At 46.9% G+C, this 262,105-nt stretch overlaps 6 protein-coding genes and 1 non-coding gene across 15 annotated transcripts; 5 read left to right on the top strand and 2 right to left on the bottom strand.

Moving 5' to 3' along the window:
• Positions 1-36,705: 36,705 nt before the first annotated feature.
• Positions 36,706-106,863, top strand: ELAVL3 (ELAV like RNA binding protein 3). Of its 5 annotated transcripts, none has more exons than XM_033173301.1 (7): positions 36,706-36,976; positions 74,023-74,242; positions 92,118-92,221; positions 93,617-93,770; positions 95,821-96,046; positions 102,571-102,609; positions 106,007-106,863. In XM_033173301.1, the coding sequence occupies exons 1-7, from the start codon at positions 36,968-36,970 to the stop codon at positions 106,353-106,355; spliced, it is 1,101 nt and encodes a 366-aa protein (XP_033029192.1). In that variant the 5' UTR covers positions 36,706-36,967; the 3' UTR covers positions 106,356-106,863. The 5 variants fall into 5 exon arrangements, with proteins under 5 accessions (XP_033029192.1, XP_033029193.1, XP_033029190.1 ...); XM_033173302.1 differs by having other exon boundaries at positions 74,020-74,242; positions 106,028-106,863; XM_033173299.1 differs by having other exon boundaries at positions 74,020-74,242.
• A 12,890-nt stretch (positions 106,864-119,753) lies between these two features.
• Positions 119,754-159,148, bottom strand: PRKCSH (protein kinase C substrate 80K-H). Of its 4 annotated transcripts, none has more exons than XM_033173509.1 (17): positions 159,034-159,148; positions 149,687-149,803; positions 148,435-148,551; positions 147,266-147,361; positions 147,107-147,164; positions 145,684-145,801; positions 145,281-145,410; positions 144,215-144,299; positions 143,663-143,741; positions 140,783-140,869; positions 140,027-140,188; positions 138,826-138,922; positions 130,015-130,084; positions 124,709-124,798; positions 122,529-122,603; positions 121,909-122,006; positions 119,754-119,874 (listed from the first exon to the last, which is right to left on the bottom strand). In XM_033173509.1, the coding sequence occupies exons 2-16, from the start codon at positions 149,772-149,774 to the stop codon at positions 121,958-121,960; spliced, it is 1,401 nt and encodes a 466-aa protein (XP_033029400.1). In that variant the 5' UTR covers positions 149,775-149,803; positions 159,034-159,148; the 3' UTR covers positions 119,754-119,874; positions 121,909-121,957. The 4 variants fall into 4 exon arrangements, with proteins under 4 accessions (XP_033029400.1, XP_033029403.1, XP_033029402.1 ...); XM_033173512.1 differs by having other exon boundaries at positions 140,033-140,188; XM_033173511.1 differs by having other exon boundaries at positions 159,008-159,115.
• Positions 159,149-159,343: 195 nt separating this feature from the next.
• CCDC151 (coiled-coil domain containing 151) lies at positions 159,344-185,585 on the top strand. Of its 2 annotated transcripts, none has more exons than XM_033173507.1 (13): positions 159,344-159,742; positions 162,102-162,223; positions 164,949-165,026; positions 165,543-165,722; positions 172,827-172,928; positions 173,324-173,449; positions 174,276-174,398; positions 178,223-178,378; positions 181,493-181,653; positions 181,827-181,983; positions 182,402-182,557; positions 183,202-183,286; positions 184,872-185,585. In XM_033173507.1, the coding sequence occupies exons 1-13, from the start codon at positions 159,658-159,660 to the stop codon at positions 185,009-185,011; spliced, it is 1,671 nt and encodes a 556-aa protein (XP_033029398.1). In that variant the 5' UTR covers positions 159,344-159,657; the 3' UTR covers positions 185,012-185,585. The 2 variants fall into 2 exon arrangements, with proteins under 2 accessions (XP_033029398.1, XP_033029399.1); XM_033173508.1 differs by having other exon boundaries at positions 159,345-159,742; positions 178,226-178,378.
• A 2,939-nt stretch (positions 185,586-188,524) lies between these two features.
• RGL3 (ral guanine nucleotide dissociation stimulator like 3) lies at positions 188,525-222,175 on the top strand. The gene is made up of 18 exons (XM_033173859.1): positions 188,525-188,792; positions 195,426-195,530; positions 196,607-196,821; positions 199,837-200,033; positions 201,477-201,515; positions 203,050-203,183; positions 204,857-205,072; positions 207,252-207,355; positions 209,543-209,627; positions 210,483-210,551; positions 212,558-212,635; positions 213,850-213,882; positions 214,079-214,200; positions 215,480-215,569; positions 217,518-217,662; positions 220,034-220,183; positions 221,383-221,497; positions 221,586-222,175. The coding sequence occupies exons 1-18, from the start codon at positions 188,541-188,543 to the stop codon at positions 222,173-222,175; spliced, it is 2,739 nt and encodes a 912-aa protein (XP_033029750.1). The 5' UTR covers positions 188,525-188,540.
• A 9,141-nt stretch (positions 222,176-231,316) lies between these two features.
• On the top strand, positions 231,317-252,179 carry EPOR (erythropoietin receptor). The gene is made up of 8 exons (XM_033173523.1): positions 231,317-231,554; positions 237,557-237,698; positions 239,888-240,072; positions 242,981-243,129; positions 243,221-243,371; positions 249,587-249,674; positions 250,969-251,056; positions 251,335-252,179. Exons 1-8 carry the CDS (start codon positions 231,380-231,382, stop codon positions 251,896-251,898), a joined length of 1,542 nt encoding a protein of 513 aa, XP_033029414.1. The 5' UTR covers positions 231,317-231,379; the 3' UTR covers positions 251,899-252,179.
• TRNAK-CUU lies at positions 233,618-233,690 on the top strand. The gene has a single exon. It is a non-coding gene; the product is annotated as a tRNA-Lys (tRNA).
• A 7,457-nt stretch (positions 252,180-259,636) lies between the features above and the next one.
• On the bottom strand, positions 259,637-261,765 carry LOC117061133 (ATPase SWSAP1-like; the record flags this gene model as incomplete). Its single annotated transcript, XM_033173817.1, has 2 exons — positions 259,637-260,724; positions 261,592-261,765. Coding segments are annotated over 2 exons (702 nt in total), but the record flags the coding sequence as incomplete, so codon positions are not given.
• Positions 261,766-262,105: the final 340 nt, after the last annotated feature.

Here is a 262,105-nt window from a genome sequence, read left to right as displayed (position 1 = left end):
AGTTGAACATGTGTGTCAGCGGTCGCAGCCTGCATTTATATCCTGCCTCCTCCCCCCAATTCTGGAAGTCAAGTTCGTATCCCCATAGTTCTCAGCAGTCTGCATCCTACTTTCTGTCAACGAGGATAGCAAGCGGCTGTTCCTGTGTAATTCAAGTCTTGTCCAGCTGAGGGAGTCAGAGCAACAGCTGCTTTGCTAAGAAAAGATGCTAGCAAGAGAAGTGGAGGGAGGAACTCCACTAACCCCAGTTACCCACCCATCCGGCCTGGGGCTTGTGGATTGAGCACTGCTGTGCTCTTTAGGCATGGGTTCGGATTTTGTTTGCATAGCTTCCTCCTTTTCCTTTGGGGCAGAGCTTTTCTATGACGGAACCTTTACACCCAGGGCAAGGAATCTGGGGCCTCCAGATATTGTAGGACTACAGCTCCCATCATTGCATGGTCAATGGCCCATGTTGCCTGGGGCCAGGGGGAGCTGAAGTCCAAGCACAGGTTTCCCCATCCCTCGCCACAATTCTTTTTTAAAGTGTTTTTTGCATGTGTTCCCCACCACTTTCTAAAACCCATTCATCATGTAAGCCCTCTTCACCTTACTGCCTTTTTGGTGTTGCAGCTGACCTTGGGGGTATTTACAGAGCCAATGTGGTGCAGTGGTTAAGAGCAGTGGATTCATAATCTGGTGAACCGGGTTCGCTTCCCCGCTCGTCCACATGCAGCTGCTGGGTGACCTTGGGCTAGTCACACTTCTCTGAAGTCTCTTAGCCCCACTTACCTCACAGAGTGTTTGTTGTGGGGGAGGAAGGGAAAGGAGATTGTGAGCTGCTTTGAGACTCCTTAGGGTAGTGATAAAGCGGGATATCAAATCCAAACTCCTCCTCCTCCTCCTCCTCCTCCTCCTCCTCCTCCTCCTCCTCTTCTTCTTCTTCTTCTTCTTCTTCAGGGGTCAGCAAACTTCTTCAGCAGGGGGCCAGTCCACTTTTCCTTAGACCTTTTGGGGGGCCGGACTATATTTTGAAAAAAAATATGAACGAATTCCTATGCCCCACAAATAACCCAGAGATGCATTTTAAATAAAAAGACACATTCTACTCATGTAAAAAACACGCTGATTCCCGGACCGTCCGCGGGCCGCATTTAGAAGGCGATTGGGCCGCATCCGGCCCCCGGGCCTTTGTTTGGGGACCCTTCTTCTTCTTCTTCTTCTTCTTCTTCTTCTTCTTCTTCTTCTTCTTCTTCTTCTTCTTCTCTCCTCATTCTGTTCCCTTTGGCACAAAGCTCCAAACTTTTGGATTGTTCTTTGGTGAAACCCCTGCATCTGGAAAGGAAAGCACCCGTCTTTGGACCCCACTAACTTTAATATAGGGCCATACTTGGATATGGCCCTATTTGCTGCCCTTCAAATCCCCTTTCTTGAGTGTTTCTCTAGACCAGCCTGGGTGATTGTGGCACTTCTCTACTCCAAACCTGGCCACAGCCCTGAGCCTGTTCTCAACTGGAATGGAGGAACAGAGTGGCTTCTATGAATAATAAACTTTACACAGTATTTCCCCCTAAGTGCTCTCAGCACTTTGTATTCATTATCTCAGCAACATTAACAACAGTCCCAAGGCAGGCTCGTATTATTAACCCTCATGTTACAGAGCTGAGGTCACCCAGCAACTTCATAGATGAGCTGTGGCATGTAGCAGCGTGTGCCTGCCGGGCTGTACCAACTTCATTCCATTTCCAGGCTAAAAGGGCATTTTTGCACCCTTAACAGTCCTGCAGCAAGCAGCCTGTATAAATCCTTTTAGCTGATGGGCCGGGCAAGAGGCTTCCTGGCACGCTGTTGATAAGTGAGCTCATGAGACGTATTTTCTCCCTTGTAGCAGGCTTTATAAGGCCTGTTGTGGAGGCTAACCACTAGGTATTGCTCCTTCCTATGTGCCACTGTTCCAGGGCTGCTAGCGGTTTGCTTTCCGAGCTTTGTGCTTGCCAGCTATTCTCTAATCCTCTCTGCAGTGGTCCTGAAAGTTACCGGTAACCAGTTCCACCCTACTTCTCTCCTCCTCCTCCTGCGCAGTGTTTTCCTGCAGGGATGGGGTTAATAGCCCATGCCATCCCTTCTCTCTCCCCTCCCACCCGCTTTCTGCTTTAAAAGCACCTTGGTGCCTCTCGCCACTCCCTGCAAATAGTGCTGAATAAATAATTCACTACCCGACAAGGCCGCATGAATAATGCAGGCTCAGGGAACTGCTGCTCTCAACACCAAGGGCACCTCAAAAGCTGCTCTCCTTTGGCCGCAACCTGTACTCTCTCCCTCTTGCAGAGTGTCAGGCTCTGCCTCCAGTCCAAGGCACCTGCCCCTTTTCCGTGAACCGAGATGCAACAGCAGCTTTGTTTCACGCTTGGGGAAGAAGTCCGGCTCTGGTGTTTCGACACTGCAAGCACCACATCCAGAAAAAAAATCTCTGCTAAAAAGCAACATGTGCCCTGCATGTTTTATGGTAGCAGGTTGAATGATGCAAAAGGGAGTGGGAACATGTGGAAATGCCCCATCTCTAACAGCACTGGCTTATGGCTCCATTGCCCCAGTGCCTAAGCTGTTTCCTCCCTGGTAACACCAGCCTTACCCTTGTGTCATAGAATCATAGAATCATAGAGTTGGAAGAGACCACAAGGGCCATCCAGTCCAACCCCCTGCCAAGCAGGAAACACCATCAAAGCATTCCTGACAGATGGCTGTCAAGCCTCCGCTTAAAGACCTCCAAAGAAGGAGACTCCACCACACAACTTGGTAGCAAATTCCACTGCCGAACAGCTCTCACTGTCAGGAAGTTCTTCCTAATGTTTAGGTGGAATCTTCTTTCTTGTAGTTTGAATCCATTGCCCCGTGTCCGCTTCACTGGAGCAGCAGAAAACAACCTTTCACCCTCCTCTATATGACATCCTTTTATATATTTGAACACGGCTATCATATCACCCCTTAACGTTCTCTTCTCCAGGCTAAACATACCCAGCTCCCTAAGCCGTTCCTCACAAGGCATCGTTTCCAGGCCTTTGACCATCTTGGAGTTCTTCAGCTGCAGTCTCTGAGCGGCTTGGCAGTAGTGACTGTCGGCATTCTGTGGCCAAACGGAGAAGGCACTTCAGCTCAGTTGAAACAGCGCCCAGATTTGCGTTGGTATTCATAATAGGAAGGTTTGGGGGTGCAGCGATGAGCAGAATAGTGTGCAATTATTGCAGTTGGAGGGGCTGGTATGCTGCATCCTAGTCAAAGAGCTTTTTAGCAGCCACTTACTCTTCCAAAGCTATTAACACCTTGTTAGCAACTCAAAAGCAGTACTTTTCCTTGGAGACTTTAAATGGAAGGCCTGGTAAACACTTCCGTACTCCCCTTCTAGACTTCATGGCTTCATTCAGTGTACCATTAGAGTTAATTGCATGTGTTAGCCTACATATTTTTTTGTTGCCTGCCAGCAGGTGGGGCTGTTGGTTTTATTCTTCCTGAAGGAACGCTCAGGTTAAAGATGCAGCGACACGAACTCTCACAGCATCGTGGAATCCCGACTGCCAAGGGCTCTGTGTTGCCCCTGGTGAGACTTCCCCAATGAGGATGAAGTGAAACAAAGGAGACAGTAGTTACAAAGGAAATGCAAAATACACTGTAAGCTCGCTAGCAGGTACAATAGAGCAAGTATCCACCACGCTTCGTAGTGCATATCTACCTGTGCTACCAGTAGGGGAACCCGGCACTGGTTCTCTGCGATTGAGCCTTTATTATAGCAATCAAAGGGGAAGCAGGCACCTGTTGCAAGCAAACACTCACCTCCCTGGTGGACAAAAAGAAATCTAAACTCGTAGCTTTCTCGTTTGAAAAAAGAGAGAACCAAGCTACACAAACACCTCAAACCTACAGTAGTGTATGAACAACCAGTGCTTTTATTGAAACTGTGTTTGGTGGACCCCGTTGACTGGAAATCAGATTGGTATTTTGTAGCTTTTGAAGATGGCTTCCCCCCCCCCATCCCCTCAAGTTGGGGGCAAGCCAGGCACGGAGGAAGCCTCCTCGCTACCCGGGGCGGCGAACGGAGGCACCCCCTGGGGGCGGGGCGCTGTGGCGTCACGCCGCAACGTCAGGACGGAGTGCACATGCGTGAAATCTGGCGCATGCGCACTCTGTTGCCGGGCTGCCGCCACGGCGACCTTGCGAGCTGCTGAGCGATCGGCAGCTCATGGGGCTGCCGTGCATGAAAAGCAGCACGGCCTTACGCCCGCACTCAGCAGTCCCACAAGCCGCTGATCACTCAGCGGTTCGCAAGGTCGCTGCGGCCCATGAGCCGCCGATCGTGCGCGGCAGCCCCAAAGTGGCACTGGCGGGTGGGCGGGCCCCGGACGGACTGCGGGGCGGAGCGGCCTCGCTCCGCAGCTTGTTCACAGGCCGCCGAGCAGGTTTGTGAGCAGGCTCTGCGGCTTGCTCGGGGCCTGCCGGCAGGGTGGGGTTGGGCCGGCCTGGCCCAAGTGTCACCCCCCTCCCCTGGAACCCAGGGCGCCCTGCCCCCTATGCCCCACCCTTGCTACGCCACTGGGGCCAGCTAGGTTAGGAAGGTTATCCATTGCAAATAAGAGCTTGACTTTTTCTTCTGCTGGGGGCTGGATACTTTGGAGCATGTCCAGAGTTTGTTTGTTCTCACCGAGTAGCTCCAAGAGATCAAGTTTTTTTGGGGGGGGGGAGGCAGAATTTTGCAGTGTGCAGAGAAATTTATAGAATGCAGGGTCACGGGTCACCCCTCCCCCCTCCCCAAAAAATAGCTGGTAGTAAATTCTGGGCACTTAGAAGAAAAGTCTTTCTCAGATAAATCACGGTGTGTGGAATGCACTGCCACAGAATGTGTTGGTAGTTGGTTTGGACAGCTCAGTAGACACCTTCGTGGAGGGATAACCTTGTCAGCGGCTAGCTCCTATGGCAACCAAATGGAATCTCTTATGTTTGGATGCAGGATACGTCCAAATAATAATTGCTGGAGGTAAGCAGCAGAAGAGAGCTGCTGTCTCCATGCCCTGCTTGTGGGATTCCCAGAAGAATATGACGGGCTGTGACTGCTCTCACTGTGATGCATCAGGACTCCTTTTGCACTCTTGCAGCACATCATCCCACAGTGTGGTACGGCAGCGTCACTTTGAAGCTGCCTTTCCCTCCCCGCATCCACAGCCTCTCATCCAAATTACTGGCCAGCCTCATCCTGTTCAGGCTTCTGTCAAGGAGAAAGTAAATCTGTTAAGGGAACAAAGAACAAGCAGGTGCTGCCCTCGCCTATTCATTCATAAACGCAGAACACAAATTCCAGCCGGCAATGGGCAAGGAACTCTCCTTTGTCTCCCTCTTTTATGAAGGGAGAACTGCGTGCTCCCCTCCCCTCGCTGGTTCCCCTCCCCTTTAGCTAATTAAGATGGATTGGGCCATTAGTGAATACCAGACGCTGCCTCTTCTGGGAGGAAATTGGATCAGAGGATGAGAAAATGGAGATGATTTCCACCTCCCAGCGGATGTTTCTGCTCCCCACCTTCCGATCTGCTGGATGCTTTCAAGAGGCTGAGAAGGGGAAATGGACCAGGCCGGAAGGTAGAGGCATCTGCTCCTCTGGCTTGTGATGACCTCACTGTTGCTGCTCCATGTACAGAGCTGGGATTTGGGGCTCCAGAGTCCCAACTGGAGGATGTCATCTGGGCTTGGGCTGGATCCTGCAGTTCTCTCTGACACATGCAGTGACCCAGAGCATTTATCTTCCCGGAGGCTTTGAAAGCACAGCTGATGGATGGGACACACGTGTGGTTACTGCAGGGTTCCTGTCCAGACACACTGACCACACCAGTCATATCTGTGACGGTCCACACTAGAGGAGGGAATTAGCTGCGGTCGCGGGGCAGAGAGACATCTTTACTGAGGCACTCTTTCCATCCATGTGCTATCCATGCTTCCAGCTGCGCAGAATGAACGGCTGAGCTCCATAGGGTTTGAGGCCTATGGGCAAAGATGTGGGTCTCGTTTTCCCCATGTCCCATAGGGTGGAGAGGCTTCCGAGCTGCTGCTGCTGCCGCCTAGCCAAGAGGCTCTCCTTGGTTATAAAACATTCCCCTGATTGAATTTACTCCCAGTGCTGCAGGCTCAGAGATTAGAGGCAGTGGGTGGGTGAGTTTGAATAAATCACAATTGTAATTTCCTTTGCAGGGAAGAGCGAGGAGGGGAGGGGAGGGAGGCAGTGAGCAAGAGAGTAGAGACGTGGCAGCGGGCGAATGAAGGGCATTCGATCACCTCCTGATTCAGCCTGGCAGCTTTGTGGATGCTGAGCAATAGGATGGGCAAGGGTAAGGAGACGCCTCATCGTCCCTAGAGGAGGAGCGTCAGAATCGACTGGCTCTGAGTGCCAGGCCAGGAGACAGGATAAAGCAGGCCACCGGCCCCTTATGATCTTACCCCAGCTGGAGGCAACTGTAGGCCTGCTGAGTGAGTCTCTGGAGTGTTGCATACTAGGGATGCCTCTTCAGACAGGAGCAGCAGATTGCTTTGGGTTCATTGACAAAGAAACCTGCTGGGGGGGTGGCCATTGCAAAGTCTTCACCAAGTTGCCCCAGACCCCAGGCTAAGGTCTGCGTCTGCCCTAGTCAAAGACCCAGTTCATTGTAATTCATGCCTGGCTGTTCTGTGCTAGTCGGGGCCCATTGGGCCAGAAGGAATAAACCTCCATGCATGAAGGAGTTTTTCTCTTTCCCCTGGAGCTATCGGGGCAGAGCTCTGGGTATGAAATAGATGTGTGCCCTTCAGACAGTTCTTGAGAACCAGTTCTGCAGCTTGGGAAATCTCCTGGACCCAGCACTGGTCTTTGGTGCTCTAGCAGTTGCTGTGTCCTGGAGTGCTTTTGCCCACCTGAATCAGCTGGCCGCACCATTTCCTGAAGAAATGTCGCAAATAGGCACACTGAATTACTGCAGGGCACCCCAAGGGCAGCCCCACATAAGGATAGTTTGCAAACTCCAGGTGCTGCAGAATTAGACAGCTAGAGGGGTCTCAAACCAGGCCAAACCACTAAATTCTCTCTGTTCTATTTGATGGGCTCATTTTCCAAATTATATTACTCTGATCTTGTACAATCTGTTGTTTGTGACTCTTAAAGCCCCTCAACAGTGTTGAGGCTGGAACATTGAAAGACTATTCTCCTATATGAACCTACCTTATCACTTGGGTCCCCCAAACGGAGCCCCGCTCTGTGCCCTACCACCAACATTTGGGCAAAAGAGTCCCAAGATTCCTTGGAGGTGGCACCTAGGCCGTGGAACTTTCTCCTCCAGGAGCATAAGAAAAGACCAGAGGCCTGTCTAGTCTTGCACCTTGTTTTCACAAGAGCCAGTGTGGTGTAGTGGTTAGGAGCGGTAGACTCGTAATCTGGTGAACCGGGTTCGCGTCTCCGCTCCTCCACGTGCAGCTGCTGGGTGACCTTGGGCTAGTCACACTTCTTTGAAGTCTCTCAGCCCCACTCACCTCACAGAGGGTTTGTTGTGGGGGAGGAAGGGAAAGAAGAATATTAGCCGCTTTGAGACTCCTTCGGGTAGTGATAAAGCAGGATATCAAATCCGAACTTCTTCTTCTTCTTCTTCTTCTTCTTCACAGCAGCCAACCAGATGCCAATCAGAACCTCACAAGCAGGACATGAATGCAACGCAACTCTCCAACTCCTGAACCTCAGGGGCACACTGCCTCTGATGGTGGAGATGAAACGGCCATCGTGACTACTGTGGGGATTGTGGTTGGATTAGCACTGGCAAGCCACGCTTAAAACCTGGACGGTTAGAGACGCAGCGCTGGCAAGCCACGCTGACAGGAGCGCCAGGATGGGGATGCACGTGTTGGCAAGGACAGGAGAACAAAGGGATGGTTGGAAAAGTACTGGAAAGTCACAAGATGAGCAACGGGAGGGGCGCATGCAGAGAGAGGCAGGGAGGAAAAGTACGTACGCAATGGAGGAGTTTGGGGGTGTCACCAAAGGAACCCAGGGCAGGAGCATTTCCTTATATGGTGTGGATGTCCCACCTTTGGCTGAGGGGTTTCCTTATTTGGTTCGTGAAACTGTGTCTGTGGAACTAACCTGCGTGAGATTGCCAATAAAAGGGAGCCCGCGGGCGCTGCTCGTGGTCGCCTTCTCGTTGATACCATCCTGTCCATCGCGTCGTTGTTTGCAAGCGCAACAGACTACCAGCCTTTGAAAATTATTATCCTTCACAAAGTTGTCTTTTGATTTAAAGTACCTATATACTCGAGTATAAGTCGACCCAAATATAAGCCGAGGCACCTAATTTCCCTACAAAAACCTGGGAAAGCTTATTGACTCAAGTATAAGCCGGTTCACCTTTGCCACTGTGGTAGAGGAGGAACGAGCAGCCCAAAGCAGCCCTTTGGGCTGCTCCTTCTTCTTCCTCCTTTGCTGCTGTGGAGCTCACCCCGTCGCAGGGTTTCGAACCGCCATTCTTCTGATCAGCAAGCCCTAGGGCTCTGTGGTTTAACTCACAGCGCAATGTTCCCTTGTGTTATACAGAGAAGGCTGGGATCCTGTCCTGTTTAAGCAGGAGCCAGGGAAAGTGAGCACCTGTGGGGTTTTAATACTTCCTTAACTGATAGGCTTTCTGCCTTCTGGGGTCTAAAGTTTGCATTTATGTGAGCAGTTCAGGAATGGAACAAGCTGCCTGGGGAGAGTAAAGAACCGCCATTCTTGTACACTTCTTAAGGAATGGTTGACTTGAGTATAAGCCGAGGGCAGCTTTTAAAGCACAAAAAGTGTGCTGAAAAACTAGGCTTATACTCAAGTATATACGGTACCTGATTTGGTGGTCATCCCCAGCACTTGCGGTAGTGAATTTCATTGATGAACTATGGACTTTGTGAATAAGTGCCTCCTTTTGTCTGTCCTGAACCTCACCCAACCTTCATTGGATGACCCTGAGTTCTAATACTATGAAAGATTGGGGAGAACCTTTTCTCTGTTCACAGTGCAGCATCTACACATCGCGCATAATTTTACAAACCTCTTGCCACATCTCCACTTACGTTTTTTTTCTAAACTAAAAAGCCCCACACATCGTAACCTTTCCTCGTAGGGAAGTTGCTCCAGCTGCTTGATCTTTCGGATCGTCTTTTTCTGAACATTTTCTAGCTCTACGGTATATTTAGTTGAGGCGTGTGGCAACCATAACTCTGCAAGGTATTCAGAAGCGGCGTTACAATATTGGCGGTTTCATTTTAAATCTCTTCCCTAAAGATCCCAAACATGGAAACAACCTTTTTTTCCATAGCTGCTACTGTCTGCGATAACATTTCCATCAAGCTTATCCAGCAGCTACCCTGGCCAATCACCACCCATTCAGGTCTTATTTGTTATATTAGAAGTTGGAGGTTGCCCCATTGTGCATCAATTGATACTCGCTTACACCGAATCACATTTGCCACCTTAAGAGCTGAAGAGATCCTTTGGCAGTGCTTTACAATCCCTTTTTGCTTTTGCCACACTGAACAATCTGGTGTCATCAGAAAACTTCATCTCCAGCCCCACTTAGTCCCCTCATCCCTGAGGGGGAATCTCATTTCAGGTGCCAGGTCAAAAAGCTGCTACCTCAGTGTTCTTGTGACACAAGCGAGAGAGAGAGAGAGAGAGAGAGAGAGAGAGAGAGAGAGAGAGAGAGTCTCCCTGTCAGCTGCTGTTGAGTTTTGACTGCTGTCTTCCTTTTAAAGCCTGTTCTTTATTTTATTGCGATACTGTATTGTTTCAGTTACGATTGCTTGCTCCCTTAGGCAGGAGGATTCTTTATATGGTCAGAGAAAGCGGGGTAGAAATCTTTTCATAAATAAAAGGGATGGAGCGGTTTCCTTTTTAAGTTACTCCGTTGTTGGATTTTGGACAAAAGTATACAAATAGTCCCTAGGCTAGATTGACACATTACAGTGGGATTGCTTAGGGCTGAAGAAGAAGAAGAGTTTGGATTTGATATCCTGCTTTTCACTACCCGAAGGAGTCTCAAAGCGGCTAACATTCTCCTTTCCCTTCCTCCCCCACAACAAACACTCAGAGAGGTGAGTGGGGCTGAGAGACTTCAGAGAAGCGTGACTAGCCCAAGGTTACCCAGCAGCTGCATGTGGAGGAGCGGAGACGCGAACCCGGTTCACCAGATTACAAGTCTACCAGTCTTAACCACTACATCACACTGGCTCTCAAGTGGGCTGGCCCAAGAGTAGGGTTGTTTTTTGGCGATTTACCTTAAGAATAGGTCAAAATCGTCAGGGTTTTTTTTTTTTTAGTGACTTTGCCAAAAAAACCTCAACAACTTTTGTGTCCGGAATTTGAAATATGGCAACCCTACCAAAGTCTAGACACTTTGTTGGTAGGAACAGCAAATGCTGCTGCTGTCTCTCTCACATTGCACCTCTCAGTAAGGTGCACCCAAGGGCAGTCAAGTTATTTTGTAATCTGCAGTAGAAAATCCCACAAGGTCCTAAAAATACAGTGAAAAATACAACCGCAAGTAATTAAATGCAGTAACATTAACAAAGGCAATCATGATAAATTAAATACAGTAAACAAAACAAGCATAATAAATCAAATAAGTAGCAATTAGCTGCCGTTTCATTACACCCAAAATGAACTGCCTGTGCTGACTGCCTCACTGCCTAATGCTAGGGCTGGCCCATTCCAGTTCCCCATATCATGTGGGTCTTGCCTCATTCATGTCTGTGATCTCATGGGTTCCATCTTGTTTTCAGTATGTGGAACACCCCTCCCTGTGGTGCTCAGAGGAGGCTGAACTTCCTTTGTAGGCTGTGGTGAGCATAGGATTATCGTCCTATAATTCTGCAGGCACACACACACACACACACACACACACACACACACACACACAATGCAGTATATTGTGCACACACACAACCGTGAAGTTTCAAAGCTGGCACAAGCATTTTGCTCTCTTCCCTCCCCTGCAAGTGGTTGCTCTGGTCAACCTGAAAGGCGGGCTTTGGTAATTTTGCAGTCTTGCAGAGGATGCAGTTGATTTGCTGGTGTCTCTGACAATACTATTGCCCAAAGCAACCATGTGAATTGCTTGTGCAGTTGGGGCACTTGTGTCCCTGACATGCTCTGACCTTTGAAGCAGTCCTGTGTTAGGCTGTGTGAGTCCAGGGTGTGAAGAATGTTTTGTTGGAGGAGGAGAAGGAACCATCCACCTCGAAGGAGGTGGCGGTGGTGTCTCCTGCTCCTTGAGGCAATGGTTTTCAACCACTGTGCCGTGGCACCCTGGGGTGCCTGGAATGATGGTCAAGGGTGCTGCGGGCAACACTGGCCTCTGTCTCTCTTTCCTTCCCTCCCTCCTCTGATGCCCTCTCACATCTCTGCCTCACAAAGGCTTGCACAGCTGTTTGTTGCAGCCCTGGCTACAAGCTTTGCAGGCAAATGGTGCCTCTGGGGCTGGCCAGGAGGTGCCAGGAGCTGAGGTGGACTTGGAGTAAGCAAGCAAGCAGGCGAGCAAGCCCAGCCAGCCAGCCAGTCCACCAGCACTTGCTATTGGGAATGGACAGACAAGTGGGAGGGCAGGCAGGCAGGCAGGCACTGCGCTGGCCTTTCTTGTGCTTGCTGTGTGCAACACCTGCCTGGGAGCTGAGTGCCTGGTGCTGAAGGCGAGTCTTTCCACCATATAGGCCTGGCAGTGCCCGCTGTAGCCTCCCCAGGTAAGTTGCTGGCCTCACGTTCATCTTTGGCAAATCTCTGTTGGGCCACTAAGGCTGGGGGCATCCTCTTCCCAGGCCACTGTGGGGCAGTGTGAGGAGGCACGCACCTCTCTTTGGGGCAGGGAGGGGCAGCTCAGAGACCAGGGTTGGCTGCAGCAGCTGCCCAGAAGACCCCGGGGAGAGGGGAGGAGGCTGAGGGAACCCTCCACAAGGGAGGGTGTTTGAAAAAGGGTGAGAGGCTGCCAGCTCTGTGGACAAGGGGTGGCATAACTGGGCTCCTGAGCCCCACAGGGGTGCTGCAGAAAGGAGTTGGTCATAGGAGGCATGGACTCAAAAAGGCTGAAAACCTCTGCCTTAGGGGGATCTCCCTGGATCCAGATGTGGTAGACTACTACAGTGGTACCTAGTGTTATGTACGTGATCTGTTCTGGGTCATGCCATGTAACCCGGGCATACGTAACCCGAACAAACAAAAAGAAAGAAAGAAAGAAAGTCCCCGGAAGTTTGCGGGTTTTTTGCTCTTGTGCGCATGCGTGAAGTGCGCAGAACGTCTTTGCGCCCCCGCGCGTTATGCCGCTCCGTGGAGGACTTCTGGGTCGCAGAGGTGTGTAACTCGAACGTACGTAACACGGAGCGTACACAACACGAGGTATGACTGTATAGCCCAGTGGTGAACATCTAATTTGGGGGCAAAGCGCATGAGAGGGTGGTGGCACTCTAGGTATGCTGGGAGAACGAAAACTGATTATCTGGAACCATTCTAGTCTGGCTTCAGGCGTGGCTATGGCTCTGAAGCACCAAGGACCACCTCTCCCCATATGAGCCAACCCAGACCCTGCAATCATCTTCTGAAGACCTTCTTTGTGTGCCTCCTCCACAAGATGTCTAGGAGGTGACAACAGGCCTTTTCTGCAGCAACTCCCTGCTTGTGGAATGCTCTTTCCAGAGAGACTTGCCTGGCACCTTCATTACTTACATATCTTTAGGTGCCAGGCCAAAACATTTCTGTTCTCCCAGGCCTTTGGCTAATCAAAATATCTGTAGCCTTTTAAACTGGGGCAGGGGCTTTAGTTTTTGTTTGCTACCATGTTATGTATGTTTTTCTATTGTAAATGGGAGGCTAGATGGCTTTCCCGACTCCTCTAAGGTGATCGGCTGGCGCTAAGCGCCAAAGTCCATCTTCCTCGCCCTCTCAATCCCAGCTGCCCACTCCCCCATGTATAATTGATACCTGCTGCTCTCGGCTCAGCCTCAATTACCCGGTCATTAGCCACTATCAATAATTCACCCACTGCGACAGCTGCGGAGAGTTAGCCCTCGGTGCCACTCCTCTGGCCATCTCCGCCTTCTGCTTCCTTGAGATTGGGAGCAGCCTGGAGTGTTTTCAGAACCTCAGGTAGAAACACCCTGCCCCAAAATCTTATTCGCACAAGCTGCTGGAAAGCTCTCTGGTGCAAGCCCCATTGAAATGTATGGAAGCTGTAAGGAAACCTTGCCAACTCTCCCCTTGACACAAGCTGCCAAGTCTTGGTTGTTTGTGTTCCACATAGGAACCAATGCCTAGGGACTGAGGTCCCTTCAGCCTCCCCCAATAAAATATTTGAGGGGGGCTGTCCCTCCCCCCAAAGAAGATGGGCACTGCCATTCAAATAGTATGCGTGTCACATTTTGTGATGGATTATGTGGGGCGTAGCTTACCTGAGCCGCCCCCCCCCAATATTTTATTCAAGTTGAAACCCCCAGTGCTGCATCAGGCTAACACAGCCCTGGAAACTGGGACAGACACCAGGTGGGTCTCGTCTTCAGCAGGATCCAGTTAAGGATCCTCTTTGATCCTTAACAACTCTGGGTCCATGTGCTTTGGGTAGGTTACAGCAAAGTGAAACAATACGATGTAGTGGTTAGAGCAATGGACTAGGATCTGGGAGACAGGGCTGAAATCCTGATTTAGCCCTGAAGCTCAGTGGGGGATCTGGGGCCAGTCTCTAGCTCAGTCTAGCTCTCAGTGGGCAGAGGCGGATTTAGGGGAGTGAGACTGGTTCACCCGCACTGGGCACCGAGTCGAGAGGGGGCTACAACAATGAAGAACGATGAAGGTTGAGAGGTTGGGGAGGTGCTGGATTTTGGCATCGCACAAGGCACCGCTGAAATTTGAAAGCCCAAAGTCTGCCACTGGAATGCGAGAACCATGTAGTTCACCATGAGCTCCTTGGAGGGAAAGTGAGATATAAATGTGGTTATTCCCTGTTTTGCGTAGGAGGTGGGAAGCCCCCCCCCCCGTCCCCCATCCCGCTCAGTTTCCACATGAGCTTTAGCTCTTGAGACAACTCAAACTAAGAGGACTCTTTGGACTCCATGTCGGTGACCATAGCACAGAGCCTACGACTGTCAGGGCAGGATTGGCCCAATTGCAGTTCCTCCCTTTCCTCCCCGCAGATGTGCTTTGGAATCATTCTTACAGAAGATGTGCATTGAGATGTGCAATAGGGTGGGGTAGATTGAGTGGGGCAGAATTCTGGACTGATCCACTTTCATTCTGCATTGCGTGAGGGGGTATAGTCTTCTCCTTGCAAAGAGTTCCTTGCTTGCAGCAGCTCAGTACACTAGGGAGAAGATTATGCGTCTCCCTCAATCTCCCCCAATCTATGTGATGTGTAGAATGCCCCTAAATATATTGATTTTACAAGACTGCTTGGTAGACAACAGCATTTCATGAACATGCAGTTTGAAATATGTACATAACTCACTCTGAACTGCTGGGCTCTGCTAAAGAGATCAAAATAAAAGCATGGGCCAAACCCCCATCCTCTCCTTTGCCTACTTCTTTTTCAGCCCCACCAGCAGGTGCTCCAGAACCACTTGCCCCTTGGCTGGTACAGGCCTCCCTTAATCCTGATTGATAGCCCTAAGTAGCCAGCAACCATTCACAGCAGAGCTTGGGAGGGCCTGTTCAGCCCTCGATGGGGTTTTGAACCAGCAAAGTGGCTCTTTGAAGTGGAAATGAAGAGCCAGATGGGGGATGGAATGACAACTGAGACACTGTATTGGAAGACGGTTGCTTCTCTCAACCCAGAAGAGGAATGATTTCTTTGCAGGGTGGGAGCGGGGTGGGTGCGTGGGAGGGGGTCATTTCCTGCCTTGCCCATATACTCACAAAATGAGCATCAGATCCACAAATTCCTGCATTGCAGGACTAAGTGACCCTCGGGGTCATTTCCAATTCTACAAGTCTCTGATTCTGCCTGTGTGAAACAGACTCTTCCCTTCTAGAGTGAATGATTTGCTTCCTTAGCATGAGGGCCAGGCTGCTGATTGGAATAGGGAAGCAGTGGAGGTGAGAGAAGGCCCGATCACCCCAGCTAGATCTTTCATGAGGCGGCATGGACCTGCTGGACTCCCAACAGCCCCAACAAGCATGGCCAGTGGCCAAGGATTATGGGAGTTGTATTGTAACAACATCACATGAGGCAATTTCCCCATCCGTGTCGTGCAACATACAGTCGTACCTTGGAAGGTTGAATGGAGTCCGTTCTGGAAGTCCGTTTGATTTTCAAAATGTTTGGAAACCAAAGTGCAGCTTCTGAGAGCCAGTGTGGTGTAGTGGTTAAGAGTGGTAGACTCGTAATCTGGGGAACTGGGTTCATATCTCCGCTCCTCCACATGCAGCTGCTGGGTGACCTTGGGCTAGTCACACTTCTCTGAAGTCTCTCAGCCCCACTCACCTCACAGAGTGTTTGTTGTGGGGGAGGAAGGGAAAGGAGAATGTTAGCCGCTTTGAGACTCCTTCAGGTAGTGAAAAGCGGGATATCAAATCCAAACTCTTCTTCTTCTTCTTCTTCTGATTGGCTGCAGGAAGCTCCTGCAGCCAATCAGAAGCCCTGCTGGACGGAAGCCCTGTTCCAAAGAACATTCAGAAACCGGAACACTCACATCCGGTTTTGCGACTACCAAGGCGTTCGGGGTCCAAGGTGCAACTGTATTCTTTTTCTTAGGTGCAAATGTTCATTTGGGACCCCAGCAGTACTGCATGCAGGCCATGTTGGACTCTGTACCTCATGGTCCTACCCACTTCTTAGATGCAATGTGCATTACTTACTCCCAAGATATGCTACACCCTGCTGCATCGGGGTCCCTCCTGATTCTGCCAATTTTGGCCCTGGGCTTCCTCCCCAAAGTCCTTCTCTGAACTAAAGGGGGCAAAGAGAAAGCACTTTTCCACCACACAGTGCTGTCCAGCAGCGCTCTTTAAGAGTGCTACACATTCTGCTTTATGTTGTCCCCCCTGGGGTGATCTTAATGAACTGTTGGCAGCTTGCTGTGATCTACTTGCTTGGCACTTTGCAGATAAAATCGCTTGCATCCATTCTGGCTTGGGCACCACCTCAGTGACAGTACAATTGCTAGACGGCCCAAGAGAAGCATCTCATCACTATTGCTTGGATTTCTTTCAGTTCTTCTGGCCTGAGAGTAGGGAATATGGCCGGATTGGCGCTGGCAAACCACGTCGATTCCGCCAAGGTTAGAAATACAACGCTGGCAAATCACGTTGACCCTGGAACGTCAGGATGGGAGACACAGGTCAGCGGGACAGCAAAACAAAGGAGTGGTGGAAAAGTACTGGAAAGTCACAACATGTGCACAGGAGGGGTGCATAAGAGAGAGGCATGGAGGATGAGCACATATGCAATGGAGATGTCATGTGGGGAAGTTTTGGAGTGTTACCAGAGTACCCTGTGTAGGAGCATTTCCTTATATGGTGAGGATGTATCACCATTGGGTTATATGTTTCCTTATTTGGTCCTTGAAGTTGTTCCTGTGGAACTAATCATTAACCAGTGTGTGAGATTGCTAATAAAAGGGAGCCCTCGGGTGTGGCTCGGGGTTGCCTTCCCATTGATACCATCCTGTCGTCACGTCATTTCTTTGCCGGTGCAACACCTGAGGACAAAGACAATGTCCTTGGTGAGGTGCAGTATACCACCTGCATGTCTGGAGATGAAAGCGGGTATGGTCCCAGCGGGGCACGGGTGGCGCTGTGGTCTAAACCACAGAGCCTAGGGCTTGCCGACCAGAAGGGCGGCTGTTTGAATCCCCGCCACGGGGTGAGCTCCCATTGCTTGGTCTCTGCTCCTGCCAACCTAGCAGTTCGGAAGCACGTCAAAGTGCAAGTAGATTAATAGGTACCACAACGGCAGGAAGGTAAACGGCGTTTCCGTGCACTGCTCTGGTTCGCCAGAAGCGGCTTAATCATGCTGGCTACATGACCCAGAAATTGTACGCCGGCTCCCTCGGCCTATAGAGCAAAATGAGCGCCGCAACCCCAGAGTCTGACACAACTGGACCTAATGGTCGGGAGTCCCTTTACCTATGGTCCCAGCAGCCTTGAATTAGGTGTTTGCTAATTCGTTTATCGAATATTTTAAAACAAATACATAGCTTAGCAGTCCTCGAGTAAATCCAGCAGAGTTGAAATAGATAGAGTGTTCAGTAGATAACAAATTGGATGATTAAAAAGATGTGGATTTATGTGGAGGAGTAGAAAAGCAAAAGGAACCAGGAGAAGGGTGGAAGGGAAGTCATATGGTATATGTATACAGGCTGTATTTGGTACAAAGTTGTAAATGGGACAGGGAGCTTCCGGCGGCGACGCCATCGCCGGGTGGTCGAAGGCTGCTTCGGGTCCGAAGCGCCTTGTCCATCCCGGGGGTTAGGAGCCGCGCTACCGCAGCGCGCGGCTCCGGTTGGGGTGCGGGAAGAGCGTCCCGCACCCTGGGCTCCCCGGCTGCGCCCGCGGAGGCTCCGAACCCTTCCCCTGCCCCCCCTGTAAAGGGGGAGTGGGGGTGAAGGGTCAACGGAGCCGGGCTTACGGGGATATGCCCCAACCGGGATGCAAATGCGGCGGCAAAGCCCGCGGTGAGCGTCTAAGTTCTACCTGTGAAGAATGGAGCTAAAGGAACCCGGTGGTCGTGAGTAAATAATCTTGGCAGAAATCGTGTTTTTGGAACGATCCGGGGGGAAGGAGAAAGGCAGCCTGCCTCCCTCCCTTCGAGCCTAAGAAATTAACCAATTTGAGGGATTGCTGCCACAGAACTGGTTACAAAGTATTTAAAATCGATACATGAGACTGGCAAACTTTTTTCTTGGGAAGCTAACTAGCGGAAAATATCTCCATTTAAAGTTGCGGTGTTTGCGCTCCAGCTTAGGAAAATGGCGACGAACAAAGAGACAGGAGAAGAAATATGATACCCACTTCCTCCTCCTCTGCCAGTATGTTGGGTTTCGTCCTTGAACTGGTATTGAACTCTGGACTAACAGATGAACAAAGGCTCACTGCCTTGAATGTGGAATTACTTTGTAGAAAAGTCAAAGTCTTGTGTGGGGGTCTGAAATGGAACCAACTGCCCACAGAGGAGGCTTACAAAACTTTTGACACTTTGGAAGAAAATCTCGTCAAAGAGCTGAGAGGGTGGATGGAAAGATGGAAAGAAATGAGTGAGCTACTTCGGAGAAGAAATTCGCTTGTTGGGGGTGGCAGCCCCAAGGCGATGTCAAGATTTGCTATATCCAGTCCCCGAGGTGTGAGCTCGGGGGCCAGGGACAGAGAATTAAGGTATTTACAAGAAGAAAAGGAATGTTACAAAGAACCGGAGAAGCTGAGAGAGGAAGAGATGGATACCTCGGAGCTCGTGGCAAGGAGAGCTTTGGACTGTGCCTGGATCTGTGGACGTTTGGAGAGGGAAGCTGCATGGAAGTTCAGTGCTGATGCCATTAGGAGAAGAAGAATGGACAGAGGGGGTGTGGGGTGAAGTATTAAGTAAAATCTAAAGCAATCTGTTATGGTATTTTGAAATCGGAGGGTGAACACTGTCAACAATAGTTTGTTTTATTATTTGTTTGAATATGAAAAGAGATATTTCAAGTTTTTATGTTATTAGCAGCAGTTCAAAGGATAGAAGAGATAGATTTGATGAGGATGATTTGTGAGGATTTATGAGGATGTAGTATAAATAAAGTCAATTTAAGTGGTTTAAGTTTATAGATTAAGACGATTAAGATTAAGATGAAGATTAAGATGAATGTTTTACTTTATATATATAATTAAGTTTAATTTTTTAAATGAAGAGGTTAAAAAGTAGACTATGGATATAAACTCGAAGGTGAAAAGGCAGGGGAAGTCAACTGTCAAGATTGGAAAAAGAAAATTTTTTTTTTTTGAGATGTCTAATTAAGAAGGAAAATCATGGCAATTTTTGTATTAGATGTGTAATTGTATTTGTTTTGTATGTGTATAAATGTAGGTGTGGTTAAGGTTGTATGTTGTTATAAGTAAAAATGTCAATAAATTCTTATAAAAAAAAAAAAAAGTAAATGGGACAGGGAGAGGGGAGGGGGGTTAAATATGCTCTCTGTTCCTGTTTTTGAAAATGCAAATTAAGAAAAGGGGGGATTAGGTGTTTGCTAGGTCATTTCCCAAGAACCCCTCCTTGGATCCAGATCATTCTTCCAAATATCAGCCAGTGGTGAAAATCCTTTAAGGCAAGGTGTGCATGGGCTGGGATCAACTCCAGGTGCACTTGATTGACAGCCAGTGATTACTACCTTCACTGTTGGAGGCAGTATGCTTTGGAATACCTGTTGCCGGAAACTGTAAGAGGACAGAGTCCTGCTTGCCTGCTTCCCATAGGTATTTGGCTGGCCACTGTGAGAACAGGATGCTGGACTAGATTGGCCTTTGCCCCGATCCAGCACGGCTGTTCTTATCTGGATTGACTTTAACTCAGCTTCTGCCACAGGTGTGCCCCGAAATTTCCTGGAAGGGGTCCAACCTTGTTGATTCTCGTGGACCACTCGGAGGTTTAAGTGTAGTACCCTTCTGAAATCAGTTGTGAGTTGTGCCAGGAAATGAGCACCTTGGAGGAAAAAAAGAAGAAAAATAGAAATATTCCATATAACAATCTTCCATCCTCAGCATAAGGACAGCTGTTCATTCATTAGCTCCTAGTAATATAGAAGCACCCATCACTCTTCCCGAATAGTGAACAATTAGCTTAACAAAGGATGGGCCCTCCCCCCAGCATGGACCCCCTCCTACATTATGTAGGGTCTCATTCCTACTACCCACTCTTATTAAAAGCTGTCACACTCTGCAGTCACACTAGGATGGTGGGGGGTGGGCTCAAGTGACAAGTCTCCTTGGCACCGCCAACCAATAGGCTAGAACAAAGGGGCAATAGCTCGGCGACCTACCCAAGTGGCAGCTGTGGCGTCCTATAAGTGCTGAGCATGCCAGAGACTGAGACGGGATTGGTCAGGAACAGGTGTCTTTCTAAAACCCATGCAGAGGGCGCCCTGGCAACTGGCTGTCACCCAAATCCGCTCCTTAGTCCGCCCACGCAAACATTGGGAGGTTTTCTGTGTTAGGGGGAGGGCGTGCTATTTTTAAAATTTATTACTACTCCTCTCTTTGTTTTCTTTTTGAAATTTTGTGCCCCTAAGAATTTTGTGCCCGGGACAACCGCGCAGTGGCTCTGCCCACACTGCGGACAATGTGTATGGCCCACAACTTTCACTCTGGCCGAAAATGTCATGCCCTTTTTATTTTAGATATAAATAATAAGTCTGTCATGTTAGGAGCCAGCACTTTTGAGAGCTAGCGTATTTGGCAGGCCTGAGCAGAGGCCCACCCTTCGCCCTGGTCCCCGGGAGGAGAGAAAGGAGGGGGTCGGCGGCAGAGAACCCCAGGCACAGAATTGGGCTGCCTGTGACTATTTTAAGTCTCCGAACATCAGCACTGGAGCTGCAGCTGTCAGAACCACTTAGTGGCCAGGGCTGGGGTTCCAGGGGTGTGTGCAGGATGAGCACCAGCCCTTGCAGGGAATGGAAGCCTCTGCCCAGCCTTTCTCCTCCTCTGACAGCCTCTGCCTTTTAAGTGCTGCATCCTGGTTGCTTTGACAACTGCAGCTAAGCAAGCCACAGTCTCCGGCAGCCCAAACAGGCCTTCTCTTGCCTCTTTTGCTTTCTTTGGTGCCTTTTCCTGGCTCTGGTGGGAAAGGAGGATGGAGCAGCAATAAGAGGGGCCCCTGCTGTATTTGCATGCAGGGGCGTAGCAAGGGGGGGTGTAGGGGGCAGTCCGCCCCACGTTCCATAATGGAGGGGGTGACAAATTATCAAGGAACAATTACTGCCCTACTAGGGCGGTTCATAAAAAAACTTTTTTTTAAAATGCCTGCTCCAAAGGTCTTATCTTACTATACTAGGGATTATATAGCTATATATGAAATTTCATGCATATCGGTTAATATCTTGACCCTCCTCCACCAAAATAGCTGTTTACTTGGCTGTTTTCCTATGTCGTGAAAGCTGAAATTTCAGTTCAGTGGAGCACTTACTGTTCCCAACCCTAACCCTGTGGAAAGCCATCTAATTGGACTTTGATTTTGAGATGTTTTTAGGAGGTAATTTAATTATTTTTGATTTTATACCAATGTTATGTATCTGAGCCCGACTTCGGCCAGGGAGGGCGGGATATAAATAAAAGGTTTTTTATTATTATTACTTGTTATTATTCCTTTGTAAGAAAATATGAAATAACGTAAAACCATTTTGCGGGGGGGGGGGGGAATGAATGGGGGGATGGCAAGAAATTTCCCACACTGGGTACCACCTGACCTTCCTATGCCTCTGGGGGGGTTGTGAAATTTTTTTTTTGCCCCTGGGTACCAATTTACCTTGCTACACCCCTGTTTGCATGCCTTCCCCTCCCCCACTTGCACAATTTGGCCACCCTTTTGAATGCACGGTCACAGCAGTGAAAAGAAATGGGAGAATACAAGTGATGGGTGATGCTCCAGCACAGAGGTCAGCAACCTTTTTCAGCCGTGGGCCGGTCCACTGTCCCTCAGCCCATGTGGTGCAGGTACAGGTGAAACTCGAAAAATTAGAATATCGTGGAAAGGTTCATTTCTTTCAGTAATTCAACTTAAAAGGTGAAACTAATATATGTGATAGACTCATGACATGCAAAGCAAGATATGTCAAGCCTTTATTTGTTATAATTGTGATGATTATGGCGTACAGCTGATGAGAACCCCAAATTAACAATCTCAACTTCGGGGTTTTCATCAGCTGTATGCCATGATCATCACAATTATAACAAACAAAGGCTTGACATATCTCGCTTTGCATGTCACGAGTCTATCTCATATATTAAACTCCAGTAGCTAATGAAAACAATTGCTTACATAAATGGACTTTTCCACGATATTCTAATTTTTCGAGTTTCACCTGTATATCTCATAAAAATATGCAGAGCAGGCTCCCAACTTGTGCTGAAATAACATCATCCAGGAGTGATTGGCAGGGGTTGGGGTGGCGGCAAGGAAACAGTTTAACCTCATTCCCTTCAGGCTACCCTGTTTCAGGTTTCTGCTGCACCCCTTTACGTCTCCCTGCAGATCTGCAGGCTTGGGGCCCTGGTGCCTCCCTCTCTGCCCGCTCGCAGCGTGCTGCAGCCTCCGTTGCATCCCAGCCCTTCCTGGCGGTTTTGCTCCGCTAGCCCTCAGCTCAGCCTGCTCATCTTTGCCAGCGGAAGAATAAACATGGACAGCTTTGTATGGAAATTAGGCCCCAGTGCTAGTGCCAGACGCTAATGTTAAACCACAGTCTGCTGACAAAGCTGAAGGAGGATGCTGGGCTTTTTCCACAAGAGGCAGCTCTAGCTGGATTCCCTGTGCAATCGAAAATGGCCCTGGAGGAGGGGCTGCTGCTGCTGCTGCTGCTGAGAATTCAGATTCATGCTGGTGGGAATCTTCAGCCTTGATGTGCTTTAAAATGTGCTTAGTTTTCAAGCAAGGACCAGGCACATGTGCTGGATGATGCGCAGGCCAGATAAGGGGCCCCCTGTCCAGGGTGCTGAACACCACCTGATTACACCTCTGAGTTATCCTCATTTATTTTCATGTTCAAGGGGGCGAAGCAAGTGGAAAGAGAGTCGGCAAGCCCTGGCAAAAGCAGGGATTCTTGATTCACCTTCCTTTGATCTTGGTGACAGTGTTCACCTACGTGTGCTGGCTAGGGCTGTGATCGGGACAGTTGCGGGAGGCTGGTTACCCACAAGAGCTGACATGCAGCTAGTTGTCAATCGAGTATTTACATCTCTTTGTCATCTCTGAAATAAATTCTCTACGACGTGATGTATAAGTCATTAAAGACAAAACAAATCAAACCCTACAGTGGTGCAACTGAATGCAAACTAAAACTAAACTAAACTAAAACCAACAAGCCAGCTTAACTCTGCTCACAGTTCCATAAAGAAACCTATCACTATCCACAATGGTCACAACTTGGGCTTACTCAAGGTGATGTTGTGCAAGCCCTCACCTGCTAACAAGGCTCTCTTCTGCCCCATGCACAGGCAGGACACCCTCTGCATTTGAGATTTTAATAGCAGGAGGAGATCAGAAACATCTCCTTGGGCATTCTGCCTTTGACCTGAAGATTGCCATAGTAATGTACAGTCCTGTACATTAAAGTCCTGCAGTCAAATATTTGACTGGTTATTTTGAATCGATGCATGAACCTCTGCAGCTCTTGGCCATGTGCCCATCTCCTCTCTGTCCATTTTCACTTCCAGTTTCCCTTTTCCTCTCAGACTGCTGCCTCATTCCTCCGGATCAGCCCCCCCTTCCTTTGCAGTTCTGCCTCTGCAAGCCCCTGCAACCCCTTTCTCTCCACCTTCCGAGGTCCTTCTATCTACTCTCCAAGATCTGAGCAGGTCAGGCAGTGAAAGGCAGAGACCCTTCTGTCTATCCCACCTCTCTGTGACTTTAGGGCATCTCAGCCAATCACAGTCACTGGCTTCCACAGCATCACAAATTTTCTAGTGCATGTTAACGTAGGTTGAAGGGACAGTTGAAACAGCAAGCTGCAGAACTGGAATTCATTAACACAGCCAGAGCTGAAGAAAGATTATGGGTAGTTCTCTCAGACACCTGACCAGTAATGGTCTCCTAGCTGATGTTACTAAAATGGTCTAACGTTCATAATTGGATGCATTGGCAAATGTGGGTTATGTTCAGATAAGAAACTGAAACCAATGAACAGCCATTCCTACACAAGCACTAGCTCCTGTACCACACCGTCATGGCCTGGCTGGATGCAGAAGAATGCTGGGAGGCACTAGCTAGGGAAGCAAGAAGGGAACCCCCAAGAGAAGAAGGCTCAGAGCCAGGTGGTGGTGAAATGACAATGAGTGAAGAAGAAGGAGCAGACTGGGAGGAGGAGGTGTCAGAAGCTGAAGAGATAACAGGGTTTAGTGAGCAGGAAGAGGCTGTGGCAGAAGGCAGTCCAGAATTGGAGGCAGAAGCAGGGTGGTGGTGGGATCGGGAGTGTCAAAAGGCAGAAGGAAGGCAGGCTGCTGAAGAAGCCAATGATTCTTCCCCTTCTGCTATGACCAGCTCCCCTCCCGCTTGGTCTCCCAGAACATGGAGAGGAATGAAGAGGGAGGAGCAAAGAAAGACAAGACAACAGACCCTTAGGCTGCTGGGGAACGAACCTATTGAGGAGCTTTAGAGAGCAGTGCCTCATCGGACAAGACCTACTAGAAAGAGTTGCTGTGATCACTAGGCCTGCACTCTTTTGGTTTCTTTGAATAAAGAGTAAACTCCACTGACACCAGGTGTTTTATTGCTGACCTACTCCTGATTCCAGCTTCCCCCCCCTCTCTCTCACACACAGAGTTCAGTGGTAGGTAACAGACTTTGCATGTCAACAGGAAAAAGCTGTCCCTACTATGATGCATAGATGGTGGGAGGAGGAGGTCTGCTGCCCACCATTCCCATTTCTTGTGCTTCCCTGAGGGGCTCAGTAACCTAGCTCAGGATTTGCCTGACCTCCCACACTCTGTGGCAGGTGGCCAGGCAGGGAAATCCCTCGCATGATCTAGCCCAACCACAGGGGACTAGAAAGGCAAGTGGTATTTAAAGCAGAGGCTGGATGGGCACCTGGCATCCTTCAGCGCTGGAGAATCTTGCTTTCGGCAGGGGGAGGGTTAGGGTTGCACAACATGCCCTCCAAGGTCCCTTCCAACTCTGCAGTTCTATTATTTGCTGTTGTTGGGGCAGGGGAAAGAGCCAGCACTGTGAAGGAGATGAGCAGGGGAAGGAAAACCTCCTGGGGCTATCAGGGTGGCCACTTTGAGAAACAGAATATTGAACTAGATCACATCACACAAACCAATTTCCGGCCTTTTTAACAGGTTTTATATTGACATCATGGAAGGGGGAAACACAGCACATGGTTTCCGTGTCATTTTTGTCCCGGGGTGTAGCAAGGGAAAAGGAGCCCTTTCTGACCACTGTGTCAGCTGCCAAGTTTATTGTCGCAGAAGGGGCAGCAGCCCGGAGTGCTAGGCAAAAACATGTATGTTTTCCAGGACTCTAAGTTAAAGTGTTATTTAACTTTAAATAGGCAGTCAAATTAAGCCAAGTTAAAGCGTTTTTTAACTTAGAATTATTTGACTGCCTATTTAAGTTGGCTGGTTTTGTTATATTTGCTTAATTTGCAGCATTAGTTTGTATATTGTTGTTTGCTTACTGCTGGTTCTTTTCTTTTTTTTTTCTTATTGCTCTATAAGCCACCCCTTGGGAACATAAACCTGCATTGAAGGTGTGGCATATGGTTCTTTAAGCAAGTAAATGTGTGAAAACGACCATTTAGATATTGAAATAAGGTCACTTACTTTAATGTAAGATATTTAAAGCGAGGTCACTTGCTAACCCACTGAGACAGGCTAGTTTGCAACAGCTCTGAAATTTGGCTGCCCTCACTCCTGTCTCTTACGTCCTCTCCATTCCCTGCCCCACTGCAGGTAGGGCTGCTTCTCCTTTGTTCCTTAACCCTATCATCTCCTGTAATATTCCCCAGTCTAGCCACATGGCTCCTTGTGGAATATACACCTTTCCCCAAGCCAGTTTATGGGGTCACAGCCAGCACCCGACTCCCTGACGTGACCCAAGGGGCACAGGCCCAGCCTCCTCATTAGAGAAAAGACATGTTCCTGTCGCCAGTTTGACTAGAGGAGCCCCAAGAGATAGGGGCAGATGAACCCTTGCTGGGATAATTGCCGGCATATGTTTTCCTCTCTCCAACATCCAGGCTTCAGAGGGAAGAAACAAAGTCAGCATCCCATAGACAGAATACAATAAGCCTGGAATAGGAAGCCCGCTCTGCAGCCCCCAAACAGGGAAAACATGGATGTTTAGACTCTAGTCTCAAGGAGGAAAGGTTCCAGTGTGTTAAGGATGGAATTGGGGTCCATAGCAATGGGAGGGAAAGCAATAAGAGGCAAGCCCCCTCTTCCAACAGGCAACTAAAAGGCAGGTGTGATTCACAAAGTGATGGGAGACTTGAAGAAAATATCCCGACTTCACATAGGCTGTGACTATCAGTGAAAGAGATATCAGAATCACGGTGGGAAAGTAACTGAAAACATCAAGTCAATCTGCTGTGGCCACGAAACAGGCATGCTAAATGCTGGGATTATTAGAAGATGGAAAGTGAAACTGTAAGTCAAAATAAAACTGCAATGCCAAGAAAACTATGCTATGGCCACTTTTGGTACAATATACTGTACAGTTCTGGTGGAGCCATCTACAAAAGGATATACAGTAGAGCTTGGAAAGGTGCAGAACAGAAAAAAGATTGAGGATTTGGAGCACCTTCCCTGTGAGCTAAGTATATCTACACACACACACACACACACACACACACACACTGCAGATCTATCACAATTGAAGGTTAGAAAATTATAAACTGTTGACTGGAAGAGAGAGGGAGAGGAGAGATCCTCTCTCCCCACCTGCTCCACATATTGTCATAAGTTCTAGCTGGAGCAGGGGTGGGGAACTTGTGGCTCAACAGACATTCTTGGACTACAGCTCCTGCATCGCTAGCAATTGACCATGCTGGCTGGAGCTGATGGGAATCAAGCCCAAGAACACACGGAGCGAGGCCGGTTAGCTACCCCACTTCTAGATCTAAGACTGCACTGTGAGTGTAGCTATTCTGCGTGAAATTATCTTGAGAGGGCTCCTTTAGAAACATGGGAAGTAGAAGTAGAATGTTACTGAGTTTTGTTATTATCTCAGGCAGGAGAGCTACACCAGAGGCTTACTTCTATTGATTTCTTTAATCTGTTACTTTGCTCCAGTATGAGCCTTGTGGGCAAATTAATCATCAAAACAGGTAAAGCTCATCCCAAACCCAGCAAACTGCTGCTACAGAATTAAGCTCCAAACTTCTCCAAGAGAGGGAGAGTCAGAATCCATGTGCTAACCGTAAATTATTGTGATCTAGTTAACTACAGCGACTGAACGACTGAACAACAACAAAAGTTAACTACAGCAGCAGCAGATTTGGGAGGTCTATGCCCCACCCCTCTGTCAAGAAGCAAGGAAAGGAAGTCAGAATTCTGCAACAGCAAAGCGCCTATTATTCAATGTGAAATAGATTACCTGCGCAAGAAGAAACAAGGGATTAACCAAAGATTGGGAGCTGTCTCTGGTGCTGAAATTGATTGTGAGCAAGAAAATGGCAGAGGACCCGCCGCCTCTGGTTCTATCCTTGCTCTGAGATGGGTGGAGGAGAGATGGTCCTTCAGAAGCCCCTATGGCAGCAGCTGGGGGAGGGGGCACCACTGGGACCCTCTCAGGGCATGTTTGTTCTCAGAAACCCCCGTGGGCATCCTGAGTTATGCTGAATCATATTTGGAAGCCCCAGACATTGTTGATTCATGTTGCCCACTCCATCTTCTTCTTCAGTTCCCAGAGCCACAGGAACAAGTAGCAGAGAGGCATCACCTGCCCCCTATTTTAAGTATGTTACAACAGGTAAAGTCACTCAACATTGTGCTGGGAAAGATAGCTGCACTATAACTTTACATACAAGTGTGGAACCGGGTGCTTGTGCCACAAATGCTAAGTGTCATGTGCTTAGGGAATAAACACCCATATTTTGATGTGTTGGGGAGCAGCTTAGGCTCCTGTTCCACTGAGGGATGTGGTCAGACCATGCATTCCAATATAGCCTTTGTGTGATGACAATGGGGTATATACAAGCCCTACCCCATGCCTCTTGGGATTGCCAATCGTAAGGTTGGCAGTTTGAATCTGCATGACGGGGTGAGCTCCCACCAGCTTCTTCCAACCTAGCAGTTTGAAAGCACACCAGTGCAAGTAGATAAATGTACTGCTGTGACGGGAAGGTAAACGGCATTTCCGTGCATTCTGGTTTCCGCCATGGTGTTCCGTTGTGCCAGAAGCGGTTTAGTCATGCTGTCTGCGGACAAATGCTGGCTCCCTCAGCCTGAAAGCAGAGATGAGCACCGCACCCCATAGTCACCTGTGACTGGACTTAACCTAGGGGTCCTTTACCTTTACCTTTTACTGAAAAGTTATGCTGACCAGCAGAAGGTATCATCTCATTTTTGCAATGCCATGCTTCTTTGAGTAAAAGCAAGGGCAAGTTGGGGTTCCAGGCACTGACATCTCTGGGCATTCTCAGATTGCCATTTCCCAAAAGGAAAGATCACACCATCACTCATAGAAGAAACACATGATTTCAGGTACAGTGAATGACTGCCTAAGTCAAGTTATTTTTGGAAACAAAACAAAGCAGGCCAGTTACATTTCAAATTAGACAAAGAGACTATGCAGCTGAGTCATTATGGTCTGAAAGAAGAGAAAGTGATCATCATTACTGGGGATACCTGCAGGGAGTTGTCTGGTCCAACAAGAGAAGATAATGGCTGTGGAATGCATGCAAAACTTTTGGTGAACTGAGAACAAGAGGACTCAGCTTGGCAATTCAGTAAAAATCAAGCATTATTTTCTATGGCTAATATTGCATATTTTTATAAATACACAGAAGGGAGATTTTTACTTAATGGTTCTGTGAGGTGTGACATAGTGCTGTTACTTGTCCCGAAGATGTGGAGGCTTAGTGATTTCACTAGATGAAATCCCATTAGGGTTTGAAGATCAGAGAAGCAACCCGCATCCCCGTTAGGAATGACAGCCATGGAAGTAGCTGTTAAGACCAAGCAAATGTCCTGATCCATCTGCATTGTGGAAGATGCTTTCATGTTGGGGTGACTCATGATCTGGAGAATATGCAGCAGAGAGTTCACAGAGAAATTCAGTATTCCAAAATCCCTTTGTTGATTCATAAAACTTGGGTTTCGTCTTTCTTTTTCTTCAGAAAATTTGTATCCTGCCTTCCTGATGCATTCACATTGCAGCTTACAACAATTAAAATATAGTGATTTTATTTAAAAAAAAAAAACTTCTAATCTTTTCTCCTCCTCCTCCTCCTCCGGTGATCACTCATAGCCAAATAAGATTGTCTTCCATGAACATGGTCTTAACAGTGAGACCGTAAGTGACTGTGGAGGCCAATTCTGGATCCGCATGTCCTTCCACAGTGGGTGGGTGGGATCTCTGGGTGGGAGTTGATCACAGTGAGAGTTTGCCAAACGTGCCTTCCTCTTAGCATACTTCTCCCTTTTGTCCTGAGTTCGTCTTGAAAGCCCATGACACCTTTGGTAAAGGCTGTTCTCCAATTGGAGCGCTCGCAGGCCAGTGTTTCTCAGTCGTCAGTGTTTATGCTACATTTTTTTTTAGATTTGCCTTGAGAGAGTCTTTAAACCTCTTTTGTTGACCGCCAGCATTACGCTTTCCATTTTTAAATTCAGAATAGAGTAGTTGCTTTGGAAGAAAATAATCAGGCATCCGCACAACATGACTGGTCCAACGAAGATGATGTTGAAGAATCAATAAAAAATACAACAATGACATAACAACAGAAACAAACTCAGCAGATAAAAAAACCTAAACAAGTTTGTCATGTCATGTGCTAGGGAAGACAAAAGCTTTTCAGAACAAAAATATTTACACTAATTGGTGGAACATAGTAAAGGAGGAGTCCTACTGAACTTTCCGGGATCTAGTTACAGGTAGGTAGCCGTGTCGGTCTGCCATAGTCAAAACAAAATAAAATAAAAAATTCCTTCCAGTAGCACCTTAGAGACCAACTACGTTTGTTCTTGGTATGAGCTTTCGTGTATCTGAAGAAGTGTGCATGCACACGAAAGCTCATACCAAGAACAAACTTAGTTGGTCTCTAAGGTGCTACTGGAAGGAATTTTTTATTTTATTTTGTTTTGTTTCTGGGATCTGGTCATTTGAAGCTGCCTTATATGGAGTCTGACCATTTGCCCATCTAGGACACAGTGCTGTCTTCTCTGATTGGCAATGGCTCTCTAGGCTCCCCAGTAGACTTCTTTTTGAGCAATGTCACTTGATATGCTTTTAAATGAAGCTACTGCAGATTGAGCTTGGTACCTTCTACATGCAAGGCGTAAGCTTTGTCACTCAGCTACAGCTTCTCCCAAATGGCCCGTCAGCTTTAAGCTGATAAGGAACCCAGGTGAGTAGCCAATATGGTGGTTGCTAAGCCTATCATGGGGGTGGGAGTTTGGTCGACAAGGGGCCTGGTGACATGCTTGCACAGAAAGCTACCTTTCCTTGTGCCCACTCCACAACTCCCAGCCCTCTGCAGCAAAGGGATCGCTCTCCTCCATGATGAGCAGATGAGATTCTCTGCAACTACCTTGCTCCCCAGAGGTCTTTGGATTGTTAGCATCACTGACAGAACCCACTTCAGCGCCAGCTGCATCTTGGCAACTGCTCTAACCTTTTCACTTGAAACCGAAAGTGATTTCCCAAGCCTCTGCTGCAACGCCTTAGGGTTGATGGTAAGGGGTTGCTACTGACAGTCGTCTCTCCTCTATTTCCCTCTTGGAGTTTCCCTTTAAAGGACCCTGTTGAATGCCTCTCTTCCTACATGAGAGCAAAAAACGTGCGAGAAGAGGGTGGGTGGGCGTGGTTGGTTTTGGTTCATCTCATCCGCAGCGCAAGCTGTGTGGTTTGCAGATCTCCCCAGTGGAATAGGCCCGGCGCAGCTATAAATCACCGGACGTGGATACAAAACCGTTACCTAGTTATGCGTGTCTCTCTCTCTCTCTCCCTCCCCCTCCCTCCCTCCGTTGAGACTAACTGTAATCTTCTCTTCTCTCTCACCCTTCATCAGAAATGGCGATGCTACTGAAAATGAGCAGATGCCCACAAGACACAGCACGATACCTCCTGAGTGCAAATGAGGTAGGGGGCTTCACCGAAAACCAATCCTCTTCCCTCAGTTGTGGCAAATGTCCCCACCCACTTGAAAGCCGGGGAGCGAGGGGGAGATAGAGGGGCTGGAGGGACAAAGGTCGGGACTCAGGGGGTGCCAGAGATGGCATCTGTTTAAAATGGTTCACATTGATCCTCCGAGTGGCTAGAAGCTCGGCTGCAGGGTGCCAGAATGGTGGGAAGCAGTGAATTTGGCAGATGAGAGAGCTGGCTGCTCTCTCTTTGCTCTGCACAGGAGTTCCTCTGGTAGGTGGAAGTTGGCAGGGCGAGGGTGGGGAGGGAGGGAGGGAGATCTCTTGATCACCACAGAGGAATCACAGGGCTACACAGGCTCAGAGGATTGAAGAGACCGTCCACAGGGAAGCTAGATGGGGAAAACAGCTGTTGGTTTTTGGTGAAAGGATGCTGCTATGTGTAACCCTCCTCAACAGTCTGACCAATGTTGCATAGCGAAGCGGAAGACAGGGCGAGAAGGAGGAGCAGGGGGACATACCTCTAAAGATGCTTTCAAGAAACAGAAAGAGAGAGAGAGAGAGAGTTTTCAAAACAAAAGCTCTCCAGAGGTCCAATAGGTTGTTGCTGGTAGAACATGACTCCTGGGTGCTGATCTCAGTTTGGCAAGGTGTGTGTCTGTGGAAGGGAGCAGCAGGGGAGCCTTGTTTTCATTCCTTTCTCAACCACAGCTCAGAATGTGGAGTCTGATCTACCGATACAGGAAGAGGCTACTTTTGGATGGAAGTCACATGATAATAGGGAAGGATGTTTCGGGGTGCAGGACTTCCGGAACGCACTCCTGGATCTGGGGTGATTGTTCTCCTTGTGGTTTAAATGAGTACCTATAGGGGAAGGAGCAAAGATATGCGAAAGGCCCTGTGTTCTGACCTACAGCCACGATCTCTCTTCCATCCCAGTTCGACCTTCTCTTGGGTGAGAAGGAATTGCATGATGGGCCCTGGAGAAGGACAGTATGGTCCAGCAGTTTCAGAATCACAGCTTGGTGGAAGAGCTATGTTCAGATCCCACTGCAGAACTACTTTGCCAGCCTGTTTTCCAATCTGCCTCGGTTTTCCCATTTGTGGGAAAGGGAGCAAAGCGCCCATTGCCTTCCACAGCATGGGAAAATTGAGTGTATTGCAGCAGAACTTTTTTGTTTCTTCTTGAAGTGTATATAAATAGTGATAGCAATTGGCTGACAGTAGGACTAAGGTGATGTTGTGTAGGCACTATGGTAAAGGATGGGGCAGGGGAGCCAGAAGCCACACCCCATAAGTGTGAGTATGGAGCAAGATCTTCCATCATGTACTCAAGGGTGCACAGGGAAGACTTGAGGGAAGACTTTGGTGGGGGCGGGAAGTGGCTTTCCATTTTTTGGTTTGTACAATTTCGTCTGGTGATCATGGCAAACATTGAGGCCCTCTTTCAGACCCACTTAGCGCTAGGTTGAATGACAAGCAAGGGTGGTCATATTGGAATAAATTCAGAGATTTCCAAGGTCATTGGGTACTGGAAGGTAAACAATACAAGGAAGAGATGATAGACATATGTATGAGTAGCCTGCAGAAGAGAAGATTACAGGTAAGGCCATGTTGGCAAAAACAAAATGACAAAACCGTGATACCTGTAGAATAATTGTACAGCAGACCTACTGAGAGCATGATTTCAAAGGCTTAATGCAGTAGAACCACTAGAAACCAAATCAGCACATGGTTGTTCTTCTACAAAGAACTAGAGATCATACTGTACAAATCTGGCTAATGTTCTGCCACAGATTTTTCTGTATGCACCCCATCTACAAGGGCTGCAGGGAAGAACTGGGATGTCCTCTTCCCTCCTGCCGACTCCTTGTAAATAAAAAGGATTAGAGTTATCTAGTGCTACCCAAATCAAAACGATCACAAGTCCAAGAAAGAAAGAAAGGCTGAGGCAAGTTAAAGTAAAAACACAGGCCAGTTCTAAAGATCAAAAATGCCAGTGCTCGCCAATCCTTGAACAAGCAACTGAGCCTACAAATAGCCACGTTTTTAGCTCATCAAACTGAACAGCAACAAACAACACATTGAAATGACAAAAAATCCACCCTAAAACAAGCCTACCAACAAATTTCTGGGACACGTTTGCAAACAGACGACCTCGCCTGGTGAAACACAGCAGTACCAAGGCCAATGGAAAAGTGACAAGAGGCACACACAGAGATGAAAACACACACGTCCCCCTTGCTAAAATTAGAAATTCTGCAGTCCCTGCAATTCCACATGCTCGACTCCAATTTTGTGAATACTTGTGTCCAGGACATTATCCAGGATCAAAATTTGGCAGCAAAATTCTGATGCTGTAAGAGAAATTAGTCAATTGCAAGATTAGGAAGGGGCTGTTAAGGACAATCCCCAAGTCTGGATGGTTCTCATGCACTCTAACAAAGTATACTGATAGGAGAGGCCATGGCACCAGGGGCATGCAGAAGATCCAGGTTCAATCCTCAGCATCTTCAGGTAGAGCAAGGAATGGTCCTACCCCTCTGAGTGATGCTGCAAGTCAATAGTAAGCTAGATGGATTGAATCAGTGGTTGACTTTGTATAAGGCAGGGGTCCCCAAACTACGGCCCGGGGGCCGGATGCGGCCCAATCGCCTTCTAAATGTGGCCCGCGGACAGTCCGGGAATCAGCATGTTTTTTACATGAGTAGAATGTGTCCTTTTATTTAAAATGCATCTCTGGGTAATTTGTGGGGCCTGCCTGGTGTTTTTACATGAGTAGAATGTGTGCTTTTATTTAAAATGCATCTCTGAGTTATTTGTGGGGCATAGCAATTTGTTCATATATTTTTTTCAAAATACAGTCCAGCCCCCCACAAGGTCTGAGGGACAGTGGACTGGCCCATGGCTGAAAAAGTTTGCTGACCCCTGGTATAAGGTGTTTCCTACACTTCCATATTTTTATTGGAGTGCAGAGGTTAAGGGGCTGTGAAACCCTTGCTTCCCATGGAGCCAAGAGAAGTGTATTTACCAGTACACTACAGATTTCAATGGGTTCAATAGCTATTCCCTTGCCATGGGGAGCCCTGGGAATGATAGTTTTGTGTGAAGGGGGTTAGCAACCCCCCCAAGAGGGAAATCATCAGCATCTTCACCAAACTACAATTTGCAGGATTATTTAAGGGAAGACCGAGAAATTGCTTGAGGGTGGGCTTCTTCTGGGGGGGGGGAGCTGTCTAGGCAGGTAGGATCAAAGTCCTTAAGCAGTAGCTGCCCAGTCTGCCCCCCCCCAGCCACAACCCTTAGTTCAGGGGTCAACAACCTTTTTCAGCCGTGGGCCGGTCCACCGTCCCTCAGACCATGTGGTGGGCCGGACTATATTTTTTGGGAGGGGGAATGAACGAATTCCTATGCCCCACAAATAACCCAGAGATGCATTTTAAATAGAAGCGCACATTCTACTCATGTAAAAACACCAGGCAGGCCCCACAAATAACCCAGAGATGCATTTTAAATAAAAGGACACATTCTACTCAAGTAAAAACATGCTGATTCCCGGACCGTCCATGGGCCGGATTGAGAAGGCGATTGGGCCGCATCCGGCCCATGGGCCTTAGGTTGCCTACCCCTGCCTTAGTTCCAATATGCCTGAGTGGATTCTCAGGTGCACAACACATCTCTGGGATACTTGCTAGAGTAGGGAAGTAATAATGTTCAGGACGTCTGTGACAAAAAAAGTATTCTGAGTTATATATTTTTTAAAAAAACAAAGCCAAGTTCAGACTTGCCTCAGGCAGACAAACAGCTATTGGGTATGTTTCATTTAAGAAGTCCTCAATGTTGGAGTAACTGTGGTTCTCTTTATAATAGAAGGAGCTCAGTTATTTTTTAGTTAGATGAGTAATTCTGTCTGGGGTTTACCAAGCTAGTGCCAAGAGATCACCCAGGACACTAGAGCCTAAGGAATATGGCACCTGATTGGGTATGATAGGCCATTAAATAACTCAGTTGTGTGCGCCAGGGTGTGCAACTTCCAGTCTAATTCTTTTACATGCAAAATGGGCAAGCGCAAGTTCAGTTGCGAGGGCAGCTATTTTTGAGTTCCCTGACCTAGCTGTGAACACTTACTTACTCCACAGTCGCCATCTTGCTCTCTGTGCCAACTGATTCTTGAATACCAGGGAATCAACTTTCAGCTTCGGATCTAAGGGTGATTCCCTTGTGAGAGATATCTGCCCTTTCTCCCTTTGGGCAATTCAGCATGCATGTATATGGGCACCACCTCAAACCCCTGCAAGAGAGCCAGAGTCTGGAATATACATTCTGGATTTCAGTCGGAGCAATTTCATTTGAAACTAGAATCAGTTTACATGGCATGGCTGGCTCTTATTCCAAGTGTCCCTTGCCAAAATTGCAGAGGATGTTGGAGGGCAACTAAAGGATTGTCCACCACTGGGTGTGCTCAGCACAGCATCCTCTTCCATGTTGCAGGGATGCTGCTGCGGGGGGGGGGGGCAACTTGTGGATCCCGTGCAGCTTCACATGATCTGATAGTTCTGCTCCAGCACTTCATTGTTCCAAGGAAGCTAGTGTGTGTGTGTGTGGGGGGGGGGGTCTTCTCTCTCTCAGAATCATAGAATTTCAGAGTTGGAAGGGACCCGAGGGTCATCTAGTCCAACCCCCTGCAATCTTTTGCCCAACGTGGTGTTTGAACCCACAACCTGGAGATTAAGAGTCCTCCTCCTTCCACCATCTCCATTATCTCTCACCACCCCGCTTTCTGGGGCAGGATGCGCGAGACATTTCTCTACCACCTGTTCTATGCCTTCCCCTAAATGGCGCCTTCCTCGCTTTATCTCCTCCCTGAGTTGGTGGGTGGTCTAAATGTCCATCTGAACGGGCGTCTGCAGCGGGGCGGGGGCGGGGAAGGGTTCACCATCGGGAGATAAAGGAAAGGGAGAAGAAGCAAAGATTCAGAAGGGGGGGGCGCTTCCTTTTCTCTCCTTCGCGCATTTCGTTTTGCCCATCGTTACCTCCCCACGCAGCCTCTCCACCGTGTGTGTGTATGGGGGGGGGCGCGTTCTAAGCGGAGCAGGGAGGAGCGCGCCTCCGTGATGGCTCGCCGCCGCCAGCCAATGAGCGGGGGCCCTGTCAGTCTTTGGGGGGGGGGCTCATAAAAGCTTCTGGCCCGGCAGGTGGGGGGCCACTGAGGGGCTGCGCGGGCGGCGGAGCGAGCCCAGCTGCGGCGGCCGGGGCCCCCGACGGACTAGCGCCTTGCTCGCGGCCAAGGACAGGCCCTGAGGGGGGGCCCGGAGAAGAGAGCGCCCGCCCACCCCCCTCTCCCCCTCCCTCGCCAAAATCCCCGGGTGTAAATAGTCAAGGGCGTTTAAAGGACCATTGTGTGAATCTCCGCGAGTCGCTCGCCTCCCGTCCGTCCCTCCTCCGTTTCCCCCCTTTTAATTTCCCCCCTTTAAAAAAAAAATCCGCCCCTTTCTCTCGTTCTACTCCCCCCCTCCCGCGTTTTTTTTCTTCTTCTGTTTTCTCCGCTCCGTTCTCCTCTCCTTTTAACATTCCTCACGGCTCCCTTCTCCGGGCTAAATCCCGCTTCGACGCCCATCCTTTCTCCTTTTCCTCTTCTTCAGTTCCTTCCCCGCCTCCCTTCTCCTCAGGAGGGAAGCTGTTTTTATAAAAAAGAAGGGTTTTTCTTCCCTCCGCTTCTCCCCCGCCTCCCGGGGCAGCGATTTATCCTCGCTTCCTCCCTCCCCCCCACCTCACCCGGACGGTGTCCCCCCCCCTATTTTGTATGCGCCACCGTCGCCGGGGGGTCCAACTCGCCATCGATCGAGAAGGCAAGGCGACCCCCGCCCCGCACCCGGGGCCAATCCGTTCCGACCCGCCCCACCCGAGGAGGAGGAGGAGGAAGAAGAAGAAGGGGGCGAAGAAGCCCGATTCTAGAGCCGTCCACGGAGCCGCCGCCGCTGACCGGCAGGATCCCGGCGCGCCCTAAGCATGGTCACTGTAGGTATTTCGCGGCTCCGGCGCTCCTTTGTATGCTTCGGGGGCGGCGGCGGGGTGGATGGATGGATGGATAGATAAACGGGGGAAGGGGGAAATGTAGCAGAGACGGCGCTCCGGAGAGCGCTGCCCCTCCCCGCTGCTCGTTTGGGGGAGCTTTGGCCTTGAACGGGGAGGTGAAAGAGAAGGGGAAATCTCTGCCACGGTGGCTCTCCGCGGGCGCATTCGCCCCCTTCGCCGGGGACACGCGCGCGCACACGGGGGGCCCTTTGGATACTCGGGAGCGTGATAGGATCCATACGACGCCCTCCACCCTGAACCGCCCAGTTGAAAGATTGCGGGCGGGCGGAGAGGGGCTAAAGAGCGTGTTCGCACGAACACACACACACGTATCTGGATTGTGTCAGCTATAGTACATTGTGCAGGTCGGAGAGAAGGGCGAGCCTCCCTCGGGTTTTCTTTGGGGAGGGTTTGCGTATTCGAGTGCATGGCCGAAGCGGAGCTGGCTGCGTCTCGGAAGACGATGGAATCGAGCATAACACACCAAAGCATCTATTATATTTTTTTTTGGGGGGGGGGTTCCTATGCGTGTGGGTTTTTTTTTTCCTTTGAGGGGAAGGGAGGGATGATTATGCAGATACAACAGTCCTTTCCTGCACGCACCCATCACCGTGGAGGTCGTGCAAGAAGGGGAGAGAAGGACATTTTGCGCTCCCCCCCCCTCCGCGTTGCCTCCGCAGGGTGGCCCAGCTTAAGCCAGATTTCTAGCTCAGCGGCTTGCAATTTTGGATGCAACCCGACAGATTTCAGGAGAGATCCGAAAGATATTGCGCGTAGGAATTGGGAGGGGAGGCGGTGTCTGGGCGTTTTGTGCGCCTCGGTCGCTTCGGGGTGTGTCTCTCTCGAGCTGGCCGCGGGCAAGCGTTGGTGCTTCGCGCACGTCTGGCTGCCGCCGCCGCCGCCATGCAGGCGGCCGTAAGGCACGCCGCTTTCTCGGCTGGGTGGGATCGCCGCCCGCGGGCCACCTCGTGCTCGACGGGGCCGGGAGGCGCGCGGTGGCCCTCTCCGCATGCCGCCCTCGGGCGCGCATCTCCAAGCGGCTCCTCGGAGGCAAAGGAAGGAGCTGCAGCAGCCCGCTGCCTCCGCCAATGGTGCCTTGGAGAGGGGGAGGGCAAGCGGCGAAATGAAAGCGATCCGGCTTGCCACGGGACTGGCGGGGGAGCCGGCGATGCCGTTGCAAGGGGGCTTGGTCTAGAACCTGCATTTCTCCGCTGCTGCTGCCACCGCCGCCCCTCTGCACGCAAGCGGGGGAGGGACGCGCCGCCCTCCTTGGCGCGTTGCATTTTGTTGCGCGCTTGCAAATGCCATCCTTTTGAAAAGCAGCATCGCGCTCTCCCGCTCCCCCCCCCCCGCCCCGTCCTCTCTCCTAGAGAGACGTTCCCATCTGGGCCCCACCCCACCCACCCACCGACCCACCCACCCCCCGCGAGCTGGAGAGCGAGTCTGCAGGCAGGGGGATTGCAGGCGAACAAAAGGAGCTGGCGGCAGCATTTCAGGGAGGGGTTTAAGTGCCTCCCCCGACGCACAATCGGCTTGTACTGAGGCTGTTGCAAATGCTGCCAGGAGGAGGAGACGGGGTGGAAATGCGAAAAAGGGATGATGGAGGGGAAGCGTGCGTGTCTCAGGCGGCGGGAGAATAGGGGTGTGAGATGGCCAGGTTGGGTGAGCAGCAGGGAGGAAGGTGGCAAGACCCAGCGGGCTCCGTGTGTGTGCGTGCGCGTGCAAGGGAAGCATGGCATGGGTGGGTCTGTAACCAGACTTCCCTCTGTGCAATATGCGCCTGGTTGCAGGTAGGCGGGGTGGGGGCAGAGTGCCTGCTCATGCCACATTTAGGGTTTTAAAAAGCGGGGGTGGACCACCGTAAGGGGAAAACGTAGCCTTTGTAGATGACACAAAGCCATTTTGACCTTGTAGCGTTTGCTCAGTTGTGCACTCCTGCCGTACTGCAATGTGCACCCCACCCTCGGGGAAGCATGGGCATGGAGAGAGAAAGGAGGTGGGGTGTAGGGCTGGAGTGGTGGCTTGTATGCATGTGTGCTTTCTTTCTGTAATAGCTGAATGCACTACATCTCACTTGTGGGTGTAAAGGCAGGAAGGTGGGATGGTAGAGAGAGAGAGAGAGAGAGAGAGAGAGAGCCACAGGGTCAGCAATGCAGCAGAGAGAGAGGCAGAGAGAGAGGAGGGGGAACTGGGTTCTTAAAGTTACAGTGCAAGAAAATGGCAGCTTGAATGGGCTTTCCCCACTCACACAGGCAGGTTAAAGGGTTGACTTCTGCACTAGGGGGGCTAATCTGTGCCAAGGTTGGGCATGCTGTTTCTGCAGGCAGTTTGGATGGGGATCTGTGGGGCCTGGAGCAGGAGGGGGAAGGCCTTAGCTTTCCGCTTGATGCCTGACAGGTTGAGCCACCATCCCTTATTTCCTAGTGAAACCAGCAATGTCCACAATATCCCTTACAGGGCAGAAAAGAGAGACTGCCATCTACAACCTTTCACACCCTGCTTTAGATTTTGAGGCATTGTGTGCGAGAGAGTGAAAGTGAGAGAGATCTGCAATAGCTATACTTCTACATTTGGCCAGTGGCAGTATTGTCTTCCCAAACCTGGCACAAATGTGGTTACCAGCGTCATATTTAAAATAAGCAGCGCTGTTGTGATGCCTTCGTGTGGGTATCTGTGTGATACCTAGTTATTAATAACATTTGGCCTACAAAAAGCTTACGGCATCATAAATCAGTCTTCAAGACTGCTAGTTGTCTTTTGTTCCATCAGACTGTCACAGCTGCCCCCTTGGGATTGGGCTAACAAAATCTTTAATTGGTTGGTCTTCCTCTTATGTAAGGCCATTGCTGTTTCCACTTCACAGATGGTTAAACTGAGTCTGGCTTCTGATCAGCTGATGGTGACTGGGATTTGAACCCCGAGCCAAGGGCAACCACGCAGTCTATTGGAACCAGTCGGCTCCTCTTGGATTTTGTGCTGTGTGTGTGTTTGTGTGTTTTATTATTATGGAGTTGCATGCTCTGTGTCTTCTGTCAACCTCTGGGTGAAGAATTCCATCACCTGGGCTTCCTAAGGCTGTGAGATGAAATACTGATCATAGAGTAGCAGGGTCATCTAGTGGAACCCCCCTGCAATGCAGGAACCTCATCTGAAACATCCATGACAGATGGCCACCCAACCTCTGCTTTAAAACCTCCAGTGAAGGAGCAGAACTGAAATCCTGCAGGGAGTAGCTAAAATGGCCTTGATCAGTAGATGGTCTATGCCTTGTCCTTTAAGCTGGCAAAGAGTGTGTGCAGTCTGTAGTCATCCCAGAAGGCTTTGCGTGGTCTCTCCCTCTCCCTCTCCCTCTCCCACTCCCACCTCCATCTCTACCTCTCCCTTCCTTCCTTCTTCCCCCTATTCTTTGCCATGTATGCTTTCTAAGGCTCTCTGCTTTAGCTGCCCACCGAAAGACCCCTTTAGCTCCTGGGTCTTTTCCAAGCCAATCCTGGATCATTCGGGATGGGAAAGAAAGGCTCAGGGAGAAGGGGAGATCACAGGAGACACAGGGAATAGTTTCAGCCTCATTGCAGTAAGGGCTCACAAGGTTCTTCCTCTGCCGAGGGCCTAATCCCTTCCCATGTCAGAAGAAGGCCTCACCCAAAGCTTTTAGTGTGGTGCTAGCAGTCAGGGGCAGGTGGGTGGGGTGGAGCAGGAATGCCCCCAAGTAGCAGGTTCAGACAGGAAATTGGCCCTTTGGGGGTTCCATCCCTGTTTCTAGCCAGCCGGCTGGGAGCCAGACCTCCTCGTTTCTGTTCGTCCTTATGTGCAGCTTGGGGAATGGGACTTAATTGTGTTGTGTGAGATGGTCGCAGCTGCTGTGCTTCGCCAGTTGGCGTGGCTGAGGCCTGGCCCAGGCTCTGTAAATAAACATGCTGTTTTCCACTCCTTGCTTTCCTTGTTTCTCCACCGTCTTAAGGCGCAAGTAGCAGCAGCCTCTCTCTTCTCCCCTCCTCCCTGACCCTAGTAAATCAGGGCTAGAGGCAGGGAAAGTGTGGCATTCAACTAAGTGCTCCCATGTTGTGTGGTGGGGGGAGAGCTCCACAGCAGTTCACAGGGTGAGCCATGTCCATTAATTTCAGTGGGTCTACTCTGAGTAAGACTTGCGCTGAATAAAGTTGACGTTTTCTCAGTGTTACCAAATGGCTTTGTAATTATTAGCCAACAAATGACCTTGTCACCTGGGCTGCTTGTGGTTTATATGGCTAGACTACTACACGCCAGAGGTGCACATAATATTGGATCTGGTACAAACTGCACGTTCTTGAGAAATTCACCACTAAAACCTTGGACGGGCTTTCATATGGAAACATGGAGTAGGTATCACTGGCGTGGCTGGTTTCCCCAGTGTTACTATCTTACTTCTGGGTTCTAGGCCTGCCTTGCTATTTCTCCTAAGGCTTCTCCTCCTAACGCTTGGCAAAAACAAAGCAAAAACTACAAAAGTCTACAAAAGCAAATACTTGTTTCAGTGCAAAGTGTGCCAGTTTGCAATTTATATTTGTGTGTGTGAAATTTGCACCATGAACCTGGAAACTTGGTGCATAGTATGGATGGATCTGATTATCAGGTGAGGAACCTGTGGCTTTCTGGATGTTGTTGGAATCTGACTCCCATCATCCACCGCCAGTGTGGCTAGCAACTAGGTATGATGGGAGTTGTAATCCAACATTTGGAGGGGGTCTTTAGCAGTGTCCCCCATCTTCTGGTTAAGACCCTCAGGAGATCACAGGTGACCTAGGCAAGTCGCTTGGAGACAGGAAGGCAGTGCATGCTCCAGGATTAATTTTAGCACATCGCCTGTAATCAGCATTCAAAATTAGGCAGGTGCATTTTGCTCCTGCCTGTCAACCACTTGGCGACCAAGTTAACATGCCAGGCGCCAGGATGCCGCCTAGCATCTGGAGGTACATGCCTGGGGATCCTTGGATCTTGACTGTTTTCACACACTAGCAACACATCCTGTAGAATTCTATCCGTTATTTTATCTGCATAATCAGAACCAAAAAGTCATATGGACAAAATATGACTTTTGAGCTGTCCGGCCCCCAAAAGGGCAAACGGGAGCTCACCCCATCACGGGGATTCGAACTGCTGACCTTCTGATAGGGAAGTCCTAGGCTCTGTGGTTTAACCCACAGCGCCACCTGTGTCCTTGGGGTAGCTGGTCTTTAATGCTTTCTTCATGCTCTCTGGTTGTTTCATGCAAGCCCAGGGTGGTGTTTTGGGGCCATTCAGGTTGTTTTCAGTTGGCTTTTGATGATCAGCTTCTCCTGTCTCATCTTTTCAGTGGTTGTGATGGTTCTTGGCAGGTGCAGTTTTCTGAGGGTTGCCTTGTTAATTCTAGTCCTGGAACTAGAGTCGCAAGGGAGGGAATAGACCATGTAGTCTGGATCGGCCACTCTGTAACTAAACCACATCCAACAGATGCCCCATTCAGCCTCTCCTTGAAAGGTTTCTGCAATTTTTTGTAGAAATATGAAACACTTAGAACACTCCAAAGCATTGTGCTTTATATGCTCAATAATATTATAGAGAGCTGGTTCCATTATGCACTAGGAAGTCCCCTTCCCCATTTTGTCTGTGTGTCTTCTAAAGCTACCTGCTTATAGGTACTCCATGAATAATTGCAGCCCTTTGTGTTTTGGCGCCTTTCTCTTGGTGGTTGAAAAGGGCGCTTGTTTCTTCTGGCCTTTGGTTGCTATGCTGGGCTTGCATGTGCATGAAATTGCAGGACTTGCAGTTGTCTCTAGTTAGCCTTTTCCGGTAGCTCATCACCTTGCTGTGCCCCTGTTCCAATTGTGCCCCAGAACACATTCTATTTTGGAGGCTCAGGCAGATGCGACCACCAGGAACTCTTGCAGAAGGGATGACCTCGCTAACTTTCTTTTGGTGGGACTTCCCTGCAACTTCAAGCCATTCACTCTTCTTGCACCTGGATGCATCACTGCTTGTTCCTTTCCTTCCTTGTCTGTCTTCTAAAGTCCGACTCAAAGCACTCTGGCCCTGTGACTGCCATGGCTCAAGAGGCTGCCATCTTCCGTGGTTTTCAGTCACAACTCATATTAAGTTCTATCCCAGGACATTTCAGATTCAGCACCATGGAAGCTCAGATTCTCAGAACGAAACAAATGATGTGAAGATCAAGTTGCTCACATGTGTCTATTTTGCACAATAGGATCTGTGCTCAGGATTTTGGTGTTCAGGATTTATATATGATGCCGAGCAGGGGAATAGAAAGCATGAAGGACATAGAGGGCATCAGGACTACGCAACGGATGGACTGATCGATACCCAGCCCTGACCACTGGAAGCTCATTCCGCTTTTGGCTTCAGATGTTTAGTTTAACTGGATCCTGTCCACATGGTTTTAAGTGAAAACGTAGAGCCATATTTGCTGCATTAAAAACAAAATCTGTGGCAACTTAAAGAATGAAGAAGGATTATCTTTTCATAGATGAGAGCTGGGGAGGGCAATAAAGCACATCTGGATCTTCTGGTGGATCACTGGTTGATTTGCAGTAGAACGACTGGCAAGAGTTTCTGACTCTTAATTGTTAAATAGCAACAACAAAATGGCATCTCTCTATCCTTAGGCCAATCCCCTAAGCTGCAGTAACTCACTCTGGTACAGATTTGTACGTTTATGTGCAGATCATCTCAATGCTTGAGTCCTGGGTCCCAGTAGGCTCTTCCCCTGACCCACCATGATCAGCTCGCTGGGCCCTCCCCAGCGAGCCACTATTTTGCAACTGGATCTGGTTGGTTCTCCTTAGGATTTGAATAAAAACAACAACAAAGTAGACCCACAAGCCTGAAGCCTGCCCTTGCCCTTGGCTTGGAGGCATTTTAACCAGATGCACAAAGTGTTCTGTAATCCAAGCAAGCACAACACTTTTTATCAGGTCGGGCTCTCATAGCCCCTGAAAGCAGATGCCACAATAAATCTGTGGGTCTTTCAGAGTCTCTTCCAGGGCTTACTCTCAGGTAAGTGTGCATAGGATCATAGCCAGAGACTCAAACTTTCAGATTTTAGACATGTAGGCTTATACCTTATTGTTCATCGTGACCCCAGTTTGACCCAAGAGTTGGGGGCTTTGGAGATCTTTGGTGTGGGCACTATGGGAGAGAGCTGCTTCTGAGAGCCCCATCCCAGTGCAACAGCCATTATGCTCATGGTGCTGTGCAAACACATCCTTGGGCAGTTGCACTACTAAGTTGGCAATGGCAGCTGACTGGGGTTCCTGCAGCGTAACTGGAAAATGTCTCCCCCCCCCTGCAGCCCCTCCTTCATTTTTAAACCCACTCAGTGGGCACCGCCGGACCGAGCAAGGCAGCTGGGCCTTATCACGCAGGGAGCATCGCGGCCTGGCCTCACAGCACCCTGAATGCTCAATTTCACGCTGTGCATGAAATATTCAGTGCTTGCTGCCATGTTTGCGTGAGAGGGAGAAGGCGCACCATTTCTCCTCCCCCACCACTGTGCCTTCTGCCTATCCATTATTCAGCGGCTTTCATCAGGTCCCTTGGCCCTGCCTCACAGACAGGCAGAAGGGGGGGGGTGGGTCTCCTCCTTTCTGCCCTCAAATCTCTTCCCTTTTTTCCTCCCCCACCTACCGCCCCCAGCTGTTCCATCGCGGCGGCTTCCCTTTTGCTTTCAGCAACGAACAGCATCTAACGGGCAAGCGACTTGGACAGTTCTGGTGACCTGGGCTCCTCGGTTCTGTCCTGAGGGAAGAGAGCGGGGGTCTAAGGGGATGCCTGGGAGCAGTGGGCAAGCAGGCGGGCACTGGCAAGAGCGAGGCTGGGGGCCAGAACTCCTCTGAGTTCTGCTGCCAGCTCTAGGAGGAGAGGAGAGGAAAGAGCACTGCTTGTTATATAACTGCTGCAAAGCTCCACTGGACAAATCGAAATGACTCAGCAGCTTGCCTTCCGTTGTCTTCTCTGAACAGTAGGGAAACACTGATATCTGCTCCAGATCGCAACCCAAGTGTTGACAGATGTGGAGGCGATGGCGGTCGCTACCAACTGCATGTGGGTGCAGCCCATTTGATGGCGATGTTTTTTATATTCTTGCTCCTCATACATTCGCTTTACCTTTGTTAAGCTCCAAGGACATCAGGACAGGCGGTATATATGATCTCCTCACTTCTCCTCGTCCTTTTAAATAATAGTCACAGCGACCTTGTAAAATAGGTAGGCTGAGATGGGGCCTGGCCCAAGGTCATTTGCTGAGGTTGGAGGTCAAATGGGAATGAACCCAACATTCCCCTGTCTCGGGTCCAGTACATTATCTGATTGATGGATTATGTGTGTGGGTGAGCTCTCTTCTGTGCTGAAGGACAGTTCCCTATTGGCGCTGCATATCTTCCAGATCTTAGAAGAAGAAGAAGAGTTTGGATTTGATATCCCGCTTTATCACTACCCGAAGGAGTCTCAAAGCAGCTAACATTCTCCTTTCCCTTCCTCCCTCACAACAAACACTCTGTGAGGTGAGTGGGGCTGAGAGATTTCAGAGAAGTGTGACTAGCCCAAGGTCACCCAGCAGCTGCATGTGGAGGAGCGGGGACGCGAACCCGGTTCCCCAGATTACGAGTCTACCGCTCTTAACCACTACACAACACTGGCTCTTAGAGAAGAAGTACAAGGATGCTACACAATTCCACATGCCTCCTTTCCATAGGATTTGTTAGGCACCATGCCTCAGCACACACTTGTGCATAATTGATGCATTACAAGATGTTTGTCTATCCCAAGGTTGTGATTTTCTGTGTTACCTGAAAGACTGTCAGTTGTGACGTCAAGTCTTTTCATATCGATCCAGGCATGCGCCGAATCCAGTTCTACTGACCCCAGAATGCTAGGCTTTGAAACTTCTCAGTGGTGAGAGCACTCCCTGATCTGTCAATAAATAAAGCAAGAAGGGAGGGGTGTGGAAAACGAAGGTTCTGATCCGATAGGTACTAATGTTGGCTCAGAATGTGAGAGTAATGAGTTGCCCATTTCCATTTCCTGTAGTCAAATCCAGATATCCACAAAGCAGCACGTAGCATCAGAAGCAGCATTCAGTGCACATGTGGCTGAAACTTCACAGTGCATTGCAGACTCTGCATTTTTTTTCCCTAGCACAGTATCGGAGGCTTCCAGCAACTAAACCTTATGCAGCCAAATAAGCCTAGGCCTTAATGATCCCTTTGCTGCTGTGAACAAGCAGTGTGGGGAGGTGTGCCCACCAAAATCTTCATGCCACACAATTGTGCTTCTTAAAAAAATTAAGTTCAGTGAAAGTCTTCCTCTTTCTGCTATGATGTGTTGTCTGCTAATACATCACATGAAAAGTTGCAAGGTGTCTTCTTTTTGGTTTTAAATACTTAACAATATGCATATGTAGCTCAGTGTGTTGACAGATGATTAAGTGGGCATTGCTTTTCCAGTCACTTGAAAGGGGTTTAATTGCTCCCAACCAGTTAATTGGTTTAATGTTGCAGACCTACTGAGAACAGGTTTAGAAGTTTAAAAGGCTTGGCTGAGCGGAAGCCCTTCAGTCAAGCTAGGGACCTGATCAGCACTCTACCGAAATCCCTGTCCAGCAGCTGAAATGCTAGTCAGTGCTCTTACCAGTCTAAAGTTTCTCAGAGGGAGCAGATCTATGGGCTGCTGGTTGCATTATAATTTCATATTGCAGACCTTCACTCATGAACAAAGTTAGTGCATGATCTAACGCTGAGTGTGACATTCAGCTTTCCTGGTGTGTGTGTTTTGCATGTCATTTTCTCAAATTATAATCTCAGAGCCATATTCATGTATGCACACATGTGCTTTGTAAGGTGGGATTGATAGATTTCCCCCTCCCCACAGTGTATGTATGCTTGGAAGACAGAACCTTGCTTCTGCTTTCAGATACTTGTGCTGGTCTGGAAGAGAAGATCTACACAGCTATTTTCCCTGAACAAAATGCAGACAACCTTCCCCCTCTTTTTTTGTGCCGCTTGTGTAATAATATTGAACTTTCCAAAGGGCAGAGCAGTGGAAGGATGGAAAGGCAAGCAATACTATATAGAATTTATTTGAGAAAGTTACTTCCTGCGCAGACACGCTGAGCAAAAATCTGTTTACTATATAGGTTTAAAGGCTCTGGATTAGTGAGGATCCCAGGAACCATATGTGAGTGGGTGTCTACTCCTCCATTTTATGCTACAAGGAAATGGTCCACCCACTTTGACACCTCTGTTCCCATATTGCTCAAATGTCCTCCCCCAGGATAGGTTGGGGGGAAAGGGAAGTTGGGTTTCCCTCCCTTAAAGAACTTGGGAATGCGAAGGGAAGGGGAGGGAATGTAGCTGCCATGACTAGGACTGTGGCCCCCCTGTTCAGCTTCTGATTAATAATAATAATAATAATAATAATAATTAATAATAATAATTTTATACCCTGCCCATCTGGCTGGGTTTCCCCAGCCACTCTGGGTGGCTTGCAACACATAAAAAATTATAAAACAATACAGGGCTGCCTTCAGATGTCTTCTCAAAGTTGTGTAATTCTTTATTTCCTTGACATCTGATGGGAGGGCATTCCACTGGACAGGCGTCACTACTGAGAAGGCCCTCTGCCTGGTTCCCTGTAACCTCACTTCTCGCAGGGAGGGAACAGCCAGAAGGCCCTCAGAGCCGGACCTCAGTATCTGGGTTTAACGATGGGGGTGGAGATGCTCCTTCAGGTCTACTGGGCCAAGGTCGTTTGACTGGGCACAGTTGGGAATTGATCAAGGGATCTGACAGCAAGGAATACATTTTTGTAAGCTACTATAAAGCATTTGTGTCCAGCCCTTCTGCAATCTCCTGGTTACTTAATCAAGGACCTGAGAGCTAAGACTTCAGCAGGTCTGAACAGAATCCTTTGGGTTGGCCAATTCATTGGGAACAGTGAGGCTTTGGGTTTTCGTGAAAGCGAAGCAAGTCATTACAGTGGTACCTCTAGTTATGAACTTAATTTGTTTGGAGGTCCGTTCTTAACCTGAAACTGTTCTTAACTAGAGGCGTGCTTTCGCTAATGGGGCCTCTTGCTGCCGCTGCGCCGCTGGCACACAATTTCCGTTCTCATCCTGGGGCAAAGTTCTCAACTCGAGGTAACTCTTCCAGGTTAGCGGAGTTTGTAACCTGAGACGTTTGTAACTCGAGGTACCACTGTATTTAATTTATTACTGTATTTCTTTACTACTGGGGATGGGTAAAGGCACTGGCTAGATATCCTTCTTCAGTGCTGAAATATGGTAATTTGAGCAGCCTCTTTAGTACTACCTGTTTTGACTAGGTAGGAGGCGGCATCACCATTCATCTCCTCATCTTTGGTGGCAAATTATCTTGGACTGTTCCTGAGAATCTTGAAGCAGCACAGAGTTCACTGAGCAGAGCTGCTTGTGGAGGAAGGGGGAAAATAATCTGGTGGGTTTTTTCACCTCTTTGGGCCTGTGGTGGTTTAATACTCGTGGACAGTGCAAAACGTGACTCTTGTTTTTAGCAGGAACAGTTTGAAAATGGCTCTTTTTCTGAGGACTGCTGATCCATTTTAAAAAATCTTAATTGGTTTCCAACCAATTAAGGTGTTTTTTTTTAATGGATCAGCGGTCTATTTTTTGAACCCATGAATAGATTTAAATACATTTGCACACTGGAAAACCTCCTTGGATTGTGGAGGAAGCACAACAGCATCTCAACTGCGAGAGCTTATAATTTAGCTAACAATAGCCGCCAGCCATCGTCAGAAGGAAAATCCATCTTTCTTGTTTTCCTCTTCACCAAAATTGAAGAACGCACAAGACCCTCCTCACATTAATCCATTGTAGGATTACCTGGCCTGTAGAGATCACGGTCTCATCCTTAATGATGACTCTTCTCGTGCTTTAAAAGACCCATGAGAATTCCTGCTGGTCATTCCCAAACCTAGAATTAGCACAGAGGGTCAAACTGTAGGTCAAAAATGGACATCATAAAAGTGCGCGTTTGCAATGAGCCACCATGTTTCAGTTGCAGAAAGCAAACCCTGGGGATCCCAATTCAGGCTGGCAGCACCCTATGAGGAGAGAAGAAGAGTTTGGATTTGATATCCCGCTTTATCACTACCCGAAGGAGTCTCAAAGCAGCTAACATTCTCCTTTCCCTTCCTCCCCCACAACAAACACTCTGTGAGGTGAGTGGGGCTGAGAGACTTCAAAGAAGTGTGACTAGCTCAAGGTCACCCAGCAGCTGCATGTGGAGGAGCGGAGATGTGAACCCGGTTCACCAGATTACGAGTCTACCACTCTTAACCACTACACCACAGAGGATGGATTTCCTTCCCATGGCATTTTCCTGCTGAGCATCACCTCACCAGTACTTCAGTTGGCCCCCGGAAGTTCTCTTTGTAGTTAACAGCAGTGTCAGGGCAATTTTGGTGGTGGTGCATGTTGAGGGCGGTCCAATCCACATCAGGGGCCCCTAGCAGGTTCCTTTGCAGGAAGCAATGGTTGCAACATCACACTGTAAAGCAGTAGTGCCAATTTGAACAAAATATTGGGGGAGCCTTCCCTTGACAGAGGAAGGGAGGCAGGCCGGAGCCCAGCAGAGGGTGCACCACTTTTCTTCCTTGCCTGGCTCCAGGCATGGGAGGCGGCACTGCTGGGGCCGGGGCTGGCGCTGAGAGGCTGAGCCAGGGGGCTCACTGCAGGGACAATGGCAGGCCCAGTCTGCAAACACTTCCTCCTCTCCACTCCTGGACACCAGCAGGCATCCAAGTCCCCTTCGTGGCAGGGGGCTTGCGAGGTGCTTGGGTCCAGGCTGAGGCCGCCAGAGGAGAGGAGGGAAGGAGCCCTGGGAGAAAGGGAGAAGGGTGGGTATTGAGGGCCTTACCTGTACTATCATGCCACAACGGTGGAGAAGGAGACTGAGGTAGCTCGGCATGGTCAATTTGGGATGGGGTGCCCCCAAATATTTTTGGGGGGACAGTGGAGAGGTCTGGGTTCCTTAGAGTTGATGCCCATGCTTTAAAGCAGGCATAGGCAAACTCGGCCCTCCAGATGTTTTGGGACTACAACTCCCATCATCCCTAGCTAACAGGACCAGTGGTCAGGGATGATGGGAATTGTAGTCTCAAAACATCTGCAGGGCCAAGTTTGCCTATGCCTGCTTTAAAGCATATGTTTAACATAATGGTTAGTTTGGCTTTGAAATAGTAATAAGAATAAGAATAAGAATAAGAATAAGAATAAGAATTTATTATTTATACCCCGCCTATCTGGCTGGGTTTCCCCAGCCACTCTGGGCAGCTCCCAACAGAATATTAAAAACACGATAAAATATCAAACGTTAAAAAGCTTCCCTAAACAGGCCTGCCTTCAGATGTCTTCTAAAAGTCAGGTACAGTGGTACCTCTGGTTAAGTACTTAATTCGTTCCAGAGGTCCATTCTTAACCTGAAACTGTTCTTAACCTGAAGCATCACTTTAGCTAATGGGGCCTCCCGCTGCTGCTGCACTGCCAGAGCACAGTTTCTGTTCTTATCCTAAAGCAAAGTTCTTAACCTGAAGCGTTATTTCTGGGTTAGCGGAGTTTGTAACCTGAAACGTATGTAACCCGAGGCACCACTGTAGTTGTTTATTTGCTTGACATCTGATGGCAGGGCGGGCGCCACTACTGAGAAGGCCCTCTGCCTGGTTCCCTGTAACTTCACTTCTTGCAGCGAGGGAACCGCCAGAAGGCCCTCGGAGCTGGACCTCAGTGTCCTGGCTGAACAATGGGGGTGGAAATGCTCCTTCAGGTATATGGGGCCAAGGCCGTTTAGGGCTTTAAAGGTCAGCACCAACTCTTTGAATTGTGCTCAGAAATCTACTGGGAGCCAATGTAGGTCTTTCAGGACTTGTGTTGTATGGTCTCGGCGGCCACTCTGAAACAGACCTCTGAACAATAGACCACTTTTGAAAGTGGTGACGAGCTGGTTCTAACTTCGTATGTTGTAGTTGGGTACCAACAGCACCCATGAAGTGCTCATAGAATCATTTAGTTCAACCCCCTGCAATGTAGGAATCACAGTTAAGGAATCCCTGAAAGCTGGCCATCCAACCTCTGCTTGAAAACCTCCAATGGTCCACTACCTTCCAAAGGAGTCCATTCCACAGTCAAACAGCACTTAGAAAGCTCTTCCTGATGTTTAGTTGGAATCTCCTTTCTTGTAACTTGAATCCATTGGTCAGTCTTCTACCCTCCAGAGCAGGAGAAAACAAGTGTTGAAGGTCCTGCATATGTAAAAATCATGGCCCCTTAGAATACTAAGAAACTTCTCCGCACTCCCTGCATAACCTCTAAGTACTATAAAGAGGCATGTACTAAATTATAAAGGAATGTGCTCATTATAGGTAGTCCTCGCGTACAACGTGTAAAATGAGATTTGGCTTAATCTCATGTCTGTTTGAATTTGTTTTGCATCAGTTGTCCAGTAAGATGTATTCAAGGACTTGCAAGACTGCTCATGAACTATACACTAAGGAGGGATTTAGCCCAACGGGATGAGCATGAATGTGGAGGATCTTCCATCTCTTCTTTATGTTGGAATAGTTTTGGACTAAACTTATTTGACTAAGTTTCAAGTAGTGCTTACAGTACACTTGGTAGCTGAAGGCCAAAGCACTTAAACACCCCAGCAAAATCGAAAAGGGTAAGAGCAGAATACATGAGCCAAGCAGAGGAAGTTCAAGGTAAAAGATTCCTAATTTGCAAGAGCCATTTGGCAATGGAACACAACTTTTTAGGGAGGCCATGGAATGTACAGTGGAACCCTGGGTTACGCACACCCTGGGTTGCGGACGTTCAAGTTAAGAATGCCCGCAACCGGGAAGCGTTTCCGGAGCACGCCCCCCTGTGTGCGACCCCCGGATGCGCAGAACGCTTCTGCGTACTTCACGCATGCACAGAAGCGCTCAAATCGCGCTACTTCCGGTTTTTTGGGATCCCGGAACGGATCGCGTTCGTACCCTGGGGTTCCCTGTATTTTGAAGCTTTTAAAATATGCTTACAAAAGATGGAAAGGCAAGTAGAGGCTGAGATGTTTGGTCTTGAAGTTGTTTCCATCTTGCATAGTTTAGGAGGCCGTGGTTTAGGAGGCCACATTTCAAGGTGTCATCTTGAAGTGGCTTGGACCCGCACATGGACGGCAAGAAGCCACTAGCTCCAGGTTAACATGCTTGGGGACACTTGACTCTCGTCCCGTTGCTAAAAGCAGTGGAGCCATTCTTTGATTTCCCGAGAGTTAATGGTATCCCGGAAAGCACTGGAGGAGGGGAGGAATCCTTGAGAAAGTGCTGCAGTTATTAGTGCATCCACACTGCAGCCTACAAAAATGGCAAGACAGGCATGTGTGCAAGTGTGAAAATCATACAAGCATTTTTTAAATGCAGTTTTTGCATTTAGAGTCTGAGTCCTATCAGGGATTGAGGATGTGGGAAATGGATTAAATCTGTAGGTTTATATCTGAACCTCCTATCCCACGCGTGTGGGAGAAATACTAAAGCAAAGTAAAGCCTTTTTAGCAGAGTAAAAACACTTGTCTGTTTATCTTCTAATTCCTAAGCTTTAATAAACAGAAAAAGGATTTACTTACATTTCAGTGCAGGCAGCAAATACAGCAGTGTGCAGAAAAATACTTCTGAGTTACGGTAAAACATGCATTTGTGATTTTGGCTGCAAACCCCAAAGGGGAAAGTTTTCTCAGTTAGAGGGCTGAGCTGGGTGTTCCTTTGACAAAGGTGTGACTGACTCAGCCAGGAAAAGATGGTTTGTGTTTCACAGACAGACATCCCGATTCTCAAACCAGAGATAATTGGAGGTTGGTAATTAGTTCCAATCTACATTTAGGCTACAGCAGCTGGTATCGTCTTTTGTCACCTATTGAACTGACTAGGGCAGAGAGAAACATGGCTGTTGTATTGCTCTGAAGCACATGGAACGAGTCTTAAGTTTCATGACAGAAGCAGGCATTACACCCCAGTTTCACTGACACACTCTGCTTTGAGGTGCCACTCAAAGGTTGTAGTCTCCAAGCAACTATTAGGTTGTGCGGTTCGACAAGGGAGCAAGCCTGATATAGCCCCAGGTTCTTCCTGCCTTGCTGGAATAATTGTCAAGTGTTGGATCCTTTTCAAATGGAAATGGAGGAACTTAGGTTGTGTACACATTGCTGGCTTGAAATGCAACTAGGTTACTCTCTCAATTTGAATCAAAGCTGGTTTGGGGAGAAATGCAGAGGGTAGAATTCAGCATAGCAGTAAGTAGGGTACTTCCCCACTCTCCTCCCCATACGCCTCCTAAACCTGTCCTGGGGATTCCCCTAACCCTCTGGATGGTTACCCTTGATGGTTACCCAGGATGGACAAAGGCCCTTTGAATGAGCAGGCCTCATTTTGCTTGCACAACAACTTAGTTGAACCCACCCAGTATTTCCAAAGAAATCAAAGTACAGTGGACCAGGGGCGTCGCAGGGGGGGGGCGGAGGGGGCGGGGGGGGCCCCGGGCAGCGCCCCTGCTGGGGGTGACACATGGGGGCTGCCCCGTCCACTGGGCTTTTTTTCTACATTTTTTAAAAAAAATTCTTTTTAGGCTATTTTCGGCACTGCCGGGGTGGAGCCGCAGGGGCCGCCAGCAAGTCGGGGTGTCACCCCCCTCGCTGGCCGCTCCTGCGGCTCTGCCCCGGCAGCACCCAAAATAGCCCCCGCCCTCCAGCGGCTTTTCGCGGGCTGCAGAGGCTCCAAAAGCCTGCGCCCGGCACCCCCCGGGGGCAGGGCGTCGCCGTGTGTGCGTGCGTCATGACGCACATGCCGCGATGCCCCGCCCCCGGGGATGCCGGGCGGGAACTTGGGGAGCCTTTTTGGGCTGCAAAGAGTCCCGAAGCCGCTGCTGTAGCACCCCCTTTGTGCTACAGCAGCGGCTTCAGGACTCTTTGCAGCCCAAAAAGGCTCCAAAAGCCCCCGCCCGGCACCCCACGGGGGCGGGGCGTTGACGCGTGCGGCGACGCCCCGCCCCCAGGGGTGCCTCTTGGCTTCCCGCCCCGGGCAGCCAAGGGGCTAGGAACACCCCTGCAGTGGACCCTTGAGTTACCTACTGCTCTGGATATGTAACTTTCGGGTTGCGAAAGCAGCAAACCCGGAAGTGTATACTTCCGGGTTTCGGCCCGCTTGCATGCACAGAAGCGCTTTGCGCACCGTGCGCGTGCGCAGAAGCACTCTATTGCACCGTGCGCGTGCGCAGAGCAGAAGCGGCGCCTCCAGTTACAGACTTTTTAGGTTAAGTACGGACCCCTGGAATTAATTTAACTCGTATCCGGAGAGTCCACTGTACGAAATTCCTCTGTGTCCCCATCAGCTTGGTGTTCTTTTGTCCTAATCATGGCACTAATATCCCCACATATTCCAGTCGCACAAATCATGTCCCCAGCCATGGTAGCGTTGGTTTGAAAGTGGTGGAATGGCTGACTTTGCAGTAACAAAAACTGTGTTTATAATATGAGGAAAGCTTTCCCCCCATGCTTCCCATGCATTCTTGGGTGGTAGACGGTCAAATGGTTGAGTCAACACGGGCCCCTTCCTGGCTTTGACCTCTGTGCTGTCGCAATTTCCAGGATGCGATTCCAGGGGGACTGCTTAGGGGTGTGTTGCCACCTCAGCCTCACAGACAATGCACTCCACGTGGATTATTTCTCAGGAGTGCAGCTGCTATTCACTGCCCAGCTCATGGGTTTGGAAAGGGACCACAGCTCAGTGATATAGCACAATAGCACATGCTTTGCATACAGAAAGCTCCGGTTTTGGTCCCTAACACCTCCAGTAACAATTATCAGGTAGCAGGGAGATGAGAGAGACCACTTCCTGAGTTCCTGGAGAACTGCTGCCAGTCAGAGGAGGCGGTATTTGGGCTTGATGCGGCTGCCTATGCTCACAGTGGGTCCTTGCCTACTGAGCAATCGGTAATAACACTCAGGAGTTGGTAGAAAGTAGAGTACAGTGGTACCTTCGCTCTCCAACGGCTTGGCTCCCGAACACAGGGTCGGCGCGTCCATTTAGGTGAACTAGGCAATTGCCTAGGGCGCCAAAATGGAGGGGGCGCTGGCCAGGCTTGGGCGGGACGGGTTAGCAGCAGCTTCTCCTCTGTAGCCACCCCCCACCTCCCGCTAAAGCAGGCTTTGGCGGGGGGCGGGCAGCGGGACGGGTGAGCAGCAGCTTATCCGCTGTAGCAGAGAGGTGCTGCTTGCCCCCTACACCACCCCTGGCTCCCGCTAAAGCAGGCTTTGGCAGGGGGCGGGTGGCGGGACGGGCGAGCAGCAGCTTCTCTGCTACAGCGGAGAAACTGCTGCTTGCCTCTCCACCAGCCCCCACCTCCCGCTAAAGCAGGCTTTGGCGGGGTGGGGGGTAGGGGCGCCAGAAGGTGGTTCGCCTAGGGCGCAAGAAGCCCTAGCACCGGACCTGCCCGAACAAATTGGCTTTCAAACGCCGCAAACCCAGAAGTGAGTGTTCCAGTTTGTGAACGTTTTTCGGAAGCCGAACATTCGACGTGGCTTCCAATTGAGTGCAGGAAGCTCCTTCAGCCAATTGGAAGCTGTGCCTTGGTTTTCGAACACTTCCGGGAGTCGAATGGACTCCCGGAACGGATTAAGTTTGACAACCAAGGTACCACTGCACTAGCAAGTTTCCAGTGGGCTACTTACCCCTTAAAGGAGTATGTGGTGTTAGGGGGGGAAGGTAGTACCTCTGTTGGGGGACACGTCATGCTCCTTCTGGGGTAGTTTGTCCACCTTTGGTCTCCAGCCTGCTCTCACCTGTGGCTCCTAGAAGCTGTCAGCCTGCGACAGCGGCCACACCCTGGGAATGGCTTTGACTGGCTGGCTAAAGCAGGTGAAGGTAGCCAATGGCCCTCAAACCCTCTGTGAATTAGGGACTTCCCCTGCTTGCAAAGACAGTCACTGGCAAATTGAGCAGACAAGACCAATACTGGGCAGTGCCGTAGCAAGCCCAGACTGTACCTGGTGCGGAATTTTTTTTGGCACCCCGTACAGACTGCGCATGTGCGGCATCCCGCACGTGCGCACTCCGTATGGAATGCCGCACATGTGCAGTCCGTCCGTGCTGCTGCTCGTGCACGACAACCTTATGAGCCGCCGAGTGAGGCTTTTTATGAGCCGCCGAGTGAGGTTTGGGAGTCACGGGGGGCGCCGAGTATCACCCCCTCTCCAGGGTGGCTCCGCCCCTTGCTCCGCCCCTGATAGTGGGTCCAATAGCGGTTTCTGCACATGCTGTAGAGGGAAGTGAGGGGCAGATGGGGCTCATCAAGCTGGGAAGATAGCCCATCCAAGAGAAGGAAAACTCTGATCCTAAACTTCCACTGGCTTGTGGGCAGGACCAGTGCTAGGGTTTCTTGCGCCCTAGGCAAGACCACCTTCTGGCGCCCCCCTCTGCTTGCCCCCCGCCAAAGCCTGCTTTAGCGGGAGGTGGGGGTGGTGGAGAGGCAAGCAGCAGTTTCTCCGCTGTAGCGGAGAAGCTGCTGCTCACCCGTCCCCCCGCCAAAGTCTCCTTTAGCGGGAGGTGGGGGTGGTGTAGGGGGCAAGCAGCACCTCTCCACTGCAGCGGAGAAGCTGCTGCTAGCCTGTCCCGCCCCACCCCGCCCAAGCCTGGCCAGCGCCCCCTCCATTTTGGCGCCCTAGGCAATTGCCTAGTTCGCCTTAATGGATGCGCTGGCCCCGCTTGTGGGATATCTTTGGGAGAAGAAAAGCCTAAAGAGTAAACCCTACACAAATCTGGAGTGGAATTTCTAAGATGGTTGGATAGCAGCTTGTACACCTCCTTCCGGCAACTCCTGCAGCCAAGCTGGTGCCAGACGTACTGCTCTGCTTTCCTTTGGACCACATCAGCGAGGCCAAGAGGAGAGACTTGTCGTCTGGGCAGCCCAGGACCTCCATACGCACTGCCCAGTCTTGCGCCCAGGAGAGGTCACTTTGGTGCTGCTAACGCAGCGATTTGACTTCATCCCCAGAGGCGCACTCCAATGTCTCCCAAGACAGACGGGTGGATCCCCTACTTGGTTGCTGGAACAGAAGCAGAAGTGGGCCTCGCAGAGCTCTTTGGGAGCTAGAGTATATCATGCTATTTACACTTTATTAAAAAGCCTATTTAAATCGGCTTCTTATAATTTGGAGAAAAGGGAAACAAGGGCCCCTGATTTGGAACGTGCTGTTGATTAGGACCCTGCGCCAGTTTCCACTGAAAATGGTACCTTCTTGGCTTGACGTACTTGCTACTAGGGTGCCTTAAGGGAACAGGACAATTTTCAGCAGAAAAATGGCAAATGTCCCCATCCAGATTGGGAGTATGCTCCAGATTGGCTTGTCTTCAAAATGCAAGTGTACTGTTTAGATTTTTTTTTAAATTAATGTAATGTGGTATTCCCTTCAATATTTTTCAGGAGGAGTGCATTGTCAGGGTCATTTAACACAGACTAGTTGTTTAAAGTGTTAAGAGGATTAGACAAATTCTTAGAGGATAATGCTCTATTGTTGACATTGGAATAGTAGTGATGGCTAGTAGCTTCTACATACCAGTTGCTGGAAACCGTAAGAGTGAAGGATGCTCTTGCACTCAGATCTTGCCTGTGCCAGAGTTTCCCAGAGTTTTTGGACTACAGTTCCCATCACCCCTGGCCACCGGTCCTGCTAGCTAGGGATGATGGGAGTTGTAGTCCAAAAACAGCTGGAGACCCAAGTTTGGGAAACCATGCTATCTGCCAGTAGATCCAGTTTTGCATTCCTTCTCCTTCCTTTTTGAAAAGGGTGAATAGTCTGTGTGGCTAGGTGCAAACTCTTGAGAGCAGCCCTGGGCATGGTTCTGTTCCCTACCCACATTTCGCTCAGTGGGCCTTGTGTGGGACTCCACATCTACTTTTAGTTTTTCACAGTATTGTGAACTTCAGACATTTCACATCAGCAGTTCGGCAGCTCAGTAAACCATTAGCTTTGTCATCAAGTCCTACATAGTCCCCTCCTGGGTTTTGCACTGCCTGGGCTGTGGTGGCAATAGAGCTGTTTGGATGTCTTCTTCTTCTTCTTCTTCTTCTTCTTCTTCTTCTTCTTCTTCTTCTTCTTCTTCTTCTCCTCCTCCTCCTCCTCCTCCTCCTCCAGGCTTCCCCCCACTAATACAAGGGTGAGGAATGGAAGACGTTGCTTTTAAAAATAAGGTGTGATTTTTCGCATAATCACAAGGTTCCCGGAATGGAGCTGTTAAGTACATACACTTTGAGATGCACAATCCTCTTTGAGATGCACAGTAAAAGCATGAGAATAACTCAGCACCAATGGGGATGGGCTAGAGGCAGTAAAGCTCAGGGTATCTTGGTTGGTGGGACTCTCGGTGATAATGTGAGGCCATGGAGTCCAAGCTGGAAGAAATCTCTGCATGGTCCAGTGCTGGGAAGGGCATGTGCACTTCTAAGGGTCAGATATGCCACATGGCAGCCTGTAATGTAATGCACAGCACAATACTTTACCCTTTTCCATCAGGTGCGGGCCTGCTTGGGTGAAGTTTGTGAAAGCATCATCTACACTTACATGGGTGGCCAACTTCCAAGAGACTGCGATCTACTCACAGACTTAAAAACTGGCAGTGATCTACCCCCTTTTGGGGGGTTCAGGTCAAAGTTGTTGAGCTTTTTTTAGGAAGGAAAGCCCTGTTTTGGGGGGTTTAGGTCATTATGCCATTATCCATGTTCAAGTAACATCGGCATCCCAGGTAGGCATTCAATGTATGAGGGGGGGGTTCTCTTAGCATTCCAATTTTTTGGGAGGGGAGGGTGGGGTGGAGGGGGAAGAGAGAAGGAACATTTGTGTGTTCAGAAACGCACAAGAAATGAAAAGGGGGTGGGGAATCTAATTCGGGAAAAAAAATCTCTGAAATCCACACTCTTATTATCAATTCCCCTTCCAAAACAACAAAAAACCAGACCCACTTCCCAAGCCCATTATACTGGATTTTCCTTAGATTGTCTGGCCTGCTTTATAGGTCATTTTTATAGGTGGTTTAGGTCATTTTAGGGGTGCGGGGCAAAGATGTTGAGGTTTTTTTAGGGGAGACAAAGTTTTTTAGCTTCTTTGGGGGAGCCACTGATCTACCGGTGATCTACCACAGACGTCCAGTGATCTACCGGTAGATCACGATCTACCTGTTGGACATGCCTCTACACCAACCCCATTGCTGTTGTTTACAGTGCAGTTTACAAAGCTGCCTTTTTGACCACGAGGGCTCTCAAACCAGTAATTTAATGTATTTTAATATGTGTTGGAAGCTACCCAGAGTGGCTGGAGAGACCCAGCCAGATGGGCTGGGTACAAATAATAAATTATTATTACAGTGGTACCTCGACTTACGAATTTAATCCCTTCCGAATGCACATTCGTAGGTCGAAAAAAGCGATTTCCCCATAGGAATGCATTGGAAATGAAAAATTTGAAAAAATTCATAAGTCGAATAAACTGCATCTAAAATTTGTAAGTCGAGTAAACCCCATCTAAAACCACCAATGGATGTCCATCCGTAAGTCGAAAAATTCGCATGTCAAGTAATTCGTAAGTCGAGGTACCACTGTATTATTATTAATTATAATTTCTGGCTATGGGGAAGCATAGTGTTTGGGTTCTCCTCACTAGTGTCGTGTAAGCAGAAGTAAGAGAAAGATGGACTACAGAATGCGGCTTGGTGTGATGCCAGCACGGAACCAAAGTAACTACAAGTTTCGAGATCTCATTGTGTGTCGTCGATAGTCGCCTGCTGGGACAGGGGTTGTCCTCAAGGGCCTCTGGGTAAGGTTACCAGATTTTTCCCAACGAATTCGGGGACACTTTTAAACTTCAATGGATTTTGTATGGGGACTGATTTGTAAATCGGGAACTGTCTTCAGGAAACGGGGATGTCTGGTAACCTTATCTCTTGGTGTTGTGTAGTATTGTTTATTAAATGGAAGAGGGCAGGAATTCAGTTGCGCTTCCCCATTTGGACAGTGGGTCCAGACAACATCTTTGTCTAAAATGCTGTGTATGTACAGCCCTATTCATTGGAGCAGGGAGGGGAACTGCACATGCAGCGCGGTGCCCGTGTAAGGTGCATGCAGTGTTCGAAATTTGCCAGGAACGCTTTGCCCCGTGCTTTCGACCACTTGCCGCCAAGTGAAGATGCCCAGGCGCCAAGATGCATGCCTGGGGATTATTGGATCTGGACTGTTTTCCCACACTAATACCCCATCCTGTTAAACTCATATCAGTTATATTTTATCTGCACAATCGGAATGAATTTCTGGAACCAAAATGCGTTTTCTGTGCAGCCTGAGCGGGAGCAGTCGCCATTATGAAAAAAGTTGGGATAGGCCAGTATCTATGTGTACTGTCCCTGGATCAAGTGGCTTTTCTTCTTTAAGTTCTCGAAGTTCTTAACCAAGTTCAAGGTTGTCATCTGAACCAGCCAGTTGTTTAACTGAGAATCAAGCACAGTCAGTCCATCGCTTGAAAAATAAGATTTTAGAGCAGTCTTGCTCCAAAATGGCAACTAGACATTCCGTTTTGGCGACTGCAACCTTGGTTTAAGGAGCCATTTGGTGCCTAGCTTATATAGCTGAGTTCCTAAGAAACACAGAAGTCCTATTCCATGTGCTGTATACAGTAGCTCTCACTTCCCAAATATTTTCTGGAGATACGCTTTTAATGTGTGATGATAATATAAACTGTTGTTTATCTTTGGACGCTTAAGAGCCACAAAGGAAGACCCAGCTGCCTATATTGCCATGAGTACCTTGCTCAGAAAGCCATAGGAAATCAACATTCTCTGCCCTTGAGGTGCTTGTGTGTGTGTGTGTGTGTGTGTGTGTGTGTGTGTATGAAATAAATCAGTGTAGAAAAGATTGAAAATATATATTCTCCTAATGCGGTGGATTTTGCCTCTGATTAGGAAGAACATAGTGTATGCAGTCTGAATGCTCAAATGTTAGAGAGGACAATCCAGGAGTCCAGCTTTGCAGAAATCTCCTCCTGCTCCACCTCTCACAAAGTAGAAAGAGAACCAGGGATTCTGACTTTTCTTTCCAGTTGCTGCCCAGTCATGAATGACCCAGTCCCCCGGGGCACGAAGCAAACCTTCCTCTCCTTCCCCCACCCACACTCCCAGCCAACCTTCTCCTACTTCTCCTCCCCGATTGTCTTCCACTCTCCCTGCAGTTTCCCTTCCTGGAGAGGAGGGAACTGTGTGTGTCATTGTTGGGGTGGGCGTGTCGGATGCATGTAAGAATAGCAACATTCGGTGGCTGGCAGTCCTTGTGCCTCCTGTCGCCTGGGCACTCAATGCTGCATTGTCCCGAAGGCTCGGCTGGGCAGGCCATTGTTTTGCATGCCGTGCTTGTCTCCGTGTGGGGAGAGGGGAGGAATAAAGGTGGCAGGGCTGGGCATTTGTGTGTCTGCTTTCCCCTTACGATTCCCCCATTATTTTTTTGCACAATAACATATTATGGTGATGCCCTCGTTTTGGATGCAGAGAGATGCATGGGGTCAGGACTTCTGAGTTTGCAAAACTGGGCATGCAAGGCCCAGGCCATTGGACTGTACGCTTCTTGGGATCTTCTCTCCCCTCCGAACAAGGAACGCTGCCCAGTGCTTGGGCAGTGAGGATGTGTGTTGGGGGACAGAGGGGGGGTGGAGGATTTCGACAGTGTCTCTTGGCACTAGACTTCTCGATTCTAAAATGAATTTCAAAAGGTAGTTTAAGCTGGCACAATCTGCAGACAGCCTTGACAGTTCCTCCCCCAAATCCTGGGATGATAATAAATGCGATCTCTCTCTCTCTCTCTTTATGCATCTTTTCGGTGGCTGAGCAAGTAGGGCACATTCTGCAGTCACACTTAGCAAGTGGCTGGGTGTATTTCTCTGTGTGACAGGGAGGGAGGAGGAGAGGATAGGACGCCCGGTTCTCAGTGCACTCCGCCAGCCCAAATCCCCTCGCAGGCATGTGAGCCTTGACCGTGCGGAGCTCCAACGCGGCCAGCCAGGGAACGCTGAAAAGTCTTGCATTTCTAGCAGCTGGAGCTGGATGGGGTTGTTACAGCACACAGACACAAAGCAAAGTGTGTGTGTGGGGGGGGTTGTATCTGTTAGCTGAAGCATGTGTGCCCTGTCAGAAATCACCCCGCTCCCCCACTCCCTAAAAGAAGCATCTCATTGAGAGCATCAGGGGCCATCTCCTCCTGCCAGGGCATCTTTCTCCCCCCCCCCCCATACAGAAGAAGAGGGGGGCTCTTCATCGGCAGCCAGAAAAATTCTCGGGGGGGGGGGCATATGTCCTGGCCATTCAGGCTGCAGCCTCAGAGGCCAGCAGCCCATCCACATGCTGCATCCCTAGCTTGATGTTCCATTGATGACGCATTATGGTGGCAAAGACCCCGGACTAGAAAGTTCCTTGCTCTTCTCATCTTGCTTCAGCCACAGACAGGGTTGCCACACGGCTGGGAAAACCCGGGCATGTCCTCCTTTTGGGAGCCAACATGCCCACCCGGGAAGAGTTTTAAATTTTAAAGGAAATGTCTGGGTTTTTTGGGCTTAGGCGGCTCAGGCTCGGGCTGCTCTGCACGCCACAGCTGCTGCCAGCCTGAGTCGGGGAAAGAGGTGCGTGGGGCTGCCGCCACTATGCCCACACACCTCTTTTCCCAGCTCAGGGTGGCAGCGGCTCGGGCCGTCCACTTTTTTGCTCTTCAAGATAGGGCAACCCTAGCCACAGACTAATGAGGTGGCCTGAGAGGGCCAGTATTTCGTCAGTTGGCCTCATTTGTAAAATGGGCCTAATTGTACTGTTCTACCTCACATGGTGCTGGAGGAGACTCTTGAGAGTCCCATGGACTGCAAAAAGATCAAACTTATTGATCCTTAAAGAAATCAGCCCTGAATGCTCTCTGGAAGGACAGGTCCTGAAGTTGAAGCTCCAGTACTTTGGCCACCTCATGAGAAGAGAAGACTCCCTGGAAAAGACCCTGATGTTGGGAAAGATGGAGGGCACAAGGAGAAGGGGACGACAGAGGATGAGATGGTTGGACAGTGTTCTCGAAGCGACTAGCATGAGTATGGCCAAACTGCGGGAGGCAGTGGAGGATAGGGGTGCCTGGCGTGCTCTGGTCCATGGGGTCACGAAGAGTTGGACATGACTGAACGACTGAACAACAACAAACCTTACATGGTTGTGGTACCGATTCCTCAAAGTTTGTGAAGTGTTTTGAATGCAGAGCACTTAAATGAATGTTACGTGTCATTATTAATCATGGAATGGCGCTTAGCATTGAAAATGCTTCATCAGATTATTGGCTGATTATTATAAAATGTTGCTGGGTGGAATTCCCCCCTCGCTTTCAGGGTTTCAGCTATGGCTTCTTCCATAAGATTTCATTTCATTACTCCCCTAGCTTGCTTTTCTGTCCCCCAAACCATTTCATGCTATTGATCATGCTGAGTCCTTGTTGGACTTTTCTGGAAGTCCTACCACCCTTTTGGTTTTTTTTAAAAAAAAGGATGTGTGGATCTGTAAAACTCGGTGTTCCCCCATCTCTCCCTGTTTTGGCTGCATTAGGATAGGCATTTGGAGAACATACATACATACATTCTTTATTCGACCGTCAGTCAGAAAAATATTATGAATATAATATGAAGATTATGAAGATTTGCACCTCACAGTTCTTCCAAAGAGTGTGGGACAGTGTTTTCGCTTCACAACAGCACTTGAGGTCCACTGATTCATCTGAGGTGGCAAACGCCCCGTGTCCAAAATCTCCCAGTGAGCTTCGTTTAGGATGCCCCCAACTTCCATCATCATGACTATTGGTCATGCAGGTTGCTCTGTTCTGCCGCATCGCACGCAGCTCAGTACGGCTGTTAGCTCAGGAAGTCCTAGGACCCCTGTCAGTTTACAGCAGGCTTCCTCAACCTCGGCCCTCCAGATGTTTTGAGGCTACAATTCCCATCCTCCCTGGCCACTGGTCCTGCTAGCTAGGGATCATGGGAGTTGTAGGCCAAAAACATCTGGAGGGCCAAGGTGGAGGAAGCCTGGTTTACAGGATAAACTTTGGCCTGACCTGTGAAGGGAATCCATTCTGGAAGTCTGTTCGACTTCCAAAACATTTGGAAACTCCTGCAGCCAATCAGAAGCCATGGAACCAGCGTCGGACATTCGGGTTCCAAATAATGTTCACAAACCGGAACACTCACTTCCAGGTTTGTGGCGAGCTCCCATTGCTCGGTCCCAGCTCCTGCCCACCTTGCAGTTTGAAAGCACGTCAAAGTTCAAGTAGAGAAATAGGTACCGCTCCGGTGGGAAGGTAAACGGCGTTTCCGTGCGCTGCTCTGGTTCACCAGAAGTGGCTTTGTCATGCTGGCCACATGATCCGGAAGCTGTACGCCGGCTCCCTCAGCCAGTAAAGCGAGATGAGCACTGCAACCCCAGAGTCGGACATGACTGGATCTAATGGTCAGGGGTCCCTTGACCTTTAGGTTGGGACATTGAGAAGCATCTCCTATATGGTCAGGAGGGTGCTTAGCTGTAACGGATTTTGTTTTTTGCAGTTCCATTCCGGGATCACCTTTCAAAGTTGGGAAAGCAAAACATCGTAAATGGGTGCCACTTCTGATATCCCCGATGGCAGTCGTGTAAATACCACATAAAAACAAAAACTAAACTAAACTAAATCCCATTAAGTAATTTTGCTCCGCTGAAATGGAGGAAGCTGTAGTTACCTAGTAGGTTTTGGTCTGCAACAATAGAATAATTTCATCTCTTTGGGTGGTGTTCACCTAAGTTTAACTCATAGTGGGCCCACTGAAAATAATAGACTTAACTTAGTCATGTTCATTAATTTTAATGGGTCTTCTCTGAGTACAACTACCTTGGATACCACCCTTCCCTTGCTCCCATCAGGAAAAGCTCCAGACCATGCTTTAGTCCCAGGAGCTCACAGTGGCAGATGGAGGGGGGGAGACACCCCACCTTTGCAATGGGAGTTTGGGCTCCTGTGTGTGTGCCAAGAACATAAAATTTGACCATAGGTGCCCTGTGGAAAGGAAAGGGCTTTTTAAACCTCATGGTAAGCACCACACCATGCCCCTAATTTAAGATACTAATAGCAGTTAGGAGCTCAAACAGGTCTGTATTTCCCCAGTCCTACTCTCCTTTTTTGTGTCTCCTCCAGTTGACAACCGTGGCTCTGCATTCTGTGATTCATAGGTCCTGGAAGTCACTGAGCAGTCTTTATTCAGTTTCATTAAAATTGCATTTCAAGATGCGCAATTACAGTGAGGAAAAAACAATAGACCAACTAAGCACATAAACAAAACAAAACAAAAAAACACAACCAACTCGGGTGGAAAATCTAGGGGACAGGTAGGCATGTAATTGCAAGAAAACTGACCCTTACAGGACTTTTTTTTAAGCTTTAGAATTTACAAACTAAATGCTTTTGCATATCTGGGAAATCTTATTTCTTAGTGGCCTGTTCCACTGAGAGAGGGTTTGACAGGTCAGAGGAGGACAGTGGGATAGACACACCACCACAAGCTTGCTTGACTTTGCAGTTGTTTTGGCTGGCGTGTGTGATGGGCAGTTTGGATATTGTGCATTTCAACCATTTTATTGTTTTGTTACTTCATATTCTCTCTTGATTGTTTGGCTTCATAAGCTGCTTTGGGCTTATATCTTTATAGAAACGTAGGCTTTGCCTTGTTAAAAACAATGGTGTCCCTTTTCCATGACACCTGGACCATCCAAGGTCAGAAATGGTGGACAGGTTTTCCTTCCATCGCTGTGTCCACTGGGTGGGACATCAGTGCCAACCACTGATTTATGTATGCTTAACTTAAGCTCCTTACTTACATATTTATTACATTATACAGTTGTTTTTAGAAAGCGTTTCCAGCCTGTGGGCAGTATCCTGTCATCTTGAATATTTTGGTACAGCACCTAAATAGTTTTTTTAGATGCTTGATGCATAGCATTTATTATTGCCGGATACAAAGGTATGTCACCCTGAGATAATATTAAAGTACCGGTAGGTACAAAGTTTGCTCCTTCGTGTTGTTGTTGTTGTTGTTTATCAAATTCATATCCCACCTCCCTCCCCCCAGTGTGGTAAACAGACCCACAATTTAGAACAAAGCGAAAACAGAAACATCTAAAAGCAGTTTCAGTTACAAACACTATTTCATTTTGTAGTCTTCGGGTTGCTGACTCCAGGTGTTGAGGATCAGGGTGCCATCCTGAAAACCATTTCTTGATCATAGCATGGTGTAGATAGAGGAACATTGGAAACCTGTTGAGATACAGTGCTGACCTTTGGGGAACCATCACTGCTGGATGAGGAAGAAGCTGTGAAAACTGAAAACTAGTGTTAAGATTTTTGAGCGGGATCTTAACAGTTATTTGGAAGGCTCCTGCTGCCCGTCTATATTCTATGTGTGCTATAGAAATTTGCCAGTCTTCTGCATGTTTGTGGCTATTTGGGGGGCAGCAACATACAATATGTAGAATTCTAGGCTGACGTCCCACTTTTATGTCCCCCACCCCACCCCAAACTAGAGCAATTCCTTGTAACGGTGCCTTCTCTTCCTTTGCGAGATTTGTCGAGGCATCCTAGCAAAGAGTGCTGCTGTTAATACTGGCATAGAACAAAATGCCTGGTTTTGTTGTTCATATCCTCATTCCCCTGCTTTATACCAGGCCGGGCTCTTTGTCCATCGGTGCCCAGCATTGTCTGAACTGGCAGGGGCTGCCCAAGGTCTCGGGCACAGAAGGGTCTAATTCTCATCATCTGCCACGATCTGGTTCTGATTTTTCCAGCCCCTCACTTAACTTTACAGAGAATGCAGACATCACTTTAAAACACCTGTACCCTGTTAAAAAGGGCGCTATCTCCATAGGGGTAGGGGGCTGAACAAGAGGGGGTTATGTGTGGGTCCCAGTTCTCTAATCACAGCTTCAAGAGCTGCACCTATGGTGTTTACAGACCCCATCCGTCCTTTAGCAACCAGATTAGGGGTAGCAGCTTAAGCTGCCATGGCACCACACAGTGAATGGCTGCCATGGAAACCAGGCCTGCAGGCCCCTGGGGCCAGCAACCTAGGACAGATGGCTGTCATGTGGGAAAGGGGGTCCGGGTGGACAGGGGGCTAGAGAATAGACCCTGGGGGTGTGCATATCTCAATCCAATTCCCAGCCCCATGCTTTCTCCTGCCAACATATGTTTGTTGGCAAGGGAGGGGGAGTAAGGGGGGCAAATCTCATTGTGTGGCTCTAAAGAGGATAGAGAGTTAGGATCATCCCAATTAAGGGCTTAGCAGGGCTAAAGTGGGCCAGAGCTTGAAACTGATACCAGATTAGGCTGTGTGATCCCAGCCTGTGGGTAACTGGGGGATCACAATATCTTGTCTGGAAAGAAAACAGGAGGTAGCTATTCCAAAACTGAGAGCTAACAGCTCCCCAAGACCTTCCTGCCTAATCTCCTTTTTGCCTGACCTTCCTGGAACCTTTCAAATTATACGCTGTTTAAATATTACTGTATAACCAAACCCAGTGCTTTTTTTCTTTAAAATAATGTTTAGGGGTACTCTCATTTTGACTCAAGAAAATCACAATTTTAGGCCTATAGTTGAATGGACAAAAGCACAAAGATTTGCAAAATGTTTAGGGGGTATGCGTACCCCCAGAAAAAAAAGCACTGACCACCCTCAGATCTTCGGATGAAGGGTGTTATACAAATTTAATGATGATTAATAATAGTAATTTGTACAGTTGGGTAGCCGTGTTGGTCTGCCATAGTCAAAACAAAATAAAATAAAAAATTCTTTCCATTAGCACCTTAGAGACCAACTAAGTTTGTTCTTGGTATGAGCTTTCGTGTGCATGCACACTTCTTCAGATACACTGAGACGGAAGTAATTTGTACCTCACTCTTCCAGGAAGCTCAGAGTTGTACTTTAGTCTCATGACATCTCTTCTGCTCACTTGTTTCATTTCTTCCATCTTAGAACTCAAGTGATGACACTGAGAGCTAGCAGCTTGACACTCGAGATCTAGCAAGCTTCAGCACTAAGTGGGAATTTGAGGTGGTGCTTTTTAATTTGAAACCCAATACTCAAAACACTGCATCACATAGCTGACCCCCTGTCCTGAAATGAAAGAACCATGCATATTTCTGCTGCTTTTGTTGTTGTTGTTTAGTCGTTTAGTCATGTCCGACTCTTCGTGACCCCATGGACCAGAGCACGCCAGGCACTCCTGTCTTCCACTGCCTCCCACAGTTTCGTCAAATTCATGTTGGTAGTTTCGAGAACATTGTCCAACCATCTCATCCTCTGTCGTCCCCTTCTCCTTGTGCCGTCCATCTTTCCCAACATCAGGGTCTTTTCCAGGGAGTCTTCTCTTCTCATGAGGTGGCCAAAGTATTGGAGCCTCAGCTTCAGGATCTGTCCTTCCAGTGAGCACTCAGGGCTGATTTCCTTCAGAATGGATAGGTTTGATCTTCTTGTATTCCATGGGACTCTCAAGAGTCTCCTCCAGCACCATAATTCAAAAGCATCAATTCTTCGGCGATCAGCCATCAGTTCCCAACTTAGTAACCTTCCTGAACCTGGTTGTACCCGGGTGCAAAGGGGAGCAGGACTTCATCTCCTTTTAACAGTCATGTAAAAAAAGAAAATTTCAGCAGGTGCAGCTTTGCTCACCCCTGATTTACAGGCTGCACCTGCCAAATCTCCCTCTTCTGCACAGCTATTAAGAAGGAGCAGCGGCACTCCTGCTGCTGTCCTTTGCAAATGAACATCTTGCATCCAGGAGGGAGGCAATGCTTATTTTTCTTAAATCTCTGGGACAGCACAGTGTTCTGCAGGTGCATCTCTGTCCACAGAACATATCCTGGACTCGAAAGCTATTTTGCACCATGTCTGGGGCAAAAGCAAAAGCAAAAGAGCCAGTGTTGTGTAGTTGTTAAGAGCAGTAGGCTCATAATCTGGTGAACCGGGTTCGCATCTCCGCTCCTCCACATGCAGCTGCTGGGTGACCTTGGGCTAGTCACACTTCTTTGAAGTCTCTCAGCCCCACTCACCTCACAGAGTGTTTGTTGTGGGGGAGGAAGGGAAAGGAGAATGTTAGCCGCTTTGAGACTCCTTCGGGTAGTGATAAAGCGGGATATCAAATCCAAATCCAAAAACAAACAAACAAACAACAACAACAACAACACCCTAGCACAATTACCGTAAGATAAGGTAATATATGGTTAAACACTCTAGGCTCTAATGTATGTTGGCCCAGCAAAGATAAGGTTTGGATTTGGGAAGGAAAAAAAAGAGTTTCTGGACAATTGCTTCTGTCAGCTCCATCCTCGCATCCATTTCTTTCTCTGTGTTACATAAATAATTTGATTATTTCCCCCCTTGCGCATGCTGTCTCTGGTGAGAAGCATTTGACATTCTGTTATGTCTAAGCTGGACTTCCACAGCTTTTAAAATTATTCTGGAAATTAAAAGTGAGCACAGTGAAGTGCAACGAGGGTGCTGGGTCATGAGAACACGTCTTGCCTAAGGAGATGAGGAATGCTTGGTGCTCCTCAGGCAGGCAGAGTCTTCACAGCAGCCACGCAATGCCATCATCGGCATACAAATTCTAGCATGCATTTCCCCCCCATTGAACTGGGATTTCTACTTTTGCCAGGGTCCTGTTTGTGATACCAGAATGACCTGTTTACTGCATCAAGTACCTGTCTTGATATTCTGCAGCATGGTTTTGATTCAGCATATCTTCTACTCACAATTAAGTCCCATTGAGTTCAGTACCTGCAGTTAAAGCCACAGTCCTAAGCATGCTTAATGGGGAGTGAATCCTGTTGAATACACTGGGCATTACTGGTGACAAAACCTGCACAGGATTGCCCTTTAGGCTTGTAGCCTTAAGGAGCCCATTACTTGACTTCCAAGATGAAAACAAGTTACTTTAACATGTCAGTCTGCATTATAAAGGATGGAATTACAGAACTGATGTAACCCTTCTGCAATAGCATGAACCAACTTCTTGGACACTCAGTAGGAGGAGGCTGAGGTTGTGACCCATAGCTGTCAACCTTTCGCTTTTTTGCGGGAAATTCCCTTATTATAGCATTGGGAAACAACAGGGACGGTTGACAGCTATGTATATAGCAGTGGGGAACAGCAGGGAGGGTTGACAGCTACAACACACACACACACACACACACACGTGTCTAGCAGAGGGGCATCCCACCGTTGTAAGGTTTGTTGATGAAGGAGACAAGAAATCAAGAAGGGTTGCCGGGGGTTTGATTCTACAGGGAAGCTACAGTGGCTCAGGATGAGTTGGAGTTTTTAAACTAGTGGTTAAACAAAATATGTCTGGGAATCACTGTAGGGTAGTGATCCTGCAAATCTGGCTCCCTGCATGGTGCTGTTCATCCCCTTGCACTGCTAACTCCCAGAGTTGAAGAGAGTTGGGTGGGGTTGGGGGGCACACAGACCTGAACACTGCCTCCTGGTAAGCAGCAGTGATATTATAGACTGGAGGTGAAGTGAACATTGCTGCCCCACAATGTCTTCTGCTGCTTGCTGTGACCCCAAAACTTTGGAATAAGATTCTGGTTATGACCTATGAAGCCCTAGGTATATTAGGCCCAGGCGGCGCTGTGGGTTAAACCACTAACGTAACGTAATGGTTTTACGTTATTTCATATTTTCTTACAAAGGAATAATAACAAGTAATCATAATAATAATAACTTTTATTTATATCCCGCCCTCCCCGGCCGAAGTCAGGTTCAGGGTGACTAACATCAGATACATAACATTGGTATAAAATCAAACAATAATTAAATTACCTCCTAAAAACATCTCACAATCAAATTAAAGTCTAATTAGATGGCTTTCCACAGGGTTAGGGTTGGGAGCAGTAAGCGCTCCACTGAACTGAAATTTCAGCCTTCACGACATAGGAAAACAGCCAAGTAAACAGCTATTTTGGTGGAAGAGGGTCAAGATATTAACCGATATGTATGAAATTTCATATATAGCTATATAATCCCTAGTATAGTTAGATAAGACCTTCGGAGCAGGCATTTAAAAGAAAAAAGTTTTTTAATGAACCGCCCTAATAGGGCAGTAATTGTTCCTTGATAATTTGTCGCCCCCTCCATTATGGAACCTGGGTCGCCCTGCCCCCTACGCACCCCCTTGCTACTCCCCTGATACTGTGTAATGTCCGCTCTGTTTGCAGCATCGTGGCAGTGCTGCTTTCTTCCCTTCCTGCTGGTGATACTTTCGGGTGGGGCTGGGTTGAGTTGAAAACTGAAGCAGGGAAGCCGGCTGCTTGCGTTGTGCAGAATCATTGGTGGAGGCTGGTCAGCAGATTATTTGCTGCTACACAGAACTAGGGAGAGCGACTGCAGGCTGTGTGATGCGGAGCCATTTTGAAAGAAAGCACTTGGCCGTGACAGCTTTATGTACCTAGGATAAAAAAAACTCAGGCAAAGGGCATAAACCCACTCGCTCCACAAAGAGGGAGATGAGACCTGAGCCATGAACCCCCAATACAAAGCCCAGTCTGGAGAGGCCACAGTGTCCAACCCAAAATAGAACAACATGGGATTGATTCAGATATTGAAATCCCAAGGAGCCCCAGGTCATGTAGCAAAGGCCCTTTTTCATGCAGCGCTTTTGAGCATATTAAAGGCAATTGGCCCAGGATGGAAGTCTCCGTGTGTCTCTCATCATGTATCGGATATCCTAAGGTAGCTTGAACCAAGATGTGGTGAAATTACAAATGCACACGTTAGAGCGTTCGAGACTCAGCACACCAGTACTCTGAGAAACCCATCTAGTATTGATTTCAAGACGTTAAAAATGATGGTGCAAACAGCCACCATGGTGGAGTGCAGTCTGGAAGCCTGAGTCCTTTCCCTCTCTTATTTTTGGATTTTTGACGCTGAGTTCTCAAAGCCATTGCGGGGGGCGGGGAATATGTATTGATAGTGAAATTGCATGTCATTGATTGTCTTCGGAAGCAGAATTAATGACAGGTCCTGCAGGCAGCAAAGCATTTTTCTTTGATGCTATGCAATCCTGGCCTGAAGCTGGAGATAATAGCAGAATCGATGGCCTGATCAATAGTTTAACAGGGAGCCATTGCACTGCTAGCAGAACGGAAGTCTGCTGGAAGGCAAAAGGGAACTGAGCCCGGGCACAGAGGCTTTGTGGAAAATCAGGACAAACGTGGGAGGAGGAAACTGAATTGTGCCACTATTGCTGGAGGGAGGCACCTGTAGAATTCCTAGAAGGTGGGTTGTTCTGCAGATGCAACTGATTTCCCCATCATGCTCCCAACTCTGGGCAACAGGCTGTTGCTGAATTGATGAACTGTACATTTAAATGGATTCATTGATGCAAATGAAAAAATGGTGACAGGAGCCATATGAAGTTGCCAAAGACTGTGTGACTTCTGACTGTAGTGATGGGGAACATATATATCTATGCATGTGGGACATAAAAGGTAAAGGACCCCTGGATGGTTAAGTCCAGTCAAAGGTGACTATGGGGTTGTGGCGCTCATCTGGCTTTACAGACTGAGGGAGCTGGTGTTTGTCCACAGACAGCTTTCCAGGCCATGCAGCCAGCATGACTAAACCGCTTCTGGCGCAATGGTACACTGTGATGAGTGTCAGAGCGCACGGAAACGTCGTTTACCTTCCTGCCACCTATTTATCTATTTGCACTGGCGTGCTTTCAAACTGCTAGGTTGGCAGGAGCTGGGACAGAGCAACAGGAGCTCACCCCATTGTGCGAATTCGAACTGCCGACCTTCTGATCGGCAAGCCCCAAAGGCTCAGTGGTTTAGACCACAGCGCCACCAGTGTCCCTATGTGGGATATATCTATGGATGGATGGGGAGCTGTGGCTGACAGTGTGGAAGTTCAGGACATTCAGGTGCAGTACTATTCTTCTCTCTCTCTCTCTCTCTCTCTCTCTCTCTCTCTCTCTGCCAGTCAGAGGTACTTTGGGATAGTTTGAAATGCTCCTACTTCATGTGGATCAGCATATACAAATGAGCAATGGGCAGGTTTTTCTTCTTGCCTGTATTCATCACTTCATACATCTGCGGTTCCACCCCTGTGTTGAAAATGGCTTTCAGGACTGTACTGCTCGGTGTTCCAGATCCCACAAGGTTATACCAGGGTTGGTAACCTTGGTTGTGTGTAAGGAAGCAAACATGTGGCTCATCTGACCCGACGTTTCTTCACGGCTGGTGCATTTATTAATGGGGAAGGGTGTTCTCCATGTCTGTCCTCAACTCCAGCATTCCCTTGCAACTTTGAAAAAAAATACTGCTTTGTTTGTTTGTTTGTTTGTTTAAATGGGCTTTTGATGACCATGGAATATGCCATTTAACCTGTGTAATTTTATTTTATTTTTGGAGGGGGTGTGTGATTTAATGTATTGTCTCCTGTCCTGGGCCCTTGACATGGAATGGGCTATAAATAAAAATAAGTGCAAATTCAATAATAAATAGTTGTAGAATGCCTTTTGTGTGCTGCACCTCACATGTATTCATCGCCTACATCTTGACTCAGTGGGATAAGTGGTACCTGAGTAGCCAGCAGGCAAAATGCCTCTCCAACAAAACAAAGCTTGTCAAAGGAACTTCTGGATGGGTCAAAACAGGAACCCTGATCCATCCAGGCAAACCAATGGCCAACCAAACCCTTCCCATCCCAACATCCCTGAAGTTGCAAGCAGAAACACCCAAGCCTGACACAGATTGTTGGGTTCTGCTTTCAGTTCCTTCATAACAGTAACCCCCTCCCCCCACTCCCTCTTGTTTTCAGCAGATAATCAGCACAATGGAGACCCAAGTGTCCAATGGTCCCACAAGCAACAGTTCCCTCCCCAACGGGCCACTGATTAGTGCCAACGGCGCCACTGATGACTCCAAAACTAACCTCATAGTCAACTACCTACCCCAGAACATGACACAGGAAGAATTCAAGAGCCTCTTTGGAAGTATTGGAGAGATTGAATCCTGCAAGCTGGTTAGAGACAAAATCACAGGTAAGACAATGTGGCGGTGGGGGGGGGGAGAGGGAGAGATCCTGGCTCTGGTTTGACTCAGACATCACCACAAACCACAGTACAATAAAAAACAACAACCACCAAGCAGCGTTTGAAGAGATCCAACTGGTTCCATTCAAACTGAGTTGATGGTCAACCAAATGGCAAATGGGATAGTGTAAAGTGAGGTACATCAGGGCAAACAGAACTCCAAAACTCCATGTACAGTGATGGAGTCAGAAGTGGCAGTGACTTAATCTGAAATTGTGGTGGATAGCTCGGTAAAAACGTCAACGTCATAAGGCGGAAGCTGTGGAAAAAGATGGCTGGAGACCCAAATCCCATGAAGGAGGCGAATATGTTTGGCATAGTTGAAAGAGAAGTAGGGGGCAATCTGGTACTCATCTTCAAATGTTACTGTTACATAGAAGATTGGACAAACTTGTTTTCTCTTTCTCCAGATTACAAGACTAAGGATTTAGACAAAACATTATGTATTCAGTGGTCTGTGTTTGCCTGAGCTTGAGTCTGGACTAAGGACTCTGAGCCCCTGTGTTCTGATTCGATACATGATATCCAATCACAGAACATTTCAAGATTTGGGCCTCTGCCATTGGCCCTTAAGCTCAGAGTCATGATTCGCAGCTTGGAAGTTTAGACAGCCAATCACGTTAGGAGTGGGAGTGGCCCAGGCCTTCAGAAATGTATATAAGAAGTTGCTTTGCCCCCTGTAGTCCAGTTCTGTTAGTTCAATAAAGGTTCTTGCTGTTATTACTGTGTCTTGCCTCGTGAGAACCCACCTACACTTCACTTCACTTCTGACAATCCTAGAATGTGGTAGACGCTCCTGCCTTAGTGGATTTTAAAGCAGTGGCTTTAACTATACGCCATGTGAAAAAATACTTTCTCTTAACTTTTTTTTGGCCAAGACTTTTTTTTTTTTTTAAAGAAGCCCTTCTTGCCTTTAATAGGTTGTTTGACTCTCATGGTACCTTTCCTGATCTGTGGTACACACTCCCATTGAGCTTCTAGTCTTGTGCTTTTTAACAACTCCCAAGCATCCTGGAGTGATTTGACCCTCTTAACTTTGATTCTGCAGTTCCTTGCTTAGCAAAGAGAGACAACAATGAAATTGCTCATATTGTAATGCCTGTATGTAAATCTACGGTGCTGTCTACTTCGGAATATTGTATATTGTTCTGGCCAAAAAAGTAATATTGTGTTGCTGGGAAAGGTGCAAAAATCCAGCAACGGGTGTTCAAGTTGGGTGGGGGGGTGGGGTGGGGTTGGACCACCTTCCTTGATTGGAAACTAATGAGTAATCGATTCAGGACAAACAAAATAAAAAGTGTTCCTTTGTACAATGCAGCTAGACAGGTGGCTGGGAGTAGCCGCCGAGACCATATAACACCAGTCCTGAAAGACCTACATTGGCTCCCAGTACATTTCTGAGCACAATTCAAAGTGTTGGTGCTGACCTTTAAAGCCCTAAATGGCCTCGGTCCAGTATACCTGAAGGCAGGTCTCCACCCCCATTGTTCTGCCCGGACACAGAGGTCCAGCTGTGAGGGCCTTCTGGCGGTTCCCTCACAGTGAGAAGTGAGGTTACAGGGAACCAGGCAGAGGACCTTCTTGGTAGTGGCTCTCGCCCTGTGGAATGCCCTCCCATCAGATGTCAAGGAAATAAACAACTTTTAGAAGACATCTGAAGGCAACCCTGTTCAGGGAAGTTTTTAATGTTTGATGGTTTATCGTGTTTTTAATATTCTGTTGGGAGCCGCTCAGAGTGGCTGGGGAAACCCAACCAGATGGGTGGGGTATAAATATTATGAGTATGATTATGATTATTATTATTGGAATTTGCTGCCATAAAAAGTGGCAATGGGCACCCGGTTAGATGGCTTTAAACTGGGAGTAGAGAAATCCATGGGGATTTTTCAGTGGCTAGAAGAAGGGCCATCTGGAATCTGAGAAGCACTCAGTAGTGGCGGTGGACAGCTTCCTGGTAGCAAAGTGACTGCCACTTAGGAGGAGGAAGAGGGGTGAAGCAGTGGAAAGGTTGGCACTGTGTGGCCCTCGTCCCTCCCCTGATCCTCCTTGGCAAATGGCAGGAACTCATCTGCCAGGAGGGCTTGAGTGTGCAGCTGTGCCCTCCTTGCTGACTGCTCCTCCAGACCAGTGGAAGCATCCCTCTAAAGACCAGTTAATTCTCTGTTTGTTGTGGACGGGGCCGGATTTAGGTTTGATGAGGCCCTAAGCTACTGAAGGTAATGGGGCCCTTTATATGTCCAGCTGTCCTTTGTTGAATATATGCTATATAGTAATTTATGGACCTAATAGGTATCTAAAGCCATTTGCACATGTTGCCACACAACCAGTCCATGCCAACTGTAGGCACCCTATACAGTGGTACCTCTGGTTGCGAACGGGATCCATTCTGGAGGCCCGTTCGCAACATGAGCAGAGCGCAACCTGAAATGCTGCGTCTGCGCATGTGCGCGGCATGCTTCAGCGCATGCGCAAAGTGCTATTTCATGATTCTGCGCATGTGCGAAACGCCGAACCCAGAAGTAACCCGTTCCGGTACTTCCAGGTCCGGTGCGTTTGTATCCCATGACAAACACAACCCGCAGCAAACGCAGCCAGAGGTATGACTGTATATAGAAATGAGCAGACCAGTGATATTTTAGGGAGCAGGCTAGCAGGTGGGGGCCATGACTTACATCATAGGAGCCTACACAACACAAAACACTGTTGCTGTTTGTAGGTTTTATTTTATTTGTTTTTTCCCCTTATATTTTGGAAATATACATCCAGGGTTTTTTTTCCTTTAAATTTTTTGGGGATCCCCAAGAGAGTGGGGCTCTAAGCTATAGCTTGTTTAGCTTATACATAAATCCAGCACTGGGTGTGGAGGCCTTAAGGAGCTTTTGGTAGATGGCGAATGGATCGCAGGCCTGGAACTGTAGTGCATTTGTGCTTCTCAGGATTTGGTATGTTGCCATTTCCTTTTACTATTGCGATACACCCTTAAAAAAAAAAAGATACAATAAAATGAGACAATAGCAGTCCATGTGGTGGCATGGAACTCTTCTCTTGATGCTGATATTAAAGCTGCAGTTTACCAGGGGCCAGGGCATCACAGGGTGGCAGTGAGATTGTGACTGCCTGGGCACCTCAGCACCTCGTGATGATGTGCCCATGCGGCCCTGGTGCCACAGCTGTTCTCCCACTCCCGGTCTCCTTGGGTAAGCTGTACTGTACTGATGCCAAGGTTGGGAGGGCAGCCCCACAGGCTGCTACTGAAACCAGACCTTGAGGTACCGGTTCAGATTACCTGTTGCATTGGCTTGTTGCTGGTGTTTGTTAAGAGGGAAGGTCAGATTTGAGCACCTGATATTTACGAATGGCAAAGCTGTGTCTGAATTCTCAGCACATTTGTGCAGCAAGTAAATTTGACAGCCCCCTTTCGGGGGGGGGGAATACTAGCTTTGATTTGTGGCTTTGAAGATGGCAGTTTGTGACTTTAAGTCTGGTTTGGGGGGGGCATTGTCTTGAGCAGGCGCCAGGAAACTTTTTCAGCAGAGGGCCGGTCCACTGTCCCTCAGACCTTGTGGGAGGGGGCTAGACTATATTTTGAAGGGGGGCGGGAAATGAACAAATTCCTATGCCCCACAAATAATCCAGAGATGCATTTTAAATAAAAGCATACATTCTACTCATGTCAAAATACCAGGCAGGCCCCACAAATCCTCCAGTTTTCAAACGTTTTTCGGAAGCTGAATGTCTGATGCGGCTTCCGCTTGAGTGCCGGAAGGTCCTGCAACCAATTGGAAGCTGCACCTCGGTTGTTGAACATTTTGGAAGCCAAACGGGCTTCCGGAATGGATTATGTTTGACAACTGAGATTTGACTGTATTTCCAGAGAGGAGGCAGATGTTAGGAACAAATGAAGCCCACAGGACCTTTGTAGCACACCTTTATCCCAGTGGCCTCCTTTGTGCTGGAAGATATGGCATGTTGATTATCCAAGGCTACTCAGTGAATTTCAAATTAAGCAGAAATTTGAGCTTAAACTTTGCACACCCTGTACTCTAGTTAGGCCTGATGGGGATCCTAATTTAGCCTGCAAGGCTGTTATCCCCAGGCCATGGCCACCTGTCCCCCACCTGACATCATACAAGACATCAGGTGTGGGGAAGGCAAAGATGAAGATCTTTGCCGAAAGCAGGGTTTTCAGGCTTTCCACGATCAGCTGATTGTCTGCGCCTAGCAGGTAGGCAGAGTCTCAGCAAACGGGAGTGCTTCACCTGACATAATGGTGACATCAGGTGACTGTCAGGTGGGCAGCTTCGTTCTCCTGTCAAAATGGCTCATGGGGTTTGCAGAAGATCTGGTTCCAGCCCACTGACCTGATCCAGTTCCCTATGCTTGCCCCAAAGACTGCCGTTTAATCTAATTGCCAAATCCAAGAGGGCGATTGTCACAAGTCTGGGCTGCTGACACCTGGGGTTTTCTTTCTCTCCTCCCTTCAGATCCAGATTCGATAACTTCTATTTACTGTTTCTAGGTAGTTTTAGTATGTAATCTCTCCCCCTGTTGTGTTGCCACCAACGTTCCATAAAAGCAAGAAGGAAGCCCAATCTAAGCACAGTTAGCAACTTTTTTGGCTGAAAGTCAAGTTCTTTTCTTTGCTAGTATTAATCCAAAACTCATCCAGGTGTACTGAGCTTCTGGGCAACACCTTGGCAGTGTGTGACCAGCCACATAACTCAGAAGATGTAGTATATACTTAGAAATCCAGGCAAAATCTAACTCTTAAGTAAATTATCAAGTTTAATAAAAGAAAACTGAAATACCGACAGAGAATTTATAGCATTAAGGGAAGGAAGCACATGCACACTGGCAGATTGGTAGACATTGCTGAGATACAACAGGGTCAGCATGGCGTGGAAAGTACATTGGAATTGCAAGAGGTTGTATTTTTAGGGTGCGAAACTATGTTCCCTGGGAGGGTGTTCCAGGAACGGTAGGGTATAGTGGATCTCTCTGCAGCTGGACGGGAGGAGCCTTGCGGTAGTGGTACTATATTTCTCTTCTGCAACCACCATTGCTCCAGCGGTAGAGAGGTGGGTGTTGGAGGGAGACTTCAGATTTGCTGGGTCTAAAGCCTGCTTTTTTCCTGGATATGCCCCCGTTTGCCTTCAGATTGATACCACTGGGAGGAAAAACACGAAACGGAGAAAACTCTGCCCCCTGCCACCTTCTGGCATGAGCCCAGAGAGTTCTGAATTTAGTGGTTCTTGCCCCACAAATTCATCCCTTCCTTGCCCCATTGGATTGTTCTGCCCAAGCCCAAAATATCCTGACTGTAAATTATCTGTTCCTGACCTGTAGTCGTTTCATGGATGCAGAATGAACGTGGTCTCTCTGGAAACAGCAGCAAGTTGAAAGGGGCAGTCCAGAAACTTAGTAAGATACTTTCTCAATTTTTTTTTTTAAATATCTCAAAAACTAGAAAGAGGGACTGGGTGGCATATTTTTATAGCGAATGCAAGTCATTTCCCCCCCATGGGGACTGTAATGTAGATTCCTGATTTAAATACCCGAAGTATGAGCTTTGTCACAAGCAAGTTAGCAGGGAAATGCGTGTTTAGTGCCCATTAGTTGAAATGTTTCGATTGTGAACTTGGATGTACCCTTTATCACATGGCGGTGATAAAGACATTGAGAGGCAGCCTACGCAATGGCAGGAAGACAGCATCGTCATTAAATAGAAGCCAAGATTCTTCAATGGGGGTGGGCCTTCTTCTTGCCCACTGAGTGTTAGAATATGGCTGTCTGTTGCTCTAGGGGCAAAACTTAACTTGCCATGGAAGATGCCGAAAAGCATTTCCCAACATTATTTGTGTGCTGCTTTATTTTTGGTTGTTGTGGGTAAGGGGAGCTGTTGTTTGGAAAGAGGGGTTGGCTACCATCTGGGGCAGAGGTCTAGACGCTTTGCTTCTTAGCTGCTCTGCTTCCAGAAGTACCTGGTGGCTTATGGGCTGAACTGTCTGGTCTGGCAGTAAAAAGGTAAAGGGACCCCTGACCATTAGGTCCAGTTGTGTCTGACTCTGGGGTTGATGCGCTCATCTGGCTTTATTGGCCGAGGGAGCCAGCGTACTGCTTCCAGGTCATGTGGCCAGCATGACTAAGCTGCTTCTGGCGAACCAGAGCAGCGCACGGAAACACCGTTTACCTTCCCGCTGGAGCGGTACCTATTTATCTACTTGTACTTTGACGTGCTTTCGAACTGCTAGGTGGACAGGAGCTGGGACCGAGCAACGGGAGCTCACCCTGTCACGGGGATTCAAACCGCCAACCTTCTGATCAGCAAGCACTAGGCTCTGTGGTTTAACCCACAGCACCACCCGCATCCCGGTCTGGCATTGCTGCTGCTTAATTACATAATAAGACCATACTTAACCACCATTTGATTGAGGTTGTAGGGGCCGACTTGGTGTGCATACTGAGACCTGGGTGGGCGAGCTGGGTGGGTCTGACCAACTCAGCTCTGTCACCTTGGGACATAGTGCAGCACTAAGCCAAACTAGAGAATCTGGGTCTGTGTGTCACCATCGTCCATAGGACTTCCATCCCCTTTACCAAAAAAACTATTGATCTTCAGGTGGGCTTAGAGGACCTTTGCACCTGGTATTGGGCCAGGGGAGCATACTGGGGGTGTACCAACCACTTTTCTGCCCAGCAGCCTCCCAGACTGAGTTGGCCAAAGTGATTTCTAGCCTGGTGTTGGAAGCCCTAAGTGACTTTAATATCCACACAGAGGCTGCTATAGGTCTAACTCAGAACTTCATGGCCTCCACAACCACCATGGGGCTGTCTCAAGGGCTGTCATACTGCCCTTAATTTACAGACTTTAACCAGAGTGATGTGAGGCGTGGCCTGAAGTTGAGGTGTGTCCAGGGCAAACCATTGTCATGGTTGGACCACCATCTGGTAAAGTTTGGATTGGTGATGGCAGTTCCCCTCTGCAACTGTGGTGGGCCATTCGGAGGGTCTGCCCTGAAGTCTGATGGAAACTGATGGATTCATGAATGTTCTGGGGAACTTGGCAGCAGAGAAGGCTGATGATCTTGTCCAAGTCTTGGTTTCATTGTGGAACGGTGAGATGAGACACAATCACTCCTGAGTGTCCTCTTCGGTGTTGTAGAGCCCAGTATGCTCCCTGGTATTTGGAGGAGCTGCAGGCTATAAAAAAGGCTGGACAAAGTCTAGAGCTCAAGTGGTGCAAAAAGTTCCTTGAGGTGTCAACTGAAGACTACTGTGCATCATTTTGCTTACGAGGCATTGAAGAAGACGCATTTTGTGCCTGAAGCAGCTCATCACTAGAGCTCTTCCATGCAGTTTGGAACTGCTGACTCGCATTGCTGGCTGCACATTTTGATGATAAAGTTGCTTTATCTCTGCATTTGTGGCAGGTTCCAATGGTCAAGCCCCGATGTGTGGTGGGATCACTTTTCACATAGGTGCTTTCAGTTCTCTGTCCAGCCGTGTTGCCCCCTTGATCCCTGTTTCTCTTAGCTTACTAACTCTAGCAGTGGAGCGATGACTGGTTGGGTCCAGAGTGTGGTTAATGCTTTGCTGCATGTTGGGGTGGTCCTTGTCACCTTGGAGAAGGCGCTGGTCCAGCCAGTTCTAAATAAACTAGTACTGGACCCATTGGTTTGGACGAACTAGCTACCAACCAGCCACATACACCCCCTATTTAGGGAGGTTGGTAGACGGTTCTGGTGGAACAAGTTCAGGCATTCATGGATAATACAGTCTTACCTTGGTTTTCGAACAGCTTAGTTCTCAAAAGTTTCGGCTCCTGAACGCTGCAAACCCGGAAGTGACTATTACCGTTTGTGAACTATTTTTGGAAGCCGAATGTCTGATGGCGTTTTGGCGGCTTCCGATTGGCTGCAGGAGCTTCCTGCAGCCAATCAGAAGCCACACTTTGGTTTCTTAATGTTTTGGAAGTCGGACAGACTTCGGAATGGATTCCGTTTGACTTCCAAGGTACGATTGAACAGACACATTCAAATCAGGATTCAGACTTAGCCATGGGAACAAATTGATCGCCCTGATGGAGGACCTTTATTGACAATGGGACAAGGGGAGTGTGACCTTGCTCTCTCTCTCTCCTTTTCTCAATTTCTCTGTGGCTTTTTGATACCATTGTGACCGTGGTATCTTCTTGGACTGGCTCTGTTGGTTTACATTGTGGGCATTGTGTTACAGTGGTTCTGCTCCCTGCCTCCGAGTCTTGAGTCTGGAGAGTAGCACTAGGAGAATGTTTTTTAGCATCCTGAAAGCCAACGCTGTTTTGTTTCCAATGCTATTTAATATCTAAATGAAGCACTTGGGAGAGTGGTCATTAGCAGATTTAGGGCAAGGTGCCATCACTGTGCCGAGGACACTCAGCTCTGTTTCCCCATCACATCTGACTCAGAAGAGGCTGTGCAGACCCTGGATCAGTGCCCGGTTGCAGTGGTGCACTGGATGAGGAGAAATAAACAAAGTCTGACTCCGGGCAAGACTGAGCTCTGTGGGTGAGCGGCTGTCATGTTTGTGAACTTTGCCTGACCTGGACATGGTTGCATTCCTTCTGAAGGGGCAGATATGCAGTTTGACTGTGCTCCTGAATCCACCTTTGCCACTGGAGACACAGGTAGCCTCGGTGGCTAGGAGCATCTTTTACCACCTTCAGCTGAACACGACTGCTGCAACCATAATTGTGGTCACAGGAGTCCAGGTGTTGGTAATTTCAAGGTTGGACTCATTCTGAATGCTGCAGCACAGTTGCTGGCAGGGCTGAGATCCAAGCAGCAAATTATAGTCGTACCTCGGGTTGCGTTCGCTGTGGGTTGCCAACGGCGCGGGTTACGAACGCGGCAAACCTGGAAGTGTTTACTTCCGGGTAAGCCTCGCACACACTCGCAGAAGCGTTCTGCGCAGGTCACACATGCGCAGAAGCGTGACATCGTGCTTCCGTGCATGTGCGATATCACCGCTCGGGTTGCGGACTTTTCAGGGTGCAAATGGCACCCCGGAATGGATCGTGTCCGCAACCCGAGGTACCACTGTATACTTCTGCTCAAAGATCTGCACTGCCTACTGATTTGTTACTGGGCCAAGTTTGGGGTTTTACTTATTAGTACAGTGGTACCTTGGGTTTTTAAGACAGCATCTTAAAAAGCAAAGACATCACCTTGCCGACAAAGGTCCGTATAGTTAAAGCTATGGTTTTCCCAGTAGTAATGTACGGAAGTGAGAGCTGGACCATCAAGAAGGCCGATCGCCGAAGAATTAATGCTTTTGAATTATGGTGCTGGAGGAGACTCTTGAGAGTCCCATGGACTGCAAGAAGATCAAACCTATCCATTCTCAAAGAAATCAGCCCTGAGTGCTCACTAGAGGGACAGATCCTGAAGTTGAGGCTCCAGTACTTTGGCCACCTCATGAGAAGAGAAGACTCCCTAGAAAAGACCCTGATGTTGGGAAAGATGGAGGGCACAAGGAGAAGGGGACGACAGAGGATGAGATGGTTGGACAGTGTTCTCGAAGCTACTAACATGAGTTTGGCCAAACTATGAGAGGCAGTGAAGGATAGGCGTGCCTGGTGTGCTCTGGTCCATGGGGTCACGAAGAGTCGGACACGACTGAACGACTGAACAACAACACCTTGGGTTACGAACTTAATTCATTCCGGAGGTCCGTTCTTAACCCGAAAACATTCTTAACCTGAGGCACGTTTTCGCTAATGGGGCCTCCCACTGCGCACGATTTCCGTTCTCATCCTGGGTCAAAGTTCTCAACCCGAGGTACTACTTCCGGGTTAGCGGAATTTGTAACCCAGTGTTTGCAACCCGAGGTACCCCTGTATACGAAGTTCTTAGAAGCTTGGAACCAGTTTACTCAAAAGAATCGCCTTGCTCCATATGTGTCCTCTTTTTCCCAATAATAATAATAATTTTTATTAGTTTTACAAATACAAGTTATAAACAGAGAATCAAAAAGTATATCCATATAAAGAGATCCCTCCGAATCCCAGGACTTCCCCCATCCCCTCCATGGGGTCCCATTATAAAGATTTAATACTGCATATTCTTCTATACTCCAATTTTTATATCAAACCATATTGCCCATGGTAATTGTTAAACTACAAGTGAAATCAAAATCCTGCTAATGTTTCCATCTGCTTACAGTGGTCTCCTAAATAACTTATAAATTTTTCCCATTCTTTTATAAAGTTTTTATCCTCTTGGTTTCTGAGTTTTCCAGTCAGTTTTGCCATCTTGGCATAGCCCACCACAGCATGGACAATAGACCATATGTGCCTTCTTAACCATTTTGATCTGCAGAACTTGCACTTTTCCAAGGGCCCAGATGGTTTGTTTCAAATTCATGAGCAGTTGATATTTTGGTGTGGCATCACCAATAGTTTGGAACTCACTGCCCGTTGACACCCACCCCATACTGCTGTGTTGTTGTTGTTCAGTCGTGTCCAACTCTTCGTGACCCCATGGACCAGAGCACGCCAGGCACGCCTATCCTTCACTGCCTCCCGCAGTTTGGCCAAACTCATGTTAGTAGCTTCGAGAACACTGTCCAACCATCTTATCCTCTGTCGTCCCCTTCTCCTTGTGCCCTCCATCTTTCCCAACACCGTAATTTTTTTCTAAATAAATAAGCGGCCGTTGGGAGATAACAGTTTGGATTGGGATTGTGGTGCAAGAAATGAGGACTTAACCCTTTCACCTCGATTCCATTTCTCTGATGTAAATTGCTCACCCCCTCCTCCTCCCAAACTACTAATATACAAGCACCTAGGACCCTCGTATCTACGGGACCGCCTCTCCTGGTATGCCCCACGGAGGACCTTAAGGTCCATAAATAACAACACTTTGGAGGTCCCGAGCCTCAAGGAGGTTAGATCGGTCTCAACTAGAGGCAGGGTCTTTTCAGCACTGGCCCCGACTTGGTGGAACGCTCTGTCATAAGAGACTAGAGCCCCGCGGGATTTGACATCTTTCCACAGGGCATGCAAGGCGGAGCTGTTCTGCCTGGCCTTCGGCTTAGAATCACTCTGACCCCTTATATGGGATTTGTTATATAAATCTTCCCTTGGCTTTTTTGCTGGCCCATGTAGAACCAGCATGGATAGCTGGCTCGGGTGAATATCTGATGTTTCCTCCCTTTATGGTCTTGATCTATGGGCTACTGCTAAAACGAGGCTGCGTTTTAAGCTGTAGCTATTTTGAGCCGTATTTTAATTAACTGTTCCCCCCCCCCATTACATTGTAATTTATATTTGGTGTTAGCTGCCCTGAGCCTGGCCCTGGCCGGGGAGGGCGGGGTATAGATAAAATTTTATTTGTTTGTTTGTTTGTTTGTTTTCTACAACTAATTATGGTTCCAGGTGGGAGGGGAATTGACATGGGAAGCGGTTAAAAACCCTCCCTCCCTGCCCTTGCCACAATCCTAATCGCCCCTGCAGCTGATCTCATCCTGGGCAGTCAAAAGATGCTGGGAAATGCAAGCTATATCTTGTTTTGCCCTTAGGCAAATAGGGCAAAATGTAATTTCTACAATTATAGCTAGCATTAATTCAGACACTGAAATCTGGGTACCTTAAAGCTGCTGTCAAGCATTAAAGTGATAAACCTTGGAGTTTCTATTAATAACATTTATCAAATTGGATATGTTGTTTTAATTGTTTTTTGAGCTGTACAAAACGTCAAATGAAATCTGAATTATTTACAGCACGGAGGCATATTTTGTATAATCTCATATATAAAAATCTATAACTTGAGGTCATCCTCTGCAAGTGTAACATTTTGGTGATTGTGCAGTTTGAAGGCATCTTCGGTCTGTGTCTGGAAGGTGCAACTTTTGCTATGATGTCTTAACTTTTGTGAAGTCAGCAGCACAAAGCTCTTGGCACTGTTGATTTTAATATTAATGAATCAAAAAAGAAAACTGACAAAATCTTGTTAGAGAATGAAAAAGTGTCGCGGTACAATCTGTATTTTCTGTTATACGCCAGCGGATGTTACACATTTTTCTACTGAAACCCTTATACTGGTTTGCCTGCTTGCTGCAAGCCCCCACATTTTCTTACCTTAAAGCCATTGTGTGGAATAGAGGTGGGGGACCGGATGGGCTCTCCGCTCCAGCCTATAAAACTGTCAGGCAAAGATGCTGTGAGCTGTGGTCCCATCTGTGAGAGGCTCCCAGACTGAAACTCAACCATTGCCCTGGTTGTGACAAACAGGCCAAACCCTACGCCAAAGGATAAATGGACATAAATCTGAAACGTGTCCAGAGGAGGGCAACCAAAATGGTCAAAGGCCTGGAAACGATGCCTTATGAGGAATGGCTTAGGGAGCTGGGTATGTTTAGCCTGGAGAAGGTTAAGGGGTGATATGATAGCCATGTTCAAATATATAAAAGGATGTCATATAGAGGAGGGAGAAAGGTTGTTTTCTGCTGCTCCAGAGAAGCGGACACGGAGCAATGGATTGAAATTACAAGAAAGAAGATTCCACCTAAACATTAGGAAGAACTTCCTGACAGTAAGAGCTGTTCGACAGTGGAATTTGCTGCCAAGGAGTGTGGTGGAGTCTCCCTCTTTGGAGGTCTTTAAGCAGAGGCTTGACAGCCATCTGTCAGGAATGCTTTGATGGTGTTTCCTGCTTGGCAGGGGTTGGACTGGATGGCCCTTGTGGTCTCTTCCAACTCTATGATTCTATGATTCTATGATATCAGGAATCACAAGACAGAGAAACCAGTAGGAGAACACTTCAATCTCCCAGGACATTCTATACAAGATCTCAAAGTAGCTGTCTTATTAAAAAGGAATTTCAGAAATAGACTGGAAAGAGAAGTTGCTGAATTACTCATTACCACACTTAAAACCATGGAGAGACCTGGTCTGAACAAAGACATTGGATTCTTATCTCATTATACATGACAGCCATCTCACCCCTTGCTTTTTCCTGTAAGACCAATTGCAGTCGTTAACAGTCCTCAACAGTTTTTCCACACCCATCAGCCAATCCCCCATTCCCACCACCCTTCTGAGTAATACCCCTACCCACTCTCTCACTATACATAAGGGTCTGGTGACTTCTATTTCAGTGTATCTGAAGAAGTGTGCATGCACACGAAAGCTCATACCAAGAACAAACTTAGTTGGTCTCTAAGGTGCTACTGGAAGGAATTTTGTGACGTTAGCAAAGCTGCGAGGACGGGGGGAGGGGGGAATGTGCACGTTGTATTACTTGGAAGTTTTTGCTTAAGAGTCTGCAGTACTTTAAAAAAAAAGGCAAAACACCTCTCAGTTTAAATTTCAAAATTTAAGCAGATGAGTAGGTTTCCTTTTCAGCATGTGAGGAACATTTCAGAGAATTCCCCCAGCTAGTCATTGTCATCAGCATAATCAAATGCTGAACTAGGTGGTGCTGCATCTGTCAGTTTGGCAGTGGAACAGGGCCACCTACAGACAGAATAGTTTCTGCCTGCTTCTGCAATAGACTCCCCAGGTAGCAGCTCAAGGAGGACTGAGCCTGCTTAGTAAAAGGTAAAGGTAAAGGGACCCCTGAGCATTAGGTCCAGTCGTGTCCGACTGTGGAGTTGCGGCGCTCATCTCGCGTTAATGGCCGAGGGAGCCGGCGTACAGCTTCTGGGTCATGTGGCCAGCATGACAAAGCCGCTTCTGGCGAACCAGAGCAGCGCACGGAAACACAGTTTATCTACTTGCACTTTGACGTGCTTCCGAACTGCTAGGTGGGCAGGAGCTGGGACCGAGCAACAGGAGCTCACCCCGTCGCGGGGATTCGAACCACCGACCTTCTGATCAGCAAGCCCTAGGCTCTGTGGTTTAACCCACAGCGCCACCCGCGTCCCGTTTAGCCTGCTTAGTAGCCTCCATCAATGCTGAGGGTATCAGCTGGGGAAAAGAGAAGGTGTGGGGAAGCAGTTGGCCTGATTGAGGCCCTGACCCAGATGTGGCTAACCTTTTTTTTGGCCCTCCAAGGACTGCATGTCAACATGCACAGATGAGGGTCATGACCGTTGTGGTGAAGGTCCACACACCAACCATGTGGTTCAGCACACAAAAGCTCAGTGCCGGATTTACGTATAATCTAAACAAGGTATAGCTTAGGGCCCCACTCTCTTGGGCCCCCCCCCCAAAAAAATTTAAAGGGTAAAAAAACCTGGATGTACATTTCCAAAATATAAGATAAAAAAACAAACAAAATAAAACCTACATACAGCAACAGCGTTTTGTGTTGTGTAGGCTCCTATGGTGTATTTACAGTGGTACCTCTGGTTATAGACGCCTCGGGTTACAGACACGTCAGGTTACTCTGCTAACCCAGAAGTAGTACCTCGGTTTGAGAACTTTGCCCCAGGATGAGAACGGGCTGGGTTGGGTGGGTTAAACCTCTCATCCTAGCCCAGTGTTGTGATGGGGGGTGTTTTTCAGTGGGGTGGCTGGTGAGCCACTTCAAAGGGCTGCACAGCTTGATCTGGCTTGTGGGCTCACTATATCTGCCCCGATGGTTCATAGCAACCTGGAAGTGGAGATGAAAGTCAGGGCATGCATGCAATGAGGTTTTTAAAAAAAAAGCGTGACCCCCTTAATAAATAATTACTTTATTGTTTATACCTGCCCATCTTGCTGGGTTTCCCCAGCCACTCTGGGTGGCTTACAGCTTGTCTAAAAACATAAAGCATTAAAAAATATCCCGATACAGGGCTGCCTTCAGATGTCTTCTCAAAGTTGTGTAATTCTTTATTTCCTTGACATCTGATGGGAGGGCGTTCCACAGGGCGGGTGCCACTACTAAGAAGGCCCTCTGCCTGGTTCCCTGTAACTTCGCTTCTCACAGCGAGGGAACCAGCAGAAGGCTCTCGGTGCTGGACCTCAGTGTCCGGGCTGAACGATGGGGGTGGAGACGCTCCTTCAGGTATACAGGACTGAGGCCATTTAGGGCTTTAAAGGTCAGCACCAACACTTTGAATTGTGCTTGGAAACCTTAGCACTGCGTGTTTTCGCAAGAGTGACCAAGGAAATAATGAGCTGTTCCTCACACGCACCCGGGAACCCCTGCATAATCTCTGAACAGGTGGGAGGTCTGAATAGCAGCAGCCCAGAGACCTGACACATTTTCTGTGAGTTCCCACTTGTTTCTCTATTAAGGCCTTCTGGACTAGGGACTGCTGCTTAAGAACTGCTGCTTCTATTAATAAGAGTCTGTGCCTGCTGAAATGAAATGAGGCCCCCTCCGATCAGTAGCTTGATTTTTAGTAGTGCTTTTGTTTAATGTTAATTTGTTGTCTAATGCTCCTGTTAGGCCAAAACAGGATTCTGGGACTACTTTCCATATCACTCTCATTCTAACAGCCGATGGAAGAGTTGCTACTTTGGCATAGGCTAGAGCTGAAACCAATTTGTTTAAAAATACTCCTTTGAGAGTTTATTAGCAAATGCTGAATATGGTCGTGTTTCTAACACCCAGTTACATAATGATGTGAGACCCTCCTTCTAGGGCTCTGGGACCTGACTTTGTAGGTGTTCTTAGGTGGTTGAGGATGGTTGTGTCATTGGCTGAAACAAGATGTGTTAACGTGCCCTCCTGAATTCGCCTATAGGATGCAGTGCCCCTAGACCAGGGGCTTCCCAAACTTGCATCTTCAGCTGTTTTTGGACTACAATTCCCATCATCCCTGACCACTGGTCCTGCTAGCTAGGGATGATGGGAGTTGTAGTCCAAAAGCAGCTGGAGAGAGACCCAAGTTTGGGAAGCTCTGCTCTAGACCATTAGCTTCCACATTCGACTAAATTGGATGAAAAGAAACAATGAAAAAATTGCATGCCGCCCCAAGACCAAACTACAGACAGGGTGCGGGAGAGCCAATCTCCGAATATTTTTCGTTTTGCTAAAATACTGTTATGCATCAGAACACAGGAAGCTGTCTTCTACCAAGTCAGGGCTTATCCACACTTAACCTTTTGCCCCGCAATTTCTAGGGGCTTTCTTTGCAAAAACCTGCTCTTTACTGCTGAACCAGAGCAAACAGCGATTCAGGTTTCCCATGGAATACCATTTGTTCTGATTCAGCAGTAAAGAGCGAGTTTTCGCGGGGAAAGCATCGGGGCAAAAGATATATATATAGAGGGGGGAGTGCTTGGACCTTTGCCCAGAAAGCTTGGGGCAAAAGGAAGTCTAAATGAGCCCCCAGCCTACTTGCCCAGCTATACAGTAGTGTCAGCACTGATCGGCAGCAGCTTTCCAAGCTTTGAGGCAGAGGTCACCCAGCCCTATACAGAGGTGTCAGAGACTGAATCTGTGAAGCAAATGCTGTACCACGGTGCTATAGGTCTTTCCCATCCATGCACATGGTACATGTGTGAATTTGATTGGACGACATTATATAACAGACAGGCACCATATCTGTTGTATTTTTGGTGGCCTGCTTGAAGACTCCTCTTCCAACGAGACTTTTAAAGTGCAGATCCTTTCCAGTTTCTGTACTAGAACAGTTCTTAAGATGCTTTAATTGTTTGATCCCTTGTGTGTTTGTCACCCTAAGCTCATTTGAGAGGAAGGACAGGGTGTAAGATTAATAAATATGTAAATACAATAAACAAACCATGGGTGGGGGAGATAAGTGTTTAACTTGTGGACCGTTTTCTGATCAAAATTTGCTCCCACCAAGCTTCTTTTTCGCCTGCACGATAATGGATTTTGGATCCCCGTATCTTCCCCCTTGCTTGAGAAAAACACAACAGTGTGTGAGGGACAGTTTGGGGAGGGGAAAGGGTTAGACACGACTTTCCCCCCATCTCTGCAGTGGTCAAATTAGCCACCCCCACAGCTGCTTTTCAGTAAAGAAGCAATAAAATAAAATAAAATAAAATAAAATAAAATAAAATAAAATAAAATAAAATAAAATAAACCAAACCACCTGGAGATGGTTCACAGCTCTCCTGCATCTTATCTTTGGTGGCCCCCAGAATAACTCAATATGCCACACTTTGTATTCTGAGCAACGCAGGCAGGAGAGCTGAAGGAGTGAGGGGCACAAAATAATATACTGCAGCATTCACAGGATGGTTCTGAACCCACTGAAACAACCCTTATATTCTAATTTTAACCTTTATATTCTGCTGTTAAAATTGCATCAAACTTCAAAAGATTTAAGCTTTTGTTTCAGCTCTTTTTTATTCCCTCCCCCTTTGGTTTGAAAGAAACCTCCCTTCTCCTTTTCTGTGTCCCTTCCTTCCTTCCTTCCTTCCTTGGCAGGTCCTCCACAGGTTTACCTCTCCTATCAGCCAATGACCCATTCCCACCACACCACCCTCTCACTATATACAATGGTACCTCGGGTTACATATGCTTCAGGTTACATACGCTTCAGGTTACAAACTCTGCCAACCCAGAAATAACGCTTCAGGTTAAGAACTTTGCTTCAGGATAAGAACAGAAATCGTGCTCTGGCGGCACAGCGGCATTGGGAGGTCCTACTAGCTAAAGTGGTGCTTCAGGTTAAGAACAGTTTCAGGTTAAGAACGGACCTCCGGAACGAATTAAGTACGTAACCAGAGGTACCACTGGATAAGGGTCTGGTGACCTCTGTTTCAGTGTATCTGAAGAAGTGTGCATGCACATGAAAGCTCATACCAATAACTAACTTAGTTGGTCTCTAAGGTGCTACTGGAAGGAATTTTTTTTTTCTTTGGACTACGGCAGACCAACACGGCTACCTACCTGCAACAGGTCCTCCACTGTAACCTCTTTCCCTTCTTCCCTACCAGGGCAGAGCTTAGGCTACGGCTTTGTCAATTATGTTGACTCCAATGATGCTGATAAAGCAATCAACACGTTGAATGGGCTCAAACTACAGACAAAAACAATCAAGGTGAGGAGGGTTTGGGTGGGCGGGGAAGCTGCCCTCAAGGTGCCTTCATGAAAGGAAGGCCGGAATGCATATCTGAGTTCAGAAGGGGCACCGACTCTCTTTTGCTTCATGCACAGTTGGGATTGAGCTGAGGAGGGCTGCACTGAGGAGGAATGGTGGGAGCCCCCCCCCCCCTGCTCCTGACCAGGATCCTGAATCTTCCCAGGAGCCGTGGGACAGTATAGATTTGGAACAGTGGTTTGCAGAGGGACATAATTCAGAAAGCAGAAGTTGGGAAGAACTGGGTGATGAACAGTTAGAAGAAGAAGAACTGGGAGAGAGAGAGTTAATAGTCTTTCTTTCGCTGGAAAGCATCCATCTGCTCAGCCCAAGGTCAAGGAGCTGCTAGATAAGGTGGCAGCTCAGAAAGCACAGTGGTTGCGGGATCAGGTTGCAAGATGCAGAAGTGACGTGGATGGCAAGGGGGGAGTGGGTGGAAACCTTAATTGGGAGCACCTTCATTCCTAGAAATGGATTCTTTGTTCTTTCGCTATGATCATTAAAAATTCTAACTGGTAAGAGATTCCTTTCACTTTGTTCTGTTTATCTACTGCCGGGGGCGGGGGGAGGAAGCTGAGTCCCTGAAGCCTGACATTCGCCCACTCAGGGCCTTCAGCACAGAATAAGGGGTCATCCAGACATCCTTTTGTTGCTGTTCCCGCTTTCCCCGGGAGAACTCACATTTCACCACTGAATCGGAGCAAACGGCAAACAGGTTCCCCCCCTCCCAGATTGACATTTGCAGTAAGACATTGGTGTTCCCAGGGAATGCGCTGGGACAAACCAACTGCTTGGACACAGAGCTTTAAAACCTGGACCTGTGCCTAGAAAAGTGGCATGAAAGATGTCTGGATGAGCCCTCAGCCATACATCTAATCAGGGTTTCCCAAACTTGGGTCTCCAGCTGTTTTTGGACTACAACTCCCATTATCCCTAGCTAGCAGTACCAGTGGTCAGGGATGATGGGAACTGTAGTTCAAAAACAACTGGAGACCCAAGTTTGGGACACCCTGATCTAAACAAATCAGTGCAAATGATGGAAGGAGGCCAGAGTCTATGAAGGGTTGTAAAGGCAGAGTCTGGGTGGCAATATTATTAGTATTGCTAATTATTATTGTTACCACACAATTAATATGCATGACACTGTGAGAAGAGAGGTTCCTATCTCAGGTTGCTTACAGCTGGAATCTTGGCCCCAGCTACAGAGGAAGAGGATGGGAGATGGATGCAAAGGTAGGCAGGGGAGGAATCCTTGGCTCCTCACAAAAAAGTGGGAGCTGCTGGGGTTGAAGTGGGAGGTTGAAACAGAAAGCTCTTTCTCAAGAGTGTTTGTAATTCTGCCCTCTCTTCCACCAGGTGTCCTACGCCCGGCCTAGCTCAGCCTCCATCCGTGATGCCAATCTCTACGTGAGCGGCCTCCCCAAGACGATGAGCCAGAAAGAGATGGAGCAGCTGTTCTCGCAGTATGGGCGCATCATCACCTCCCGCATCCTTGTCGATCAGGTCACAGGTAACAAGAAGCTCATAAATACCCTTCCACCAGCGGGAAAAGATTGCCAAAGGGACTTGAGCAGAGCGAGGAGTGGGTTTCTCATTGTCCTGGCGGTCCTTCGGAGCAGGAAGGGTTGTGCCTAATTAGGCATGTGCCTATAATGCTATCTGTGTAGCACATCACGTGCCTTTGCGTGGTCTCATGCTCTGATTTGCATATCCTTTCTATCGCACTACCTGTTCTTGGTACAAGGGCTCAGGCCTTGTCCACACAGGCAGACAAAGGTTGATTCTCATGTTGAGGATCAGTGGAGTTTCACCTTGATTTCATATGCATTCTGCAATACCCAGAAGCTGCATCAATAGGAGTATAGCATCTAGATCAAGGGATGTAATAGTACCACTGTATTCCGCTCTGGTCAGACCTCACCTGGAATACTGTGTCCAGTTCTGGGCACCACAGTTCAAGAAGGATACTGACAAGCTGGAACGTGTCCAGAGGAGGGCAACCAAAATGGTCAAAGGCCTGGAAACGATGCCTTATGAGGAACGGCTTAGGGAGCTGGGTATGTTTAGCCTGGAGAAGAGAAGGTTAAGGGGTGATATGATAGCCATGTTCAAATATATAAAAGGATGTCATATAGAGGAGGGAGAAAGGTTGTTTTCTGCTGCTCCAGAGAAGTGGACACGGGGCAATGGATTCAAACTACAAGAAAGAAGATTCCACCTAAACATTAGGAAGAACTTCCTGACAGTAAGAGCTGTTCGACAGTGGAATTTGCTGCCAAGGAGTGTGGTGGAGTCTCCTTCTTTGGAAGTCTTTAAGCGGAGGCTTGACAGCCATCTGTCAGGAATGCTTTGATGGTGTTTCCTGCTTGGCAGGGGGTTGGACTGGATGGCCCTTGTGGTCTCTTCCAACTCTATGATTCTATGATTCTATACAGAGGAACCTTGGTTCTCAGACTTAATCCATTTAGGGCACCTTTCTAAATCTTTGCAAGCTAGAACTGTGCCACATTTCTGGTAAACTCTCTTTATAAAAGTGTGAGCTGCCCCATCCCAGTAGGGCTTATTTGTCCATCTCTTTGTCCTGTCTCTGCCATGATGCTGCTGTGTGTCTGGGAGTGCGGAGCTCAACCCTAGAACATGTCAAGCAATAAGTAAGAAATCATGGCTCTCTACATATGTCAGGTGCTCCTCCTCCACTGAGTAGCTACACCGATCCATACTACTTATGGGAAGGACCTCAAGTTGAGACGGTGTGGGTGCCAGACGCTACATCACCTATTAGAAGCGCTTGCATTCTCCTCATCCGTTTGTTTGGAAGGTTTTCAAAAAAAACCCTTCCCAGAACAGATTCTGTTTCTGTAAAAAGAAAGCACCAGATACAATACACCACATAAATTTGGACTGCCCTTTTCTCGACACCCTTCGCAGAGATCTCCTAGTGACTCCCACGCAGCTCAAAATACTGACTTGCAAAGAGTCTGTAATCCAATATTTGTTGAGGGATGATACTCCCAAAACTACCGAGATTATTTCGGGGTGCTTAGCCGAGATATTTAAAGCTTAATCTAAAGTTGTCTGATTTATCCAATGGTGGCTATCCGGTCTTTTATATATTGTATGTGTTTCAAACATTCAGGGGCACTAAAAGGGGAAATTAAACAGAGGTTACAAAGAATGCAAGGTGCTGGGGGGGGGGGAAATGCAAGAAGTGTCTTCAGAGGAGAGATACAGTCAAACCCCAGTTCCCACACAGCTCCGTTTTGGAATGTTTCGGCTCCTGAATGCCAAAAACGCGGAAGTAAATGCTCCGGTTTTCGAATGTTTTTCGGAAACCGAATGTCTGACGGGGCTTCCGCTTGAGTGCAGGAAGCTCTTGCAACCAATTGGAAGCTGCGCCTCGGTTGTCGAACATTTCGGAAGCCAAACGGGCTTGCGGAATGGATTACGTTCGACAACCAAGGTTTGACTGTACCCTACTGTAGCCCTGCATCATCAACTCAGCAGGTGCCCTCTCCAGCATGCATACAACACCCGTGCCATTCCAACTCCTGCTCTTCCAGGTGTCTCTAGAGGAGTCGGTTTCATCCGCTTCGACAAGAGGATAGAAGCTGAGGAGGCCATCAAGGGGCTGAACGGGCAGAAGCCCCTGGGCGCCAGCGAACCCATCACAGTCAAGTTTGCCAACAACCCCAGCCAGAAGACAGGACAAGCTTTGCTCACGCATCTGTACCAGACCACAGCTCGACGGTACACGGGACCATTGCACCACCAGACTCAGCGATTCAGGTGAGACACCTTCCCCTCTCCTCTGCTGGAGGGCTGAGAGTTCAGGTTGTTCTCCTCACCCGGTCCCTGGCAGCTGCCGCCCTATGCTTGGGGGAAACCTAGGACTCAGGTACCCAGCCCCATCATTTTCCTGTATGTTAGATCTGAGTGTCCACGGGTGCTGCTAGTCCCTAAGTAAACACAAGGCGAAGATGTGCGGTTGAATCCTCTGCCTCCTTCCAGTGTCCCTTTAGCACAATCTCACTGGCTGTTCTTTAAGAGATTGCCTTCTGTAAAGCTGACCCATTGGGCTTGGGCCTTGTTCTGGTACTGCTCTGTGCACTTCCTTAATATACCGTGGATCAGTGCACCTTGGGGGGGGCTCCTGGGTTCCCTCCTGGACTCCCTCCTTCTCTTGAGCCCATGCCTCACATTTGGGTCCTAATAACGAGGCAGACAGGAACAGTACCATTCAGTGGCTCCCTCATGCTGAGTTCTTCGAGGCAGGAAGGGACAAAGTTATGAGTATCTTTCAGATTGTTGCTGTGCTGAATTGGAAAAGATTACAGGGCATCTGGTCTACCAGATGGTTAGAAGCAGTCTGTGTGCTCCGGTAATGCTCACCTGAAAACTGCTAGGATTGGTGGTGGTGAGGCCAGGCACTTCCAATGTGAGTGGGCCTCTTTGTGCCTAGATGTGTTTCCCCCTGGTAGTTTTAGCAGCAGCTAACCCTGCTGCTCCACCCCAGAAATAGCCGCATCTCAGTATTCAGTAAAGGGATGGTTGTCTATATAGCTAGAGGTTCTGCTGGATCTAGATGGCAGCCACACGTCCATCAGGTGTAAACAGAGGTAGTGCTATCTTCCTAAATACCAATGTGTGCCATTTGCCAGTTATATTGCGTTCCTCAGGGGGGCAGGGTTGGGACAGATGAGCGCCCAGATTCCTTTTGTGCGAGACAGATCCTGTATGAAACAGGAAGTTATTTTTGTACATTGTTTTGGGAATCGTGATCCATGAATTCTCATATACCCCATTTTCTTTTCTTTCTTTTTTTCAATTTGTAGGTAAGATGGGGAGGGGCGGATTATGAGGGTCACCTGAAGGTCTGCAGCAATCCCATAGCAGCCCCTTAGCCCGTTTGGGCTTGAAAAGTCTTAGGCAAACTGAAATAAAGCCGCAAGGCAGTTAACCCCCCATTCCTGTCATTTGGCGTCGAATGCCTGGTTGCATCTGAACTCCCAATCTGCATCATATGTATGTTTTCTCCCACATTCTTCATGGATTTTTTTGTTATCTGCTGCTTCACACGTGATATTTTCCCCACACCTGCTGGGTATGAAGATGGTGCTTTCGATGTGACTTCCATGTGTGGCAGCGTGCATGTTAATACACGGATTTATCTTCATCCCCAAGCAGGAAAAATAATCATGTGTGAGAGAACTGTTCACTTCTTTTTAAAAGTGACGTTATTTGAGACTCATTATGTGGTACCTAATCATCACATATTTATTCAGCTTCATACTGTCCCCAAATCTCCGAAGTTGTTCATCTTCCTAACTCTCTAGGATGGCTGGTAGTTCCACCTAACAGCTGGAGAGCTGAGAGGGAAAAATGCCCAGGGTTAGAAAATGAGATATGAAAGCTAGGAGCTAAATGGCACTTTAAACCGAGGTTATGGGCGCAACAAAGGAATGTCTAGGTGTGCTTTTTTTATAATGAGAATACAAAGCTGAAAATATTATGTTCACTTTGCACATGGTCTAGTCCTTCCCCTGCCCACCCACCCCCTAATATTCTTAAAAGGGTCTCTTCTCCAGTCTTCAGAGAGTAGCTGAAAGTGGGGAGGCAGAAAAAACATCCTCTTTTCTACCCACACTGCATTTTTAATCTGAAATCTTGGGTGCATTACTGCGCCCAGAGCTTGGAAACTGCTCGCGCTAATGAAATCCCGTCGCAAAACGCTCCTAGGACAATGGGAGTTTTGAACACTGGAAATGCCCAGGCTTTGAAAATACAGGAAGGTCATAGCTAAGGTGGAATTTAACCTGGGTCTTGAGTTCTTCATGTTTCCCACTAAGCAGGAGAAGTTGTCTTGTGCTTTTGTTGTTGTTGTTCAGTCGTTCAGTCGTGTCCGACTCTTCGTGACCCCATAGACCAGAGTACGCCAGGCACGCCTATCCTTCACTGCCTCTCACAGTTTGGCCAAACTCATGTCAGTAGCTTCGAGAACACTGTCCAACCATCTCATCCTCTGTCGTCCCCTTCTCCTTGTGCCCTCCATCTTTCCCAACATCAGGGTCTTTTCTAGGGAGTCTTCTCTTCTCATGAGGTGGCCAAAGTACTGGAGCCTCAACTTCAGGATCTGTCCTTCTAGTGAAGTGGCTGTAGAATGAGGTGTTTTTAAAAGAATTCAGCCTGCTGCATCCAACTGGCAGTGGCAAGGAGAAATGCACAGAGGCTTGTGTTAGGCAGTGGTACTAATCATGATGGATTTCGGCATAGGCTGTGCATATCTGATCCAGTAGGAAAGGTGGTTTGGATACTAGAAGCATATTAGGGCTTGTGGAGGAAGCTTGTGGCAGAGCAAGTGAGCAGCTGTGCCCTTTGGACTTAAAAACATTTTGAGTGCAGCAGGGAACAGGGATTCTTCTAGCCTTGCTTCCCCAGAGGACTTTTATGGGTGTTTCCTTCGTTTCTGGAGAAGGAAATTGCTGCAGTTGCGAGGTGGACTTCCTGAACTATTCTGTTGCCTGTCTTCGTGAGGCTGAACTGGTAATAATCTCCTGTTGCTCTCTTATCATCTGAGCAGAAGACATTTCTGTTGCACTGTGTGCCTCTCTGTCACTTTGTAGGGTTGCTTCAAAACCAAAAAGGTTTAGATAGATGGATATTGTAACCCGAGCCTAAAAACACTGGATTTTAAAATCTATATATATAGAGAGAGGTTAGTTGCCACTTTGGGGTTGGAGAACAGGAAACTGAGTATTTTGAACAGTATCTTGCACCATCCTACCTTCTGTTGCCTCTCGACGTTCCATGTCCTTGAGGTGGAAAGAGTTCTTTCATATTTATTTCCTCCACCCACCCACCTTGGCCATAGCTGGGATGGGAGCCCAAAGGATTCTGGGCTGTGTCTGAGAAGAACCGACTTGGAGCAGAGGGTACACCTGTGTATTGCACTGAATGTGCCTAGCCCCAACAAAAACCCCACCCCCACCTGCTGTTTTGCACAGGCATCAATGGCAGCTTCTCTTCCTGGAGCAAATAGCACTTTTGCAGCGGGGAGGGATTTTTTTTTTTTTGTCAGGATGGTGGAAGTGGGGGTGGGTTAACCATGCACACACAAACACACACACGCTATGCCACGCTACAGGTTATATTTCCAGTTACAGGTAGGTAGCCGTGTTGGTCTGCCATAGTCAAAACAAAATAAAAAAATAAAAAATATATATAAAAAATTCCTTCCAGTAGCACCTTAGAGACCAACTAAGTTTGTTCTTGGTACGAGCTTTCGTGTGCATGCACACTTCTTCAGATACACTTCTTCAGGTGTTGTAAGAAAAAATCTGCCCTTATTCCCTTATGGGGTACACAAGAGCCCTTGCAAAGTCCTTTGCAGGTTCTCCATTGGTAGGAATAAAAAACAGAGGCCAACCAGAGAAGATTGAGAAGCAAAGCAGCTAGTAAGCTTGATCTTTATTGAAGCTGTTGCAACAGCGGCGATTTTCAGGGACCCATACGCAGGCATGCTCTTATAAAGACATTTCAAAATCCCTCCTGGAGTCTAGCCCACCCCCAGAAACAGCATCCAATCACAGAAGAGGTTATCCCAAGACCCCCACCACCCCAGATACATCAGAGCTACATCACAAATTGTATCTGAAGAAGCATGCATGCACATGAAAGCTCATACCAAGAACAAACTTACCGGTAGTTGGTCTCTAAGGTGCTACTGGAAGGATTTGTTTTTTATTTTCTTTTGACTATGGGTTATATGACAGTTTTACATATTGTCTATTTTGGCCCTAAAGTGTGGCAGGGCCCGGGAGAACTCCTAGTGGTAAACAGGCTGTTCAAAGCTCAAGGAGTTTCTTGTATCCCAAAGCAAGGCTAGAACCCTGCCCCACTTTTGTTTGAAGTGAAGAATTTAAAGGAGTGGTTTTTGACTTCCAGGCTTGTTCTATGGAGCCACTGAGTGCTCTGTAATTGTGCCGTTTGCCTTATCCCATGGAGAGCAAAATGACATTGGGTTGCGAGTAGGCTAGTTCAGATTTCTGTCCCAAAAGGTCTAATGTAAGCTGCCACACTCAGATTTAGAATCTGGTGATTCCTTCTCCTCCTTCTCAGAGATGTCTGTGGTGAATTTCCCCTTTAACCCCATCAGCTAATGCAGGTATGTTCTGACCCTTCAGTTAGAGAGAAACCACCAAATGGAATTACAGTGGTACCTCGGCTCTCAAACTTAATCCGTTCCGGAAGTCCGTTCCGAAACCAAAGTGTTCCAAAACCAAGGCACGCTTTCCCATAGAAAATAATGCAAATGGATCGATCCGTTCCAGACTTTTAAAAACAACCCCACAAACAGCAATTTTAACATGAATTTGACTATCTAACGAGACCATTGATCCATAAAATGAAGCCATAAACAATGTACTGCGGCCACACAAGTCAATCAATCAGTAGCTGAACTGGGTTCCACACAGTAACACACAAAAAAGAGCCGCAAAAACAGAAACGCAAAATAAATAGCAAAACCAGACAGAGCTCAAAACGGAAGTGTGGCACTCAAAACTGGAAGAGTAACACTCAAAACGGAGCACGTTTGGCTTCCCAAAACGTTGGCAAACTGGAACACTTTGCAGTGTTTGGGTTCCAAGGCGTTTGAGTACCAAGGCATTTGAGAACCAAGGTACCACTGTACTGTGTAAAACTGAGGAATACAGTGTTTCCAGAAGGCCATGTGTCCAAGCCCCTTCCCAAAAGTGGGATCATCAACCCAGCTCCTTCCCCCACAATCCAGGTCAACTTTTAGCTATAGTATCCAAAACATACTTTTATCAGAAAGAAAGCAATAACAATACGCTAGGAAATTAAAATAGCCTCTCTGCCTACTAGACGAGGGATTTTGTGCTGCTGGAAGGCTTTTCGTATAACCCACTTCTTCCTTTGGTTCAAAAGCCAATTTAGGTCCCAACAGGCAGGATAAATTTTGGTTCGGTTTTGGTGAAGTAATGATGGACTGAATTGTAGGTTCAGGTCACTTGTGTTTGAACTCCCTGCTCATACATATCCGGTGGACCCATACGCAGATGATGTTCATAGGCATGGCATCTGCATGTTGTACGACATGCCGTAACATGACACACATGCAAAAGTCATACATATGCATGGAACATGCGGACGTAGGTATTTTCTGCGTCTTGGCTCATTAAACATCCGTTTATGATGGAGCCACAACATACATGCTAATAAAAACATACATGGATCTGGGAGGTGTTCCGTTTCACCCATTAACATGCTCTCTCCTGCATGTGCAAACAGGCAAAAGGTCTAGTTTATTAGAAATGCGCCTCATAAGTAAGGCCTGGGATATCTGCACTAGGAAAAATACTCCCAAGTCCTATTACTAAGTTATTAAAAAAAATGTGCTACTTAAATGTGTACTGTATTCCATGCACCATTTGTGGGAGTTCTTAGCAAGATTTTGCCTTTCTGCACCACATTCTTTGAAGAGATGAGATTCTGGGAATCCAGATATGTGTAGCAGTTGATGGAGATGAGGGACCATTTTAAAGGACAATAGAGGCAGGAAGGCCAATAGGGAAAAGTACTACCGGTAGTACTAATTTGACCACTGGAAGCTCAGGCAACCTGCAGGTTTTCAGATCTTTGCTAGCAACTATTAAGACTAAACTCTCGCCTTTAAAAAATAAAGGGTAAGGCAAGTTGCCTTGATTCCATGGCATGATGGTAATCATGCAGATTCTTAAGCAATGAATTGAAGAAAATTCAGAGTTGCTGCCTGAAATCTGGACACAGCTCTGCAGAGGAAAGTAAGTCCTAACAAGAGGGAGTGGCAAGTTGTAACTGTAAATATGTTTGCCATGTTCTGTTCTAGGTGTTCTCTCTCTCTCTCTCTCTTTTCTTAAAAATGATTGATTATTACCATAATCATCATCATCATTTTTGAAATGCAGACACCATTGCCCTTAATTAATTAGTGCCTGCCCATTACCCATGCATCTCAGTATGTGAAAAAACAGATATAAACAAAATAGATGGAGATCCTTTCCCATTGCTGTTCAGCATATATATATACACACACATATATATATATTTCCAAACCTAAGACATTTAAATTCCTCCAGGGCCTCCAAGTGCACTCTTGCACATATACAAACAGCAACCTGTGCTTAGTCTCAGGATGCAAGCGCTGCCTCGCTGCGGCACTAATAGCCAAGCCAGATGGCACCGCAGGACCCTCTTGTTACGAGATCGTCTACTAACAATGGCCTCTCCTCGTCTTCCTCTTCCTCCCACAGGCTCGACAATTTGCTAAACATGGCATACGGCGTCAAGAGGTAAATAGCCTTCCAAAGCCTACGCTCCTCGCCACTTCGCCCCCCCTCTCCCTCCCCACCTGGCCCATAGCACAAGGCTGGATTTTAAAAAGGTGATTGTCAACACAGCCCCAGAGGCGAGAGAGCCCCCCACCCCACCCCCACCTCGGCCTTAACAGTGCAGCCGCACTCATCCTTTTACAAAGCAAATGTGGGCGTCATGATTAGACATAACATTGGTAGAGTCTCTAAGGTATCTGTTTTTTCTTAACCTTAAAGGGGGGGGAAACGTAGACAACTTTATTGGTGGTTGCTGGTTCGATACCCCCCATCCCCAATACTAATTTTTTTTATTTGTAATCATTTCCCCTCTTTTTGTATTCCCCCCCCCCCACCTCCCTCAGCGAGCATGGGAATTTAAAAGTACTATAAAGTTAAACAATAGAATCCCTCCATCTTCTGCCTTAGGCCTGTGGAATTGGGTTTGTGTGTCTTGGGGGACACCACTACAGACCTTTCATGCCTCTCTTTTTTCTGTTTGGGTTTGGTTTGAGAGAAGGGTTTGCTGTTTTTCTCCAGATGACTGGCTGTTCCTTATATAATTTTTTGTTTTGGTCCTTGTGTTTATCTGTTGTCACTGTGTTGGGTGCTTCTTGTTTCATTTAGTTGTGTTGCTTGAAGGACAGAAATTAGACGGTTGCTCCAAAGGAGAATTGGGAAGGTGGAAGAAAACATATATATATATATATATTATATATATATTAATATATATATATATATAGGCAACCCTCTGAGAGCTAGAAGGCTGTCAGACATATTACAACAATTACTGTTTATATTTCAGGTCCCAATCTTCCTCAGAAAGTTCAGAGGAGCTTAAAGGAGCTCTCTGTAGTTCCCCATGTAGGCACTGAGCAAGCTCATTCCTCCTTAGGTCTTCTCAGACCAAAATTCCTAGGCCCCAAATTGAGCCTGTGTCGTTTTAAGTGGTTGCTAGCCAGCATCCTTCATGAGTGGTCCAGCCTGCCCTGGAGATTCCTGGCATGCCCAACTGTTTCCTCAGATTCAGCAAGGAGAAGAAGCTTGACCCTTCCACAGAACTGCCTTCCTTCACTCCTCCTGTTCCCAACAAGATTAGAGGGGAGCGTTGTTGTTCACAAATAGAGAATTTTCTATGCAATAGCACAATCGCATGTGTTTATTCTGACGTAAATCCCACTGAAGTCAACGGGCTTCCTTCCAAGTAAATGAGCATAGAATGATTGCCGCTGAAGTCAAATTAATTAGCAGACACACAATGCTCTACTGCAGCAGGCTGGAGGTTGAAGGTATTCTCTGCACAGAACCAACTCCAATACATTCACTTCCACCTGTATTTGGAAAGCTTAGTTGCAGCAGGCAGGTAGTGTTGGTGAGCCATTCAGCCACGAATAACAGCGTGCTCTGGATCAATAACAAAAATTACACATCCATATACAGAGTTGTGGTGAAACAACTCAGAAGGACATGGGTGGTGCTGTGGTCTAAACCACGGAGCCTCTTGGGCTTGCCGATCAGAAGATTGGCAGTTCAAATCCCCGCGATGGAGTGTGAGCTCCCGTTGCTCTGTCCCAGCTCTTGCCAACCTAGCAGTTTGAAAGCATCCCAGTGCAGGTAGATAAATAGGCACTGCTGCAGCGGGAAGGTGAACTGCGTTTCCGTGCGCTCAGGTTTCCGTCACAATGTCCCGTTGCAGCAAAAGTGATTTAGTCATGCTGGCCAAATGACCCAGGAAAGCTGCCTGTGGACAAACGCCGGCTCCCTTGGCCTGAAAGTGAGATGAGCACCTCAACCCCATAGTTGCCTTTGACTGGACTTAACTGTCCAGGGGTCCTTTACCTTTACCTTTTACCTGAATCTACCCATAGATCCAGGTTATCCAAATATTTCAATTTTCTTTCTTCCTTCTTCTCCCTCAAAACTGGGGTGGACGAGGAAAGGGAAGGAAATAACTGGAGCACAGGTGGTCACCAGCAACATGTCAGAAAACAATAGCTGGCCCGGGGTGGGGGTGGGGGAAGAGAGAGAGACATAGGGAAGTTTGTACTATACCTGTTCCACACCCATCTCACAGCAAGCTCTGCCCCTCATCCTGGGCAGGATTCACCTAATGAGTCCCATCACTGGAATCCCTTGTGCAATGGGCTTTTCCCTCCTTTTCCCTCCCTTCCCTGTGCCAAAATTGGCTTTGGGGGCTTGTGAGAAACCCCGTAACAGTGCTCAGGGGAGGAGAGGGGGGATATTTTGTCTGGCAAGCTGTAATGCTTGAGCTGATGGAACTATCACAGCACTGAATTCCTCCCTGTTTCATTAGAATATTTCTAAGATGTTATTTGCTACCATGAAGTTTATAACTTGGTGTGTGGGTTTTCTTTCTTTCATTCTTTCTTTAAATGGAAACTGAGATTCTCATTGTGCCAGATTCTGCATGGGATTCCAATTTAAGGACTTGCATGATCAACTCATCCATGCACAGGAAAAGTCACAATCTCCTTCGTTATGAGCCCTTCCATTTTACCCTTGAGGTTACTTTGTTATTAGAGCCAAGAAACCTTAAGGTCAAGCAGGGAGACTCGTGGCACACTTGCAGGCAGAACCAAACTGGGGGAACATGGAGCACAGGCAGAAATACCCTTGAAGGAGTGTGAATTAAAATGTCACCTCACCGAAATCTGTGGGGGAAATTACAAAGGTAGGCTTGTTCAGAGGTACCTTGGTTGTCAAACGCCTTGGTGCTCGGACGTTTTGGCTCCCGAAGGCCGCAAACCCGGAAGTGAGTGTTCAGTTTGCGAATGTTTTTCGGAAGCCAAACGTCTGATGCTGCTTCCACGGCTTCCAATAGAGTGCAGGAAGCTCCTGCAGCCAATCGGAAGCCATGCCTTGGTTTTTGAACCATTTCGGGAGTCAAACGGATTAAGTTTGACAGCCAAAGTACGACTGTACAGTGGTGCCCGCTAGATGAATGCCTCGCTAGACGAAAAACTCGCTAGACGAACGGCATTCACTAGCGGAAGGCTTCACCGCAAGATGAAAATGTCAATGGGGCTGCCTCGCAAGACAAATTTTTTGGGGGGCGCGAAAACCTCCGCGCTGCATTGCCGCTTCGCTAGACGAAAAATTCGCTCTACGAAGACACTTGTAGAACGAATTGTTTTCGTCTAGCGGGGCACCACTGTACATCAAATTCAACCTCAAGGATCCAGGGCTTTTGGTAGGAACTGCCTGTGCCCTTTCCCTCCTGTCCCTTGGAGCCAAGGCTTGTAGGAGCGAACCGCCGGTGCCTCTCCCTTTCCCCTGAGAAGTGGGCAGCGCTGTTCCTAACCTGTCCATATTGCAGTGAGCTCATGCTGGTAGAATGCCAGCCTTACACCCAAAGTAGTCCTCTCTCCTTGATCTCCAGGTTCTCTCCCATCACGATCGACAGCATGACCAGCCTGGCGGGAGTCAACCTGACAGGGGCCTCCAGTGCCGGCTGGTGCATCTTTGTGTACAACCTCTCCCCAGAGGCCGATGAGAGTGTCCTGTGGCAGCTCTTTGGCCCTTTTGGAGCAGTCACCAACGTCAAGGTGATCCGCGACTTCACCACCAACAAGTGCAAGGGCTTTGGCTTTGTCACCATGACCAACTACGACGAAGCAGCCATGGCCATCGCCAGCCTCAATGGCTACCGACTGGGCGACCGAATCCTCCAGGTTTCCTTCAAGACCAGTAAGCAACACAAGGCATGAGCGAGCGAGCGGGGCGAGAGAGATGGCGGGAGGGGTGGGGCGGGGGTGGAGCGGCAAGGATGCTGGAAAACAGCCCTCCTCCCCGACTCGCCACGAGAACGGAAATGTTCATTGACTCAATGTTGCAGAATATTTAAAACAAAACAAAACAAAACAAAAAACCGCCAGACACCGTGATCTTCTCTGGGAAGCAGGAGGCTTCTCCCGCTCCCCCTCCCCTGTGCCCGACAGCCCAGCGGGGAGCACGGACGTGGCAACATGTCAGCCACCTTTTGAAAACCGATCCCTGCTCTTGGCAATGTGCAGGGGAGACATCCACTCAGAATAGAACACCTCTCTGTTTCTGTGACCCTACTGCGCCCCCCCCCAACCCGGTCCCTTGTCCTAGGCTTTTCTAACATACTTTACCCAAGTCAGAAGCTTTCCCCAATCTTCCATCCTTCCTTCCCTCTTTGAATTCTGAACCCTTATATTGTTCCTTTTGATGGGCAGGTTTCCTGGCCCCCCGGGGGGGGTGGATGGGGACGAAAACCTCTCTCTCCTGTAAGGTGTGATATCGAAACACTCCCGACCCGCCCAACACCTCCAAGAATTGTCACGACTGCTTTTCTGAGCTAGCCTGGGGGGCGGGGGGAGTTACAATAATCCAGCTCACCACTTTTGTCCTCCTTGGATGCAAAAAAAAAAAAGTACAAAAGTACAAATGTGGTGGGGGACAATGCTCTCATCTCATCCCCTGGTCTAAAATGTTAGCGATATTGTTTGTTATTCCTACCACCTTGCCTGGCCCTTAATTAGAATGATGTTGTATTTGGGAAATAAACCCAACCCCATATGTCCTGAGTGGGGGTCCTTCCTGCCTGTCCCCAGAGAAGTCTCATTCCCTGGGGGGAAAGCAAAGGCCCCCATATATATTATTTTTCTGCTCTTGTTTTGTAAGTTTGCGTATCAGGTTTGATAATTTGCTTACGTCCTGGAATAATTTGGGATTAAAGTAAGAGCGTGGGTCGTGGAGAGGCCAGGGACCTGGCACAGTGTCAAAGATTCCTAGTCGATTAATCAGGTTGTGTGGACTAGATGGGTCAAGTTTCTTTTCGGGTCAGAAATATGGACTTGAATCAGGTGGTGGTACAATTTAAACCTGCTGTTTTGCCTCCTCTCCCAAAATCAAGCCTTTCATTCTTTCCTTCTTTCTTTATAAATTTTTAGGCGAAGAATTTGTTAAGACCAAGCATGGGGCCATCTGAGAGAAGAGAGAGAGAGAGAGAGAGAGAGAGAGAGAGAGAGAGGAGGGAGCCAGCCCCCCCACCCCCAAACTGTATTAGTTGACTATCTGATAAGCTAGAAAGTTGTTTTTGATTAAAGGGGGGGGTGCAGGAGTGGGAATGGGCTGGTGGGTGAGTTTTCCCTTTTCTCTTTTTCAATGTTAGATCAACCTAACGACTCAACGAAAGGGGGGAATGACACATTAAAAAGGCTGAAATGGGAAACAAAATGAAAACAACAGCAAACGTTTAGAAAGATTTTAAAAAAATCTATTTTTATAAAAAAGGAAGAGAGACCTTGTTGGAAATTTTTACTGGGATTCTTGAACTTCACACACACACACACACACACAAATTCAAAGGGAGATTTAAAAAAAAGCAAGTCACTAAGTGCTACTACTCTACACACACCAGTCATTCATTCCCATGGCCTTTCCAGACAAGTGATGGGGGTGTCCGTATTGTATCAGATTTCACAGGTACAGGTAGCTTGGAGCCACACAAGAGTCTCCATATAATGAACTGGGATGGTGGCATCAGCTTTGTTATGGGATTGAGTTGGGGGATAGCCATAGTTCTGAGCTGGGGCGGTTCCTTCCTGAAAGCCTTCCCTTCCCTTTGCTGATTCCACCCAGGTTTGCAAAACGACTTACCTGGCAGTGCAGCGGTTGGGGTCGAGCCTGGCTTTGTTGCAGGGAGGGTTTAAACGCCAGCCAAAGCAACTGAGCCCACCAGCACGACTGTGGCGGCTCACAATGACTTGAAGGCATTTTTAAAAGCTTTAAAAGCGCAAAAGGAAACCGAGTTCAGTTAGTGAGGTGCTGGGAGCAGGAGAGAAAAGGCGTGGCTTTTTGCAAAGGGTGTCCCAAGAGATGCCGGCTGTTGCCAGTTGCATGGCGGCAGTTTCACAAGCACCCCAAACAGCGGTGAGTAAGGCCCATGTGCCTTCTCCACACCAGAAGCATGCCGTGGAAGGTATCTGCTTTTCTTGACCCATCTTCTTTTTCCTGCCCCACCCTCTCCCTTGCCCCCATCCCCAGTTGCCTGGAAAGTCTTTGAGAGTCTTGTGCAGGAGCAGCACTTAGTGCCTGAGATCTCAAGGGTTTTGGATTGTTCTGTCCCTCCCTTAGCTGGGCAAAGGAAGAAGCAAATTGCTTTCAGGATTCTCCCCCCCCCCCCCTTTTTATTTTATTTTATTGCTTTTCTTGTCTTTGTGTGTCTTGTTAGGGGCTGGGGACAGGGCAGAAAGGGGCTGCAGTCACCTTACGGCTTTTTGCAGCATCCCCACCAGACTTCCCTCTTACCCACCCAGCCCCTGCCAAAGGGACAAAAAGCCTAGAAAACAGTTTATTTCTTAAAAAAACAACAACAGGTTTAGGCCATGTGCTTAATACCAGCATTAGTTTTACACGCGTCCATTTTCAGAGTTGTCTCCCTGCTAAGATTTCTTTTGGCTTTTTCATCGGAAAAGCCATCAAGCAAAATTTTAAAAAAAGAAGCGCCCCAAAACAGTTAGTGCTGCTAGAGAATGGGAGCTGATTTGTGCAGATAGGTTTGGTTCTGCAGGAAAACCCTGCTGCTGCTGGGTGGGGAAAGAGGGGCTCTATTCTTCACCCACCTCTCAATGCATGCCTGATATCTACCCTTAGCAAAGAGACAACATGGCCCTCAATGGGGGCACGGTAGCAAGCAACTCCTCTAGCTGTTGCTGAGGATGCAAAGCCTGAACTGTCTCAGATGTCACTGCCCACTGCTGGCGCTCCAAGGCTATTATGCATGATGCTGCAAAACATCTTGGAAAGAAGAAAGAGTTAGATCCGCAGAGCGACGTGTACGACACGGTGGACACCAATTGGGGAAAAGTACAATAACATTCAGTTTCCAAAAGCCAAGGCAGCTTGATCCAATTTGGGAGGCTTCCGGGCAGTCCATTCAGCATAGTGCTAATGATGGGCTAAGTGCAGGGTCAATCAGGAGAAATAGTGACCCTCTTGTTTTGAGGGGCATCTCTTTTTTGACACTGACTTCTGGCAGTATCCCACATCCATATACTGTAACTGGAGTCCACAGCTCCAACAGTCTTAACATAAAGAGATCCCTTAAATTTTTAATTTTGGACCCAGCCGTTTCGCGTAAGAGACCAAGGATAAGTCGGGTAGGTGGGGGGTAGGGAAAACTGGTCCAAAGAAGGTCATGCAGCTGGAGGCTGGGGAATCTGCAAATGCCCCCCCCCCGCCCCCGGAGCCTGGCATCGTACTTCAGAAGAGTGCAACAGAAGTGGAGACAGGCTGACTTGGGGCCTGGGAGGTGGGCTTGCCTGTCTTGACGTTTTCTGAGGAAGGACTCGATAGGGAGCAGTGAGGACTTGCTAGGGAGGCACCAATTCTTCTCTTTCCCCTACAACCAAATAGGTCAGCTCTTTGACCCCCCCTTCACTGTCGAACGGATATCTCGGGGCTGTTTTGGCAATGCCTTTATTCTGCTTTGTCCATGTGGCTCCCTAGAACAGCCGAGTGCAAGTCACACTCGGCCAGGGGGACTGCATGGCCCGGCTTGTGGGGCAGAGGAGTCCAACATGATCCCTGGTGGTTGCTATCCATGGGGGTGGGGGCGGGTGGGTGGGGAATGGTGATGCCACAAGGGATGGCTGTGCCACGCCTTCCTTTTCAATAAGGGGCACAGTTTTCTGTTCCTCCTCCACCTTCCTACATGGAGGCATTGGCAAGACCCAACAGTCAAGTGTCCATCTGGGCACTTGATAACTCCGTGTTCATTCTTTCTCGCGGCTCACTCAAGACAGTTCTGTTTCCCACCCGCCTTCACTCCGAATTAGCCACATGCCTTGGCAGCTCTGAAACGGCACAACCTTTTCACCCTCAGCCATTCTGCTAGATTTAGTGCGCTCTGCTGCGGCTGATCCATCCCCGAGAGAGAATACGTCCCCACAAAGCCAATCACCTCTGTAAAGCAACACTGCACTTTGCCACATTGGACTCCAGCAACCGAGGATGTCTTCTGACTTTCCAGCAGAAGCTCTCTGGTGCGCTGGGCTGTAGGGGAAGGTCGGAGCTCTTTCCACCATGCTGCGAGGCAGTCGTGGAGCAATCTGACCTGTAGGAAGGCCTTGCAATTCCCATGCTTTAAGATTTCTCTCAGGGGGCTTCTCTTTTCCTCTTGGCAGCAATAAACCTTCCAGTCTTTTGAGATGCACACTCCTGCTTGGGTTCTTGGTCTCTTCTGCAGTCCGAGGCAGCATGGGCCAGTGGTCACGGCATGGGCCCGTATGGTTGCTTTGTGCTCATCTCGCAGGAGGGTGAGCGCCTCAGCCCACCTTTCTGGATCCTTGCCAAAGACATGCTTCTTGTCTGCTGGACATCTAGCTTTCAGCATGACATCCCTGCTCCGATTCTAAGCTGATGGCATGTTTCCCCTCCACCCGACATCTTGTGGTATCTGATCCATCATGGGGGAGAGATGGGGGGAACCCTTTGTCCATGTTTGGAAGGAAAAGGTACTTAACTAGGTTCCCCAGCAGAGATTTGGATGCCAGTTTGGTGAAACACAACAGCAAGTTCCAGTTAAATTGCCCTTTGAGGCTAAGCATAGAGACACCTCCTCAGAACTTCCTTCGGTCAAGGCCATAGCTGTCAACTTTTCCCTTTTCTTGCGAGGAATCCTATTCGGAATAAGGGAATTTCCCTTAAAAAGGGGGGAAAGTTGACAGCTATGGTCAAAGCACCCGCAGCTCCCAATAATGTTCTTGGGTTGTCTGCAAAAACTGCAGGCAGGAAGTGCTTTTTTGATGTAGCCAGAGAGGTGCATATGTGAGTGAGCACCTCTGCACATGCTTAAGGAAAAGAACACATGTGCTCTCTGGCTCAAAAGGGAAGCCAGGGTGAATCTAGGATTCACTTCACTGAAGCGTAGACCTTTCAGGCAGCTTCCGCTTCCGGCTTTGCCATCTAAGCTGTGACCGAGTTACTATCATGGCACCTAATGGCATCCTAGCATAGGCTTCATCCCTGCCTGTTAACCATGATAGCAGGATGATGGAACAATGCTTAGGGCTATTCCCTGATCAAACCCTGCAGGGACTGTGTACCCAGCCACATATCCCACCTGACCCTCCTTGATTCAGTCCGATTCAATGTCCTAAACATGTCGGCAAGTTTAAGGGCGAAATAATCCCACCCACCACCATCTCCAACCAAACAGGCCTTGTGTGTCCGAAGCCATGTTTATTTCTCAGAAAGCTAAAACAACACCGTACGTAACACAACCCTTGAAGGGAAGGAACTTGCTGCTCCAGTATCTCACACCTTTGTCACGTAGGGCTCGATTCGAAGGCTTGGGGGAAGCTTCCCTGACAGTTCTTAATACCAAATCTCTTCCCATTGACCTTTGCCATTGTAATCCCCCCCCCCCCGTTTTTGTTTTTTTTTAACAACGGGATTAACACGCCTGAAGGTGTCATCTCTGTTACTGTATGTAAGTTTCCTATGATATAGGATGTGCTATCTCATGGAGTGGGTAGAGGGGCAGAGATAAGGTTCTTGGCACAGGTGAGTGTTCCACCTTTGGACCAAGACATCTCCTGCTCCGTGGTCCTCCACAGGGAGCCCTCATCCCTTTCGAGTGTGTATGTTTGTTGAGTGGGGACAGGCCAAAACATTCACTTGGGACAGTTCCTCCACAGCACTGCCCAGCTTATTTTTTATTTATTTGGTATAAAGCAAGATTTTTTGGGGGGGGGTGATGGTGGAGAGAAATCTACTCAAGTTTTGGAGAGAAATCTACTCAAGTTTTTCACTCATCCGGCAGCCACAAATGCCAAATACCTTTGGAGTTTTAGCCATTTCTGTGGAGGCATTGCTCAGTTTCTCAAACTAAAGCCAATAGAGCCCAGGAGGACTTTTTAAAAACGTCTGAATCTTGCTCTGTAGGGCTGCTGCTTAAATTTATTTTATTTTATTTTATGGTTGTCTCCCTTCAGAATGGAGCCTTCAAGTGGGATATCTGTTTGTAAGGGTTGTACTACACTGACATCCATGTCCATGTTGCTTTTTTCTTTTTTTAATTCCCCCTCCACATACTTCAAAGGGAATGAGAAGGGAAGTTTCTCTTTAAAAAAACAAAAAAACGTAACTTTTAAAAGGGGACGCAACTGCACTACCGCCTTTCCCCCCTGAGGCATCTCTTTGGATCTGTGTTCATAAATCACATCCTGAAAAAAATGCACATCGGCTATTTTCCGCTTTTTTTTTTTTTTTTTTGAAAAAATTATTTATTTATTTATTTTGGTTTGCTGAAAACAACGAAGTCATCGTTGGCACTTGTGGAGCAAGGACTTTTATTTTCTTTTGCTCTCAAGCAAAAAATAAAATAAATGGAAACAAAATGAACAACATTTAAAAGACGAACTTAATGATAATTAAAACATTTTAGCATTAGTTCGAGTTTTAATTGTTTAATGATTTAGAAATTAGTTTAGGATTTCTTGATTTTTTGGACAATAAATGTGTTCACTTGTGTTTTGTAAGAGTCTGTGGCAGCTTCTGTTTGCGATAAAATGAGAAAAAAAGAACAAAAAAACTGGCACCATTAACTCTTGTATCTTTTTGCGAATTTTAGCTTCTTGTAGTTTTTAACTTATTGTTAACTTAATATTTATTACTGCCTTGTAAAAGTACATTTGTGTATATTTATGTTCTCATCAGAGTTGCAAGTTAAAAGGGAAATATTTTTAATTTGCTGAGAAGTGATTATTCCTAATTTATTTATTAAATAGCAAACAAAAATTGAAACAACAACAACAACAATAATAATAAAAGCTTAAATGACAGGCTCTCCAACAGGGCAAAGTGCACAGAGGTAATTTTTTCTTTTTTCAAAAAAACAAAACAAAACAACCTACAAATGTGGCATTTAGAACAAAAAAACTTTATAGGCAAGTTTGTTTGTGGGGTTCGATGTTACATCATCTACTTTTGTCTTGTTGGGAAAAATACATTTGAGTCTTCATCCTAATAGAAAGTAATGGGGAGGGCGGGAGGGGGAAACATGTAGTTTTGTCATTTTCTCTATTTATTCTTGTGTTTTGTACCCTCTGCCCTTTACATGCTGCCACTCAGCATCCCTCCCACATGTTAAAAAAAAGTTATTTCAGTGACAGTTTGCTTCTTTTATTTTAAATATTTGAGCAGGCACCACAGGCAGCTGAGACAAGCTGGCATAAAGGAAGTTTTTGACCCACTCTGGCTCTGATTCACCGAGATCTTTAAGCACAAGGGGAGATCTCTAGTCACGACAGATAACCTGCTGGATGGCTGGGAAGCGGGAATCTCCCAACTCGGGAAGAATTTCAAATGCGATTCACCAAACCCCTGGGAACATTGCACAAAAGGGGAGGAGAGGCTACTTGCTTGGGTTAGTAAATGGCATAGCGAATGACTTTGGGAGACACCAATAAAGGAAACTGAAACCAGGCATAAAATCTAAAAGGTGTATATGAAAGCTTAGATCCGAGCGACACATTTGAAAACAAATTCTCTGAAATTTAAATAAGCAGGGTGGCATTAGGTCAGCTTTCTCCAAGCCGGGGCTTTCCAGATGTTTTAGATTGGGACTGCTGGGAGCTACAGATGTACTGGTATGTGCTGATACAACAAATGTAAAAAAATTGGCCTCATGCTACTATTTTGCATTATTTTCGAAAAGCCCACCAAACTAAAAAAAGCTTGCATTCTTAGCTACTAAATGAAGTTACTGCAAATCCAAGAGGGATCCAGGTGGCCTTTACTTCAACACAGCAACACAGGCCTTGAGAGGGCTGTTGCTCAAAATTCATCTTGGGGATTTCCCGAAACTTGGGTCTCCAGATGTTTTGGGACTACAATTCCCATCATCCCTGGCCACTGGTCCTGCTAGCTAAGGATGATGGGAGTTGTAGTCCAACAACAGCTGGAGAACCAAGTTTGGGAAACCCTGGATTATATGAAGGCTAGGACCCCCCCCCCACCATAATTTACACTGTCAGATGGTTTAATTGCTTTGATTTGTGCCCTGCCCTTAGAAAACCACTGCAGCAGCGGAAGAAGAACTAGGTGGGAGGGTGTGCTCCTGGCTGCTGTTCTATCACTGGGATTAGCCTTCAATAATCTTAGAAAAGAAGTCATGCTGCAAACCCTTAATACTAGCTAACCACAAAATCTGCTGGACTGTGGATTCCAAAGTGGACCCCTGCTGAACTGTACATGAGTCTGGCAAGTGCTCATCAGGAGAATCCTGTCTGAAATTTGTTTGGCAGCATTCAGACCCACCTCCAGACCAGATAAGCGATGCCTTCAGGGGTCAGCAAACTTTTTCAGCAGGGAGCTAGTCCACAGTCCCTCAGATTTTGTGGGGGGCCGGACTATATTTTTTTTTTGGGGGGGGGAATGAACGAATTCCTATGCCCCACAAATAAAAATAAAAGCACACTTTCTACTCGTGTAAAAACACCAGGCAGGCCCCACAATAACCCAGAGATGCAATTTAAATAAAAGGACACGTTCTACTCATGTAAAAACAAGCTGATTCCCGGACTGTCCGTGGGCCAGATTGAGAAGGTGATTCGGCCGCAACTGGCCCCTGGGCCTTAGTTTGCCTACCCATGCCTTGGAGCTTAAAGAGCAGGAAGAATAGCACAGCCCTGCAGCTGTAGCAAGTCCTCTCTTCTCAATACCACTCAATATATGCAGGGAGAAGCATGTACTACCTGTGTGCATGATAGCAGGAGTGGAAAAGGTACGAGAAACTCCCCCCCCCCAAAGTGGGTGGGTGGGAAATGGAACCCCACTAAAATTCTTCTGCTCAGAGCTACCCACAACACAGCCTAGAGCCTGGCTCCCTTTGCAGACTATGCAGCCCCCGAAATAACTTGCGTGCTTAAAGATCTGTTCTGAAGCAGAGCCACTGAGCTAAGCTGCAAATTGGAAAGCACAGCTACTTTCGGGAGCTTTGCCTCCAAGTTCCAGCTAATTTGGTCAAGGCACTTTTCCTTTGGCTAGCCGGCTCAGATCCTGATTAATTTCTTCTCCCGCAACCACACCCCTGCATCTGACTCCCTTCCCTGCATCTCGACGAGGGCATTTAGTGGCAAGACGAAATTCTCTTTTGTGATCTGTTGCTTCTAAAATGGTCACAGCAATCTAGCCTCTTCTCGACTATATTTTTTCAAGTAGCAATAAGTGCCAGTTTGAGTTTACTAAAAAATAAAATAAAATAAAAACGAAGTGGATTGAAATGGGGGTTGGAGCAGGGGTGGGGAGGGAAAGAGAGAATTCTGCATGCCGGCGGAGGCAGACACCAGAGAGCGAGCAAGTGGGGCTCGTGGCATTTCCTTATGTTTGCTAGGCAAATTTGCTTCCAAATGATGGGTCAGGGTGCAACATTGAAGGGAGCAGAGGGTTAAAGAATTGTCTGTCTGTTTAATGGCGAGATCCTAATAACCTTTTTACATGCCCTCCACCCTCCCCACCAATGTATTTAGTCATGGGGCATGGTGGGGCTCAGGGGAAAAGATGACAGGCCTGGAGTACCTGGCCCCCAGAGCCTCTTCAAGTTCACGTGTATTGGGACAGTTTTTAAAAACAATATTTAAAAAATAAATAAATCATGAGAGAGTCTGTTGATGTGGGAAGGGTTTAAAAAACTGCTGTTAAAAAAAGAAGAAAAAAATGACACTTTGCATTTAGTTTAGAATATTTATTACTGGGATTTCAGGCACGGCGGCTGTATGAATCTTTTACATGGAATTGTTTAATTATTTGTACTTTTCATGCCAGAAAATAAAAAGTTCAGAATCTTATGAGAGTCCGTCTGTCTATCTATGTGACATAGAGAATTCTAGCAAGGCAGGACAGGGGATGATAAGAGTTGTCCTCCCTTCCACCCAGAAGCACCAACAAGCACACATTATCCATAGAAACTGTTGTGTGTCGTTCGGAATAGGAAAAAAGTCCTGTGCCCTTTGCAAGCAAACATTTCTCTTCTTGCCAACAAATATTTTGGCAAGAGTGCTTAATTTACATATCGACATCAGAGCAAATGCCCACAGTTGCTTCAGAGTCAGCAACTTTTTCAGACGAGAAAAAGGGCTGAGAAGCACTTTAACCACACACAAATACCCCCCCAAATTAAAAGTGTTTTGATGTATTGAGACAGTTAAGCCTAGTCAAGGCGACTATGGGGTGTGGTGCATGAATATTAACACTGGGCTGTGTTAATATTCATGTGCCACACCCCACAGTCGCCTTTGACTAGGCTTAACAGTCCAGGGGGCCTTTAACTTACCGTTTACACATATAATATGAACATAGCGCAAAAAGTCTGTTTTGGATTGAAGGCTGGCTTGCATAACATGATGGGAAAGTCCAGAATGCTTGTAAAATTTTGTGTTAGCCAGGAGGAGAAAGTATATCTTGCTGGCTCATGCAATCAAAGGACTAAACCATGCATGTCTCATGGCTGTTAACTGTTGGGGCAGACACACAGAATATACAGGCTTACATTTACTGAAGCAGATGCTCCACTTACTCTGGGTTACTCATACGTAGTAACTAGGTGGTACCTGTGGTCTGCCATGCAACTGAAAAGAAACAACAGTGATACGGCTCTGCAGTTGGTGGGGTCTACCTGCAGGGATCCCATTTGAGTTCTATGATAAAAAGTAAACAGGAAGCAGTTAACATACAGTAAAGGAGCAAAGCCTGATCCTTCGTCCAGAGACTGAAGCCCGTTTTTAATCTCAATTCCCAGCGGTTTGCCCAAACTCTGTCTTTTGCTTTCTTCTATAGTGGTTACGATTCACTTATGGGGGGGGAACTGAACACTGACACCTGAGAGATGTTGCAGTGGACGGTCTGTCCCCACTAACAGATACACTCTGCATATTTAAGTCACTCTTGCAGCAACAATGAAAACACCCCTTATGAAGGGGCATTTTTTATTAGCATAAATCAAAAAGGTCTATTTGTCACGCTATGGCAACCAAGCATAGAAGCAAGTGAATGGGGTTGGTGTAAGACGGGCGAACTCGTTTTGCCCTGTGCAGTCAAGTTTACTCTGCCTGAAGTGTGTTTCGGCTGGGGGGTGGAATGAACGGTTTGTGGGAGGTGGGGTACAAGAGTCGCCCACCATCCTTAACCGATCAGAGGATTTGATCTAAAGGGAGTTGAGGGGTGCGCATAATACACACACACACACACACACAAGTTGAGATCTGGTTTGAAACAGATGCTTCCATTTAATGTCTTGTTTCGCCAGCAGAAAACGCCTACGTCACCTCCATGGGTGTGGGAGAAACCACCTCCTTCCCCCTCTGGAAAGACGGGGGGGGGGGATGAGGTGGTGTGCCCCTTCCCCATCGATAACCAACTGCACATGCTTCCCTGCTTCTTTGCCCAGGGGAGGCTGAACCCATACAGTAAACATGTCCCTAGTCACCAGAGGGGCCTTTTGTCAGACGTCCCCCCAACCCCCCCCCTTCCCAGCACCAGGCGCCTTTTGGGACAGGAGCTCGGATGGGAAACAATGATGGCTGGAGGGAAGCAGCCTCCCTTTTGTTATGGAAATGCTCCGGCTTGACAGCAATCAAGGGGAGCAGGTGAAATGCACCGCGCTGCCCTCCCCAAAACCTTTATCAAGAGGAGCATAGCAGCCCTGGAGGCCCAGTTCCCCAAAGGTGGAGGGGGGGAGGAAGAAAGGAAGAGGAGGATCGTTGGGTCTAATGCATCCTGTCAAAGTTTCTGCCAGCCCCTCCTGGAGACAGGAGAAATGACACACGCGGAGGCCACTGATAACAGCTGCATGAACGGAAGGCAGACATAAAACTGGCCATGTTGTGCCACCCCCCCTTTTATACAACCCCTTCCAAACAGCTCTCCAATCTCACCTTTGAGGCCACAGACAGAAGAGAGCAGAGACGTTTAATGGAAGGGGATGTGGTGGTGTTTTTTTTTAATAAGAGTTCAACATCAGACAGCAGATTAAAAAACAACAACCAGGCTGTGATTGGCAGTGCAGGGGGGCAAGCTAAGGAGCAGGTTCTTTTTCCAGCCTTCTTCCTTCAGCTGCGCAAAGTCTCAGAAAGAGTGGAAATCTGGCTCGGAACAGAAAATGCTGGCAGGAGAGAGCGCTTCAGGGGGAAAGGCCTGAAGTCTCTGCATGGCTGAAAAGTAAGGCTCTTCCTCCACAAAGAAGCAACCGTTAAGAGGTGGAGGAAGCTTTTCCCCAGCAAGAAAATGTCCGAAGCAGCTGAGCAGTCCTGTGTGTTGTGCATGATCTGGCAGATGGTGCCCTGGAAGGGAAAAGGGGGGGCCACACTCAATCCCCAGTGTTTCACAGGGTAAACATAATTATTCAAAAGCCTCCAGAGTCCACTGAGGAAGAGCAGCGCGAACAGTGAAGAAAGGGATGTTGGGGGTCCATGTGGGGAGCCCCAGGTGGGGAAAGAGAAGTAAATTTTGCAGTGCTTCTTTGAATCGTGTCGATTAGAACCTGGTCCCACTGACAACAGCTCTTTTCCAAATCTGCAGGGGGAAATCGCAGACAGGACAAATCAGCCAAGGGAACAGAACTGACAGAGCCACTGGTCTTCCTTCAATACATTAAAAAAAAAATAAGTTCTGATTAAGCAGAAGGGGGCAAAAGACTTCCCAAATGGCCTGGTCTTGGGTAGTTGCCAAGTGGTTGCAAAGGGTAGTGGAACCTTCCCAAAAAAACCTCTGCTCCCCTTTCCCAGTGGGGCTTAGTTACTTTACTTTCTTATGTACACAAAATTTATACAACCACTTGATTGTATAAAAAAACCTAAGTATTTTACAAGAAATATTTAAATTATCAATGAAAACAGTAAGCACAATTAAAAACATTTTGGTAATAATTAAAAGCAAAAGTAAGGGATTAAAGGACACCTGCCTGCCCGGTGTCAACAGGGCAGGGGGTTCCAATGTGTAACTGCTGCCAAACTATAAGTTTTAGTCTGTACAACTTAGAACATGGCTTTCCTTCCACGTTTGCCAGCGCCTATGGCTACTGTGTGTCATCTTTAGACTTGACAAAGGAACTCACCTGCAAGCCTCAGAGTTCATCGTGACCGAGGGGTCTTTTGGCTCCTGGCAGGCTGCTGGGGTGATAAACTCCATCAAGTACTCGCAGCGGCTGGGCTCTGCCGTCGATGTGACCACTGTCTCCTTGCCACATGTAAGTTTCACCTTGGTAGGAGAGAAAACAGGTCATTGGCTACCCACTATGGAGTCTGTGGCTTAGGATTGCAGCTGTTGTGCAGGAGCCCATCGCTCTTCCCGCTGACAGTGGGCATAAACCCTCTCTTTCCCACTGTCATTTCTTTGCAACGGACACGGGGGAATCTCTTTGGTCACTCCTTGGGGATGCTGCTGAACTACAATTCCCACCATCCCTGGTGTCAGAGAACTGCCACCTGGCCCGCTGAGTGGAACGGAGGCCCGGTTAGCATACAGAGAGCCCCGACACCAATTGAGCAGCCAGCACCTCTTCCAGCGAGAAAAGCAGCCACACCTCCAGTGGGGAGGAAGGGGAAGGGGCCAGCTGGGAGAGGAGGAGGGCTTGGAGATGCTGCCAAGAGCCCAGCACCTCAGCAGCCAGGAGTGGCAAACAGGGATCTGGCAGGGAGACGCTTGGGGATGTTGCAGAGACCCTGCGCTCACCTTGCTCGGCTGGGCAGGGGGAAGCACAACCATTTCCGGCGCCCCAATTGCGCAAAGGGGTGAACGCAAGGAGGGTAGGAGGAGATTGTTGGGGTGCTGAAGCTATTATTCTGGGGAAGGAGCTGGAAGGGGCCACTCCCGGATTCTGCCAGCGACTGAGACAGACATGCTTTTTGTAGCTCTGCACTGTAAATAGTTTGCACAATAAAACTGCCAAAAGACAGTTTGGGCTCCTGCTCCGTTACTCGTGAAGCACCATCACGCGAACCTTACACCTGGCTATTGGCCATGCTTTCAGACATGGATGAGTTGTAGTTCAGCAACACCTGGAGGGCCAAAGGTTCCCCACACCAGCTCTACAACATACTAGCAACAGTGTCAGCCAACCACGGTAGCCAACTCAAGTTTCTGCCAGGTGAGACAAATCGCCGCCACTGCAAGTCGCGGGCCTGTTCAATGTGGGATGGGAGAATTCCTACTCTGATCCAAGCAGGCAGATCAGCCTGATCCTGAACTCGCACAAAAATCCCTCTTCCATCAAATCTTCCCAAGGGAAATCCTAATACTATGTTGAGTGGATGAAGTGGTTGTTGTCTATATATAGCAGACAGATGAAGAATCAGAAGTTCCTCTAATTTCTGAACTGTATCTTTTCTATTTCTCTTGAAAGCTTTTTCCTATCTTTTTCTTATCTCTCTCTCTTTTTCTTTTTCATCATGTTTTTATCTTAATGTTGAACAAAAAGATATTGAGATTAAGTTTTGTATTAAGTAGCAATAATAATAATAATAATAATAATAATAATAATAATAATAATAATTTATACCCTGCTCATCTGTTGGGTCCTCCCCAGCCACTCTGGGCAGCTTCCAACAATATTAAAATACAATACAAGTCACAGATTAAAAACTTCCCTAAACAGGGCTGCCTTCAGGTATTTTCTAAATGACAGGTAGTTGTTTATCTCCTTGACCTCTTATGGGAGGCGTTCCACAGGGCGGGCGCCACTACTGAGAAGGCCCTCTTCCTGGTTCCCTGTAACTTGCTTCTCGCAGTGAGGGAGAAGCAAAGCTAATTTATTTTTTAAAATACCAAGGGAAATCCTAGGACATCACTGAGGCAAGGGAATGAATGAATGACTTAACCACAGTCACTGCCCCACCCCCTCTGGCTGGTCTGCTAAAACTGGCAGCCCAGCCCCAAACTTCAGATGTTCCAACAGGTATCCACTCTGCTTCCTACTTACTTCTTAAAAGTGCAACTCTTCTGCTGATCTGCCCTCTTCCCACCACGTTTCCTTCACTAACTGGGATCAGGGAGTCCACATTAATGGGCACACTTGGGAGTAGAAAAATAAAGGTTTGGAATTTTTTCCTCCATTTGAGCCAGAACTTGGGTGTGCTGGAAACCAAACTGCTTCTCCCAGCCTGCAGACAGGAGGCATACTGTCAGCTGGGTGACATGCCACTTCACTGATGCTGGGGCCTTGAAATGGCAGCTGTATCTTGCTGGTCACCCGACCAAGCTTGCTGGTCTCTCAGGACTACATGGATCACTTACTGTGGTGGATCGGTTGGGCCTTGCCAGCAGCCTGTCCCGTGTTCGTACTTCATGACACCAAATTTGTTATCATCTGGACCGCTCCAGGAGCCCACGTGCTGGAAAGGAAGCAACAACTCATCGAGCACCCAAAGTAGCCCCTGCTAATCATAACCTTAGGGAACATTTAGAACCAGATGGAGCCACTTCTCCACAGGATAAATCTGCTCCAGGGTTGGCTGGTCTCGGGGGCAAGGATATAGCCACCAAGTGAGGTCCTATCAGCGCAGCTGACCATTTTCAGGAAGTTAAAATATGCAGCAAGTTATTTTAAAAACTGCACACCGCAGACATGAAGTTTTCTTCCCCTTTTCTAATTGGGTAGGTATTCTTACACTGACTGATGCTAAGGGGCAGGGTTTTATTATTCATACTGATAGTAATGATTATTATTATTTATATTTATTATTTTATGTGGACAGGCTGCTTGGACGAGTGAAACCAGCCACCTGTCTCCTTGATCCTTGCCCATCCTGGCTTATAAAAGCTAGCTGGGAAGGGGGTGGGCGATGGGCTTTGCAGGGTGGTGACCTCAGACCGTTATGAAACATGTCAAATCCTGGAGCACTGGAGTTTCTTACCCAAGGCTGGTCTCCGAGCCGCCGTGTTTGGGTTTCTGAGACACTCTGCTGAACGGACAGAGGCGATAAATATATCTGAGGAGGGAAAGAGCATAAGAGAAATCCATGAGATCCCTGGGCCGTATGCTTTGAAGTGCCGATAATTAGACCATTAGACATGGCTCCTAAAACAATGGCACCAAGGCAAAATATATTGGGAAAGATTATTTTGCTATCAACAACAGAGATTTAAGAATGTACGAGATGAGCTTCCCATGAAAACACACAGAATACAACTTTGTGCAACCTTTAAAAAATGATCTGCTTACAAGGAAAAATACTGGGCATCCAGAATAGAAGTCTTATTGGTCTATCAAGTAAAGAACAAATGGGGAACCTCCAACTTGCTAACCAAATCAAATCAGGTTCACCAGGTGTCCTAATTTGAACCACGTGGCCCTTTCCCTCCTAACCCATATGCCACCCAGGTCTAGGGTGGTTAACGGTGCCACTACACAGGAAAATCAGGAGCTTTATGGTGTACTTTCAATGGTTCTTCTGCAGGCAGTGCGTGCATTTGGCCCCAAATGCCAGTCCCGCTGTGATTCTGCTGTACTCAGGAGTCCCTGATCGGAGCTTCCAAAGTGGCGATTGCATTCAGCATGGAATTTAAATGTGCTATCAAATGCAAGCCAGCTGGGATTGTCTCCAATTGCAAATTCCTGACTGAAAAATCAAACTGTGCAGGCCAAGAAACATTTTTTTCTTTGCAGGCCTGTTCGATGTCAAGCAAGTCTCCAAAGGGAAACATCATGGTGACATCAGGTGATTACAGGTGTGTGGCTGTGCTGGCTGAGGAGGCTTTTGGGAATTGTAGTTCGAAATATCTCAGCAGCAGCATCAGGCTGGCAAATACTGCACTAGCTGGCTTACTATGACCTGAGCTTTAGAAGGCAACACTTTCCTGCTTAATCATCAGGGTGGGGCGGAACACTGATGCCTATGATAACTCTTCTTACAAGGAGTCCTGCTTGCCCCCTAGTCCCCTCTCTACAAGGCATCTCCTACTGTACAGCCCATGGCACAAAGGAAGCCCAACTAGGAGAAGGGCCTTAAAGGGCTGGGCCATTAACTCCCATATTTCCCAACTACGGGCAATGCTGGCTGGGCCCAATGGGAGTTGGAAGTCCACCTGGAAGGTGTCACGTTCCCCAACATTGGTCCAAAGAATTGCAAGCCTCTTAAGAACATTCACACCACAAAGCTATCCTGCCCAATCACCAACATCATGGCCAAGAGGCACCCGAATTCCAGGCTTCATTCAAAATGTTGGAGGACATGGGCTGAAACCCAAACCAAACTTTGACCCACAAGACAAGGTCCAGTTTAGAAGCTATAATGAACATTCAAGACCAGTTATTTGTAAGCTGGTTTTCGAACAGCTTAGTTCTCGAATGTTTTGGCTCTTGAATATCGGAAACCCGGAAGTGACTGTTTCCAATTGCAAACCATTTTTGGAAGCCCAATGTCCGACTGGGCTTCCATGGCTTCTGATTGGCTGCAGGAGCTTCTGCAGCCAATCAGAAGCCACGCTTTGGTTTTCGAACATTTTGGAAATCGAACGGACTTCCTGAATGGATTCCGTTTGACTTACAAGGTACAATTGTATATCTAGATCAAAGAATAGCACCTCTTCTCTTCTGACTGAGTGGAGAACCTCACTTCCCCAAGAACTAGTAAAAAATGAATTCTGATGGAGCCTTATCTGCCTAAATTTTGAGTTCCTGGCTCCAATTTTGGAGCCTTCCATCTTCAGTTTTGAAGGGGGTTCTTTTCTTCTCACCCCAAGTTGCCCCAGCAAGCTTGCCAAAAGCTAGCCACCTTGTTAGAGAGGAATTTGCCATACTACCAAGCTACAGTTTGAGTTAGTAAAAACCCAGCTTCCTTTTCAATAATAATGCTAGTCTTACAGTCAAGAACAGGAGCAAAGAGTCTTTTGGCAAGATTTCAATCTCCTGCCACTCCACAGGCTAACCCTGGCGGGTGGGCAGGCCACCCACCTAATTTTTGGCACCTCTGGAGTGACGGCTTGTAAGACATACAGTTCAAAGAGAGCACTCCAGATGTCATAGAGCTGAGCAGAGAGAAGAGTGTCACTCCCCAGAGGAAACAATAGTCAAGCAAGGGACACAGGCACCTACTCATTAGTGGTGAGTTCATAGCACTGGCCGTAGAGGTAAGAAAATTCACCATGAGGTCCAAAATCAAAGGAGATCTCTTTCTCCAGGCTCCTGGGGGAGGGAAGGAATAAGGCGACATTGTTAAAAGAAAAAAACTACACACAGGCTAACAGGACATTTGACGGAATAAGGTTAATGGGGCTAGGGGGTTACTGGAATATTCCTGGGCCAATTTTAACATAAATACAGGAGGGATATTTGCTCAGAAGGCAAAAGTAATCCAGTCAAAAAAAAGGCCGAGAATTTCTGACCACTAAATCTGTCTTCATACTTTGAAATTCCTACTATTTAACATATACAACAAAATATGGAGAAAGCATAAGAGGAAAAATGTGGCTTTGGCTCCAAGACCAGAAGAGAAGTAAGTAAGTGTTTATTGTATTTTAACTGAACATTTTATCACATGGGATATTGTGATCTGAAAATTTTGAAGGCTGCTCCGAGTTGTGCATAAGCGACAAGAAACATTGATAGAAATTTAAAACAAGCAGGCAGACCTCCTGGCAGCCTCTTGGTGACTTTTTCTAGACAGCAGGCTCATAACATTAAGGGGCATTTCCAGGGGTGGGAGGCCGTGCAGTTGATAAGGACAAAGAGTAAGAAGCTGTTGCAATCAAGGAAAAGTTTTGCAGGATACATGCATTCTGTGGAGGTGAAACCTCATCTCAGAACACACGTTATCCCAGAAAGGCCAGCAGGAGACTGGCATGAGACAAAGATGGCAAAACGTTTCATGCTTCTCACAAATTGTCTCATTTTTATGAAAAATGATTTTTTAAAAAACAATAGGAACTAATGCCGCCATATTGCTGAGCCAGCTCAACGGTCCATCTAAGTGAAGCATGGCCTCCCCTGGTGGGCAAGAGCTTTCCAGATTCTGCAGCGAAGAGGCAGAGGGCCGTGTTATCCGCTCCTGAGTTACAGCTCCTCCCAAGCTGCCAAAACCGGGGAGCTGAGAGAAGACGGCCAGAGTGGCAGCAGGTCCCTTTTGCTTCACTGACCACCAGGAGTCAAGTGTTATCCTGGCATCAGTCTCCTCCGCCCTCTCCCGCTGGTGGAAGGCAAGTCCAGCCTGTGTCAGGGGTCAATGGCCTTTGCCCAAGCTCTTTGTTAAGTGGCTGTCTTTGTTCCTTGCCCTTATCTGCCTGTCCTCCCAGGGGACCCCACGGAGCAGGGGACCCCACGGAGCAGCAAAGGGACTGGTTGGGGAGGCTGGATCCCATGGTTACCGCCCTGTCACCAAGGCTACTCCTAATTACGGGTCCCTCTCTCTCCCATGCGCACAGAGAGATGCAAAGCTCTTTGTTTAATAAAGGACCTGCCTTAGCAGCCACTTTGCCCTGGTCTGATCAACATAGCTTTTAGGAAGAAGGAAAGCCCTATCCTTCTCAACCCCACCCCTGCCGTTCTTCCTTCTTCCAAGGACTCCTGTCCTCTCCTCCCTCCTTTGGTCTGTTGTGGCAGGACATGCCAAGGTGGGCACTTGAGTCCTAACCCAGACTTTGCCTCGGAGCTTTAAGCCACTTCTCTGTCTGCAACAGGCCCCCGCCGCCACCAGCAACCTGGGGAAAGTGGGGTAGCAGCAACTCACGGCTGTGAGACTCTAAGGATAGAGGCGAACAAGTCTGTTCGGCCATGCTGAAGCTTTGAGGGGAGTAGCCCTAAATAAGAGGGACCGTGAAACATCCTCCTTCCTTTAGAAGGGAAAGATGCCGTTCATTACTTTAAAAAAAATAGAGCTTGGAAAGATGACACCAACAAAACAGGTCTCAGCTGTGACTCCAGACTTCCATTAGCCGCTTACTTAGCTGACACGTTTCCTCCAACCCCTACCCCCTTAAAAGCCTTCCTAATGGGACAAGCCAGAGATCTCCCTGGGGTGGGGAGGGGCAGTTTGCACTGCAAGCGCAGCGGAGTTATGGCTGGGTGGGAAATGCCCCATGTGGAGCTAATTCTGAAGAGGGGCTTCAATTAAAGCTCTTGTTTTGCACCTGCTGTTTTAGGCCTAGTTCTCCCTGAGGGGGATAAACATGTGTTTGGGCTGTATCACTTCAGATGGCTGGGGGTGTGTGTGTGGCTCCTATGACTAAATGTTCCTCCATGCAACTCCCCCTGCCCCCGCAAAACACACCCTTTCCTGAGCAGAGGAAACCAGCATATCGGAAAGAAGGGCTCTAGCCTATAGCTCCTTGACATGCTGGCTGCCTATCTGCGGAGACCGGGGGGGGAGGGGGGCTTGGGGGAGGTTGCTTAGACAAACTGTTGGTCATGCAAGCCCCTTCCTGCCAGCTGAAGTGCTGCAGGCATGGCACACACTTACAAACCCAGAAAAAAAACCCTAGGTCTGAGTGGCCATAATTTTATACTTTCTAAGGACTCCAGCTCACGACAGAAGCAGCTTAATCGCTCTGCCTGCACACTCTCTCCGGAAATCAAGAGCCTGCTGTCAAGGCTTGCAACTTCTATGCCTTTTCGAAGTTCTGGACCGAAAGTTGCTCCAGAGGCATAAAGTCTCTGCTGGTCAGGGGTGAGGAATCTGGGCATCCGCCAGATGTTTCTGGACAACAACTCCCATCATCCCTAACTCTGGCTAGAGCTATGGGTGTTGGGATCCCACATCTGGACCAGGTTCTCCACCGCTATCCTAGACCTACCCATCAAGGACTATTGATACTGGCCACTGATATTGGGTAAGCAGCAACAGTAACACACTAAATATCAGGCTTTCCCAGATATATCTTAGCAGCTTATTACTCACTGGTGCCTATATTTTAAGTATTTGATGTACAGTGGTGCCCCGCTAGACGAATGCCTCGCTAGACGAAAAACTCGCTAGACGAATGGCATTCGTCTAGCAGAAGCTGCCCCGCAAGACGAAAAAGTCAATGGGGCTGCTTCGCAAGACGAAAAATTTTCGTCCTTTTTTTTGTTTTTTGTTTAGTGGAGCGCGGCTGTCATTGCCGCTTCGCTAGACGAAAAAAACCGCTAGATGAAAAAATTCGTAGAACGAATTATTTTCGTCTAGCGGGGCACCACTGTATTGTATTCCTTGATTCATACCACTTTCATATTCTTCTATAATTAAACGGCATATAAATTTGTGCAAATAAATAAATGAGAAGCTACTGCATTGTCCCTGAGCCTGTTCAGAGGTCTTGGTCAGACTAGGGCGCCCCCATGGGCAGCTCACAGCCTGTCCTTGCAGGGACTTGCCTTGATGTGTGTGTGTGTTGGGGGGGGGGATAAATCTGTAGACTCTCCACTTAAGAAGATGTAAAAGTCAGTGCACAGGAAGCTGCAATACTATGCCTGGAATAAATTACATTTTCATAGATTTAATCTGTATAATTTATTCTGCTTCCTTTAAAACAACAACAACAACATATTTATAGGCAAGAGTAAAGATGTAACAAGAGGTTCATTCAGACAAGCCCTTCATAGCTAGTTTGTGGAATAAGATTTATTTTAGCACACTCCTCTCGGAAAGAGAAGCTCCTGCTGCACTTCCAAGCAAGCTAGTGGAAGATTTGTCAGAAGCAACAGGGTAAACGGTCTCAGGTACAGAGCATGGAAATTGTGCAAAAACCTTTCGCCAGAAAGAACTGGCTGGTTGACTTGAGCAATGCGCTGTATCACAACAAAACCTGCTTCCATTCTAACCACTTGCAAGTGACTATAGCCATTCCGAAGATGAAGTGGAGAAAAAAAGGAACAGCAGGTAATACTTATCAGACCGGGAGTCAATTCAAAGTAATAGAGCACGTCCAAAAATACCACCATGCCACAATGGGTAAGTGAAGAGTCTCTGAAGATGTGGCCAGAAATCACCAAGCCGCAGGGTCCCTTTAGTGCCTCTGCCACTGTACATCCCCTTCCACTGAGAAGGCAGCGGAAACCAGCAAAATATATCCTCCCCCAATAGCTAAATGAAGTGTCTGTCACCAAGGTCAGCCAAGCTAAGCATGCTGAGGTCTCCCATCTGCTCCCTGCATCAGCCCTCCCAGCCTAAGAACTCAGGAGTGGCGTGATTACGGCAATAATTATGTATGCAATCAATAGGAGACAGCTTGAAATTTATTTTTGGCTTCTATCCTTCTCCCCTCCCCCACCTGGGACCGGGAAAAAGGGGAGGGGGGATGCGATCTGAATGGCAAGTGGCATCAAAGCAGTGCCCAAACCCCTAGAGCCAAACTGTACAAAGCACTCTTATCTTCACAGTAAAATAACGAACAGTAACCTCTCCTAGCTGAGGATGCATCAACAAAGTAAGAAGCAGCAAGAAAGACCAGGCAAAGGATAGGATTTTTAAAAACCAGCCCTTTGAACTCTTTAAAAACCACCCTTGTGGTTCTCAACAGAATTCCCATGGACACCCCCCCCTCGCTTTTAGCACATGGGTCCTCAAACACCAGCATGCTGAGCTCCCCTAACTAAAGGGTGGGGGGCAGGGAGAATGGCACATTCTTCTTTAGGGGGTGGGTAGCGAGGTGGAGGGGATAGAGAGGGAGGAGGAGGAGGAGCCATATAGATTAGATCCATGACAATGAAAATGGTCCAGGAGAAAGGACCTCCCTGTCATCACCCCCCCCCCCCAAAAAAAAGACTACTGAAGCCAAGTGTACTACCTATCCAAACTATTAGGCGTCTGGGGAAATCACACCAACAGCTGGCTAGGGGGTACAAATTGCCATTGCTGGAAGCCAATGGGGAAGGGTCAGTGTCAAGCAGAAAGAAATATTGCAGGCCTCAAGGAGAATTCATCCAAGGCAGGGATGAGGGAACCTCCAGCCTTCGGAGCTAATTAGGCCCATCAATCGTCCCCATTTGGCATGCCAGGCTGTTTTGGCCAAGCCATGTCCCCATACCCTACGCCTGACATCACATATATGACATCAGGCACGAGGCAGGTAAGGACAAAGCTGAACTACAAAAAAGGGGGGGTCCCAACAGTGCTATGCATAGCGAAGCCTTTGCTCCGTGCTCCACCCATGTTATGCCTTTGCACACATGCCTTGATTTCAAACAGGGAGGGGGGCAAAAACATCACCCAATGCCATTGTGACTGAAAGGTGAGAGGCCTTCCCAACCTGTCAAGCTTGGCTCACCAGTAAGGCCTGCCAGGAAGAACCGGTCACTCTAACTCTGATCTAAGGGCTTAACTTGCCCTTGCAAGTGACATGGATTCTGTTCCTCTCCGCCCTGCCCCTCCTCCAGAGGGAAGCCCACCTCACCCTCGAGGGGCTGTGGCTGCCAGCCCAAAGCCATACCTGATAGACTCCTCCATTTCTTTCAGGGACTTCTCTACCTCTTCAAACTGCTCTCGGGCCTTCTGGGCAGCTGGAAGACATACAGGAAAGTAAGCCTGGCTGCAAAATTGAATGAAAAATGTAACACCCGCCAACTTTTCTGCAGAGTTCACTTCTTAATTAAACCAGCCCTGCTAATTAAACCAGTCCAACACCATAGGGCCTCGGGTGGCGCTGTGGTCTAAACCACTGAGCCTCTTGGGCTTGCCGATCAGAAAGTTGGCGGTTCGAATCCCCGCGACGGGGTGAGCTCCTGTTGCTCGGTCCCAGCTCTTGCCAACCTAGCAATTCGAAAGCACCCCAGAAAGTGCAAGTAGATAAATAGGTACTGCTCTGGCAGGAAGGTAAACGGCGTTTCCGTGCGCTGCTCTGGTTTCGGTGTTCCGTTGCACCAGAAACAGCTTAGTCATGCTGGCCACATGACCGGGAAAAATTGTCTGTGGAGCTGACAAACAGCGGCTCCCTCGGCTTGTAAAGTGAGATGAGCCCAGAGTTGTTCGTGACTGGACTTAACTGTTAGGGGTCCTTTACCGTTACCTTTTTAACCCCATAGCAATCCTGCAAGATGTAAATCAGGACCCTACAAGGCCTGTAAACAACCCACTACAGCAAACCTCAGCAAACTGCACAGCAGCCATGATGGACAAAAGTGGATGAAGAGAATAGAAAGATTCAACACTGAGCCACTCAAGCGGAAGCGGCTGGGAGCTGTTCAGCTGATTCTCAGTGGCAGATGTGCGAGTCCCTGGCATCTTGCATGACAGTAAGACGAAATACGAGGTCATACTATCAGCATAAATAGGATGCCATTTGCCTTTTAAAACTTTCCCCCACATGGTAATCCACGATTTCTCTCTTACATTGGTTCATCTAAGTACAGGTGAAACTCGAAAAATTAGAATATCATGGAAAGGTTCATTTCTTTCAGTAATTCAACTTAAAAGTTGAAACTAATATATGAGACAGGCTCATGACATGCAAAGCAAGATCTGTCAAGCCTTTATTTGTTATAATTGTGATGATTATGGCGTACAGCTGATAAGAACCCCAAATTAACAATTTCAACTTTGGGGTTTTCATCAGCTGCACGCCATAAGCGTCACAATTATAACAAGCAAAGGCTTGACACATCTCGCTTTGCATGTCATGAGTCTATCTCATATATTAAACTCCAGTAGCTAATGAAAACAATTGCTTACATAAATGGATTTTTCCATGATATTCTAATTTTTCGAGTTTCACCTGTATGTCATGAAACTGACCCATTCTCATGACCCAGCTACTGATCAATATAAAAGCTCCACTTACAGGTAGGTAGCCGTGTTGGTCTGCCATAGTCAAAACAAAATAAAAAATAAAAAAATTCCTTCCAGTAGCACCTTAGAGACCAACTAAGTTTGTGTGCATGCACATGAAAGCTCATACCAAGAACAAACTTAGTTGGTCTCTAAGGTGCTACTGGAAGCAATTTTTTTATTTTTTATTTTGTTTTGAATATACTGTAAAAGGTGTTCAAGGAATCATTCTCTCTCTGTCTGCTCACTATCTATACCTCATGTGCTCAGCTGAAGGCCACAGGATCCTGGCCCATAGCTTTGGATGGCTAACTTTGACCTTTATATCAGAATGCCAACATGCTAGGGGAGATCAGAAATTCTGTTTCACAACTAGATGGTCTGGGGGAAATCAGGAGGAGGGTAAGAAGAACTCTGATTGTTAATGCTATTCTTATAAAATTTGCAATTTATAATGTTTTCTATATTGCCATGTTGTACTGTTTCAGGGTTATTTTCTTTTCTTCTGAATAATATTATCTTCCGTATGAAGATAATATGGCTTACATGAAGCACTGTACACCAATAAACCAATTAAGATGCATTTTAGCAACAATCTTGAGTTTAAGGCCTTTCATCACTAGTTATGGTGTACTGAGCTGCTATTGAGTACCGGTAAGTATGAACCTAGATTAGAGGGTCCAGTTAACTGCGCCATGACTAGAAATTGAACAGACAATGCAGAGGATGGTGATAGAATAGCACAATGCAAAGGCACATAAAAATATATCACCAAGGACAAGTGCTCCACAATAAGGCGTATAGACAAGCAGACAAATATAGAAGTACTCTTTTTCTTTACAATCACTCATGTATTTGATAGAAGTAGCATCAATTCGTAAGTGAACACCAGGCTCGGGGGTTGCATAACTAGTAAGCATGCCAGACCAGAGTCTTGTTCATTATTTGAATTAACCAGACAAATCACCCCATCCAACTAAGAATGGCCATGCAACCACATGGGAAAGCTCACCTGGCTCAGACACAGAAAGGATTGACAGCGATAGCTCTTTCTCGATTCTGCGGGTGGTGGCGCATGGCTGCTCTTAGTTGGTGGAGCAATTTGTCTGATTAATTCCGATAACGAACGAGACTCTGGCATGCTAACTAGTTATGTGATGCCCAAGCCGGGTGTTGACTTATAAGTTGATGTTACTTCTATACAGGACCGAGGCCGTTCTATACAGGACGGCCTCGGTCCTGTATACCTGAAGGAGCGTCTCCACCCCCATCGTTCAGCCTGGACACAGAGATCCAGCGCCAAGGGCCTTCTGGTGGTTCCCTCGCTGCAAGAAGCAAAGCTACAGGGAACCAGGCAGAGGGCCTTCTCGGTAGTGGCGCCCGCCCTGTGGAACACCCTCCCATCAGAGGTCAAAGAGATAAACAACTACCTGACATTTAGAAAATACCTGAAGGCAGCCCTGTTTAGGGAAGTTTTTAATCTGTGATATTTTAATGTACTTTAGTATTTGTTGGAAGCCGCCCAGATGGCCGGGGTACAAATAATAAATTATATTATTATTATTATTATTATTATTATCATCATCATCATCAAATATACGAGTGAATGTAAAGAAAAAGACTACAGTACTTCTATATTTGTCTGCTTGTCTATACTCCTTATCGTAGGTGACTGAAAATTGGCCAGGTAAGTGCTAACATTGATTGCTTGATATCAAATTAATACCAAGTTGGCTAGTATTCATTCCATTTTATAGAAGAACCCAGACTGAGAGCAGGACTTAGAGATCTGAACTGAACCAGTGAGCTCCAGATTTCCACCAGCTGCACTGCATTGCTTTCCCCTTGCAAGCACATTTGCTCTTTGCTTAGGGAGTTTAGTTGGCTTGCAAGTAAGCAGCACAGAGAGGCCTTTCACATATGAAATGGGAGATGCTCTGGAAATTCAACAGCAGCAGCACTAAATGACGAAAAAGCAACTGACTTTAACACTGGGCCCTGTCCAAAGGAAGGGGAGAACACAAGAAATGATGGATCTGCAGCTCAAATTCAGTCTATTAATAGCTACCTAAAAGGGCCATTTCCTTCTTACTGCAGACCATGAGCAAACCACTGGCCAATTTCTATCCTTCTGGGATACAGCTTAAGAGCAGTGCAGGAGATGCCACTCATCTCTGCCCTCTGCAGAGAGGAATGAAGCCATGGAGCACAAGAATTTGTAGTGACCTTGCTGCCCAGGACTTTTCTATATTATATTATATTATATTATATTATATTATATTATATTATATTATATTATATTATATTATATTATATTATATTATATTATATTATATTATATTATATTATATTATAATTACAGTGGTACCTTGGTCTGCATACGTTTTGGATTACAAACATGTCAAACCCGGAAGTTTTACGAACAAATTTTTTTTTTTTTGGGAGGCCCCATTGGTGAAAGCGTGCCTTGGGCTGCAACCTGTTTTGGTTTACAAACGGACCTCCGGAACAGATTATGGTTGTAAACCAAGGTATCACTTTACTATTATTATTATTATTATTATTATTATTATTATTATTATTATTATTATTATTTTCTACCCAGCATTTCTACCCAAGGAGAAGGGGGCGACAGAGGATGAGATGGTTGGACAGTGTTCTCGAAGCGACTGGCATGAGTTTGGCCAAACTGCGGGAGGCAGTGGAGGATAGGGGTGCCTGGCGTGCTCTGGTCCATGGGGTCACGAAGAGTCGGACACGACTGAACAACAACACCCAGCATTTCAATCGACATGATTCTTGAGATGGTTCAAAACAAAATATAAATCCGGAACTATTTTTAAAAATCCAGTGCACATTTCTTTCTATCTATTGTGCCTATCTGAGAGCCTGCAGGTGCATACTAGCTTATCTTTTAATCACTGTACAGCACTTTAGAAGTGATAAATAAAATAGCAGCAACAATGGACTAAGCAGCACACCAACAGCATAACCCAGCAAAGAACAGGGTAAAAAAAGAGCTACGATCCAATCTAAAAAAAAAACTGGGGGGAAGGGGGAGATGCCAAAACTTGGTGGACAACAAGCCTCCTTGGGGATAGAATTCCAAAACTGGGCCGCCGCCACTGAAAAGACTTGGGTGACTTGCTTCCTCACCTCTGATGGGAAACCTAGAAAAGGTCCTGCAAGACAGATCTTAACACAAGGAGCAGTTTCATCAGGGAGAAGGGGTCCTAATCATTAGGAAAGGACATGCTCACTCACGAGTAGTTTGGCAGTGGAACAAACTACTCAAGAGAGTCTAGTGCAATTTTTATTTCTTTTTTTTACAGTATTTCATTTGCGGCTGTGAAGTCTTCGCCACTGACTGACTGAGCTGGTGTGGTGAAAAAAGAAGAATATTCAGTTGCTCAGGGAATTCAGCACACTCTACCAAGCTATCCGTTTGTCTGGAATTGGAGTTTGTCATGCCAAGAACCAAGAAGCCACCCCAGAGCATATGGCAATGAGCTGAGGAAAAGGGCTGGGGAGAAAAGGCACTGAAGCAAGAGAGGACCATCCAGAGAACAACTTTACCGTATCTCGTGTTCAGGGAGGCTGTATGATAGATATCTGGGGCAAGACAGAGGGGAAGAAGGGAAGAGGAAAAGAATACCAAGCACGCTGGTCAAGAGACAGAGCAGCTACAGGAACAAAATAAAGAATAAAAAATTCCTTCCAGTAGCACCTTAGAGACCTACTAAGTTTGTTCTTGGTATGAGCTTTCATATGCATGCACACTTCTTCAGATACACAGAAGTGTGCATGTACACAGAAGCTCATACCAAGAACAAACTTAGTAGGTCTCTAAGGTGCTACTGGAAGGAATTTTTTATTTTGTTTTGAATATGGCAGACCAACACGGCTACCTACCTGTAACAGCTACAGGAAGTGAGACAAAAGAAAAGACAGGAACCTGAAGAAACAATAGTAAGTGGTGGAGAGACATGGAGTTGAAAGAGAAGCCAAGGGGGAATTAGGACTGAGATTGCGCAGAAATGGGAGAGACACAGGAGAAGTGTCCAGGGAACCAACAGGAGACCCGGGTTGCTAGAGCTAGAGAGAATGCCTGTACCAGGGGTGGCCAACATGGTGCCCTCCAGATGTTGTTGGGCAAGTTACAAAGCTGACAGTTCTAGGGCTGGTGGGAGTTGTAGTCCAACATCTGGAAGGCACTGTATTGGCGACCTGTGATCTGGAGCTAGTTGAATTCTGCCAGTTGCAGCTTCTTACAGTCACTGCAACATTGCTACAAGGTCCATTAAACTGTGGTGGAGGGAGAGGAGAAGAGAATGCCAATAACACATACGGATTTGAAACAGCCAGTCAATTCCTAGGCTGTAGACTTTAATTTTTGTTTTCAGCAGGTTTTTAATCAGAAACTAGGATTGCTTATCCAGATCAAGACTTTCAAATGGTCTCACTCCAGCCTCTCAAGAGCAGAGCTATTCAATCCACTTCTCTCCAATAATACAAACGTGCCTCTGCCAGAAAATTGCTTTTGTCTATTAAACAAAAGGAGAAGAAAAGAGCAATCCAAACTGTTGCTGTTTATATGTCTGGACTGCGCTATGCATCAATGGCTCCCTTCTGTTCAAAAAACTACTCTTCCTCTACTGGGCAAAAAGTTTGCTGCCTCTGGATTCCTATCTCATGGCTAAGATCTCCCCTCGGTTGCACCAACCTTTTTTTAATCTTTCAATTTGCCCATATATCTGTAAAAGTTGCCCCAGACTTTCAACCCTGAGTAGCTCCTTACAAGGGTTGGGAGGATAAGGATTAAATGTGTTCTCATTTTGTATTTTTGCTGTGAACTGCCCTGTGATCTTCAAATGAAGGGCGCTATACAAATTTAATTAAAATTAACAAGAACAACAACAAAACAACAACAACAAATTTAGCACGCCTCTCTGGAAGAATTTATACAAAATAATGGGAATCTGGGATGCACCATCACCACCTAGTGGCTATCAAGTGAAAACTGTCCATATGTCTCAAGTATATGTCGCTGTCCACTCCCCAACTAGCTGGAATTACTGAAAAGCAGAATGAACCCGTTTCAGTACCTGTAACTAATGCAAAGGAGAGGAAAGGCAAATCAGAAGTTAGGCAAATGAACATGTCATAATCCCATGTCCATATTATGTGTTTTGATGGCTCTCTACTGCAAGGAGAAAACCACAAACAGAGCCACTCCCTTTAGCCCACACGAGCCACTTCAAACAGCAAGTCCGGCCTTTCGCTTCGTGGACATTAGATATCTGAGAAATGGTGCCTGCTTAGCAATGCTAATGGCGGTGATCTATTCGGATGGCACACGTTCCCAGAACACAAAGTGCAGACATGCCTTTGGCTGCCCAGTTCATTTAATTACAGCTATAAAACAGCTTTTGGCTATGTCTGGCACATTTTGACAAGCTCCGTTCTACAGCATCGACAGATCCTGCATGGAAACTGGGTGGACTTGGAAGAACCTCTCAAGCACCCTGGATCAACTTGGTCTGCTGCTCCTTTAAGCCCCAGCCTACATTTCAGCAACAGTAAAAAAAAAAAAAAAAAAAAACTCTGCCTGCCCAGGTTTACTGAAACAAGTGGCAGTGCATAGCTTTGGGTAAACTCAATCTTCCAAAAGACCAAGCACACCTGGGTCATTTGGAAAAGAGAGCTTCACATTACAGTAAAATATGATGCTGAAGTGCAGGTTGGTGAGCCTTTTCCAGCCAGAAGGTCACATGCCCGCCTGAACAACCTCATGGGTTCTTTTTTTGGGGGGGGGCACATGCCAGTGGTGGGTGGAGCAGTATATATGACTCTTTCCTCTGTACAGTTGGCTATAGTCCAGCCACACAAGAATTTGAGGTTTCTACATCTGCATCTCTCCATCCAAGCAGGCAAGAGGTATTCTGAGCAGTACAAGGTCACGTTCTGTTTAGGCCGAGAAGAGTAGCCTTGGGAGGAGGAGTGGACTGCAGAGAATCGTAAGGGCCAGATAAAGAGGGCTTGGAGGGACTGAGGTCACACACACACACACACACACACACACACACACACACCCCGCTGAAGAAGTCAGGTCACCTCACTGGGGTAACAAAGACTTGGAAAGCCACTTGAATTCAGGAGGAGAAAGTGGAGGTGTGGCTACATGACAGCTAAACAAAGGTGGTTCCATGATGACATCTATCTGGAAGGAACTTACTGGAACACTAAACACAAACATCCTCCTCGCCGGCTGCCCCGTGCTATATTTAGATTCAAGGTGATGCTAAAGTGTCTTTGCCCTTTCCACAGACGTGACTCAACGTTTCCCAACAGAGCAAAAATGGTCAAGCAATGAAACAATTTAAAAAGATTCTACTCCAACGTTCAAATACAGTTCTTGGTTGTTGTTGTTTTTTTAAATCAATACACACTGAATATATAGCATGAAGAGGAGCCAAAAGGGTGAGCCATGGAAATTCTTGAACACAGCTAGCGAAATACACAATTATATGTACGCATCTGGGTCTGTTACTCTCCCTTTCTTTGGTGCCATGCAGAAAGTTTGTATGATGCCCATTTCTCACCCACGAGGCACTAGATGGCTCCATGACAGGATTAAACCACTCATCTTAACCCCAATGGAGAGAAATAAGGCTATCAGTGGCTAAAAGCCATGATGGCTATGTGCCACTTCCACTGTTGGAGAGAGTATTCTTCTGAATACCAGATGCTTGGTATTGTAAGTGGAGAGAGAGTTGCTCTTGTGCTCAGGTCCCGCTTGCGTGTTTTCCCATGGGCGTCTGGTTGGCTACTGCAAGAACAGGATGCTAGCCAGATCCAGCAGGGCTCTCATGTTCTAAGAGCAGCTTGATTTGCCCCATCTTGACTTCACACCTCTCCTTCTCCTGTTCAGATACTTGTTAAAGCGAGCAGCTACCTGTAAACTCCTGCTTGCCTCATTGACTACTGTGTGGGAAGAAAGCTCTAAGCAATCAGGACATGACCAGTTAGCAGCATCAAGTGTTCATGGGACGTCACGTTGGAAAAGGTCAACCGGATCAAATACTTTCCTTGCATGATAAAAAGAAATGTTGAACAGCTCTGATTTTTTTCCAGAACTTTCTCAAAACGAGGCAGCTCTGCTTTTCAGCCATGTGTTAAAAGCTGAAGCTCACCTCCTCTTGGAGCAAATGGTTTTTGTTTCCTGACCTGGTAGAACACCCATCATCCTTGAAGCTCATAAGCCTCTTTATGGCATTTATTTGAACAGAAAGAAAGAAAGAAAGAAAGCAGTAACTTTCTTTTGTACCATTGCTGGTTGACTCCACTTGGACTTGACCCCTTTTGGAAAATAGCTCTCTGTTTTCTACACAGCAAGTTCATGGGCAGGCCTGCACGTACTAAAGACAACCATGGTGTTTCCTACATTTGAAAGGATGCTCTCTAAAGAATAGCTTACCTTCAATTAGAGCTTGTGTGGCTTCATCATAAGGGGGCATCCTCTCCAGTTCATCTTCTGACGCCTTGACATCAGACGATGGCTTGGGGGAAGGGACCTGTGGAGACATGGAGGCAGCAGGTGGCCACCGTCACTTTCCGTTCAAAAAGCAGCCCACATACGACCATAAACAAGAGGGGAAGAGGAGGCTGGGAGAAACTGGCAAGCGGGGACTGGCCATGCTTCACACCCTGAATGATTCTGTGTGACCGAAATGCGCCCAGAAGGGAATGCAGCCCTGAGGCTGAGGAAGGTTCTCCATCTCTGCTTTGGAGGGTAAGAGGGGCTCAGAGGGAGCGAGACGAACAAGGGACTCTCTATTGAACTCTCACGCGCTTCCTAATGTTAAGCAACAGCGACAAAAAATCTATGTGCGAAACTGTAGTACTAGCAACTTGCCATTCTTCTCGTTACACCAGGCATAGCAATTTGTCAGGCTTTAATATCCCACCCTATCCCAAGATCAGCAAAAAAACTCTGGAGGGGATGAGGCCCTGCTACCGGCATGGCTACTTTTCCACCCACCCTCTATAGCAGTGTTAGGAACTAAGAAATGAAAGCTAGGAGCTAAATGGCACCTTAAACCTAGGTTATGGACGCAACAACGCAATGTCTAGGCACGCTTTACTTATAACAAGAATGCAAAGCTGAAAAGGAAGGAACCACAGCTGAAATATTATGTTCATTTTCCACATGGTCTAGTCCTTCCCCTGCCCACCCACTCCCTGGGTCTCTTCTCCAGTCTTCAGCGAATAGCTGAAAGTGAGGAGGCAGAAAAAGGTCCTCCCTCCCTTCCGCACTGCGTTTTTAATCTGAAATCTTAGCAGTACTGCGCCCAGAGCTCAGAAACTGCTCACACTAATGAAATTCCCTGTCTCAAAATGCGCCTAGAACAATGGGAGTTTCGAACACTGCTCTATAGGCTTTGGGTCAAAATTCTTGACTCAACGCCACTCCCTCAACACCTTGCTCCATGACCAGCTCCTCTCAAGTCAATAAAACATGCAGATATTGTATTCAGAATAAAGTGTGCTAAAATAAAAACATATATTTTCCTATGGTGTGTGTGATCTTGAACGCAGAATTTAAGTTAGGAGAGGGGCAGGTGAGAAGAATATCCCTGTATATTTCAGTTATAGACTCCAGAAACTCAGTTTAGTACCTTCACCTCCTCATCAATGCTGTCTTCCTCAGGCTCTTCATCTTCATCCTCCTCCTCGTCATAATCGTCATCAGGAGGTAACTGGTCCACGTGGGCATCAGGCTGAGTATCTGGTTCTTCATCTGATGGGCCTTTTGGTGGGGGTTGTACATCAACCAAGCTCTGGAGAGGGAAAAGTTGAGTTTAGCCCATCTTGTAACTCATTGCTGCCCTTAAGTTAGCAACTGTGTTTGAAATTCTTGAGGAGCAAGGGAGAATGGATACCATGGCTGTCACTCAGGAACTCCCAGAGCAAAAGTGGCCTGCCTTTCCATGAAAGACCCACTTCTCCAGTAGCTGCAGATGGAGCCATGATTAATACCTGCCAAGATGCTTCTAATTCTGCAGTCAAAACAGTTCTGTCAAATGCACAAGTCTATTTATGCTTACCATTTATATCCTGCCTTTCTAATCAACTAGGAATTCAAAGCAGCATACAATATACCAACACTGCATAATTTATAATGTGTAACCTAGGCTCCTTCAGGAAGAATGGGTGGGATATAAATTGAATACATAATAAATGTGAACCCACCACAGAATTTTTTCAGAACATATTGACTAGTCCGAAAAGTGATATACAAAATTAAGAGTTGAAGTATAGTAATGACATCAAGCCAAGCACGGAACAAAACTGTTTCAGATATCAATTCCCCAGAAAAGGTCATTCAAACTATTTGGATCTGTGGTAGAGAAAGACAAGGTTGGCACACTGACCTCTGGTCTGTACTTCTCCTTGATTGCTGCCCACACAGTGTCCTGGAATCTGGCCACATCAGCCTGCAGGGAATTGTCCAGCAAAGTCTGAAAGAACAGGAAAACTGCATTTATACATAGCTGCATATGGCCCAGGGCTAACCCATAGTTCAAATTAAGTAGCAATGCACTGTATCAGTCAAGTAGTCATCCTCCTGCTCCCCACAATGGTGACAGATTTTGGAAAGACAAGAGGGTAGCATTCCTTTCACGCGAGCCAGACTGTGCAAGATCATTTTTTTATAAGAAACATTAAAAAAACAAGACAGACCCTGCTCTTTCAGCAAGTAACACCCCTTAAACAAGGGGTGGACAGAAGCTGCATTTGCATCTACAGTACTGGTAGACTGCTGGGTAATTTGCAGTAGATGGGCAAGGATTTCTCCCAGCAACAAAATGACACACGCACACCCCGCCGCTCTGCCCTAAATAATGCTGCTGAAATGAAGAAAGCTTAGAATAACCAAAAGTGAGTATGGAAAGGCTGTATGCTCCATTCAATTTTAGTATGACATCTGGCATCAGCTGGTGGCTTATGGGATTTCGGTAAAAATGACAACGAAACAGATTCTGCAAGCTGGAGATCTGCCCACTCCTGATCTAAACCAATGAAACAGTGAATTCCCTAAGTTAACTATGACTTTGTGTGAAGAGGTACCCTTCTCTCTGCCAATCACTTTTGGGGGAAGAACCTCATTTGTGATGCTCTCAACCATGCAACTCTGCAGAACTAAGAACACAGATTGGGAGGATTTCCACAGTCTCTTCCGTAGCCTTGATGGGCTCCCTTGGGATGAAGAAATGATGTCAAATAATAGTTCAGCACCCAGCAAAAAGAGCCTAAAACACACACTCTGAAAGTAGAGCAGGTTCAGTGTTACTGCCACCTTGTGGACACCTTAAAGGTAAAGGGACCCCTGACCATTAGGTCCAGTCGTGTCCGACTCTGGGGTTGCGGCGCTCATCTCGCGTTACTGGCTGAGGGAGCCGGCGTACAGCTTCTGGGTCATGTGGCCAGCATGATAAAGACTCTTCTGGCAAACCAGAGCAGCACACGGAAACACCGTTTACCTTCCCACCGGAGCGGTACCTATTTAGCTACTTGCACTTTGACGTGCTTTTGAACGGCTAGGTGGGCAGGAGCAGGGACCGAGCAACGGGAGCTCACCCCGTCGCGGGGATTCGAACCGCCAACCTTCTGATCAGCACGCCCTAGGCTCAGTGGTTTAACCCACAGTGCCACCCACGTCCTTAGGCATAATTAATTAAATAAATAAATCACACACTAGTAAAAAACACAAAAAAGCTGAAGATGAAATAGAAAGATTTTCTTCCATGGGCTAATTTCCTTAAACATACATTCCTTAGATTTGTTATTCTTGACGCACTTTAAATTTGAAACTGTTTGAAACCTACATGTACACTGTCGGAATCTGACAGCAATGGGAAGACAGGATTCTACAACCTCAAACCTCTAATTCGGCAAGTGGGATAAATACACATGGATTTGTGGTTACTCTTCTCCTTTTGCAAGTATTATAAATATTCCAAAAGGCTGAGATATGTGAAAACTGGTCTGGCAGGGCTGAAGAAAAGTGACATAAATCGGAAAGGGGCAAGTGCTTAGTGATTGCTACAGAACTGGTTGCTGCATAACTAGGACACTCCCTTCCTCTCTAGCAGACTTAGTCATTCCCCACCCCCAGGCAAAATGGCACAGAAGACCCCTTGTAGCATTGCACTGAAAAGCGCCTGTGTTTTCAGGTCAGGAGGGAGGCAACATGGAGCTTCTAGGGCACTTATGGGATGGCTCTTTTTACAAAGGTTTCTAGCTTTCCCTTAAAAGTGTGCACCTCTCGTCACTGGGGCTGAAAGGGTGGCGGGAAAATGAAGACACTGCTTTACAGTGTACAAGAAGAGAGAAACAGAAGACAAAAAGTAAGACTTTGGATAGGCACCAGTCCACTAAAGGTTCAAGTTTCAAGTATTATTATTTATTGAATTTATATACTGCCGTATACCTGGAGGTCTCGGGGCAGTACTGTTAAGAAAAGATCCAAGAAACATCTGAAAAAGGAAGTGAGCTGTTGAGCACACATAGGACATATTGGGAATGGCTGGAAAACAGTAAACTAAAGCAGTGTCTTCAGTAGAATGCCTATTGACACCTTCCCCCACCCCAATATACCTCCAAGCCCAGCAAGTGACTTCTAACCAATACTGGGGGGGGGGGGGGTCCACAGCCTAGCTGTATTTGGACACACTGGTTTGATCTACAACTTTGTCTACTCCCAGACTCCAGCCCAGGCAAGGAGAGCGTCCGTGGGCCGGACATGCGCAGCGCAATGCCGGAAATCGCATCTGTGCATGTCCGTGGCGCTGGAAATCGCTTCTGTGCATGCCCAGACGCAGAAAATCGCGCCTGCGCAGAAGCAATTTCTGGCGTCTGGACATGTGCAGACGCGGTTTCCGGCATCTGGACATGCACAGATGCAATTTCCGGTGCCGCTCGGCAAGTCCCTGCGCTGCACTGCTTTGGCGCAGCGGGGGGGGGCAGTTTGCTGAGCGGGCGGCTAAGTTGGCGGGCGGCTTGTGGGCCGGTAAAATGGCCTTCGTGGGCCGCATCCGGCCCATGGGCCGGAGGTTGCCGACCTCTGCTCCAGCCCTACTCCAAGTGTCAAGTGGTCTCATCTTAACCTAGCTTTTGGTGGGAGGAGAACCGCAAAGCACAGGAAGTGCATGAAAGCAAAAGGCCTACCAGAAGGAACAAAGGATAACCATGAACAGCTGTTTTTGCTTGCCTGAGAAGAAAAGCCCCCTTTTGCACATTCACCACCATACCTGGGCTTCCGATTCTGAAAGGATTCCATCACCATCTGCATCTAGCTCAGGGTGCGTCTGGAGCTCAGCAACAGATATCCTGAAGGCACAGGAGGGCAATTAGGGTACTAGCCATGCCTTTCACAACTATACATATACAAAGACTGATATAGCAGTCCCTGCGCCATGTGTACGCCAAGGTTCCTAGCTTTCATTTTAGGGAAAAGAGCAAGTTTTTAGCCCTCATTATTGCTTGAAGACTTAAAGCATCAATTAGGGATGTTTTTAACTAACAGGGTATCTCAGAGCAATGGGACTGGGTTTGTGCCCTCTCACCAGTTTGAAAGGTCTTACAGACAATTAATGCCTCCTGAGCTAACATGGTCCTTGGGATGGTAACAATAAGTGCTCCTCTACTCCAAATAAATACAGGAATAGTTAAGCGCTAGAATTTGACGTCAGGACACAAAGGGATCAGCGGCTGGATCAACATCTGTCCTGCCACATGCCTTTGACCACAGATCACAGAGTCTGTGAACAAGCTACTGAAAGGGGGAATCAACTCAGACTCACACTCCATCTCCATCATCATCCAGCTCCTGAAAGGCTGCTTCTGCTTTGGCTTGATCCCTCACTGCTCTTTCAGCCGCTTTCTGTTCTGTTGCAAAGTGAGCAAATAACAAGTTCCATTCATTCATTCAAAAAAACCCCACCAAAATAACTTCTAAAGTCATATTCTCTCTACAACTAGGAGAACAGCTTTAGGATTTCTGTGCACCTCAAATCCTGTCCCCAAAGCCCGCGTTCCAAACAAACAATAAGGTGGACACACATGTATTAAAAGCTAGAACCTGCAGACTTATTTGCCTGATAAATGCAGTCTTTGAGAACCGCCAAGAAAACACATCCCATCCATGCCCTAACAGAAAAAGGGAACAGAGAGTGATGCCCAACATTTATTCTGCTTATTTTTCATTTCAAATTCATTCTCAACACATGGCAACGTAGAAAGATGAAAAACAATTTAAGTGGCTTGATGACTACCCAAGAACTGTGCAGCTCCCTCTTCCTGAAGCCCTGCCAAACATCTTCCAGAAGTGTTGCAACAGCTTCATATTGGTCTGTTTTTAATGGCTGGCGTTAAGCAGGTGCAGGATAATTTCAATCCATTTCTGGATGCAGCTCTGAGTATTTCACCCAAGCATTTCATTGTGTTGCTTTTACCCTGCTGAACTGTTAATATGGCAAACACCCCGAACCCCTGCAAGAGCTGGGCTTGGAACTAAGAATGTGCAGCGCAGACAGAGGAACATCCAAGGACATGAGGGTATTAGACACTATGTATCTGAACACAGAGGCTCCGCTTCATAGCTTATAGCTGCTGAAAACCCATCCATCATAAAATTGTCTAACCTCCTATTAAGGCAGGGCTGGGGAATCCGTGGCCCCCCGTTCGCTATGGGACTCCCAACTCCCATCCATCTTAGGCAGCATGGCCAATGATCAGGGATTCTGGAAGCTGTAATTCAACAACATCTGGAGGACCACAAGTTCTCCTGCTTTAAAAACGAGGCTGCCGGCTGACACACAGAGGCTTTCAGTGCCATGAAATCCCCTCGTATGGTAGAAGTGCACTCACCCTCCCAGGCTTTCTGATGGATATCCTTAGCTTCTTTTTCAGGTTTCTCAGCAGCTTCTTTTAGTGACCTCAGAGTCTCCACTTGCTCCTCCACAGACTTCTTGCTCTCCTGTAGCTCCGTGAGCTTTATCTGTAAGTGTTTGGGGGTGGGGAGGAGAGAGAAGAGGTCCTTTCAACAGTCCAAGCCCAAGATGTGCACAGAAACTTTATAACTTGGCTCCCCACCCACTAGAGCTCACTTCTAATGCCTACCGGGGATAAGCCATAGCTTGGCTTCTTCAAGTGACTCCAAAATGCTCCTGTGAGAGGAACGATGCCCAGGCTCATGAGCACTGGTGGCAATGGGCACTCTTTCCCTGTATTGTCAGCACAGTGTTTCCACTTCCTAGGCCAGTATCCTCACCTGTTTTTCTTCCTTCCTCTTACTTGCTTCCTTCATCAGGGCCTGCTTGATTTCGAAGCCTTCTCTGGCCACTTCAGCCATCTGCTTTAGTGCCTCCCGCTCCTTTCGGCCCATTTCTCTGCACAGGGCAAGGAAAGAGACAGCTGGAGCTGAGCCCCAAAGACACCTTCCACCCACAGCACCAACCAGTGCAGCAAGAGAGACCCTATTCTAGATGCGGTGGGGAGCAAGCTTTTTTCAGGCACAGAGCGTATGGCAAGAAACGACAGCAAGCTACGACCCAGGCAATGTCAATGATGACCAACTTGGGCTGTGCAGCCAGAGGCAGTGCTCACATTAAGACACACAATGCAGGTCCTTTTATTCTGAATAACTCCATATTCATAAAAGTTTGCAGAATGCTGTGACAGCAAGACAAGAGCTATGGGTAGCCTGACAAATATGACTACTCTGCCCCATTTATTTTGTGAATTTATTACAGAGTTATTAGTCTTCAAATACATTTTCAGGGCAGCTTACAGTAAAAGGTAAATAAAAAAACCCTAAAATAACTAATATATCAAAATAAACTAAAAATAGCATTAAAATAATCATTAGAAAATACTGCACCAGAGTATTTTAGAATCTCTACCCCTGCAAACCTAAACAGCTACTGCCCCCTTTTTTCTTTCATGATATTTACAAACATCAAGATCAATATAATACAATACAAAATGTAGGACCGCATTATGTTTAGCCAGCACCAATGGCAAACACATGAAAAGAAGTTATCAGGGGAATGAAGAAATTGTTACCTCCCTCTCTGTCTTTAAGACTGAAAACTTGCATTGCACAAGAAGATAAAGTTTCTGGTGCTTCCATGCATTTTTTTTAAATTTATTTTTTGGAGCTTGGCTTTAGCTGGCATCATTATTTTGCAGCTGCGTATTTTTCTGGTGATCATGTTTGGATTGTTCTGTTGTGAGCCGTACTGGACCCAAATATGGCAGAGACAGGCCAGGAACATACTTAAAAAACCAAACACCTACAACTTACAGCACAGCAATTTGCTGTAGCCACCCAAAAGCTGAGACGGTCTATTATGCAAGATAATACAGCGAACTATCAAGAAATTTTGCCTTTTAAAATGTCTCCGGTTGATTAAGACTGAGTTGGTGTTCTGTTTTTAATACTGAGGTTTATTATTGTAGTGTCCTGTAATTAAACAATAGAACTCTTAAGTGGATTTATTTTTTTGAAGATGGGGAGGATCCAAGTTTCCCAGAGGCTGTGCAAAATTATTTTGGGAGCTGCTGCCTGGGACCAAGTGTACATTTATCCTCTTTCCTTTCCCAAACTAGCCCAAACCCAGTCTGGAGCTGCCTTTGAATCAGCAGTCCAAGGAGAGGAAAAGCTTCCTGAAAGGATATAGGCCATGCCTTACTTGCATGTGTTTTCACACACGATGCCGCTGTTGTACTCATCTGTTGCATCACAGCAGTCTGAAAGGCAAACGACAAGGAGAGCCATTAACATTCACACACTTAGGCTTGGCTGCCCTGCAGCCCGAAGTCTCCCACCCGCATGAGCTAGCAAAGCTTACCACAAATTCCATCATTGACACGGGAGGAGGGGATGTACTGAGGTCGGTAGCCAGCATTGGAGCAGTGGAAACGGCCACTAGGACATGCAGCAGTTCCTGGGCAGAGAGGTAAGATACTAGTGGATACCTTAACAAATCGGATGCTTACAGCTATCTACAAGAATCAATGTTACCCTTCCCTCCCACAAATTCTGTGATTTAGGGATAAACCATGTTGGATTTGCCCATGCTATGAAGTTAGTCACTATGACCACTTTGTCTTGTTTTACCATTATGAATTTAGGATCTTGCAACAATAGAAAGACAATCCAAAGGTCACTTTCAGTCATGCACAAACATACCATTCACATCCAATCTTCCTCATGCTTCAGCTTCTCCCATTAATTCTAAACAGATTGCAGCAAACCTATGTAACATATTCAGACATAACATCTGGTCCAAAAAGCCTTACTCAAAGTGGCATTAGGACATATCATTTTCACTCCTGACTAACTTTGTACATCCAAGTTTTCTGCAGCAATTTAATGTATCAATTTCATCTCTCCTGCTCCCAATTTTCAATGCAGATTCTTGCCAAAGTTGCAAGCAGGAAGACAACACAGGTCCAGCTCTTTCTCATGCGCCACTAGTAACTTTGCAGCTCAGCTGGACCAGGACCTGCCTATCATCTAGGCATTGCTGATAGCTCAGTTGGTAGAGCGTGAGACTCTTAATCGCAGGGCCATGGGCTCATGTCCCACACTGGTCAAATGATTCCTGCATTGCTGGGGGTTGGACTAGATGACTCTCCTATTCTGTGATTCTACAAGTGGTGTTGCTGTAAGGCAAAAGAACAACACCCTTCCCCCCAAAGTCCAGATGCAGATTCCAGAGCCCCCATGGGCAAGTGCTTTCCCCTCTGTTGTGCGAGGAACATCTAATCTGTCCTGATGTCTAATCTAAAACCTCCCACCCAGCTATGACTTGTACTGTCTCTCTCTTCAGCTAATATGTTTGCTTTTAATCCAGGCGAACCATATTCTGCTTTTGCAACTTTGTGCATTTAATGCCTTGTACATTTTCGCACATTCGTGTAACCCCATGAAGTACAGTATTAACAAGTATCTAATTACAGCAGCAATAAGCAGCAAGGTTCATTAGCGGAGGCAAGGTGTGTGAGTGGGGCTTACCTGGCTCATCCGATCCATCTTTGCAGTCACAGTAATCATCATTGACTCTATCAAAGGCTATTGTTGCTGAGCCATCTAGACAAGTAAATGGCTTCGATTCATCATAGAAGTGATGGCCTGAGAAGAACAGCAGGAGACACTTAGTTCCGAGAACAAAAATTGCACAATGCAAATACACCAATCCAAAAAGGCATTCAAGGCTAACATTCAAGGCACAAGCCAAACAACACTAATTTGGGGTTACGGGACAAAAACAAAACACCAATAGCAATATCATGGCATAGTCTTGTAACATCCCAAGTCACGTATACAATACCAAATCCTTAAACACACTCGCTCTCTCTAAATCACCCATGGATGACCATAGTGATGTGGTGGAGAGGGGAAGATTGACATGTGAACTGAGGGAAACTGCAACAGGAAACGGAAGGGGAAGGACAGCTGTGCACCAATATTGGATGGGTTTGCTTTTTAGAGAGCTTCAAGGAACTGTTTATTCAAAGCCACTGAAATAATGTTTAGCTGTGAACAGTAGTTTCTTCTTCAACCTTGTCACTGTTCTGCTCAAAGGAGGCTGTATTAAGCACTAGGAAGATTTGCAATCATTTGAGGCTCAGGAGCCATTCATGAAACATGACTGACCTTTCACAAGCTGACACTAAAATGCCATCTTCTCCCCAAAGCCACTCAATGATTTGACACATTCTGGCAATCCAACTCCTAGAAAATGCAACTACAGTAGTAGTGTAGTGGTACCTACTTTGCCCTTCAACCAGGGCACTTGCTAATAAGATGAATTGACCTCATAGTTAAACTAGTCCAGAAAAGCTGACAGTCAAAAGAATTGAGACTACTCAAAGAATTATGAGAATCAGGAAATGCTTCCAAGTTTAACAGTTTTACCAGAAAGGAACAGCAAGTCATGAAGAAGGCAAACATTCTCTACAGGAAGTAACTGTGTAAATGTGTGCATAGTTGCAAATGTCAGGACTCTTGACACCAAATGAAGTGTAGAACTAACAGCAGGAAGCAATGGCAGCCCTAACCCTTGGAGTCCTCCCTCATTCCTCCATTTTTCAACCAGGAAAAAACAAACAGTGAATATACCAAATGTAGGGTTTTGCTAAGAAACGAAAGTGGATGCACAAATTTATAATACAGATACCGGTATATCGTTTCCATTCTCCACATCAACAGAAGGAGTTGCTTGCTGGTGGAACAACACTTTGCATTTTATCTGCTGGGAACTCACTTGTTAAGGAGACACCCCGTGGGCGCTTCACCTCCACAGGAGATGCTAAGCCCAAAAGCAAGAACAAGAACAGGGTAAGCAGCAGCATGATCCACAGTCAAAAAGCAGCAGCGGCTCCTGAAGGAAAGGGAAAAACAAAGGACTGTTGCTACAGAAATTATGCTAGCAGAAATAGGTGAAGGGGCAAAGATGCAGAATTCTGTCCCCTCCACCCGCAACCCAAAACACAATTCCCTTCGCATCTCAACAACTTAATTTGAATTCAGATATTTTATTTGACCAAAGCATGCTCTACAATTTAGAAAATATTCCAGTTTCAAAAAGAAATTTAAAAAACATTTTATCATCTTTCTCAGGGCTCAAAACTCAGGAGGCTGATATTAAGGCATCTTTTAAGTACCTTAAAAGGTGATGCTGTAGTGAATTCTTTTCAACTCCACACAAGACGGGTGCATAAAACATTTTGCACACCTTACAAGAAATTGTAGTTATTTTTCCATCACTGTTTTTAGAAACTACCCCAGTTGTTTTTATTTTGGTGCACCTCCCACCCACCCAAAAAAATGCTTCCAATTTTCCAAAGGGGCCACACCCAGGGGTCAACAAACTTTTTCAGCAGGGGGCCGGTCCACTGTCCCTCAGACCTTGTGAGGGGCCGGACTATATTTTGAAGGGGGGGAGAATGAACGAATTCCTATGCCCCACAAATAACCCAGAGATGCATTTTAAATAAAAGCACACATTCTACTCATGTAAAAACACCAGGCAGGCCCCACAAATAACCCAGAGATGCATTTTAAATAAAAGGACACATTCTACTCATGTAAAAACATGCTGATTCCTGGACCATCCATAGGCCGGATTTAGAAGGCGATTGGACCGCATCTGGCCCCCAGGCCTTAGTTTGGGGACCCCTGCCCCAAGATCTGGCTCACTGAGGACTGTCAAAACATGAAATAGGATTCTGGGTGGGAATCAACAGGCACCTACTAACCATGACCCTGAGTCTCCACAAACATGAGAGCATTTGTTATAGTTGCCATGGGTGGGCTAATAACCCCATGGGGGAATTGTTTTGGTTTGTTACTATGTTATGTATTTTTGTGTTTTTATAGAAATTTAATAAATAAAGTAAATAAAGGCTTCTCTTCAGAATAGGCCACCTGTTCTGGCCATAACATATGCAACTACTTTCAGTGGAAGTCTACACCGTCACTGCCTGTTATTATCTATGCTACAGCTAGCACATAGCACCATCTGTAGGAAAGCCCCAGTTGACATCTCTATGGTAACTACATGCTCTGGTCTTCAGAGAACATCATCATCCAATCAGTTGCTATATCTGGGCTTGAGAAAAGAATTGGGTTGGGATCTGAATAAAGAAACAGCAGCACTTTATCCCAGTGCTTTGGAAGAGATGTTCTCTCGTTTGCCAAATCATAGCACAAATGAGTAACTTGCCTCCTATCCTGCATTGGTCTTTCTCTGTGCCTGTCAAAGGACTTGAGGCAGAGAATATTTTTATTCTTATTCTTCCTACTAGTGATTTGAGTGAGGTAATATGAGCCCCCCATTCTCCTTCTACCTTTAAAGCCCAGCTGTGATGAACAAGGTATATATGGGTCAACATTTTCACCACCACATTACCAACGTCCATTTTTAAAAGGTGAAACTCCATTTTGGGAACCAGGTAGCAAAGCTTTTAATTCTACTGAATGTGTGCATTTCTTTATCAAGGCACACCTCTTTCCACCTACCTAACGACTGGCCAATTTTATAGCCTGAAATGCTACGCTCCAAGCGAATTTCCCAATTTCTGTCCAAGATAATCTCAGACAGTTAAAGTATGCCTTTCCTGAACAAACTAGCTGTAATAGGAGTGCACCCCACCTGTACCCCACCTGCACCCCACTATCACCCCAATGAACAGAGAGGGGACCCACAGAACCCAGGTCCAAGGCAAGGCCACCTGGAGGGAGAGAGAGCCATGTTGATCCATTTCTTTCCAGAAGCAGAAGGGCAGGTGGGGGGGGAGGGGACGGACAGCGACAATCCTGATGTTCAGATGCAAATCTGACCGCTCATTATCTGATCACATCTCCGCACCCCACCCATGCCTATCGCCTGCAGCTGGATTAGCCTCTCCACCCAGCCTCTTGACCATTTGCATAATCTAAACCCATCAGCCAGACCCGCGCCACCTGTTGGGTCTACTACCAAAGCAGCAAGAAATAAACATTGAGATGTCAACTATAAACAAGGACAACCACCTTTATTCATAACAAAAGCATGGACATTTGCAATTCAGGAAATTCCAATCGCCGGCTCCACCCTGCATACAGAGATATACAGGACTGTTATCTAGTCAAAGGATGGACAGGAAAAAGCACTCAACCACCATTGTCAAATCCAATCACACAGTAAAATGTGCTTACCTTATGTAAAATCCCCTTTCCCCGCTCTTTTCGTGTCATTGACTTGTATGGAAACAGAAATGTATATAAGTCTCCTTGTACCATAAGTCGGGGTTCTCTGTTCGTCTGGGGAACCTCTGTTGCAACAGATCTTGGAATAAATGGGAAGGCTACGCTTTGCTTTTTCAGCTACGGTTCGTCTCTGTCATTTCAGCGTAAGTGGGAGGCTCTGCAAATTACGGGGTTCTCCCCAGGGTAAAAAATTCCGGAACTCCCCCTTGGGAAACGGGCCCTATTTTCTCCTTATTATAGTTTAATTGGCTTACAACAATTGGCAACCAACGAAGGGACCCAAGTTTTCCGGCGATCTGAGGGGTCTGGGGACGAGGGAGCTCAGCGCGCACCCAGCCTTTTTGCAGGGAGAGCTTTCCCCCGCCCCGGGAACCAGGATCTCCGGCAGTAATTTGGAGTTCCAGCGGGACGCACCGAAGCAAAGCAACGCAACCGGGAAGGAAGTTTGTTTTTTGTTTTTCCTTTTTTTTCGTTAATTTGCAGGTTAAGAAACCCGGGAAGCCATCGAGAGAGCGCTAAGTGAGTATAAGGGACACGGTGTAAGGGGTGGATAAGTGACCGCAGCAACGAAAAATTCTGTTCTATCCCTTTTCTTTCCCTTCGCTCGGACTTTTGGTTAACAGCATAGCTGTAGGGCAGGGTGATAAAGCAGAACCAAAGTCCTGGGGTACAGTGCTCACGTCCAAAACGTGGCAACTGACCCGGTCCACTCTGACTCTCTTGTCAAAATTTACTATGTTTCCTCTTTAAATCTGACGGGCTGCTGTCAGAACGCAAGGTTGCCTTTTCCTTTCACAAATTCTATCCTGGGCTTACCGCTTCGGCATTGCACATGCAAGCGTTCGAAGGCAGGTAGTCCTTTTCCTTAGTTTGTAAGAGGCAGGAACGTTGCTGTCGGACCCTCAGCAATTATTATTGACACTAGTAAGGGGGGTCTCGAAGGTACTTGATCGCACCACAGCCTAGTAGCTAGAGGCCAACGGCTGGCCACCTAGTAGTTAGCGCAGACGAACGGTAGGCAGATCACAGCCGGGGGCTGTGGGATCTAGAAGATCCGGGAGAAACGTGTCCCAGGATAGAGGGTTCTCCTAACCCGACTGCAGGATAAAAGGTCAGACCACACTTTTAGATAATGGGTGCACCCCAATCCAAGGAATTCCTTTCCCAGACTCCTGGTCAGAACAAAGCCCATCTGGCTTGGTCCTGGCTGGAACTCTGAGTCAGTTCTCTCCAATTTGTACTTTAAAATTGACATGACCAACTTATAAAATTGCAATTGGTACAGGATGAAGAAAAATGAAGGGTTGTAACTGTGGAAATGTTTGCTCAAACTTTGAAATTGGTCCTTTAAAGGAGGCTCATAAAACCACTTCATGTGGGACTTTCCCACTAACTTCGCTTAATGAAACAGGAAGTGAGCCAACTCCTTTATGGAAATATATGTTTACATGTTACATGTCTGTTATGTGTGTTGTCTGTTATACATGTGAGTCTGTTCCTTGTGTCTGTCATTTTGTTTTCCTTGTGTAACTTCAGTGAGTTTAAAAAGGCCAGAGAGAACCCCCCCCCCCAAATATTATCCAGTCTGAGAGCCTGTATGTTAGAGATCTTCGTTTTCCGTGAAGTAAATAAGAGAAGTAATCAAGGTTTAGAAAATGCAAGCTTGCTTAAATAATCTTATGTAAGTGATGGAATTTGTGTGTAAATGTTTTTTTGTTTTAAAGAGGCTGTAGAAAAGGGAGATTTGTAACTTTGAATTTTTATATAAAACTTTGAACTTGTGAACTCAGTGTTCAATACACAATTTTTTCTGCTGCAGAAGTCTAAAGTTTTACAAGATGAATTGCAGTGTCTGATTTTCATCAGCCTTAAGCCTTAAAAAAAAAAAGGTTTTCTTTGTTCTGTCTGAGCTTTTCCTTCCCCATCGAAAAAGGGGGGGATTTTTGCTAAAGGTACCCCCCATCTCACTTTCCTATGTATGGTTGTTTTAAATCTTAATTTGCTGCTAATACATTGGTTCACTAGGCTTCAAGAAAATTGTTCACTTTTACCTTCTTAAAAAAAACCACTATCAAATCTATGGCTGTTTTATTATTTGTAGGTGGTTATATCAACTCTTGAATTAGTATTCCTTATAAAAGACTATCTCCCTATCAAATCTTAGGAAAACCGTCTGTTCACTTGTATCTTAAAAAAAAATAATTCTCTAAGAACTTGCCATCTCTAGTCTAAGGAAAAATCCTCACTCAAATTATCTTAAAGTCTGCTAAAGGGTTCTGTATAAAGATGGTACTTTTCTTTTGCTTTTAGTACACGTGTACTTGCATGATAGTTGTGTCTGTATATAAGAATGTGTTTCTGGTAGTACAAATCTTGTGAACCTTGTATTTTAGGGGGTTGGACTAGATGACCTCAGGGTACATTCAACTCCCACTTTATAACTATGTGGAAGGCCATGTGTCTGCAAGCATTGGAGGGTAATTTTTAAATCCTGGTGTGGTGGTGGGTTGAAATTCAACCCAGCTTTCAGAGTTGAGAGTAGAGTGCTGTGTTTTGTTTTATAAAAGGAGCGATTACCAATTCACCTATTTTAAGTTTTAAAGTTTAAGCACATACAAGAGCCTTGAAGAGCCATTTTCCCATACATGAGGGAGCAGAGAATTTAGTCTGCCTTGGCTAAAATCACTGTGAATATTTGAATTTTATTCATTCTGACTCTGGCCATTTTTACTCATATATAAGGGAGCAGGTATTCTGCTAAATGACCAGAGGGGGCGCACACAAAATAATGATAGCCACATACTCAAGTAGACTAATCAATGAGCCTTGACCATTTTCTCCTGTAAATAAAGGGCAGAATAATTTTGTCTGCAAATGGTACAATTGAGAATAGAAACCTGCACCCCAATTTCCTGTAGATAAAGGAGGCATAGCTCCCAATTTATTTTGCCTGGGGTATGATATGTTTATTTGGTACAGTAAACACGATCAGTGCCGAGACTTCATTAGGACTTTAATTTGACCAATCTTTAGTGCTGGTTTTGTGAAAGCGTAAATTGCTGGGTTTCTGTCTAAACCTACTCTTTCAAAATCTCCTCACCCTTCCCTTCCTTTATAAAAAAATAATTTAGCCAAGGGATGCAACTCTTTCAAGTGGTACAATAGGTTTCTAAATCATGAACTCTGTACATGCACAGAGGCTACTGACAAAGTTTATCCCTGCAAGGAGATTGCTCCAGGGGCCACCTGAATAACAACAAAAGAATTAAGTATTGGGACTTTAAAATCCTAACATGCCAAATTATTTCCACAGGTAAAAATGAGAGTGCTCTCTTCAGGAGCTTATTTTTCTTTTCTTTTCTTTTTTGACAAAAGGGGGGGGAGTTGAATTGTAAGGACATTTTTCTTTTCTTTTGACCAAGATTCTGTGCCCTAGGATTGAAAGGATGTAACAGCAGCCAGAATGGTCTCAAAATCACATGAGTTCCTCAAAGACATCCAACTGCTGTTGAATTAATAATTGTATGTTGTGTATATCAGTGTTTTTCAACCACTGTTCCGCGGCACACTAGTGTGCCGCGAGATGTTGCCTGGTGTGCCATGGGAAAAATTGTGTTTATTTGATTCCTATTCAAGAGAATTATTTTATATATAGTCAATATAGGCACAGAGTTACTTTTTTTAACATTTTCTAATGGTGGTGTGCCTCGTGATTTTTTTCATAAAACAAGTGTGCCCTTGCCCAAAAAAGGTTGAAAAACACTGGTGTATATTATGTGTTATTATGTAGGAATGCTGAAATGTGTCTGATAGTGTGTTCTTTTTGTGTTTAATTGTTTTGTTTTTATGTTTAATGTATAGCGTATTGCCATGCATTTTATGTTTCAATAGATCAGGCTATTGCATAGTCCAGTATTTAGGTTAGACCAATTTATGACCACATTTCCTTGACCCACTGGATAGCCAACCCCATCTACACATTTTAGATTGTTTGAATCATTTACCAAGAAGAAACTTCGAGATCCAAAACAAAAAACAAAACCCCAGATACATGAAGGTGTTTATGCTTTGATTTTGCAGGAATGTTTCCTTATATGTTAAATTATTATTTGGACCACTGCCTTTTTAGAATGGTTTTTCACAGATTGGTTTGGAACGTGAACCATGGGCATGTATAAATTTTAATTGGACTTCATTTGAATTGGACAATTGTATCCAAGGTGTCATTGGCTTACGTCCCTATAAATAGCAAGAGCGCAGGCCCACCCCTTTGAGAGCAGAACCAAAGCCACAGAGCCCCCAAAATGCGCAGGATGGGGCATTTTCTCTCCAGGGAGTGTCACACCTAACCACATGGGGTTAAAAGGCTTTAGGTCAAGTCAATGCAAGCCCTTACACCAGGGATGCATGTATGGGTGTTGCTGTGGGTCAAGAGACCATAGGACAGCTAGCTTTGACACCTGGAAACACACACAAAAGACAGGAACAAAACAAACTGCATTTTCAGTCACTGGTGGACCTTCCTGGTAAATAAAGCATAGACCACTAGGGAGAAAATGTTTATCCCAAAGTGCTAGAATACCACAAGTAACAAGGCAGAGCTTGTAAGGTCATCGGGGCAGAGTGTTGTTCTTATGTGACCGGCCAGACCTTTAACATTTCAGCCCACCTCGGTGCCATCGCCTCCCTCACCGGTAACCTCCAAGATATCCTACATGAAGATATTTCTGATCAGGATCTTTGGTCATGGCTCCCTAATTCCTCATGGATACATGAGACCGTAAAGGGGTTCATTTTTATTGCTGCCTCTTTGATTGCCATCGCTGTTTTCCTCTGTTGCTGCTTACAATGTTTTCCTGCTATAATGCGCTCGGCACGACCCTCCCCTATTCCCATCCAGGCTCCCTTGATGCAGCCCCGGGGAGCCCCTGTGTCCATCCCTATGTACCACTTAGGGGGAGGTGTGTATTCAACAAAGGATGTGCGGCAATAATTTTGTACCAAAATTAAGCCGCAGAGAGGGGAATGTAATAGGAGTGCACCCCACCTGTACCCCACCTGCACCCCACTATCACCCCAATGAACAGAGAGGGGACCCACAGAACCCAGGTCCAAGGCAAGGCCACCTGGAGGGAGAGAGAGCCATGTTGATCCATTTCTTTCCAGAAGCAGAAGGGCAGGTGGGGGGGGAGGGGACGGACAGCGACAATCCTGATGTTCAGATGCAAATCTGACCGCTCATTATCTGATCACATCTCCGCACCCCACCCATGCCTATCGCCTGCAGCTGGATTAGCCTCTCCACCCAGCCTCTTGACCATTTGCATAATCTAAACCCATCAGCCAGACCCGCGCCACCTGTTGGGTCTACTACCAAAGCAGCAAGAAATAAACATTGAGATGTCAACTATAAACAAGGACAACCACCTTTATTCATAACAAAAGCATGGACATTTGCAATTCAGGAAATTCCAATCGCCGGCTCCACCCTGCATACAGAGATATACAGGACTGTTATCTAGTCAAAGGATGGACAGGAAAAAGCACTCAACCACCATTGTCAAATCCAATCACACAGTAAAATGTGCTTACCTTATGTAAAATCCCCTTTCCCCGCTCTTTTCGTGTCATTGACTTGTATGGAAACAGAAATGTATATAAGTCTCCTTGTACCATAAGTCGGGGTTCTCTGTTCGTCTGGGGAACCTCTGTTGCAACAGATCTTGGAATAAATGGGAAGGCTACGCTTTGCTTTTTCAGCTACGGTTCGTCTCTGTCATTTCAGCGTAAGTGGGAGGCTCTGCAAATTACGGGGTTCTCCCCAGGGTAAAAAATTCCGGAACTCCCCCTTGGGAAACGGGCCCTATTTTCTCCTTATTATAGTTTAATTGGCTTACAACACTAGCATTCCAGCATTTGGAGTGCTAAACTCAAACCAACCTTCGTTAGTATGAAAAATGGAAACTCCACCTAATATAAAACTGCTCTGGTCCATTTTCCTAAAGCCCTGCTCAGGACCACAATACGTCAAGGACTGCCTCTCTCCATGTGAACCACCCCAGACTCTGCGATCACTATCTGAGGCCCTTCTTCGTGTCCCTCCTTTGAGAAGTCTGGAAGGTGGCAACCAAAGAACAGGCCTTTTCTGTTGTGGCTCCCTGACTCTGGAATGCTCCCCACTCAGGGTGTCTCGCCTGGTGCCTTCACACCAAATATATTTAGGCACCAGGAACAAACGTTTCTCTTCAAACCAAGCCTTGGGCTGATTCACAATCTATGGTCTTCCAAATTCGGTTATGTGTGTGTGGGGGGGGTGCCATTGGTTTGTTTTATTGGGCATTTTATGTTCTCACTGAACCTGGGATATTGGAACAAAGGGTGACGTACAAATCTAATAAATAATGACAATAATACAACAAGGAGGTGTCTTCACCGGAAACCATCTGTGCCCTTTTAAATTGGGGTGGGTTTTTTTGTTTCCGTTTGTTACTATGGTGAGTATTTTTGCGTTTTCCTATTGCAAAGCGCCCTGTGGTCTTTGGATGAAGGGCGACTGCCGACATTTAATTCAAAATGATAATCAATATTTAAAAAACACAGAAACACGACAAAAACAGCACAGCAACCCCCACCCCCCATTTAAAAGCAGACAGGATTGTGCAACGTGGCGAGTCTCCGCGAAGCTAAGGCAGGATCAGCCCCGCTGCCCAAGGCAGGTGCAGCGCGACCTGCCCGCCCCCCCGCAGCGGCCCTGGAACCCGCCTTTCCCCGGCTCTTCCTCCAGAGCCCCTCAAGAGCAGCCTCCGGCGCTCTCCCTCCAGGAACCCGCACCCACCTCACAAGTCCAACAGCCTCCCTCACCGACGGGGCGCGGGAATCCTCGCGGAAAGCGGGTCCCAAGTCCAACAGTCCGAGGAAGCGGAAGGGGATGACGGGAACATCCGCTTCGAAGTGTGCGCGTGTGGGCGTGTATGGCGGAAGCGGCCCCTGTCCTTTTCCCTTAGGCGCTGTCTCGAGGACTTCCCCTTCCTTTAGGTGCCCATCGCGAGAGTGGCGGAAGTGCGCTTTGCTTTTTCCGCCCTCCAACGGCGCTGCCTCATGGGTTTACCTCTATCATAAATGACCTGGTTCCCTTTTTCCCCTCCAAAGGGACGACACCAATACCTTTGCTCGCGTTTCCCCGCACGGCGACGGCGAGGATGGCTGCGGATAGATTTCAGCTGCGGCCTAGGAAAAGCGAGACAACTTGACCTTCCTCCCGCCATGCCTTTCGCAGGTCGCTTCCCTCGGCCAATGGGCGCTTTGCATCGGAGGAGCTGGTCGCCATGGAGACGGATGCAGGCGAAAGGATGCAGCTGATGGTCGAGTGAGGGGGAAGCAGCCTGGCGAAGCGGGGCAGGGGGAAGACAGGGAGGCTTGGGGTCGTGTGAAGGTGGGGAAGGGACGAGCAGCCCCTGCTTGAGGTGGTAGGAGAGATACTCCGCCATGCCAGTGACACAAGCCCTGCAGGGGATTAAGCCCCCGGTCCACGACCAGATTACAGAGCTGCAGAACAAGATACAACTCCTAGGTAAGGGATGCCTGGCTGCTGAGGGGAGAAAGTGTTCGGAAGTGGGCGAGGAGGCATCCCGTATTGAGTAAGGCTGCTTTTCTATGCACACTTACATAGGAGTAAACAATAATTTACTTATAAGTAAGTGCGCATAATATTGAACTGATTGCAAATTGTCATGCAGGACCACGAGCTAGGTGCTAGGGTGACCCGGAAAGTGTTTTTCTGTTTTGTCACAGCAATTTTTTGATTTTTACAAAAGCAACAGCTGTGGGGTGCTTTGTATTGGAGAAGGATCATAGCACCTGCCTTTTGTGCAAAAAGCCCTGTGCTCAACCCACGGGGTCTCCAGGTAGGGCTGGGAATAGAAGCTGCCTGAAACCATGAAAAGCCCATTTCCAGTCCAAGTAGATAATGGTGAGCAAGGTGGACCAATGGTCTGACTTGGGAAAATAGGAAGCTGCCTTATACCGTGTGGTTATTTTAGATGGAGCAATCACAGTATTCCATTGCCTCGTTCCTTTTTGCAACACCCTGTAAATTATGTCATTACCACTATTTTGTTAATGGGACAGCAGAAAAGGAAGGGCTTCCTCCTAAAGCTACCCATGGGGGAAGTGGAACATTACTACCGGTAGTAGTCCGCTCACTTTTATCTATTCATTTGTGGTATAAAGGGGTGTGGAAACATGACTGTTTGTCAAGCTTCCTTGTTTGAAGGCTTCAGGCTAATTCTTATACACTGCAGATGACCAGATTCCTGGCTGTTGCATTTCAGAGCTTTCCCACTTGGATTTCTAACTAACCAGTTGCATGTAATAGTAGTAGTAGTATACCCCGCCCATCTGGCTGGTTTTCCCCAGCCACTCTGGACAGCTTCCAACAAAATATTAAAAATGCAATAAAACATTAAACATTAAAAAGCTTCTCTAAACAGGGCTGCCTTCAGATGTCTTCTAAAAGTCAGATAGTTGCTTATTTCCTTGACATCTGATGGGGAGGGCATTCCACAGGGCGGGCGCCACTACCAAGAAGGCTCTCTGCCTGGTTCCCTGTAACTTCGCTTCTTGCAGTGAGGGAACCGCGAGAAACTGGCACAATTCAGCCACTGATGTGGTTTTGCAGAAACACTCTTCAAAATAAATAAAATTGTATGTCACCTTTCCAAAGTTAAAACCATGCTCAAGGTGGCTTGTGACATGAAAAGATGTTACATAATTACAAACATAAAGTAGTCATAAACAGTAAATAAAACACATGAAAACATACACAGCCAAATTGAACAATTTCCACACAAATCATAATATATAGAAATAAAGATAAAAAATAATATCAGTAATAGCAACTTAACCTCCCTAAAAAATACCCCAGCCCAATAGTCTGTTCAGCAGCCTCAGCTTTTGTAGCTGGAGTCCAGCCAGTCAGCCAGTCAGGGCCCTGCCACCCTAGGCCAGGTGGAAGAAGGCTAGCAAGGCAGAGAGCAGGTCTTCCAGGAGCCAAGGTGTTGCCTCTTAGGAGGAGCAGCAGAGAGGGAGAATGTGAGAGCATACTATAGCCATGTTTGTGCTACTGCAAAGTCGAGTTAGATGCTAAGAAGTGCTGGTTTCCTTGGGTTGTATTCAGCACAGCATGTACTGAGTTCCACTCATACAACAGGACTTCCTTTCTCAATGCACCCCCTTAAATCTGTTCCAAATGGTCCCCCCAGTCCTCTAGAGCAGATTTGGGGGGGCACAGGGGACAGCAAAGGAGAGGCAAGTTTCTTTGCTCAAGTAAGTTGTCTGTTGTGCAAGCATTTGATATAACCCATTAATCCTATTGACTGTGCCAATATCCCTATTTCCAATGAGCACCACAGTCTAATTAATATGTTCAAATCTCATACATCCAATACTAGTACACCTTTGTTGAAGTCTAGAGGTAGAGGGCCATCTGAAAGGTATTTATAGTGCCACAGGTGTATGATTGGCCTACAATATATATTTTCGTAGATGGGAAGGCACTACTGAGAAATTTTAAAAAATGCTGTTCTTTTCAGACTAGAGATATAGATCAAAGCAAAATGCTTGAAACCTCTAAAAGGAGATTGGATTTCCTATAAAAAGAGGCCTTGTATTAAGCCCTTTTTGTCCTTGGTTACGCTTCTGATTTTAGAGAAATACTAAATTCAACTCTCAAAGTATGTCACGTAGTTAAGCATAATTTCTGTCATTTCATTCACTATATAATGTCGCTGCCATAATCACATATCTGTGAGAGGATACGAAGATGACTAAAAGTTACCCAAATTGGCAACTACTTCAACCAGTTTGGCTTTGCTGCTGCTTCTTTTTCGGATGAGCAATAAGCAGAGCGGTTTTATTTGTACTCGTTACAGAAGGTGATCGGAAAGCTTACTATGAGAACACCCAATGGAACATTAAGAAGAACAAGGAGTCTATTTTGCTACTGAGAAAGGAGAATAAGAAGTTGCACAAAACGTTGGCAGATCGCCTAGCGGTGAGCCTCATAGCTATGTTTCCCCCTGTTTCTAGCAAGCGGAAATAATGAGCAGAATTTATGATATCAGCTCATGCTGGCACTCGTCCCAGACCAAGATCTCTTTTCACTCTCAGATAAGGGCCCCAGCTTTACAGTTCTAACTTAGGCAAAGTGATTTTTTTTCTTTCAAAATGTTTAGGGGTACTCTCATTTTCCTAATCATATTGAAATACTGCCCCTCAATGATGCCAAACTTGGATTCACAAAATGTTTAGGGGTATGCGTACCCCTGTGTCTCCCCAGAAAAAAGCACTGCTTAGGCATGAGTGTTTTTTGGTGGAAAGATATAAAAGCATACATTGTCCATACTTTTAATCTATTAACAGTCACTGCACAATCTATCAGGGATGCTTCTCGGGAATTCTGCACATTTTGTCCAGGGGCCAAAGCGGTCAACATGGATTTTTAGGTGTTTTTATATCACCTTGATGTGTACAATTTCTGAAACCAGACAATGGCATTCTCTAACCTTTGGGCAATTTGAGATATTTGGCTCTAATGTTCAAGTTACCAAGAAAGCTGGAAAGAGTCATGTGGCAAATATTGTTGCTAAAAAAAAATGAAGCAACATGAATGGTTAGAACTCAAGCAAATAAACAACTTTATTTCAATTTCTGCATTTTAAGATAGTGACTGCAGATGTGACTGTATGTGATACTGATTTTGCTGCCCGATAACAAGGTAAAGCTACTTCTGGATACCTTAGACTTTCAAAAACTGTTCTCCTACCGGCCAAACAAGTTGTATTTACAAATATTGATGAGAAAAAGCACACGATTAATGTGATATGTTCAAAATGTGTACAGTGTGTCAAAGAAAATGCATGGAAAATATACCTGTGCTAACCTGAAGTTCAAGTATACCAGCTCAAGTCCTTTGCAATTTTGTCTCTTAGCACAGAGACCTGAAAACACATGAGGAAGCATACATTATTTTGTTACAGCCAGTAATCTATGTTGTCATTGTGTGTCATCACAAATGCATCAGGGCTGTTTCAGATGACAGTGATGTGTTTGTTTTGCTAGTAAACTACTACTGTACTGGAAGTTTAATATGTCAGGGAAAGTAAGCATGAAAGTGACAAGCCATGGAACACAAGTCATTGACCTAGGGCAAACTGCAAAGAAACACAAAAGTATTGCTCGAAGTCTGTTAGCAGCCCATTCTGAATCTGGCTGTGACACTCTGGGACGCTGTCAAAGTACTAAGGAAGGAATTATGACTCTTAAGACGTTGGAACGGCTGTCAAGCATAAGAATGAACAAAGGAAACAGTGAAGATGTTCTCAGTGAGGCTGTACCACTGGTTAGTAGCTGTTAGCACCTTTTTCAGCCTGAAATACACATTCCCTTCCAGGGGCATAGGCAAATGTGGGCAGACCAGCAAATGTAAATTATACCTTTGTACAGTAGGCAGTTTTGACACACACTTGCACACCCCTCTCTAGCCTCCAAACAAGCAAAAAGCACCATCAGTGTTCAGGGACTGACTCCAGTCAAGCAAACACACTCGAGGAGGGTGCAAAGTTGGGCTAGTAAGAGGCATGGGTTGGGGCAGGTTCCATGGGAGAGGTCTGAGGTTCCCCATCCCTGGTCACATTAATGCAGACATGAAAGCAACAAGTGTGGTGGCTGAAAACCTCAAACGCATACTTAGTAGGAATATTTTCACAGAATCATAGAGTTGGAAGGGACCACGAGGATCATCTAATCCAACCCACTGCAGTGCAGGAATCTTTTTGCCCAACATGGAGCTTGAACCCATAACCCTGAGGTTCAGAGTCTCATTCTCTACCAACTGAGCTATCCGTTCATGTGCACCAAAGTTTGCTTCACTATCGCCACTGAACCATTGGGGAAATGTCAGACATGCTCATTCCCAAGCCATGGTATGGTATTCATCTGCCAACTCTGATCCATCACCCAACTAAGCTTTGGTTGGACACACAAGGAAAAAACAAAATGTTCGGTTCCAATTGAAATCCCACTAAATGTACGTCGTGTTCCAAAACAGATGCTAGAACTCATCAAATGTAACTATCATTCTGCTAAGCCTTGGAGGGACAGCCCCTGCCCATCTCCAAGTCTAGAGAAAGATGGGGGTCTTCCTGACCTCACACTGAATTTGTCGCACCAGATTTTAAAATGTGCTCACCAATAGCAAGATGGGAAAAGGCCCTTACGCATCCTTAGTTTTTATTATGTTAATTGTGTACAAAGCGTGGGCTGGATATATAACTTGGGACATTATCAACCTTCGTTCTTCTGCTTGTGTATGAGTGGTTTCTGATTAGACCATTATCTGAACTTGCAAAAAAAAAAATGGACTCATGCAATACTGCTGATAATCAGTTCCCTTTCTATTCTATCTACTAGAGGTGTTTGTCACCTGGAGATCTGTGTGCTTCAAAGTTGGTCCAATAAAATGTTGCCTTAACTATTTCTTGCATGTTTGCATTTAAAGCATTCCCAGTGTTTCCTCTGCATTTTTAAAAAGATGGGGAAAAGGACTTTGGCTTTTGGTGGGGAAGAGGGGGTGTCGCATATGCCTTTCCTAACACGCCCTACCTTCCAACTTGTAAAAGGCAAGCTCTGTTCCAAGAAATATGCTTCCATCTTGTATGCATCTTGGATTTATGTCAGACTTTCAGAAAATGAAAACAGTTATTTGGTTTTTTTTTCAGGGAGAAGAAAAAGTCATCAAGGCTGCATTCCACGAACATCCAGCTGAGCAAGGGTCTGTGAAAAATAAAACTGGAGAGGTAGGTGGTGACCCCTGTCCCGTTATAATCATTGCACAGAATGAAAATGCAATAAAACCGGAAACCCTGCAACACAAAGGAAAAACAATGTGTCTATTGGGTAACAAGTTTTTCAGGTTTGTGCATTATTTCAAAAACCTGCAGTATCTGTTTGCTCATAGGAAATAATAGGGGGGGGAAACATTTGCACAACATGAAAAGCTTTCCTCAATTCGGTTTTTTATAATTTTATTTTTCATTTTCAGCTTATACAAATATTTTGACAAGAAAAACAAAAACTTTACATATCTAATTTACCTTCCCTTTGAATTCCCTCCCTTCCTTTCTGTGGTTATTTATTTCATATATCCAATTCAAATATATTTACAAATTTTCCCTGATCTTAAAGGCTTCCTCAATTCAGACCAGATTCAGCTTTATTAAAACCTATTCTTTGCCTCCAGTCTAATTCACCCTCACATGGATGACTGTCTGCACGATCGTTCAGGCTTCTTTAATTATTCTCTTGTTCCAAAGGGTGCTATTCAGATCATCAATCACCGGCTATGTGAGAAAATCAATCAGTTAAACAACCTGAAGCATCAGGTGGAGATGCGGAAACGCAGGCTGGAAGACCTACAGCTTCAGTATGGTGTTAAAACAAAAGAGATCACTGAAATGCAAGAAATGGAAGAACGGAATATAGAGGCAGCTAAGGTGAGTCAAATCTGAATCCTTTGGAAGGAGGAGGCTGAAAAGCTCCACCATTGGTTCCCTCTCACTGGGCTAGAATCTACCTGTTGTTGTTGTTGTTGTTGTTGTTGTTGTTGTTAAATTTGTATATCATCATTTATCTGTAGATCTCAGGGTGGTTCACAACATAAAATTACAATATAAAAGACATAATACAGGTGAAACTCGAAAAATTAGAATATCATGGAAAAGTCCATTTATGTAAGCAATTGTTTTCATTAGCTACTGGAGTTTAATATATGAGATAGACTCATGACATGCAAAGCGAGATGTGTCAAGCCTTTGCTTGTTATAATTGTGATGATTATGGCGTGCAGCTGATGAAAACCCCAAAGTTGAAATTGTTAATTTGGGGTTCTCACCAGCTGTACGCCATAATCATCACAATTATAACAAATAAAGGCTTGACATATCTCACTTTGCATGTCATGAGTCTATCTCATATATTAGTTTGACCTTTTAAGTTGAATTACTGAAAGAAATGAACCTTTCCACGATATTCTAATTTTTCGAGTTTCACCTGTACATCAGGCTTCCTCAACCTCAGCCCTAGAGACTACAATTCCCAGCATCCCTGACCACTGGTCCTGTTAGCCAGGGATCATGGGAGTTGTAGGCCAAAAACATCTGGAAGGACCGAGGTTGAGGAAGCCTGCAATACATAATGCATAATAAAAATAAGAACAAAAACAAATCATTGCTGCAATGCTGTTGCCACTTCTCTCTCTCTTTGAATGCTCGGGCACCTCACCTTTTATATTCCATCTCACCTTTTATATATGCAATCATTGATTGCATTCTGCAGAAGTTGTACTCCTGCAGGTATTATTAGTTGTAGTATTCCAAGTGGAGTCTTTCCTTCAGAGTCCTGGTTTAGCTAAAAAGAAAGCAGATCAATTGTCACAAAACTTGAGAAGAATGTTAAGTTTATTCGTGCCTGAAGGTGCCCTGGGTTCTCCTCTCTATACTGACAGTTCAGTTCAATATAGTGACAGATTAGTGCAGTGGAGTGGGGAAGCTGAAATGTTCGGATTCCCTGAGTCCTCAAATCTCTTGAGAAGAAGAACCGATGATTTTGCAAATGGCTCCTTTCTGCTTTGATTACCTCAGATTGGAGTAAAACTGCTGTCTCAGGTAACACAGAGAGCAAGTTCTTATCACAGGGGCAGTTGTAAGGTTGATGTGTCATATCTGCCCCTGTAGCTCCTCTCCCTGAGATCTCTCATGTTTGGTCTCTTTTGCTCTCTGATTGTTACTAATTGGCAGGGAGGCATCAGTGTGATGTTTGCATGTCCTTGGCATGCCAAAGATCTCTTTGGAAAAGCACTTTTTTTCCCAAGAACCCATGACTAGCAGTTCTTGGAGTATGTGCCATTCTCTCATAATCATAGAACTGATCATAGAATTGTAAGGGCCATCTAGTCTAAGCCATCTTCCTTGTGACAGCCTTTTAGATATTTGAAGCTGGCTATCATATCATCTCTGTCTCCTCCAGACTAAACATGCCCAGCTCCTTCAACCATTCCTCATAAAGCTTGGTTTCCAGACCCTTTATCATCTTGGTTGACCTCCTCTGCACATGTTCCAGCTTGTCAATATCTTTCCTAAACTGTAGTGCCCAGAACTGGACTTGGTACTCCAAGTGGAGTCTGACCAAGGCAGAATAGAGCATTGAAAATAGAATTAATAATAATAATAATAATAATAATAATAATAATAATAATAATAATACGTTAACTGACATTTATAGTGCAGGACATCCAGGCAATCTACAGTAGATCTGGTTATCCTAAATCAGAGAGCCCTTCAGCTCTCTATATTGGACAAACAGGCCAAACCCTACGCCAAAGGATAAATGGACATAAATCTGATATCAGGAATCACAAGACAGAGAAACCAGTAGGAGAACACTTCAATCTCCCAGGACATTCTATAAAAGATCTCAAAGTAGCTGTCTTAATACAAAGAATTTCAGAAATAGACTGGAAAGAGAAGTGGCTGAATTGCAACTAATCACCAAACTTAAAACCATGGAGAAACCTGGTCTGAACAAAGACATTGGATTATTATCTCATTATACATGACAAAGCTATCTTTAGCCATCTCACCCCTTGCCTTTCCCTGTAAGACCAATTGCAGCCGTTAAGAGTCAGTCAACAGGTTTTCCACACCTATCAGCTGATCACCCATTCCACCACCCTTCTGAGTAATAACCCTCCCCACTCCCTCACTATATTTAAGGATCTGGTGACTTCCGTTTCAGTGTATCTGAAGAAGTGTGCATGCACACGAAAGCTCATACCAAGAACAAACTTAGTTGGTCTCTAAGGTGCTACTGGAAGGAATTTTTTATTTTGTTTTGTTTTGCCTAAATCAGATGTCATCTAAGAATGGCAGCTTTCCTTCCAAGGCAAGCAGCAGCTGTGGGAGAGCAGGACTGATCTGGACCAGAACTAGAGCAGGCATAAAGGACTGAATTTCTATCCCTCTCCTCCTAGGCTGCGGTTGCAATCCTGATGAGCCCCTCCTCCTGCTGCTGCTCATTATCAAAGAAAAAAAGAACCAGTTGCTAACATATAATGTAACGTGTAATTTGACTCCCCATTTCTTTATGGCAGCTTATGTGAACACACCGCAAGAGGGAGGCAGAGAAACACTGCATTACTTTCCTTAATTGTCCCCATTCTAGCTACTTAGCTGTAATGGACAGCAGTGGATTGCCCAGTAGGCAGACTAAGCACATGCTTTGGGCACTAGCAAAACAGGGGAACAAAAAACAAGAAGAAAATATTTTTGGGAAGAATTTGACATTCGATATGTAAACGGAAAATCCCAGGTGTGGAACTGCCCAGGCACCTGGCCCTTGGGGATAAGCCCACTGGTTTCTGCGGAGTTATATAAAAGAAGTCCAGCCACTGGAGCAAGGACAAGACAGGGTTTATTGCGCAATAGGTTACAGTCAAAACTGCACACCCAGAGCAGCGTTACAAGAACTTTTAAAAACTCCTATCATATCCCAGAATACAGTTTGGATACATCATCACTACATCACGAAAGGGAAGGGTTATACATGATTAACATATAGGAAAAACAAGATTAGCATATGGGGGAAACAGAGCAATATCAGGAGATAGCCCTGGGCCAATGTGAATTGGTGTTAAGTATTGGCAAGGATAACTTGAGCACTTATCTGGGAGAGGACAATGGGATTCCAGCTGAGGGATATTAGCCCAGTGGCTTCCTGAAGCACCCAGAGATTACCTGCTGAGGCATTTCCCTGTGCACGTGGTCTCTCACCTACTGGATCATGGCGGAGAGATGGGTTCCCTTAAGGGCATCGCTCCATACCCCAATGAGTTTGCTCGGGAGGAGACTTTGCTTGGGTGACCCCCCCCCCATAATTTCCATAACAGATACTAAAAAACAAAACAAAATTAAAAGATTCTGGAGATGCATTCACGACATAGCTGTCAACCTTCCCTTTTTTTGCAGTGGGAAACGGCGCTGGAATAAGGGGATTTCCCACAAAAAAGTGGAAAGTTGACAGCTATGATTCACGAAGAGATTAAAAAAAGATGTTCAAAATCTCTATAGAAAAAAAGCCAGAGGTGTATTTGCTGGGCATTTTAGGAAGATACCCCACAGGATAAGAAAATGTTATTCTTATATGCTACAGCCACAGCCAAACTAGTCTTGGCAAAAAACTGGAAAGGAGGTACTGTCCCCACAAAAGAGGACTGGTTAAATAAACTATGTGAATATATAGAACTGGCAAAGTTAACAGCCGCCATAAGACAACAGACAAATCAGAAATTAAGGAGTGAGTGGCAATGTTTGAACTGTATGAAAAAAACATTGGTCTAAGATAGCATGTTAATATGCATAGATTAAGTATGTGCATCTGAAATAGATAGAAATGATATATTAGGAATATCAGGGATAATATATGAAAGATGCAATGGTAGAAAGACTGTAAAAATAAAGAATTTTGAGTTTTGGGGGAGGGAAGCCAAAGGGGGAGTTTGTATATATGTTATTGTTTTCTTTTGCTTTTATTTTATTTTTTATGTTAACTTTTATTTTGGTGTGTGTGTGTTTTAAGCAAGAAAACCAATTTTTTAAGAGAAAAAAGTAAAAACAAAAACAAAAAAACCCCAGCCAATTGAAGTAGTCACTGTGGGGGGGGGGGGGGATCAGAAGTTGGTTAGACTTACACTCCACTCCACATCTTCCCTCATGTTTCTGTTCTCTATTACTGATCCCCACCTAAACCAGGAGGCATCCTATAATGTAGTTCAAAATAATGCAAGGAAATCAGATCCTGTCTTGTGGTGCAATATATCTATATTTTGATTTCTTTTGTTTTGAAATTTTGTTTTATGGTTTATTATTAATTTCATTTTGAATTACATAATCTTTTCAGTTCTTAGAGCCTCTAAGGTGTTAATTCTTAAATGGGGCTGTCAGAAATTGCAAAATTGCCGTATGTACCCTATTCTTAGATGAGGACATCAAGGCAGAGAGAAGGGGAAATGAGTAGCTCACTGAGATACTGAGGACAAAAGCTCAGTGCCTGAGCTCCCAAGCCTTAATTCATCCACCAGACCTCTTTACTGTTCCTGTTAGTGATATGATAGGGATGCTCTTCCACTTTTAGTCCTCTGATATTGTAAGGTCCTTGGATGGTTGCTCATGAGAAACCAGGCAAAACTCCAGCCGTTTCTTTAGTAGTTTTATTGTGCATACTATGTACAGTGCAGAGCTTAAAAGTTCATGTCTGTATCAACCGTCTGCAGAATCCGGGAGTGGCCCCTTCCGGTTCTGACCCCAACATAAGAGTTTCGGTATACGAAATCTCCGACTCCCCTCTTTTCATTTCACCCCTCTGCGTACTTGGGGCGACGGAAATAGCATGTCTCCCTCCTCGCCCACTGAGCGAGAGGAGTGCAGGGTCTCTCCAACATCCCCAGAGCCTTGGCTGTCCAGCTCCTGAGCTGCCTGCGCCTCCCCACTGGAGACCTCGCTGCTCCCTCCACTGGACGAGGAGGTGCTACTGGTCAGGTGGGGCTGAGGCTCTCTGTAGCGTCCCGAGAGCCCTTCCACCACCCTGCACTGAGCTGGGGACAGTTCCCTGACAGATATGAATGATTTTATGCACTTGAATATACAGGCAGGAGCTACACTGATACACACCTTCACAAACCCATGAACATAGTATGTATTCTCCACCCTATGATAAATATACTCAGTACATTTTGGCTGTGAATGGGCAAGAGCTCGGAGCCATAAGAGAAGGACCCATAATTCAGTGATGTGGTTTGCTTTGTGCGCATAAGCTCTCGGGTTCAATTCCTGGCATTATCCGACACAAGAGGTCTTGGATAACAAGGCTGTAGACCCTCTGCAATTCAGAGCAGACAGTACTGGGGTACAAAACAGTTGTCTGGGTTGGCATGGAAGCTTCATATGAAGGTTCAAAGCAAAGCTTAGCATGTCCTGCAGCTAACTGCATGTGTGCATGTGTGGGATGTTTTTATCTACAAGAGGAAAATTGTGTGGTGGTTTCGGAAAATAAGCATTCTTGAAAATGTAGGCAAACGCCCTCTATCAGATGCAATTAATATATTAACCGTGTGCAAATGCATGAATGTGTTATCAGATTGAAGTATTGGACGGATTATTTTATTAGATGGTAAGAGCACATAACCTGGTTGCTGTATAATGACGCAACATCACTGTGCTCTTAATTTTTCAAATGCTACAGTATCTTTGTTTAAACAGTCTTAGGTGCTTATAATATTGGTGTTTGATATCTTTCTAAGAGGTACTGGTTTCTCAATATCTCCATTATTTTTCTAAGAGAGAGATTCAAGCACCATTTTGCACATCCAGTTATACAACCTAATGCTTAGCACCTACTGTAGCCAGTGCTTTGTTTGTTTAAAAATGTTTAGGCGTACTCTCGTTTTGACTCAAGAAAATCACCATTTTATAGTTCAAATCGGGGAAAATAAATACAGTAAATGGACAAAAGTACAAAGATTCACAAAATGTTTAGGGGTATGCGCCCCCCTGCATCCCCCCAGAAAAAAGCACTGACTGTAGCCAAACCAATTGGAAAAACAAGCAGTTGCAACCAGCAGATCACAGGAATCTCAATAAAGGCATCACCCAAATTTGCAATATCTACCACTTGTAAAACAAGCAGAAGAGATTCTTGGAACTTGCCTTAGAAAACAGGGGTTTCTAATGTATTCTGATTACTTAAATTAAACTTGTTTGAGTAAAGGAAGTAGGAAGACAGTGGTTGTATTCAACCAAGTTCTTGTTCCCTCAATCCTGTCTGTGCATGAATTTCATTAGAGGAGAAGACCACACATGCCAAACAGTTGACTTTTCTCACCCACCACCCATCCTGCCAGATCCTGAGGTCTTGCGCTGGGGACTATGCTCCACTTGTAGGCTGAGCTATACCAGCATTTTGTTTTCCCTTCCAAGCTGGCAATGTGCCAGGTCCGTTTCTTTCTTGTTCTGTCACCATGGAGCAATCACCATGTTTGCTCACCTTGAGGATTCCCTACAACTCTGTGAGGTCATTGTAAAAAACAGTGGTGCCCCGCTAGACGAAAATAATTCGTCCCGCGAAAATTTTCGTCTAGCGGGGTTTTCGTCTTGCGGAGCGGCAATGGGAGCCGCGCTCCGCAAAACGAAAAAAAAAAAGACGAAATTTTTTCGTCTTGCGAGGCAGCCCCATAGACTTTTTCGTCTAGCGGGGCAGCCTCCCGCTAGACGAATGCTTTCGTCTAGCGAGTTTTTCGTCTAGCGAAGCATTCGTCTAGCGGGGTACCACTGAATTTCCACTGACTCGTAAAGCATTTAGGATGGTCCAGCCGTATGCAATCTGAAGGATGTGAGAATGGAAAGATTAGACTATAGAACCTGGAAGTTGCCTGCATCCCTGCAGCTGTAACTTGGGAAAAGGACATCTTTGAACTACCGGTAGATGGGGTTTTGGAGACTCTTCATCCCTACTGGCTGCTAGCTCAGTTTGCTGTTCTTTATATCCAGACTCTGCGAACGCTGGAGAACCGACTGGAAAAGGCCCGATTTAAGACTGATGAGGCCCAACGCATCACCGGCATGTACCAGAAACTAAAATCGCATATGCAGGTGAGACACAGACACATTCTAAGATAGGGAAGGGGGAACTTTTTCCAGCCCAAGAACCAAGTTTCTACATCAGTAATGTTCTGGGGGCTAAATGGCAGGTATGGGTTGACCAGGGCTTCTTATGCAATCCATCCACCTGCACATTTGCCTCCTGCCCATCCACAGGACAGGTAGGTAGGTTAGATAGAGAGACTGTACTCGCCCAAGGTCACAAAGTAAGCTTCGTGGCTGAGTGGGGATTTGAACCCTGATCTCCCAATTCCTATTTGCACTGAGTGGGTTAGGAGCCACTGAGGGAGTTACGTGTCTTCAAGGATTTGTGCTCTGCAAAGATGAACGAGGCAACAAGGCTGTTTGCTCCACAACCACCCTGGAATGCTTCATCCCTTTTCTAGGAGCAGAGCCTGCACTTCCAGAACAAGCTGGATGCTATGGAAGCTGAGATCTTACGCCTGCGCAACGAGCTTAAAGACCTGGAAAGCGTGAACATGGAAGCCCAGCATACTCGTGACACAGCCAGGGTAGGGAGTCAGCACAGTGTTGGATACAGGATGAAGTAGCAGTCACGGTTTGTCGCTACTGTGTGGTGAGGAGCAATACAGCCGTACCTTGTTTCTTGAACGGAACCCCTTTCAGTAGTCCGTTTGGCTCCCGAAACCATTCGAAAACCACAGCACGGCTTTTGATTGGCTGCAGGAGCTTCCCACACTCAATCGGAAGCCACGTCAGATGTTCGGCTTCCAAAAAAAAGTTCGCAAACTGGAACACTTACCTCCAGGTTTGCAGCATTCGGGAGCCAAAACGTTTGAGTCACAAGGCCTTCAAGAACCAAGGTATGACTGTATATACATGTTGAACTTGTATAATAATTAAATAATACAAGACTTCCCACTGTAAGGAGATTCTCACTAGGGGCTGCGTGTCTGTAGTTATAATTGATTTTATTTGCACACATATTCTTCATTTCACATATTTTATTCTGATCTTAAGAGTCATACTTTCCAATAACTTGGGGTTTGTTCTGGAGACTTTTTAAGCTTTTAAAGCAAACATATTAGCCTATAACTCTTATTTAAAACAAATAAAATAAGAGCCAGGGTGCCACTGGATTAACCACCCAACTCTAATTGTTATCTAGTGTTGAGTAGGTTAGAGGAGAGCTCTAGGAAGTGGTCCTCAGGGAACATCACAATCTGGAGTTCCCCAAGATCGGTGTCTCACCACATCAATGGGTGTATTGGGCTGACAAAAGCATGCCTAAGAGGTTCAGAGATGTTCACAGTGCATCCTATTTAGAGATTACAAGGACAGGACAGTAGCTCACCTTCTCTTCCCTCCAAAATGCAGGCACAGCTCCTGAACCAAGAAGAAATCATCTACCGAGAACGGAAAATTCGTGATAAGAAGCTGAAGGAGCTGAAGAAGCTGACCGAGGAAAAGAGAGCACAGAATGAGCGTACAGAGAGGCGGGTACTGTAGGATTTTCTTTTCTCCATTAATTGACTGACACTCCCCAAGTCTGACCCCCGTCTTCAGGCTGACTGATGGCCAAAAGGATATTTTGCCTGTTAGGTAGCTCCTGCTTTTCCTGGTGCTAACAACAAGAACTTAAATCTCAGAAGTGGAGATCACAAATGTCTGAAATGGGCAAGCAGCCACTCTCTGACTCTGAACAGGCCTGAACGTGCTTTAAACTTTCTGTAACGAGAAAAGAGGAATTAGGTCTTATTATAATTCTGACCCCACTAGCAAATTCTGTGGTTTTGCTGCTTCTGTGTGAAATTACAGAAATCACAACACTGTCTGTGAACTGTCAGTGGGATTCTATAGCAAAAAATTTAAAATCTAACATCAGTCCTATTTAGCTTTAACAGGACAATCAGTTCAGTTTTATTACAGCAAGCGCCAGCAATACAAAACAACACAACTCCAATCAAAAGACGAGCAACATCATCACAGGAGGACAAAATCCAAAAGGCCAGAGAGAAGATAGCACTAAAAGAATTTATAGTATATTATTCAATAAAGAGATTTACATTTTCTAATAGCTGGGGTACAAAATTTGGCCACAGCATAAGATACTGAGCTCGAATAGTCTTTTAAAAGGAATTTACGTAAAATTTCAGGAGAAAATTCCTAATAATATTGCAAGGGTATAAATTTTGATAAAAAGGGGTAGTATAAGACGAGATCGCTCTTCACTATAAAGTTCACAAAATAGAAGAATGTGAGTAACAGATTCCACCTTATAGGACATGCATGGAGAAAGACGCTCAGGAATTGGTAGCCGCAAGAATTTGCTGTGCAATACAACTGTAGGCATCGCCTCAAACTGGGCTCTAGAGAAAGCCCATCTGTATTATTCATAAGTGATATTGGATAAATAAGGGGCAGCTGCAAAGTTAGGCCAAGATTTTAGGCACCTGTAATTCTCAGGGAGAGAGGCATCTTCTTTTTGCAATTCGATGTCAAAAAGTCTCTGGGTAATAATTGTTTTTGCCTTATTCAGAGTTCCATTAAAAAGGTCTTCAGGATTTAGGCCAGTTTGTTTGATCTTGTTAACAATTTGCATAAGCCAAGGTGGATAAGGGGCTGCGGCCAGGAAATGAGATAACATTCCCTGTGGGTTATAATGAATTTTCAACCAGAGGGATATTGCTTGTTCCCAGACTTTTAATTCAACTCTGGGATTAACAGGACAATAACAAAAGGGATTTTAAACCATGTTGGCTGGGGCTGATGGTAGTTAGATCCAACAACACTGAGAGGGCTATGGGTCCGGTTTTCCGCTCGTGCACGACGGGAAATGGCTGACTAATAACATCTCTCCCGACCCCCACAGGGAATTTCCGAGGCTGCCATGGGAGTAAGCAGCCTCCCAACCTTCCCAGGAGTGTGGGAAGGGCTGCCTCACCCGCAGATGCCCCTTAAACCTGCTCCGACCCCAGTGGGAAGGAGCGGGGGGGGCAAAGGGCAGATAGCACCCATGGGGGGAGGACCTCCCGGAGGCCACCCCAATTGTGCACGATCCCCAATGCTTTAAAATACAAATTAGTGAGAAGTTTTGGGCATGCTTCAAACAAAGGAGAAAAAAGTATTTTGTTAAAAAAACTCAGCCACTGAACAGCCAAGAAGGAAAACAAAGGAAAGAAGATTTTATCATCGTATTGCTATGTGGAAGCGGAACGGAAAGGGGGTGGGGAGCCTTGGACTTTGTGATTGTATTTTACTTTACTGTTTTATATAATGGGCATACACCCCACCCCCAGAAGACCCAACCTCACTATGCATAACAAGTGAGATTTGAAAGACTGATAATTTGATTTCAGTTGAGAAGATTTGATAATATAAATATAAACTGTGTGTGAATTAAAATAAATGATGAACAACGCTGTCCCTATGTGATAATGAACTATGCCGTTAATATTTGGAAGAGGATCAAAGCATTTTTATATGCTGATTTTGGCAAAGAGAGAACCCCTTGGACACTGACTGATCTTAATTGGAGGAACTAGGACGGTTTCCCAGGAATGACGCAGTTGAAATAGACAAACCCGGTCTGCACAGCATAGAATTGGAAGGAGAAGAAAGAAAGAAAAAAAACCTCTACAATATACGACAACTCTAACATAACTGGCTAATTCTCCTAAGATATATGTGGAAGCAGACTGGTGAATAACAGCTGTGGAAAAAGACGTTTGGGTGTTATCAGGAGAGAATGAAGATGGCGACTGTCCGTGATTAGGCTTTTGGAGTCAGAAAGTCAGGGGGCAAGGCGATGCTATGGTGGTGAAATATGGACTTAAATCCAGACAGAGACATTGTTTGCTTTGATTTATCTTGCTTGTTGGAATATATTAGAGGCTGTGAAAATATTGAAGGGCAGAAAACAAAGGACAATAGTTGATCAGATACCTCCGGAGTTTGAAGCATGGGGAACCCCCCCAAATTAATTTAAATAATAATTCGGTAGATTTGGAACTTTTCTTTTTTTAATTGATAATTTGATAAATAATTTGGAATGTAATCTGGAATGTTTCAATGTGATTCTGTTATATTGGAAACTCTAATAAAAATGATTTGGCAAAAAAAAAGAGGGCTATGGGTCCCTGCCCCCAATCTATTGTCAGCCAGGGATCTTGGCAAGGCCCCATCTCTTTCCAAGGTGTAGAGTTACGGCTAGTCAAGTGTATTTTTGCTCCTTCAGCACTTGCCACAAGGTTTGGCAACTGAACTCAAGCCCTGGGTATGGAAATTACTAGACCCATTTGTTTTGGGTTGTTTCATTACCCAGCTGAGGCTCAGGCCACTAAGGGCATTTAAAAACATTTTAGAGGCCAACTGTCACACCATGAATCTCTCCCCACCTCTGCTGTAAAATTTTGTTAAATTGCAAAGAGGCTCAGTGGATGATTTTTCTGAGCACCCTATTGATCTCTGCATCCAGTTAAGAAATAATTAGTTTATGTAGCAGCTGAGCAATTATATCCTCCTTTGTTTATTCCCTCCCATGAAAGGCTTTAATCAGGGTGTCCTGACTAAAATGAGGGTGGGCTAATGTGGATGTGACCAATGATTTAGAAGATCCTGCCAGGGGAAAGAGCAGGACAAAATTATCTTGAAGATCTGTGCCTTGATTACCCAGAGGCCCTTTCACATGTTGCCACCTGGACTGCATTCCAAGGGAGCGTCTTGGGCCTTTTTTTATTTAATATCTCATTGGCTGGGTGATCTCATCTATACTCCAGGGAAGGTGATCAAAGGTCTTCTGGTTGCCACCAGCTTCTCCAGGGCCTTGATACAATTGTAAAGGGGAGAGGCAGTAAAGAAGGGGAAAATCATTAAACAGATGAAAACATTGGCAGGATTATTGTAATAACTTGCAGTTTTATTAGAGTATATATTTAAAGAAGATGAGTAAATGAGCAAATTAAGTTAATTTGGATATGCAGAAGATATTAAAAACAAATTTAAGGAACCACATAAAGAGGGGGAAGGAAGTCAAGTTTTGAAATGTCAAAATGATTGTAAAATTAGTGAAATTTATAAACTTGAAAAATATAAACAAGCAAACAAAGGATGATAAAGAAGAAGGGGAAATCATTCAAAATGGGGGGGGGGGGGAGAATAGAAAGAAATCTAGTCAGTTCAGCATACAATAAAATGAGGCAGGAGAGGAATTAAAAGCAAATCAACAATCAACTGGCAAAGCCTTAGCATAACAGAAGCCATTTTGGCGTTGTTTGTTCGCTACATGTACTGTACCTTGTCCATATGCTCTCTGTTTGTTTCAGCAGTCTCAGAAGGATCGTATCCCATTTGGAAGTGACGATGTACTCAAGGAGCCCCAGGTCAAGAAATCAACTATCCTGAAAAGCAAACAAGCCATGTTCACTGCAGCGGAGGCCTTTGACAAGATCCGAGTGGCCACTGGCGTCACAGATGCGAATGTGAGAACTTTGCCCGCTGCCTCCTCCCAGACTCCTCCCTTAGCTGAGAGAGGGCAACATTAGATCGCTGTTAAACCCACCCTCCCGGTCCCTTTCCAGACTAATGCTGTTGTTTTGGTGCGGACGGATCAGGTCGGACCTGAGGCTCCTCTAAATGTATCTGACCTGCCTCACATTCACTGGCAATGTATTCAGGATGCCCAGCCGGTGTTCCAACACTCTCAGGATTTGCACCCCAAGATTTAGAAGGAGAAATAGGCCGTTTGTTGTGAGGAGGCAGGGTCTGTTTTATCACTGTACAGTGGTACCTCGCAAGACGAATGCCTCGCACAACGAAAAACTCGCTAGACGAAAGGGTTTTGCGATTTTTTAGGTGACTTGCAAGATGAATTTTTCTATGGTCGTGCTTCGAAAGACGAAAATTTCAATGCATTCCTATGGGAATTAAATTTCAGTGCATTCCTATGGGAAACCGTGCTTCGCAAGACGAATTTTTCGCAATACGAAATGACTCGCAGAATGAATTAATTTCGTCTTGCGAGGCACCACTGTATAATTGTAAGGGTCCAGTGGTGCTCCTCACAAGTAAAAGGCCATGACTCAGGATCTGTATATTTACATCAGTTTATTATACAGATATGTACAAGTCAGAGCTCAAATTCCATGACCGCCTTCGTCACTCTCAGATTCCAGAAGTGGCGCTTTGCCAAGAGCGCCTCCAACAAAACAGCCTGGAGACCCCAAGTCTCCTCCTTTCCTCTTTCCACTTGAGCCCCCTACGTAATTGGGACGATGGAACTACCATTCCCCTCCGTCCCTGAACTGCTGAGTTGGTGTCGGGAGCCTGCAACATCTGACTGCCCTTCCACCACGGAACTCCCTCCCTACTCCCTCCCTGCCTATCGCTCCCACAGGAAGTCTCAGGGCTTCTCTGGCGGTGCTGGGTACTTTCAACATCAGGGGTCCCTCCCTCCACCTCAGCCTGCTCTCCGCTGCCTCCGGAGAATCCCCTGACAATAATTTGCAATTACAGGTGGGTAGCCGTGTTGGTCTGCCATAGTCAAAACAAAATAGAAAATTCTTTCCAGTAGCACCTTAGAGACCAACTGAGTTTGTTTGCATGCACACGAAAGCTCATACCAAGAACAAACTCAGTTAGTCTCTAAGGTGCTACTGGAAAGAATTTTCTATTTTGTTTCAATAATTTGCAAAGCAGCCCAAATTCCACCCCTAGCTTGTTCCAATGAAACAGAAACAAAGCAAGTGCAGGATACGCCACTGTGCAATTCCTGCTTCTTTCAAAAAGGAGGAGTTCCTGGGGGGAGGAGGTGATGCTGTTAATTTTGTTGCCCCCAGACGAACCGCAAACAGAAGTGAATTTAGCCACTCTTCTCAGGTTGGGAGAACAGCTTCCTGGCTACTCTCCCTTCTTTCAGGCAGAGGACCAAATAGTAAAACTCAGAATTGATCTGCATCTTTCCTGGCCCCCGTTTTGCAGCAGCTCCAGCACATCCCATGACTGTTCCCTGCTGATATGCAGTTGACGCCACAAGTCCAATTGTTGCTCGGGGCACTAGTTATTCATGTGTGACGGCAAAACATTCTCTGCTCTCCATGTACCAGCTGCTGCCAGCCAATCAAAACTTAGTTATCCTTTTTCTGTTGCAGGCTGTGTTCTTATGCCATTCGGGGCAAATTCCATTCATAAATTTATTCCTTGCCCTTAGTTGATTTTTCTCATGACCTTGGCCTCTACTTAAATATCTCAAAGACACCCTGGTTATTTTTTTTTTAAAAAAAGCATTTCTAGGAAAACTGTCCATCCCCATTCAGGTCTTCCACACTGTGAACTCAGCAGGAATGCTGCTGTGCCCGTAGGAGGCTCAGGCTTGCAGCCAAGCTATCTATGCACAATCAATTGTTGCTTTTTGGCAGGAGCCAGACCTGCAGACAGCCACCCACTGACGTAGTTTAGAGGCACTTGTGCTGCAGGTTCCTGGAGGGCAAAAGGCCAAGGACATGAAATCTGGATCTTTTCCAGTAAAGCTGAGGGATTGGAGAGGATGTGCTTGTGGCAGGGCTGGATTAATTGAACCCATAAAGCTCGGTATGTTGATGAAAATCATTGGATGCCCCTCCTGTTGTCTGCTCCAGCTGGAAAATCTTGACCTGCTTCCTCCATGCCTGAAATTTCAGAGCTGTGTCTTGCCCTGTAAGCAGCATTGCCTGTAAGCATGACCGTCCCATGAATGACACAGACCAATTGCATTTACTCTCAAGCTGCCTTTTGGACCCATTGCAAATCCATTTGATCTAGCGTGGATCACAAGGCACCCAAACTAGACAGGAAAGCTTCAGGTTGGTTCTAGAACTAGGACAACTGTCTTTTGCAAGACTTCTCTGTGCCCCGGACTTCTCTGTGCTTCTCTTAGCTTATAAGCCGAAGGGATACCCCATTCTGAGATGGCCACACTTTGATGGTGTGCTGGCAGGTCCAGCTTCTTTGTGCTAAGTTTGCATTGTCTTGTCTCATGCCCCTGTGCTGCTGGTTGCTCTCCCCTTAACTTGGTCTGCTTGGACTGTAAGAATTCATCTTTTTGGGAGCTTGGATACCAGCAGTTGGCTATAGCAGAGACAGGAGACTTTGCTGGCCACAGTGATTTCCCTATTGAGGCTCCTTTTGATGTGTACAGTAATACCTCTGGTTGCAAACCGTCCTCCTTGCGAACTCTTTGGGTTACGAGCTCCGCTAACCCGGAAGTAGCTGCTCCTGGAAGCAAACCTTACCCCGGGATGTGAGCAGAAATCGTGTGCCAGAAGCGCGCACATGCAGCAGAAGGCCCTATTCGTGAAAGCGTGCGTCAGGATAAGAACGGTTTCCGGTTACGAAAGGACCTCCAGAACGAATTAAGTTCATAACCGGAGGTACCACTGTACTGTAGGAGACAAAAGGGCCAAACATGACCAATAAGATCTGCAGGCTTGCCTCAGAGCTGTGGTTGATCCTATCACTCCACGGCTGCCTCATATTTGCATGGAAACAGTAGCCTGCATGCCGAGTGGGCAGATAGATACAGCTCTGATACTTCATTCATCCCTGTGAAATCTTGACAGGACGTTATGGCCTGCTTCGCGGCTCAACAAGAAACCTTCAGGCACCTGGAGGAAATGAAGAATGAGAATGAAGAGTCCCTGGTGCGACTAAAAGAGGAGAGGGATTTATTGCAACGTGAACTTGAGCACACCAAATACTCGGGAGAGGCCCGGAAGGTGGGGTAAGTTGGTTCTTCCACTTGTATCGCTTAGCTTACAGGCAAGAAGAGCACATGTTGGCGATCTGCCATGCAGAGTGTGCCAGTCCTTGCTTCCTGCCCCACCCACCTTGTAGGAGCACATGAGGGTTAGGAGCTGGGGGACTCAAGGGTTCTCTTCTGTGAACCACCCCCAGGGCCCAGAACCTTATGAAGGAGTTACGCGCGCACCTGCAAAAGGAAGAGAAGAGGCGTGATGCAACCCGGGAAGAGCTGTCCAGGGTGAACAAGGTTCTGCTCAATGCCAAAACTGGAGTGGAGCATTTGGCCTCCAAAGTGCAGCACATCAAGCTGGTGAGTGCACAGCTGAGCATGTCCTGGCTCTACGGCAGGCACCTCCCCACCCAACACACAGCGTACAGCTCAATCAATGCCATAACCAAGAGCGTACCTCCGACCTGCATGATATTCCCAACAATCTGCGCTACTTGGCAGCCCCATCAGGGGCAGGTTGAGGCTCTCCACTGAGAAGGAGAGGAAGAAAAGTCTTGGAGGAAGAAAGCAGGGGCTAATGGTTATAGAAGGAACTGTGAGGCAGTACTCCTGGGTTCTGTTCACCTCACTGAAAGATATGCTTATAGTAGGGTAACAGGATTTTGCCCTTGTTCTCTCCCTGTGTGGCCCTGATCAAGTAGCTGTTCCAACAAGTTCATAGGTTTCCCTGCTGTGCTCTGTTGGGCAGAAGCTAGTGAACATCTCTTCTTCTCCCTAGGAAGATAGCCGCTTTGCTTCTACCCAATTGAACGAGAAAGCCAGTGATTATATCCTTGACCTCCTGGCCCAGACAGAGGCGAAGCTGCTGTTCCTTATGGATTCTCTCAAGAATCAAGACAAGATGGAACTTCTCCGGAGAATTGAAGACGTGGAGGTGGGTTCAGATAAGGTTGAGAGGGCCAGACTAATTTGTCTTCTCAGTCACCTTTATTGGGATTCTACACAATGACATATTCCCCAATTCACCAGGCAGTGATAATCCACATGGAAGCATGGGGTTTAGCTTCCTTTGGATAAGAGGGCACTGAGACTTGTGATTTTTTTTTTCTATTTGCAAAGCATTTGGGGAGCAGACTCCTGAAGCAGTCAGTGCAGTTGCTAATTCTGCCTCAGTTCTCCAAAGGGAGCAACTTGTGCTTCCCAGGCACACTCCTGTTTCAGCTAAGCATGCTCTGCTCTATCCTTGCCCTGCCTAAATTCAGACTGGCTCCAAACTCTCTGCACTTCTCTTTAGCCCTCCATTTTCAAACCCTGGTAGGTCCTGAATTCCGAGAACATAAATTTCTCAGCCATTATGGCTGCATTCCAGTTATGAAGATTCATCTATTTAATCCATGGCCCGATCAGGTGACACTTAGGCAAAACATGACTCAAAGTTACAAAGACAATACATTTCAAGTCAGGCCAGAATTGCTGGGCTACAAGGTCTGCTGGGCTTTGCCCTAATACACAAGGAAATGAGTTGCCCCTCCCCATTTCCCATGTTCCCAGTCTAACCTCTATCCTGTGTTGTTGCAGTTCCATTCTAAACTTGAGAGAAGGCTGCCTGCCTACAATACGAGGGTCAAACTACCCACCGCACAGAAGCCAGACATGTATTATGGTGAGTTTCAGCAGCAGGTATCCAAGTTTTCTAACACATGGCCATTGGATGGAAGCTACATTGCACAGCAAGAGCCTTCCCTGAAGGCAAATTCTGTTGCCTCCTGTCTACTTCTGTGCTCTATAGCTTCTATAGCTGATAGCCCATGAACTGGGCTAACTTCTGCAGGTGGGTACAATGCAAAGCAATGCACAAGGAGCTTAGTGGGCTGTAGCTGTGGACTGTTTGTCATGTTAGCCCTGCTACAATTTCGTGGGAGCATAGAATGTGCTTGTGGGCATAGAACTCAGCTTCCTGAATTTTTTAAAAAGTTGTTTTGAAAAGAGAATTTGTAACTCTTGTGGGTGTGCAGGTCAGTTTTAATGCAATGCCTGCTAAAATTTCTGAAACCGGATAAATGACTTAATGGGATTTTCAGCAGAGAGGGGAAATGAGCAAAATGATAGTGTATTTTACAAAACGCTGAATGTTATACAAAACCAGAGTAAATATGCATGTTTGCATACTTTACAGAATTTCTTTTTTTTTATTTATCCAGAATTTGGATTACCTGGGCACAGAATTTCTCTCCTTCATTGCACAGAGTGTCTTAAACACACTGTGGGCTCTTTGGTAGTTTTAAGTTACAGGTTCTGTGTAGGTGGCAGCTGTGTGGCACAGGTCTTCTCTGCCTATGACATCATTGGCCTTGAAGACATGGCTATGGGGCATTGGCACACCCTTTGTAGGCAACTTACCTTTCTTGGGCTTCGGGCTATGGGCTTTGTTGAGGGGCAGCCTTTCTCCATGGCTGTGGACTTGGTTATGATGCTAGTCGTGTGTCATAGTGCAGGGGCTTGGAACCTTAGCCTTGTGGCCTCATGCATGATGATGATGATGATGATTTTATTTTTTGAATTAAATACTACCCTATACCCAGAGGAAGTGACCCAGGTGGCGCTGTGGGTTAAACCACAGAGTCTAGGGCTAGCTGATCAGAAGGTCGGCGGTTCGAATCCCTGCCACGGGGTGAGCTCCCGTTGCTCGGTCCCAGCTCCTGCCCACCTAGCAGTTCGAAAGCACGTCAAAGTGCAAGTAGATAAATAGGGACCGCTCCGGCGGGAAGGTAAACGGCGTTTCCGTGCGCTGCTCTGGTTCACCAGAAGCGGCTTTGTCATGCTGGCCACATGACCCGGAAGCTGTCTGCGGACAAACGCCGGCTCCCTCGGCCTATAGAGCGAGATGAGCGCCGCAACCCCAGAGTCGGACACGACTGGACCTGATGGTCAGGGGTCCCTTTACCTTTACTATACCCAGAGGACTCAGGGAGGTTCACAAAACAAAAACAAAATATAAAACCACAAAATATATAATCAAATTAAAAACAATACCCCCCCCCCGAAAAAAGATCAACCACATTTTAAAAGGTCATAGGATGTCAATCAAATCAACCACCTGGTTAAAAAGGAACGTTTTTGCCTGGCACCTAAAGGTGTCTAATGAAGGCCCCAGGCGAACTTCCCTGGGGAGACCATTCCACAGACAGGGAGCCACTGCAGGGGAGGCCCGTTCTCATATTGCCACAAACTCTTTGGTCTCTTTGCAGATGAGGAGGATAGCGGAGAGGATGATGCGGATGTGGTGACCCGTGCAGCCCTGAAGCGTCAGTCCCAGCAGATAATAGAATCGAAGACCAAACGTCGCACCCGCTACAGAAAGAAGGATGGGAAGCTGCATCCTATGTAGCCTCACCCCCCGTAACTTCCCCTGGTCCTGCAGTGCTCCAGAGTCCTTGGCTATTAAAGGTGCCTCCCAGCCACTGACCTTCCGTGTGAGCCAGTCCCACACTTCACTCCCGCCAAGTCGGCAGGCCCCAGGAAAGGAGAAACATGACCGCTTTGTGGATCTGTTTCCCATGCCGGAAGAGAGCAGGCAGGGACCTGCAGTGAGCTGCAGCCAGTGCATAGCTCCTGCTCTCCCTGCCTTTCAGCTCTCACCTATGTGAAAAGCATGGGGTCTTCAGTGGGTGGGGTGGGGTGGGGTGGCTTGGCCCTGGTGTTTGTCAGGAAGGAAGAGGCTGCACCTCGCCCACCTCCCAGCTAACTCAGACTCTTTCCCAGAATCTCTCAACCCTGAGCAGAGATACTCCCCACCGTGCCCTTAGTTTGACTGATTTCACCCCTTGCTCCAGCCACAATCACCCCCCTGGTATATCTGGATGGAGGTGGGGGGCTCAGAGTCAGTTACACTCTGGTTGCGGAATGGGGTTACTATGTGCTGTGTTTGCTGTGTATGATGCAATAAACCCTGTTCAGGCTGAGTTGCCTCCTTGTCTGTGCTTTTGTCAGAGATGGGGTGGACTGTAAACAGAGATCAGGCTGGTATTGCAAAGGCTAAGGATGCAGATGGTTGGGAGGCCAAGCTGTTCATAGGGTTGGTTTTTTGTTGTAAATCTGGATACAGGTTTTTGTTTTTGTTTTTGTTTTTTTAAAGAAGCATAGCCTGGTTGGTTGATGTTAGCCAGACTGGTGTCCCTCAGCTTCTCTGCTGACTGACCATCAGTGGTGATGCCAGATCCACAGTGTGTGGCTGTCATTTCAGACAATCACACCCACTGAAAAATGGTGAATTAAAGGACCAGAAACTGTATTGTGGGATCTCACGTATCTCTAATCCACATGGTGCACTCCTCCTAACTGGGCTTGGCCCAGGTTTGTTTGTATTGCAAACAAATAGAGAAGAGCAGGCAGCCTTCCTTGGTTGTTTAGATCCCATGTTATGTATCCCTGATTCGCTGGGATGCTGCTGTGAAGGCTAAGAATGTCCCCATGGGGGGAGAAAAGGCTCTGTGGGGACGGAATAGGCTGCAACACCCTGAACAAAAATGCAGAAGGAGTTGGTAGTGGGTGTGCTCAGATAAAGTTGCGTGTGGTCTCATGGGCAACAGTTCAGCAACTGCTCCAGTAACTGATATGTAGATTTTCTTTGTTTCTGTCCTATGTGGCAGAATCATGCATTCACAGCATCATAGAATTGTAGAGTTGGAAGGGACCCCGATAGTCATCTAGTCCAACCCCCTGCGATGGAGGAATCTCAACTACAGCATCCATGGCAGATGGCTACACCAACCTCTGCTTAAAAACCTCAAATGAAGGAGAGTCCACAACCTCCCGAGGGAGTCCCGTTCCACTGTCAAATATCTCTTGTCAATTTTTATTTCTATTCTTCCTTGGGGCAGCTTCCATTAAAAACAAATCTGATTTATCCAATCACTCAGGGGACTCGCATTGCTCCATGGTAGCATGCCCCCCCCCATTAAGGCTGCAATATTCACTCAAGCTGTGTGCACATTAGTAGCTTAAAACAAAGCAATATTCACTTGGGCTGTGTTTCAAGTCACATTTGCACATGGCTGGACACACCAGAGAGGGGATGGGGGTGCCCACCTGATGCGCATTGCCTGACATGTTTTCCCACACTTGCAATTCCGCCCCCCTCCCCAGCTCCTGTTCAAGGAATCTGCCATCTGCATATGCACAGGTGCTGTCTGAACTGAACACAGTTCAGCTTAACCGCATCTTGCATTTTCAAGTTGGATGGAAGGGGAGAAGGAATGAAGGAAGGTTGTTTCTCAAGACACTACAGGATACCTATGGATTTTGGCTAACATCATGTGCACTTCAGACATCAGTGGTGGGAGCACACTGGAGCAATGTGTACACAGCCTTCTTTACAAGCCCCAGTGAACTCAAGAGGGACTAATTTTGGAGGAGATTGCGATGTAAATCATTGTGGCTCTTCTTACTGACTCTCACTGAGCTTCTCTTGGACACAGCAAATGTTTCCCACTGGCCAAGAGCAGGGAGGGAATAGGCAGGTGAAGTGACTTGGCGAGTTGCTAAGCCACCAACGGGTGTTTGACTCATTTTACGACTCCTGTTTGCATTTTGTCATATTACAGTTTTATTGTCATGATGCCTATTCAGAAGCTGCCCTGGAAACGCTCCTGGGCAGCACAGAATTGTGAAAAATAAATATTCTCTGCTGTCCAGGGACACGGATCAGGTGGCAACAAGGGAATGCCGGGGATGACTTTGGTCATCGTTCGTTATTTGACGAGGCCAAAATTTGGCACCCCCAAATGGATCTTCACAGTTTTGTGCCCTCTCAGCTCAGCACTCTGTGGGGGTGGGGGGTAGGAAGGCCCCCCCCCCACTGCCCTAAATCCAGCGCCAACACCCAAGAATGGCAAATGTGCACACTCCCTGATGAGAGCCAGTTTAGCAAAGCAGCTGAGAAACTACCTGTTGCAAGCAAGGAAGCCCCTGGTTCAAATCTTGCCACTACTCCCATCTCAAGCAACTTGGGGGGTGATACTTTGCAGGGTTGGTGTGAAAAATGCTTGCAATGACGTCTGTAAATCCCAGCTAATATTCAAAAGCCCCACAACAGGAGTAGCCAGCATGGTGCCTCCAGGCACTGCAGAACTACAGTTCCCACCTTGCCAAGTATTATGAATTACTCTCTAGATAAGAGTCCTGTGTAATATTGGATTGGACAAAGTGAATATTGTTTATATATGGGAGACAAAGGTAGAATCGGAAGTTCTTTACTTTCAGAATTTTATTTTTCTGTCTCTTTCAGCCTATTTTCTACACTCTCTTTTTCTTTATTTCTCTCTTTTTCAACTCCCCCTTTTTTTCTTTCTTTATGTTCTTACTGTTATCTAGATCAAAGCCTTAGTTCAGTTAAACCAGGCAGAGGGCCTTCTCGGTAGTGGCGCCCTTCCTGTGGAACGCCCTCTCATCAGATGTCAAGGAAATAAACAAATATCTGACTTTTAGAAGACATCTGAAGGCAGCCCTGTTTAGGGAAGTTTTTAAGGATTGATGTTTTATGGTGTTTTTAATATTCTGTTGGGAGCCGCCCAGAGTAGCAAGGGAAACCCAGCCAGATGGGTGGGGTATAAACAAATATATTATTATTATTATTGAAATATATTTGATATTAAGCTTTGCGTCCCGTTCCCCCCTCTGTTGACCTAATAAAACTTGCTAGAAAAAGGGGGGAGCCTTGTGTTAAGAAATGAAAAGTAAGTAGAAATGCCGGGGGGGGGGGGGTTAAAGGAGGCGCTTTGGGAATCTTTCAAGAAACCACCCTCTTGCATAGCTCCCTTGGGATTCTTCCCCCACATCCTTAAGACTCGAACGAAGAAGTCCCCGGGCACCAGGCGTAAGAAGCCAACCTGCACCGGCCGGCACTGTAAGGCTACCCGATGCGGGCCGGGGCGGAGGAGATTTGCACGGCGGCTCCGCCTCCTGCTGCATCTGAGCTCGCTGGCGAACCGGACGGCTCCCGAGGAGGAGTTCCCAGCCCGGGCAAGAGCTCTCTCAGCCCCTCCTCGCAACAGGGCCGGGCTAGGCGCCTGCCCACATCGCCTGCCCCATGCAAAGCCCCGAGAGGGACCGGCCGAGGCTGCTGCCTCCGAGGAGACCCGACGAGGATGGGCAAAGCGGAGCTTGCAATGGTAGGGAGGCGGGGGAAGGGAGGCTGGGGGTGCAAGTGGGGCGCGGGTGTACAAAAAAAGAGCGGCTTGCTCCTGGAACTGGAAGAAGAGGGAATTTCGTAAAGGGCACCTTTCCCCAGTCCTGTACTTCACCTGCAGAATTCCCTCTCTCTCTCTCTCCCCCCCCCCCAGCTCTTGAACCCAAGCCCTGCTCCTCCTTCGACTGTTCTCCAGGTAGACACTCCCCCACTCTTATCACGCTTTAACCGTCGGAGTTAAAGGCTGCCTGAGAAGCAGCCGATCCGCAAGGCAGTTAAGCCGTCGCAAAGTTGCTTAAGGGAGCCCGAGGCGCGTGCCCGCGGGTCTCCGGGTGCTGCGGCGAGTTGGAGCTGATGTATGGGACTTTGCAGCGGAGGGGAGGGGGGGAGCCTCCAGGGCTGCAACCTGAGACGGGAGGGGTTGCACAAGACCCATTGAAGTCAACGCGGCTTGCTCCCGGACAAGCACGAATCTAGGACTGCTGCGGAAGCCACAGCAAAGGCTGGTACCTCTCGCCATCTCCCCCCCCCCCCAATGCAAACTAGTGCAGAGAAAGTGTTGCACGGCGCAGCTGTGGCTTAGGAAGGGAGGGAGGGTGGGTTTTATGTAGGGTTGTGGTGAGGTTCGGATATTGAAAGCGTCTCTCAATGAGAAACAGGAAAGTGCAGAGCATGTAAGCGAACTGAAAAGCAAAAGATCTAACCCCAGAGGCCAAGTTTCTAATCCCTTGCTCTCAAATTCTTTTAATTCACACACACACACACACACAGCCCTGCTTCTCACGATACTTCTCCTGTAGAGTGAAATGCAGGATCCGAATCCAGACGGTCCACTGTTCATAACACCTTCTCTTCACTGGAATAGGCCAGTGAATCTTTAAATAATGCTGAATAGCAAAGAGATATACAAAGAGGGAAACAATATTACCGTATGTTTTGGGACTTTGCACATGGATTTCTAAATATCCCAATATTTATAATATGAATTTCTGGTACGGTATTTAAATTCATAATTTTCATATTACTTGACAACAGGATCCAAAGCGTGTGCATGTACACACACAGAGAGTTCATATTGTGGCTTTGAGGAACGCTTAAAGTTAGTTGGCAATCATGCATTTTGTGCATCAGTAATGTTGCTATTAGTCACCGATTTCGATATACAATATTTATTATTTTCCTAGTTCAACTCTCTCAGTTATAAATGATGTTTCCAAGTAGTGTAGAGCAGTGTTTTTCAACCACTGTTCCGCGGCACACTAGTGTGCCGCGAGATGTTGCCTGGTGTGCCGTGGGAAAAGAGAGAGAATTACTTTATATATAGTCAATATAGGCACAGAGTTAATTTTTTTAACATTTTCTAATGGTGGTGTGCCTTGTGATTTTTTTTTCATGAAACAAGTGTGCCTTTGCCCAAAAAAGGTTGAAAAACACTGGTGTAGAGCCACAGTATTTAGGGGTGGGGAGAGATAAAGGGTGTTTTTTTGTTTTAAAAAGAGAGATGCCCCCCTTTTTTTGCTTCTGTGCCCCTTCTAGTGAGAGCTGGTGGAGGGCACTTCTGCTGCCTTTGCCTTCAGCCACTGGTACCTGGCACAGGGCAGTGCAGATGCTTGTGGTGTTACATTTCCACCTCTTGCAGGACCGGTCTGGTGGCTCTGCTGAGCAGGAAATGTCAAGGAAGGTCACAGGAACGAAGCTGGAGCAACTGGATGGGGCGCAGAGACCAAGCGGGCGTAATTCCTGTCCCCAGGCAGGGCTACTTTCATCCTTTAGCGCAGTCACGTCCAATTCCCAGGAGACTGCAGAACCGGCAGTGATCTACCCAGAGTTGCTGAGCTTTTTTAAAGGAGCCAGAGTTGCTGAGATTAAACCACAGAGCCTAGGGCTTGCTGATCAGAAGGTCGGCGGTTCAAATCCCCGCGACAGGGTGAGCTCCCGTTGCTCGGTCCCAGCTCCTGCCCACCTAGCAGTTCGAAAGCATGTCAAAGTGCAAGTAGATAAATAGGTACCGCTCCGGCGGGAAGGTAAACGGCGTTTCTGTGCGCTGCTCTGGTTCGCCAGAAGCGGCTTAGTCATGCTGGCCACATGACCCGGAAGCTGTACAGCGGCTCCCTCGGCCATTAATGCGAGACGAGCGCCGCAACCCCAGAGTAGGACACGACTGGACCTAATGGTCAGGGGTCCCTTTACCTTTTTACCAGTGATCGACAAAGATTGACCAGGGACATCCCGTGATCGACCAGGGACATCCCGTGATCGACCTGTTTTAGTGGGTCTCCCCCATCTTACCTTACCTGGATAGGAGGGAGTTCAGCTTGGTGGCAGGGTCTGGAACTCCTCGATTCCACTCTGAGTCCAGATATCATCACTCCAAGAGAGGAAGGAAGGATGGAATATGAGTACATTATTTAGTATTGTTATATTTACAACAAAGTTTTTTTCTGGACAATATAAGTTAATGTTTTATTAATAATATAAGATAAATTTGAAGGAGTGGCTTTACAATATGGGAATAGATTGAAAACATGTGACAGATGATAATTATAATAAAGAAGCATATATCCGTGGATATAGGTGACAAAAGAAAACAGAAGAAGAACGGGGGGAAGCAGAAGGGGGGAAGTTGGTTTTCTTTCTTTCTTTCTTTCTTTCTTTAACAAACTGTACAAGTTCTCTACAGGATATTAGCATAAGAGTATTTTTTCTGTGTGTGTGAGATAGAATTTTTGTATACATATATAATTCATAAATGTTGTACATTTTTGCTTAAAGTAGAATTATGAGAAAACTTATGGGGGGGGGGAAGAGAGGAAGGAAGGAACAGTCTGGTCCTTCCTAGACTGTTCCTTCCTACACCCAAACCAAAGAGTATTTTTCTCCTGTGTACAGACAACATTGGTAGCATGACAGCAGTTGCATTCTTCCCTGTGTGCTTTTCTAAGCAGCAGCAACCATTGGGGGAGAATGCAGCAGGTGAAGCTTCTGGCAGGCAGAGTGGGAAAAGCTTCTATGTCAGGCTGCTGTTAAACAAAGCAAAACAAAATTGAAATACAGTGGAAGAGCACAGCCCTGCAGAGTCTTAAAAAATATTCAGATATTTTGGAAAAATCAATAAAAAGTGTAATCAGACACTTCTAAAATTGTAACCATGTTTGCTACTTCTATTAAAGAAGTAGATTCTGAATTTCTGTAGACTGGCAAATGTTTTGAAGCCAACTGACATTTCCCCCCCAAACTCTTACGATAATCAAAAAAATAAATTTGAAAACCAAAGGGCTAGCTTTGTGTAATACAATATAAACATATAATTGGTATCCTTTACTCTAGCTGAGACTATTAATAAAAACAATAAATCATTAAAAAAAATCAAACTGAACCAAATTTGGGGAAGAACTTCTCTCCCAGCTCAAATTTGCTTGCAACACACCCCCAACCAGCCCAGATTTGTGCAATATTGATTGAAACATTTCCCCCTCAGTATTGTTTAGATATTTTAAGAGAGTAAGATGAAATCCTAAACTCACAGAGTATATCCCACTGAACTGGAAAGTAATTGTGAATAGAACTGGGCTGGAAAAGTACTAAATGTAACTTAGCGGTACCTGTTTATCTACTTGCACTTTGATGTGCTTTCAAACCGCTAGGTGGGCAGGAGCAGGGACCGAGCAACGGGAGCTCACCCCGTCGTGGGGATTCGAACCTCCGACTTTCTGATCAGCAAGCCATAGGCTCTGTGGTCTAACCCACAGCGCCACCCGCGTCCCTCTACCAAAAAGATAGGATAGAATAAAAATTTGGGGGGGCAGCACACAGAAAGGGCAGAGATTCAATTGCAGCTTAAAATGTATGCAAAACAAGCACAGTGACCATTCACAACAGCAGTAACCTGTGATGACAACACAAGCTTCTTAGCAGCGTTAAATCAGGGCCAGACTCAAAGTGACTTGCATTGTGTAGCTGGTCTTTGTTTTGCAAATAGGTGGCATGAGGTGGGGGGTGGGGGAGGGGAGCCAGAATAGCAGCTTCCTGCAGCTACACTGTGTGTGGTTGGTTTAGGCTGGTATATGACACTGAGGGTTGAGTTGGGAAAGGATGGGTAATCAAAGTGAAGGAGATGAAGCCTTCTTCTCTTTGACTGAGTGTTGAACAGGGGTCCCCAAACTAAGGCCCGGGGGCCAGATGCAGCCCAATTGCCTTCTAAATGCGGCCCACAGACGGTCCGGGAATCAGCGTGTTTTTACATGAGTAGAATGTGTCCTTTTATTTAAAATGCATCTCTGGGTTATTTGTGGGGCCTGCCTAGTGTTTTTACATGAGTAGAATGTGTGCTTTTATTTAAAATGTATCTCTGGGTTATTTGTGGGGCATAGGAATTTGTTCATATTTTTTTTTTCAAAATATAGTCCGGCCCCCCACAAGGTCTGAGGGACAGTGGACCGGCCCCCTGCTGAAAAAGTTTGCTGACCCCTGCTGTTGAACCTTGGTCAATTAATAAAGGCCTTGAGTCCGCAAGCACCAGCAGCAGAAACCCAGACAGTCCCCTCTCTCTGAGCCACCAAGTATGATTCCAGAATATCTTTCCAGTAGCACCTTAGAGACCAACTGAGTTTGTTCTTGGTATGAGCTTTTGTGTGCATGCACACTTCTTCAGATCTGAAGAAGTGTGCATGCACACGAAAGCTCATACCAAGAACAAACTCAGTTGGTCTCTAAGGTGCTACTGGAAAGAATTTTCTATTTTGTTTCGACTATGGCAGACCAACACGGCTACCCACCTGTATCCAGAATATCTGTGATAAACAATAATGGCCATACTTGCTAGCTCAGTACTAAATAGGAAACAGGACAGAGATATGCCCATGCATAAGCCTCTTTTCGTGCTTCCTTCTCTGATAGTGATACTCACCTACTGGGGATAGAGGTGTAAAATTTCCAGAAATTTTGAAGCTCGGAAAAAAACCCCGTCCCCCCCCCATTTTTTTCGGAAAAAAACAGAAATTTTCAGAAAAATTGAAAAAAATTCCCACATTAGCACTTTTTTTTTACCAGATTGAAAGTCATTCTGTTAGCTTAGAAACATAAAATATAACTATGGACAATTTTAATGGGCATAAAATTATGACAGCTAGCATATTAAAAATATAGTGTATCCCAACAATTAGTACAAACAGAATTTACTTTTAAAATAATATTTATTTGTATTTGTAACAAATGGAGCAACAATCTCCTGAACTGTTTACTAGTTTATGTGGAACAAAAAAACAAAAAAACTCCACAAAACAATTTTTTAAAATCCAGAAGTAACAATTATTCATATTTCCTCTCCACAGTATTTTAAAAAAAACATTCTCATAAAGAGAACTGAAGAAGGAAGTGGGACTAAGTTTCAATGAATGGGCATGAAATTTAATCAGAATCATTTTCTGAGCTGTAATTAAGTTTATACTTGTTGCTCTATATTTTCTTCCAGTGCTCTGAGGCCTAGTGAAGAGGAACACAACCAATGCATACCACATGCATGCAAAAACAAAACTGAAACCTTTTTCTTGTCTGGTGACAACAGCACCTCCTAAAGAAATCTTCTTGCATTGGAGAGTTCAGTTTTTAACCTAGGACTTGCTTGTCCTCACAGAAATTAGAATAATCTGATACCATACATCTTTTTAAGAAATGATTTATAAAATATTTGAACCCCTTATCTTAAAATATTTTATTCATCATGTTAAAATATCATAATCTATTTTTTATTTTTTCATTTTTTTCAATTTTTCCAGAAAAAAACAAAAAAGGGGGGGGGAAGGGAAAAAACGGGTCGTCCCCCCCCCGATTTCCCCCCCGTTTTTTCTGGGCCTTCACATATCTAACCGGGGATCTCTCTCTCTCTCCCTTAAACCATTAGACTCCATTCCCTTGTGTACTTTGCTCAAGTTTTATTTGTTATTTATTTTTGAAACGTATACCCCAACTTTCCATATTGCATGTTCAATGCAGCTAATGCTAACAAAACAACGTAACTGCCACACCATACAACAAAATAAGATCAGGGCCAGCTCAATATATCTTGCTGCCTGAGGCAAGATGGCTGCTCCTGCAATTCCATGCACGGGAATGTGACTAGACTGGCTGTTGAATAGTACAGTACTTCAATTCTGGCTGCCTTCATCACACCTGGGGCTAATTTAGGGGGTACAAGAACAACCACATGGTACACACAGCTCCAGCATCTCACTACTGCTCTCTGCTCCCCAACATCTACTGCTGAATGCGTGGAAGCTTCCCGTTACCTAACAATAACATTTTCCTGGCTCCCAGCTCAACTCTTTCCAGCTCAGTTTAGATTTTGCTCTACACCACTGGTCCCCAATTAGCTAAGTACTGCAGACCCCCTGTTTTTCAAGAGCCAAGCACTGGACCCCCCTACTTTTGAAAATTTGGATTATCATAGCTTTTGATATGTGACTGGTGCCACGGCCCCACCTAAGTGGGCTATATGTATCCCCTGGGTTCTGCAGACCACCAATTGGGAACCCCTGCTCTACACTGCCTTATGCATATGGTTCCAAGAAGCCAAAAAGCTGCGTCTTAGTTCTTCTGTTTCTTCTCTGCCTCTCCCCAGACACCCCTTCAGCAGTGGGGTGAAGAGGTAGAAGATGGGGCCATCTACAGCATCATCCTTCACCGAGTGAGGGCAGAGCCCATCGCCAACAGATCGTGTCAGCTGGTATGTGGCCGCTTCCCTTATAGGGAATACCGGATCTCTCCTTCTGTGCTAAACTGGTTTTTATTATTGGACAGCAGAGGGGACACATGCATGGAAAGTCACGTCTGCCTCATGCGTGCATACATGACAAGAAGCTCTCCTCTCTTTCCCTTGCTCCATCTGGTACGCAGGCTGAGACCCTCCCTGCCCGTGGACTGTCTCACCAGAGTGTTGCATGCTCTAGTTATCTCCCGCTAGGACTACTGCAATGTGCTCTACGTGGGGCTACCTTTGAAGGTGACCCGGAAACTACAACTAATCCAGAATGCGGCAGCTAGACTGGTGACTGGGAGCGGCCGCTGAGACTATGTAACACCGGTCCTGAAAGACCTACATTGGCTCCCAGTATGTTTCTGAGCACAATTCAAAGTGTTGGTACTGACCTTTAAAGCCCTAAATGGCCTCAGCCCAGTATACCTGAAGGAGTGTCTCCACCCCCATCGTTCAGCCCGGACACTGAGGTCCAGCTCCGAGGGCCTTCTGGTGGTTCCCTCACTGCAAGAAGTGAAGCTACAGGGAACCAGGCAGAGGGCCTCCTCGGTGGTGGCGCCCACCCTGTGGAACGCCCTCCTGGCAGATGTCAAGGAAATAAACAACAATCTGACTTTTAGAAGACTTCTGAAGGCAACCCTGTTTAGGGAAGTTTTTAATGTTTGATGTTTTATCGTGTTTTTAATGTTCTGTTGGGAGCTACCCAGAGTGGCTGGAGAAACCCAGCCAGATGGGCGGGGTATAAATAATTTGTTGTTGTTGTTGTTGTTGCAAATTTGGGGACCCCAAGATTTGTGGTAACCTATTCAGAAGTGATGGGAATCACTGGAATCTCCTGTCTCAAAGGCAAGATAACTCCACAAGTATCATATTTTCCATGTTAACTAATCTGATTTTTCACAAATAGGTTTTTTTTAACTGTGCAGTTCCCACTGAAGGTAGGTTGCACCTCTACCCTGTGTATTAGACAATGATAAGCACCTCTTCAATAGGTATCAGCTATGTGAGTTTCTCCAACCTCATCGTGCCTGTCCCTTTCCCAACAGGATCTCCCTGGCACACCAGAGTGTCCCTTTGTACAGTACCGCACGTGCAAGAAGCGCCTGTTGAGGGCTGCTACACTCCCCAGGCTGGTGGAGTGGCTGGTCTCTGCCGACGTGGAGGGTGACCTTGGCTACGTGCCCAGCTTCCTGGCCACCTACCGGGCCTTCACCAACCCTGCGCAGGTGCTGGAGCTGCTGCTGCCACTGGGACCGGACAAGTGAGGCACAGGGGTAGGAGGCGGGTGGTCTGGGCAGGAGGAAAATGCCGGACAATGTGTGCTCCCGAATAAAGGGCACCCAGAGAAGGCTGTTTCTTGAATCGGGGTGCAGTGGCGGAGGAAGCCTCTTTGCTGCCCGGGGCAGCAGTGTGGAGGCACCCCCCTGGGGGTGGGGCACGACACACGTGGATGGCCGCTGAAAGGGGGAAGCAAAGCAGGCACTTGAATGCACCTGCTCTGCTTCCCTTCCCCCCCTTTCAGCAGCTGTTTTTCGGTGCGAGGGGCGGACCAGCGATGAGGGGGCGTCATGCTTGTCCCTGGCATGATGCCCCCTCCTTGCTGGCCCTCCCCTCCAGCTGGAGAAAAGCCACTGAAAGGGGGAAAAGGCGGCATGTCCCGTTCGGGGCCCGTCCGGCGGGGCGGGGTAGGGCGGGGCCAACCAAAATGTAACCCACCTCCCCTGGAACCCAGGGCGGCCCCCCCACCCCCTTGCCCCACCCCTATCGGGGTGGGAAAAGCAATTCAAAACTGGCAGGGTATCACCCTGTAGACATGTACAGTATGTTCAGGGCAAAATTATTTGTTTCATGCAAATAAATGTTATTTGGAAATGGATATATAGACATGTGGGTGCAGTAGTATGGGAGGTGATATCGTCATTGAAATTCTACTCAATATTGATCCAGAGCAGAACTCCCAACGTATAGTTAGCAGAGTGAAAGCTTAAACACATTGCAGGATTCCCAAAACATAGACCCGAGGCAATTAATATTTCATCCAGCGGAGGTTTTACTGCTACTGGAGGCAAATGAGCATAATGGTCACAAATGCAATACATTTAGGACTGGCACTGTCCATAAGAAATCCAGTTGCAGCAGGCTTCACTTAAACTTACAATAACTTGCAACAAGTCCAAACCTTAACACAAAGCATACTATGTGCAGAACACCACTCCAGAACGAAAAGAGATAGAAAGAGAAATGAGTGAAGCCCAGGCTCCTTCTGGCCTTTCTTTTATAGTCAGCATGACCTTGACAGAAGAGATAACAGGACCAGTCTAATCCAGCTGTACTCAGCTTCTCTGAAGGAATAACCCAAACATCAGGAACCTTCTGCTTGTTTCTTTCACACGGAGAAGTTTCCAGAACCCTCTTGAATTAAGTAGAATAGGAAATATCTCTACACATCAGATCAATACTTTCTGTACTAAGAAATGCAAACTGACAGATATAGGGAGTGCTTTTTTCCTCAAAAAAATGTTTAGGGGGAAACTATCATTTTGTAGTTCAAATTGGGAAAAATAAAGACAAATAAATGGACAAAAGTACAAAAATTCACAAAATGTTTAGGGGTATGCGTACCCCTGCGTCCCCCCAGGGGAAAAAAAGCACTGGATATAGGAAGAAAATACAGTGGAACCTCTGTTGTCAAATGTAATCCGTTCCGGAAGACTGTTCGACTTCCAAAACGCTCGACAACTGAGGCACAATGGGCGGTGTCAGGTGTACCTTGGGTTGCTCACGAGTAAGTAGCCATGAGTCCGAACTGTCTTTTAACAGTTTTATTGCACTAAGCTATTTACAAAGCAGAGAGCTGAAAAACATGACTGTATCAGTCGCTAGTAGAATCCGGGAGTGCCGGTTTCCGGCTGCGACCCCAACAAAGGAATTTCAGCATACCCAGGCACCTCCTGCCCTGTCTCCTTTTGACCCCCCTGTGCAACTGGGGCGACGGAAGAGGTGTGCTCCCCTCTGAGCGTATGTTGCGGGATGCGCTGGGGCTCCCAGCAACACCCCCAAGCTGTTGCCTCTCCAGACTGCTTGTTCCCTGCCCCTCCCCCCCAGAGGAGTCGCTCTGCCCGCTTGGAGAGGTATCGCTGCTGAGGAGGTGTCAGGGCTCTCTATACACCGAAGACACTTCCCACGGGGCTGAGGGCAGTTCCCTGACAGGCAGTCAGAGAATTCAACTGAAAAAAATTGAGAAATGCGCCTTGGAAGCTGTTTGATTTCCAAGGCACGTTCGAAAACGGAAGCAATTACTTCTTGGTTTTCGGCGTTCGGGTTCCGAAACATTCAGCTTCCGAGATGCTCAAAAACTGAGGTTCCACTGTACAGGCAGTGACTGTTTTAGGTGCATCCAATATGTGTGCAGCTGAGGACGTGGGCATCGTGCCGAACCCAGGAATGACCCAGGAAAAGGGGGAAGAAGGGGGAAGAAGGGGGCAGGTGTGGAACAGGATGTTTGGGGACTTTTGCTATGGTGTTTCAAATGTATGTGAATTCACTTAAGTGCAAGGTGCCTTGGAACATGGCCTCCGGGTAGAGGGAGTTGTCTGTAATGAGATGCCAGATGGGCAGTGAAGCTTGGTCCGAGCAGCATAATATGGCAAGACGCTTAAGGAGGGGCATCCTCAGGAAGAAATCCTGGTGAAGGCAGCATGGAATCATTGACTCATAGAGTTGGAAGGGACCCCCAGGGGTCCTCTAGTCCAACCCCCTGCAGTGCAGGAATCTCAACTCAAACATCCAGGACAGATGGCTATCCAACCTCTGCTTAAGAACCCCAAAGAAAGGAGAGCCCACCTTCAGAGGGAGTCTGTTCTGCTGTTGAACAGCAGGCAGCTTATCTGGGACAGGAGAGATTAGGGGCACTGGCGGGGGGGGGGGGGAGAGACAGGGGTCAGCAACCTTTTTCATCTGTGGGAGTTCCTATGCCCCACAAATAACCCAGAGAAGCATTTGAAATAAAAGCACACATTCCACTCATGTCAAAACACCAGGCAGGCCCCACAAATAACCCAGAGATGCATTTTAAATAAAAGGAGGCATTCTACTCATGTAAAAATACACTGATACCCAGACTGTCTGCGGGTTGGATTGAGAAGGTGATTGGGCCGCATCCGGCCCCCGGGCCTTAGGTTGCCTACCCATGGATAAGAGCCTAAGCAGTTTGTGAGTATACGTACGTGTGTTTGTGTGTGGTTGGTGCCTGACTCTGTTTCCCTTCCGGCTGCAGGGCAGTGCTGCGCGTATTGGAACTCTGGCTGCAGCATCACCCTGGGGATTTCTGGGAGCCCCCCGAGCACCCCAGCCTGCAGAGAACCTTGAGCTTCTTGCACCAATCAGCTCGTGACTCCTCAGCGTGTGCTCTGGCAGAGGGGCTGTGGCAGTCCCACAAAGACAACAGGAGGGCAGGTGCAGCTGAGGCAGAAGGTAAGGATTTCTCCTGCCCTGGGCGCATGACGGCCCAGAGCAACCGACCTCCCAAAGTTTGTGGCTCGGGTCCAGCCCCTGCCCCTACCTGTGACTTCAGCTCCTCTGCCACATGCAGTTTTCCTCAGGGCCATCCTATTCAGCCTATTAGGTGTCATGTCTGCATTAGCCAGCTATCCTATATGCTGGAGGAGAAGAAGAAGAAGAAGAAGAAGAAGAAGAAGAAGAAGAAGAAGAAGAAGAAGAAGAAGAAGAAGAAGAAGAAGAGTTTGGATTTGATATCCCGCTTTTCACTACCCGAAGGAGTCTCAAAGAGGCTAACATTCTCCTTTCCCTTCCTCCCCCACAACAAACACTCTGTGAGGTGAGTGGGGCTGAGAGACTTCAAAGCCCATGGCCGCTTGGTGTCCTCTTCTCGGAAGAAGGCACATGGCAGCCTGTCAGGGTTGTGTGTGTGTGTGTGTGTGCATGCCAAAAGCAAAACCATCCCAAAAGCAAAATCAGCCTTGGGCTGCCTCTCACTGCGTGTTTCCCTCCTGCAACACTCACTTGGTCCAATTCAGCATCAGGACCACCATCTCTGGTTATCTGAAAATCCAAATTCTATGATGGGAGTAAAGGGGGGGGGGGCGGGGACCAAGTAGCATCGATACTTTTAATGTGCTGGCACAAAACTGACTTTTCTAAGGGGATCAGCCTCTCTCTCTTTTTTTTTTTTTTTACTCCAGAAGTCCAGTTTAGATTATTAAGTAGAAAGCAAGCAGACTTGGCCAACCAGATTCCACCATGGGCTCTCAAATCAAAGGTGTTGTAGGAACCAACCCAATCTTATCACATGTATCATTCCAGGTGGGTAAGGCTGGTCTGTATAGACCAGGAGCAATCTGTGGGCGCACAGGTGACCTTTAACCTTGCTAACCTTTAAACTTGCTCAGATCAAGCTTCTCCCTCTGGTGAAAACAGTGCCATTATCCACATTGTGCAAAATGAGGTAGTATCATTTTGAACGGTATACTTCACACTGCAGGTTGGGAGGGGGTTGTCCTATTTTTGAACGCTTCCTCACATAAAAAGCTCCCTGCGTGTAGCAAACGAGAATTATTCTGTACCTGTGTCAGTGATGTGCTAGTGTATTACACACAGAGAGGTTATTTTTACATTGGGGAACATTCAAAAATACACCTTTCTCCTGCAGTCTGAAGCGGAGGGGTTCAGAATTCCACCCCCCCCCCTTTTGCACAATATGTAGGTTAACAATAAGTTTGGAGGCAGGCTAGTTATTCCTGGAGTGATCACAGAATAACAATGTGTTGGCTTTTATTTTACCAGAAAGGCACAAGGGTTCGGCAGGGGAGGTGGGGAGGGGACGTCTCTAGTTTAGTATTTTTCTTGCAAAATTAACTCATTATGAGTTAACTCTTCCACCATTCCCTGTTTTTCGAGATGAAGAAGGCAGTTCTGGCTGCATGCTGAAGAAAATTGGTGAGAACAAGGGGAAGGGGAAAGTCCCAGGCTGCAAATTTTGTTGCAAATTTTGCCGCCAATGGAATTTTGCATCCCCAAGAGGGACGCTCCAAAGATTGTCAGTTTCCTTAGGATAGTTTGCTCCATTGGGTTTTCTATCTTCTGAACAACAGAAGATGTTTTATTGTGTTTTCGATATTTTGTTGAGAATTGCCCAGAGTTGCTGGGGCAACCCAGTCAGATGAGCGGCATATAACTAAAATAATAATAGTTATTGTTGTTTTCGTCAGAATTTTCTGTATGTACTGGATCATGCCTCCCCTTGAACATGTGGAATCTATAGACCAGGGGTGGCCAACTCCCAAGAGACTGTAATCTACTCACAGACTTAAAAATTGGCAGTGATCTGCCCCCTTTCTTGGGGTTCAGGTCAAAGTTGTTGAGGGAGGGAGGTAAAATGTTGAGCTTTTTGTAGGGGAGCCGCAGTTGTTCAGTTTCTTTGGGGGGAGCCAATGATCTACCAGTGATCTACCGCAGACGTCCAGTGATCTACCGATAGATCACGATCTACCTGTTGGACATGCCTGCTATAGACTTTTGGGGGAGGGGAGGGGTGTTTTGTAGGCTGTATCAGATTTTACTGCAGGTTTTGAAATCTGTCAGTGATGCACTTTTTGGTACAAATCTGACTGTAGAAGCAAGACAAGCAGTCACCTGGCAGGGGGACAGGGGCGTAGCAAGGGGGGGGCGAGTCGCCCCTAGTTCCAGGGGAGGGGGGTGACACTTTGGCCAGCCCACCCTCACCCTGCCCCGCCGGGCGGGCGGGCCCGAACATGGGCATGTCGCCTTTTCCCCCTTCCAGCGGCTGTTTTTCGGCGGGGGGTGGGCCAGCGAGGAGGGGGTATCATGCTGGCATGACACCCCCTCCTCGCTGGCCCACCCCCCGCCGAAAAACAGCCGCTGGAAGGGGGAAAGGAAGCAGAGCAAGCGCATTCAAGCGCCTGTTCTGCCTGTTCTGCTTCTCTTTTTCCCCTTTCCGCCGCTTTTTTCGGTGGGGGGGGTGCGGGCCAGCGAGGGGGGGAGTCAGCTTGTCACTGGCATAACACCCCCTCCTCCACCCCCCGCCGAAAAAAAGCCGCAGAAAGGGGGAAATTCCCCCTTTCTGCATCCACGTGCATCGTGACGTCACGATGACGTCACGGCGCACGTGTCATGCCCCTCCCCCAGGGGGGTGCCTCTGCGCCGCCGCCGCCCCCAGCAGCGCAGAGGCTTGCTACGCTACTGCAGGGGGATGATCTCTTTAGGGGCATTGAGGGGCACCTAAGGATCTCTTGCAATTCTGGGACTCAGCGCTCAGAGGATGCAAAGCTAGCACATGACCTGTGAGTTGTCCCTGAATTCTGCATAACGTTTTAGGAGATCCTGGGGGAAAGACACCTCTTGGTCCAGTGAAAGGACCTCCATGCACACAAGTGTGTGGCCCTCTTCTTCTTTCGTCAGGGTTGGGCTTGAGCACACTCACTCAAGTGGCCCTTGTCTCACTGCCCTGCAGGAGGGGAACCCACAGGGGTGGGGCTGCCACAGGTGATCGGAGAAGCAGCTGGGACAGGTGACTGCGAGGAGACACCAGCCCTCCTGTCCTTCTCAGTGGATGAAGTAGCTGAGCAGCTGACCTGGATGGATGCAGTGAGTAAGAGGGGTCACGGGCGGCAAATAGCTTTGGGAAGAAGAAAACAGCATTAATTGGGGGAGTGGTGTGGCTCTCAAGCTCTTAAATTTTATATCCAGCCAGGGTGGATTTGATTTAAATCAAATCAATTTATATCACTAGTCATTACGACTTGATTTAAATCATTTTTTAATGGAAAGACTCATTCTTGCAGGTATAATCTTAATATCGACAACCAGATGAAGGTTTGATTTTTTGAATAATAAATTTTCAGAGTAGTTTTTACAGTTATATCAAAAATTACTGATTTGGTTATACTATTAGAAATACATAGACAGATACTTATGAAATTATTGTGAAGTTTTATAAGTTAACTGTCTATATTTGGACAACTTTTCTGATGTACTTTATTGGAAGGAGAAATATCATTTCCTTAATAACAATTCAAACAATTCGTTTAACTAAAACAATAACATTATAGCATAAGTATCCATGGTTGTTAACTGATGTGGTTAAGCAATTAAAAAAAAACTTAGACCGTGCATTAGCAGAAGCAACATCAACTCGTAAATCAACATCTGGACGCTGTTCCAGTATAACCAGCATTTCTTCCCACAATGTACAATTGATAGTTTAGAGAAATGAACAAATCTGTCCCTCTGTGCATTTTTCCCATAGAAAGAGGCTATGCAGCCTTCTATTTGCTAGCCTTCCTAACAGTGCCAGTATATCACTTTCCTGTATATTGTGACGTGGGTGGCGCTGTGGTCTAAACCACTGAGCCTTTTGGACTTGCCAAATCAGAAGGTCGGCGGTTCGAATCCCCGTGACAGGGTGTGCGCTCGTTGCTCTGTCCCAGCTCCTGCCAACCTAGCAGTTTGAAAGCACACCAGTACAAGTACCGTATTTTTCTGTCCATAAGACGCTCCGGACCATAAGTGGGAAAACCAGGAAAAAATATTTTTTTCTGGTTTTCCTCCTCTAAAAGGCTGGGAGGGGGAGCGAAGGAGGCAGCAGCAGTGGAGGGACTGGGAGAGGAACATGCTACGGACCCCCCCCCCTGCCTCCCCCTCCCTGCCGACACCAGCGGAAGTGGGGCGGAGAAAGGGGAAGCCCAGTAGCGATGCTGTAGGGGTTCCTGTTTCTCCCCCCCCCACACTTTCGCTGGTGTTGGGGAGGTTTTAAGATTTAAAGACAGATGGGGAGAAGGGATGAACGCTCACCCCTTCTCCCCAACTCCCTTTAAAAAAAGCGGGGATTAGACGCTCTGAAGGAGCGCCATGCACCCCTTCAAAACAGCTCATCCCCACTTTTTTAAAAGGGAGCCGGGGAGAAGGGGTGAGCATTCACCTCTCGTCCCCAGCTCCCTTCAAAGCAAGTGGGATGAGCACAGGACTTGGGGTGGTGGAGAAAGCAGCTGCTTCCTCCACCACCCAGCTCCCCGCGCTGATACCTTTGACCCTGTATATTGTTTATGGTTCAATGGCAGAGAGTGGTGCTGCTGGGTGGTGGAAGAAGCAGCTGGGAGTTGACTTTGGATCTTGGAGACCTGATCCAAGATCCAAAGCCCTACCCTACTTCTTCAGTGGTTGCACTGAGTGGCATTGGGGTGGTCTTCTCTTTCATCCTCCCTCTCCTCCTTCTCCTTCTCCTTCTCCTTCTCCTTCTCCTTCTCCTTCTTCTTCTCCAGGAGCTCTTCCGAGCAGTGCGGCCCTTCCATTGCCTGGGCTGCGTGTGGTCGCAACGAGACAAGAAGGAGAACCAGCACGTGGCTCCCAGTGTCCGAGCCACCGTGGCCCAGTTCAATGCAGTCACTAGCTGTGTCATCGCATCTGTACTGGGAGACCTGACACTGCGCTTTCCCCAGCGGGCAAACCTGATAGAGAAATGGATCAACATTGCCCAGGTAAGAGCTTCTGTGTCCAGTGAGCTAGCTGGCCTTGGTTTCCCTTGTTTCCTTAGCCCTGCCTCTACAGTGGTACCTTGGTTCTCAAACTTAATCCGTCCCGGAAATCCGTTCCAAAACCAAAGTGTTCCAAAACTAAGGCGCGCTTTCCCATAGAAAGTAATGCAAAATGGATTAATCCGTTCCAGACTTTCAAAAACAACCCCTAAAACAGCAATTTAACATGAATTTTACTATCTAATGAGACCATTGATCCATAAAATGAAAGCAGTAAACAATGTACTACAATCACGCAATCAATCAGTAGCTGAACTGGGTTGCACACAGTCACAAAAAGAAACAAAAAAGAGCCGTAAAAACAAAAAACACAAAATAAATAGCAAAAACAGGCAGACCTCAGCGTAACACTCAAAACGGAAGTGTGGCACTCAAAATGGAGCACGTTCAGCTTCCAAAAAAAGTTTGCAAACTGACTTCCTGGTTTGCAGTGTTTGGGTTCCAAGGTGTTTGAGTACCAAGGCGTTTGAGAACTAAGGTACCACTGTACTCCTGGCAGCACACAAACCAACATAGGGGATTGTACCTCCAGCCAGCTCACTGGTTCTCCACAATTGGTGAATATTACAAAAATAATAGCTGCATAATAGCTGCACAAGCCAAAGGCACAGACCCCCTCAACTTTTCATTGCAAAAGTAACAGACACGCTGACAATGTAAACTTATGATGATATATCAAAATGCAGCCAAAACAAGTGCCATTAAAGTGAGGAACGCTAATTGATTTGAATAATGTTTAATTATCACCTGCCTTGTAACTGATCTGCCAGTTTAATTGAATGTAAATACATGTGTACCTTATCGAAACCTCAGTGCCATAGCTGTCAACCTTCCCTTTTTTTGGCGGGAAATTCCCCTATCAGTACTATACTGTAGACCAGTGGTGGCGAACCTGTGGCATGTGTGCCAGACTTGGCACGCAGAGCCCTCACTGCTGGCACAAGCGCCATCGGCCCATCCGTGCTGTTGTTGTTTTCCCCCCATTTTTTCTCTCTCCCCCCCCCCCTCGGCTACAGCTTGCGTCTGCTGTTAAAACCCGGAACCTTTCCTTCCTTCTTTCTTTCTTCTTCTTTTTTTGCTGTTAGCCAGAGATTGTGTTCAGCAATTGGTCTGTTTTTCAATTTGCTGCGCCAGTGGCTGTTTCTGATTGGGCGTAACAGCGTTCGTTTTTTAACCCTTATTGTGCTGGGTTTTTTTGGCGCTTTGGTAGACGATGATGTCGGTGCTGCACGTTAGTTCCCGCGAAGGTATTATTCATCATTTATTTCTGTTCTCTCTCTCTCCCCAAAAAAGCTCAGCAGCTTGGGGGAACCCCCCCCCAAAAGCAAAGCAACTTTTGTGTGAGACCCCCCAAAAAAGCTCCAAAATTTTGGTCACCAACTTCCCCAAAACAGCTCAACAACTCTGGGCACCTTGCGATAAATAAGTGGGTTTTGGTTTTGCAGTTTGGGCACTCAGTCTCTAAAAGGTTCGCCACCACTGCTGTAGACTGATAGGGGAATTTCCCATAAAAAAGGGAAGGTTGACAGCTATGCTCAGTACTGTGGGGGTTGAGGGTTGAGATACTGACAAGTGCAAGATTACTTGACTTTCTTTTACTAAATAAAAATGGCCAGCTATTGTTAGAAGATAAGGTCTTCTTTCTTCTGTATTATGGTAATAGCCTGCACAATGGCCATGTTTTCCCTTGAGTCACAGTCCACACGTCAAAAATGGTTTGATTGTCAACCAAACGAATCAAAAGCTTGCAGCCATACTCAAAATGCAGCTTTGCAGTTAATCGATCCAATAGCTGGCATTAAATTCTACCCTGTGTGGTGTAGTGGTTAAGAGCGGTAGTCTCGTAATCTGGGGAACTGGGTTTGCGTCTCCGCTCCTCCACATGCAGCTGCTGGGTGACCTTGGGCTAGTCACACTTCTCTGAAGTCTCTCAGCCCCACTCACCTCACAGAGTGTTTGTTGTGGGGGAGGAAGGGAAAGGAGAATGTTAGCCGCTTTGAGACTCCTTCGGGTAGTGAAAAGCGGGATATCAAATCCAAACTCTTCTTCTTCTTCTTCTTCTTCCTGAAATATTTGTCATTTCCCTACTCCCAATTCCCCAAACGGCTCACCTGCCCCCCAGCGATGTCGGGCCCTCCGGAATTTCTCCTCGCTGCATGCCATCCTCTCTGCCCTGCAGTCTAACTCCATCTACCGACTGAAGCGGACTTGGGCTGCTGTCCACAGGTGAGGTTTTTGGTGGGAGCCTTTGAGAAAAGAGCAGAGCTTTTTTTTCCCCAGGGGCACTCAATTGTAGACAGTACCAGCACCATTTTTCCCTAGAAGAAAAGCCCTGGTTAAAAGTGTGGCACTTTTCTATTTTTAAAACCATCTCTAGGGAAAGCTCAAAAAGTACATAATTATATGTGCACTAAACATTGTGAGACTTAAATAAAAGAGAGAAAAGGGAAAAGAGAAACAGAACCTGTGTAAAAGGGGATATAAAAGGGGGGGGACCCAAACTGTATACTTTACAAGGTTGTTATTGCACTTCACCAGATCTTAACCTATTACAGTAGGTAGAAGGGAGACACATTTTTATTTTTCCAATTCATTGGTATCAGTCTTTTTGCTGTGGTAAAGGCACGGAGAGTCCACTCGTATTGTCCTTTTGTAAAGTTCCATGTGCTGGGTATATAATTCAAGAGGATATTTTGCTCTGTAAATGTAAGGTTGTTTCGTACAGTTCTGTTGATGGTTTTAGTTACCTTCTGCCCAAAATCTTTCAATATAGGACAACGAAAAAACATGTTTTAGAGAAGCATTATCCCTATTGCATCTCCAACAATTAGATGCCTTAGATAGCCCTTTTTTAAAAAAACAAACATAATGGGGTCCATTATATTCTAAATATTATTTTTTGTTGTATGAGCCTCAGTTTAAGGTCCAGAGGCACCTTTGTTATAGCAGTTAAAACAGTTTCTCACTGTGTGGCACTTATTGTAACAACTTCATGGTGAGTACCGGCACCTTTGTTTTCCTAAAAGAAAAGCACTTGCCGATCAGAAGGTCGGCGGTTCGAATCCCCGCGACGGGGTGAGCTCCTGTTGCTCGGTCCCTGCTCCTGCCAACCTAGCAGTTCGAAAGCACGTCAAAGTGCAAGTAGATAAATAGGTACCACTCCGGCGGGAAGGTAAATGGCGTTTCCATGTGCAGCTCTGGTTTCATGAGAAGCGGCTTAGTCATGCTGGCCACATGACCTGGAAGCTGTACATCGGCTCCCTCGGCCAGTAAAGCGAGATGAGCGCCACAACCCCAGAGTCGGACACGACTGGACCTGACGGTCAGCGGTCCCTTTACCTTTACTTTTAAAGGCTGGGTAAAGCAGGTCACTGTAGGCTGTTGCTTCTCTTTGGAAATCACAGGGCTCTGGCAGGTTCAAGGATTGTCCCCAAGCAGGACTGGGGAAGAGTTTTGCCTGCGACCCCAGAGAGCTCCTGACAGTCTTTTTCTTTTCAAACAAGATTTTTACGAAAGCTTTTACATAATACAGCAGGATAAAAGAAACTACAGTGGTATACCTTGGTTTGCCTACGTCTTGGTTTGCATACATTTGGATTACAAACACGTCAAACCCGGAGGTGCATGTCCCAGTTTGCAACCTTTTTGGGGGGTTACAACCCTTATTTATTTATTTTTTTGATTACAAAAAAAAAAAATTGGAGGCCCCATTGGCAAAATCGCACCTTGGGTTACAACCTGTTTTGGTTTACAAACGAACCTCCGGAATGGACTATGGTTGTAAACCAAGGTACCACTGTAATCTAAATAAAAACCCAAACAGAGATAGATGAGCTCCTGCCAGTCTCAGTTGGTGGTTTCAGCTGATACAACTCCATCCATGGAGAATTAAGCGGAATGAAATGGCCGCCTAAGGTAGGCGGGGGGGGGGGCACCCATTGACTGTTCTTCCTGAGTCCTATAGATCCCCCCCCCTCGGAGGGCAGAGCTTTTTGTGCCACACATCCTGCCCTGTGCTAGTCTGTAGGGGCAGATTTAGGGCAGTGTGACCGGTTCCCCCACTCTGGGCCCCAAGCTAAGGGGGGGGCACCGCAGGGCATCACAACTATGACGTAGTGCACATGCAAAACGAGATGAGAGGTGAGGGTGTCAAATTTTAGCCTTGCACAGGGCGCCACTGAAATTTGAAAGACCACTAGCCTGCTGCCCTCTTTCCGCCACGAAGGATGCTGTCTTGCAACCACTGCTAAAAAAAGATTCAGCTTCCAGTCCAGTCAAGCTTTGGAGGGGGGGGGGGTTGCCACTGTCTTTGCCCTTCGCCTCAGGCTGCAAAACAGCTTGAGCTGGCTGTGGCCCCTTGCACTGACCCCTGTGCCGGGGAGCTGAATAAACTGAGCATGATTTCTATCCCAGGGACACCAGGGGCTCCTTCCGAAAGCTCTCGCAGATCTTCTCCGAAGACAACAATTACTTGAAGTGCCGAGAAATCTTGCTGCAGGTAACAGAACTGGAAGAGGAGAGCAACGTTGTGTGTGTGTGTGTGTGTTGTGTGTCTTTTTATGCAGGATAATGTGCCCAGAAGGATGCAATGTATTGTCCAGTGTTGTCGGGATCAGGAGAGGGTTCAATAGCCCAGGGCATAGGAGCCAACTCCTTGGGGCTGAGGTCCCCATCCCCCCACAATAAAGTATTTGTGATGTCTCTGAGGTGGGGTGGGGACTTGAGCAGGGGTGTAGCAAGCGGGGTGTAGTGGGTGCAGTCCACCCTGGGTGTCCCCACTGAGGGGGGGGTGACAAAATGGTGGGGGCACTCATCGTGGGGCCTGCAGCATGCCTGAGCTATGTGTCTCTTCTGAGAGGGATGCAGTGGCTTGGATGCCTGCAAGCTCCGCGCTGCCCCACACAGTCCATCCGTTGCCTTCCCCTCAGCTGTAGGGCGGCTGAGTGACAGGAGGCAGGCAGACTCCTCGGAGGCCCCGCCGTGCCCCCGTGGGCAGCTGGCCCCACCCCCAGGCACAGGGCACACACGCCGCCCCAGGCACCCAATCGGCTTGCTCCGTCGCTGGACTCGAGGATAGTTGTCATGTTGTGTTAAGTGTTAGCCAGGGCATAAAGCCACCATGTTTGGAGCAAGGAAAGTGTTATGCTCTGTCCAGTGTGAGCTACAATTGCCCTGGGTGCAGCCTCTCTTGGTTCTGGTGCCGCAGCAACGAGAGGGGGAAATGCAACTGCTGAAAGCCTTTTTGAGTTCTTAGATTAGCCCCTATTAGGAGGGTCAGTTCTGTACAGTTGGATCAAGGTACCTCGGACATCAGCTGAGTTTATCCTTTAGCCTGTCTCTGTGTCTCTTGCAGGAAGGAGGTATACAGGGCTCCAGTGATGGATGGAACAGCACACAACCCCCAGCTGGGGCATCTCCGAAGGTGAAGCCTCAGACCAGGGTAGTGGTGAGAGCCATCCCCCGCCCCACAACTCTGAGGGAAATATGTGGGAATGTTCAGGGTGGCAGGAGAAGATATATTGTTTATTGATATCCTTCCTAACTTGCGCTAGCAACTTCCTTTATGTAGCAGAGTTACACTCCCCCCCCTTTTATATGCACAGCAGATAGCTGGTTGCAGGCTTGTGTGAGCCTCTCACTATTACACAATTCACTCTGTCTCAGATTGAGTTGTACGTTCCCAGTAAGTCCCCTCAAATCCCTCTTAAGAGAATGAAGACACGACAATCTTCTTCAAAGTCAATAAAAGAAGTTTACTCACACCAGTTCACGGTTGGATTCCTGAAGGCAGACTTAGTTACAAATATGTACATGTGGATCTACCCCATATGGGGGAATAATCCCAGTGCTTGTGGTAGCTGGGAGCTAGCAGAGCAGTCCTAGCTATAAGCTGGTCAAACGAAGAAGGAAATCAAAAAGAGGGAGGTGTGGTGCGTGACTCGTCCTTTTCTTACCTGGACAGGTTAGGTCACGCCCACCATCTATCACATGCAAAAGGAAGGATGCTCCAGCCAGGAGGAACAGGAAGTTTTGACTGGCTGGACCAAACATTCCCTTGCATGTCTTCTCTAGCATTGCAAGGAATGTTGTACTTGACTGCCTCTTATGGATCACATCCCACAAAATAAACATAAAGGGGAGGTAAGAAATACATGTTTAATGTACCTCCCTCACACTTTAGTTCCTGAAAACCAGACTCTCACCAAAGAATTACTTCCACCAGAGTGTCCACACTCTCCCTCTTGTGTGAAAATACTACTTAAGATTAGTCAAATTGGATCAGGAACTGCCTGTTGAGATTCCTGCATTGCAGGGGGTTGGGCTTGATGATCCTTTCCAAATCTACAATTCTCTGATTTTACAGTTCTATGAAAGTCTGCACACGACATGTCATCAAACATGACTTTGAAGAAGTGTGATAGAAGAGAAAGGGAAACTTTTTTACCTGAGAGAATCACCTTCTCTCACATATGCCACTTGACTGCTTTGATCTGTAGAACTGGCCGTGCTGCGAGTGCCACATAATATTCATTATGCACCTGCAAGAAATCCGTCTTTCAGCGTGGCGGCATCTACCCTTTGGAATTCCTTTTTCTCTTAGAATACTGGAGTTGGAAGGGACCCTGAGCATCGTCTATAGTCCAACTCACTGCTATGCAGCTGTCCCAGATGGGGATTGAACCTGCAACCTTGACATTATCAGCACCACTCTCTAACAAACTGAGCTATATCATAATTCTGTATCCTGTACAGTGGTACCTCTGGATGCGAACGGGATCCGTTCCGGAGCCCTGTTTGCATCATGAGCAGTCCGCAACCCGCAGCGCTGCTTCTGTGCATGCGCGGGTCACGATTCGGTGCTTCTGCACATGCACGTGACATCATTTGACGCATCTGCGCATGCGTGAACCACCAAACCCAGAAGTGACCCGTTCCGGTACTTCCGGGTTCTGTGCATTCGTAACCCGCGCTGTTCACAACCCGCATGTTGCTTTTTTGATTTTTTTTAAGCAAGAGTAGTTGTCAGCTAAATGTTTTGCAACTGCTCCTAACATTCTCTCCTCCACAATTAGAAATATTTGAGATTTTTACATTATATCTGATAATGCACACATCTGCCAATTTAGCAGTCTTCGCAGAGATCTCGTTTCAGCTTTGTTTTCACACACACACACAAAGAGAGAGAGAGAGAGAGATTTGCACACATCCGCCTCTTTTGAAATCCCTTGCAGTGAACTTGCTAGTAAGAAGGGAAACCCTACAAACAGTGAAAACTACAGCACCCCTTTCCTTCATTCTGGATACCATTTGCATATTGGTCATATCCTGCTAAGGAAGTGTCACTAAATGTTTTAATTTCACAAGGGAGGGTGTTGCACTGGGCAATCAAAGGGCTGAGTGCACGAGTCCCATTGTGCTTTGTTGCAGGCTCCCACCATCCCATATCTGGGCACCTTTTTAACTGACCTGATCATGCTGGACACAGCACTACCAGATTTTGTGGAGGTGAGCATCTTGGGGAAGGAGAAGTGGCACGAGAACATCCCTTGTCCTCTTCAGGGTGGCTGAGGATCATTTGGCAAATGACTTCCTGTCGATCCCTGGCCATTTGGGTTGGGCAGGTGTTTCAAATCAACCCTTCAGGGTGGTTTGGGGGGGTCACATAACTGCTGGCGGAGGAAGGGGGTGCGGTGGGGGTGGCTTGCCCCATGTGTCATCCCTGAGGGGGGTGACACCGCTGCGCCACCCCCTTGAGACGCTTGTCACACACCCCTGCGGCACCCCCCTGGGACGCTTGCCCTGCCCAAACGGGCAGCTAGCTCCGCCCCTACAGGTGGCTAGCTCCGCCCCCGCAGGCAGCTAGCCCCGCCCCCGGATTCACCGCATGTGCGCCGCTCCTGGTACCAGAGCAGCTAGCTCCACCTCTGCACATAACTCAGTATGGTCAATGAATGAAGCCTTGTCTCCTCCTTTGGGGTTTCCAGTTAGGGGGGAGTACTCAAGGGTAAGGGAGTACTGGCACTCCCCCCCCCCATTAAAAGTGTGACACTTACTGTAACAACTTCATGGTGCGTACCGACACCTTTTTTATTTTTTTACTATAAACAAAAAAGCACTCAGGCTTTTTAAATGCCGGCAGCCACATGGGGCAGAGGTTTTCAACCATTTTGAGTCCACGGCTCCTTTGACCATCTCCATCATTTTTGTGGCGCCCCTGTGGGGCTCAGGAGCCCAGTTCTGTCACCTCTTGCCTGCAGAGCTGGCAGCCTCTCACCCTTTTTCAAACACCCTCCCTTGGGGAGGGTTCCTTCACCCTCCTCTCCTCTCTCCTTGGGAGTCCTCTGGGCAACCGCTGCTGCCGCCCCAATCTCTGAGCTGCCCCCCCCCGCCCCAAAGAGAGGTGCCTCCTCACACTGCCCCACAGGAGCCTGGGAAGCACCCCCTGGCCGGCCCCAGAGGCACCATTTGCCTGGGGAGCTTGTAGCCAGGGCTGCTGCAAGAAACAACTGTGCAAGCCATTGGGAGGCTGAGACACAAGAGGGCATCAGAGGAGGAAGGGAAGGAAAGAGGGACAGAGGCCACCCCTGACCATCACTCAAGGCACCCCAGGGTGCCCCTGTTTGAAAACCACTGGTGTAGGGTGGTTCAAACAGCGCTGCAGCGTGGTTTGTGTCTCCTGGTGTTGCTCACAATCCCTGTCTTATTTTTCAATCCCACAGAGCAACCTCATTAACTTTGAGAAGAGGCGCAAGGTAAATCCAAGGTGGAAAAGCTGGAGGTGTGCGGGAGGGATTCTGCATCTCTTAGTTCAGTGCCCAGAGCTGGGAATGGAGGGGAATGATAGGATGTGGGACGGGGAGGAAGAACACTGCCTTTCAAACGACAGGGACTGCAAAATGTGGTTCCACCACCCACCTCACTGCTATCTCTCTCTCCCCCCCCCCCCAGGAAGCAGTGATCCTCTCCTGGATCTGCCAGCTGCAGGATTCATGTCAAGAGTACAATCTTTGCCCAAACCCATCCTTCCGTCTTGCCTTTCGCCAACATCAGCAGCTCTCTGAGGAGCAGAGGTAGGGAAAGGTGTTGGGTTCTCTGCCAAGGAAGAGAATGGTTGATAGTGGGTGGCAGCCTACTGCTTGTGCGTGTTGTAAGAATTTTAAGGTATTTTATTTATATATAATAATTGTTATTAATGTACCAAAACAAATAAGGCCACATGTCTGAAAAACAGCACAGGAAGACAGGCCTCACTCCATTTTGACTCCCAACTGACCAAGTATTTCTTTGTCTCAGGAACAAAGGGGGGGTTGCCCCTCCAGCTACTCAGCAGCCCTCTGCCTGAGTGATAATCTCTGGCATCCGCAGACAAAAGGGTGTGATTAACTTGGCTGGGAAATAGGGAAATGTAAATATCTTTTGTTTCACTTGATGGGTTTTTGGTGGAGGGCAAGAGGAGACATGGGGGCAGGGCCCAAGATGCTCAGATCACTGCTACCAGACCCTCCCAATTTGCGATGTAATTCTAATGTATGGAGGGGTGGTCTTGAGCTGCAATAAGTCTTTCCCTCTTTCCCTCCTGCTCATCTGCTCTGGAGGATTGAGTCCCATTGCACAAGTGTTAAGTTGTTCCAGTTGTGCAAAGTGCTACATACTCCAACAGTGAATACCACCTAGGCTCTTGTTGAAAATCTATAGTTAGGAGTGTTATCACTTGTACCACTTCAGAGTTCAAAGTTCACACTGTGGGCTACACAGCTAATTATTCATTTATTATTATGCATTTATTTATGCCCTGCCTGTTTCCCTGATGGGACTCAAGGCAGCTTACAGATAAAAATAAGAACCACTAAGAACAAAGAAAAAACTACACACACACACACACCCCACATACCAATAATTACAATTATAAACAGCATGGCAACACTCCTTTCCTTAAAAGCACTCAGCTCCCAAAAGTCTTCACCAGTTGACAGGATGACAACGAGGGAGCAAGTCCAGGGAGGGAGTCCTCTGGAGGAGTCACCACCGACAAGGCCCTCTCCCATGTCCCCACCAAGCGTGCCTGAGAGGGTGGCGGGACCGAGAGAAGCTAAAATGATAGGAAGGGAGGAAGTCAACTTTTTTCCTGGCCTTCCTGCAGTCCCCCCCCCCCCAAAAAAACCAGGCTGCATAACTGTGAGGGTGGCACAAGGCAGATGCCAAGGGAAAGAGCCAAGCACCTTTTTGAGAAATTACAGGGCAGCAGGGTGTCAGAAGGGACAGTTGAACAGAGACACACCAACAGAGAAGAATGGGAGGCCATGCTTGTGTGGATGGAGCCCATGCTTCTACTCTCTCCTCCCTCTGCAGCTACCGGATTTCCCGTGTGATCGAGCCACCAGCCGACTCCTGTCCCAACTCGCCGAAGCTGCATCGCAGCCTGACCAAGCGCTTCAGTTCGTAAGTCAGCCTTCTGGTTCCGTCAGGGGGCACACTTCCTGTACCTGCTCCTTGGGGACGGCCCCGTCCCGCTTTGCCGCCCGAGGCAAGATGGGAAGGTGCTCCCTCCTGCCGAAGCCTCGCTTGCCAGGGTCACATGGGGTTCTGCTGCCCGAGGCAGGGGCTTCAATCCGCCTCATGGGCGGGCCGGCCCTGCTGTTCCTTCACTGCCTCTTTCTCTTGCTTGCCCCCTGCTCCTCCCCTGCCATGCTTGGAACAAGCTTCCCTTCCCTTTCCTCCTGGAGAAACCTGTGCTGTTTATTTGAGGCTGAGCAAGTGAAGCTGGAGAGATTGGGCATTGCCTTCCACTGGGGCAGGTCTGCCTCCGAAAAATCGCATGCCCTGGCATGATTACACTTTGGGAGTTGGGCCACCCTGGCAGCATTCTGGGCTGAGGTTCCCCATTCCTGATCTAGAAGAATGACTGCTTTACCTAAGGGAAGGGGTCGTTCACCTCCTTCCCCACAGTAGCTATGCTTTTCTGACAAGGTTCCTGCGTCTTGAACAGCTGTCAGGCAGACAAATCTTTGCCTGGCCTACAACCCTGTTCTGTACCCTCCAAGTGTCCCAATTTTCCAGGGACAGCCCCATAATTATGAAAGCCATCATGACTCCTGATTTGATCCTAGATTTTCTTTTTGAAAATCTTCCAAATAATAAAATTAAATTAAAATTAAATAGGGATTAAGGGCAGCAGATGGTGTGTGTCCTGTTGGTGTGGTATTGATAGCACTTCCCCTTCTTCTCATAGGAAATGCTTTTGGTGGGGGGGGCAGTGCTGTCAAGTATCCCGTTTTCCCCGGGATTCTCCCTTATTTCAAGCAGTTTCCTGCTGCTCTCCCTTATTTTTTATTTCCCTTAAATTTCCCGTTTTTAATGGAAGCAGCTCCTCCCCTGCTGGCCAGGGACTGGGTGGGAAGACCTCGCCTACTTGGAGAGAAAAGCCTCAGCCCTCAAAGCAAGTGGGAGCCGTTTCCCGTGCTTACAGGGGGGTGTATTCCTCCCCCTGCATCAGCCCCTATCCGTTGCCGCCAGGCCCCTCAGCCGGCCAATAGGGTTAGCTGGTGGGCGGAGCCTGGCTGCCTTTGAGCAGCTGCTGCTTCCTGTCCTGTTTTGATGGGATCAGACAAAAAGACGATGGGGCTCCATTGCGTGGAGCACATGGCTGCCCTCCTCTTTGCTGGCTGCCCTCCTCTTTGCTCCGCTCCGAGCCCGAGCCCGTTTGGAGTTTACATTGCTGCTCCGCCCACGTTTGCTTCTGGCTCCGCCCACCACTGACATGTGACTGTCCCCGGGATAGGTGAGGCTGCTGATCCCTTATTTTCAAATTTGAAACTTGACAGCTATGGGGGGGGGGGAGAGATGACTAAAAACAGGGGTTCGAGAACTGTCTGTTGCGGGCAGTGAGAACTGTCCCTATTTTCATCTGAGGAAGGTTGGAGGGGTATGCTGTTGGAGAAAGCATTGCCTGCTCAATTCCCCTTCGCTGCATAGCTACACATGACCTAGGAGTCACAAGTAAAAAATAAATAAAAGTTGGCAACCTGATTTTTCCCAAGAGCACTCAAGTTGAGAGGCAGTGCAATGGCCGAGGCCACACCGTGAGTGTATGGCAATGCATGGATCTGCTGGTCCATGCCAGCCCAAGATTTGTATTATTATTATTATTTTCATGTGTATTGGTGACAAAAGAGAGATTTGTTCTGTAGGAGGCGTAAATGGTTCCTTCCTTCCATATATATCCTTACAACAATCTTGCAAGGCAAGCTATGCTTGGCCCAAGGTCACCAAACGAATATCATGGCGAAGTAGGGAGATGAACCCGGAGCTCTTGTCTGATACACAACTAACCACTACCCAACAATGATGCTGCCACACCTGAGTCACTGCCTCTGCTCTTCCTTTGCAGACTTCTCCTGGGCTCAGAAGCCTCTGCTGCTGCTCTGAGCCCTGAGAAGCCCGGAATCTCACCGCTGGGCTCCTGCAGCAGCCTTTCCTCTGAAGATACGTCCAGCACCCCTTGTTCACCAACTTGGGGACTCCCCACTAGCAAGGTAGCTTATTTTTCTTTATAAAACTGTTTCTGTCCCGTTCTTTTGGTCCCCGAAACAACTCACAATCTTAGAATATCTCGTTATGTGACCGAGACAGCTATCCAGGGCATAACATAAAATGCAGGAGTCTGTATGTTGCTACAAAACAGAAGGGGAGAAAATAATCAACATAAACCAAATGCCAGTCAAAATAAAACAGCCGTGACAGAGCATCTGGGAAGGGGGCAGCAGAGCCTCTTTGGGGAGGGGGCTCCACGGCCTGGGTGCCCACACCCAAAAGGCCTGCACTTGTGTCACTGCCAGTTGTACCCGTGATGGTGGTGAAATAATGGAGCACAGCATGGGGCAACAGCAGAAGGCAAATTCTCTTGGGGATCCATAATGCAGCCGCCACAAAGAGTGCAAAGAGACGGCATCGGTGTGGTAGGCTGATTTCATTTCTAGCCAAAAATGAGCCTATCAAAGCAACACGTCAAAGGAATAGATATTAAAAGCTATCATTACAATACAAGAATGGTGTACATTGGTACCTTGTGTTACGGACTGCATCCGTTCCGGAGGCCCGTCCGTAACGTGAAAAGCCCGCAACTCGAAGCACAGTGCCTGTGCAGGAGCGCGACGCGATTTGGCGCTTCTGCGCATGCGTGAGCAGCGAAACCCGGAAGTAACCCATTCCAGTACTTCTGGGTTGCCGCGGGTCGCAAGATGAAAACACGCAACCTGAAGCGGATGCGACATGAGGTATGACTGTAATAATTTACCAGTCATTTTTTACACCTGCGGCTGAAAAAAATGGTATGATTGACCAATAAAGACAATATTTAGGGAAGTCTCCGTCCCACTCTTCCACCCCCCACTTCAGCAATATAAAATGTTGGGATGCATCCTGGTGCAAGTTCGTGCCATCCAACTTTTGAGAGCCAAAACTAGGATGTGCATCTTCTGGGATGTGCTCCCAGGCAAGTCACGAGAGCCTCACTCTCACCCGGATAAAGTGTTGTGGTTTTTTGAGGGGGGGGGGAGAGTGAGAGCGCAGCACGCAAAATGGCCTCTGGGCTCTCGTGCAAAAGATGGGATGTCCAGGGCACTTGGTAGGTATTCAAGCTTGCATCAAATGCCCTTGATGGAGCCACTGATTAGTACAGTACTTCACTTCCGGGGCTGGTTCTGGGGTGTTTAGACTCTAAACAGACATAGTGAGATTCTCATTTCTGACGGCTGGGAAGAGCAGATCTCTAGATATATGTATTTTGTAAATAAATACCTTTTCAATGTGTTTGGGGGGGAAGGATATTGGTTTGTTTTGCATGTTCATTTTGTATTTTTATGCTGTGAATCGCCCTGCGGATCTTCAGATGAAGGGCGATATACAATTTTAATAGATAGATAGATAGATAGATAGATAGATAGATAGATAGATAGATAGGGAGGGAACCCAGAAGACAGCACACCTCCCATGACATCCTGTTTCCTCCACACACTACTGCCTCTCTTCCCCTCAGTACGGTCCCCTATCCATAGCTGTCAAGTTTCGGATTTGAAAATAAGGGATCAGCAGCCTCACCTACCCCGGGGACAGTCACATGGCAGTGGTGGGCGGAGCCAGAAGCAAAAGTGGGCGGCACTGGTGTGAACGCTCGCAGTAGGCTTACTGTATTTTGGAAACGCTGCCCGTGGGCTACGACGCCTGTAAGCGCAAGAAATGGCTCCCACTTGCTTTGAGGCTGCAAGGAGGCAAGGTCTTCCCAGTCCCTGGCCAGCAGGGGGTGGGAGAGGAGCTGCTTCCTTTGAAAAAAACGGGAAATTAAAGGGATATAAAAAATAAGGGATAGCAGTGGGAAACTGCTTGAAATAAGGGAGATTCCCGGGGAAAACGGGATACTTGACAGCACTGCCCCTATCACCCCCACTCGTCTCCCCCTCCTCTGGGGAGTAGCAGGAATCATTCTATGGGCTGTGCCTTCCAAAGGCTGCTTGGAGTGTTCTGAGGTCTGCTTCTATTCTTGAGTCTTCCCCTTGGAGCTTATTTTGATATTGTTGGATAGGCTGGCCCTGAAGATCAGTCATGCTTTCACCTTCGGTCACTACAACTCCCATCTTCCCTGGCCCCAGAAGCTAGAGGTCAGGGTTGATGGGAGTTGTCATCCAACAACATCTGGCAACCCAGGGGAGAGCCAGCTTTCATTTAGCACCGATGCGCATTATCAGCGTTTGTATCAGCAAGTGAAGTGGCGGAAACTTCTGAGCGAGGTGTTTTGATGGTGTTGGTGGCCAGAGAGTTAATGGAAATGTAGGACAGAAAGCGACCGAGGGAGTCACAACTCACAGATTCATCTCCTGGTCCCCTTTTTGGTCGTCTTCTCCTGACCAGAATCTGTCTGTATCGCAGCTAAGGCCCTGCCTTCCGCTCGAGCAACCTCCTCCATCTCCCATCTCCAAGCAAAGAGGGACAGAGTCACGCATTATCCGCGTCAGCATGGATGATGTCCATGGCAATGGCAACCTTTATCGCAGCATTGTGGTGAGTTGACAAGGGACGCAAGCCGTCAGGGACATCTGGACATGAGTGGATGGTGTGCATCATGTCCGCATGTGGGGGTGAAGATTTCTTGGCAGGGGAGGAGCGAGGCCCTGCACAGTGAGGGCAACAGCACTGCTTCAGCAGCATGGGCAAAGCCCCAGAGGATCAGGTAGCGACACAATGGCAGGGGCAGGGCAAGGGTCAGATCCACCACCTGAGGCAAACAGTGTCATAGTCCTGTGCTGCCAGCCATGGCAGAGCTCAGTGGAGGGATCGGCCAGCCAACCAATTGAGTCTCGGGGGTGGGGGGTATTTGCCTGGAGGCAGAGTCCAGTCCTAAGGTCAAGAGTGAAGTGTAGGTGGGTTCCCACGAGGCAGGACGCAGTGATAACAGCAAGAACCTTTATTGAACTACATAACTGGGAAACAGGGGCAAAGCAACTGCTTATATACCTTTCTGAAATCCCGGGCCACTCCCACTCCCAACGTGATTGGCTGTCTAAACTTCCAAGCTGCGAATCACGACTCATAGTTCAAGGGCCAATGGCAGAGGCCCAAATCTTGAAATGTTCTATGATTGGACATCATGTATCGAATCAGAGATCAGGAGCTCAGAATCCTTAGTCCAGACTCAAGCTCAGGCAAACACAGACCACTGAATACATAACAAGGAGTATCTCAGTTCACGTAGTCAGATGGTCCGGGGGTCAAGAAAGCCGAGGTCATCAGAAGCAAGCAGCAGCAAGATCTGGCCAGGAATGACAAATGTTGTTTCCAGCAACTGCCTGAGGTTGGAAACCCTGCTTAAGAAAGCTGGAACCAGGTGGTTCTCATCGGGAGCAAGAAGGCTGATCAGCAGAAGGTGGAGTAACTTCGCCTTCTGCTCCTTCAGGCTGCTGCTCAGCAGGTGAAGCCGACTCCTGGCCCATGACAAACGGCTTCATCTCACCTCATGCCCCTGTGGCTGTGGCTGATGTGTTGGAGCCCAACAAACGCAGAGAAATCCACAGGTACCCCACCCCTGGTTTAGTCCGACGCTTTTTTGATTTGGCTGGCATTAGGTACGAAGGCATCTGCACTACTTGTGTTAATATTCTCCCCTGGCCCTCTCCGAACACATTCTACATTGTGTTGCCACATTGCTGGGCCACCCCTGTGCCCTTTTCTGCGGCTCGTAAGCGGATGGCTTTCCCCCGCAGATCACCAGCCAGGATAAGACCACGGCTGTCGTTCAGCGCGCACTGCAAAAGCACAACTTGGAAGGCCACTCGCTGCACAACTACCGGCTCCTGCAGCTGTTGGGAGATGGCCAAGGTGAGGAGAGGGAGGTGCACAGGACCCGGATGGAGGGGGCAACATTGTTGGCACCACTCACGTTCTCGCTCTCTCTTTATCCTTCAAGAGCTACTGATCCCTGACGGCGCCAATGCCTTCTACGCTATGAACCCCGCTGGCCCCCACGACTTCCTCCTCTGCCACAAGGAAGGAGCCCCCAACTCCACTGGGAACATGCAGCCTGGGAGCAAAACCGCGCTCCACGGCAGCCCCACACACAAGGACCGTGGCACCGGAGCTCTCGCTGCCTCTTCATCTTCTTGCAGCTCTCCATACCTAGGCCCTCCTAGCCTGTCCCCACATGGCCCACCATCCCCACAGCTCTGGCTAGCTTCGTGTCTCCTGGCACCCCCATTTCCATCTCCTTCCCCCAGGCAGCCGCAAAGTGACCCCCCAAGCTCTCCTCCTTCCCCCCTGACACTTTCTCACCACTCACCCTTCAGTCCAGCTTCATCCCATGTTGTTCTGCCCTCCTCCTCCTCGCAGAGGCCAAAGACTCCTGCTTCTTCATGCCAGTCGCCCCTTTGCTATTCCTCAGGGGAATCCCTTTGGTCAGGGTCCCTCAGTCACTGTGACGTCCCCCGCCTTTCAGCTCCCCAAACTCTAGAAGCTCTGAGCAGTCCTGACCTAGAACTGGGCACTCAGGGCCACAGCTAATCTCCACGAATTGAGACACCTCCCCTCCATGAGACCACACGTAAGTGGCCAGGAGAACTGAGTGCCCCACGAGGGAGCGATGACGTTAATGGATTGGCCACTGTGAGGTTCCATAGCTGTGCCCTCCCCTCAGCAATCCTAGAATCGTGGAGCCAAGAGAGATGGGCTTGCAGGCCATCCAGTACAAAACACAGCTGATGCAAGGCAGGTATGCAGAAGAGCCTTGCCAGCGGAGATCAGAGGTGCCCCAGGAGGCCAGTGTCCTGGTGTTTCGTTTCGTTTCTTTTTTTTCCTTTTTGATTTATGACCATAGCTGTCAACCTTTCCCTTTTTTGCGGGAAATTCCCTTATTACAGCATTGGGAAACAGCAGGGAGGGTTGACGGCTACGTTTATGACATGTGCCACCAGTGACTTCATTTTTTAAAAAATATCAATTTTTATTTGATTTTTTTTTAAAGTATAAGCATGTAACAGAAAACGAATTCCAAATCCAAATATTGAGATTACACTGAATCTCCTGACGTCCCCCCCCATCCCTTCCATGGTTCTTAGTAATAACACCTGCAAATCAGTATTTATTCAAATTTTTAATCCTTCTAAATTATCCATACTTTCCATAAATTTACAAGTGTGGTTAAAATAACCTGCTTACAGTGGTCTCGTAAATAAATTATGAACTTTTCCCATTCTTACTTAAAGTTCTTGTCTTCTTGATTTCTGAGCTACCCAGTTAATTTCGCCATTTCGGCATAGTCCATCAACTTGGTTTGCCATTTTTCTCTGGTCGGGGTTATCTCTTTCTTCCATCTCTGAGCTAGTAGCATCCTTGCGGCTGTTGTTGCATACATAAGAGGGCAACCAAAATGGTCAAAGGCCTGGAAACGATGCCTTATGAGGAACGGCTTAGGGAGCTGGGTATGTTTAGCCTGGAGAAGAGAAGGTTAAGGGGTGATATGATAGCCAAGTTCAAATATATAAAAGGATGTCATATAGAGGAGGGTGAAAGGTTGTTTTCTGCTGCCCCAGAGAAGCGGACACGGAGCAATGCATTCAAACTACAAGAAAGAAGATTCCACCTAAACATTAGGAAGAACTTCCTGACAGTGAGAGCTGTTCGGCAGTGGAATTTGCTGCCAAGGAGTGTGGTGGAGTCTCCTTCTTTGGAGGTCTTTAAGCAGAGGCTTGACAGCCATCTGTCAGGAATGCTTTGATGGTGTTTCCTGCTTGGCAGGGAGTTGGACTAGATGGCCCTTGTGGTCTCTTCCAACTCTATGATTCTATAAACATAAACAATCTGTTCTGGTCCTTTGGTATCTCATTACCTATAATTCCTAATAAAAAAAGCTTCTGGGTTTTTTTTGCAAAAGTTATTTTAAACATTTTTTCCATTTCATTATATATCATCTCCCATAATTTTTTCTTACTTTACATGTCCACCACATACGATAAAGGGAACCTTCTTTTTCTTTACATTTCCAGCAAATATTTGAGCTAGTTCTATACATTTTTTGCTAACTTGACAGGCGTCAAATACCACCGATACATCATTTTCATGTCGTTTTCTTTCAGTGAACACCAGTATCCTGGTGTTTCAAGGGAGTGAGACCCAGGGCCTGTGAGGCAACTGCTTCGGGTAGCAGATCTGGCCTCCGAGGAAGGCACTGCCTGCTGCTGAAGCGCGCTCCTTGGAGGCTGGACCTGTTGCCTTCTCAGCAGCCCCCCCCCCCCTGCAATGCGACAGCAGCCTCTCAGCGAATATGAGTGGCTGGTGGTCTCCTCCCATCACTAGGGAGAAAATGCCAGGGGATGCCCACTGGGGTCTCCTGGGGTCTGCACCCACCTGGTACGATTCGGAGCTGGCCCCTTTCCCCACCCCCCAAGGCCTTTGATTCCCAGTTCAACCATCAAACAAGGTTGATTTGATTCCCCCTCTTGTTCCTGATGTAGATCTTCACTCAACTCTTTGTTCCCAGTGTAAATCTCAACACACACGCACGCACACACACACTTATTCCTGATGTAGATTTTTCCTCCCCCTTCTTCCCTGGCAGGGAGGGGGAAAACATTCTGTGGCTTGCCTCAGGTGCCCAAATGTCTTGGGCTGGCCCTGAGTGAGACAAGCCATCTTTTGCAGAGGAATGCAGCACCTCACCCCCTTATTGTCCCTCTAGAATTAAACACTGTAGTTGAGAGCAGAAGTAAGTGGGTGGGTGGCAGGGAGGCCTGGTGGTAGCTACTGTCTGACAGTGAGCTTGTAGCTGGACCTCCAGACCTGGAAGAAGAAGAAGAAGAAGAGTTTGGATTTGATATCCTGCTTTATCACTACCTTAGGTAAAGGTAACCCTGACCGTGAGGTCCAGTTGCGGACGACTCTGGGGTTGTGCGCTCATCTCGCTCTATAGGCCGAGGGAGCCGGCGTTTGTCCATGGACAGCTTCTGGGTCATGTGGTCAGCATGACTAAGCCACTTCTGGCGAACCAGAGCAGTGCACGGAAATGCTGCTTACCTTCCCGACGGAGCGGTACCTGTTTATCTACTTGCACTTTGACTTGCTTTTGAACTGCTAGGTGGACAGGAGCTGGGACCGAGCAACAGGAGCTCACCCCGTTGCGGGGATTCGAACCGCCGACCTTCTGATCGGCAAGCCCAAGAGGCTCAGTGGTTTAGACCACAGCGCCACCCACTACCTTAAGGAGTCTCAAAGCGGCTAACCATCTCCTTTCCCTTCCTTCCCCACAACAAACACTCTGTGAGGTGAGTGGGGCTGAGACACTTCAAAGAATTGTGACTAGCCCAAGGTCACCCAGCAGCTGCATGTGGAGCAGGGAAGCGAAACCAGTTCACCAGATTACGAGTCCACCGCTCTTAACCACTACACCACACTAATAGCTGACTTTGCGTGAGACTCACCCTTCAATAAAATAATTTGGTGAAATGCAAACTTTCAGGATTTCGCCAACTCTATCTGCGCTGCAGAAGCTGTGCATTTTGCTCTGGCAGAGAGAACTATTAACAACAAAAACAACAACAACAACAACAAATTTTTATTTGTACCCTGCCCTCCTAGGCTGGAGGAACCAGGAACTAGAAGAGTAACACAAAAGGAGGTGGTGCGAAAGCAAAACCTGACCGAGAACTCTGCTCTTTTAGGTTAGGGAACCAGACCTAGAATGGCTGCTCTCGCTTTCTGCACTTTGATAGCAGCCATCAATCAAATTTATTATAAAAACTATCGGTCCTTACAAAAGCACCATTCAACCCAATGTAACACATTTCATCTCCTACTCCACGGGACTGACTTCCAAATTGTAATGTTAAACTTTGGTGGCAAGTGATTTTAGACTGGGTGTCAGGCTGCTGTCAGCGGCTACTGGCTGTTTGCCCAGGAAATCATAAAGACAAGGAAGAGTTTCTTACCGTCCGCTTTTTATTCAGTATTTACAGAGAGAGGCTATAGAACCCAGCCTCTTGGATAATGGGGTTGTATGGAGAGCCAGTGTGGTGTAGTGGTTAAGAGCGGTAGACTCGTAATCTGGGGAACCGGGTTCGTGTCTCTGCTCCTCCACATGCAACTGCTGGGTGACCTTGGGCCAGTTACACTTCTTTGAAGTCTCCCAGCCCCACTCACCTCACAGAGTGTTTGCTGTGGGGGAGGAAGGGAAAGGAGAATGTGAGCCGCTTTGAGACTACTTCGGGTAGTGATAAAGCGGGATATCAAATCCAAACTCTTCTTCTTCTTCTTCTTCTTCCCGAGTGAATCTCCATCCGCTTCTCTCCCACTTCCTCATTCGTCATTCTCAGGCTCCTCTATGGGTGCTGCTACAGGCCCTCTGCCTTTGAGCTCTTTGCTCTCCTCCTTTCAAGGCTTGCCAGGTTCTGGGAGATGGAGGGTCTGGAATCCTTCCAATGACAACATGTCAGCCAGCTCCTGCTGTGGCTCTGCCTGCTCCTCCTCTCCCATTATTTCCCAACTTTCCCACTCATCTGCCCCTGAGTTGTGACCTCCCGCAAACCACTGTTGTAAATCTATACTGTCTTTCTCTTCCCCTTCCCTGGAAGGGTCAGGATGGGGAGGGAGTCTCCACCACTCCTCCTCCACTGCCCAGCCCCTGACACTGGAATTTGCAAAGCAGTCAAGGAAAGACTTACCGTATTGGCCTGAATATAAGCCACACCCGCAAATAAACCACACCTTTAAAATTCAGAGGGGTGGGGGGAGAGGAAAAAGACAATACCTGAATATAAGCCTCTCCCTTAAAATTAGGTTACAGGCTGAAAATCGCTGCGGTTGGTAGAATTGTAACTCCAAGCCAATTTAAGCCCTTGATCTTGCAAGCCTACAAAAGTTTTTTTATATAATTAATTTCAGATTTTTATTTATTATTATTATTCGGAAGTCATGGAATCCATTTTTTTGAATATTTTATTTGTTGAATATAAGAACAACATATAATCAAATACAAGCAATCAAATACAGCCCCCCCCCCAAAAAAAACAGCCCCAACTACGTCCAGGTAATTAGTTACCTAATTTTTAGGTAAAAGTTACCGTACAGTCGCTCAAATCGCAAATCGCTATTCAATTGCTACAATTCTGCAGGCACTCACACCCGTAAATGGCAAATGAACAGTCTCAAGCTCACAAATGGGCAATAAAACATTTTTTTTGTTCCATTTTACCGTTATGTCTGTATCAGCAGCGATATCGTAAAAGCCCATTTTTGTAAGGTTACAAATTTAAGCCACACTTTAACTTTTCACAGTCAGAATTTGGAAAAAAAAGTGCAGCTTATATTTGGGCCAATACTGTAAGTGCTTTGTTCAGCCTTAACAATATCATTGGGCTATTCAACTATGACTGCCATACATTCAGGTTTCCCTGTTACAGTTTTGAGTTAATGAACATATAATCAATCCCTGGTCCTGAAATCCCTAGCTATGGTTTAATACAATTAACTATAAATTTCCAGCCAATCATTGGGTAACTGTAGGTAGGCAGTGAAATATGTTAAAGGATAGAAGAAGAAGAAGAAGAAGAAGAAGAAGGGTTTGGATTTGATATCCCGCTTTTCACTACCCGAACCAGAGCAGCACACAGAAACGCAGTTTACCTTCCCGCCGGAGCGGTACCTATTTATCTACTTGCACTTTGACGTGCTTTCGAACTGCTAGGTGGGCAGGAGCTGGGACCGAGCAACAGGAGCTCACCTCGTCGTGGGGATTCGAACTGCCGACCTTCTGATCGGCAAGCCCAAGAGGCTCTGTGGTTTAGACCACAGCGCCACCCACTACCTTAAGGAGTCTCAAAGCGGCTAACATTCTCCTTTCCCTTCCTCCCCCACAACAAACACTCTGTGAGGTGAGTGGGGCTGAGAGACTTCAAAGAAGTGTGACTAGCCCAAGGTCACCCAGCAGCTGCATGTGGAGGAGTGGAGACACGAACCCGGTTCCCCAGATTACAAGTCTACCGCTCTTAACCACTACACCACACTGGATAGGAAGCAAAAGGACAAGAATGAACAAATAGACAGTTTTCACAATGGAGGATAGTGAGTTGTGAGTTATATAACCATTGATATTATTCACAAATATTCTTGTAAGCAGTGAGGAGCCAAATTTGCAATGATACCAAAATAGTCAAGTTTCGATTAATTAAATTATTCATAACTCGGTCTTCATTGTTCACACAATCCCAGAAGAAGGAACAGCAGCAGAATACAATAAAATATTAAATGTTTCATTTAAGTACAACTGAATGTAAAATCAGACTGTATACTAACAACGTAACTACATCAGCCAAGTGAGGGGTGCCGACTTAGCCCAAATCTTGCGTTTACCACACAGCGAAAACTCAAGGAGACGGCAAAGAGCTTTTGTCAGAATGGATAACTACTAGGCAACAAAACAGCAAATCGATTTGCGAAATAAACAAGGCAATCCCCGGTGGGGCAACTTATGTTGTTGCATTTGTTTCTTTTCTAGCTTTGCACACACATGGGGTTTACACATGACCAACAATGTAGGAGTGCAATACTAATCAAGTGAGCACATAAATGAAAACATCAATTCAGTTTGTGGTGGTGATGAATAGGGCTAAGAATTAGGATGAAATAAAAACATTTTGGGGGGGGGAGGGGTTGTTGTTGAGGGAAGTGGAGGTGGGAGAATCAGCCAGTACTGTCATGCCCTTGTATGGTGTTGCTGCATTTAGAATATTTTGTGTGCAGTTTTTTGGCCACCTCTTCTCAAGAAAGGTGTTGTAGGTACAGAAAAGGGAGCAGAAAAGCACGAGCGAAATGACCAAACGATAAGACCACTGGGGAAGTCTGAATTGTTCAAGGGTTTTTGATTCGGGGGTGAGAACTAGGGGCCGCGATAAAAGTTTTAAAAATTGCTCATGATGTTGAGAAAGCAGGTGGAGGCATTGGGTAGACCAGAGAGTTGACTAGAAACAGATTTGAGCCAATCTAGCAGAGCTCTGATCTCATTAGACCTATTATATATCACATATACTTTAGAGAAAATGGAATAGGGTTTTTTGTTCTGGCTTTAATAAAAACTAAATTGGGTCGGGGGGGGGGGAGTTCTTTTTGGGGGTGGAAGCAGCAGCAGCAGCAGCAGCTATATAACAGCCCAATGAGGAGGGGAATCAGATAAGAAGCTATGGCTTGAATAACTTCGTGAGGATGTTTTCAAAAAGTACAGAGTGGCTGGGATAAACAACCGCTGTGCAGGAGAGCACAGAGCTGCTAGAAGCTTATCACAGCCAAACACTTTTTGTTTGTGCCTACTTTTCTCCCCCAGCCCCACACCTCCCAAATCTAGCACTGGCACAGAGGCTGCTTGCTCTAGTGACCTGCTCTGGAGTTTCGCTCACCCATGCACAGGGAGTGGTCTTTGGAAAGTCTCTGGAAACGTGAGACAAGCCCATGTGCTTTGCCATTCCCTGTTTCCTACTCCCTGAAAATGTCGCCATGCATTTGTAGAATGCAGTCGCACAAACCTGGGGCTGCAAGTAGGCAGAATGACTGGGCTTTCCTGAAATAGCAGGAAGAGTAGCTGTGTGAGCAGCTGGGAGCCCCCTCTCTGCTCCCCGTCCCCCAATCCCTGGCATTGTTGGTCAAAAGATTCCTGCATTGCAGGCGGTTGGACAAAATGAACTTCTGGTTGCTGAGCTTTCACTTCTCAAATGACCCACATCCCTGTGTTTTTCTTTGGAAACCAAGGAGAATGGTTTTTTAAAAAATCACAAGACGCTTGCAAGTGACTACACATAACATCCATGTTACGACAAAACCAACCTGATAACAGAAGAGCGCACAAAATGAATATTACGGAGGTGTAAGAAAGAAATAGGATCAGTAATACGTATGTGGTGGACGTGCGAGACAATTAGGCCATTTTGGACAATAATACATGAAGAAATCAAGAAGATATTAAAACTATCGATAAGTAAAAGACCAGAAGCCTACCTGTTAGGAATAATTAATAAAGAAATTCCACAGAAAAATAAAAATATATTTTTATATGCAAGCACGGCAGTGAGAATTATAATAGCGAGGAATTGGAAAGCACAGAGGACCCCTATAAAGGAAGATTGGATAAATAAATTAAATGATTATTTAACCTCAGCCAAATTAACAGCAGCTATATGAAATCAATCTAATCAAGAGTTAAGAAATGAATGGAAGTTATATGAGGATTATCTGGGAAAATACTGCTCAAAAAATGATATGCTAATGTGCCTAGACTAAAGTGTGGGGAATAAGAAGGAATAAGAGGAATTGAAGGATGGATTATAAATCTTTAGAATAAGAGAAAAAAGATAAAAGGAACGCAAGTTGAAAATAAAGATCGGACTAAAGGAAATCGAGATAAGGGTGGAGGGAAGGGAGAGGGTGAGGGGGGTGGTTGTATATGATAGTAATTGATATATGAGATCATGGCTGTATAAATATGAGATATGTGGATTACGGAACATGGATTGTATGATTGTAAAGCAAAATTTAAAAAAATCACAAGACGCTTGCAAGTGACTACACATAACATCCATGTTACGACAAAACCAACCTGATAACAGAAGAGCGCACAAAATGAATATTATGAACAATTGCCATCCCCCATGATTGGGCTATCCTATATGAAACAAATGGAGGCAAAATCCATAGGCTTAGCTGCACCCTTCATTTATAAGTCATTCCCCCCCCCTCCCTAGAAATAAGACCATCATTTTATGGAACTTAGTATTTAAAGAAAAACCCAGGGACTCCTTGCAGCCCAATGATATGGTCAAATGAGCTGCTATTGACGGGGGGGGGGGGATGGATGGCTGTATGGCAGCCATTTCTCCGTACTTCTCATGTCCACACCTTAAGGAAGGAGATGAAGAAATGGCTGTCTTACAGCCATCTGAACACAGGCCTTCCAACTGCGCTGCCCAAAGCAAAGCAAAGGCACCAGCCCTGTCGTTTTTCTTCTCTCATCCTGGGCACCCTGCCCGCAGTTCATTGGGAAACAGCTTTTCTCTCCCTCCCTCCCTCTTCCAGGGCCGGCCCTACCCTTAGGCAGGGCAAGGCAGGGGTCTCAGGCGGCAGATGCTGGGGGACTGGCACAGTGTGTTGGAAGAGGTGGGTGCACTTTCCTGCTGCCCTAGGGCGCAGTGGAGAGCACTGAAGGATTCAGCTGCCCTATACCAAAGGGGCCATCTTGCCCTCCACCGCAGGCAACAAAATGCCTTGAGCTGGCCCTGACTTATATTCATCCAATTCTCCGTGCAATTAATGTCCCAGAGAGGCTGCCTACCTGGAAGTCACCCTTCTGATCTGGCAGGCCTGCAATGCACACTTAATAGCGGCAAGGGTGCCCTTTGCACATGACCAGAGGCACTTATGCATGTTACCACCACATCAAATATCCCAGGGCTTAGCACTGAGCACTGAGGACAGGCGAGATGCCAGAAGGAGCATATAACGCACGGGCCTTGAATTTCAGTTCCCCTCTGTGAAATACACCCTTATTCTGGCAGTGCAGGAGAAATATCCAGGGAGGCTGATCCCTGACTTCCCAGCCTCTGCTCAGAGTTGCTGCTTTTGCTGCTGCTGCTGCTGCTGCTGCCGCCGGCGCTGCCACCACAGTAGAGCCCGCCCTTTATCTGCAGCCTCCAGCAGGGAGCAAGGCAAGGGGTAAGCAGCTCTGACAACCAGATGCAGATTCGCAGAGCAGGTGGAAGGACACTTTTGGCGGGGAGACTCTCCTTCACCCGTGCAAGCATGGAGCGAGGCTGGAGACACACCGCTACCCTCTGCGTCCTGGTTCTTTGGGCCTCCGGCTCATCCCACGAGGGGCTTGGAAAACTGGGCGCCAGCTTCGACAGCAAAGGTACCGCGCTGGCCACCTGGGCCCTGTCAAAGTAGGGGGGGGGGGTTGAAGGGGATAAGAGAGCAATTGCCAAGGTGGGGAGCTGGGGGTCAAGGAGTGCTCAAATTGAAGCTAAGAAACTGCCTCTTAATGTACTGTGACTGCCCACCTTGCAACTGGCCAGACGCAGAGTCTCTTTCCAGTATTCTGGATTGCGCCATATGGCTAAAATATGAGGCAACCTCCGCAAGATTGATCTGATCTGATCTTGCCTGGTTTGTGTACTTCATCTGCTCCTCGCGGTTTTCATGTAAACTTTCTCTCTCTTCCTGCGCTTTCTCTCTCTTCCTGTGCTTAGGAACACTGTTATCGGCCGCGTTGAAAGCAGAAATTTTGCAGCTTGGCAGACATTGCCCCTCTAAAGAAAAAAGGAGATCTGGGGGGTTTAACAGTGGAGCAGGTTCTTGTAAGGCCCGGTGGATTCTTGTAAATTTGAAGTCTCTCAGCTTAATTAAAAAAAGGACCCCTCCCTTAACTGTGGACACGAGTGTTGGGGTAACCTGGAAGGGGAGGAGGTTGAGGCAAAGCGGGGTGGGTGGGTGGGTTATTGGGTCTATTTCTGTTGAAGGTAGGATGTGACCGATTCAAAGGTCAATGAAATTGACATGACACCAGTAAGGCATTCCCAAAGTTTGAGGTTCTAAAGCTGCAGGCTTTCAGATCTTTATGTATGTTTGTTTTCCTGTGGGAAAGAATATGTCTGTGGCCGACCTTTTGTACATTCCTGGCCACACATCCCTCGCAAGTAGACCTGAGGGTGTATTAACAAAGCAGATGCAAAATTTCAGAGTGCACAATTTCCATTGTGGCAATTTTGACATCCCTGTTCCCCTCAGGCAGCTGAAGTTCTGTAGTTAAAGCTTATGTTGTTGTTGTTCAGTCGTGCCCGACTCTTAGTGACCCCATGGACCAGAGCACACCAGGCACTCCTGTCTTCCACTGCCTCCCGCAGTTTGGTCAGACTCATGCTGGTAGCTTCGAGAACACTGTCCAACCATCTCATCCTCTGTCGTCCCCTTCTCCTTGTGCCCTCCATCTTTCCCAACATCAGGGTCTTTCCAGGGAGTCTTCTCCTCTCATGTGGTGGCCAAAGTACTGGAGCCTCAACTGCAGGATCTGTATAGGGTGAGGAAATACCTTGTTGTTTCCTGACTTCACCCATGTAGTCATTAGATTTGTAAGCCCAGTAGTTAGATGTGTGGGATTTATGATGGCGGGAGATGCTCTTTTGGAAAGTTGCATACCCACCTACCCAAATGTGAAAAGTAGAAAAATAAAATGTGAAATGCAGAATTGCTTCCATTGGGAAGGTTGTAATATGTGAGCATGAACCTACTTTGACCCAATCCCTCCCCCCAAAGAGTCTTGTGGTGGGATTCCACATCCATAATGTGTGTGTTCCAACATAGTTCAAATATTACTTGCCTAAATATCAAGATACTGGGTAATGAATCATCATCATCACCATTTTATTTGTATGCCGCCTTTCCATAGTTAAAACAATCTCAAGGCGGCTTACAACATTTACATAATTACAAGATTTACATAATTACAAACATAACATAATGGCTGCTCTACAGACTTTAAAACACATGTGATTTTTTAACAAGTCTGCCTGTGCGTGGCTTGTTTGCCTAGGGGAGTCCGATATAGTTCGTTCAGTTTACTTAAGGTCAATTTAACGCTTGCTCGTTATTTCATGACCGCAGCATCTAATCAGAACTCAACATATAAAAATGAGTTTTTGTATGGTTCTTATTTGACGTGTCAAATTAAGGAAGCTTTTATTCTACCCTAGACCCCTGTTCAGTTTTGAGCTGCCAATTGTCAAGTGCAGAAGAATCAAGTCATGCACCGGGGAGGCGGGGGTCAGTCCTTCCGCTTATGACAGTTTCCAATCATATGCCCAAATCCAACAAGAGGAAATTTACCTGTTGCCTCCATTTTTGAATGCAACTTTTCAACAAGGGAAGTATATGAGTGCAAAGGGCATTTACTTGCCTGGGTCTTTACATCAAAGCCCTGCCCAGATAGCTCAGTCCGTAGAGCGTGAGACTCTTAATCTCAGGGCCGTGGGTTCGAGCCCCACGCAGGGCAAAAGATTCCTGCATTGCAGGGGGTTGGACTAGATGACCCTTGTGGTCTCTCCTATGAATCTATAAGCTGTATTGCTGTAAGGCAAAACAACAACACCCCTCCCCACAAGGTCCAGAGGCAGATTCTAGAACCCCAAAGGTTCTAGACTCTACTGATTTAGGAAGTTCTTCCTGATGTCTAATCTAAAACCTCCCAGCCAGCTACAGCTTTTCCTCTTCTTCTCTTCAGCTAACACGGTCTCTTTTGATCTGGGCTAAACCTATTCTGTTTTTGTAGCTTTGTGCGTTTTGCACATTCAGGGAAACATCAGTCTCTACTTGCTTGGGATAAGCGAGCAGCCACCCCGCATCTTGTAGTTTCAGCAGAAGCAGATTTCATTTGCTTTTGTCCTCCTACTCCTGCAGTCTCCATTTCGATAACAAAAGAAATGCAAACCTAGCCAACAACTTAACAACTGCTGTTCTCTGTTGTTGACAGTTTCCCGAGGGATGCTGTTTCTGTAGTGCGGAAAACTGGGGATGGAGGAATAGGAGAAATAAGGAATTGTATGAACTCTGCTTCCGTTGCTCATATTGAATCACACACACCCCATTACGCCCAGCCCAGCCCTTGTCTCCATGTGGCTAACGAAAAACCATTGGTCTGACCCCCCATGGGTGAGGCTAAGGATTCCTGGCAGACCCATATAAAAAGTGGGTGGGTGGGAGAAACAAATGGCTACCCCCTCCTCTTTCCTGTACTTTCTCCCGCGGCCTAGACTCTACTGGGACTGAGGGTGTACAGCCAGCTCTTATCTCGGGGAAACAGATGCCAGATGGAGGTGGCTGTAAGACTTCTGTGTTTGTGTGCGTAACGTAAGGAAGAGAACTGGGTCATAAAATACATAGCTGCCGAACATGTGACCTTGCATATGACAGTTTGTACTGTTTCCCTTAAAACAACAACAACAACAATAATCCCAGCAAAATCTGGATTCTATGGCGGTAATGAAGTAGCTTTCATTACCAGAAGCCTATCCGAAGGCATTTAAAGTAAGAAGAATAAAGACAAGATTATCTTTGAGCATGCACAGAGTGCTGCTCCTTTGCTGCTGCTGATTTATTCATTTATTACTGTATTCCATGCATTTGGAAGCTCCTTTCTCTGCAAAGAGGGCACGGAATGTGGGATGCAATAAAGGCAGCATGAAACGGCTGTGCAAGATTAAGAAAGGAATTAAAACAAAATAAAAAATAAAAAATTCCTTCCAGTAGCACCTTAGAGACCAACTAAGTTTGTTCTTGGTATGAGCTTTCGTGTGCATGCACACTTCTTCAGATACAGGAATTAAAAAACGGGATTTCTGTGCAGAAAATGCAGGAGGTTGCCGGGAACAGAATCCAGCTTCCTAAAGATCAAATGTCCCATTATGAGCAGTATGTGGCTGTCGCTAAACTGAACCTCATTTCTGTGAGCCCCAGGTGATGTTTAGCTAAAGATGATAGGATAATATTGTACGAGAAAGTTCTATCCTTTCTTGGCTGCAACTTTTGAGGGGTGGAAGAACTTGGAGCAGAACAGCAACTCGTCATTCATCTCCTTGAACAAAATTTTGTAGAATCACAGGAAGGAGACAGGGGAAGGTGGCAGGCCAACGTGTTCTTCGTGGCTCATTTGGGTCTGAGAACCTCCTCAGATTTCAATTTTTTCCATTAATAATTTTTTTAATAGCCCACATCTTTGTTTCATATATGAAATTTAAAAACAGTATGACAACCCGCAGTAAAAAAAACCCCCCACAAAACTCCACACTGATAAAGGAACTGTACACTAATTACCGGTAGTTGTTTTGTTGGAATAATTTTGTTGTTTGGAATAATACCCAGGAATATTGCTTAGTAAACTCCCCCCTGCAAGTAGTTAGACATCAGATATGGATTAAATTCCACTTTCACAAAATGTATTAAGTTGCTTTTACATTTTAAAGCTGTTTTAAGAAGCTTTATGAGGAGGCGACCCACAAACTGGAAGAAACAAACAAAACTGGAAGAAACAATGGTCACAAGGGATGCTACAGAATTTCAATTTTAAAAGCAAACAAGGTTCTAGTCCTTGAGGTCAGGGATGGGCAACCCATGGCCCTCCAGGTGTTGCTGGGCTCCCATTTCCCATCAACCCCAGCTAGCATGGCCAATGGCCAGGGATGATGGGAGTTGAAGTCCGCCAACACCTCGGGACCCAAGGTTGAGAAACGCTGTATAGCACAGGGTCACTCTGCCAAGCCCCTGGCAAAGTCTTGTGAGACACAAAGGAGGCCTCGATAAGATCACTCTCCACATGGCTTGACTTAAGTTGTATTCCACACAATTAATTCATTTCATCACATTTTAAATTCATTTTTCTCTAACATTTTAACAAAAATATTATCTATCATCTTAATTTTATTCATTCTGTCGTAACTGTTCTTTCACCCTATGAGATCAACGTCATTCTTTTACGATTTACACACCTTGTCTAGATATTCTATAAACCTTCCCCATTCATTTCTAAATGTTTCATCTCCCTGTTGTCTGACTCTCATTGTCATTCTTGCAATTTCCATATATTCCGTAATTTTTTGTTGCCATTGCTGCAGCCATTGCTGCAGTCAGGTTTCAAGTCACCTGGCAAGGGTGGTGGGTGAAATAGCACAGCAGTGGCTGGCGGAGTGTGTGTGTTGCACTCAATCTGGTGGCTTGGTGGGGTCTCGGACAGCAGGGGCATGGGCAGACATCAGCAGAGGGGGTGCACTCATTCTGACACCCTTCCCAGTGCACCCAGTCCACCCCCTGAGACCAGAGGCACAGGCAAGACTGAACCTGGGCCTCCGCACCATTCTTGGGAAATGAAACTTGGAAGGCTGCTTTAAGGGGGGGGGGGGAGACTACTGAAATTCTCCCAACAGTCTGTAAGGAGCTGGAGGAAAGCGCCAGAGGATTCACCCCAGAAATTTCAGCTTGACCCTAATTTTTAGTTCTGAATGCACAGCTTCCCTGGGCAAGGATGAGACAGGTGATGGTGTTGTGGGGGGGGGGAGCAAGGAGCGCCCGCTTGTCTATTCCTATGGGTAGCAGACCCTCCGAGTGTCCCCATTTCCCAGGGACAGTCCCGGATTTACAGAAGCCGTCCCGGTTTCTGATTTGATCCCGGAATGTCCCGCTTTCCCTTAGGATGTCCCTGTTTCCATCAGAGAAATCTTAGAGGTTATGGAGTTATGCAACCCCTGAGCCAAAGAGATAAGTAGCTATACAACCTTTAGAAGACACCTGAAGTTGGCCCTGTATAGGGAAGGTTTTGGTTTTTTTAAATATTTAATTATGTTTTTATATATGTTGGAAGATGCCCAGAGTAGCTGAGGCAACCCAGTCAGGTGGGTAGGACATTACTGTTGTTGTTGTTGTTGTTGTTGTTGTTGTTGTTGTTGTTGTTGAGTAAAGGTAAAGGGACTCCTGACCATTAGGTCCAGTCGCGAACGACTCTGGGGTTGCGGCACTCATCTTGCATTACTGGCCGAGGGAGTCGGCGTACAGCTTCTGGGTCATGTGGCCAGCATGACAAAGCCGCTTCTGGTGAACCAGAGCAGTGCACGAAAATGCCGTTTACCTTCCCACCGGAGTGGTACCTATTTATCTACTTGCACTTTGTCGTGCTTTTGAACTGCTAGGTGGGCAGGAGCTGGGACCGAGCAACGGGAGCTCACCCCATCGCGGGGATTCAAACTGCTGACCTTCTAATCAGCAAGCCCTAGGCTTTGTGGTTGTTGAATAGGACGTCCCTATTTTCTTCGGAGAAATGTTGGAGGGTATTTGGTAATGTTATGCCTGTCTGTCTGTCTGCTTTGCACCTAGCTGCGTATCTGTTGACGGAGGACCGTTCGGACCTCAAGTGTTTCACCCAGCAGCTGGAAGACCTGGCCTGCTTCTGGGAGACATTTGTACCCATGAAGGAGCAAAACAACCAGAGCATGTACAGCTTTGGATACAAATATGAGTAAGTGTGTGTGTAAGCCGTACCAGAGACAGCCAGTCTCAGAGGCTCAGCCTGATCTGGTCTACAGATCCTCTAAGAGCCTGAGGATGTTATGGGGATTTCACCTAAGACTTTCTGCGTTGTTTTCGTTTTATGTGTTATATTTATATAGTGCCTTACCTCTTAGGTGCTCAAGGCATATATGTATATAGAATCATAGAATCTTAGAGTTGGAAGGATCTCAAGGGTCATCTAGTCCAACCCCCTGCAATGCAGGAATCTCTGCTAAAGCATCCGTGACAGACAGCCATCCATCCATCCAACCAACCAACCAACCTCTGCTTAAAAACCTCCAAGGAAGGAGAGTTCACCACCTTCCATCATATTCCCTCCATGAGGGCTGCCAATCTGGTCCGACATAATCATTAGTAACAAATGGTTACATCATATGAGAGTATGCAGAATTAACTATACAATATATTTCAGGGACATTCAGTCTTGATGCATTTTATCTTATTAAAATTTATCCTTATTAATTATTATGAAAAATATGAAAAAGGGGAAGCTAGTATTACAGTTTTGGTGCTAACAAGATGCCAAGGGAAGCTATACTTATATTGATTGACAAGCTGAAAACCTGGTCTGGTTTTTCATCATTATTACTATTCCAAAACCCAATACATAGCTTCCATTTATTTTTGAACGCTTCTTTGTATTTTGATGCGTCTGTACGTAATACAGGTTTTCTTTTTGCAGTATCGCTGACCTTTGCTAAATCTAGGATGCGTTACTACCCAATTCCTGCCTCCCACATCTCTGTTCTGTTTCGAAGGACTCCTGGGAGATGCATCAAAGTGGTGTTAGTAGATCGTGTCTGTGCAAAATATATACAGAAGTGCCAAAATAGGAAAGAGTCGGGTTAGAATGAGGGTCATACCTGTAGTATTAGTCCAATAGGTTTCTGTGTCCCAAAAGTCCCAGGAGCCTGTATTTTACCCTCATATTCCCCAAACTCCCAGAGGTTAGAAAACTGATATTTATGTTGCATAAAACAACAGATCTTGAAATGTACTAAAGGATTCTGACAGTAAGCGCTGTTTGACAGTGGAATGGACTCTCCTTCTTTGGAGGATTTTAAGCACAGGTTGGAGGGCCACCTGTAACGGATGCTTCATTTGAGATTTCTGCATTTCAGGGGGCTGGACTAGAAGACCCTCGACAGAGGTGTACCGAGCCGCTTGGCTGCCTGGGCAGCAAGCCAAGCGGCACCCCCCAGGGCGGGGCCTCGCTCCGTAGCATATGCATCATGTCCGCACATGCGCAGTCTCTGCAGGCAGTCTGTCCGGACTCCCAAGCTGCCGCCCGGCACCCCTTCCGTGTGGTGGCTGCTCGCATGGAAGGGCTGCCGGGCAGCGGCTTGGAAGTCGCACTCGCGGGGAGGGTGGCACAGAGTGTCACCCTCCCCAGGCTGGAACCCAGGGTGCCCCGCCCCCTACGCCCCGCCCTCGCTACGCCACTGACCCTCGGGGTCCCTTCCAGCCTTTCGATTCCACGATTCTATGATCAACATGCCTATGATTGCTCTGTGAGTGTAGCTATTCTGCGTGAAATTTTCTTGAGTGGGCTCCTTTGGAAACATGGGAAGTAGAAAGAGGAGGCTGAGGTGAAGAAGGAGAGAGAATGGGCAGAGAAGACAGGGCACAGTAATAGGGGCTGCTGAGACGAGGAATGTTGACGTTCACACATTGATTTGCGAGAGCCACATCGTCTCTCTAATTCACGAAGAAATCGTATGCCTCAAAGGTAACGCGACGAGGAGGCCATTCAAAGGATGTATGGTCCAAAACAGCTTTTATGCAAGTGCTTTATGGAGAAGAAAGCCAGTTCCACAGCAGGCTGCTTCTTCAAATGTAGAACAGGAACTCAACGTGCCTGAGAGCTGACTTGTATGGCAGGCCAGGAGGGCCAATGCACTACAGTTCAGTATGTAAAATTTAGTCCTATGCTGACTAGCGTTGACAATGAGCTTTACAAAAAGAAGTTGCCCAGGTCAACACAGCCCTAAGGGATGTTGGCCTTGACCTCAAGAGCCCCCCTAAACTCCCATCTTCCTCCTTCAACCCTGCTAGGCACAATGCTTGCAATAGAAGCTGCTTCTCAAACTTTAAATAATAATAATAATGCGGCATTTCTCACCTGCTTTCATTCAGGGACGACGACTCTTTGAAATGGTGTAACTTGACTGTGGAGTACACACCCCGGAACACAACGCGATACACTTGCTTCTTTCCGAGGCAAGACGTTTCAGCCTTTTCCCCTCTTGAGATCAAGGTCTTTGATGGGCGCTCCCCCCAGAGCACTCTGTACAACAGAACCATCTTTGTGGAAAAACTACGTAAGTGCCCAATGCGAAGTGGGTGGGCCTTGCAGGAAATGACCTGCACCTGCCTCCAAGTCTTCCTAGACCGGGTGGGTGGGTGGGAACCTGGGAGCGAGAAGAATGTAGATCTGGATCATAGAATCATAGAGTTGGAAGGGACTCTGAGGACCTTCTGGTTCAACCCCCTGCAATGCAGGAATATGCAGCGGTCCCTTACGGGGATCAAACCTGCAACCGTGGCATTATCCGCAGAATGGTAGAACTTTGGGTTATTTGCTATAGGTCAGCAAAGGTTTCTGACTCCCAGTGGATTAATGATCGCAACAGCAAAACGACCCCTTTCCACCTGAATTAGGCTATCAAAATGAAGAAAGCACAAGAGGAATAGACTTTTGTGCGAAAAGAGCGGTGAGCTCAGTTCTGGTACGGAAAAGAAAACAAGTTCAGAATGTGCTCAAAGACACCCTAACCCACACCACACCTTTAAACCAATTTAACAGCTGTGACTTCCCTCAAAGAATCCTGGGAAATGTAGTATGCTAAGGGTGCTTAGAGTGGCTAGGAGACGTCCCACAGAGCTTCATTTCTCAAAATCCTTAACAAACCGCAGCACTTTCTTCCCACTAGTATAATCCAGATTCCAGACTACTGTACCTGAGTCTAAGGCAGACGTGTTTGTGTGGGGAGGACTAGCAATGTTTTGCACTACAAGTCCCATCAGCCCCAGCCAGCATGCCCAAAGGTCAAGGGTGATGAGAGTTGTATTATAACAATGTCTGCCGGGTACCAAGTTGGTGAAGGCTGCCTTATCTACACCTTTACGACAATAGAGGCAGAAACTGGAGAGGTGAAGCTTTCTGATCTCCATTCTAAAACCTGTTCAATTCCTACCGTGTTTCTCCTAAAATAAGACACTGTCTTATATATTTTTTTGCTCAAAAAACCACAGTATGGCTTATTTTCAGGGGATGTCTTATTTTAACCGCGTCGCATCGGTACGCTGCATAGCCACGCCTCCCCAGGCTGTTTTAATGGGAGGTACCGCATCACTGGCTTATTTTCAGGGTATGGCTTATTTTTGGGGAACGGCTTATATTTCGCAAATGCATAGAAATCCTGCTATGGCTTATTTTATGGCTATGTCTTATTTTAGGAGAAACAGGGTATATATCAGGCACGTCCAACAGGTAGATTGTGATCTACCGGTAGATCACTGGATGTCTGTGGTTGATCACTGGCTCCCCCAAAGAAGCTCAACAACTTTGGCTCCCCTAAGAAAAGCTCAATTTTTTTGCCCTGCACCACCCAAAAACAGGGATTTCCTTCTCCCTAAAAAAAAGCTCAATAACAACTTTGACCTGAATGCCTAAAAAACGGGGTTTTCCTCCTCCCCAAAAAAGCTCAACAACTTTGACCTGAACCCCCCAAAAAGGGGTAGATCACCGCCAGTTTTTAGCTCTGTAAGCAGATTACAGTCTCTTGGGAGTTGGCCACCCCTGCTATATATTTTACAATTGTTAAAGCCACAGAAACATTTCTCAGAGTAATTTGTAGTGGCCAGTGCTTTTTTTCTGGGGCTTAAGGGTGCTTAGAGTTCTTTTCTTTTAAATGTGCTTGTGCACATTTGCTCACAAGATCACACTGAGTTCAGTGGAGCTTACTTAGGGTTGCCATGTGTCCTCTTTTTCCAGGACATGCCCTCTTTTCAGGGCTAAGATTTCTGTCCGGGTGGATTTTTTTTAAAATTGGCCAAAATGTCTCTGGCTATACTTTCTGGATGAGACATAGACATAACTGGTGGTTGAAGACTTGCTTCTCTTCTCCTGACCTCTCCCCCCCCCCCGATAAATCACAATTTCTATAGCCTACATACAGTACAGGTATTTAAAATGAGAGTCATCATGGCGTGCTCTTTTTTGCTGTTCAAAATATGGCAACCCTAAGCTTACTCCCAAATAAACATAGCTTGTAGTGCCCAGCCCGTAGATCAGCTGCACACTTGGTGACGATAAACTACTTGGGTTTTTTTTGGGGGGGTGGCACTGTGGGTTAAACCACAGAGCCTAGGGCTTGTTGACCAGAAGGTCGGCGGTTCAAATCCCTGCCACGGGGTGAGTTCCCGTTGCTCAGTCCCAGCTCCTGCCCACCTAGCAGTTCGAAAGCATGTCAAAGTGCAAGTAGATAAATAGGTACCGCTCCAGCGGGAAGATAAACGGCGTTTCCATGTGCTGCTCTGGTTCGCCAGAAGCGGCTTAGTCATGCTGGCCACATGACCCAGAAGGTAAATAGCGTTTCTGTGCACTGCTCTGGTTTTGCCAGAAGCGGCTTAGTCATGCTGGCCACATGATCCTGAAGCTGTACGCTGGCTGCCTCAGCCAATAAAGTGAGATGAGCGCCGCAACTCCAGAGTCGTCCACGACTGGACCTAATGGTCAGGGGTCCCTTTACCTTTACCTAAGCTTACTCCCAAATAAACGTAGCCTGTAGTCACTGGCGTAGGAAGGGCGGGGCACCCCAGGCAGTGCGACCCCGATTGGGTTCCATCTTGGCACGGCACGCCCCCAGAACACGCGCCCCGCCCCTGCGGGCGGCGCACCCCACCCCCAGAATGCACGCCATCCCCAGCTTCCCGCCCCCGGTGCCGGAGCATGATGCTCCGCCACTGCCTGTAGTGCCCAACCAGTAGATCAGCTGCACTCTGTGTGACCATAAACTACTTGGGTTTTTTTGGGGGGGGGGCAGGAACAGAGGCTAGCAGTGCAGTCAATAGGGAGGCAAGATAATGTGCGTTTGCACTAGATAGGAAAGAGGGTGCAGTTGATGTGTTGCCTGTTGTGTCCCCTAAGTGTAAGAAGAAAGAAAGAAGACCTCTAATTCTGTCGCCACTGAGCTGTTCTCACATCCTGCTCCTTTCCTCTTCCAGTTTTCCTGGATCCCCCCTCTAACCTGGCAGTGCAGCTGTTGGAGCCTCCGGGACAGCTGAATGTGAGCTGGCAGCCCCCCATTCAGTACATGGACAATAGCATCCGCTATGAGATGGCCATCTTCCATAAGGGTAGCATAGTCCAGCGGGTAAGTCGCTTTTGTCCTTTGTTACCTGCCTTTCGAAACTCCCTCCTTCCCTCCCTCTGACCTCTGCTTCCCCCCCCCCTTCTGCCTCCAGGTGGAGATTTCCAATGGGCAGACATATTACCTCCGGAATCTCAAAGGAGGAACCCGCTACACGTTGGCTGTGCGGGCCAAGCCGAATGGAGTCAGCTTTGATGGCTTCTGGAGTGGGTGGTCGCAGACGGCGTCAGCCATGATACCTAGTGGTAAGTGCTCTTTGGGCAATTTTGGCCGCAGCCATGGCGCTGGGCCGGTTGGAAGTAGCCGCTTAATTAGCATGGAGCAATGCTCATAAAACCACGAGAAGCTGAGAAACTGCCTTTAAGGAAAAATGAAACAAAAACCAAAGAAGCATTAAAAAATAATAACAGTGGGCGCCTTCTGAGAACCCCTGGGGACCCAGGTGGCGCTGTGGGTTAAACCGCAGAGTCTAGGGCTTGCTGATCAGAAGGTTGGCGGTTCAAATCCCTGCCACGGGGTGATCTCCCGTTGATCGGTCCCAGCTCCTGCCCACCTAGCAGTTCGAAAGCACGTCAAAGTGCAAGTAGATAAATAGGGACCGCTCCAGCGGGAAGGTAAACGGTGTTTCCGTGCACTGCTCTGGTTCGCCAGAAGCAGCTTTGTCATGCTGGCCACATGACCCAGAAGCTGTCTGCGGACAAACGCCGGCTCCCTTGGCCTATAGAGCGAGATGAGCACCACAACCCCAGAGTCGGACACGACTGGACCTGATGGTCAGGGGTCCTTTTACCTTTACCTTTCCTGAGAACCCCACCCCCAAATCAACAAGAACGAAAGCCTCAATAACACTGGAACAAAAATCCCAAGCCTAAGGAATCCAAAACAGAGCACAATTCACTTTACATCTGTCCAGCATGAGTCCATTTGAAGGGAATAGGACCTCAAAACAACATTAAACCTAGGTTACGTGGAAGCATTCACAAACACACCACAAAGACGTAACCGGCTGTATCAAAATGACATTCATGCAATATATTTCTCTCTGTATCAAAAGTTCTTCACAGACATAGTCTAATGTAGAGATCAGCAAAGTTCAGCAAAGTAGCAGAATGAATAAAAGTCCCAATGAACGATATCGATCACAAAGTCCCAGATATGAACTTATCCACATATGTCTCTGTGTTTGTGTGGTCCAAACAAAAGCTTTCACAATTCACAAGAAGAGCTTGCACAGTTCACGGACAAGGTTTCCTGGAATAGTAACCCTGTTTCGCCCTCCTGGGCTTCATCAGAGGTGCACGCCTCTAAATAATGCAAACACAATATGGTAATACAACATCTTTGTACACAAAATCTAAATAATACAAACAATATTGACAATTATAGTAGTAGTATACATACCATATAATGTGTATCAAAATATACGACTCTCATGACATAGTGGTTTCTTGCATAAAGTAACAATAGTAAACTCAGGTTATATAGATAGATACAATAATGTTTTTTGCAAAAGAAAGAAAGAAAGAAAGAAAGAAAGAAAGAAAGAAAGAAAGAAAGAAAGAAAGAAAGAAAGCTGCACATGGGAAAATTCTTCCGCCACTTTTCAATTCCCAACCTTGGCTTCTTCCAGAGAGCTATTTTCTGCCCAGATGGTGCATAAACTGGTGGTGTTGATGGGAGACAGGAGATTGCTGGTGTGTGTGTGTGTGTGTGTGTGTGTGTGTGTGTGTGTGTGTGTGTGTTAGATAAATCCACTGTAGATGGAAGAAAGTCCCTATTTCCTTTGCGTTTCTAGAAGACAATGGCAGCCCGCAATTCTTTTTCTTTGAGGAGATATCAGATTGCCTTGGCCCAACCAACATCAAAACTCGGATATCAGTGGGGACAAAAAAAAAAGCTTCTTGAGCTTGTGGGAATATTGCTGGGGGAGAACCAGGATCTGAAGTATCCAAAGCCATTTTGGTTCCCTAATACAGCCCCGAACCAGGGAGAAATTTAGACCGCTTCAGAAACTGATCTAAATCTCTCCTGGAAATTTATGTTATGACAGTTAAAACTGTGAAAAATGAAACAGACGTAGGGTTGCCATATTTTGAAGCGCAAAAAAAGGATGCTATGATGACTCGTTTTAAATACCCTGACTATATGTAGGCTATAGAAGCTGTGATATATCATAGAATCATAGAATCATAGAATCATAGAGTTGGAAGAGACCACAAGGGCCATCCAGTCCAACCCCCTGCCAAGCAGGAAACACCATCAAAGCATTCCTGACCGATGGCTGTCAAGCCTCTGCTTAAAGACCTCCAAAGAAGGAGACTCCACCACACTCCTTGGTAGCAAATTCCACTGCCGAACACCTCTCACTGTCAGGAAGTTCTTCCTAATGTTTAGGTGGAATCTTCTTTCTTGTAGTTTGAATCCATTGCCCCACGTCCGCTTCTCTGGAGCAGCAGAAAACAACCTTTCACCCTCCTCTATATGACATCCTTTTATATATTTGAACATGGCTATCATATCACCCCTTAACCTTCTCTTCTCCAGGCTAAACATACCCAGCTCCCTAAGCCGTTCCTCATAAGGCATATCGTTGGGGGGGGGGGACAGGAGAAGAGAAGAGGAAAGCAACCACCAGTTATGTCTATGTCTCATCCAGAAAGTATAGCCAGAAACATTTTGGCAAATATAAAAAATCCACCCAGACAGATATTTTTACCCCTGAAAAAGAGGACGTGTCCTGGAAAAAGAGGACACATGGCAACTCTATCAGGAGTGCCCCTCCAGTCTCACTTCCACCCTGCTTGTGAGAGCCTTGCAGGGCTTTGAATGGGCAATGATGTGTGTGTGTGCACACTCCACCAACTAGCCATAGTATTTCATAGTTAGGGGTAAATTGAAGACCATAAACTATTGGTGGTGCTTGGCATTTTGCTGGACCCTACTTGTACTTATGGGATGCAGGTGGCGCTGTGGTCTAAACCACAGAGCCTAGGGCTTGCAGATCAGAAAGTGGGCAGTTCGAATCCCCGTGACAGGGTGAGATCCCATTGCCCGGTCCCTGCTCCTGCCAACCTAGCAGTTTGAAAGCACGTCAAGTGGAAGTGCAAGTAGATAAATAGGTACCGCTCCGGCGGGAAGATAAACGGCGTTTCCGAGTGCTGCTCTGGTTCACCAGAAGCGGCTTAGTCATGCTGGCCACATGACCCAGAAGCTGTACGCCGGCTCCCTCGGCCAATAAAGCGAGATGAGCGCCGCAACCCCAGAGTCGTCTGCGACTTGACCTAACGGTCAGGGGTCCCTTTACCTTTACCTTACTTGTACTTATATTTACCCCATATTCTTAGTAAATTTGCTATGATGTTATCCTTGTTTAAGCTGGTTTCCAATATTTCATTAATACAACTTGTAGATTCAATTGTCTTAAGGGTGGTTCAGTTTCAACCCCAGTCATCTCTAGATTGGTATCCATTCTGTTAGTCATTTAAAGGCACTGGCAAAATAGTAAAGTTTATAAATTGGAAATGATAAGCCACCCTTTTTTCTTGTCCAGCAATACAACCTCTTTAATTAATTCTTTGCTGCTTCCTGTTCCATATAAATTGCGGAACTAGGCTTTGCCACATTTTAAAATTAAGATTCATTTGCTCATTTTGCCAAAGCCTGAAAAATGACATTTAATTGGGGAAAGATTATATATAATTTTAGCCACGTGGTCAAATAAATATGTTTCAGTTATTCCATTGTTCTGCTTTGGAACTTCTTTTCTTATCTAATATTCCCAAAATTCTCTTCATAGAAATGCTTTCACTTTTTCTTAATATTATACAAATATCACACAGATCTCTTCCTTACTCATTGGTGATCTAATTTTGTTCTTTTTAGAATATCGCTTTGTATATGTAAATATATATTGATTATTTCTGTTTTGTCCTTGTTAATTTTAAGGCAAACAAGAAGACAATATTGAAAAAAGAATCTTCTCCAGCTACAGATAGAATTTACAATCTCTATTATTGTTTAGGCATTGCTGTGAAGAAAGTTACATACCAGCTACTTTTCTGTGCGCAGTTCCTTTGTTTTCTACATCTATTATGCTTATTAAAGGTTCCAAACGGAGAACAAATAATGAAAATGACAGGACCTCTGTGTCTAGTTCCAGTACGCAGAATGAATTTGATATTTGGTCATCAACCTCTATCCTTGCAGTTGGGCTGTTATTAATAATGTTAATCGAAGTAAAGATTTTTTCTCTAAAGTAAGCTTTTAATGTTTAAAAAAAAAAGACCGTTATGTTATCAAAAGCTTTTTTTGCATCAAAACCATTAATAAAGGCTGTGATTTTACTTTCTTTACATGAACAATTGTGTTTATATTTTTCCATACATTATCCTTCAAATATCAGTTGGATATAGATCCTGTTAATCTCCTATTCCAATTCTCATCTGTTATTTGTTCTCCTTTTTGCAATCTCATGTTTCCCATTCTTCCCTCAAAACAGATTTTTCTTCCAGACTGTTGCCATTTATTTCTGCATTTCCTCCTGTTTGCCTTTTGGAGTCTCTGTTTCCCACTTTTGATATACACAATAGACTCAGTTCTTTATCTTTTTAATATCACCCATTCTCAAAACACATTTTTCATGTTTAACAACGAAAAACATCCAAAAGTATGGCCCTTTAATCCGGATGCTAATATTTCACTTTTTGCTTCACAACCAATATTGCATTTTACTTTGGGCATTAAACATTGCACCTTAAACAAGAAGCAGAAATTATACTTTACCCACCACCAGTTATTACATTCAGCAGGATAGCAGCTATTAGAGTTTTACCTAACAGCTGCTTTTGTACAATACTCCAGTGAAAAATAATTCAGTTAGAAATACAACAGCAGAAGTGCAATACTATTTCACTATAAGCTCAGCCACAGATATTGTAGTTTGGTAATTTAGTACTTGCCAGTGAGAGAAATATAACTACCAAACATACCTGGGATAGCTCAGTAGAGCATAAGACTCTGAATCTCAGGTTTGTGGGTTCAAGCCCTATTTTTGGAAGAAGAAAACTCCTACATTGCAGGGGGTTGGACTAGATGACACTCATGGTCCCTTCCAACTCTGTGACTCTATGATAATTATCTACCATGCATAATTAGTATGTTTCTATGTTCTTGACAAGTTTGTTTATTGTTCAGTCCAAAAGATAATGGGCTTTATTAGTTAACAGCTCCACAGGATTTAGTTCATTAAAAGGTCCGGTATTATTTTATTAGAAAAGTAGAACTTCAGCAATTTGACAATACTAAGTTCCATTGTTGTTAATGCACATATTTCTAGTCCAGGACAAGGCAACCTGTGGCCCTCCAGTTGGTCATCTCTGGCCATTGACCATGCTGGCCAGGACTGATGAAGCTGGAATCTACCTACATCTGGAGGGCCACAGGTTCCCCACCAGCTTCCTCTTCCATCCACCTTTTTCTATTGTCTTTAAGCAGTCTATTTACTTTTTTCACTTATTTGGTTTAATCAGTAGCAACCCTGTATGGTGGGGGTGGATCCACCCTCCCCAAACCGGTGCCACTGCAACTTACCTGGACAGGCAGGACATGGTTGTGATGAGGTCAGGGCTGCATGGTTTTCTGGTGTGCCCATGCAAACTCTATTGTCACCCTGTCATGCCCCAGCTCATTCAGCTAGTGACCCTGACATCTAGAGGGTGGCTGAGTGGTTCCACCATACCCCAGGGACCTAATGTTGAAAGAACTCGTTTTTCTCCACCTTCAGGCCCAATGTCTTCCACAAGCTACATCTGCAGCCTCTCCTTTGCTGTCTTCAAATGCCATCACCAAGCACAAACTTGACACCATTGCCACATTGTTATGGGGTGGGGTGGGGTTGAAGCCTCCCTCAATTGCTGTGGTTTCTGCTCTTCCAACTCCCGGTTGGAGCAATAGCTTACCTTGCTCACAGGTGGTTGCTGAAGGCAGGTGTAGCTCGTAGTGCTTTGACAATTCTCACTGTGCTACCTCTTCAGATAATGTTTTCTAATCTTCATTATCTGGGTCAGGAATGGAAGGGTGGTCATGGAATGGTGGGAGACTTAGTGGTCAAGAAGAATACATGTTAGAGCACTCAATTGACTAGATGACGTGATGATAATGACCACAGTTGGCCCACTCAGGAGATTTCAACATGGTGTTTTGGCCTTGTAAGTCCTCTGAAGTATTGTAACAGTCATGATTCACTATCTACCAAGACATCTGAAAAGAACCAGGTAGTAAGCTGAAATCCAGGCAAGAGCGTATTACTGGTTCATCCTACCATGTCCACTGCCAGATGTATGTGCTTTCTCCACGTAGTGACTATGTAACAGAAGGGTGTGTGAAGGTTACTTGGGTACCAACCAAAGGATTTTTTTATGAAGTGCCTCTTGCTAGGCTAACCTATTCTTCTGACTTGCAGAACTGGATCCCCTCATCCTGACGCTGTCTGTCGTTCTAGTGCTGATCGTTCTGCTGTTGGCTTTCCTCACCCTGATGTTTAACCGCAGGTAATGCCCCAGTTTGTTGATCTTCCAACCCTACCACCCACCAATGGGTGGATGTCCTCTTTGAATACTTGGACATTGGCCATCAGGTCTGGAGGGATTGTAAGAGCATTTTCAATCGCAGAAGTTAGAGCCATCAGGAAATCCCCTAAATTGAGGAGTGGGACATCTGTGGCCCTCTCAGTGTTGCTGAACCACATTCAACACCACCACTGACCATTGGCCAAACTAACTGGGGCTGATGTGAGTTGAAACATCTGGAAGGCTACAGGTGCCCCATCCCTGCCCTAGTTAGTTTTCATTACTAAGGCCAGTGCTTTTTTGCTTTAAAAAAATGTTTAGGGGTACTCTCATTTTCCTACTCATATTGAAATACTGCCCCTCAATGAGGCCAAACTTAGATTCACAAAATGTTTAGGGGTATGTGTTCCCCTGCGTACCACCAGCAAAAAAGCACTGACTACGGCAGGGGTTGTCAAACTGTTCCCTACTGCCCACTAGTGGGCGTTTCAGGATTCTAGGTGGGCAGTAAGGGGTTCTACGGCACAAGCTGAAACCTCCTTCCATCGAGCACTGGTGGGTGGTAAGGAAATTTTACCATCAAGAAAGATGCATTAGTGGGCGGTAGGTATAAAAAGGTTGACTACCCCTGGACTAAGGAGATGTTGGAGTGGGAATGATTTTTTTTTATTATTATTTTTTTAGAATATTTTATTATTTTTCGTATAAAGAACAAAGAAAAAAATACAACACATACACAATAAAAAACAATAAACACTGAACATTAAACAATCATCACCACCAACAATAATCACAAAATATAAAAACATACAGATACAAACCTGAATATACACTTATCTTTATACCATTCTAGTTTCTATCTTCACAGTATGGGACTTCCCCCGTTCCCTCCACTGCATTCAAGATTCATATATATATTGGGTAACTTTGTATCCTTTTTCTTAAACATTAACCATATCTCTTAATAATCTTCTGGATTTAATTAACCAACTCTATTTCATCACTTAATCCATATATCCCAAGATATTCTTAAATCAATAAATCTTCAACAATAAAACCTCTTAAAAACAATTTTATCTAACATTAACTAGCTAAAGCCTATTCTACAAGCTAATTCTGCTCAAATATTCAATTTAACACAATTAACTAAATATTCTTTAAATTTCTTCCAATCCTGCGACACCTTCTCCTCCCTGGAGTGGGAATGATTTTTAACACTTGTGATTGTTATGCACATTCTTACGAAAGTCTGTTCTCTCCTATTATCTCCCACCAGATTTTTGAAGAAGAAGATCTGGCCTGCAATCCCCACCCCAGAGCATGAATTCAAGGATCTTTTCACTATTTACAAGGGGAACTTCCAGGTATTGCACTAGCTGCGCTTTCTTGTCTGCATATGACTTCTCCCTCGGCTTCCTGTACTATACTGTTGCAAAGCCTGGGGGGGTCCTCTGTTTTGTTCACCGCTTTGAAGTTGTTGTTTTTTTTTACAATTAATCTGTGTATAAATTTCATGAAATTAGTAAATCAAAGGAGTGTAAAGAAGAGAGATATATAGTGTCTGAAAACAGGGTTAAAGGGAGAGAGGTGGGGCCTACCCCACCTCCCATCCCTTGATGCTGATATTCCCCTTTCTTTGCAGCTATGGCTGGGGCATCAGAGCACCTACCTGTGGTGGAGCCAGAACTCTCCTTATCTGGAGGAGCAGCCGTTTTTGGTGGAGATCCTGTCTGAATGTGATGTCCGCAAGGCGGATGGCCCTCCCGTTCCTCCGCTCCTTCCCCCCAAGGCACGTGGCGTGGGGGAACCCCCTCGCAACCCAGAAGCCTCCCAAGATGATTACCTGATACTGGATGAAGACTTGGTGCCATGCTGCTTAGGAGGGGATGGCTCCCTGCATTTGCTAGGCATCGACAGCAGCGGGGGCACAGATCTGGCCCTCGATGCAGGAGTAGGGACACCGGACAACAGCCAGGCCTCTTCCAGCTTCGAGTACACTGTGTTTGACCCCAGCTCAAAGAGTCTGTCTCCGCAGCATCGCCAGACCGAGCCCCAGCTCAAAAGCAGTTACCAGATGGTGTCTGACTCTGGAATCTCTGCCGACTATAGCCTTGTGGATTCCAACACTGGCCAGATGAGCTTATACACCAACCTCTGTGACGGGGGGCCACAGCCGTTCCTGCCCACCTACATTGTGTGCTCGTAGCAGCGGGGACCGCAGATCAGCAGGAGAACTGAGGCATCGAGATGCTAGCCCAGGAGCCTGGCACCTCCACCTTCCTTCCTGGTTCTAGCAAAAACGCCGGAGGAAGCCAGTCAAAACGGCTGTGGGGCCTCCAAAGCTCCAGCTGGGCCCAAGTCGCTCTTGTAGGAGGAAGAGAGGTTTGCAAAATGCACGGAAAGGTGATGAAGGACGTAAGAAGAACTCTGCTGGATCAGGCCAGTGGCCCATCTAGTCCAGCATCCTGTTCTCACAGTGGCCAACCAGATGCCTCAACGGGAAACCGGCAAGCAGGACATGAGCACCACAGCACTCTCCCACCCCCTGGTTTCCAGCAACTGGTGTTCGGAAGCATTTCTACCTCCCAGATGTGGAGGTAGCGCATAGCCATTCCGGCTAATAGCCTTTGATGGCCATCTCCTCCATGAATTCTCCGGATCCTTTTTTTTTTTTTTTAAAGCCATCCTATTTTAAATGGGCAAAGGGCAGGAGGCCCATGAAAGAGACTTGTTGCTCCCACAAAAACCCTTTGAAGCAGTCCTTTCTAACATTAAATGTGCTGTGCCATCCTTATCTCATTTGCCACAGATCGGGGACTTGGCCAAAGCACACCTCGAGTTCTGGTGTGGCACAGCAGGTTTGCAAGTAGCAGTGCAGGCTTGGGGCTTGAGGTGTTTAGGCTGAGGTGTGGAATATTGTGGGCACTCGCTTGCTATACAGGCAGCCAGCTTTCTCCCACTCCACACACACTGGGATCAGATGGAACTTTCCTGATGAAACTCCTTCCCCTCTGACCCAGCTCTGTCCTTTTAACTACCAAGCTTTTCGGCCAGACATATTTGACCATTATATTATGTGCCCAAACATTGCAAATATATATATATATATGTCCAAATGTCAGAGTTGGGACTGAAGTCTTTTGGGAGTTGAGGGGGTACGACATGGAAGGGTGTGTGGAATGAAGGAGTCTCATTTCTGCTACAATTCACTGTGTGGTCTTTGCTTAAAGGTAAAGGGACCCCTGACCATTAGGTCCAGTCGTATCCGACTCTGGGGTTGCGGCGCTCATCTCGCTTTACTGACTGAGGGAGCCGATGTACAGCTTCCGGGTCATGTGGCCAGCATGACAAAGCCACTTCTGGCGAACCAGAGCAGCGCACGGAAACGCCGTTTACATTCCCGCCGGAGCGGTACCTATTTATCTACTTGCACTTTGACGTGCTTTCGAACTGCTAGGTGGGCAGGAGCTGGGACCAACCAACGGGAGCTCACCATGTCACGGGGATTCGAACCGCGTCCCTGGTGGCTTACCTTCTTTGCTTACCTTCCTGTAAAATGGGCAGGGTTGTTTTTTTTTCCAGCTGGAGCTCATTGGAACTCAGTTCTGGCACCTCTCAGGTAGGCACCATTGCCATTATAAGAGAACGAGGGAAGTGTTCCCAGTGAGTTCCTGCACCTCTTTTTCTAGAAAAATTACACTGAAAATGGGGATTTACAAAGCTAGACAAACAAAATACCAATTGAAATGTTAAAAGGGGCTGTCTTTCCATTTTGGCTTGAATAAGCACAGTAACCCAAAAACTTATCTGCCAGCTGTTTCACTGCCATAGGGTTTGCATGTGGGGCACGAAAAGGTGTGGGGATTGTACTTGCCCTGTTTAGAATATTACTGTTATTTTCCCACTCAAGAGACATTTTGTGGTGTTTATGTACTCTGGTAACGGGTTTCCTTGTGTCTGAACTATCCTTCAAAGGCACAGATCAGCATCAGGTACTGGGGTTGGTACTGGGAGGACTGTATAATATCTGAACTCTCACAGGTATGGCCACAAAGATTTTGTAATTATCCTCTTGAATTTGTGTATCAAAACAGAAACTGGATATATTTTTATATACTTTATATACTCCAAAGTGTTTTTTAAAAAATATAAATAAAAATACAAAAACAGTGTTTTTGCTCATTCTGACTTCCTTGTCCTTGTGGGAAAGAAGATGATATCTTAACGTTCACCCAGATGCTTCCCCAGTTCCCTTCTCTTCTTTCCTTTGTTGCCCGGAACCACTTTTCCCATTTCAAAAGCACCGAATCAGACCTTCGAGTTAGGAGTACACAGGTGTGGGGGCGTGGAGTCTCACAGCAACTGGGGTGCTCTCCTGAACAAGACTCCAACTAGCCTGGAAGGGCATAAGGTAGGGCAGGAGAAGGGAAAGGCCATTATCCATCCCTTCTGAAAACACCCCCAGTTGTCCTTCAGATCACTGACAGTTCCACTGATGTTAGTCATACTCAGAATAGACTCAAGTTTCCTCAGATCATTGATTTCAATGGGTCTACTCAGCACATGCCCTACTTGGATATCACCCACTAGGTTCAATAGGATTTCCTCCCCGTGTGTGTTGTTTTGTTGTTCAGTCGTTCAGTCGTGTCCAACTCTTCGTGACCCCATGGACCAGAGCACGCCAGGCACGCCTATCCTTCACTGCCTCTCGCAGTTTGGCCAAACTCATGTTAGTAGCTTCGAGAACACTGTCCAACCATCTCATCCTCTGTCGTCCCCTTCTCCTTGTGCCCTCCATCTTTCCCAACATCAGGGTCTTTTCTAGGGAGTCTTCTCATGAGGTGGCCAAAGTACTGGAGCCTCAACTTCAGGATCTGCCCTTCCAGTGAGCACTCAGGGCTGATTTCTTTGAGAATGGATAGGTTTGATCTTCTTGCAGTCCATGGGACTCTCAAGAGTCTCCTCCAGCACCATAATTCAAAAGCATCCATTCTTCGGTGATCAGCCTTCTTTATGGTCCAGCTCTCACATTACTACTGGGAAAACCATAGCTTTTACTATACGGACCTTGCAAAAAACAACAAAAATGGGCTTGGGGGCTATCTGCAAGCCTTGAAGCTAAATAAAGAATTTGCCAAATAACAGGAAGTCTTTGAAGAAGGGGGAGCTTCTGATTCCCCCCATTCTCCCACTCCTGAAACCTCCCTGTACACCGTAGGTAGGATTTTTCCCCTTGTGGAAAACCTGTTGGGAGATGAGAGAGCAATCAGGGGTTTAGACCAGGCCGCAAGGAAGGCAGCTGCTTGTCAACACTAAAAAAAACAAAAACCGTTATGCCCAACCCTCACGCCCTCTGAAAAGAGCCCACCAGGCCCAGCCCTGGCCTTGCTGCTGTGATAGGACTTATCAGTGTGGCAGCGAGCACCTCTGTAACCGTTATCAGGGACGCAGCTTGCAAAAAGTGGCAGGAGACCAACCCGGCAATTGCTGATGTTGGACGAGATCCAGAACAGAACCTGCATAGGCCCTTGTTTCTGGGAGAGGGGAGGCCCTTTTCCCTGTTCCATGAGATGCTTGGTCTTGCATTGCAATGGTCCCCTGTGGCTCTGCTTTGGCCTGGTTCATGAGTCCCGTCCAAACAGGCAGCTTAAGCCCAGCTGTGGTCTGTTGCAGCTCAGGCCTCACCTTCCAAGAAAGTTTCCCTGGCTGCCCCAATATGTCACCAGAACTGCCTTTAGAACCGCAGGCCCTTTGAGAAAAGAAAATGGCTTGAATCCAATCGTCTCTTGGGGGAGTGGAGCTCACCGCAGGCTGCATGTTGTTTCTGGGAAAGCTATGGGGCTGCATCTGGTGAAGAGGGGCGTGAAACCTACAACAGTCCCCCTTCCTGTGTCTGTGGTTCCAGTGCAATGGGACGCGGGTGGCGCTGTGATCTAAACCACTGAGCCTCTTGGGCTTGCTGATCAGAAGGTCGGAGGTTTGAATCCCTGCAATGGGGTGAGCTCCCGTTGCTGTCCCAGCTCCTGCCAACCTAGCAGTTCGAAAGCATGCCAGTGCAAGTAGATAAATAGGTACCACTGTGGCGGGAAGGTAAACGGTGTATCCGTGTGCTCTGGTTTCCGCCGCAGTGTTCCGTTGCGCAGTTTAGTCATGCTGGCCACTTGACCCAGGAAGCTGTCTGTGGACAACTGCCAGCTCCCTTGGGCTGAAAGCAAGCTGAGCGCCACAACCCCAGTCGCCTTTGTCTGGACTTAACCATTCAGGGGTCCTTTACCTTTTTACCTTTACAATGAGATGCACATGGTGGGATGCAAAACAGCTCAAGCCACCATCGGAAACACAGCAGAAATTACAGGGTGTAGAATAAAAAAAATATAAAAATTCCTTCCAGTAGCACCTTAGAGACCAACTAAGTTTGTTCTTGGTCCTGTATACCTGAAGGAGCGTCTCCACCCCCATCATTCAGCCCGGACACTGAGATCCAGCGCCGAGGGCCTTCTGGCGATTCCCTCACTGTGAGAAGCAAAGCTACAGGGAACCAGGCAGAGGGCCTTCTCGGTAGTGGCGCCCGCCCTGTGGAACGCCCTCCCATCAGAGGTCAAGGAGATAAACAACTACCAGACATTCAGAAAATACCTGAAGGCAGCCCTTTTTAGGGAAGTTTTTAATGTGTGATATTTTTGTATTTGATTTCTGTTGGAAGCCGCCCAGAGTGGCTGGGGAAATCCAGCCAGATGGGCGGGGTACAAATAATAAATATGATTATTATTATTATTATTATTATTAAGCTTTCGTGTGCATGCACACTTCTTCAGATACACACGAACGCTCATACCAATAACAAACTTAGTTGGTCTCTAAGGTGCTACTGGAAGGATTTATTTATTCATTTTGTTTTGACTATGGCAGACCAACACGTCTACCTACCTGTAACAAGGTGTAGAATGTCCTTCCAGTTCATCATGCACCCAATTACAGAACAGGCGACCGGGACATAATGCTACATATTGCTGAGATTGTTTTCAGACTAAGCAGATATAAGGAGCAGAGAGGGGAACACGACGACTTCCTGGTGCTGAAGTCCAAATTCCTGCAGTGCTCAAGTGGTACAAGTCTTGCTCCAAAGCCAACCAAGCTCTGGTTAGTGCACCCAACCGCGCCTGCTGTGTGCAAACGTGGCTCCTTTTGCAGCTTGCATCGCACCCTCTAGTATCCAGTTGGCAGTAGTTATTGTGGGTGGTGTGGCTTATTGATTCTATTTTTTTAATTGATTATTTTAATTTAACAAAGAAGAGCATCTTAATCCAACTACTATCGTATAACGTTACAAAATAAAATTTTACATACAACGTTATCTTGTCTGTATTTTGTCTTTTGTATCTTAAATGATTCCCTTTCAAAAAAGAAAGGGAAGGGGAAAAGCAAATAAAAAAAGGAAAAAGGAGGGGGGAGGGAAAAATAAAAATCATATATATATATATATATATATATATATATATATATGCATGCTGATAAACATAAACATGCATATCTTCCACAAATTAAAATTGGGAGTACACATACCAGTATCACACAACCCTTTTCTGTGTTAAAATATCTCATGTTTACTTCTAAAAGTGCATTTATTTGTTCACAATACCCTACATCTTTTAGTATTGTAAAGACAAACAGAAAATAGGAAAGAATCAAACCTGTTAATCTCAGGTGAAGGTACTTCACCTGAGATTAAGATTGGTTCTTTTCATGTACATGGTACGTCCTTTACTCTTAATTTGTGAACCATTGTGTAAATACTGCTTCTGGTGACTGAGGAGGTGGGGAAGGACTAGACTGCATTTTTATGTTTTTTGATGGTACTTCAAATAACATGTTTGTTTTACATGCAAATAAATTTTGTTTGATAGGAAAAAAACCCAAAAAAACATGCATATCTTCATATTCCACCACCATACCAAAAAAATTCCACAAATCTGACTTCCTGTCACATCCCTTTGCATCTACCTTTTGTACAGCAGAATGTAATCCAAACAATAAACACACACACACACACACACACACACACACACACACACATATATATTCACCAGTACATTCTTAGCACATTATACGTCTAGAATTTCCCAACTCGTTATTTACACTCAAAAGCTGGCATGGAAGCAAAGCTGTCGTTATATTTTTTCCCCCACATATCTCGAATATATATCCCATTTCCCCACAAATTTCTGCTTGGAATTTCCTCTAAGATTGTTAGTTAACAAGGCCATTTCAGCGTATTCTTGTAGCTTACTCTGCCATTCTGGAAGTTCCTGATCTTTCCAACCTTTTGCTACCGGTATTCGGGCCGCTGCTATTGCATATAGAAACACTTCCTTTGACTTAGTTGGGATTTCTTTGTCCACCATACAGTTATTGTGGGTTGTGTGGCTTACTGATTCTAGCAGAGGGGTGGCTGGGCAAAAAGCATGGCGAATGATGCCCTGGAGCTGTTCCCTGCTGCCTTGAAAGAGGTGATGGAGCTGCCACTCCTAAAGGAAGTGGTCCTGGACATCTTAGACTGGGATAACTACTGACCAGTCACAAATACCCTTGGTTGAGAGAAGGTGGTGGGGAGCGTAGAGGTTTGGAGCTTTCAGAGTTAACAAGCTCAAACAGGTCGCCCCGCCCACAAAAGGAAAAGCATCGCTGGAAGACTCTGTGTAATGTGATACTTGTTGTTTCTGTATCTTTCTCTTTTGTTTTTGGCAGGAGAAAGGAGAAGGCTAAAATGTCGTGTGTCTCTCCTGGAATGTAATTTATGCCTTGTAAATAAAGCTTCTAGATTAGGAAAAGAAGCTGGACTCTGTCGTCTATAATTGCTGGCATGCACACACACCGTTGCGCGATGAGACTCTGCGGATGGCACAGGAGAAGCAAGTGAAAACGCACAGCAGGTACATGCGCAGCAGAAGCTTGCCGGACTCCATTTGTGTGCTAAGTTGGTTTGAAGGCTTTCCAACAATCCAAAAGCCTTACAGGGAGGCTAGTGGCTGGACAGCTGCAAGCATGTGGCAAATTGATCCTGCAGATGGTGCTTCTCTACCCTGAAACACAGAGGCACCAAAACGACCAATCCACCATGAAGACAGGCACCGGGACGAGTGCAGGGCAGCAATGGGAGCGGTGTACCCAAATCAAGCCCCTAGTGTTATATTTCACCCCAGAGGAGCACATTTACAACAGTGAACAAACCCAGGGGGAATCTGAGGGATTTCTCACATCGTCGTGCATTGAATGCATGCCATGTACTAGGCCACAACTCCCTAGGAAGAGCATGGATCCCTGCAATCCCTGCAGTAAGGTTCCTGCTCCACTTCTGTGCCTTTCAGTAAGGTTTTGTGGGGGAACTTCCCAGTCAAATGTGCTCTAGGTTAACCTGTGCGGGTATGTGGTGGTGCTGGGAACTGAACACACGCTTTCCCCTACATCCAGGTAAAGCTACATGGCTTTTGCACTCAAGGCATATTTTTGACTATTCTGGGAAGCAAACATGAGACATGACAGACATACAGGCATCCCGCCCGCCCCTCACTTGTGTGCGATTGACTCGCACGCGACTGCGCACGTGTGTCGCCGGGAAATAACTAAATAATTCAGTGCTAACCTGGAATGGTGGGAGAGTCCTAGTGGCTTGCGAGGAGACCCTCCCCAGAGCCCAAAGTCCAGGGAAAAAAAATACTCCAAGGGCTCCAAAACGGTGTGCAGGAGCTCTCACTGCTGCTGCGCTACCCCGCTCAACAGCTGTTGGGCAGGAAACTGTACTTACCCTGCTTATGTGCATTTTGCTTATGCACATTAATGCTCAGAATGTAAGCCCTAAGTGGGGAATTGCCTGTATGTGAAAGACTCAACACCACTTTCCCTATCTGCTGTAGTGTAACCAACATAAAATAGGTCAACGGGGGGGATAGAGATCTCTCTCTCTTTATTTGCTCAAGGTAACACAGTGTGAAGAATCCAAGAGGCACTTTTGCTCACCCACTCCATAGGCAACTGTCCACATCTCTCCCCCAGATCACGCTCTGAAAACCATTTCCCTCACACCATACAACTGGGTTTTTAAAAATATGAAATAAATAAATAAAAATCAGAAGTGTGATATTTAATCTCTTGGCGTTCTGTTTGCCGTGTCTTAGGGCCCTGCTTCCTTTCCAGGGCTTTTCTCTGCAACTGGCAAAGCGAGAAAGGCACATTTCACGTTTGCGATCGGAGGTGCAGCAGAGCAGATGGGGAAGCTGAAATGTCTCTATAGTACAGTATTGGAACTTGCTGCTCGTAAAAAAAAAAAAAACAACCTCTCAGCCCAAAGTTGGGAAGAAACAAACAACAAACCGGAGTAAGAAAGATGTTATCACCTAGGATGTGAATGTATGTCTTTGGGTCAGAGGTAGTTGATTACCTGAACACAAAAATGACTCAACTAAGGACCACCAGAGGCCTAAAATTGGGAGCTGAGAACAGGATAGGCTTAAGCCTCAGGGGGCCGATTGCTCCCTGAAGCTGTGCACCCATCAACTTCCCCTTCGTACAGAAGCCGAGAAATCCTCATGTCTCCTTGTGGATCAAATCTCACCAGCCATTCTTGGTCCTTAGTGCCCGGCTGGGAGAGACGTGCTCTAATCAGCTTGGTGATGCCCTGGCTACCTGAATCAGCAATATCCTCTGTGCTCGGATGCAGCCAGCACTGGGCTGGGAAGTAGCGCTCAATTGCCGAGAAATACTCCGCTTGTTCCCCAGCTTCTCCAGAAAGCCTCATGGAAACGACAAGCTTGCAGCCTGCAGCAGACTCCACGGGGAGCTTCTGGCTGAAATGGTTCGCTGTGTCCAGCAGCAAGGCCACAAGCTGAGCTGCCATCGCTGGGCTGGAGCAACTGCCCAAGTATTCCTCCAAGCCATCCAGAACGACTAGGGAGAGGGAGCAGGAAAAGGTTTCATGCAGGGAGGCCACCAGCTGAAGCAGCTCCTGGAATGATGGCGGGTACAGGAAGTGGATTCTCTAGGGAGGGAAAGGGAAGAGTGTTAATGGCCAATTTGTAGGAATGAATAAGCCACACTACAGGCCAGGGCAGTGGTTGCCTCACTTGCATATTACTTTGAAGAAGAAGGAGTTTGGATTTGATATCCCGCTTTTCACTACCCGGAGTCTCAAAGCGGCTAACCTTCTCCTTTCCCTTCCTCCCCCACAACAAACACTCTATGAGGTGAGTGGGGCTGAGAGACTTCAGAGAAGTGTGACTAGCCCAAGGTCACCCAGCAGCTGCATGTGGAGGAGTGGAGACGCGAACCCGGTCCCCCAGATTACGAGTCTACCGCTCTTAACCACTACACCACACTGGCACCCTGAGCAAGGACAAAATTTGGTGCCCCCCCCCAATATTATTATTTTGCATCCCCTCGACTCTGTGCCCTGTGGGGGGGAGACACTTGCAGCACCCTAAACCTGGTACTGGTGGTCCCCCCACAGGGCACGGAATCGAGGGGATGCAAAATAACATTTTTGGGGGGGCACCAAATGTTGTCCTTGCTCAGGGCACCATATTACCATATTTGTCCACTGGTGCAGCAGTGGACTTTGGTCTTTCAAATTTCAATAGCACCTTGAATGAGGACAAAATGTGATACCCACCCACCCATAATAATTCTTATTTTCACAATAATTCATTTTGGTACTGCTGCTCTTTTATTAATCTCAGTAGGGACACACATAAATACTGTATAGGTATTTTTGTTGTTGTTACGGTATTCACTCCCTCAGCTGAGCGCCGTTTGCGGAGGAGTCGCCCACCCACCGCGCCCACAATCCGGTGCCGCAATCTGGCCTCAAGGGTGGGCTGCTGGCCCACCTACCCACCCGCCCACCCACCTGGATGGCTCCGGCTCCGGCTGCATCAGCGCCCCCGGCCGGCAGGCGCTCCAGAGGCCGCGGCGCCAAGAAGAGCGCGCGAGCCCGCGAGGAGGAGGAAGCGCCCAGCAGCGCCGCGCGGAACGAGAGCGCCGAGCGCCCCGAGCCAGCGGGACCCAGCAGCAGCAGCGCCGGCCGCGGCAGGAGGAGGAGGAGGCCTGCCGGGTCGGCGCCCGGAACCGGCTGCTGCTGCTGCTGCTGCTGCACCGCCGACATGGCCAAAACCGGCGACCGGGTGGCGCGCGCGCGGCTTTGCCGAGGGGAAGCCACAGAGTGGGCGCGGCGGCGGCGACAGCCAATCGGCGGCGCGGCGGAAGTGTATCGCTCTGCTCGGGCGGCTGGGCTGGCTTCGCAGCCGCGTGGGAACGTCCCATAGATGCGAGAGGCAGCTGGATTCGGGGGTGTTTTTTTTTTTGTCTCCTGCTACTGATCCTTTCTGAACAGGGTGGTGGGAGAGACAGGTCGCCAAATCGGG

Source organism: Lacerta agilis, chromosome 16 (assembly GCF_009819535.1).
Source record: "Lacerta agilis isolate rLacAgi1 chromosome 16, rLacAgi1.pri, whole genome shotgun sequence".
Lineage (NCBI taxonomy): Eukaryota > Metazoa > Chordata > Lepidosauria > Squamata > Lacertidae > Lacerta > Lacerta agilis.
Note: the sequence above shows the minus strand (reverse complement) of the source record. Positions and strands in the feature narration are given on the sequence as shown.

Bases quoted from the DNA above. Each gene is read 5' to 3' on its own strand.
- ELAVL3 (XM_033173299.1), top strand. The intron at 92,222-93,616 runs GTGAGGAGGGTT...CTCTTCCACCAG, and splicing joins TACAGACAAAAACAATCAAG to GTGTCCTACGCCCGGCCTAG. The intron at 102,610-106,006 runs GTAAATAGCCTT...CACCCAAAGTAG, and splicing joins ATGGCATACGGCGTCAAGAG to TCCTCTCTCCTTGATCTCCA.
- PRKCSH (XM_033173509.1), bottom strand. From the start codon at position 149,774: ATGCTGCTGCTTACCCTGTTCTTGTTCTTGCTTTTGGGCTTAGCATCT. The intron at 145,411-145,683 runs GTGAGGATACTG...AAACACTTACAG, and splicing joins AGAGGAAGGAAGAAAAACAG to ATAAAGCTCACGGAGCTACA. The intron at 144,300-145,280 runs GTGAGTGCACTT...ACTTTGCAACAG, and splicing joins CCATCAGAAAGCCTGGGAGG to AACAGAAAGCGGCTGAAAGA.
- CCDC151 (XM_033173507.1), top strand. From the start codon at position 159,658: ATGCCAGTGACACAAGCCCTGCAGGGGATTAAGCCCCCGGTCCACGAC. The intron at 165,027-165,542 runs GTAGGTGGTGAC...CTTGTTCCAAAG, and splicing joins TGAAAAATAAAACTGGAGAG to GGTGCTATTCAGATCATCAA. The intron at 181,654-181,826 runs GTAAGTTGGTTC...AACCACCCCCAG, and splicing joins GGAGAGGCCCGGAAGGTGGG to GGCCCAGAACCTTATGAAGG.
- RGL3 (XM_033173859.1), top strand. From the start codon at position 188,541: ATGCGGGCCGGGGCGGAGGAGATTTGCACGGCGGCTCCGCCTCCTGCT. The intron at 215,570-217,517 runs GTAAGTCAGCCT...CTTCCTTTGCAG, and splicing joins CTGACCAAGCGCTTCAGTTC to ACTTCTCCTGGGCTCAGAAG. The intron at 217,663-220,033 runs GTAGCTTATTTT...TCTCCTGACCAG, and splicing joins GGGGACTCCCCACTAGCAAG to AATCTGTCTGTATCGCAGCT.
- EPOR (XM_033173523.1), top strand. From the start codon at position 231,380: ATGCAGATTCGCAGAGCAGGTGGAAGGACACTTTTGGCGGGGAGACTC. The intron at 243,372-249,586 runs GTAAGTGCTCTT...TCTGACTTGCAG, and splicing joins GTCAGCCATGATACCTAGTG to AACTGGATCCCCTCATCCTG. The intron at 249,675-250,968 runs GTAATGCCCCAG...ATCTCCCACCAG, and splicing joins ACCCTGATGTTTAACCGCAG to ATTTTTGAAGAAGAAGATCT.